Here is a 245417-nt window from a genome sequence, read left to right as displayed (position 1 = left end):
TTAAATCGTAATATTATATGAACTTATGTAGAAGAAAAGATTATAGATTTTTGTATTGAGGTATATCAAATGTAATTATTTTATTTTTGATTATCCTATCATTTAACCAATGGATTTGCGATCCTATGAGCACGCGCATTCTCACTACAGGTCTCTCTTTCTCTCTCTTTTTCTCTCTTTTACTTATAGAAGAGAATAACAGTGACGTATCAATGAGTGGCACCTAACACAGCATCCCTTTCTTATCAATTGTTCATTTTATCAGACTCTATGTGTAATCTAAATACTGTTTTATCATTCTCTTAAAAAATGATTTCGATAAAAAACAATTTAATATTTCATTAATGTATTCCCTTTTTTTTTTTAATCGAACGATTGAAATGAATATTAAAGAGAAAGAGAGGTAGTAGATTATTGCAAAATGTGAAATTAATTAAAGGTATTTTTGAATGAATAATTTTTGGAATAAAATAAAAAACCTTTATGTCAAAGGTCTCACGTATCGCTCGGTACTCGTGGGAGACGTTAGAAGTATAATAAATAAAACTGACAACGAGATAATAGACAAATTGACCCTAAACACATCCGACCGCTCCCGTCTCTGTCGGAGAGTATCAGAAGGACCTGTTTTGTCGTTAGGGCGGAAGGGGCGCCTGATGTTTTCTTCCCTTCCTGCAGGAATGAAAACTATCCTAAATAGTATTTCGAGAAGCAAGGGAGAAAAGAACTGACGCCATCTTGAAAACTACAAAATAATTTTTTTAAAAAGAACAAATAATTTTCTTATTAAATACTGACCTTTACAAATGAAACACATAAGAAAAATGTATATATAAATTTTGATTATTATTATTATTATTATTATTATTATTATTATTATTACTATTATTATTATTATTATTATAATTTATGTGAATTTCCATTGTTATTGATTTTAGGTATATAGATACATATTTAATCAAAATTTTTCGTTTATAAAATATAAGATATTATTAATAAAAAATTAGATGATAATGAGTTGTGCATATATGTAAGATAATTAAAAAAATTCCAATACAAATAATTTGATTATGTAGAAAAAATGTGCAGAATAAATCATATTTTGATAATGAAAACTTGTAAAGGAAAAGAAAACACATATTGTATATAAGATTGTGACCTTTTAAAGAAAGTTTATAAGCAAAGTGGTGAACGCTACATGCTTTAGTCGATAATAAGGAAAATTGCATTGGGTTACCGACCTGGCAGTTGCAGTTACGATTACATCTATCTTGCGATCAAGTATGCAGCAGTAAAAGAGACACGTTTCACGTGACGAGATACGATATAACTCTATGCATTTATATGTGATATATATATAAATGTAAGTATATGTATATGTATATAAATGTAAGTGTGATCATTAACAGCCTTCGGCAAGAGAGACGTTTATATATCCTCTGATATTCTTACATGATGTTGCTTTGAGTTTCTTTTTTATTCCATGTATTGAAATGATAAAATATTTCTTTTATTTACATGTTATTGTACCATATCAATCACATGTTAATTTCTATTGATTTTTTATTGATAAAGAAATTTATTGTATTTTTTTTTAGATTGAAGTAATTGTTAAATCTAATGATGATTTATCGAGAGTCAAAGTAAAGTTAAATCATTAAACAGGGATGTGATACTAAAGGTCAAGGTGTATTACTATAATATGTATGTCTTTATCATACTTGTAAAAAATTAATATTGTTTTTATTAAAATATATTTGATTTCCGTTAATATTTACAAAAATTGCTTTATGTTTCTTATTTTTTACATGTGAACTAAGTAACATGTAATATGCAATTTTGTAAAAGTACCAGTAAGTGGGAAATGTGAAATTAATATAAATTAAATACAATAATACTTATATAATAAATAAATATTTTAAATATTTCATTGGATATTATATTTTATATTTTATATTTTATTTATTATATATAAGATATTAATATATGATATAATTATTATTATATTTATTTATTATTTTATTTAACATTTTATATATTTGATTTTTTGGTAATATTAACAAATGTAGCTACGTTTTTTTTTTTTTTAATTTATTATTTTTTGTTGAGTCAATTTAAATATTAAAGTTTAAAGGTAAAAAAAGTATAATATAGAAAGGAATAAATTAATTAATTACAGTATTGCATTGCACTCATTCGGTACATCTTTTTCATCACGTTTTTCAAGGATGACCGGTCCAAATAATTGTTGCTAATCACTTTGCACTCATTACTAACTGTTAAAATCACTCCCAATTATCGCTTTTAACGAATACCTTAGAAACGAAACGCTATTTCGTTATTGAACTACGTTAATGATTGTTAAAATTTTCGACCCATATGTTACGTCATCTTTTATCACGTCTCATTTCTCTATTCTTTCGTTTTATTTCTATTTTCGATAAATTTTTACGAAATAATAAGTTTTTCCTTGATGGTAAAATATCTTAACATTATGTTGTTAGAAATATTTGTGAAAAATTCGAACTTTGGATTGTAATGTTTGTCTTTGAAATGTTTATGTTGGTTACTCGCTAATTTATTTTATTTATGTTGCTTCAATATGTTCTAATTAGTTAAATTCACATCGAATTTTCATATATATGTAGGCTTTACAAAACGATACACGCGTATTTGAGTATCAATGATTAATTTTTATTAAAATAATTACATGATTTCTTTATGATGAAATAATTACACGATTTCTTCATTTACGAACAAATCAAATTTCTTTATCGAATTTATTAATTTATACAATTTGTTTGTTATTTTAATTATTTATTATATTAGAACAATATTATCTTATCATATTTTTATATTTCTGTTTTTTGTTGCAAATTAAATAAAATTTGATAAATTTTAATTAGTTTTTTTTCTTTTATCGTATAAAACGTTCCTTCTTGTTACCATAAAATAATATTACCGACTGTAGTTATTAACATAATGATACAGAAGGTATCTTTAGTGTTGGCTTGAGTGATTTATCATATGAGTTAAGTTACAAAAATAATATAAATCGATAGATGACAGCAGTAAGCTATATTCCTGTAAAAATAGGAAAGAAATAATTTTTAAATTCAAATAAATCAATGAAATATAAATATTTACAGGAATCATAGAACAGATTATAAAAAATACTAAAATTCATGTATTCTCACATTAAAAAATTTCTTATAATAATTTTATTTTTATATTACAATCTTAAATATATATATTTTTTAAACTAGATATATCACCATTTTCAGTATACCTATTTCTACCACACTAGTCACAATGACTGGTGTATAAAAAAATATTTTTTAAGGCTTCCAGTCTTTATTTACTCTTAAAAAATTACAAAAAATGTTTAACAATAATTATTCTTAAAAAGTATCTATTAATCTATTCATATTTTGTTGTACTTCATTATTTTTATTAACAAATTTACATCAAGTATCATACGTTAACTTTTTATAATTATTCTGACGACTAGTCAAATGAAAAACTAATTTGAATGCAGAGTTCGTGTAAATAATTCGTTTTAAAATTTGTCTTATTTACAGATATAATTAGAAACAAAGTTTGAAAGGTAATAAGAAAAGAAGGAAATAGGAAGAAGAAAATTGAAAAGATAGTTAGTCAACGACACACAGTTGCATTAGCGGACAACCTAACATCATCAACTTCCTTGGAAGGGATTTTGTAAATATATTTCTAAGAGGGAGCCCTTCTCTCTAGGTTGTCTCATTCTCTTACAGTTAATTATTAAGGTAGCGCGTGAATCGCGTGACCAACGTCGTCCCACGAACCCGGAACTATTTAATAACAACTATAACATCGACTTTTCTATTCGATCTCTACATTTGTCATAAACTTTTCAATATTTTCTTCACTTTTGTCCATTTTTTATTTTAGTATTAACCAAATTGTATTTTCTAAAAAATTATGATTTTGGTTATATATTTTTTAGGAAGTTCTTATCTTGACTCTTACTTTTTTAGTTAGTAATTATATAAAAAATATTTAAAATATAATTATTATATATATTAAATATTAAATATATTTTACTGAGTTTTATACAGTATATAAAACAATAATAGAGTATAATAGATTATAAATTACTTATTGAAAATAATATTCCATCCGTAGTACTTAAAAAAATCAAGAGACGATCTAATATTTTTAAAATAGGTAGATGAATTTTAAATTTTGTTATATAAATTATATTAAATTTTTTTTTACAGTATATTGTATTATATAGTATATAACATACATTTATAATTTTAATATTAATATTAAAAATGGACTAATAAGCGAACTTTTACTTAGCATTCTTTCCGAATACAAATCCTAAACAATATTAATATAAATAATTCCATTTACATACAATTATTTACTTATAACAAATAAGGTAATAGTAGAAAGAGGATGGAAAAAGAAGAATAAAAAATTATTCGACATACATATAAGTATGTTATATGCACAAATACATAAACATGTATATACATGAAATATATGTTTATAAGTTAAATAGTAAAAGTATTCTTTCGTTTTTCTCGTGAACAATTGATTTAACACTTATTATTGTAACATTATTTCTACATATTGTTTGAATACTTGAATCTCAAAGGTTTCACTCGTTTTATACAGTCTTCGAATACTTTGTCATTATTATTGTAAATCGACCAACGAACGAATGAACGAACGAAAGAAGTATAGAAAGAAACTGTTCGTTTTCTTCACGAAGGCGGAGCCATATTAGAACGTATCTGTGATTGTTCGCTTATTTATATGTGTGTGTGTGGCGTAACAAGTGAAATTGTATCGCGTTCGACGTTCTCGATAGAAAGTGCTTTTCTGTTCGTGCAAGAATATAATATACATATCTAAATAAGTAAATGAATATATATATATATATACATTTTAATAAATCAAATCAACATTAACGACAACGACGCCATTTTATTGATAACAGATGTACGAGTAAGTATGCAATTACTTTAATCGTATGATTAGTTTTATAACGAGTCGATAATTAAATTATGTAAGTATTTTGATGTCTTTTCATTTTTATTGATATTTTTTTTTCATTATTTAACGTTAAATAATTCTTTTTTTTTATTTCTTTTTTTCTTTTTTAGTGGAATATATGAATCACTCATATTTTGTAAATTTGATTAACTCTAGAAAAATATAATAGAAATAATTGATAAAATTATATTAATTATTGTTATACTAGTAATTTACAAATTGATATTTTTTACTGGTCTAGCCATGTTGAATTACTATTTCTCGTCAAATCACTAAAGTTAAACAACGTGGGCATGGTTAGTAAAATGGATGGGGTGACCTGTTCGGAAAAATAAAAACCTGTGTTCTGTTGACTCTAGAGAGAGGTGGTAAAAGGGGGCACGATCTCTTTGGTAGAGTTGGATAAGTGTTAGAAGGTGTTCTTAGAGAAGTCTAACTCGTACCTGTAAAATAGGAAAGTAAAAAGACAAAAATTTCAATTCTTTATTTAAAATTATAATCGAGTATGAATGCAATTTGTTATTACAATATCGAAATACAGAATGAATAAAAAATGTTTATAAAATGGGATTAAAGGTTTAGTGGTGTTACGAATAATTATTCAGGAAATTTTATTTTAAATCTAAAAAATTAAACATCTGTCAAGTTCTCTTTGGCATTCGAACATTAATAAATGCAAAACAGTTGAGTTTATTGCTTTGACTCGTAATCAAATCGTATATTCTACATTTATATTGATTTACTAGCTGACCCGGCAAACGTTGTTTTGCCATATAAATTATTTCTAGTGAATATTTTGATAGTCAAATAAAAAATAAGTAACTTATTGTAAGTGTGTGGGGATGTGGTTTATGACTGAAAGAGGAATGGAGCGCTGTGAACGATGACGGCCTATAAAAATAACAAAACATCAAACATCCATTTTTTTAATTCATTGTACTTTATTATCTTAATTAATATATTTATAATTATATATCTATCACTAATTATAACAATAAAAAAAAAACAATCAAGTTATCAACCACCAAGGGTTGAAAATTATTAAAGTACTCATATCGCATTAAAAAATGGGGGTTGGTTGTAGAAGGGTGAAAATTTAGGGTTGTATGCATTTTTTAATGTCAAATCATAAAAAAATACTTTTTTGGGGTGGATTACCCTTATCACTTAGGGGTATGAAAAATAGTTTACATTCTATTCTCAGACCTACCGAATATACACACAAAATTTCATAAAAATCGGTCAAGTCGTTTCGGAGGAGTTTGGCTACTAACACTGTGACACGAGAATTTTATATATTAGGATATATCATAAAATAGGTTTCTGTAATTAAGAAGAACATTATTAACATTATAATTAATCTAAATTATAGATCTGTATATTTTTTAATATACACAAGGATACACACATACGTGGGTGGATTGAAAAGTTTCAAACCTACGATAGAAGCAATTTTATATTCGATCAAATTAACTTTCAATTTATTAACAATAGTCGTAAAAATTATAGAAACCAATACGACTATTACAGCCCAACTCTCGTATTTTATTTACCAATAATTATAATGAAAATTACAGATAGAGAGAAAGTATTGAAATGGTGATTATTTCTGTTTTTTTTTTTTTTTCTTATTCAGTGTCCTTGATCGATTCTGAATTGAAGCTATTCTCACATTGCGAATCCGGCTTTGGCTAACGGGTCACGCATACTTTGAAACATAATGTTAGTGATCCCAAACTGTAGGTGGTATATACTTACATGCATCCATATAGTGGCTACAATATGTCCGTTACAAGTAACACACCCACCTTTATTTCATAATGTGGATCGGTACCCCGTACATTCTAAAACGCGTTCTAACGTCTCTTTTATAAACGTCTCCTCTTAACGACTGTTCTAACCTAAAGCCATCGACACAGGTTTCATTACACAGTGCTTTACATAAGCCATGGACCGTGCATAAGAGGAGGTGACGCTTGAGAAGTTAAGAGGAAGAGCATGTGTGTGTGTGATCACCTTTTTATATGTGCGTATGTATATGTAAATGTGTCTAAAAGAGAAAGAGAGAGAGAGAGAAAGAGAGACATATAACACTCTCTCATGAACCAAGGAACTTCTTCTTTGCTTCTCTCGCGAACTTTGCAATTTTAGCGATGGCTTCGAACGAACCACAAGTACGAACAAATTTTTATCGATACATTTTTTATTTTATTATACTGTTTTTTATTGATTTTAAATTACATATTACAAGTACTATCTAGCAATTTTTACTTTTTAATCAAAATTAAAAAGTTTAGAAGTAAATTTATTCATCGAGACTTTCCGAACTAATCATTTTTTATTACTTTAGAAATTTTTTAATGATCCGGACAAAATTAGTCTAATTAATTTTTTAATTATCACTTACAAATCTTTTGATTAAACCAAGAGAAACTTTTGGTAAATATTTGGTATTTTAATGGTCATAAAATTGCTTGTCAATTTGAATAAAACTCGAGAAACTTAAAAAAATATGTTTTACTTTAAAGTATTTAAAAAGTAATCGTTTTTTGAATAGCATTAACTTGCTGATTCGTATTAGAGTAGGGTTTGAAGCTTTCGTTTAAAAAAGAGTTAAAAGAGACAGCGAAGGCGGCAAAAGACGACGAAAGAAGAAACGTTTCTTCTTAGTCGCGGCCTACTCGTTGATGCACACGAGCTCTTGGTGCTGAATCATAGGATAAACATAGCCAGAATATATCCTTTCTTCCTGAAGTTTGCACGCACATTATTATAATGCGCGTTGGACTCGTCGTTTCTTCGTTCGTTGGTTTGTTCGTTGGTTCGTTGGTTCGTTCGTTGGTTCGTTCTTTGGTTAGTTCGTTGACTAGAAGAACGTTAACTCGTCGAGACGGGTTCTAAGCGGATAATGCGAATATATATCGTTTAGATCGTGATTTTTTACTTCGTCTTACATATTCTTTATCTTAAAATACTTATAAATACACATTACCTGTTAAAAGTTAGATATCAAATCGTAAATTCAGAAAAAAAGAAATGGAACACTTATAAAACAAAAAATCAATGCATTTAGAACAGGGTTATCCAACTCGTATGAGCAAATCAGTAGTTATAAAATTCCTTAAAACCTACGTTGTATATTATTTATTAACTTTCTTAACTTAACAACTATCGTTAAAATTAGTACGATTTTAGAGACAATTGCATATTCAAATAATCGAGGTAAATTTGTTTTGTCAACAAATATTTATAAGTAATATGTTTTACGTACACATATATGTGCCCATAATTATGAAAGTGGTCTAAGTCATATATCTCTTGTTTCGAGATATTTAAAGATTTATACTTGAACACTATATGAATTCTACACAATATTAAAATAAGAAACATTATCTAACGATTCATTTTTGATAATAAATATTGATAAAATTACATTGAATTTATTTAGTTTATAATAATGTAGTGCGTAATAACTGATAAATTCATTTTTTATAAATTTTGACTTAGACCACTTTCATAATTATGGGCACATATAGTTTGTGTTATTTTATTTTATTATAGTATTATATTTATACACAGTGTGTGGGCCAATCTTGATAAAAAAAATTAATCTACGAAGTTACGAAAAAGAATGAATTTTTAACCCGACATTGCACATATGTATTTATGCAACATATTTGACGATATGATAAAATTAATAGGAAATTATATTATATGAAAAAATATTATTAAATATAATAAATAAATGTATATATTCTCTTCTTTCTAGAAACATAAAAAATAAAAAAAGATAAAAAATTGCAACAGGATTTTCTTACGGGGGTGTCTCTAAACGAATCAACGAGATTAATGTTTTTTTTAATTATATCTTATGAAATACTCACACCGGCGTATTTAATTAAATTAGTCTTAAAACGAAAATCACCTTTCTCTCTTAAAATAGTCTCTGGTCGGCATATCGAGTAACGCTGGTTCTTAAATCGATCAATCGATCGATCGATCGGCGTTCACATCCTGGTACGTACGTAATATCTCGGAACCTCGAATCGGTAGCTCTCTGATCAAGTCCCAGTAGTAATTATTACACATACGACTTATTTAAATTTTTTCCTTCCTTTTTGATTTTTCTTCCTTGCACGAGAGAAAGTTTAACTTTTCAAACGACACCTTTTTACCCCGTTTACTGAAATAATTAAGTTCTTTTAAGATATTTACGAATGATCGATAATGATCAATTGATTTCTAATAATATTATTATTAAGATCAAGAATAATTGCTTATTAAAAAATAAATGTAAAATATGAAAAGTAATTAAGAAAAATTGATGTGACAAAAATAAAGAGAATAAAATTTAGTATCAGAGAAGTATTTAGAAAAATAAACATTAGAATAGATATGAATTACAAATATAAAAAGGAAAGGGATATTAAAGTGTTTTTTTATTTTTATTTTTACGAGGTCACAACCGAGTTAATTTAAGATAAATTGTTTATTTCTATGTAACCCTCTCTTTCTCTTTTAAAAATCCTTTCATTTTCCGAGTTTTGAGTTCCGTTATTTGGAGTACAGTGCACTAACAAGGAACTAGACGATAGTCAAGATCAGTGAAAACGTTAATTACTACGGAGAAATCATTAATTATGTCGCTCCTCGTCTGTAATGTATATATACATATATATACCTCGAAACATTATATATATATATATATATGTCTCTTTCTTTCTTTCTTTCATTCATTCTATCTCACGAATTGCATTTTTTCTTTGACGTTAACTATGCGAAGTGCTCCCACGATTGAAGTACTGAAGAACTTCTTCAAGATCACGGACTCGCCGACGATTCTTTTAATTATTATCTCGACATTTTCTTTCTTTCTTTCTTTATTTTCTTTTTTTTCATATTTTTCTTCAGTAATGTGTCGGCATTCATGAGCTCGTACGTACAACTTAATAAACGCGTACCACCGATTCGTTGCGATCGAGAAAGGATTTACTATTACGATCCTCTTCTATGCTAGCTTGTTGCGTGTTCTCGTCTTTAAAACACGTACACTCAATCCTGCAATAAAATTTAATCCTTTTGCTTGCACTTTATTTATCTACTTTTCTTTTTTGTTTTCTTTTTTCTTCTTCTTTTTGTGGTATCATTTGTTCGCACACGAGCTTTTGCTCTCGTATATCTGTGCAGTAATATTTTTACGAGCAATAAATAAATATCGCGTGTCGCATAGTTTATTTCAACAAATAATCGTTATTTTAGTTTTATGTATTTATGTACTTTTTTTTTTTATTTATAATAAGAAAAAAAAAAAGCAAAACTCCATTATTGTCGAAGTAGTATCGGTGACAAAAAAAAAAGAATTCATTAGTTTAATTCGATATGAATTTGTTTTTTCTATTATTATTTTCAACGTAACACATTCCTAAGATTTCAAATCGTAGATACAGTTACATAAATATTGTTACGAGGTAATATTTTTTATTAATTTTTTTTTTGCATTTTATTTTTGCGAACGCGTAAACTTGTCGGACTTAAATCGCGTAATTATTTGATTCTTTGTATTTTTTATTCGTAATTATTGTCATTTAATTTAACGACGTCTCTAACGATCGACTCTACGCGACGAGGCAAGTACCCAGCTTTTTTTTTATCTAGTGTTTAATTTTGTGAAAAATATGTTGGAATGACGATGGTTGGTAATTAGAGAGAGAGAGAGAGAGAGAGAGAGAGAGAGAGAGACAGTGAACAAACATTGCTTTTCTTCGACAATGGCAACAACTCCCGTATGCGAGAATTTTCGTAAACAATATGGCGCGATTTCTTTACTGAGAACGACAATTTAAGTGACACCTAAGTAATATATATACCTCTGTGTGTGTGTACACGTACGTGCACGCAAAACGGTGATAATGTGCATTTCATTTTCCGTTTGCAATTTGCTTTCCTACGACGAATTAATTAATCTATTCCTCTAATTGTTACCTAAGGTCAATATTAAAAATTGTTATATATTGTGGTTTTATAAATAATAAGAAAAATGTCACCATGTTGATTTATTTTTCTTCGTTTACGTCATTCTCGAGGAAGAAGTATAAAAAAATTATATTACACATTATATTTTTATATAAATTCGTATTTCATTTAATTTCAAATTTCTCGCGGTTGAAGTTTAAATTAAATTGCTCCCCCTCTCTCAAAATTTAAAGAGAATAAAAATAAAATTATATTTAATTTAAAGTAGTGAAATCTATGAAATTAAAATACATCTTAACACATATACATACTCACATGAAATAAGAATAAGAGAGTCAAGTAATTAAGATAGACACTGTTGTAAGACTTTTGAAATCTTTTTTTTTGCCGGGAAAAAATATGAAAAAAAAATAATTAAAAAAATCTGGGTACCATTGTAAATATGGAATCTCGATACGCTCGGTGATATTCCATTGTTGTAATAACACCTAGTAACATTGTCTTCTCTCTCTCTCTTTCTCTATCTCTATTTACCGAACTCAATCCAAAGAAGTCGCGAAGCCCATCGCGAAGAGCACGGAAGTGTGGCGAGTTTTACGAGGTAAAAGACTTTTTTTTTCTCTTTCTATTTTTTTTTTTTTTTTAATTTTACAGTACGGCATTTGTGTTTCGGTCAGTGGACTTGAGTCATTGAAAGAAGACGAATAAGATTTATAATAAAAAGAAAAGAAGAAGAAGAAGAAAAATAAAAGGAAACTTAGCTAGTTGAAAGAAACGAAGGAAAGAGAGAACCCATTTTCGATCTGTGGAATATCTCTTCAACCAATTGGAATTCAAGATATATATATGGATCATGTTCTTATACTTATAGCTGGTTTATATTCACGAACTAAACCATGACATTTCTCTCAGAGGGTGGATCGATAACTTCGAAATAACCATATCATTTTCAACGTTGTTCCTTTTAACACATTAATTCCCCTATAAACCATCATTTCTCATACGTCGATCATCGATAACTGTTATCATATTGACTTGTTTTTTATTTCTTTCGTTTACGTCATTTCACATACTTATTGTTGATATACTACTTAATTAATGTATAACATTAATTTTTGTATTTTTTTTTTTAAATTAAATTTGCATATGTATATTTTATATTTTATATTTCAAAGCATTGTCCAACTTGTACTTTTAATGTCAATTTTGTATTTTTATTTTTTAAATATTATTTTTGTATTTTGTTTTCTTATGAAAAGGAATATATAATTAATTGATACCTAATGTTAATGATCAATTATGAAGATGAATAATCTGAGATCGTGAAAAGAGATCAAACAAAATATATTGATAACTTGTCTGACTGTTCAAGGTTGAAATATCATGATGACCTGTCGTATATAAACGATGGTTCCGTTCTAATAAAGGGCAATCGTACGACAGGAATGTAGAAGAGGCGAGGTCGATTTCAAACAAGTATCATGGAGGTCTACACATATACATAAATACTACAGGGTGTTTCAAAAAAAAGTAGACAATATTTTATCGAATAATTTCAATATATCTTAACGATAAAACAAATTGTTCAAATCTCTTACAAATTTTTTAAAATAAAATTATTTAATGGGTTTAACAATCATACGAATAAATTTTCGAATGATCCTAGTCATTAAAAATAAATTCAAATTCACATTGAATTATTGTTGATTGAAAAGGATTAACTTATATTTCATTGATTTAATTTAATATTATTTGAGATAAAATTGATTTATATTATTTCAAGAAACACCCTGTATTTACATTCGTCTCTTTCAATATCTGTCAACGATATTACAAATTCCAGAGTTGTTGAGAAGAGAGTACCAAAGTTGCTAACGTAATGTTGTAAGTAACTCAACGACCTACGACGATGCCACACGTACCTAAGAGAGAGAGAGAGAGAGAGAGAGAGAGAGAGAGAGAGAGAGAGAGAAAGAAATAGAAAAAGAAAAAAAAATATTGGTATCTGTGTCGTAGGAAAGGATCGAACAGGAGAAGAGCGAATAGAAAATATGGCCATGATATTTACTAAAGCCTCGGCATCCGCGTGAAAGTGTTCGCTTCTCGGTTAGTGCAACGTATACGGACATTCGCGTAACGAATACCTTTAACCAAATAACGATTATGGCTTGAATATAAATTATGCTCCATAATATATATATGTATATTTATTTATGTATATGCATATAAAAGTACCTATGAATATATTTTTTTTTAAGTGATAACTTCTTTAAAATAGGGAGTGATCTGAAAAAAAATGAAACACGGTCGGTCAGGAAACGGAGCTATGAAACGGCTGCTATACTAAATAATGAAAGAAAAAAATATCATGTGGGCAGATCACACGTGTTAGAATTGAAACCTTCGAAAAACTAAATTTCGAGAGAAAGAGACGACTGCAGAATATCAGGAGTAGGATAATTGTTGGGTTTATTTGTTATAATATTATTATTGAAGTGAAAACTTCTTTTGAATGGGAGTGATCTGAAAAGTAAATAAACGGAAACTGAGCTATGTAACGAAGCTATGAAACGGTTGCCATACTAAATAATGAGAGAAAAAGAGACAAACATAGGATTTAGACTGCGAGGGAATGAGACGGAATATAGCTACACAGTTTTTTCTATTCTCGGTCTCCTCTTTATGCTATGCTTCGTAGTTATCGTTCCTGGTTGTATATGTGTGTGTTTGTGTGCGACTGCATACTACAAAGCGTAACACACATATTCTTTCGATACTCGCAATGTTTGTAGGTGGGAGCGATAGAAGGGTAAAAGGATAACAGAGGTAAGCACGTAGGTATGCGACAAAAGTATAAGGTCCAAACGAACCGACGGTCGACATAAACAAAGAAGGTGCGTGATATGTTTTTTTTTTTTACCAAACGTGTCATTTCTTTTCTATTTAAAAATGTTTCTATTTTATTGAAAAATTATTATTAAATTATTTATTTCGTAAATATTATTCTTATTAATGATTATGAAATATATAGATTAAAATAATTGTATTGTCTGCAAAATTTTACAAAAAAAAAAAATTAATTATAAGATACATGAGAGAAAAAGAATTAGACAACATTGTAGAATAATTTTTTTATAAATATCCAAAGAAATGTTTTTTTATTATAATGTTTGCGTATTTAGGAAATTTATACTAATTTTTCAATAAAATAGAAAAGTTTGTAAATATAAAAAACTCGATTACGAGGCTGTCTTAACAAGGCTTGTTTACGAGACTCTTCTACGAGGCCTAATTAAACACACCCTACGGACTTATCCGACGAGACCCTACGGACTTATCCGACGAGACCCTACGGACTTATCCGATGAGACCCTACGGACTTATCGGAAAAAACCTCACTAATTTTCGGAAAAAACCTCACTACTTTTCGGAAAAAAACCTCACTACTTTTACGAAAAAACCTCACTACTTTTCGGAAAAAACCTCACTACTTTTCGGAAAAAACCTCACTAGTTCATTAAATATCTTCTAATCAATATGTATCTCTCTTTATCCTTTTTACTCATTCTAGACAAGCATAATCTTAATGGATCACTTTTGTAACATTTTTTTTTTCTATTTTGATGATTTGCAATTGAATGTTGTGAATTTTTATTTAAGTGTCTTTCGACCGAATATTAATGCCAGTTTCGTGATAATTTGCAGAAAGAAAATGTTAGGGAGGTTTTAAAGAGTTCTACGGAAGGCGTTTTCGCATTTCTTACATGCAAAGAGGTGTTTAGTTACCATACTTTTTTTAATTACCAGTAGCAACTTGTCTCATTTCTTCGAATTGAGAACTTGCCTACTGTGTAATATGTTATGTATTATATATTAATAAAACGTAAAATAATTTTTGAAAGTGGTAAAAATATTATGATAATAATATTATAAAAAAACAAGCCTACAATTATCCTACACCTGATATTTTGCATTCGTCTTACTCTCTCGAAACTTAGTTTTTCGAAGGTTTCACTTCTAACACGTGTTATTTGCCCACATGATTTTTTTTTTTATTATAGTGCATACCAAGGAGATCACTACTGAGCAAGTATGATCCTAATTTTATTTTAAATAATAGATTTATGTTGCAGTAATTTAGTTAATTGCGATATCGTACTGTATTAAAAAATATACATAGATATGTTTATATAAAAAAAGATGTGTGTTTTGATATAAAAAAAAATAAAAATTGAAAAAATATTATGGAATAATATATTCTATTATAGTAATCAAAAAACATACTATATACCATATAAATTTATATTTATTTTAATAGAAGCCTTTTTTATTCTGTATTTTATTATTATTATTTGAAATGACAGTTTTGAATATGCATTAGGAATACAGAATTTAGGTTCTAAAAGTTAATATTATTTTTTTATTTATCAATCTTTTTTCTGTTCACATTTAGTGAATGGTAAGATAAAAGGATCTTGTTAAAAGAAGGCGAATATGATATTACAGTAATGAAACGTTGAGAATAACAGAAAATAAAAGTGGCCCATAAAAAGGTTGGCAATACCAGCACAAATTTTAGCGGCAAGAGGTATCTAATCCCGAATAAAATCAATTTTTCGTTAAAGAAAAGAAAAAGAAAGAAAAAAGAAGGAAAAAGAAAGAGAGAGAGAGAGAGAGAAGGAGATCAAATATCTCTGAAAGCTTTTTTTAGTCAATATACCACAGGTTCTCTGGTAAAGTTGTATAAATTCTTTCGAAACTCGCCTCCAAAATCCCATTATTTTGTTAAGTTTTATTCTTTTTTTTATTTCTTCATTTTCTTTTTTTGTTATTTGCAAGCGAGAGGGAGAGAGAGAGAGAGAGAGAGAGAGAGAGAAGAATTCTTTCCAAAATAGATTTGAACGCCCACTAAAAACATTCCAGGGCTATAAAATGTTTCTATCCCTTCGTTGACATAAGCAAAAGTATCCTAAAAATAAGACAACAATAAGATAAATATTTCTGTAGAATAAATTAGCAATAAAATGAATAAAATAGAGAGAGAAAGAAAGAGAAAATGAAATTTATTGTCTTAAAACAGGGATGCAAAGTAACGAATAATTGGGAAACAAGATCATAACGGTATATGTTAATTATAAAATACATAAACATAAATAATATTGAAAATATGTTTAAGAGAAACGATCTTAAATGATCCAGAGAGATGAAATCTCTTTTAAATTATAATATATCAAGAAATAATGAAAAATGTGTTTAAATTTATTCGAAATTAATTTTAAAAACAGTCCATTAGTGTTAACACGCATTGATTGTCACGTCGGTCAACCGTGACTGGCGTTACCATATTGTAATATTTCATCTTACAAGTAGAATTGTGTAACTTATATACTGAGAGATACATAAAATTTGTATACAACAGTTATAGTGTTAACAATAATTATTATAAAAATTATTAGGTAAGTACATATATGTAATTTTAGCAATAATACCAAGTTTAAAGAACGTTCTCCAAAATGGAGGGATACCGGATTAATAACCATCATTGATTGATAAAAATAATACTAGTACTATTACCATATTCTGTATGACTGTCGACATGTGAACACTAATTCTTATAAAAATTATTAGATTAGTATATATATATGTAATTTGGACACAGGTAACTTCTCCAATATTGACAGATACCGATTATAACCATCATTGATTGATGAGGATTGTAGCAGTAATAGTAGAACTACTACTACTACTACTATATAGTTGTACCCTTCGGGCTTGAGGAGATTTCTTACGAAGAAGGACAGTAGAGTAGGGGGATACGAGGTGGTACGGGTACCTTTCTCGTGGCGCTCGTCTCATGGAATGGCAAAAAGAGAGGAGAACCTCTCTCTGACGTCACAACGTGTTCCCTCGACAGTGCCGCTAGGTTCTCACTCGTTCGCCGACGTTCGGCCCGTTCGGTTCATCCTTGTGTTTCCATCCATCCTATTCGTCATATTCCTTATTTTCTTACCCCCTTCCATTTTTTAACTTTTATCTAACTCCACTCCGTTTATTTGTTTATTCAATACTAAAAAAAAACCCGTTGCACTTGTTACATGCACCCCATTTTTTTTGGTGTTCGTCTGTCGTGATCGAAAAAAAACAACGAACCAAATTTAGAAGAATAAGGAAGGACCTAATTTTCTTTTTTGGTGATAATTGGACTTTCATAAAAGGAATCATCGAAATGAATTTGACAGTGTTGATGAATTTTTTATTCTTTCGTTTTATATTGAGACAGTGTCGGGTATTATGTGAGAATTCGTAATTATTTTTATTTGATTGTTTTTTTTCTTTTTCTTTTTATTGTTCTTCTTTAGTTTCTTAGTTTTCTTTGCCTTTTTTTGGACTTATTGTTTTGTTATTAGTGCATAACGAATTTGCAAGTATTGGTTGTTAGTGTGATATGATCTTGCTCTGGATACGATTTCGGATGGATTAGAAGGCAGGCATAGGGTGAGTTTTATTTCTTGTTTTATTATATTGTATCTTATATCGATCATTTTGTATCTAATACAAAAATTTTATTTTTTTTTTCTATATAAAATACATGAAGCTTATTTGTATTATAAAAATTTAAAAACTACATCATATTTATATTCTATAATAATATTAAGCTCATAAAATCTTAACCTAACGTTAAATATAAAATAATATTAAATTTTCTAAAATTTATTATAAAAAATTGTAATATTTATTATTCAAAAGAATTAAATGTTTTATTCATAAGGTTTCTTTATATCTATAAAAGTTTTAATTCATACATCTCTCGATTACCTTTTTTTATGTAGACCTTTTTTAAATGAAAAATTAAAAAATAGTACGTTAAAATTAGTGATACGAACGTGAGAAATTCAAGTAGTATAATAAAAATAAAACAAAAACTGAATTTAACGTAATAAAAAGAGGGGTACTTTAGGATGACTGTGTCCGGTTAAAAAAGCAAGGAGAGGATAAACTCGCGTGCCACTCGTTTTGCACATTCCACGTCGCGGTGAAACGCGGCCACCTGTTTCTTCGCGAACCTTACACGGACATTAATCCTTTGTATGCGTCGAAGCCACCTTTGGCTATGGTTAACGGTCCATCGTCAACCCAACAACAAGACTACGGGATCTAATTTATGTTGGTTGTCATTTGAAAAATCTAATCTTTTTTCATATTGTTCTAAGATCACAAATTATACTAAACGTATCAAATCATTTTCTAGACTCATCAAATAGTATTATATATATATATATATATAACTTGTTTGAAATTTTGGTCGAAAAATTTGACAATCAGTCATTTGACGTACCAATGATCATGGTACGTTTTGTATACCTATATTATTAAAACACAGATAGGATTGATCGAACGTGATCGTGTTTTTCCGTGACGACAAGTGAAAGCGCGCGAAAAGGAGACGATTTCAAATCGAGTTAGATTCAATGAGTTTCTAATTTGTTTGTTTGTTAGAAAATTTATTTAAAAGATATATCTTTAAAAAAAAACCTAAGTCTTTTAATAATACATAATTATGTCGAAGAATTTGTCGTTAATGAATCGATCTTTTAATTTTCTTCTAATCGTTATTCTAAGAATTTTTCTAATTACAATTGAATACTTTCAGTTAAATAATTTAACTTTTAAAAGATTTTTATTTCGTTCATTTCTTAAATCAATCATAAAATTTCTTATGTAGTTTATCGACATTAACCAGGTGAAAGACACCATGTAAATTTATTCAAACTATGGTACTTACATCTATACTTACAACATTTCTATAGATATTGCTGTATAACATAGATAATTATACGGTATCCGGTAACTCATAAACGTTTCGAGACGTTACGTTTGGTCATAAGTGGCATAAGGAGACTTTAATGCTGCCATGTCGCATTATGTTTGTTATTTAAGCGAATTAACCGAATCTCCGGAAGCTAGTCGACTAATTATCATCTATATACATGTATACTTCAACGTACATATAAATTATAAATAATATATGTATATTTAATAATATATTATTATAATTTATGATAAAATATAATCATAAATTAATAATAAATATATAAATATAAATATAAATATATATACACAGTATATTTCTATTTCCATTGTATGTATAAATAGAATTCATGTATCTACCATAAAATAAATGGTAGAAAAAAAGAGAAATAATAAAATATAATATATAGAGAAAGGGATAATGATTTAAAAATTTTTCAAATGACGTTGGAAAGGTTTTCTTCGTTCTTAGAAGTCCGAGAGGTTGCTCTTAATTATTTCCATCACGAATGCCTATGTTTCCATGGAGAAGTAAGATAAAGAGAAAGAATATCTTGGGAAGGTGGAAATGCCTGTAGGATAAAGGGGCAACGTTTTGCGATTCGCTTCCACGAATCGCTTGGAGCATCGAACCGAAGACTTTAGCGAGCACGAGTATAGTAGTAGTAGTCGTAGTTGTAATAGTAGTAGTAGTAATAGTATTAGTAGTAGGGAAGACTCTTCTGGAGAGTCCAGTTCCAGTAAACATCTTCCTATCTTCTCTCTTTCTCTTTTTCTCTCTTTCTATCTTTCTGTATGTCTCTTTGAGTGGACTGACCTCCGATCTCTACCATTCTAACGTTCGCCATCTTTTATTCTACTCTTCGGTGGTTCCTTTCACTTTCTATTTTTATTTATTTGTTTCTTTATTTTTACTTTTATTTATTCCTTATTTTTTGTTTTGTTCCTTTCGCAGAATTCCTTCTGATTTTTCTCTGTCGTACTTTTATTTTTATTTTATTATTTTTTTATATCAAATTTATATAATTTATTAACAGATTTTTTTTTGTTAGTTTTAATTATTTTTGAAAAAAGTTTTTGTACCTGCGAGTGAGGTTTATATTTTCTTTAAATTTTTCTTTTCTTATTTGGTTTTATACAATAATTATTTGATTCCTATAATAACTTTGGTCATTTTTAATTTTATAATATATAATTTTAATAATTTTATAATATATAATAATTATTTGATTCCTATAAAATTACTTTGTATAAATTTTGAATTTTTCATTTAAATTTATCGCATTTTTTGTGCCCAATTTATTTCATATTTCATTTGATTGAACGTTTTCAACTAATTTTTATAATTACGTTTTATATACAATTTAATTCTTTTATTAATAAATTTTATTTAATAATTTTAAATTTTTAATTTTATTAAAAATTTAATAAAATTAATAAATTTATTTTTTAATCTAATTCTCATGTAGTTCTTATATTTATCACAATTTCACCATTCGCGAATTTATATCCAATTTCACGGGATTTTGCGAAAGTTTCGATTCTCAAGAATCTTTCTAGTTTTCGTTTAGAACGAATCGACCGAGATAGATCGATAGTTACTGTCCGAATCGATTCGCACGAATGAAGATTGCGGACCAGCGGTCATGCTTCCTTCATTCTCATTGCATGGAAAATAAATCTTTATAGCAAAGAATCACAAAAATATATTGTCCTTTCTATAGGATGGTTATTCAAAAATATATAAACTTATATTACAAAATTTAATTCTCAAACACTGTTCTAAATCATTTTTTTTTTAATCATTAAATTATAAGCCTAATTACAACCCTAGTTGATTTTTAAATTATCTTATTTAAAATATTTTCAAACGTGCTGTATAAATATACGTAATATTTTTTGTTCATATTTAATTACATGTAGTATAAACATTTTTGTTTATTTATCCTTCGGTAAGAAGTTTAATAAATGTGGTGTTTTAATACAATTCATTATTTATCATGCAGTTACTATCTCGCACTTAACGAGAAAAAATAGAAGGAATAAAAGAGAGTGAGGTATAATCAAATTAATTACTCGACTATTAAATGTTAGAAGGAATGGCAGAAAAATGGAGGAACAAATGTAAGTTAGGTGACGTTGACGTTAGTTGTCTCGCCGTGTGAGTACAGCTGTTTCACCTTTCCTTTCTCTATCTCTTTGTCTCTCTTTCTTTCTCGAATAAACTTTCTTAATCGATCCCAGGTAAATCCTCCAGTGAAACCAACAATGTAACTTACAATTAGTAACTGGATTCGAGAACATCTGTATTCACTTTATTTTACCAATAAGTATCAATAATTTATTGCAATTCTTATTTTAGCTTATTTCTCTGATCAACTATTTTAATATTTCAATACTAAATAGTAAATCTTTAATTACTTGTGAATCACAAAAATTTAACATTAACAAAGTTTGTAAACAAAATTTTTCTTTAATTATTACTTGAAATGTAATTATAAAATTACGCATTTTGAAAAAATGAAAATATTTAATTATACCAATATTAATTTAAAAACATATATAAAAATTCTGATTTACATAGAAATATAAAAATTAATTAGAAAAAAACTCAGAAACTACACAAAATAAATAATAATAAAATTTGGAATATTTTCATATACAAAAAAAAATAAAAAATGTTAAAGATTAATTAGTATTTGCATATATAAAAAACCATTAATAAAATTATTAATCTAATAACTAAAATAAATTTAAGAAAGTGAATTTCATTTTCATGCTTATTTCAACGAAAGGAGGCCGATTATATATATTCAACGTTTTATATATTTATTATATACTCATAACCGAAGTATATTGTATTCTATATACACACATACATATATGTGTATATTCATCTATGAACTTACATATATACTTGTTTCATAATAGAACGTAAGAATAGATGCACGTAGTCATTCGAGATGACTTTTAGACGGCGCCTTGCTAGTACACGTTACGGCTCATCGCTTGTCTACAAACACTCGTCGCATAATCGACAAACAACTATCGATTTCCACCAAAAGATCGACTATAGTCGAGAAACATGTAAGATTATATTACATTCGAATTTTTAAACATTATTTTAGCACATTTTCGTTGCTCTAAATAACTCGTTGTTATCAAGTTTTTTTTTTTGTAGTATAATAATAATAATTTTGTTTTTAACACAATATAACAATTATTTTAATATAAATTTAGTATATCTGTACTAAATTATACTATACTATATTAAATGTACATATATTAAATAATAAATTAAATAAAAAATATTATTTATATTATTTTAATATAGTATAATTAAATATAATAATATTATATAATTAATATAATATTATTTATTATGATATAATTAATATTATATTAAATTTTTTATTTAATAATATTTTGCAATTATTATATTTATCGTTAAATAATAATCAATTTAAAATAGATCAATAATGATAAATAATTTCATAATAGATTAAATAGTATAATATTATTATTACTTTGATAGTTAGATAACGATACAATTATATAATTGTAAAATTTGTATTTTTTTTTCTTCAAATTAATATTACAACTGTTTCTTATAAATATTAATATATTATATATATATATTTCAATGTAATTAGTATCTTTAATTATAAATCGCTTCTGAATTTACATTATACATCCTTCTGTATATTTTTATTTTTAATATTTTGAACGTAAACACTACGATTAATTTGATTTTTGCGTGTCTTCTTTTTTATCTCATTTGAAACATGTTACCTCATCATTAATTCAGATTTCGTCGTACTATTTTACCTTTTCTCTCTCTCTCTCTCTCTCTCTCTCTCTCTCTCTCTCTCTGTTTCTCATTTTTGCATTTCGTACATGTATACGTAGTCACTGTTTAAATGTGTTACGAGGTCGAGAGACGATACTTTTCTAGAAAGAGAATTTATAAATTCCTTTTTATTAGTCGATGATGACAATCTCTTTCTCTCTTTCTCTTTTTTTCTTCTTCTTCTTCTTCTTCTTCTATCTTTTTTTAACGATTGATGTATATGCGTAGAAAATTTATTTATATCTACTACTTGACGGTAATTGTCTGTAACTAATCTTAACCTTCGACACAATCATACAAACCGTTCACATTATTGTCTATACACAATATTTTTAATATTTATACGTCTGTATATGTTCCTTTAATTCATCAATTATTCTCATATATATACATATACGTATAAATGTGTGTGTTAATATGTGGTATATGTATATACGGAATAAAACCGCAAGAATCGTGAGTATCGTGAATTATTGCCGTTATTAGTATGTACGTGAGAGATACAGTCAGCCTTGAAAATGTTGCATGATCGACGAAAGTGATACTTTGAACACCGTTCTTCTTCCTTTCCATTTTTATTTATTTATTTGTAAAAATTTTTGTTGTTGTTGTTCACGTAATATTATTTTCTTACAAGCAAGATGTTGCCATTAAATTGATAGGAAAAAGAAAGAAATAATTTATTTCCTAGTGTTTTTAATTTCCTTGGTAGTGTCTGGTAAATATTTTTAATGTGATTGAAATTCAGAAAAAAAGTTGACATTAATTTAATCAATTAAATACGATTATTAATCATCGGTTGTTTTATTTTTAAAATCATTTTAATATTCCCAAAATATTATGTTTATTCATTGTAATAAATCGTAATTTTGATTGCTTTTATATTATTGTTTTTATTTTAAAAAATATTGTAAAATAATCGAGAATATTCTCTCAAGTTAGAAAATGTGATATATAAGTCATAAGAATCATTTTTATTGGTTAAATGAGAAACAGATATCGAACGGGAATATTCATAAAGGATACACGTAAAACTAAGAAAGTCATTTAATATCAGGACGTGCAACCGCGTATTGCATCACGCAGGTAAATACTTAGATACTTCCTTCGTTCTCAGTATCATTTCTTTTATATTTATGTTAGCCGCATCATATTATCTGTATATGTTATACACATACTTATTTTTGCTATATAATATATCCTTACGTATGTGCGTAAATACATTTATGAAGATTGTGTGTTTACATAATATTAGCTAAAAAATAATATGAATTAAAAAAATTATATATATGATAGTGTTAATGTTTAATATAAATGTACTTGTGTATTCGTACACGATGTATAGAAATTTTTTGTACATTTAAAATGTGTGAGTGTAGTTTTATATGATTTGTATGATGTATATGTACGAATGATACTATGCAAGGTACGGATATGTATGTTTGTATTTGTGTGGATGATTTTATAGTTTAAAAAGATCGATGATTCGTGATAGGGAAAATAATATAAAGGTGTGTCGTCTCTTAAATTGACGTTTCTTTCTCGTGGATTGAGCATCAACTTTCCGATCTGTGGTTTGCACGGATCTATAAGTATTTATATTTATCTCTTCTGTAACTTAGATTGCAAAAACATTTAGAAGAATTCTAAACCACGAGGATATCGTATCGATGATCAAGGAAGAGTCGATAAATTAAATATGATATATAATTTTTTTTGGGGGGGGATCTTCACCCTTTCTTTATTTATTTCATTTATTTTTTTTCATTAGAATCCACAATCATTCTTTGAATAACTTTTGTACGTTATTTATTATTATTTCTTATTGAACTTGTTTATTATTATTTTTGTCAATTTGTTTTGTTAATTTTTATAGAATTTTATTTTTATAAAATTTCTTATGAAATTAATATAGAAGAAAATCGTTTGTTTATTTTATTTTAATTATAAAATTTCTATAAAATGTATTTTAATTAAAATATAAACGATAAGTATAATAATCGATAGTTCAATGATTCGGATCAACGATCCATGATATTTTCTTGAAGAAAATTAATCGACAACCATACAAATACGTATAATCTTGTCTATTCAATTCTAATCGTATTTCTTTTCGAAACTTTCCCTTACAAGACATTGATGTAAAACAAAACAACAATCTAGAATAATATAATATATAAATTTTCTAATAATCAAATAAATAGACGAGTAAAAGATATTCCACGATTTAATCTCTTTGACTCTTATAAATATTTAAAACTAACAATAAGTTAGTGCAATAACAAATGAAGAGTAGTCTTATATTTCCGGTAATAAATCCATCGAAAGTGAAAATTCATTAAACTCTCACTGTATCAATGTGACCTAAGTTCAAGTTATATGTAAAACACATCGAATCTACCAGCCTAATTAAAAAACAAACATCCACTAATGTATATTGTGGAATTGTTAGAGATGTTAGGTTTAATAGAAAAAAAAAGTAAAATAAAGAAAAGCAAAGAAAAGAAAAGAAAAGAAAAGAAAGGAAAGGAAGTGGAATAATTTAAGATTAATTTCTATTCGCTTGGTGTACAACAAATGGCGTACACTTTCGTAACATTGATCGTAGTGAAATGGAAAGTAAGGTATATGGTGTACTTGTGGTGTGGTTCTGGTAATGTTGATGGTGGTGTTCACAAAAAAATCGTGAACGGGTACCCGTTCCTTTTTCTCTCTCTTTCTCTCTCTCTCTTTTCTATTTCTATGTGTGTATTGGTTGAGAGAACGTAATAATTGTTATCACGTTTCACTCTTGACGAACCTTAACCGGTGTGCAATATGGTGTTGTCCTTAAATTGTAATAAAAAATATTCAACTCTCGGAATAGAATATATCCTCGAAATAAATCTTACTCAATACCATAAGTATTCGCGATAGTTTATAATTTTCAAACGAACCTCGAGACTTTCTACGATAAGAGAAAAGACAAATTATGGTTGATTAACGGATTCTTTGTATTTTTTTTTCTTTTTTATTCTTTTTTTCTGTCTCCCTCTTTTATTTGCTATTAATCTTATGGATAATCGGTAAGCACTAAGCATTCCTCTTGTTTGTAGAGATTACTTGTTCATCATCCCATCGCATACTTTTTCTCCTTTAACACTAGTTAAATAGAAAGTAATAATACAACTAATTTTCTTAATTTTTATTTTATTTTATTTTGTTTTTTTGTTGTTGTTGTATTTTTATTAGAGAAAAGAGACTAATTGTCGTAGATGATTAGTTTTACGAATTTATTGTTTCCTTTATTTGTTTTTTTAATTATTAGTTTAATGACCAAACATTTTTGCTTTCAGTGATTACTCGGTTATTCTATTTTATTTTTCTTTCATTATAATGAGAATGATCTCTATTCATTCATCTATATGCCCACTCCCTATTGATAAAATTTCTAACGTTAGAACTTTCTACGAGTGAGTTACCATCATAAATACTTCATAAGTACGAACTCGTTTGTCGTCGTTTGTCCTTAACGTTCACATTAGCTTCTTGGAAGAAGTGAAGACCGGAACACTTATGTATGTGTTGTGTTCCAACACAACCATATCAAATATACGTTCACATATATTTCCATTAAAACAAAATATCTATATATACAAGTTTATATAATAAATATCAAATATATGTGTGTTATGTATATATATATATATATATATTACCTGCCAAAAGTTTCATATCTTTATGTAAATTAAGAGAAACAGGATATTTGTAAACAAATATGTCGAAATTTTATGATGTTCTAGTATAAAAAAATGTATTTTTTATTTAGGCATATAAACTCTATAAAAGTATTATGGAAATAAACAAATTTTGAAATCTCTTAAAACGTAATCGTTAATATTTGAATCGTTTTCCAAATTTATCGGTGTATTCGATATTTACAAATATCAGCAAACAATTTTAAACTTTTGACCTGTATTTCATATATATATATTTATACAAAACTTAAATGAATATGTATATAAGTATTTATCTATATAAAATATCTATATACATATGTATATAGAACGTTTCACCATTAGTTAAACTATGGTCGTGGCCTTAAGGCGGATTCGAGGAGCCAGGTGCATGAGAAACCAAAAGACAATCGTGAAAGCATCACAGGAAGGAAAGAAAGAAGATACTCCCTTTGATTGTCTCGTAGAAAGTAAACACCAAGGTGGTATTACAAATAAATGACAGATGTAGGAGAAGAGGAGTGTGGGGAAGCGGTGTTAGAGGGAAGGGCAGGTAAAGAGGTGGGAGAATATCATGAAGACTGATTTTAAACGAATAAGAAAAAGAAAACACGCATTCTCTCTTTCTCTTTCTTTTTGTTATCTCTGTGTTTTCTTTTTTTTTTATTTTCTATTTTCTTTATACTTCCTTTGAAGTTTCTCAGCTCAACTTTAAGTCTCGTTTTACGCTTCGTTGACTACCTACCTACCTGCTACCAGACTTTTGTCTATCCATCTTGATGGCCAGGTAAATAATAAGATGATGAAAAGTGCAAAAAGAAAAAAACAAAATAATATATGGGGAAAGAGGAAACGAATGGTGGTATCGTCTTCCTTCCTTCCTTTCTGACGGAAGTAATTGTACTCGTTGAGGACTTAGGTTAGTCTCCAAAATAATCTCACTTCGACTTTCAGATCACAACTTTCTCTATTCATTGTTGGTGATATTAATTAGTAATTATAGGGATTCTTTCGTAACGAAAGTTTATTAAAATAATTGGCTTTTTGTCATTATGATATTTGTTTCTTTTTTGTCTTGTTTCTTTAGAAATATGTTGGGGTTTGTTAAGTTTAGAATTTATTGAGGTTTGTTTAATTTTAATATATTGTTTTTAAATTATTATCGTAGTATTATCTTGGTTAGTTTTATTGGTACTTGGAATATTTGTTTATTTAAATTATTAATCATATATCTAATATTTATAAGTAAAAATTCAAGTAGTCATCGTATTAGTTCGGTCTATTTATTTTGATATTTAGAAAATTAATTATTCATACTTGTATAAATTATTTATTAAATCAAATTATTTTGAAGTATGAATAAATTTGTTTTATTAAATCGAAGTTTAACATATCGGAGATCGTTTGAGAAGAAGAAAATCGTGTCAAGATCGTGAACGTCGAACGATAGCGTTTCAAACTGGAATATAATATCGGTATTTTCTTTTTTTTCTTATATTTAGAAAACGTTTTAAAAATGGCAGACACGGGATATTCTTATGGGGCAATGATCGTAGTATCCATGAATTCCTAGGAGGAATCGCATGACTCGATATCGAATCGTTTCAACGTCGTAAATATGATTTTCCTTACTACTTACTTGAATAGTTTAGTATCACATAGACAATATCAAATACATTCGAAGGTTGCACTAGCACTTAAGAACGATTGGATTTGCTCGTTCACGGTTCGTGGCCTGTCCATTAACTTTCGAATTTTACGCTTCTGGATTTTTTTTTTCATATTTCGCGTTAGCTCGATCCAGTTTCTTAGATGAATAAAAAACATTGGGAATGTTCTATCATTTTAACGTATTATCAAATTTATCCAAAACTTTTTGTCTCTTCTTTAGATAGAACAATTTGTCTTTTTATATTTTAAATAAAAATTAAGTTTTAACTAAAAATTATTTTTACAAATTAAGTTGCATTAAATAATAATTTATTAAAGAATCTAATTGCTTTGAAAAATAAATTCTTCGTTAATTATTATTAATATAATAATTTTACGAATTAGATTTTATCTAAGGAAGATAATATTTCTAATATTAGAGTTAATCTAAAATTATAATTTTGAAAAGAATTTTTCTTTTTTTCTTTTTTTTACAAATAAAACTATATCCTAAAATTAATATTGTTAACGTGTCACACAATCGCGTTAGAAAAATGTTTATCTCATTTTCACGTAAACTTGTCACGTATTCAATTACATTTCTCTCTTCATTCTTCTTCATATATGAACTTAACCGACTCGTCATAAGTATCATCATCTTTATCTGAAAAGGTAGAAAAGTCATAAAAATGAAAATTTTCGGTAGAAGGCTTATCACGTACGGTGAATGGCGATCGACGTTCAAAAGCGGCGACAAAACAGGTTTCCAAAGAGACCTCAATGCATCGCACGAACGTATAATACATATATATGCTTATATATACTATATGTGCCTGTTGCTCCTGGCGTTTCTGTTCTTTGAACGTGTTCAACCAATGAAGATAAAAAAAGAAAAAGAACATTTTTTTTTCTTCTTTTTATTTGATATAAAAAATAATAAAAGAATGGAAGAGGAAAGACGAAGGGAGAGAAGGGATAGCAAATCTATATAAAAACGAGAGCTCGTTTGGTCCAATCAAAACGTAGACGTTGGACGCATAAAATTACCATCAAGTTGCAACTATGATTGTATCTAATATTTTATTTCTCTTTTTTTGTAATTAATAAAAAAACGGAGTTGTGTAAAAATTAGAAGAAATAATAAAATTCATGATGATATATCTGAAAATTATATAAATGTGTTCTTCTATTTCATTTTATTGTAAATGAAATTTTTTTAAAAATATTTTCACAATGAAGTATGTATATGATTATAAAATATGGACATGCAAAACTTTTCAATCTTGTCATTTTATAAATATCATTAAACCATTTGAGCTTATCAAACGCGTGAATGTCAAATGACGAGAATGTTCTTTTCAGATAAATTTTGCAAAAGTTAAATCGGCTTAAGAAGAGAATGCAACAGAAAACTGTTAGTGAAAGGCAAACACCAATCTTTTCTTCATAAAAAAGCACAGAAATGTCACTGGATTGGAGAAAATACTAATTGTACATACCTTTTGAAGAGAATATAATTAAATTCTCTTTATAAAGTAAAAACTGAACCCATGATTATCAATCAATGATAATAAAAAATTAATATAAAATATTGATCAACGAGAATATGTTAATAATTTTGACGAATAAAAGAATTGGACAAATAAACGAAATTCTTTGTTAATCAATCAATATCATTCCTTACTTTTTTTCGTATCTCCTGATTGGTGGAAATATTTTTGTTGTTAACGTGAACATACTAGTATATGAAGAATATATCGAAAAGGATTACGTAATACGAAACCCAGTAACCTTTTCTGTTTCGATGCACCGTCGTTACCACCGCGTGCTGCCTCGAGAATGGAATAATATAAATCGCTTATGTTAGCCGTGCAATAATAGGTGTGCGTCCTGTTTAAGGTCACTTGTTCAATCGTCATCGAACAAGTCACGGTGATCGTACGTTGACGCATGACTGACATAATCAAATAATTCTACTTCCACTATTAGCATTTGCCTATATTCTATCGACAACTCAACACTCTTCGCTGTTTCATTTTATTTAAACTATTTAATTAACTCTTTTGAGTGCTGAATACTTTTAAATAAAATGTTTTGTAGGAACGGAATAATTTATTATTAACTAAATTCTAATAATAAATTATATTTAATAATTTAATAATTTTATATAATAAACGATTTATATAATAACGTAATAAATGAATAACGTAATAAATTATGTTTAATAATTTAATAATTTTATATAATAATAAATTATATTTTTTTATAATTTGTTTATATTTAAAATATTTGTTTCTGAATATAATTTAATTAATTAATATAAATATTACATTATTTTACATTAATATTGAAAAACACGTATATGCATCGATAGACCACTCCGGTAATTTTTACCAAACGCATATATGCGTCCATAGCACACTCTAAGTGTTAAATATATAATATATTTTATATTATACACTTTCTATTTCTTTTGTTCTTTTCTTTTTTTTCAACGAATTCGTGTTATTCTATTTTTGTTCCCTCTCAAATGGTCCTCTTTTCTTTTTCTCTCACATTTCTGATCAAATTTGTCTTGAATTCTCATTATTAAAAAGATTGTTAACTTTTTTTTTCTTGTTGCATTCTAAATTTATTCGATGTCTCATTATTTTCGGTATTTTAATTAACGTCTGCATTTTATCAGACTAATTTTTTTCTGAGTCTCTATTCCCTCGAATCTTTTTCTGCAACGTTTTATTTATTTTTTAGTTATTTTTTTTTTTAAACCGATACCTCGCATATTTTTGTATTTTAATTAACTTCTGAATTCCCCATTTTTTTACATGGATTCTTTTTTTCTTTCTCTTTATTCCTTTGTTGGAATATTTTGATAGCAATTTATTTAATAAATTAAAAATAGAAATTTCGACAAATATCAATCAATGTCCTAATTTGTCCTTAAAAAAAAAAGGAAAAGATCTCAATGAGATAAAAGATAATCTTTCAGAAGACAAAAGAAACAAATTTATTCGAAATTAGTCGTAGTGTGGTTAAGCATCTGTGAGTATAAAAGACAAAAACCACATTGAAGAGAAATCTAGGAGATTGGAGGCTGTGTATAGCAAACAGTTTCCATGTCACTATACCGAATTTGGGATCAGACTCGATATATGCATACATATATATACACATACATATACACACACATACACGTGTATCCATTACTACATGCTAGTGTTTCTGCATTTGTATATGCAAATCTTTATACAGCCAAAGGAATTCTTGATCCTTTCACCGTCCTTACTCCGATACCATATCGCTAAATGCTCGGAGCTTTTTTTATATTACCGGCACGTACCGTTATCTATAATTTCTTTTTTTTAGTCGATCTATTGCAAAATGGCAAAGAGATAATTAGAAAATAAAAGGGGGGAAAAAAACGTAACGTGAAAAAACTTAAGCCGAAGAGTTATATACAAAAATAATAAGAAATTTTTATTCGATCGAATAATAATTGTAAACAAAATTTTAACTACCAACGGTTGCTCGAAATAATTTCAAAACCAAAAATAAAGAAAAAATCGTAGTATACGAAATAAATAAAAAAAAAAAAACTGCAACAAACAACGATTTAATTTATCGTTCGATAGCGTATTTAGTTCAGTCATTCATTGTCCCGTTTACGTGAACGTCCTTGCATCGAACATCAATATAATAGTAGTTGGCTACGTTCCATTTAAACCACGGAGTTTTAAAAGTTGATCGAAAAGAGAAGAACAAACAAAAGGTCTGTTAGGATTCAGAGCAGGCATCGAGGTGCGACCCGTTAGCCAATGGTAAAGTCTGTTCTCAACTAAAACAGTTGTTTCCGATGAGAGACGACCATTGAAGAACGTACTCTCAGCTTTCAAATATGGTCAATTCGTGATATATGTTGAGATCTTTGAAGACCAATAGAAAGAGCATCAAAAGTTAAAAGGAACAGAAGAAGAAGTGAAAGAAAAAAAGGTTGACCGACCCTGGTTTATTACAACACGAGTAACTCAAAAGTGTGTCAATAGGAAAGCTAACAGTCGAATACCAGTCAATATATATATATATATGTACGTATGTATGTATTTGTAATTTTGCTATCCTCTATATAAGTGTGGATTTTGTGTACATGTATTTAGTTGAATACTTAATAACTTGGTAGTTTGTGTATTTGTCTGATTAGTAGTATAATGTACATCTGTGTGACTGTATGTGTTGTGTAATTTAATGTATTTGGTTGTGTACTGTATAACTGTATATTTTCGTCTCTCTGTATATCTTTTTTCGACCATAAAAATGAAGTTGGTGTGTAAATTTGTGTGTGTGTGGTAAATGATGGTTAACTCACTGACGAAAACGGATTTAAAAGGAGTAAAATTTGGGTCTCCCATCACTCGACGAGATCATCGAGAGAATACTAGTCTTTTCAGCTTTGACCTCGCCTAGTTCTTCTCATTCAAGAGACTCCGTAAGATTCTAAGAGGCCACGTCAGACTAACGGCCTGATGAACTTTACTAAACGAATTGTTACTCTATAATAAGAATTCTGTATTTTACTAAATGACTCTTTTCAAGTATTCATTTTAACTCTCTTTACACTTCAATTATTTTCATTGTTTGTATTTAGTTAACTTATGACATCTGATATGACATCTGACTTAACGTTTACTCATTATATACATTTAAATTATTGTATATTAGGATTGTTGAGTAGAAGATGTTGATTTCTGTTGGATTTTAAATTTCAGCCTAAAATTTTAGTATTGTGATATTTTGATTATGCATACGTTGAATCACTGTAATGTTAACTTTAATTTGTTTTTACAAAAGTTTACTTTAAATAAAAAAAATTGCAAATTTCAAACATTTCATAAACAAACTTTATTCTGTCATTATCTTACTTAAATATATATAATATTTATTTTTAGAGAAAAAATAAAATGTTGAAACTTTGCATGAACTATTTGTTAAATGGCGTGTGTCAAAAAGAAAAAGAAAAGAAAAAACCATTTAGGAGTTGAATTCTAAATTCGAATTCTGAGTAGTATTGAACGTAGTCAATGAGACTACATTCCGGCTATGCATCGTCGTAATCACGTGAGAAGTGTGCGAATGAGAAGTCCCGTAATACGATGTCGTATCTTTCTAACTTATCTGTACCGTGTCCGTGGTGTCACTTTAGCTTATAGGCCTAAGTAATTAATACCAGTCTATGTACTTTGTTGTCGATTGGAATGTGACAGTCGAGTAGATCCGTCAAGTTAAGCAACGTTCAATGAGTTGCTTCTTAGAAATTCATATTGTGAAAATTATCAAACAGTTGTGTTAGAAAATGAAGAATAATTCATTTTTCTAAATAATACTATTACATAATTTCATCTACGAGACGCTACAATATTATTACAGAAAATTTCCAATATTAAAATGATAGCAAATTAAATAAGAGTTAAGTTGGAACACGTTAGTATAAATAACTTGAGGAAATGATCAATAAAAATATATAATGGTATAATTAAATTAAAAATAGATAAATAATTAGCTTCTGGATTTGAAATTTAATTTATTAATATTTTTTAAATGATATTTTTATTGAAATATATTGATAATATTTTTTTTTTTTATAAATTGTAAATACTATGAACCTGTTCGAGAATAAAAAGAGAAGGAGGTGGAGAAGGAGGAGGTCACTTGGTTGGTTGACTTCTCTCGACGAAACCGTTCTTCGAGTAGCAAAAACTAGGAAAAATGGTAGTTGCGACCGGTTCGAATTCTCGTTATCGGTCTTGACGGGTCTTTTATTTTTACCTTCTTTTTCTTTCCTTTCTTTCCTTTTCCTTAAGAGTTCAAATAACTTTTCATTTTTTGTTCTTTTTATATTTTCTGAAGATGGAAAATTACACGTTTTCCGTCTATGCAATCTATAATCAATTATATATTATGTTACTGCAGATATTAATCGATATGCGTTTGGAGACTTTAATGCTTGGGCGAAACGTGATGATAGGTAATTTCAATGCATGGTAAAGCAAGATGACCTATTTCATCTATTTCAAATTATCTATCAGATATTTGTATATTGATTTTTTACTAAAGAATAGTTCACATTATAATCCTTATATGCAAATGTCAATACTTGTATTATACTAACATTTAATTTAATATTTAATCAAGATAAAGATTATATTATAAAACAATAATATATATATATATAATTTTTTTTATTACATAATCAATATCCCATATGCAAATATATATAATATAGTATTAGTATACGAACTATATTATAGAAAAATAATATTTGTTAATCCTAACTATCGATAAATAATCAATTTGAATTTCAAAATAAAAGAAATCAATGAGAGAATTTATACATATATTTGAAATAAAAATATTACCTAATCGTATTTAATTGACATAAAAAAATTAAAATTTCATTATTTTGATATTTTAATAAGCATTGTACGATAAGGTGAGCGTGTGGATGATTGTTTTTGTTTTCCGGTTATTAAACATCATCTCTCGAAGGTTCCTCTCACGATATTTATTCGTCAAAAGGCATTCATTAAAAAGGAACGAAGGAAAGTGGGTTTCATCTTGGTTATATACATACATAACTACGTGTGACTGCGTAAATAACACGCTTATATCAGCAGAAGTTATAACGTACGATCGAAACTGGCTATATCGCCATCTTGAATCGAACGGTACACCGTTCCTTATGAGGCATTAAGCTTGATGGTGAATTTAATTACGAAGAGATAACATACAAATCGTTTGACTTTACCGATTTCACCCACGATCGTAGCTAATTTTCTTTTATACCTATTTAAGATGACGATCCTTTCAAATAAAAAAAAGAATATAGTATACATGAATTGATCATTAGATTGTAATTAGAAATTTTATTTACGATAGAAATCACATTATTTTCATGACCGATTAAGTAATCGTTGTAATTTTATTATTCACGTATATTTAAGTATCTTTTTAAATTAAATAAGATTTTCTATATATTAAAATATTAAATAATATCGTGGAAAGTAACAATTTATATCGATATAATAATTGGTCTTATATTAAATGAAAAAGAAATATCTCTCATGAATAATAGTAATATAAATATTTTTTTGGTCATAACTTTTATTAACGATTACCAAAAATTTTTATCTCCTTTCATCGAATAAGAATAAACGGTGAAAATAAAAAGAAAGAAAAAAGAATAGGCTAAACGTTTGTGCTCGTAATCATAATTTCAGTTAGCAAATGTACGCCATTTAAAATAGTTCCGTTGGCGCGGTAGATCGTAAATGAGAGAGGGTTGACAGTTTTAAATATGGTAATATTCATTGTTGACCCGTAGTAAACGGAGCGTGAACGTTATACAGTACATACTTACAAAATAAGTAACTATATCTAAAGTATAGTAGTAGGTATAGTTATAGTTAAAATAAGAATAATATAAAACAGAGACGTGTCCTGGTGATACTTGCCTGAAGCAATTCACACTTATGCATTCATCCTGAAAGATTTGTAATGGAAGAAAAAAAAAGAAATTGATTATATACACTCGATGTGCAACCTAGTCAATCCTGTTAGTATCGATCATGTTCGATCGTTTCGATTCATAGTTCCCCGTCTCATAGATTCAAACGGAATAGATCGTTAAAACTTATTGTTAGCTCAGAATATGTTGGTTTTTTTTTTTTTATAAAAGAAGCAACTTCATGCTTGATCGATTATTTTGTATAAAAAAATTCGTCTCGATCAAATGTTCAATGTTAACAACGATCTCGTGGTTGTAATAGAATACATTGTAATGTCTTTTGTATAACATATGTTTTTAAAATTATTTATGTAATCGATAAAATTGGATTGAAGGAGATAATAAGATTATTTTTAGAAAAAGAGATATGTTGAAATAGTTTATTAGTTATTGGGTAAATTTTGTATAGAAATTTTTATTATTTGAATATTAATATTAGCTTGATTATTAAATACATATATATGTATATAGATAACAAATTATTAAATTTAAAATAACTATCAAGTGATTCGAACAATATTAGTTATACATATATACAAATCTTAAATTACCAATAAATTATTATTAAAAATAAATGAAATTAAATAAAGAAATATTTGATCTCATAGAAATACATATACTCATACAGACATATATATACAAAACCTATGTCAATTAGTAGTAGTCGATAGGAAGTCACGCAAGGTACTGTTGTAATACTTGTTATCTTATTGTAAAATCGTCAGGGTAGAAAGACACTTAGGCATATATGTATATACATGTATATACTTATAGTAAGGTCATTCTCACAAGAAGAAATAGTCGAGTAGGTGGTGGTAGATGAGGTAGAAGAGTAAGAAGAGGAAGAGGAGGAAGAGGTGGAGGAGGAGGAGGAAGAAGAAATCGCACGAACGTGGGTAACGTTCACAACCGTTATGGAATTATGGTTATTTGGAATTCAGCTTAGGATGCGTAGTAGACAACGGACGAGTTCAGACAACGTATCGTTATAGTCTTTGATACGATTTAGAATTGACTCGAACAATTTCTACTTGAATTTCGTTATTCATGTTATGTATGTATATATACTCAACATACACACATTCATAATAACTTTATGATGATTTTCATTGTTAGATGGTAAAATTTGTTCACAAATAAATTTACTTTAATAATGAACGATAAATAATATCATGATATCTCATAATAGAAATCATTAATTGTTATCGTATAAATATAACAGTTAATTCTATGAAATAAAATATGTATTTTCATTAACAGATGTATTGTATACTTAGAAAGCCGTTTGGTATTTGAACGATGCATAGAATCGCATCTATCAGAGATTCCGCGTTCTTGATGTACAGGTACAGGTGTATAACGTGCATATAAAATTGAAGTTAGTCGGTAATTTTTTGTTGAAAAAGTGTGAGAGTTTCCGTGGATTGTTTACAAAGGGTACATACACTAATGTATTTAATTATCATTAAGTATAATTTATAACATTATTTATAATATCAATTTTGTTGACATTTATTAACTATTAGTGAATTTTCATTATTTTTCACTTTCTATCTGTAGACTATCAAACTTAAATAATATTAATAATATAATTTATATATTGAATGTTAAATATTCAAGAAAAAAAAAACATATAATCAATAGAAATATATTCGTAAACGAAGTGAAAAGTTAAGATTAACCAAGATGGGAAATAAGACGGAAATCGAGGAAAGGGTGAAACTCGACTTTGGTGAAACGAAGAAAGCAGTCTACCTACATTATTGGTGGGAGTAGCAGACAACCAGTAGAGCTTCAACATCGTTGGATACTTGCTTGGAAATACACTACCTACTGAAGCCAACCTACGCAATACGAGAGTCTTGACTTTCAGGTGGCTTCGTGGAACACGCGTGAATGTCTCTCGTTTCACGTGCAAAGAAAACTCGTTCGTTTACTTCCCTCTCTTATACTTATACATATCACACACACACACACATATATATAATACAATTAATACAAATATTATAATTTTATAAATTTAATATATAAAATATATGATATAATTTAAAAGAAAAAATAAATTACTGTTACGCATATTACATATAATAATATTAAAATAATAATATACTAACAGATTAGATATATAAATGATACGAATAATTTAATTAATAAATATATATGATAAGAAACAAAGAAAATATTTTTCTCTAGTAAATTCCCACAGATATAGGAATAATAAAAAGTAGAAATATATATATCTTATAGTTACACACTGCAGAATCTAATAAGTATTATCACACACTTTTTCTTAAAGTTACTCGATCGTCGAGAAGTTAACGCACTGATTAGTTCAGAGAACCTCTTTTTTTTTACGTTTCGGAGATTAAACTCGGCCTTCACGTATAATATATAAAAAGTTATAGTAAACATACACATACATATAAATACCCAATCATAAATACATATACATATATATATATCAATTTCGAGAACGATACAAATATTTTTCTTATAGCATGAAAACTATGAGTGGTGTATAAGTTAACGAATAAGAACGACAACACACTGACTACTACTACAACGATGATGATGATAATGATGATGATGATGATGGGTGAAAGTGGGCAATCGCGTACTATGAGTTCAGACACGTAACGTCTGGAAATGGACCTTGACGGGGCATCTATATATCTGTATATGTATGTATATATATGTACATAGGATACATGCAAGGCTGTTGAATATACTTTTTGCAATGTTAAGACAAAAAAAAAGAAAAGAAAAGAATAGAAAAGAAAGGGATGGATTAAACAAAGGAATCTTGAAAATAGATACTACGTAAATAGTGGTACCATAGTCGATATTTCCTGGACTTACGATTTAGGTTATCTACCTAACAATTGTTTCCAAATCTTCAATTGTCTCGAGTATGTGAGCTGTAACGAGTCTTGAATTTACTTTCTTTCGTTGTTACAAAATCTTCCTGGTATTTTATTACTCGAAAAAATCGATATTGGTAATCGGAATTTAATTCATTTACATTTTTACAATTAATATATAATTAATTTATTATTAAATTCATTATTAACATATACATTAATAATAAAGATATACAATTCATATAAGTAACCCATAAATATTTGATATAATAGTTTTAAAAAAAAATTATCAATGTTATTTATAGTAGTGGCAATAAAATTAATTTAAGATTGAAATAAAAGAAATAAGGATGATGATGATAAAAAATGATAAAAGTTGTGTAAGTAAGTACTGACCTACGGTTCAATAAGAAAAATAAGGTTCCAAACGTTCTCCTGTTAACCGGTGATCACTTTCGTGATCGGTAAGAAGAGATAGAAGGTTGTAAGTGGGTCAGTACGGTGGTAAACCCTGGACTGGTCCATGGGTTGTGTCCAGTGCCGTAAAAGTTTCCTTTTATTTCTCTTCTCCTGTAGTTCTTTTTTTTCTTTCTATTATTTCTTTCTCTCTTTCTCTTTCTCTTTCTCTTTCTCTTCTTACCGTTCCTGTTTCACCCATACTTACTTAAACACATACTTGCACACATATATTCACTTACATATATACATATATATTTGAGGTAGTTGGAAACTTTCGTCCACTATATTTGCCCTTCTTTTTTTTCCCCCAGATTGAATCGATTTTAATCATTCATCATCCTTTCTAAAGACTTCGTAGTAACATAATAGTAACTTTAAAATATAATATCTTTCATACGATCAGTTTAGTTTAGAAATTGGACCTTTAGGAATTGACCTCGATTGAATGTCCGATTGCGAAAGTTGCTTCTCAGATAGGTTGATTTATTTGTCGTATACAATATATATATATATATATATATATATATATATATATATATATATATATATATATAGGAAAGACTTTATATTTTTTTAAATATTAAAGAATAAAATAATATATCGATAAATGTATACAATTTATTTATTTTATTTTTTTTATAGAAACTCATAGAGATTTATTTTTAAATTTGAAGATTTATAATAGACAATTTGGTTGTTTCGATCTCGAAAGTTGTTTCTCAGTTTGGTTGATTTATTTGTTGAATGTTACATCGGAAATACTGTATCTTTAAAATAATTTTCAAATAATATATTTAAATACTCAAATGTCAAAATGTTCAATGTTCTCTATATGTGCATTCATAGATTTTTATTATTACTTTCATTATTTATTATATAATTTATTAATTATATTAAAACATAAATCATTAAATTTAGGAATACGAAAAATTTATATAATTATCACAATAATCATTAAAAAAAAACCTTTAATAAAGTAAGTAACATTTGATTTCATTTGATAAAAATAAATCAAACTTGTGAATAAAAATAAATGAAATAAAAATTCATTATAATTTTAATAAATCAAAAAATACACTAACGAGTATTTGTTTGACGTAAACAATTGTCAATCAATCTACCACTCTGTTTTTTTTTCTATCTTATATATCTATCACACGCATACTCATACGCATATAGATAAATATGTACATGCGTATCTACCTACATATAATCCAAGATATTAAAATGTTAGAGCGTAAGCATAGGTCACAAAAGTCACACGCAAACTGTTGTAAAAGATCAACGAACGATCGTAATCCATATAAGGTGTCGCTATTATTAGAGTATAACCAATCTTGTTCGGAAACCTTACGATCGATAATATTACTTCAAGAGTGATCAAAATAATCTTCTTTAATCTACAAAAATATGCTTAATCTTTTTGTTTTTAATATTTAAATTTTCATTTTTAACGTTACAAAATACATGCAAGCATGTAAAAGTTGTTAAATGATTTTAAAAATTAATTCCCTTTTTTTTTAATTTTGTACACTAGTTTTATTTTCAGATTTTAAGATTCAAAGTTTCGTTAGTAAAACTGAAACCCGTAAGCATATGATTAATAAACTTTGAACTTTAATAAAAAAAAATGATTGATCTATAAAATCAGATAAACTTTTGATCCACTGTAAATCAACATATATGTACATATGTACATATTGTGTATAAGTATAAATGTGTATGAGTACAAAAGACAGTGAACTGCAATTTCACGCATGGTAGGAGTTGAGCTCCACCTTCGTCATCTTCGTGATTGCTCGGAAACGATCGAAGTTTAAGTTTTCTCGTAGGAGGGAACCCGTTAGAGTGTTTCAATGAGGTTTCTGTCTGACCAATCATCGCCTACGTTTATATTTCCTTTTATTTTCCTCGTATTATCTTTCTCACACTTTACACATATTTTCCTATCTTTCTATCTTACTCTTATTGTTCACAGAATCGGAATTAATAAATTTTAAGTTATTTTAAATATAAATTATTTTAAATAAAATTATAAATGTGTGTGTGTGTGTGTTATTTTAAATTAAATATAATTTCAAGGGTTACCTTCTAAAATTAAAAATCTTAATTACGAGTTTAGAAATTGTGGACAAAAAAATTAATTAATTTTTAAAATCATTCAGGAATTTTTTTTTTTTGGTTGAGTATATGGTTTTATCTATCTTTTTTTGTTTTTCTTCTTTTATTTCTATTTAATTATCTATCCATCTATTTATCTCTTTCTTTTATTTCATTTAACTATCCTCTTATATTCCGCCATAATTTTTTGTTTCTTAATTTCTTCAAACATTTTGCAATATTCGCTATTTTTATATCAATAATTTCTTCCTTGTCAGACATTTATTTAATTATATGATTTTAATAAAAAAAAAATTCGTCTTCCTATCGTAAATATCTATTAAACGTGATTTATATTACTTTAGACTCGACCTATTAATCATCATCACGATTGGTTCAACAAAAAGCTATGATGTTCTTTTGAGAAGACAGCAGTATTCTTGGTAAAATACTACTGCATAGTAATTTAAGGTTCACAGAATTTCGTTACGCAAGTAAAATTCTAACAATAAGCGTTTGGTTAGTTTCACGTTTAGAGATGTAACTCGAATAAAATAAGTGACTATTAAAATATATATTTAGATCATTTTAATTATTCGTCCGTATTATTATAACGGTTTTTAAATTTTTCTCTTCGTATTTCTTTTTATTAATAATAATTCTTTTTATTAATAATAATAATAATAATAATAATAATAATAATAATAATAATAATAATAATAATAATAATAATAATAAAACATAATGTTTCTTTTTTCTTTTTTATGAATAATCGAACACGTCTGCGTACATTTTATTTTCTAATTTTTTAAATTTAATTTATAAAATCTCTCATTCGACAATTTAAAATAAAATATTACACACACACACACACACACACACAAGAAAAAAAAATAAAAAATATCCAATGAATAAAATGATGATGATGATGATGATGATTATAAAAATTAAAGTAAAAATCATTAAGTAAAGATGTAATACTAACATAAAGACCTAGATTCAAGATTCTAAAGCTCATTAGTTGTAATGGATTTCTGCTAATCTTTCATATTTCAAAAGATGAGATTATTTATCCTAACGACAAATCTAATCGATGAATCTTTCGATTTAAAGTAAGATCAACCTGTCACACTATATACATTTTTATTTCTTTAAACCAATAACCGTTTCTCTTGAGAACCGTTATCGGCTGGTTCTAACGAACCATTGAGATATCGAGTTACATATACACATACACCTATGAAAGCTACCACCATCTTGGAACCTTCCCTCAGTATTATTATATCTATTTAACTTCGTTCCACCATACTGAGTTATGGTTTTAATAATACAAACGTTCATACCTCATAGCCTACAGCTTATTATTATTTTTATTTATCGTTTGATTTTATTTATCTTTTATTAATATATATTTGTGTGTGTATGTGTGTGAGTATCTTTTTCATTGGTCGTTTAAAGTTAAGTCCGTTTTGCTCCACTTCCTCCATTCTTCGGCCTACATCGTGACTTCGAATAGAATTAATTGTTTGTTATTCGCTTGAGCAACATTTGATTTGTACTAACACGGATGTTACCGATGGCTATCGAAAATTTGTTTTATTGCTATAGGTATATACTTGAATACGTTTTCCGGTTGGTAATTATTGTCGATTTGTTCTTCGGTGAAACGATTTTCTTGATGAGGTCGTTTTGATAGTCAGGTAGGTTGATAGGAATATTGATCAATTGATTTCAATTAATTTACTCTAGAAATCTAATTAATTACGTGTTTAATTTAAAAATGAGTAAGAGAGAAAAAATAAATGAAATAACTAATATCGATAAGTTATTATATTAAAATTTTCATTTTTCTTTTTTCAATTTATTTTTTCCCCCTACGGTTCTGGGGTAAAGAATTAGACCGTAGTAATCCCTGCTTGTCGTAAAAGGCGACTAAAAGGAAAATCTTAATGAAGGATAACACCCTCTTTATTATTTATTTAATATTATTATTATTAATTATTCTAATAAAATAAAAAATATAATAAATAATAATCTTAAACAAAGATAATTTCTAATCTTTTACTATAAAAAAGAAAGAAAGAAAAAGTTCACCACGATAATTAAAAAATTCTCAAGAATAAAATATTAGTATAAAAGATATTTATAAAAAAAAAAAACAAGGAAATATGATCCTTTAGTTATTATGTAAATTTCATATACACAACATACATACATAAATATGAATATATAAAATAGTCTTTATTGTTATTATGGTCGCCTTATATACTAGTGTCGATGACTTATTGTCTGCTTCATTACTATTAACATCTCATGGAACGTTGACACGTTTTCTTGATCAGTCACGATCGTTCTACAGACAAACACATTTCTAATTCAAGGTATGTCGTGTTTTAAAGAGAGAAAGAAACAGAGACAGAGAGAGAAAAGAATCACTTGGTCTATACACGCATAATAATAAGTTTACACGTTTAAGAGATAACAGTACCCAGTGTATTCCATCCATTATCATCTTAATCATCATCATCATTATCATCATCATAGTCATCTTATGAGACACTCGTAACCTATATGAACAAGATGTTATTTTGCAAATTTCATTTTTAATATTATTATTATTGTTGTTACTAGTATTTCATTTGATTAACCGTTAAGTGCATTAAATTTACATAAATTGTGATTTAATATTAATTAATTTAATATGGGGTTTTTTATGTCTTTATATTATATATATATGAGTGTGTATAAGGTGTATCATAAGTTTATAGATAATATTACTAATCAATTACTTTTAATTACAATGTTTTAGGCTAATTTCTTTAATTTTCTTTTTAATATGTTAATAAATATTTTTATAAGAAATTCGGAATAGTAATCACTCTCATGATTATAGATGTAATATCAAGTTATTAGTGTCTTCTTTATCTTATTTTTAATTATAATAAATATTGTGAAAAATTTGATGTTTTATGATTAGATTTTTGTCCCGTGTTCTCTGCTCGATTAGACAAAAATGATCATAAATTATAAAGCTACATAATTAAGCATAATTATGTTATTAAGTAAATATAGAAACACATGTGTACATATGGTTTTTAGGACACACGTGTACGAATTGTAATTTCTAAAATGAAATTTGTCAGGGCTCGTAAATGAAAGTGGAGCAGTAGTTACGTTGAGTTCTTCAAGGACGATGGGAAGATATTTAATCTTCGTGTCCTCTCACATGAGACACTACTAGATTTCTAGAAAGAATACTTCATAATGATATAAGAATGATGTTGAGTATTTAATTTCATCGATTTATCACAATTTATGACTACTATCTATCAAACGTAAACGTATAATATTAAATAATTTCATTTGATATTTCAAATAGTAAATTAAAATATTTTTTCCCAGGATTTTTGGATTTTATAATGACGATATCGATGACGTGCAAAAAAGGAAAACAGCTGTGATTCAAAGATTATATTTTAACTCGGTCTATTAATTAAAGCGAATTGTTCGTTTATATAGCAAATTTAAGAACGATCATTGAATTAATTACTGTGTCTCATTTTCATCATCTCATCATTTTCCACTGATGTAATATTTCCATAGAGAATTTAGCTTTTTATTTCGTTGTTTTTAATTTCTATTAAGATAATTTTTTATTTCGTACAATATCATATGCAATCCCTGATAAGAATAATTAAGAATAAAACTTTTTGATTAATCTCCTTAATTATTTTTTAATTATAACTATTAGGTACTAAAAACAAAATAACACGTAAAACATTCGAGATGATCTAATCGAGATGATCTATCTACATAATTACAAGGTATACATTCTATTTAACGATACGTGTACGAATTATATTCGACAATTGCATAATCTAATCTTACCCGGAATAATTAACAAAAAATTTTCGAAATAATCAAGTAGGAAAAAAAAGAAAGAAAGAGAAGTAAAAGTATCGCGGAAGTAAAATCGATAAGGCGAGAATATCATTACTACGATATAATGATAGAGAAGGAAAGATTCCTTGCACAACCTGTGCAACAGAAACAGAAACAGAAACAGAAACAGCAGCAGCAGCAGCAGCAGTAGCAACATGATTGTGAATTACGACACACGACAATACTCTCTAGCGTGCCAATTTCACTCTCGTTGAATGAATAAGAAAGAGATAGATAGATAGATGGATAGATAGATGGTAAGATAAATGGAAAGATAGATCAAAATTGCGCCATTTCGTCGCGCCGGACGAGAGATTCGGACGGGCCTAGAAAGCGTCTACAAAATGCTAATTTTCGCTAGCTTATGTTAGCATTGCTTAGTTAGCTATCGTGTTCGGCCAACCAACGCCATAGAAAAAAAAGAAATTTACGAAAGAAAAAAATGTACCATGGTTAACGTGTCTAGACGTAAAAGAAGGAAAAAAATTATGATGTCGTTATATTACGTTTCTTTTGATCTTTTAGTAAAAAAATAAAAAAGAGAGAGAGAGAATATGTCTAGGTTAGAAATATAATTAAATAGTCAAAAAAAGGAAAGTCAAAAATATCAAGATTATCTCAAATCTTTTGCTGTCATAATTTTTATTTCATAATATGATATATAATTATAATTAATTGTATAACAATAATTTATAAATTTCTATTTCAATAAATTTGAATAAATTTAATATATAGATATACAATATATACACTAATTCAATTAAAATTTAATTTACCAATTATTGTTATTATTTAATGTTATAATAACTTAAATTTATCTATTTATTATATATTAAAGATCAAGGTAACCCTAATTAAATTTTAAAAATTCATTTATATATATATTGAAATAATTTGTTTATATATGTAAGAAAATGGATGAAGTAATAGAATGTGAATATTAAAATGAAGAATTATTTTAATTTGTTTAGACGTTCGACGGCACGAGGATGAAAGGTTACGAGGATCGCAAAAGGGCGCGGATTAGTGCTCCAAAGAAAGAAAGGTCTTCGACCGTTACTACCGGAAATGACCATGACGAGCGTGGCTGTCGCCCCGGGTAGCCTCGTAGCACCACCAGCTATGTTAACACCGAAGATGTATCATCTACAGCAACCTTTGAATCCACCAGCACCTTCCCCGACTTCTGGGAAAGTGAGTTAGAGAAAGATAAAGATAATATAATTAATTTTATTTATTCTACCTATAAATAATTAAAATACATAATGAAACAAAATATTTATTTCGCCCTAAGCAATGAAATTTAATTGGAAAGGGAAAGTTTTAATTACGAAATATTAATCAGTAGAAAATGAAATCTTCGATATTAGGATGATTTGATGTATTAAGATTTATCGAAAAACAAAAAAAATTGAATTAAAATTTAAGAAAATGTTATAACGTTAAAAATATTATTTAATATGAATTTATTACTAAATAATAAAATTTGGTCTATAAAAGTACTCATATACGAATAAATATATATATATATATGAAAATTAATTGTAAAAATAAGAAACAAAACTGAACTAAGAAATAGAGAACCTTAAAAGACTAATTATCTATATCTAACGTGTCGTTTTAAAATACATGACTATAGTTTGTTCAGAAAGTAGAAAAAAAATATGGTAGTTGAGAACGATTAAGGTCACAGACTAATGTCCATTGAAATCGACAAGAGTCCGAGCTTTGCATTAAATGCGAGACCTCGTGTCACATAAATACCCTGAAACTGAAACTCCTAGTGAAGGACAATACTTTTTCTTATTTTTATTTCAACTTTTTCTCTTTCTCATCAAGTGACATAAGGATTATGCGTAACGAAACACTAACAAATGTTTTCAAACTCTTACGTACTTTCATCTTTACCTCCATCTTCTTCTTTTTCTTCTTCTTCTTCTTCTTCTCATCATCGTCATCGTCATGTCTATTATGTCGTAGAGTTGTGTCGTAGTTGTCTTGTAGTTGTCGTCAATGTCGACAATGGCTTTGACTGGTTTAGCCGTAAAACCAGGGGCCGGTTATGACATCGAATACTGGAGTAGCATGACTATACTCACAACACACTACTGTTGCTTCGCATTTACGAGGTCGACTTTTAAGAGAACTTGCTGTTTTATCTTTTGCCAAGCTTACTCTTTAAATCCTCGTCACAATTCTGTTCGATCTTGATCTTGGATAATAAGTTTATTTTTATTATTTATTAAACTATATTGTGCATAGTTCTTATTTTTTTCTTTTCATTTTTATATTCTATATGTGATGGTGTGCAATTTAATTACTGTGATACTTTACATTGGTAAAAATTTTGAAGATATCGTACCTAATAGTGATTTAATTTCATCGATCGTGTTCATCGTGTGTTCATCGTGTTTTCATCGTATGTTAACGTACGTAGAAATATCTAGATCTTCTTTGAAGTCTTTTAAATCAGAAATGGAAATGATACCCATTGCGAGATCTAATCCCAAGCGACTGTCTGATTTCATCAGACTCATAGAACAGATTTAGAACAGTTTGGTAAATAACATTTTTAATTTGTTTTTTTTTTTTATTTCTTTTAAAGAAATTAACTTGGCTTTGACCAAATTTGTAATTTCTTTTTTTTTCTAATACCATTTTTGGGATTTAAATCTCGATATTTTTCTGATCTGTTTAAGAATGTAATGTAAAAACTGTATGTAAAAGGAAAATCTCATTTTAATAAGAAAAAGTAAGATAGAAATAACATTAGTTATTAACAATAACATTAACATTTAACTGTTAGAAATTTTGCAATTCATTAGATTCAATTGTTCACATATGTTCCCAAGTATGCATATACTTAATTTTTAATGTTAATAATATTGCTAATGAAAGTCAACATTTGTATTATTTGATCTTTCGAAAAGTTTTTAAATAAAGGAAAAGAGATGAAAAAATTGTTAGAAAAATACTTGAAGGTTCACTGATCGTATATTCACATACTATATATACATATGTACATATCTAATGTAGTCTATGTTAATAATATTACGTTTATCGCATCGTAACATGTACCTTCTTGTCTAAACTCTTGCTATTGGCTGTTTTACGGATACAACTTGTGGCCTATTACGTGAGAAGTTTTCTAACTAACAAGATTCAAAGAGTAAGCGACCAATGGTTATTTCAAATGGGTATATATATATTCATCCACGTGCCGTTCGAAGATTGTATGTAATAGGGAAACTTATGCGAAGTTATATTTTATTTTTCTAAAGAATTCTATTTTCGTTTCTGAATTCTATTTCGAAAGATTTAACATTCTGAAAAAGTCCTTCACGATATACAATCTTATGTATTTTAAATGAGTATTTTTTTATGTAGTACTTTTTTGTTCATTTTTTAATTATCATAAAAATTACTTTTAGTTTATATTGAAACATTATATAATTAAATGTAGTTATTTAGTGTGAGTATTATTGAAATTTTTTCAAAATTTCTTTCTAATTTAAATAATATTGTATTTTTAATTATGTTTTATTGAAAATTTGAGATAAACGTTGAGTTTTAATATATTAATTTTATACATCAGTTTCACCATAATACACTCAATAAATAATATACTAATATATAAAAAAAAGATTAAATATTAAAAATAGTTAACTTTTAATTTACAAAAAAGAAATCAATGTGGGAGAAAAAAGAATTAATAAAGAAAGCAAGATAAGTTATACCTCTCGGAAATATTCGAACTCCTCCACTTTTTATTGAATTATCGATCGTGAGTTTACAAAACTTTCTCTTTCTTGCTATCTGCAACTTTTTATGTGATTTTTATATTTTTGTATTTTTCTTTAAACACTCCTCCAAGAAAAACCGTCGCATTCCATACCTCCCACCCCTTTCCCTCTCTCTTTTTCTTTCCCTTTACCTCTCTCTCTCTCTCTCTCTTTTTTTCTTTCTTACTTTATTGCTTTCGATGCACTTTCATTTGCATCGAAATGAAAATTTAAAGTTGGTATGTATGAACGATTAGGAAGTATTACGAATGCAGAATATTACGTGGCTTGATTGTAAACCACTCGTAACATCATCGATCAACAATCCTCGTTATAAGAATAATTATTTATGCGAAATGAAAGATGGAGTTAACGTAATCGAGCGAGAACAATTTCACGTTTACGAGATTATTATACGCCTGTTATAGGCTTAGGTATAGTCATCTTTTTTTCGAGCTTTAGGTTTATGAGAAACATTAGACTACTTTACCTATCGTTTAGATCATCTAAATTGTTTTTATATACGTTTCAAGCCAACAACGAGAATGTTATATTTATTTATTTATGCTAAACATTTTTTTTTGTAATATAATAATATTTGAACTTTTTATTTCTGTAGTTATTACTACAGAATTAATTAATTCTAAAAATTACTACATTTACAATTATCTACAAATACTATAATTACAATTAATACTACAAATAATTATATTTAATTATTTGACAAATTAATTATATAAAAATTATATAAATAAAATTATTTCTATATATAAAAAATAAATATTTAATAATTAATTATATAATTTATTTATTAGTAGTAATCACGTATTATATTAAAAATAAAAATTAAATCTAAAAATAAATTCTTCTTTTAAATAAAATAAATCAATTTTTGAAAGATATAACAAAATAAAATAAAGTGAAAACAGGATCGAATGTTTCGAAGCATAACAGTTACGAGATAAGGATCGTTGAATGAATATAATTTTGTAATAAATTCAACGACATCGAACGAAAATAAACGAAAAGGAACGAAATGGTCGATCTCGTTGTGTAATTCCGAGGACGCAATCTTCGTGCTTATGGAAGAGACGAGTGTGCATAGAAACGAGGATTATGATGGATGATGCATCGGCTGCAGCCGATGCACCGGTGCGACTGCCGTGACCTCTGGATGTGTACTTTACATAAATGTATTAATGTATGTGCATTAAACAGACACATATATATATGTGTGTATGAATAACGTCAGTTCTAGATAGAAGATCGTACACGATGATGAACACGACCATAAGACATAACACGAATACTTATCGACTGTCAGTAATTTTACACAACAAAAACACATTTCCGTTTTTTCCTAACATGTATATTTCTATAGTTTTACTTATTTGTATTTTTTCTTTTTTTTTTTTTCTTTTCGATAAACATCGTTTTCTTCAGTTTTTTATTAGCCAATTTGAAAATTAATTGTTTAATTACTTATCTTATGGGCTTATAACATGGGAAATAATTTTGCAAGAAAGTATCAAAAGATCGGAAGTTGTTGTCGGAAATCTTATTTCATCAAATCCTGGGGTTTTCCATTTTCATTGCAATTGTTTCCTTTTTTTTCCTTTTTAATATGTTACATAATAATAAATAATAAATAAATCTTACTTAACACATTCGCGACCGGCATATTTTTTCCTTTTTTAATACTGAGTACCGGCAAAAATTATAAATTATTTAAATTTATATTTAAATAATAAAATAAAATAATATAATAAAAAATATAATTATTTAAATATTATAAAAATTTATTTATATTAAATTTTTAAAATGTAAAATGACGTGAATTTCACATCAGCGGTAATTAGAAATAGAACTTGAAAAGACGTGAATTCACGTCAGCGGTCGTGAATGTTTCAATATACATAGATATATACGAAAAGGATTATGAAATGAACAAAAATTAACTATAGCATTTTAATAGTCAATTAACTCCTATAAATACTTTCTTTTTTCGAATAGTAAAAATATTTCCTAGATTTGTAATTTTGCAATCTTCTAAAAAAAAAAGCTGATTCAGAATATTCGTAAAAAATATTTGATTTCTAAACACGACTTAGAAATTGTTGGTCCACCCTGTATATATACATCTCTTGATTCTGCAAGCAGCATCAATTCCATACTAACGGACGGAATGAAAATGGTTTTAACCGCGGTTATATGACTGACATTATGCGTTATTGCGTTTCGCACAATTAGCGCGGCCGTGCCGAGATATTCGAGAGAGAGTAATATCTACTGAAGAACAAAAAGAAAAACTAAAAAGATCAAAAATTATAAAAACTAAAAATAAGAATAATAAGAAGAAGAAGAAAAAAAAAGAAAAGAAATGATTCGAACACGAAGACACTCATTCTTAGTTAGAGGAGATGGCGTCTCGTCGTTTCGAACGCCATTGGAGGACGTTGACACTCGCACTCTTTTCTTTTATATCTTCCTCTTCTCCTTCTTCTTCTTCTTCTCCATTATATTCTTCTTCGTAAAAGTAAAAAAAAGATAAAACGATCATCTTATTCACGTTGATTCAAATTTACTTCCGTTCGAATTTGTATTTTTGATCACGGAAACCGGAAGGAGACATTTACGCGTTAAATTGTCATGAGAATGAACACTTTGGTACTTGAAAAAAAAATGATCTTTTATTTTTTTTTCTCGTAATTACGATTTGTTTGATTTAACTATTCTTCTTTTGTTTTATTTTTTTTTTATTAAAATTTATTCACACTTATACACTTGGATAATTAATCGATGTATTATAATATTTACAGTCGTTGATCGAATTAGTTTTTTATTTAAATTCTTATTAAATAATAAATATTAAATAAGGTAGAAAAGATGTTACACATCCTCAAGCATCTCGAGAGGTTAATTCTGTTTTCATGGAATTTCGAAAAGGAGGTATAAAGAGGGGATGATTGGGTAAAAAGGAAAATGAAAGATATCGAGAGAAACATGAGCGAGATAAGTAACATAACTATTAATTAAGAAGAGCTGGGGAGTCCACTTTCGCCTGATGACCAAGGCCTGAATCGAGATGACCTCGCAAGATGATGTTCTTTCCCTCTCTCTCTCTCTCTCTCTCTCTCTCTCTCTCTCTCTCTCTTCCTTATTCTCCTTCTATTTATATATCTATTTATTTCTACTTATATACATATATCTTCTCTTCTTTTTCTCTTTCTATTTATCTATTTATATTTTTCTATTTATATCCTTCTCTCTCTCTCTCTCTTTCTTTCCTTTTTCACAAGAAGCCATCGTCCTTTTTTCCTTACGTCGCGTTTCGTTGCATCTCTCGCTCATCTTACGATAGTTTATGCATGTATACATATATTATAAGTACGAGATGTGCAAGAGAAAACGTTGCGAATGGATTCACGCGATTTAACACAAGCGATCTTTTCGCATTAATTAAGATGCGGTAATATTGCCAAGTTTTTATTGGTTTTGCACTTGAGTTGGTGTACTTCCTTTTGATTTAATTATTCTTAGCAATAATATATTTTATCTATTTTATTTCTCTTTCTTTTTATTTCTATCTACTATCTTAATTTATTTTATTGTGAATGCATATTGCAATTATAATAAATTTATTTTCTTTTATATTAGTTCTAACAAAATCATATTTCATAGTTTTCTTTTTTAATAAATATTATTGAAAAATTTGAAACTATTATATATATATATATGATAAAGTATTTGTAAAACATTTTTTATTTATTTATGAAAAAGAGAAAGAGAACTATTTTACGGTTATATATCATTTGTAATAGAAAATAATTTTTTTTTCTAGTCTCAACTAGATCTACTTAATTCTTTTTTCTTCAAGTTTTTAATATGAGGAAGAGGCGTGTTCTTCACACTTCCGCTTTCGTCCGTACACCTTGCAAACTCGTTTTATTTATTTCTCAAGCTGCTTGGCAAGCTTTTCAACGATAGTTACGCTTATCATTTTTCTGAAATATCATCGCGATTATGTGAGACATTAGCTTCGATCGTTCGTTATCTGGAAGAAATTTGTCTTTTTCTTTTTATCCTTCATTTTTTCTTTTTTTTTATGATACAACTATTTACGAGATTGTAACGTACTCGTACTTGTTCACGCGTTTCTAAATAAAAAAGAAATACGTTCTTAGCTTCAATTATTTTTAATAAAATTAAACAGGACAGATATAATAAAATATTTAAAAATGACGTTTTATTAATTCGAACAACTAAATAATTTTAAATAATAAAAACAATATATAATATCCACATTAAACACATAATTATTTGAAATTTTATTCGATAAAATAAATTTTTACGCACTAAAATAGAACAACCATAGATTTCATTTCATCTTAATCTATTTTTGATAGCCACGCCCGATATCATGAATTTTGCACCTGCAATTGCAACGAGCCGTAACAAGACGTCTAACGAAACCTAATGCACCCATACACATGCTCACGTATACCGGGCATAATATATTATAGAGATAAATATATGTACATATAAGTGTACATATATAAATAATATATATTATAATATATGTGTTAGTATTTACTTACCCGATACGTTAATGCACGCGCTGGTTTACTTTCTTATTTTCGAACCAAGCATGGTTCTTACGTGAGCTTGTGGGACAAGATTTTTACGAAAGTCCACGATCGTACGAGAAAGTAAAGTGTACCTCTTGCTTACAATTCTGCCCCCAAGCCAACAACCTGCCCCATTTTCCGACCTTACATGCTCTTTCTATGTTTTATTATAGCATTGCAACTGTTAAAGTATGTTTATCAATCGAACAGAACTATTTTATAATGAGCTTTAAAATTCTTATTTTTCATGTTATATTTTATTGTCATTTATAAATTATAAGTAGTCTAACAACCTAAAAAAAAAAAATATTAAATCTAAAATTATCAACAATATATATACATATGGAAAACAAAAATGACGTTCAAGAAAGCAGTTTTAATGATTCGACGAGATCAAAAATGTGTTTTCTTATTTGAGTGAAAATTGTTGAAACGACAGGTGTTAGCTGCATATGGGCAGAGAAGAGAAGTACGTATTACCTGTGCAGGTGTGGTCATGAAAAATATTCCACTTCGTTTCCCTTCCCGTAATCGTAGAAATAACTTCGTCGAGCACCTTCATCGAATTTTATATTCCGTGCTTGGAATAAACGATATCGTCGCTTCACATCGTTGTCGTGGTCGTTGTCGTTCGGTAGCAACGACGCTTTTCAAATGATTTCGAAATGATCTCATACCATTCCTATACACACTTTTACCTGTCATTATATTCTCTTTTACCGTTTTCTTTTTCTTATTCCTTTTTCTTTCATTCCAATAAAACGTGTAAAAAGAAATAAAAAGAGGTTATGTTACATGTTAAATCATTTGGAAATTAATTATCTTTTATATAATTTTATTTTTATATTACAATACAAATTATACATCTTCTCAAATGATCTAAAATGAAAAACAAAAACATTAAATTTTTAATGCATAATCAATTTTTCAATATATATATATAATTGTAATCCAATAATTAATTTAATTAATTTAATTATATTCGAATGTTAATTCAACAAAGTAAATGAGTTAAAAATAGTTATAGAAAAAACCGATAATCGTTAAGAAAATTGAATTAAATCGAAATTTGTATTAATACCGATTCATATGAAGAACCTACCTTACCGACATCGATAGAAACCACAGGAAAAGATCAGAGATCAAAATTGATACTCAGCGAATCATTGGACTCAAATGCTTATATTAGAATATTCAAATGAATAAGTAGTGTCAACTGAACACTTTAAGATCACCATTGAAACGGAACTAAACAATCAGTAGAATAAATTACAAGTAACGGTACATACACTGAGATTACACTTTTCCTGATGTTACTACTGCTGCTACTGCTGCTGATGCTGATGCTGCTGATGCTATTCCTGCAAAGTTAGAGAGAACTGTTATTTCGTCACGAGCAATTTCTCATGATCTTTCCTTTCTTTTTCTTTTATTTTTTGTCTATTTTCTTGACTTATATCTCACGAATTCGTCCGCTTTTGAATTCGTTTGCTAATATTATAGCCCGAAAGCATTCAAGAGAACACACAAGACACGTTGGATTGGAGTATATTACACGGAACTAATTATACCATTTACTTACATCCTCTTCATCTTATCCAATACTACATATACATATATATCCTCACATATATACAAAAGAATATTTACCCTTTCTCCTTTTCTTTCTCACACACTAATAGTACATACTCTTCATCCTGTCCACCATACGTTTACATTTCATCACATATTCTAACACAATTACACTACAATATATAATCTTTCTCTCTCTTTCTCTCTCTCTCTTACCGATAGTATTTCCTCTTAATCCGATCAACAATACATGTATATAGTATATGCATGAATTGAAAGTTGTAGGATGTTCGTAGGGTATTTTCGAAAAGTTCGTAGGGTATTTCCGAAAAGTTCCGTTCGAATTTTTAAACACGGAAATTTTATGAGAAAGTTCAAACGAACTTACGAAAATTGAGCTTTCATTACCTTTTTTTTCATAAATTCATTGCATTCATTGTTTTTTGTAAGATTTTTTATTTGCTTTAAGTTATGTTATATATATGTATATATCTTTTTTCTCTCTTGCTAATAGTTCTTCCTCTTTTCCTATTCCCCATACATATATATATTGTTACACATAGGAACATACATTCTCTATTTTTTTTTGTCTTTCCATTAGTAGTACACTCTTTTCTTCCTATCTACCATACATAAATATCCTTACACACATAAAGATATGTACTCTTTCTCTCGCATTTAATACATCCTTTTCATCCTATCCACCATACATATACATCGTATATCCTTACATACACATACTAAAATATACACTCATCATTTCTCTTTTACTAATAGTTTCCTCTTCATTCTATTCACTATACACATACACCCATATACAAGAAAACGTATATACCATTTCTTCCACTGATATCAAAATACTGTAATTCCATTAAAAAATCCTTAAAACTCGTAGAACCGATGAAGCAAAATAGTCGATTAAACTCGTCAATCCTTTGAGAAAAGGAAATTTCGTAATCATTTAAATTCTTGGAAAAATATACATATATCGAAGGAAACGATAAAGGTAACGTAATTTAATTACATTCGGAATGCAACTACTACTACTACACATATATATTATATATACGTAGAATATAAGTGACACTTATCACGATAATTCTAAATGTACATATAATACACACACACATACACACAGACTGACGTTAAATGTATCCGTTCCGTTGCATTGGATCTCATTTCTTACTTTAATCTGCTTCTTTTTTTTATTTGTTTAATCTGTTTTTTTTTCTCATTCTTGGAGAGTTTTCTTATCGATCTACTCCCTCTCCCTCTCTCTCTCTCTTTCTTTTCTCCTGTAAAGAGACATAGATCGGCATCGGCGACTGTCAGTCGTGGTTTTCTATCTATCGTCGATCCTTTCTCGAGAAAAGAACTTCTCTCTCGAGCGTGCAACGGACCGTACCGGTCAGACCGGACGACCACTTACTTACTTACTTACGTATATACTTATATATACTTATACTATACTTATATTCTCTTTCTTTTTCTCTTTCTTTCTATCTCGAAGAAGAAGAAGACGACAACGACGACAACGAGCCACGTACTCGTCGCAAACCCAACGATCCTTCTCTCGGGTTTTACTCCTTCCGTCCTTTATTCGTCCACTTCTTCTTTTTCTTCTTCTTCTTCTTCTCCTTTCTTCGATTCGATCAGAGATTCTCTATGGAACTTACTTTTTTTTTTTATAAATATCTTAACTATCTCTATCCCCATTTATCTATTTATTTATCTTTATCTATTTCTCATTCTTTCTTTCTTTCTTTCTTTCTTTTTTTTTTCTTTCCATTTAGATCTTGTTGGCTTTTACGTTAATAATGAAATTTCTTACCTTTCTTGTTCGCTTTCTTTTCATAAGGAAAGAATTCTCTTGACCACTCTCTTAATATCTATTTCTATCTTTACCTTTCTATTATATCTTTATGTTTAAATCATTTTTATTTATCTACTTTATTTTCATTAATTTTAGCTCGGTTTTTTTTTCTGAATTTATTAGTTTAATTTTTATATTCGTTCGGTAATAGTGTGAATTTTTATATCAAATTAATGTGGCATTTTTATTAAAAATTTTCTTTTCTTTTTTTTATTATTATCACTGGAAAATTATACAACTTTTTACTTTCTATTTTTACTTTAATTATTTTTTCAAATTTTATTTTTATTTTAAATAAATATAGTATAGAATACAATATAATAAAAAAACTATAGTATAGTAATACAAGTTATACAAGTAATACAAATATTATTTTTATTATAAGTTAATATAGCATAATAATATAAGTTAATAAATGCAATATTCGTAACAAAAAATAAATTATTTATTTATCAAATAAATATTGTATTTGATTTATATTTCAAAAAGTTTAAACTAGTTTAAAGATAAATATATTTTTATTTAGAACACATTTAGTATCTTCGTTCGTTCATTTTATAAAATTTTCGAAATTTTTCTATTCCCATTTTGTCGTAGATGAAAACGACGATTCTCAGTAACACCATAAATTCTATTACGATTTCTCCTATAGGAAACGAATTTATAAATTACAATCTCAGTTTTGTGCGTCGTTCACTTTCCCTGAAACACATTCGTTTATTTCTTTACTCCTCTTTCTCTTCCTTATCTTATAATATTTTCTTCCTCTTCGATGGTTATACGAACGAACGTTCCTTCTATCATCTTATTCTTGGTATTTTCAACTTCGCGTACTCTCAATAACGTCCTTTTCTCATTCTCTTCCCTTTCTTGGAAGAACATAAATGTGTTTTCGTAGTAGTAGTGGTGGTAATCTTTGACGAGAGACGATTTGCGGAAGAGACTTGACGATCGGCTTCTACGAGATAAGAAAAAAGAATAAAGTAAAAGGAAAAGATAAAGAGACAGATAGATAGATCGATAGAAAATAGACAAAAAAAAATAGAAAATAAAAAGAAAAACCACTGAAATCTTCCCTTTCATGCCGTTAAAGGGAAATTCAGACGATCGATCAATCGATCTATGGATCAAACGATCGATAGATCGATCTTTCGTCCCTACGATCAATACAAGAATCGAGTGAGACGAGAATCTTAGCTTTGCTTTCTCGTAACTATCGATATATCGATTTCTAAGAGTTGACGAGTTGTTGTTGGCTTTTCTTGTAATTCAAACTGGAAAAGAATAATAATAATGATAATAAAAAATGAACAATCCAACGTCTCTTATTTTCTCTAACTCTGTGTCTATGTCTCGATAATATTAACAAAGACATAGGAAGATATTTTTCCTTGCATCTAGCAAATGATCCTTCTACCGGGTTCAAGGTCAGGACCAAGAAACGAGAGGCACCTAAGTATGCTTGGTATAATGATCGATTAGTCCTTCCTCTATCAATTTTTTTCTTATCTTGAAACTTCTTTGCTAGAGAATGAGTATCGTTGAGGTCGAGATCAGGATATTAATTATTACTATGATTAAACTATACTAGAGAAATTTTCAACGAAGTCATATCATAATGATGATAATGAAGATAATTCATTTGTCATAATTATTTGTACAACAATTGTTAAAAAATTATTATTTTATTATAATTCTTTTTATTTCGTACAAATTGATATGTTCGTTCAAAAAATACTGTTAATTTATTATTATTTAATTATGCATACCTATAGTTTATATTAATTTAAATTAACTATCCTAAATATAAGCTTATACCAAATATTAATATTCTAAATAAAAATAATTTATTATTATTATTATTATTAAATGAAAAGAGAAAATATTTTGAAACAAAAATTGTGGTATATTTTTAGAACTACGATACTTTGAGTAAAAACAAGAAATCGTGGAGCGTGAGATTGGGTCTCTCTCGTCAAAATCAAAATCCAGATGACCCTGGTAAGGGTTGGGGTACGATAAGCAACGGTAGCGCGCTGTCCCGTCAAATGATCTACGGCGACCCATGGCTTTATGGGACGGTTCGATCGTCGAGGCCTGGTCACGATCCTCGAGCCTTTCTGACACCGGCACCCCCACCACCACCTGGAGCACCGCTTCTCGTGGTATGTTCCTGCCCGGAGTTCCTTTGCGGAACGACCAGGAAGCTCGGAAGCAATTGCCGCAAGTGCGGTGGTCACCGATTGGCTGGTGTACCTTTAGGAGGAACTTGCCGATTACCAGCACCATCATCGAGGTCCAGGCCCAGTCTTGCAGGTAACATTCAATTCGAGAAACTTAAATTTTTTATTATCCTTTAAGTAAATAAGAATACACACCCTTACCTTTCACGGTTAAGTAAATCGAAAGAGAGAAAGTTTGTTAATCAAGTTCCTTACATAAAAAAATATCTTGATTTTTTTTTATGGTCACGTAGGCGTAATGAGAGAACCAGTTTCATGTTGTGTTAGATTTGATATCAATCCACCCTATTACGAAATCTTATAAATAATCAGAGATGTTTGGAACATACGATATCATACGACACGATACAAATACGATACAATGATGATATACTATTAGGTGTACTGAGACCAGCAATGGACGACCCATACGATCAGATGAGAAGGAACAGACTAGTGGAACCAAGATCCCGAGCACGGAGTACCTCACCACACAGACCATCGTCCCAACGAGATTCCCGAAGCCAAAGTGTACTGGCGGGAAGGAACACGAAGGAACGAAAGGGTTCGATCGAGGGTACTACTTCGAGATCCGAGTGGTTCGACAAGGAAGGTACGGTGCATCCTCATCAATCACATCATCATCATCTTCATCATCATCATCAACAACAACAACAACAACAACAACAGCAACAACAGCAACAACACGACAGCAAGTCACGACAGAACTTCATTGGTACATCGAACGACCACCATTGGTTGGAGGAAAATCAAACGGAGAATGTTGTTTTGAGGAATGGAGGAATCGTCGAACGACCCAATCAAAAATCGATACCCCGTACCTCGAAAAGAACGAACACGATTCAGAGAAACAAGGATAATCAGGATTGTTCGGTATCAACAAAAATCTCATCGTCGTCGTCGTCGACAGTTGTGGAAACTTCATTGGCAAGAACAAAAACTTCTAACTCGAATAACAACGGTCAAGAAAATATCGGAGATTCGAGAAGAAGTATTTTAGAGTGCGACGTTAATCCTTATCTATTGTTGAAGAAACAAAAATACGAGGACGATTTAAGCGACGATCTGTCGGACAATGCCTTGGAACAGGACGTTGACTCTAGGACACCTTCGAATTCGTTTGACCCCTCCAAAGTGAAATCGATCGAAAGGATACCAAATAGGGGGCAGCTGTAGCAGCTATTGGTGGTCAAAGAATTCGTGTATTCAACGAACCGAGAGAAATATCTGACGATGAAGAAAATACACCGGTCACGAGGATACCAATACCCAAGGTCTCTCCTAAAAGACCACCAAGAAAATTGAAGGAAGCCAAGCAGACCCTGAAAAGTATTTTAAAGAGAGGTCGAGTACTCGAGAGTAAAAGGAAGAACGTATTGTTCAAGGTCGATAACGTAATATTCGCACCGGAAAAACCATCCGAGGCCACTAGACTTTCTTGGAGTAGAATCGGTAGGTTCGCTAACTGTACGAAGGACACGCGTAAAGAGGAATCCGAGGAGGATTACGAGGAAGAGGAAAGGCCAATGATTGTGGTAGAGGAAGAGGAAGAAGAAGAGGAACCTATTGTACCGAGAGAACAACAAGAGAAACATAAATTCATCACCATTCCTAATATCAGTGATCCCAAAGCTGACAGAAGTAAAAATAAAGATACGAAAATAATACCTCAAGTAAAAAACGTTCTTGCATACACCAATTCATCGAAAATCGATAGTCCCATAGTTGGTTCTAAACCGATCGATAATGTTGAGTTGCGTAAGAAGAATCCAGAAATCGAAACGATCAAATCAAACGAAAATCTCATATCTGCGAACAAATACGAAAGATCTAAAGAAGATCAGAAATCCTCAAAAAGAGATAATGATCATATCAAGTTGGAAGATGAAACGGAATTGGAGATCGAAATTGAAGAATTGAACGATAGGCTTCCGTGTATTGCAGTTGATGAGAAGGATCTGATTCTGAGGTCGGAAGGTAAGATTATAACTAATTATTGCACGTAATATTAATTATGGGCTAAACATTTTTTTCTGGGTAAATTTTTTAGACTAATTAATATTTCCAGATTATAAAATTATAATTTTTAGAATTATTGGTTTCTTACCCAATGCTAATTATTTAATTATTTTTTATTAGACTAATTATTTTGTTCAAATATTCAAATAAGAATCTTAAGAACTTTTGATTCACCCTGTAATTTTGTTTGTTTTTTCTTTTTACTCATACTCGGAATATCATATTCTAATCATCCCGATTAATACAATATAATAACATCAAGAACTTATAATTAGACTTATCGGAAATATCCTTGAACTTTAGCAATGGTTACATATATCTTTCAAGGATAACGAGAGTAAGTTAGTTCCTTGGTAAGTTTCTTTCATACTCCGTAAGAGTTTCTTATCACGAATCCATAAAGTCAATCGGGATGGGTAGTCCTTGTTGTCTTACATTACTCGTTACGAAGTGACTGTTTTAAGTTCACTCGCTTGTTCCATTCTCGTTCGATCTTATCTAAATATTTCCTTTTTACTAGACCGAATGAACAGAAATTGTACATTTTTATTATAATTCACTGTACACGTGAGTGTAATCATTGATAAAGATAAACAAGAGTATTTACTATAAATTTTCATTCTCTAGTTACATGTAGGAAGTGTTCATTACTCGACCATTAAGATGACATTTTTTTTTAAAGTTCAATATTTATCAATAAATTACAATATAGAAAGCCACAAGTTTGCTAAGTGGTTTTAAAAATTAATTATTTATATTTGTTGAAATTTTCTGTGAATTAACATTTGTTCAAATTATAAAATTAAAATTACAATTTTTGATTACAAACCTAGAAAGTTAAAAGAATGTATTTGATTTTGAAACATCCGTTGGGATAAATAAAAATCTTTGGTTTCTCGATAAGATTATCAAAAAGGAGTGGCCAATGTTTCGCATAAAATTCCATCGGGAGAACCACTGTGTCCTTAATGACAACTTTCAGCGACAAGAGGAGAAAGGTTAGCCGATCCTGCCGACCCTGAGCTTTATCCTCAGGCATACATATTCTATATAGTTGTATCACTCCTAAAAGAGATTCGAGAGATTCGATTTCAGAATCGTTGAAAGTGGATAAGGTCAGGGCTGGCCAGTGTCGAGCCAACGAATCATCGATCTGGATTACCCATTTTGGTTATTGACGCAAATAACATTGCTCATGATATCATTTTAACTCGTTACTCTCATTTTTTCTATTTTTTTTTTTACCATTAAAAATAAAATCAACAAATTTATCATTTTTCAACATAAATATATTTTAAATAAATATTTAATTAAATTAATAAAATAACAATTATGAAATATTACAATTTCAATTTAAAAATAAAACCAAGCAAAAATAATTAATAAATGTTTTGATGGTCGGCCATATTGTTTTAGAACATTCTTTCAAATCCCATAGAATACGTATTGTATGTTTTTAATATAATAAAAAATGTAGAAGAGTAAATTTTGAGATAGAAAGGTTGAAATTCCATGGCAAATGTATCCGAAAGGAGAGAAAGAAAGGATACCGGCCGGCGTGATTCGATTTGCGAAAGTGGACGCGTGGGAAAGATACGAAAGAGATCGGTACAATGCGAACAGCGGTCGTCCACCTTATATGGAAGGACGTGTACATATTTATCGGTGGGCACGTTCATCCTTCGTCCGTATCGTAAATGTCTTCGTGTCACGGGATCCCAGAAGAGTAGGAGGAATAGTTACATACTAATTTCACCACTGTATTCGAGGACCCTTACTCGATTCAATTCGATTTTATTCGATTCGATTCAATTCGCCAAAGGGTACCCTTCGATTTATTATTTTTTTTATTTTTATTTATAATATAATTTTTGTTGTTGTTTAATTTTAATTTATTTTTATCTTTTTCTTTTTTCGTTTTGTTTTCTTCTATCATATTTTACTTCTTTTTTATCTATTTTATCTATTTTATCTATTTTATCTGTTTTATCTCTTGTCATTCTAACAATACCAACACCGTACTCTTCGACATAAAGAAACGAAGTGGAAAACATTTCTGTTTGCGGTGAACACGCGTCGTAATAAATTCGGACGAAGGGCGTCATAATGTTTGAAACGAGTTCCGACGATCAACAGACGCTACCATGTGCCAACGCCATCTTGGTACCATCGTAAAAACTTAGCGGTATAATCGGACCACGGCCATATACATTGGCGTACAATAAAATTAGATTTCAAACAAAGACTCCTCTCCTTTCACTTTTGACTTTCAAATAAATTCACTAGGAAAAAATAAACCAAAATTGAAATAAGCAGGGTACACTTTTTATTATTATAATTTTATTTTAAAAAATGGACATCAAATTCTTCTGTTTTTTATTTTCTTTTTTTTCTATATTATTCAAATCCCACTTTTAAATTTTATTTCATTTTTTTTTTTTTTGAATAAAAATTTACACAAAATAAATAATAAAGAAATGTACTCTACTTGTTAGAATTCACGCATTCGCCATTTTGGTTTATCATTATAATCGCGAAAATTGCTATACAAATGCAAAATGTAGACAAATTCGGGCTTAATATTACGTCAATTATGTTCCATATCTCTCTTTGAATAGTGTGAATTACTTTTTGAAACATAATTCTATTACACTATTACATACTGTGTACTAATCCAGTAATATCGGTGACATTATATTCACTCATGTTCCTCAGCACTCAACCACTAATTTTCTAACATAAGATCTCATTATATATATCGTGTTATAATGCAAAGCGTTAAAGAAACTTTATATAATAACTTCTCATTGGTTTAACTCGTTCAACTCTAATAGAAAATTTCTTGTATTAATCCATACATGGATATCATATTTGATAAATCAAAAAATGTACGAAAAAGAAACGAAATGACGTTTGTCTCTCATCAACGTGTTTTTTTTCTGTTCTACAAAAATTATTAGATAATATTCCTGAATATATAAAATGACCATCATAAAAGTGAATGTAATAATTTCTTTTGTATTTCTAATTTCTTTTTCTTTTTATTTCATATTTTATTTTTTTTAAACAAAAAAATATTCTTTTTCCACATTTTTTTCTTAATAGTATTTTGTGAATAATTATTTACAAAAAATTAGAAAGGAAGATTGTGTAAAGTTAAGTAATAATTGTACGCGTAATTTGTTTGAAAAATAAAAATAAAAATCGGCAATTATATTTATCGATCGATTAGCGAGTAAATCAAGCAACCTCGTGGAATCCTCTTTAAAAAGTAGAGCAAATGTTGGAAAAACCGTAGCAATTTTCCAACCAGTGAGATTTCATGCAAGCTAAATACAGCGATGAATTCTCTTTGTCGGTGTACATACTTTCACCGATCACTTATACGCATACGCACACGCAACATACACACGTATATACATATATGTATGTACGTTCGAGAGATCGAGAAGAAAAGGGATTGGCTTTAAGATAAGATCAATATTCTGACTCGAACGTATAACCTATATTTTCTCTCTCTCTCTCTCTCTCTCTTTCTCTCCCTCTCTCTTTCTTTCATCCTTTCTTTCTCGCCATTTTCTTTTTTTTTTCATCTCATTATCGTGAAGATCGCTTTCCTCTATTTATCTCATATCAAGAGTGAACAATTATCGCACTGAAATTATACGATAGCATCTTTGACGCTTGTATTTTTTAATTTAAATAAAAACAAAAAATATTAACAAATAAACAATTATTCTTTAAAAATCATTTTGTCATTCGTATAGGAATCCTTTAGAATTCTGATCAAGACCGTGAATCCGTTCTTTTTTTTTTCGTCAAAACTTCTCGGATTTCATCGTGCGGTTTTATTTCCGTGAAAAAGAACAAAAAAACTTGCGCATAACCGAAATCTGAGAAATCGTGAGAATATTGCGGGGTGGGTAGTATCTTTTTGTTGGGTTTAAATATCACTTCCTTGCAATAGGTCAATGATTTTTGTTGATCAAATAATTCGGATTCATCAAAATTTCAATTAATTCCTGTTCAAAGTGTTTTTTTTTTTTTTTTACAGAAAATTCAAGAAGACCATTCCTTTCACGTAGTCAAAGTGACCGATCGTTCAGCAAACCACAAGTTTCAGCAACCAACGTGTATTTCGCCGATACGATGCGTTTAAGTCTTGGAAAAAAAATCAAAGTATCCTCATCGACATTAGAAACTTTAACAAACGAATTAATCAAAAACACGATGACCGTTAATCAAGATTTGTCAAATAAAAAAGAACCCAACAATATAAATGAAACAATTGCAAATAATTCGGAAATAATTCAGACGAAATCTGAACAAGAAATTACAGATGATCAATTATCAAACAAAACGTTAGAAATAATAGAAAAAGAATTAGATCCAGCTGTATCTACGTCATTGATGAAAGATCAGGAACAAAATCTGATGCAGGAACATTTTCGTGGTATGAAACCAACTAGTTGGTCGCCACCACCTGGTAGACAAAAGCATCGTTTTAAAATCAGTGATTCTGAGATAAACACCGAAGACTATGGTGTTTCAACGATACAGGATCACAGAAGATCGGTATCGTCGGCATCTACTTTATCTTGGAATTCCAGCAGTTCGCACGGATCATCGAAGATAGAAATTGGACCATCTTCATCGAGTGAAAGTAACGTTTGTAAGATCACAGTGAGTCCAATGGCATCTCCATTGGTTCATAGATTACAAATAGGACCTGGAGTACCAACTAAAACGGTTAAGAGAACGTCCATATTGATAAATGGTGATCAAAGTTCTGGTGTTGAGTCTACTCCTGATAACAAAGTCACCATCAGTGTAGGTGGTGAAGACAGTGTTTGCAATCCTACAGTTATATCAGTCAATTCCGAAATCCTTCCAAAGATTCAGAGTACCGTTGAGAATCGTACCTTGGTTATATTAGATAATTATAAATCTAACATTGTTGTTGAATCTATTGCCGATGAGACTAGATCCAAACAGAATAGAATCGAGTGTCCTCATAGAAATGAGGAACGTTCTAGGAACTTGGAAGATACTTTCTCTTTATCATCAAAATCAAATAAACCTGTTAATATTTTAGAAGAGACTAATGTGAACTTGGACAATCAAATTAGAATCTCACCCGATGTGCCACCTAAATGTAACAAATCCGAACAATTGTCACGAGTTAATTCGCAGGAAGAAACGAAGAATCAAAATGAACAAAAATTAAAGGAAACCGAAGATTCTCCAAAATGGTCTGATCTTTCAAAAGAAGTAATGATCTCTAAATTGTTGGAAGGATCTTTGAGAAAAGCTCGTGAAAATGGTGAGATTTTAGATCACGAAAGTGGTGAAGCTATTTTGAAAATTTTAAAACAGAGCTTATTGAAGAGCAAAGAATACGAAAGTTCGGAATCAACTTTGGAAGCTAATTACTCTAGGACTTCTAGTTTGAACTCTGATACCGATTTCGTGTCAACTAATCTTTTTCTCGAAGAGAATCCTTACGAGGTAATCAAGGAACCAATTTACGAAGAAATTCCTGACGAACCACCGCCGTTGCCATTGAGTCCACCACCTTCTGAAGATTTTCTTAAAGATAGGATTTACTTCACTGACGTAGATTATTATAAAAAAGTTGGACCTGGTGAATTCATGGGTTCCTATTTATCGGAGGAAGTTTTCAAAAAGACAAACTCCGATGATCTAGCTGAGTCCTATTTATCCAAAAGTCCTGAAGATTTCTTTAAAAAGATCTCCATTTCACCTGATGAAGAAAATATTTCAACTAAATTTGAATTACTTAATTTCCTCATGGATTCGAAGGATCGTACAACTACTGCTGATGAGGAAGACGAGGAAGAGGATGATGAAGAGGAGGATACTGAAGGAGACCTTGAAGCCCTTTATGAACAAAAGGAAACCAGTCTGGGTGATCTCAGTTCTAAGAGTTCACAAATTTCAAATGTTTCGGATAGCAGTGAAGAATGTAACATTATCTTGACTAGTTTGCCGGAAACTTTGAAGGTAAATATATTGTATTTTTTTTATTCATTTTGAAAAATGAGTTGACAAATTTTAAGCCTCGATAAAAAGAACAAGTTTAATTTTAAATAAAACTGAGTTTGATAAATGAAAAAGCATAAAATTAGAACTAACCCTCTTAATAATATAAATATTATATTAAATTATTATCATCTTCCAAATGTTGATATTATTTATATAAATTAATTTATCAAAACTTACAAAATAATAATAATAACAGTTTTATTCAAATTACATTAACTCGTTATACTTGTTAACTTTATTATATAGTCAAGAACCGTGGACATCGAAAGAACTGATAGCGGAGTTGGGTCAGAAAGTAGTCAAGCTAGTAGTACTCGAGGAGTGGCAAGAAGATGGAGAAGCGGGAACGTTTCGTCCGGACCAGGAAGTTTACTTAGCGGAATACCGCAAGTGATTTCCGGTGATACAAAACTCTGTGAGGATTGTGAACAACGTTTGGATCCTTTAATAACGGACAGGTACTGCTCTAGATATTACCATTCAAAACAATTCAAACAACGTGTAAATATATTCAAATCTTAATATATCATTTTATATCTCAAGATTTAATTTTTGTCACGTTCATTCTCGTTTTAAAAAATTTCAAGATGTAATTTCAACAAGCGTGTTCAACGCAAGAAGAAATTTTATTCATTTTTTTTTCTTATTGTCAGATAAAATTGTTTAACAAGCTATTAATTCTAACGAGATGCTAATTGTTTTTTTCCACAAATTATTTTTCAGTGATTTTTAAAGCGACTTCTCACTTTTTTCTTGTTATTTTCTTCATTAGAGAGATTAAATCAGATGACATGTAAGATGTAACACGCAGGAACTAATGATTAGAATCGTATTTGAACATTTCAAAGTATTTATACTCTTTTTGCTAATGTTTGCAAGTCAGGTCACGTGACAAACTACTTTCTCCTCTTATTTGTCATTCCTTTTATCGTAAAGAGCGAAAGTGTCCTTATCGAGACGCATGATCCATCGATAAATGGTGTAAATGATCAAGCGAAAGTGATTTTAATTTTGATTATCACGCATATCCACATACTCATGTATGAACATACATGGTCATTTTTATTTTTATCTCTTTGTCGTATAATTGAAGAATTGACATTCTCAAATAAGGAAATTATAAATGATTTATTCGATGTTATTTAATTTTTTATTTGTATTTTTTTCAGTGGAGTAGTTTATGCACCCTTCGTATGCAGGAAGTGTTCTAAAAAAAGAGCTGAACGGAAGGAAATCATTACGGAGATTGTTGAGACTGAACAAAAATATGGCAGGGATTTACAAATTATTCTTGAAGAATTTCATCGTCCTATGTTGAATGCAGGCCTTCTTACATCTGAACAATTGTCAGCCATTTTTCTTAATGTCGAAGAATTATTAGAAGATAATCTTGCTCTAGCTGAAAAATTGAAAGATGCTGTGGAATTTGCTCAGGTGATTTTATTTTTCATTAAAAATGATTTGGAATCTATACAAAAATAAACTTTATATAATTCTAATGCATCATTTTTTGTATTTAAACTGTAATAAAAAAAAATCTGAATTTATTAATAATTTTAAATTGAAATGTAAATTCATATTAATCAAATTAGAAATATTAAATTTTACAATTAAATGCATTTAAAAATATGAAGTTACTTATATTTTATTAAAAAATTTGAAAAGTAATTTTTGTCATAGAAAATAGCTTTACGTTTGATAAAATTATGAACAATTAATTAATAATATTTGATTTTTAATATAGGAATCAGGTGACGAAGATCTTCTAACGGTTGACGTTGGTAAAATATTTTTGGAATCGGAACGAATGCTTCACGCTTTCGAAAATTACTGTACTCGACAAGGCAGTGCAAGTTTACTTTTACAAAATTTAGAAAAAGAGAAAGAACTTCTACGAATTTTTCTTAGGGTCTCTCAAATGGAGAACACTGTTCTTCGTAGAATGAATCTTAACTCTTTTCTCATGGTATATTATTTTTCTCTTTTAATCATTATAATTAAATTATAAATTTTATAAACAAGATAAAATTATTTTTAGGTTCCAGTTCAAAGAGTAACGAAATATCCACTTTTGTTAGCACGATTGTTAAAAGCTACGCCATCAGTTCGGCCAGATATTCAAGAGGCAAAAAAAAGACTCAAACAAGCTCAAACTAACATTGAATTGCATTTAGAACACATGAATGCTGTAAGTAATAAATGTTAACATTAAAATTGTGCAAATATTAAAATAACTGATTTCATCATATACCTTACTTTTTCTATAATTATTTTAATAATATAATCAACAAATAAACAAATATTTTTCTACAAATATATTAACAGGAAGCTAAAGATGTTACTTCTACGAAATTATGGAGAAGAATTTCTATCATACAAAATGGTAGACGATCAACCGGTGAGCAAGATGTGGTAAACATCAAATTAAGAAAGGTAAACAAATCAAATTATTATATCCTAAATACTAAGACAAACAAAATTATTAACAATATTTTATTTTATTATTACAGATGGCTGTTGAAATTTTAGAATGGGCTCACGAAGAGGCAAGATTTGTCTTGGAAGGTCGACTTTTGGTTGCTCAACCAACAGATAATAATTGGAGACGAGGTAGAACTGTCAAACTATCTCCTGTCACTGCCATGCTTGTCACAAATGGCAAGGTAAATGATTAATTTACCTAATTAATTTTCAAAATGTACAAAATCATGTACGATCAAATTTAATTAAAAAAAAAAATATATATATATATATATATAAATTATTTTAGCCAACTGTTGAGTACGTAGAATTCAACGATGATTCACTTTTCCCAAGAGACATAGGTATTAAAGATGCGACATTACTTTTGGTGAAAGAAAAATTTGGTCGTTACTCTTTACTACGTGTAAGTAATTGCAATGAATGACATTAATGATTAACAATTCTAGTCACGTGTATCATCATTTTTGTAGGAACCTTTGTATCTCGATAAATGTATAGTATGTTGTGAAACTAATCTCGAGGAATATTTTGAAATACAAGAATTATCTTCCAAGGAAACATTCATATTCAAGGTAACACTAATTAATTTAAATTTATTTTCTATGTTTATTCAATAATGTTTACTAAATGTCAAATATACTATTTAATTATATTCTATTTATTTTAATTTAATTTTTTTAGGCTGAGGATGGCGCCAGAACGAAAAGATGGTGTAGAACTTTTGCAAGCTCATGCACAATCTCTTGGTGCTTGGCGCAAACGTCGTGGAGCTTTACCTAATATTATGATATGTGGTGTGGCTAGAAATTAAAAAAAAAAAAAAAAAGAAAGAAAAAAAATAACTTATAAATTCAATTTTAAATAAGTTGAGAATATGAATGGCAAATTACCAAACTCTATGCAAATAATTTGCAACAACTTCTATTTCTTTTCTTTTCTTTTCTTTTTTCTTCTTTAATGTTTTCCGAAAATATAAATGATAAGTTTATTAATAAATCGGAGAACTTATTTAAATGATTTCCAATGCACTTCGATATATTGTCGAAGAGCAATAAGAAAGTCTTCGTAATGTTTGATAATCGTTTCGTTAATGTTTTGTGTGTGTGTGAGTGTTTTGAATTTACAGTACGTTGCAGAAACTGAAGTTTCCAACGTAACTGTAATTAGAATAGGACGCAACGATTTTCTTCATTGATTCCTAACAAATATATATATTATTATATATTATTATTATATATATAATCGTAAGTATATAATGCATATAATATATAATTTTTATTTTATTTTCTTTGTAATTTATCTTACGCGTATGTAAAATATACGTGTAAGATAAAACATATATATATATATAGGCACATATATATGAATGTATTATATGTGTGTGTATAAGACTATTTAATATTGATTAATAATTATTATACTATATTTTTATGATTATAATAATAATATATATGCGAATATATTCTTGTAACCCAAAAGAAATGAAGAGTAGCTGTGATATCAATCGGTGTATTGGGTATAATTGTTTCGTTATTATTAATTTCGGGAACCACGGTACAAAAAGGAATTTCATCCTCTTTAATAATTACATTTATCAACATTCAATCTCTGGCAATATATCGACTTTACAGGTAGTAGGGTTTTGCAAAGTTCTGAATGATGATATTGTACGAGAGTCGATTTAATGTTTTTTTTTTTTTTTTGCAAAAAGTGTATTACTAAATGCCTCTTGTTTTATGTTTATTTCTTTTTTCTTCCTTTTGTTTTCTAGAATAATATAAAAATGCATTTCTCTCGACAAGTTGAATGATACTTAACAGTATTTTACTATGGCTAACACATCATTTAATTAAAAATACAAATTGTACATTGTACTATAGTTTTATTTAATTACTAAGCCATACTCGTGTATATAAGTGTATATTTATACACATACGCTCTTATCATTGAAATTTTCACAAAACTATTGTAATAAAAATTACATTTTACGATTAAATAAAATGAAACATAATATAATAAGAACCCATTTTCCAAATACAAATTTATTCTATTCTGCACATTCGCTAATGAAATTAACTTTAGTAAATTTTCTTGAAAGTATTTTATGCGATGCACGAAAATTATACAGGCTTATCTCGGGATGTTTTTCCAATAGATATTTATAAGCGGTTGATATTTTATCAAAATCTTCCACGGTTAGTTCCATCGGTCTTGTCATTGGATCTAAATCGGTCAATTTATATACCATATGAGAAAGTTCTTCTCTACAATATTCTGGAAAAAGTCTTCTACAAGGAAGAACAATAGTATTATCATCATTTTAATATTGCTTAAGTATATAAAAAAATGTACTAATGTATAAAACTTACCCGACACATTTAATGCTGTACTTTTGTCGAGAACTAAAAATGGTTCTTGTTACTCTTTCAAAAAAATTGAATTGGTGCATTGTACGTGGTGATTTTAACGGTTCAAATGTTACAACTCCTACATCAACATCAGGTTTAGGAAGAAAAGCTTTTCCTTTGAATAGAAATTAAAGAAATGAGAAATTAGATTATTTTTTATAAAAGAAATAAAATTACAAATATTATATTATAATTAATTTATACCTGGAATAATTAAACGAAGATTAGGTTCTGTCCATGCTTGTGCCATTACTGATAATCTACAGCGTTGTTCTTCACATGGTCTAGCTACCAAACGTTCCGCAACTTCTCTTTGAAATGTTAATAACATTTTTGTCCTACCGTAAGACCATGGACCACTTCGTTCAGATATTTTTTTAAGCCATTCAATTATTAAAATAGTTGAAACATTAAACGGTAAATTACCAATTAAATGAATATTTGGAGCTATATCCGTCCATTCCTTTTTCTCTTCTATAGGAAACATATTGCTCATATTTATATTTCTTATATCCTCGTATATAACATCCATTTGACCATTTGAATAATTAAAAGCATCCGCTAACATATCTAATATTGGTTTAAATCTTGGATCTTTTTCAATGACTATTACCTTTCTAGGATTTTTACGCATTATAGATCTGGTTAATCCACCTGGACCAGGTCCAACTTCGAGTACATGACTTTTCGAAAGATCTCCAGCTTTCTTGATTATTTTATCGATAAGTCTTTCATCCAGTAGAAAATTTTGAGACAGATGTTTCAAAGCAGATAATTTATATAATTTGATGACATCTCTTATAGTTGGAAGAGGAGGTAATCTTAATTTCAACATTTTTCTGTACAACGTTTCTTTATAAAATGATTCTTAATAAATCAATGTTAAGTTATACATTCAAATAGTAACAATTATTTTAACAAATCAAAATAGTTGTATGCGTATAGATATACATGTATATGAATCAAAAAGCTTTATCTAAGAATGATTTATATATCAGTTTTAGGAGGTATTATTACTTTCTCAGGTTCGTTAAAATCATCTAAGAACTTTTCTTGTTTCACCGTATATATAGTATAACAATAAATTGACAAAACAGTAACTCCTAATATACTACCAAGTATTTTGTTCGATCGTTTCAGTTTCAACAATTGCTGAACTCTCTCCGAATTCTTTTTCTCTATTTCTTTCATTAGTAAAATATTATTGCTATTTATTTTATCAATATCTGTTTCCCAGTTCACTTTAGGCATCTGATCCTTGTCCATGATATGAATAGCTTAAAACAAAATATATAATACCCATTTTATTGTTGGTAGTATTATCAAATTTATATATTAATATTTTGCAAACAAAAATGTATGAAATTATTTTCTTTCCTCCAAATTGAATAATCACTATTTACATATTATAACATAATTACATGTTACAAAACACTTATTACAGAACTATTACTACAATAAATGTAAATTTATAATTGATAAAAAAATAACAAGATGAAATTAAATTTACTATAAATGAAAGTGAGGTTAGTTTGTAACACTTATAAAAACTTACGATGAGATGTTGATTACATCAATGCTTTTTTCGATAACACAATCGAAATATTACACATTCATATAATAATATATTCTTTTTATTATATTATTTTCAATTTTAGAAATACTTATTCTACTTGGAATAAGTCTGCTGGATATTAACTGTACTATCTTAAGCACGTGTGTAATTATATACTATTCACAAGAATTATAAGGTGACCAATGTTTTTTATACTGATGATACTATATTACCGAGACTGTACTTGGACAAACTTTCTTGTTGCTTTCAGTTAGTATTATAGATTTCTAAAATACTTTTATCAAATAATATAGAATTATATAAAACATCAGAAGTCAACATTCTGTACAACAACTCATCTTAGTTACCACCGGGACCACTAGTGGGCGATAGTAGGTACTTAACTCAATGACAGGTACAATACTATCAAGAAAAAGTACAATACCATCAAAGAACGCTACAGTATTACACAGAATACAGTATTCTATCTACTATCGCCAACTGGTGGTCTCGGTATTAACTAAGATGAATTTGTTACACGAAAAGTGAACTTCTGATGATCTATATAATTTTATATTCTTTGCTTTTATTCTAAATTTTAATTTTTATGTCAGATTTCACAAAAAATTGCTAAAAAATATTACATCAACAAAAAATTTTATTATTTATTAGAATATGAAAAATTTCGAGGATCAATAGTAAAATTGTATGATCATGAATCAATTAGAATTTCAATCATTCAATTATAAATGCTACGTATATTTCCTTTGAATTAAGATGAATCGTTTCGTAGGTAATATTCAGATATTTCCGTATATGAAGAAAATTCTCATATTTCCTTGAATACCAACCGTGCTTGGTAGCTTTGGTAAATGCTTTGACGTTATCGATTGAATATTCGCATCATAGATATTTCATTCACGTACACAAACATACATACATATATGTTAATATTACTTGCATATTTATGAGTATACCCAGATGTATTTCTATGCTTGTGGAATTTTCATAAAACCATTAAGGGAAAGAAAGAAACAAAGAAAGACATAAAAAGTTAAACTTAAAGTACTAATATTCTTTTAATCGAATATCAACGTTTAAAACTTTGTAATTAATTAAAAAAGTAGAGAGAAAAGAAAAGAACAATACATTGTTACAAAAGTTAACAAAAAAAGAAAAAGAAACACAGATAAAACAACGATCCGCACAACTCTAAGCAAATAAGTCATCGTCGGTTAAAATTTAAATTACTAAAGCGAATAACTCGCGTTAACTTTTATTACGGTGAACCAGAGTAATTAAATACACAAAGGGTGGGAACTTATAATTCTTGAATATATTTTATTTATTTTTATATTTATTATTATTTATATATATTAATTATTATTATATTATAATTATATTAATATAATTAAAAAAAAAAAAAAAAGAAAATTAATTATTCTTTTACCGAACTATTTTAGCTTAATTTTATTTTTATTTTATTTTATTTTTTTTCAAATTGTTAAAACTAGGAGTCGAGAAACTTTTGACTCAACCCCATGCAACATGCGTACACATAGATATAAATATAACGAGTAATACATACACCATGAAAAGAAAGTCAAGGAACACGTATATAAAAGAGGTTCGTCGTTGGTTTGGAGTGACGTCAGTTTTGAAACTACGCAAACAGGCCTGAAATAAGTTCTCCGAATGAAACACTCCCTTATATTTACAGTATGATTTACGCAATATTCCATCATTTTCTCTTTCTCTCTCTCTTTCTTTCTTTTCTTCTTTTTTCCTTCTATTTCTGCGTTGATTCGACGTAAAGTTCTAAAGGGTATACAATTATAAATGTATTCATTGAAACTTGCAATACTGTATTTTGTTGAATAGAACGCAGCTGTCGACAACAGTTTTCTTATGTCCTGACGATAACGATGATAATTATGAAAGATGATCCTTTTCTGGAATATAAAGAAAATATAATATCTATATAGATTTTGTTTTTAGACAAAATGTCGTCCATTCGTTATATCATAGTTGTCATTGTCGTCATCATTGTCGTCATCATTGCCATTTTCTTTAACTTCGTAAATCTGTATTCCCTTATCAAACTTGTATTACAATACAGTAGCGTATTTCACAAACTATAGCTTTATTGATTTCAATTTGATTAACTTAACTACGGTTTCGAAACGAAAATGTTGTCTTCGAACTACTTTACTTCTTTCTAAGATAGAATTTCCCCTGTGTATTGAAATTACCAAATGCAATCACTTATCTCTTTTAAAAGATTTTTATTTCTTTATAAGAATTATCATTTGTTATTTTTAAATTTATTTTTTATATATTGTTTGTTAAATATAAATAATATTAATAACATAATGTTCCGGTCGTATGTCTGTTCTTAGCCATCACAAAAGAAACCGTGCCGAATAATATTATTATTAATAGATATATTAAATATATTTTAAATTATTATTATAATATAATAATAATAAAATATATTAAAAATATTTTAAATATATCAAATTACATTAATACTAAATATATTAACACATTCGCGACCGCTGACGTGAGTTCACGTCATTTTAAATTTTAAAAATTCAATAAAAATAAATTTATATATATATTATATAAATATAAATTTTATATATTAAATTTATATTTAATTATTTCATTAATATTTAAATAATTATATTTTATTTATATTATTATATTTTATTATTTAAATAAAATTTAAATAATTCATTATTGTTGCCGGTACTAAGTATTAAAAAATATGTCAGTCTCGCGAATGTGTTAATATATTTATTAAATTAATTCCGACCACTACGACACCCATTTCCAAATATAATACGTCTGAAAAGGGTTGAACGAGTGAAAATTAAAAGAATTAAATGGGATTTATTAAAAATTCAAGTTATACAATAGCCAAACAGAAAAAGATCACGATCATTCTTCTTTCTCGAGGCTTCCTCCGAGAAATCATGGAAGTGCCGTTGAATTTCATAGAACTGTGTGAAGAAGATATTTTTTATTTATGAGGACAGTTAAGGTCCGTAACAGTAGAATAAAGCCTCAAGCAATATCTATGATAATGTTCGATCGTGTCACACGCGATACTACGCTAAAATACGGATAAAACATAAAATGCCGTTGGGCTATATTCTTTGTTGTCCCGATGATGAAAGAATCGAAAGGACCGAAGAGTATGCATAAGAAAAAAAAAATAAAAAACAAAAAAAAACAAGGAAAAGAAAGAAACAAAACTACAGAAGGAAACACCCCTAGTATAGGTTCGATTTCTGATAACACCGATTGCGAAAGGAATAAAAAGTTTTTTTTTTTCTCTTATCTTCTTTTCTTACTAGATTCTACCAAAACACTTGTATATAAGTATGTGTGTATGGTGTGGGAAGAGTGAAAAAAATTAGAGAGAGTAAGAGGGAGAAACTACGAAAGCTTTATCTGCATTTTTCCCTTTTTTTTTTATTGTCGATAACTTATCGACAGAGCTATCACATAATTCTTCTCCTTTTTTTTCGATGTTACAATTTTTAAAGCTTTTTCTTTCCTTCCTATCTCTTTTTTTCTCTTTCTTTCTCAATTCTTGTGCTGATAAAAAAAAAAAAAGAAAGAGAAGGAAAGACTATATTGTTTTATTTACGAAGCTATTGCAAATCATTCTCTCTCTCTCTCTCTCGAATTTCTTCGTTTCAAAAACGAATCTGATCGTTTGTCAAAGACAGTACACGTGATATGAGATTAAGTTCGAAATCCAACATCCAGAATCATTTGGAGAATACGAGTATTTATTTTCTTCTTTCTTGACACTTCTTCCTATTTCAAAAGGATATCCATTTTCCATAGAATACCGAACAAACCGATCGAGTCTGTAATAAATTATTTGCAAGTAAATTAATCTCTCTTTTTTTTTTTCTTTTTTTTTTTTAGAGAACAAAGATATATACGTAATTGTTTTTAATCTTATTAGATAGTTCGAGAAAGAAATATGTATTTTATTTTAACAACAACTCAATGTTATCTATCTCTTTCCAATACTTTGCTTTTTTTATTTTACAACTTAAAATCAAAAATTCATTTTTATCGAAAAACGAAGACAAATGATTTATAGTTAATTTCTTTTATTTCTATTTTTTTTTTTTTTTAATAAGGTAACAAATTTCAAATCGTAAAGTTGTTCTAATTAAAAGACAAAGATGAATGTTTTAACAAGGAATACAATTTTTCTTAGTTTTTATAATTATGAAGAAACAAAATAAAAAGAAACTTGAAAGTATTCGTAATTGGCCATTGATATTCTCTTTCGTGGATAAATTTACGTCGATTATTATTATCATTATTATTATTATTATTATTACATCAGTGAAGCAGAAACGTTGGGAATGATTTGCGCGAGTAATACGTCGCAATCGTTAGAAAGTGTGCTCCATGAATTATTAATAAATTGCAACGGGACTCTCTCAAGCATAAGGTAATCCCCGAGCTTTACAAAAAGCCTTGACGGTCTTTTCGTTCTTGAGAAAACACGATAATGGCCGAAAAGAATCGTTCGAACTTCGAGATAAATAATTCTTTCAATTCTTTTTTTTTTCATTCTTTCTTTCTTTCTTTTCTTTTATAAATTTGGATATCATTTTATTCATCGTTTCACATTTGTTAAAATGTAATTATTAAATTTTGTAAAATATGTCAAAAAGATTGATTGATTTTTATTTTTTATTTTTTTTTAATTTTATGATACGAGAATATTTTAATTGAAATATCAAAACTTATTCGTCTGTGATAAATTACAGAAAAAAATAAAAAAATTATTGTAAATTATATGCTATGATTCGATTTTATTATTATAAAACGAAACGTTTTATTCGTTTCATCGAATGAATGAAAAAATATTCTAACAAACGTCATGTGGCAATTATAAATTTGTTTTCTATTTAGAGATTAACGATCCATCATTCGGCTTTTCAACCTACGACCACGTGGGACTAGAATGTATTTCTTGGAGTTAGGAAATTCTGTGTTAACGAGCGTAATCCGTTCTTTTGACATGAGCAACATAGAACAAGATGACGTATAATAGTTTCGATCGATTATGCGACTAGGAGACTTTTAAAGTGATTTTCCAAAAAAAAAAATATTATGATTTATGTCTATTTAACAAAATGATCGTAAGATTCTCATTGATCAATTATTATTAAATCATGTTTCATGTAATTGTAAATATTTTTTACATGAATTTTTTTAAACCACTTTTTGTAATTATTTTTACCTTGCAATATTTTATAGGTAATATCAATATTTTTTTATATTATAATTATTTTTTAATTTGTGTGTAAATAATGTTTATCTATTAAAACATTCAATCACATATTTCTCACAAATAATAAATAATTAATAATAATTTATACATAAATTAATAATACTCTAAAACTCAATTTACGTTTTAATAATTAAGAAATAATATTTTTATTTCAATACAAAAAATAACAAATTAAATAATACCTTTTTTTTTTAAACAGATAATATTGTGCCACTTGGTTTGTATAGATTTCTTTTATTTTTATTTTTTCGTAAACAAAAAGAAAAAGAATGAGGATGAAGGGACTGATCAGCTTTCGGTGATTTCCCGTACAGACGAAAAGGTCGATGAGAAAAAGGGCGAAGTAGATTTCTGGTGTCTGGTAATACGAGACTACCATTTGCAGCTTAAAGCTACGTGGCACGAAAACGCTTCTCTGTGCAATCACGTAGTGTTACTTCAATTTCCTTGATAATCCTACCACGTAACTGGCGCGTATTAAGCTCAATACACATACACACAAATACAGAGTTCTGTCCCTGTGCATCTCGTACATCGTTCGACGTGGACTTACATTCCCCGATACATCACGATCCTACCATTTACTGTATTACATAAATTCCCAGATAAATTTACGAATATATGCATACATACATGCACGTATGTATGCATATATGTATACATACATATTATAAATACATGCATATTATATAAAAATGTCGAGTATATCATACTTGACATTTGGAATGTTTGTTAAAATTAATGTTGAATGACATTCAAGATACGAAAATAATTAAACAACTCTACTCATATTAATATTATATATTATATTAACACATACGTGTTACACATCTTTTATTTTTTAAAAATTATATTTGAAAGTAACAATTAATTTTCTATAAATATATATAAAAAGAAAATATATATATATGTATATACGTAACTTTAAAAAATATATACATATATGTACGTGTACGAATTAATTGATTATTAATTAAACAAAAAGGTTTTGACGTAATTGAAGAGAAATTGTTGAAAATGTACGAAATAATGAGAAATTGTAACGTTAATGAGAACATTTCTTTGCTAGTTACAAGAATAGAATAATTATTTCCTAAAAATATTGTTATGTGTGCGTGTATGTTGAGAAATAGAGAAAGAGAATTCTACATTTTCTACAACACATTCTTTCAAACCAGCTATTTTGTACAATGCATAATTCACACGTGGTTAGAAGGTTCATTATGATGTCAAAGTAGGTATGTAGCTGATCTGTGGTATAGTTAGAGAAAGTGAGAAAGAGAATATGAGACAGAGAAAGGGAGAAGGAAAGTTTTAAATGAACGGTGCCACACGAATGATGTCGTTCGTTCATGAACTTCAAAGTATATAACTTGATTCCGAAAGCTTGTCACAGCACACTGCTATTCGATCCCAAGCGTAGGTTTCATCCAATTTATTGTAAATTAAATATTTTCCTTAACTAGGCTAGAAAGGTTTTTTTTCTCACCTTTCTCTCTCTCCCTCTTTTTTTTTTACATATATATACACGTAATATATATATTGTATTTTTATACAATATTGTATACAATATTACGAATATACAATAAAAATACAATATTATATATATATATATTGCATTTTTATTTCAATAATTATATTAATATATTATAATATTATAGCAGATATTATAATAAGTTTATATATATATATATATATATATATATATATATATATATATATATATATGTGTAGGTAGGTTAACAAATACAAATTCAATTAATTTAATCTTTTATGAAGAGAGTTAATAATTATATCTGTCAATCAGAGAAGAATAATCAAATATTTGGGTTAATTAGGAATATAATACAATGTGTGTGAAAGATTTTTAATTTTGTTATAAACTTTTGAATATTAATTATTAATGTTTTATATATTTTTCATTTTTATTTTACATTTCTTATATTTAATATTAGCTATTATTTTAAAAATGTCGATACAATTTTCTCATATAAAAAAAGAAAAGGAAAATTTGTGTCATTAAAATAAATGTATTAAATTTCTAGATTTCCAGTATTATAAATCGAATTAATTGGATTTATTTAATCAAATTCTTTCACTAAATCACTAAAGATTTTCTTTGAACAGAAAACATTCTGATTAACCTTCGACGTTCCTCTTGATAAAGAATGTTTTTATTTTAGAAAAACGAAGTATTGTATTCTTTTGATACGCCCACTTTAAGATCAACCAATATTCCAGTTGAAGATTGAAGAAACTGTTCAAAAGAAAAAAGGGGGAAGGAAAAAACTTCGAAAAAATCTTTCGGAAGAAAAATTGAAAAAAAGAAAAAACAAAAAAAAAAAAGAAAAGATGGAAATACTAGGAGACATTTACTGAGGTGAGTTTAAACTTTAAAAAAGTAAGTCCAGGCGTTCATGAGAATCAAATATAATCTTAAAGTTTATAACATCTAAACGGAGGACAATTATCAACGTTGGGACGGTGTTCTCGATGGTACTTAACTAAGCAAAGTCACCTGCTGTGATTAAGTTTTGTCCAGAAACTTTTGCGATGAACATTTTGTTCGTCTCAGATTTTCAGAGAAGTAACAGTGAATTTTTATCTTATTCACTTATTATCATTTAACTATATTTTGCGTGTATAGGGTGAATCAAAAATATTTAAATAATGTTTTATTGAGAGATTTATTATAGGTTTGTTGTACGATATTTTTAAATTGGAAACCTAAATTGAGTAATTTTTGAATTATCGAAAAATTTCTGACTCACTTTGTATCAGAGATTTAATTTTCATTATAAAATGTATTGTCAATCTTTTTAACTTTGTATTTTTCTACATGAAAGTTATTCGAGGATACATTTTTAAATAAATATTTAGCGTTATTAAATAATATATTGTTTATCTGTATTAACTTTATTTTATTTTATTTCGTTAACTTATATTTTTGTTAAACTACGATCTTACAAATTAAAAAGTCTCGAGAAATCTCGAGATGATTAATTTTAATTATTAAAATTATCCTACAAATTTTACGTTCACCCTGTATATACGATAATATAAATCTAGAGTAAGATGAGAGACATAACTAGAATCGGATAAAGAAAAGGGATCAAAATTACTTTTAATTAATGCATCTTTCTTGATTGCACATAATTTCTTTTTTCTTCACTAATAAGTATAATACTATGATCTTTATTTGTAAGATTATTCTTTATATATATATTTTTTTTAATAATAATTAACATTTTTATCTTTTTTGAAAATTAACAAATTATTCAATTAAAAAAACAAACTTAATACCTAATAAACTATTTTTCATTACTAATAATTTTCTTGTTTCAGATAATATCGGAAAGAAAAGTGATGCCAGAACTTTAAAACGAGTTAATGTATTTTTTCAAAATGAGGAAATACGTTGGCGTTACTTTGTGAAATTACTTAATTCGTGAAATAATTAGCTAAATCCTAAGATATATAATTATATTGATCCATTTAAATTGAAATAAGACAGAATTACATACTTCAATTAAGTAAAATATGATTTTACAATAGTTGACTAGTTATTAGAAAATATATTATAAAATTAAAATTAGATCCGGTAGGAAAGTACGAGTTATAGAGAGAGAACATTGATTTTCAAAATATAGTAAGAAATGAGAACGTATTAAACGAGATATTTAATTGAATTATAAATATAATTTAACGCTTAAATATATAATATGTCCATGTACATACAGCGTGTCTGAAATTTTTTCGTACAAACGTTTTGAGCATATCTTACCCTCAAAAATAAGAAATACAAATCTTAAATAAACCTAAGTCATTTAAAGGTTTATACCAAATTATATAATACAATGTTGCTCACCTACACGAATACAAAGTTCGATACTGCAGTAATATGCTGTTTATAACATGGCGAATTTCTTACGGATTTCTATTAAATTCTACAACTGTATCCTTAATCCTTTTTTATCCTGACATAAAGTTTACCTATCTCAGTTCCATTTAAACTTCTTGTTTTATTTTTTCCCTATAAATAAAAATCTAGATAGAGCTGGAATCAGGTGTCCTAAATTGCCAAGATATTGTTCAGATGAAAATACGGTTCACAATATTTGTAAGAAAAAACATCAGACACCCAATATATATATTTCAAGTAAGAAAATTTGATCATGAGATATAATATTTTCCACTCGATTGGCATAAACCGAGGATGGAATCAGTTCTCTAGTATTCCTCGAAATTCAACTGGAGTAAAGTCAAGCTCGTAGTGGTTATAATAATCGAAATGTCTCTCTTCATCTACCTACACTAACCCTACTTCCTTCTACGATCCTTCTCTTCCTTCTCATTCTACTCTTTGCTTTGGTCTGATGTGAGTCTCCTGCAGAACACGCGCACTTCAATTTGATTTGTTGCTTGTGTATCGAGTGAGTGAGTGAAAGAGAGAGAGAGAGAGGTAAAAGGAAGGATGGAAATTACTTGTTTCTGATATAAGCATCCGTACTATAGTATTGCTGCTTGATACGAAAAGGACAGAAGACTTGGGACAAAGTGGGAGGGAAAGAGAGAGAGAGATAAATAGATATATATATATATATATATATATATATATATATATATATATATATATATAGAGAGAGAGAGAGAGAGAGAGAGAGAGAGAGAGAGAGAGGGTGAAAGGGGGTGAAGGAATACTGCTCGAGGGATTTTGTCCCTGACGTCGAAGTCCACAGAATTTCCGGTTGAAGCTAATTATTTCGTTAATCCTATACTTTATTCCCTTAAATCTTATTATCCTAACAGTTATCCAAACTAAAAATCTTTTCAATTATCTAATGACACAAATTTTTTATCGAAGATTTATATTAATTGAATAATTAATTATTAGGATTAAGTATACGTTAAAGGTGAGGAGATTAAAAAAAGAAAATAATTGCCAATAATATGTTTGGTATTTAATTTTGAAATGAATTTATTATCAAACGTTTATATATATATATATAAAAAATCCGATTGGGAGAATAGATTAATTTATTGTTTTTAAATTTCTTTAGATTGAATTTAATTATACTAATTATCATGTATCAATGGATAACAATTGAGAATACATTTAGGATTAACGTTTAAATAGATCCGATCTAAAAAAAGCTTTAATTTATTTCCAATTTTATTTAATTGTATAAAGGATAAAACTGTTACTCGATAAAAACAAAAAATTATAAAATATTACAAAATAATGAAAATTGTAATTGGATAAACTTAGGATGAACATTGAAGTGGATCCAATTGAAAGAATAAATAAACGTTTGAATGTTATTACGAATTAATATAAACCACTCGCGAAACTATGTACATACATAATAGTGGTCAACCACAGAATAAAATATGTAAATATATATATATACGTGAATATACAGTTAATATACAAAAACTTGTGTGGCTCGTATTCTCATATTGGGTGAAACTATACTCAATCATGTATAGGTATACTTAAGTATGTAGTGTACTATAATATATACATATATATATTACAAGGATGAAAGGAACACCTTTAGAAGGTTGAGAACAACCGAAGCTTTCCCCTGGTGCCTGCGTCTCGTCTTTCGTGTCCTGAGGAGATGCCTATGAGGGAAAGGCTTTCCACCACTCCTCTGTTACGGAGCTTGCGCTGTAAACCATGATGGCTCTTTGTGTGCTCGTAGAAGTGGGTGTAGAAACGACGTAGGCGCTACACCGCTTCAAACAGAGAAAGATAGAAAGAGATACACACGCACACAGTTATACATACAACTATTCCTGTACACGTACAGGTGCAAATAAGTGAATGAGAGAGAGAGAGAGAGAGAGAGAAATAAAGTCGAGTTTCCTGGTCAAAAAAAAGAAAATAAAAAAATTAAAAAAAAAGAACACACGTACACAACACAGAATCATGTACAAACACACACACACACACACATACTATTCCTCTCTCACTCTCTCTTGATCGTTCAGTCATAATAGTAAAATGTAGAGAAAGTATAGGGTGACGATGGTTGGTCGGGTTTAAGTATGAGAGAGATCGAGATATAGGGAAAGTAGTGGGAGAGAAGGAATAGGAAGGGGTAGGTGGTAGGAACAGTGGGGAGAAACAGGAGACCCGGGCAGTGCAAGCCGGGCAGTCCTGTCCGACACGATACCGCTGCTGCGCTTACGGATTCTATATTATACGAGAATTCGTATATATTAGACCTATTATATACTCTTGAAAAATTATTTCAAGCAATCGGTATAGCAGTTAAATTCTTTAATCGTTCTCATATATTAAAAAGAAGATTCATACGCGTGATATAAACGTTTTGTATGTATATACTGGTACATATATATTTATAAAATTTTTTTTCTTTTTTTTTATGTATATATATATAAATACGTATAATTAAAAAGAAGGATAATATACATATATTTATATACATATTTTTTTTGGTTACATATATATGTATACGTATATGTATGCAGGTTAAAAAGAGAAGGTGAACGTAAAGTTTAAAAGAATTGTGGTATATCGTCGTTGTCATTCGAGTAAAGGACATACATACACGGTATATAATAGTCCGTCTCTCCTGGTATATAAAGAGAAAGTATAAATATATCAGAGGATTGAGAGAGCGCGCCTATGTGAAACGGAGAGACGCACGCACTCCCCCACCTAAAACTCTCGCACAGGATCCTCTATCGCTGCAAGTAACAGGTTGGTGATTTTGTTGTCCGATGGATATTTCTTCTTCTCTTTTTCATTCTGTCCTTTACTCTCTCCCTCTCCTCTCTCTCTCTCTCTCTCTCTTTCTATCTGTTACTTTTACTCTTACTTTTTATATAGATCTACCTTTATTGGTCTCTTTCTATGCTTTGAAATAGTTTTAATGAAATTGCTTATATATTTCTGTAATAATGGATGTGGATTTAGCAAAAGGAAGTTCATGTTTGATCGGTTATTGATAGAAATATATATTGGTATGTATATATATTAGGTATTGTAAAAATATACCTCACAAAAGTGGTTAGTGAATAATAATTGATCGAACGGTGGTGAGGTTCAAAGTGGTAACAGATACGGGCAAGTAGTCTAAGTAACTTATTGGTCAGACGTGCATCCTGCGGTTGTTTGAAGTAGAGCAGGTAGATCATTGGTCGAACTATTTTAGTATCTCTGTATTATTACATTTTGTGTTTACAGATTTATTTTCTTTTTTAATAGAAAATAAAATGTGCAATATTACATTCGTCGCTCGGATATCTAACGGTGAGTTTATGGTGGTGATAAATATGGGGAAGTAGGCTAAGTAGCTTATTGGTCAGACGTGTTTGCTCTGCTCGTTGGAAGTAGAACAGATAAATAATTAATCATACTATTTTATTTCACAGTGATTAAATTATTCTATATGCGTTTTATTATTTTTTATGTTTTTTTTCTTTTAAATTGAATGAAATTTAATATATTAAGTTCGATGATTGAATATTACAAATTCCTTTTTCACGAAGAATTCATGAAAAAGTAGGTTAAGTATCTTATTGGTCAGCCGTGTATTTGACCGATCTCTACTACAGTTATTTGAAGTGAAATAAGTAAATAATTAATCGAACTATATCTCGAAATGATGAGATTTTTTATTTGAACTTAAATTTTTCTTAAAATCTAAGTTCATTGATCAAATATCAAAATTGTTTTCTCTCACTCTCTCTCTCTCTTTTTCTTCCTTTGTCTGTAGTAAAAAGGTCAATGAAAATTTTATATCGAAATAGACGAGTTCCTCGTGTATCGAAGGAATAGTTAGTAAAATATTGTAACTTTGTTTAACTTTCTTAGAGAGAAACTGTCGATAAGTGAGAGAGACAAAAACAGCCTTGATGTTCTTGTTTTGAGTGAGCTGCAAATTAGGAAGTTCCATGGCAGTTCGCTTTTGTCTGAGGGAAACGTTAGATGTATGCGTTTAGACGACGAGTGTGTTGGGTAGACCTTATTTATAAGTAAATCTCTCTTGAACAGGAAATTCAACAAAAGGCATATATATATAGTATTGCAAAATTTCATATTTATAATTTTCTCGAACTTCCTTAAGCGAAATAATTCGTACAGATTTTAAAAACTAATTTAAGAGTCTTAAAAAAAATGCAATCAATTTTTGTTGTTTTGTTAACTAACTATCTATTTAGAATAATTGTTTTTTAAAATTTTTGTTTGAATGAATGTTCCATAAAAAATTGTACAGATTTCTTCGCATTCTTTTATTTTTTTATTTATTTGAACAAAAATATGACATTTATATTCAGAGTTATTATAAACTTTTTGATATATATTGAAACTGAGAAAAGAAAAACAAAATGTCATTTCTTCAACGTATAGAAGTCGAATTGATGATTACTCTACTGATCCAGTTACCCTTTAATCTATATATATATATATATATATTCTTCCTATCGTATTAACCTCGTTAGGAAGTTCTTCTTGAGTTGATATAGAAAAGGAAAGAAAAAAGATGGAAAGCAAAAAGAAAAAAAGAATAAAAAGGAAAGTAACAAAAAAAAAAAACACGGAAAATTGAAATGGTGAGAAGAAAGTGCAGCGTCATCGCGATTATCCTTGCGCGAAAAAGATTTCTTATGGAAATTTACAGGAGAAACTTGCGAAGGAGATTGCTGCTCGGGTGTGAAACGTTCGTTTATTCGGCTTCTTCTTTTTCTTCTTCTTCTTCTTTTTCTTTTTTTATTTCTTTCATATTCCAACTGTGTTTCTCTACGTTGTGTGTCAATGTACTCGTGTGTGACCGTGTATTTGGGTTTTTGGGTACATTACGCGGATGTGTGTGAGTCTGATTTCTATGAATAGTGTGTCTTCTTGAATGCCTATACAATTTTGAATCTTTGTGTGGTCGTACGTTTGTGTGATTGAGTGCTTTGTATTTGTAAGTTTGTGCGTCAAAATGTGTTAGAGGTTGGGGCACACATATATACGCCAGTTTAATTATCCTTGAAGGAGATTAGAGTGGGAAGGCGTAAAAACGGTTTTGTTTGTTATATCGGCAAATAAACGAGTAAATGGAATGAAGGTTAAGCATTGATGGGAGTATAACGACAAGAATTTCTCGAAAACGTTAATGTTACCAACGCGTTTCGTAATTATGCTCGTAAACTCGTTAACATAGAGCGTCATCTCATTATCTACGTAATACATTATAGATGTTGAAACGTGATTTCGATTGTCACTATTGTCTTTGTAAATAATTTGATGATGAATGATGTTTTTAAAAATATTATACATACACCTTTGTTTTTTATACTTTTCATGCATCTCAGTCAGAAATAATTGCATTTGGTTATTTATTTTCTTTATTTTTTATTTCTGTTACTTTTTTTTTTACGAAGAATGATTCGCGTTAAGTTGATTAAAAGAATTAATATTCGATTGGTTTACTTTTGAGCTATCAATATTTTGCAAATACGATCATCGATACGTTTAACTTGCTCGTGCGTGTCTATGAAACAATTTGATTGTTCATTTTGTTATTTTGTTATTACTTTTTATATGATTATTAGTTTTATAAAATTAATCAAAATAATTGAATGTTTAATTAATTATATAGGTATAACGATTTTAATTTTATTTTTACTTGAATTAGATTTATTCATTCATTTATTTTGCTTATAATTTTCTTTTTTTTTAAACATCGTTGCATTTGTTAACGTGAAAAATAGCTTTTGTTCGATAAAGAGGAAAAAATTGTTGATTGATTATAAATTTTCTTTGTAATACATTTTTCGATTCACTAACGAAAGTGAAATATGAAGAAATTACAGTGCAAAAACAAACGTGAACGACATATCGCGTTGATAAAATTTATGATAAAAAGTATACGAGAAATTAATCAAACGCATACACACACACTTATACTGACATATGTGTACATATATATATACACGCGTAAACACACCTGCACGTATGAATTGACAATGTGTTTTTCCGTTTATTTCTCTTTTTCACACTGACGAAATCGACAATATTCGAGTAAAATAATAAATCCTGTATTTATCGAGATTCCTTCATTATTGATAAAGTACAAAATCAATTCTTTTATTATTTGTTGAGAGATTTGTTACAATGAAATACCTTTCCATTTTCAATATTTTCCATGAATGATCCAACCGTGTGAATGCATGAATATTTGAATATATTTCAATATTTATTAAGTATAAATCGTATCAGAGTATTTGTTACTATAGTTTACGTAAATTTAATATCTATCGTTCATTTTTTTCCCCCTCGAATTCCATGGTACACGTTTCATTTAGTTTTTACTATTTTTTTTCCTCGTTTTATTCTATGACAAAAAATTTCATCAAGACTTCAAAAAATTCACAGTATTTGTTCTTCTTTTTTATTTATTTATTTATTTATTTATTATTATTATTATTATTATTATTATTATTATTATTATTATTATTATTATTATTATTACTATTATTATTACTATTTCTTTTTTTTTCGTTATTCCGTTACTTTTCATAGGTGGCTTGGACATAATACGGTACATCGTAAAGTGTAATTTTTCTTACGAGAAAGAGAGTAGAGTAAGTAAGTTTTACGACAAGACTTTATAGTTCATAAGCAAAAAAGAAAAGACAAAGAAATACAAAGCCAATGTGTATGTGTGTGTTTGTGAGAGAAAGAGACAGATAGAGAGAAAGAGAATAAAAAAAAATATAAGAAAACAAAATAAATACAAATTTACGTCACTGGTTAATACGTGACGTCATTTATATTAACATGATTTTAATATAACGTCATGTTTGTAATAATGCAATATGACTTTATAGTTCGTAAGTAAGAAATAGAGAAAAAGAAAGTGAAAGGTAACGAAATAACAAAATAATAAGTAAATTGAGTATTTCTTAGTAAATATAATTTAATTTATATTTTAAATGACGTTAAAGTAAGTGACATCACGCGTTTATATTACGTATTATGTTATACGATATAAATTTATCATTCATGAGAGACTTAAAAATAAAGAAAGAGAGAGAGAGAGAGAGAAGTAGAGTTAGAAAAAAAAGATATTAATTAATAAATTAAAAAAATATATATATATATATAAATTATATTTTAAATTAGGAAATAAAGAGTCATATCACATTTTTATTTATAGAAAACAAAAAATAATATACTTCAAATAATAATATGAATAATATTATAGTTAAATATAATTATAAATAAATATAGTTAAATATATTACTATAATATATATGTTGTTATTTTTATTATGTGTTTTATTTTATTATGATCTATAATTAAATATGTTGTTATAATAAATATAGTTTAAATGTATATTAAAAATTATATTTTATATAAATAATTACGTGAAAAATATTAAAAAATGAAGTTTTCCCAAGTGATATTATATTTGTTTTAACATATATATTGAAAACTGTTCGATATGCATTATATATCTTTTTAAATCCCTCACGGTTAATCACAAAAGAGAAAATGAAAAGCCAGATAGACAGATAGATAGCTACATAGAGAAGGAGAGAGAATATCGGGGAAAAGTCATATCGGGTGATCAAAAGTTAGTTTGAAATTTCTTCGTACCGTCGCATTGTAGGAAAGGGGGTGTTTACAAGCGAACAAGAGAACAAACACAGTCCACAACTTGACTCTTACGCAATCTGATGCAAACATATCCTTCTCCTCGATAATTCTACTCTTTTCTCCTTTTTTTTTCTTCGTATAGATTTTGTAAAACTTTTGGAAACGATCCTTGAACGCGCACGCGATTGGGGATGATTTGAGAAAAATTTTCTCGGGATTTTTGTAATCCCAGAATAACAAACTATTTCATTTTATTTTACACGAATGTTATATGAATGCTAATTTTATTTCTTATTATTATTATTTTTTTTTTCTTAATGTATTATATTTCACTTGTTAATTTTCTCTTATCCGTTATTATAAATAATTAATAATATATAATTAAATGATAATAATAATAATTATTATTATTTTCAGCAACATATAATTTATTTAATATATTAATCGTATTAAACTCACAATTATATTCAGAGATAAAGATTATAATTTATATAACGATATTTAAATCATCAATTTGATTTTTTATTATTACATAAGATTATAATAACGATTAATTTATATTTTATAAAAGAATCATTAATACAGTAAAATATATTATATCATTCGATTCTTAAATAAATCATCTTCAAATTATCTTATCATAAATTTAATTCAAACCGTTCGAATTTCCCGCCCTTATTAGACGAAACTACGTCGTTCTTCTCTCGTTAACGAAGTAACCGTTATCGTCATGGACGATATTTTTGTGTTGCTTAATCAATTAAAATTAACAATAGGCTGATATCAGAGGATTATATGTAACCTTATATATAATATACATGTATATGCATAACCAACCGTGTGTATGTGTATGTAATATAATGTGGCATCGTGTAGATAATATCAGTGAAACGATCGAGCCCATTTAACCCCCTCTTTTGCGGGGGGTGGGTTTGGGGTATTGGGGAAACAAGCCGACCTGTAATAGCTCTACGCCGATCACTATCACGATCGAGAAAGTTCAATATTTGTGGCAGTTACCCTTATCGGTATAAGGATATAATAGTAGTGAAGCTCACGGACATTATTATCAACTGTAGTAGACCATGACTATGGTGTATTATTCCATAGATGTTTTGATTCTCTCTCTCTCTCTCTCTCTCTCTCTCTTCGTTTCTATACCTTCCTCCCTTTCTCTTTCTTTCTCTCAATCTCATTTTTCTCTTTTTTCTTATCTCATTTCCAAATTATATATTACAGAAGGATTAGTTTTAAATGAGGAAAGAAATTATTATCGATTTCTCATTTATATCCTAATTTTAAATTATCTGTTGATTCTAGTAATATTAATTTTAATAATACATTTTTATGAAAAATACTATTTGTTTGATTAAAAAAAATATGAAATTTTATACATTTATATATGCATATTACAATTTAAAATTATTGTTTCATCTTATAATTTAAGAAGAAGTTGAACTTCTTTTCATGAATATGTAAAATACAGTAATATATATTATAATAATAATGATCATTTTAAATTTCTTTTTTTATCTCGGTATGATGTGGAAGCAAGGATTAGTTGAGAAAAGGATAGAAATTATTTTCTATTTTTTGTTAATAATAATTTAGAATTTCTTATATATATATATATTATTGTTAAAAAAGAATCCTTAAAAATAAATTCTGAAAGATATTTATTATAATATTTATATAATAAGAAATAAATTACATATGAAATAAAAAGGATATTTAATGTTATTCGCATAATTTGTTAATATCATAAAAATACTATTTAATGCATTTTTTTTATCGAATAAATGAAACATCTCTTATATATTCTTTATTTGTTACATAAATGTAAGGTCTAGAAAATCGTAGCACGTTTTCCATAGATAACGATTTAGTTCTAGCTCGAGGTAGCATCTTGGGCTAATCTAACGTAACCTCTAAGCCAATTTACAATTTTTAAACCGTGAAATTGAGTTTTACTTTAGATAAGAATCTTCTGTTTGCTCGATAGCTACGTATATATATATGCATTAAAAAGGGAAACGTAATTTAAAGGATTTGAAAACGATGAAATGAAAAATAAGTGGAAAAAAAGAAATGAATGATTTAATATTTTTGTAAAATGTATATTACAAAATAAAAGTTACATTTGTTTGATCCAAATTTCTTCGATTAGTAAAAATACCAAAATTTTTACAAAAGTTTTTAGATGAAAATTTTCATTATGAATCTAAACGTTTTCAATGTAATTTGATTTTTAATAATTTATAGATTTTTTTTTAAATCATCTAAAAAACTTTCACGATTGATCTAAGGAAATTCTGATTCAATTTGTAACATATGTTAACTAAAAATAATGAAAAAATTCGACAAGAGAAAGAAGTATTACTTACTCATGACTGAATTTTAATGGTTCCAATCGGAATCAATTGCAAACGAAAGTGTAATTCGCTATTCAAGGTTATATGCTTGGATTCTACTGGGGCAGGACGCAAGGAAGAGGTCAGGGTCGTATTCGAGAGGTCAGTCATAATTATATATCCTTGTAGTAGTAATTCGAACTATGGGTGAGCTCTTTGAAATATCCTACAGAGAATAAATGAAATGCGTATTAATTAAACTCTTTCTACGAAGTATTTTTTTTTTATTTTTTTCAGATATTTTTTTTCAGATATATTTTTGTTTTCTTTTTGGTTTCACAAATTTGATCATTTCAAAATTTTTATTCGAGACGAATTTCAATTTTTTAATTCTTTTTTTTGTCATGATTTCGTGATTAGGAATAAACAAAGGAAAATTTTTGTTAATTAAATTTTGAATACATTTGTTTTAATTTTTAATTTATTTCAATTTGAAATACGTTCGATCTGTTTTTCTATTTCAATTTTTGTTTTCAATTTGAAATAATACCATACATTTGTCTTCTTTAAAAAATTTTATAAACTCGAAATATACGTTTATCATATTTTTCAATTTTTTTTCTTTTTTTCGATTTTCTTTTGTGCGTTATATATTTAAATCTATATAAAAGTATCATCGTTATGGAAAAAAATAATATAAAGATATCTATTCTATATATAGAGAGAAAAGAGATTTATAGTAAAAGGATGACGTCAAAAAAAGAAATTTTTATATATCTCAAGAGACGTCATCTTTTTTAAGAAAAGAAAGAAAAAATAGAAAAGTAGAAAAGAGAACAAAAAAAAAAAAGGAGAAAATGGAATACGAATATATATTTTTATTTTTAGTTTTATAAGAAGAACTATTTATTACGTTCCATATAAGTAGTCACGCGTAGAAGTTTTACAGATTTCATTAAACTCTTTGTATAAATTTTTGAAAAAGAAAAAAGATATATATATATATATATTCATATTTTTTCTTTTAGAACTGAATTACGTATATAAAGGTACGAAAAAAAATAGTGAAACGCTACAAAATTGTATCTATTTTTATTATTTTCGAGAAATAATTTATATCTTTATAAACGTACGCATACACGTACACAATTTTCAAAAAATAAATATTATTTTTTTTTTCAATTATCAATGAAAAGAAACAACATATACATGTGGAATGATGAAAAGGCTTTAATTGAAGAACGGTTGAATTTTAAATCGTAAACCTGAATTTAAAATACTAAAATCCCGATCGAAAGTTAATTTGTGAATTTTTTGGAAAATAGAAAAACAAGATAAATTGCAAAAATAAATATTATATATATATATGTTGTGTTTTATGTGTATGTGTTTTGAAAATTAATTCGTTTATTCAAATTTAACGCTAGGCTACTTCATTGAATTACTGATTGTCGTTTAATTACTCTGTACAGATTATAACAATTCAATTATAATCCATATATAAATATTATACGTAGCGTATAGAGGGGGGGGAAGGGTTACGTCAGGATTGCAAGGTACAGTAGCAATATTAAAATCTGCATTTATTTATCTTCTCATTTTGTACGATATAAATATTTTCATTTAACATTAAAATATATGTTCAGATTTTTTATTTATTACAATTTCTTGAAGGGTCAAGGTATTTCTCCCACCCACCCCTAGTCATACAAATTTACAGTTACATAAACATACGTTTTTTTTTTCAATTTTTTTTCCTGAGAGAACCACATATGCTATATTATTTAAAAAAAATACTGAAAAGACATGAACATACGTATTAAAAATTTGAGATTGATAAGGAAGAGAAAAAGAGAGAGAAAGAGAGAAAAGAAGAATACATTTGCGGTTATATATAATGAAACCTATCGATTAATCTCACATATGTAGATTTATTTCGATGTGTATTTGAAACTTATCTTTAGATTTATCTATATATTATATACCATATGTATATGAGTGTATTTGTGCGGTCATGTGCATTGCAAAATTTAAAGATTAAATTTCTTTCTATAGATGCATTCAAAATATATGTATATATGTATATACATATATAATATATAATGTATATACATATTTAATATATAACGTTATTCACATAAACTGAATAGCTATCATCAAATGAATATCCGTAAGATAAATACGCATGACAGATAAATTAAGACAGAGATAGATAGATCAATAGATCGATTGACAGATAGATAGAAAAAAATACAGAGAAACATATAGTGTATATTTGTGTGTGTGAGAGAGGAAATACACATATATGTATATGTATATAACTAATATAGGTGGATAGGTAATCAATTTTACACTCGATTAATTTGATCTCGAATTATCAACTATGTTCAAATCCAGTATATTTATTAGCAAATAAAAAAAGAAATGTAATAAATTAATGATATAATAATAATAATAATAAAAAAAAAAAGATCAAAGAGAGTAGTGAAGTTATGATAGTAACGATAGTAAAAGCAAAAAAAAAAGGGTTATTATTATTTACTCTTTGAAATAAATATGTTTCTAAAATAAACTTTCGTGTGAAAGGATTTCATCACGCGTGTATTCATAAGAAAAATAAACATTGAGTTGATAAAAACAGAGAGAAAAAGAGAGAGAGAGACAAAGAGACAGAGAACATACGTGTATTATTACATGTGATACGTATAATTTTACACACGTGTCATCAACGAACCATATAGTCTATTATTATTATTATTAATAATAAAAAAATATATATATATATTGAAAAGATCGAGATAACCGTGACACACAACGAAACCTAAAAATAATTATTTAAGAATTATTATCGAGTAGGATGTGAAAAAAAGAAATAAAAAGAAATAAAAATATTCTCTCTGGATACTTTTTTTTTTTTTCAAGGATTCAAATCTCGTTTAATAGGATTGAATATATTCCTTTTTTAAATTCTTTCTTCTTTTATCTCCATAAAGGCGTACATCCGGTCGACTATCATTCATATATTTCTATTTTTGTATTTCATAAAAATGTTCTCTTTCTCTTTCTTAAAAAAAAAAAAAAAAAAAAAAAAAGAAAGAAAAACGAATGATTATTTTTCGTTTTTTGTTCTCATTTTTATCCCCATTCGTAGGGTATCAAAAGGATCGTAATTACAGGTGGTGGGATGTGTCCTTCGTTTAATTTTATCTTTCGTTTTTCTCTCTATCTTTCTCCCTCTCTATCTCCTCACCCTTTATCTCTCCCTCTCTTTCATCCCTCTTTAACTTGGATAGAGTTACAGATCTTCCGCCACGGATAAAACTGAATAATTTTCTACTAATCCGTTACTACCTACTCCCTTTTCGTGAAACTTTCTGGAGTTTGTAAATGTGACGGTGATGGTGGTGGGGAAGGAAGGTAATAGAGAGTACTCTGGTTGTGTAGTTATGGTGTTAGTGGTGGTGGTGATGAGTACTGGCTGAGATGGTAAGAAGAGGATGGGGTTAGGGATGAGATTGTTAATAAGTTTTCACCCCTCAAGGGATGATGTTCCTCAGCTAGCCGACTATTATCGATTTTCCACGGTTACAACGAACATTCGACATAAATCACTTGTTCCTTTTCTTTATTTTTTTTTCTTTCCCTAACACACTCTACCCTTCCCCTTGTGCCCAGTCTTTTCTTTTCCCTTCGACCTTTCTTTATTTCTTTCTTGGTTTTAATTTTTGTTTTTCTTTTACACCTTTTCTAGCTTTGCCTTTTTCACACCATTCTCTCGTGTTATGTTCTTTTTATATTGCTCTCTCTCTCTCTCTTTTTTATTTTCTTTTCAATTTTCTTTTTAATTTTTTATTGTTTCTTTTTTTTGGGGGGCGCGTTACTTTTCTTTCGTTCGTCGCTTTGTTTGTGTAGAACACCACAAAGTTGTACCTCATTAAAATCATTGGATAGACATTTTTTTCTTTTTCTTTTTCTTTTTCTTTTTCTAAATTTTTTTTTTTTATTCTTCACAAAATCCTCCAAATGAATGCCTCGAACGAGAGAGAATTTACGTAGTATTCGTCCAATTAAAGATTTCGCATTCGTTTGTTATAGTTATAATTTTTTCTTTCTCTTTTTTTTTTGTTTATTTCTTAAAAGAAATAACAACGAAGGATACAATGTACTATTATATATATATATATCATATAGTAGTTATACATACATATGCATAAACTCGACTAAAAGTTTTTTAAGCTAAAAGCTTTCTGGATTATTTTACAAATTTATATTATACTTTCTTGATACATTTCAAGCTTCTAATTTAAGCTTGTAAAATATAATAATAATAATAATAATAATAATAATAATAATAATAATAATTTTTTAATTCTGATATAGAAATTATTTTATTCATTCATAATTTTACGTTTACATTTTATTATAAGTAATATAAATTATTAATTATAAACAAAATAAACAAAATAAAAAAGAAATCAAATAACATCGTGATGGCAATTTTAAAAATTAAAATAAAAAATATAATTATTTGAATGAGAGAGAGAGAGAGAGAGAGAGAGATAAAAATTGAATAAAATAAAATAGAATATTCACACACACTCATACATATGCAAGAACATATCTAACAGTATCGAAGATAATTAATGTTAAACGAAATAAAACAAAAAGAAACAAATTTTTTCAATCAATTTCAAGATAAATTAGACCATTAGTTTATTTTGAATAAGAAAATAAAGAAACCAAAAAGAAAATTAATTAAGAAAGAATCGTCAAAATTATAAACGAATCGTAAGATAAGTTTCAATTAGGGTGAAGTATTTTGTTTAAATTTTCTTCAAGTACTTCAGAAGAAGATCCTTGACAATCATAACATACATTTGTTTATTCACGCAAACTTATCCACACACATACATTTACGAATATACACTTTCTACGTTCATCATCACTCTTTATTCATTATTCTTCTCTCATTCCCATTTCTCTTTCTTTTTCTCAACAAAGAGACAGGGAATGATAACTATGCGAATGAGTCTTTCATTGTCTTTTGCAATTCTTGTAAAAGCCTCATTGTCGTCGTCCTGACAGTGCGAGAAACCACAAAAAGAAAAAGAAATGTAGATACACATACAGAGATATACACAGGATATATATATTACATAAGTACATGTATATATGTATGAATCGTATTACATTTCTGTCTATCTCTCTCTCTCTCTCTCTCTCTCTCTCTCTCTCTCTCTTTCTTTAATAAACTAATTGTAAGCATGAACAACTAGAATCGTCCTTTAACTTTCTCCGTCGCCATTTTGTTTTACTTTCTCTCTCTGTATTTTCTTTTTTCTTTTCTTTTTCCACTATTTTCACTTCTTCTTATTTTCCTTCTCTTTTCTTAAAGGACAAGAAGAAACTCGATGAAATATTCAAACTTCGAGAGAAGAACAGCTTTTAAAACGTTCAGTTGCACGCAACGAGTCAAGAAGTGAATCATTTCGTGTTAGAAAGAGAGAGAGAGAGAGAGAGAGACAAAGAGAAAGATAATAGAAAAGGGTGAAATAGAGGGGTGTTGCGAATGTTCCAACACAATTTCACGTGTAAATACTTATTTTTTCTCTCTTATTTTCTTTCTCTTTCTATTTTCTTTTTTTTTATATTTCTCTCTTCTCTCTCTCTCTCTCTCTCCCTTTGTATTTTATATTTTTTTAATAATATGTTCCATATACACATTTTTTCTCTTACAGAATTTTTTCATTGCATTATGAATGTCATGATATTTCTTTTGTTTCAATCTCTTTCTTTTACTTTTTCCTTTCTTTGAGTTCTTTTTTTTTTTAGTTTGTTTCTGTACTTTTATTTTATTTTTTTTATTTCTTATTACTAGTGTGTTAATGTAATATGTGTGTATGCATGCATGTGAATGTATGAGAACATCGATAGATACTATTTGCAAGATCTGTTTGTTTAACCCTTTCAATGCTGAATACTTTTAACTACAATATTTTATAGGAACAGAATAATTTATTATTAACAAGATTCTAATAATAAATTATATTTAATAATTAAAGTTTCTATTTCTAAATATAATTTAATTAATTGATATATAAATTATATTATTTTACATTAATATTAACAAACACGTGTATATGCGTTCATAGCACTCTAAGGATTAAGGAAGGATTTATGGGGGGTGTAAAATATTTTGATAATCTTCAACATACCTCAAATGATTGTTAATTACTCTAAAGAAATATATTTTTTCTTAAAAATTCATGGTTAAACTACCTCTCATTGTTTTCTATAAAAATCACATAAAAAATTCTTTTATCCATTATTTTTCATATAATTTTCAAAAGATTTAATTCCATTTTTACATTATCAATATTATTTGATTATTATATTACATGTATAAATTAAACGTACCATTTTCCTTTCGAAATCCATCGTTAAACTAGCACGTTATCATCCGTGAAACTTTTTTTATCGAATGTTGTTTATACGACTTTCCTAATAAGGAAATTCTATTTATTACGAATATTATTTCTCTAACACGCATGTACCATATAAGGAAAGTCATATAAACAACAATCACAATAGAAAATTGTTAACTGACTTTCATTGAGGACAACGACTCAGTTTACTGGTGGATTTCGAAAAGAAAGATACGTCGAATTTATTCTCCGTGTTTCCAGACTAAAATATACATTTCTTTCCACTAATTATCAATCAATTAAGGTAAATCTAATACACAATACTTTATTCTATTAATATTTTCGTTCGTTTAACATAATATACATTTGTTTTAATTTACATACATTAGTTTTTCATAATTAATGCCCTTTTCATGAATATTTATTCGATTCGATTCGTTCTATAATTTCGACAAATTCAATTTCTTTTTGTACAATAATGTTAATAAAATTGAAATATATATATATATGTTATATGTTAGAGTGAATCAAACATTAATGCGTTTATTGTGTGAAAACTTTACTTTGAAACTGCACAATGGATTTATTTTTTTAAATTTATTTTGGAAATATTAATTGAGAATGCCCAAACTTTTGATTCACCTCATATATATATATATATGTATGTATACACAATTTATATAGATAGAAAAAATGATTAGATTCTGAAATTGTTAGAAAGATCAAAGACAGATTAATCGACGGTTCACTTTGATAGAAGCAACACGGAGCTGTCACCGTTATTCTGTCAAATTTGACGTCCAGCGTAGTTTGAAATTCTGAATCGAGGGTAGTCCATATCACCAGCAAATTCTCACCCCCCCCACCCCCAATTCTCTCTCTCCCTCATCATTCGTGAACTGCCGTCTCTCGGTTTCGACGTCCGGAGATCACAAATTTTGCGCATATGCGGTCAAACCAAGTACGTCGATCGATCGATCGTTCGAATTATGTTTCTACTGTTGTCGACATTGTTAAAAAGTTCTAAAGCTCAAAATAGAGAGAAAGATAAAACAAAGAGAGAATGAAAAACAAAGACAGATTTAATGAAAATATTTATAGTCTTTTTGAAATGAAAACTTCTTTAGAATGGGAGTGATTTGAAAAAATTATCATATGTGCAGATAACACGTGTTAGAAGTGAAACCTTCAAAAAACTAAGTTTCGAGAGAATAAGACGAATGCACAGTTTCAAGAGTAAGATAATTGTAGAGTTTATTTATTATAATATTATTAACATATATAACATAGGGCATCAGTATGTGTGAAACCGGTATGTGAGGCTCGTTCACGACGCTCGTTCACGACGCTCGTTCACGATGCTCGTTTACGACGCTCGTTCACGATGCTCGTTCACGACGACGACGATGCACGAGACACGACACACGACACCACACGTGTGTGAATTATTTCCCTCGATAAACATCCTACGATTTTTGTGTCTATCTATGACAATCGCATTCATCCATTTTTATTGCTTTAATTTGGAAAAGTGTAGTTTTTTTCAGCTATTCCCACTTAGAGATCATACCGGTGCTCTTTGTTATATATGGTAATAATATTATAATAAATAAACCCTACAATTATCTTACTCTTGAAACTGTGATATGATATTTTGTTATTTTTTAATTACTTTTACATTCTGATCAAAGTATTTTTAATAATTTATTGGAGAAAAGCGTTTGGTAATATAAATGCAGACCTCTTATAATATTTTGATTAACTTTTATTTACTTGATCAATAAGCATTTTTAATAATAATTAATCGGGAAACATTTTGTAAAATTAATTTTTGTTTCAATATATGTATATTATCATGTGTTTAATTATTTTCATTTATTTGATCAGTATTTATTATTAATCAATGATAAATATTTGTTGTTTTCTTTTTTTTTTTTTTTTTTGAAGTCTGAGTTCGATAAAATATTTGTTTTTTGTATTATGTAGATTTTCTGTACAAATTAATATTTAATATAATGATAAATAATATTTAATTACAAGAAAAGTTTCATATGTCAACTCAACATTTTTCAAATCATTTTTATAGACATATTTTTTCTACTTATATATGTCACATTTTTATTATATATATATATATAAATCTTGTAAAATAATACGTACAATTTATCTCATTTATTTCGCTTAAAATAAATTTAAATCGTATATAATTTCTTTGCAACCAAATCGATGAAATAATAATTAAAAAAAAAAAGGAATAAAATAACAATGATTAAAATAAAGCATAATTATTCGAATTTTATATAAAAAAACATTTTACATTACCAAAATATTCATGCAATTATTTTATCGAATTAAATGACGCAAAAGAATATTTAAACTCTGCAATAAAAAAAAAAAATACAAACAATTTCTTAGTCTACAAATAGAAAAAACATGATGTTTGCAAAACGTGTTTATTTTCTTTTCGGTCGATTGGAGTTAATCGAAAAAATGTCATGAAGAAAATTCGACGAAAGATGAAAAAGAAAAAAGAAAAAAGAAAAAATCGGGCAAGATAGATCTATCGATTTAGAACTAATTCGACAATTTTTCGACAAAAAAAAAAAAAAAAAAGCATTTTACCGAAGACTCCCTTGACACACGTTTATCGAGATTAGATTTTCTCTGTAGAATGAACCTGGGTGACGTCATACTTTAAAGAAAGAGAGATAGCCGATCATTTTTCTACGGAGAGGAGGGTTGGGAAAGAAAGGGAAAAGAAATAATCAAAACTTTGTGTAAGTCATCGAGCTGGAAATAAAATATGGTGGTGGGGGAACCATGGCACGTTTAACGAACAAAAAAATGAATGAAAATTTTTACACTTTTTGGCGATAACATCCGATAACGAGTGACGAGTGACCCACAATGTTCGTTAATATAAAATAGAGAGGGAGAAAGAGAGAGAAAGAGGAGGAGAGAAAGAGAGGGAGAAAAAGTTTCAAATTTTGTTTTATTTATTCGTCCTATCGATGTTTCCTTTTTTTAGGTAGGATTTTTCCGGCGTGAAGAATGGTTAAAATAAAAAATAAAAAATAAAAAAACAAGAAGTTTGTTTCGAATTTTACAATAGTATAAAATAACAACGATTGACATTCTCCGTCGATTTTTTTTTTACCATACGTGTTAAAATTTTGATCGACAACATCAAACATATTTTTTATTTTTTAGCGAGAAACAAAAATATATTTCGATATATAATAGTAGTGTTTTATTGTATATAATTTTGTATAAAAATTATTTTCACACACATATAAAGAAATTAAGTATACTAATTATATAATAATATACTTGTATATATAATAATTTAGCTTTCCTATTCAAATTTATATGATTTTAAAATAAAATAAAAATAGAAATAAATTTATCCTTTTTGCCATATTGATGTAAACGTTTAAGTACCAATATTGTTTTTCTATTAAAACTTAAACATAGAAAGTAAAATAAAAATGAAATTCATAGTAAAAAAAAAAAAAATGGAAAAAAAATTAAAAAACAATAAATTTTATTTGAAAAATAACGAACCTGTTAGTTCAATCGAATGAACGAACGGTAAAAATAAAAAGCTTCGAATAAAATTTGTTTCGCACGTACTTATCCACGATTTTCGCTAAAAGTTTAGTTGGAAGTCATGAAAGTATAGTAAACTCGTTTTACGTATCCGTGATAAAAAAGATTAAAAAAAAAAAAAAAATAAACCAACTCTATTCGAAAATGTCTAGATAGTTGAAATTGTTTTTAAAGTAATCACCAATTTCCACGTTTTAACGAATATGATATAAAATGTAAGCGTTTACAACAATTTGCGTTTGTAAAACGTTTATAACACGTTTTACTGTCGCATTACGTTGGCGAGATTAATTCAACGAATTCATAGTTAGTGACTTTATCGTCGTAATCGCGTGAAATTAGGTGTTACGTGTATAATACATATATATTCATCAGGACTCTCGATCAATTAATTTGTTGATTAATTAAACTTCCAACTTTGTGTGGGCGAAACACACGAGTTTGCGTTAGAACTTTTCGCATTTTATTCTCCCGTATAGATATTTATTATTATATTTTCGATATGTGTTTAAAAGTTCTCTCAACTTTCTTTTCAAATTAAAAAATTCTATTTTATTCATTCTCTTTTTTTTTTTATTATTTATTTCATATTTCAGTCTAGTTTAACGAGAGAATAATAAAATAGTTCGTTCATGAAATTTTGAAGGAAAACGTTTTTTCATTCAAAACGTTTTTATTTTTATGTTTAATTTATAATCAAATTCGACAAAAATTATTCGACAAAGTTAAAAGATGAAAAATAACTTCTTTAAAAGTGATTTTTATTTATGAATAAATTAAAACCACAACGATGATTATATATGTTTAAATAGAAATAGATAAAAGTAAGTTTGGGGGTGGTGGTAAATTTAGTTGAAACGAGTTGGTTAAAATGATTGTCGGAAATTTGCTTGCTCAAAGAAAAACTTTCCGAACGTTCTCTCATAAAGCTTCAGCTTTCGTAGCCCTTAAAGTAGATCGACAATAAGTGGAGGAAAGATAGAAATTGGTTAGGGGCGTGCGAGAAAATGGCTAAGGCTCGACAAGATATGGCCGCAATTGAGTTCCTCCTGGAATTCAAATAACTTCCCTCTTTTTCCTTTTTTTTTTTATCATTATTTATTTTTTTTTTTTTTTATCATATTGCCACGAACAGAGGAAAAATTTCGACGGAATTAAAACGACTAAAGAGAGGGAAGGTGAAAAGGGAAAATTTTAGGGATGGTGGATTGACGATAAATAAAAAAAAAGAAGAGGGAGAGAAAAAATTAGGAACTATCGTTGCTAAATTGGTATAAATAAAGTAAACAAAATTTTTGTTTTTTAACAAGCTACTTTCTGCAAATGAAATTTTTTTTTTAAATTACGTAAAAGATGTTGTTAAATAAAAAAAAATAATAAATATAACAAATACTTTATCATATCATACCAATTGGATTATTTTTGTATACATATAAATGTATATGTGTATTGTTATATTAATAAAAATATAGTATTATTATATTTTCTATATAAAATAATTAAGTTTTAGTAAAACAAATAGTGTTATTATATTTCTTACATAAATTATATTATATAAAAACCAGTGTTATAATAATAATATAACACTGTTATATTAATAAAAATTTAATTTAATATTAATAAAAATTTTTTTATCGAATTTGTGAATGGACAATATAGAAAATATCTTTTTCTTTCTTTTTTAATAAATAAAATAGAATTTTTTTATCATGACAACGATAAAGATTCACTCGTAATACTAAACGCGAGTATAAACGTACGTAAATCTCATGTTCTCAATTTTTTCCTCCCTTTTTTATTATTGAAAAAAAAAAAAAATACTTTGAAAATATTGAAATCAAAAAAAAAAAAAGAGAATGTAAAACACTGGTCGTATTCAATTTGAAATGCTTCGTAGAATTTATTTTTATTATTATTTTTTTTTTTTTCGTTTTGCACGCGTGTGTTCTCCTCCTTTTTTTTTCTATCTTTCCTTTTTTAATTTTCAACTAATGAATTCGCTCGAAGCACTAACAGCATCAATGATTCGAAGAACGCATCGTTAGTAATTTATGAACATTCTACATAGATTTGCACACACACATACGTATGTATATAGATATCTACGTATGTAAATAGGAACGATTTCGAATTCTCGAACGAAATATTGAATACTAACGTAGAGAATCGTAATAATTTCCGTGATATTTTACGAGAGAAAATTTACGAATGCTTTTCTGTTCGCCTTATAAAACAATATTGTATATCTTTTCTAGATGAAATTTTGCAATAGTAATAATAATAATATTAATAATATTAGTTAATAATAATAGTATTAGGTAGTAACGAAATTTTTTTTATTTTTCTTGGTGATAAGTTGCACAATATTGTATGCGTACTATTTTTTATGTTATTTTATTAAATAATTTATACCGTAATATTACCTGTTTCTTTACTGTATATTATTCTATATATATATACTATAATATAATATACCATAATATATATAGAATAATATACAGATATATATATATATATAATATTGTGCTCGCAAAATTATTTAAAAAATAAAATAAAAAGAAGAAACTTTTGGAACGACCTAATATAATAGTAAATAATATTGGTAATATTTAAAATCACATTTTTAATTTAAAAACTATATAATACCACGTTCTCATTATTGTGAATTACGAAATAAAAAGTAAAGAAACCGGAACATCAAGAATTTACGTAATATAAAATATTTCTACTTAAAAGTTTGACTAAATTCATCGAGAAAAGATGTCGTCAAACGAAGAGAAAGAGAAAGAGAGAGAGAGAGAGAGACAGATTAAGTATAGTAAAAGCCCTTTTTCTGATGAGATGATAACGTTTATCGACAAGCCCCTTTTTAAAAGCATTTGCAATTTCAATTAACCGACTTTTTAAAAAATATCATTTTCTTTTTCTTTTTTGTCGATTCATTAACAAAACGTCAAGTTTTTTGCTTAATTTTTTTTTTTAACCAAGATATAAATAAATCAAGGGAAGGAAAAAAGAAAGAAAGATGAAAAATTTATTGAATGGATAAAATCTTTCCTTCTTTTTTTCTTCTTTTCATTCGTTGTATAAAAAAGGGAATGAAAAAAGATAGATAGATAGATAGATGGATAGATAGATAGATAGATAGATAGATAGATAGACATATAAATGAATAGGTAAGAGGAACAGCGTTGATTTTGATAAATCATTTCACTCAAGCCTGTTAGTGTATAGAGCCTTCGTGATAAGAAAAAAAAAGAAAGAAAGGGAAAAATAAAGAGAGAGAAGGAGAGAGAGAGAGAGAGAGAAGAGAGATATGTATTATATATGCATACATATGCTTTTATAAATATATATATATATATATATATATATATATATATGTATATAATATATAAAGTTTTTTTACGTTTACCTTGCCTGAAATAGCGTGTCACCAAAGAGCAAAGCTCAAAGAGAAAACATTTCGATAGAGAAAGAGAGAGAGAGAGAGAGAGAGAGAGAGAGATATGTTCCTGGGAAAAATAAAAAAAAATGTAACAAAATGGGTAGGTAAAAGATAAGAAGTAAAAAAAAAAAAAAATAGAAAGAAACATATAAAAAATGCAAAGTATTAAAAAGTACGATATTTTAAAACATTCGCTTTTACGTAAGGTCAGCAAAATTTAAAAGTTGAAAGTCGAGAGTATGAAATTTACAAAATAAAAAAATAAAATAAAATAAACTGAGGAAAAGATAATAAAAAAACATCAAAAGGATAAATTTTTCGATAAAATCTTTTGATTTACTTTTGGGAGAATAAAAAAAAAGAAATAAACGGATCGAAACACAAATAAAACGACGACGATGGTTCTCTAGCGATAAGTATTGGTTTATAATAATTAATAACTAATTAGAGAAAAAATAAATGCCTAAAAGAGAAACAGAATTAATGAGGAAATGCCTTAATTATTTTTTTATTGTGTTTCCTTTTCTACATTGTTTTATCTTCGATAAAAATTAAAAAATTAAAATTAATAATTAATTGTTGGAAACTTCAAGTTAAGAAAAAAGAATATTTCTCTCTCTCTCTCTCTCTCTCTCTCTCTCTCTCTCTCTTATTATATTATAATAAGAAATTTAATTATAATATAATTATAATATATATAATTTTCTTATTTATATTATAATAAAAGAGAGTATATATATGTTTCGAAACATACTTATTACAATAATTGTTAAAATAATAAAAGTTTGAAATAAAAATAAGAGTAAACCACGTGTGTAGGAAGGAATGCACAATTTTTTACGTTCCAATAAAAGAATACACGCGTATCTATTTTTTTTTTTTTTATCAAAACAACGTTAACAAATAAATCAATAAAAAGAAGAAAAAAAATATAAAACAAAACCAAAAAATAAAAACTCCCAACAAAAATCGAAAAACAACGTTACTCGAATTGCAATAACAATAGTAATAATAATAATAATAATAATAATAATAATTCGTCAAAATCGTCGTCGTCACCATTTGTCACTCTTATCATTTTGTTTTCTTTTATTTCAACATTTTGCGTTATCCATTTGTTTAATGCCCTTTCGTTGTTGCCATTTAGCACTTTTATTAACTAAAGCACAGTAATACTGGTAGTTTCGGACACCTGTAGCTATATTGATCGGTCGAGGTCGGTCGACAGCCCTCGACCTCGAAACATCACCCCCCCTGTCCCTTCATTCTCCTAACCCAAGCCTACCACCCTCTTATCCTTTCTCTCATCCTCTCTTTCTCTCTCTATTCCCACCCCTCATCATTTGGGAGCTAAAATTCAATCCTCTTTCCAGCTTCCTTCGACCCATCTCTCTAACCTCGCTCACTCAGCACATTCAACGTTCCTCTTTCTGCGTTTCTAATTCTTGATTGAAATCATTTCCTTCCTCCCAACACCCCTATTTCCCAACTTCCCGCCCCCCTCCTTGTCCCTTCCTTCCTTCCTTTCGTTTTTCTTCCCTTTCCGTCTTTTTATTTTTTATACCATTTTTTTTCCCAAACATCTAGATCCATTCCCATTTTAAATTCTATTTTCGATTTCGATCGTTTAGTTACTAAATTGAATTTTGTTAGATCCTTATCTTAAAACGTTAATCAAATAATATAATTTTATTTTGTAAGATTTGAAAATAACTTGGAAATTCTAGATCGAAGTAATTAGGGTGTTTATTCATGAAATCATTTTCAATTTTAACTGAAATCTCTCTCTCTCTCTCTCTCCTTTCTTTGTAATGACAACACATACATGTATATTTAGATTGTATATGTATACGGATAGATATATGTTGTAGTTAGTATATTTCAGGAAGTTATTTTATACGTACGTATTATAATATATACATATTAACTAACTTTAGGGAAAATGTTGAATGGTTTTGTTTTGGGTAATAGTAATACTAGTTCAGGAATATACCTACCTGCTATACCTTACATTTCTACCTACTCGCTTTTACTTGTTTAGAATTTTACGAGTTTCGCGTGACTCCCCAGTGGCTACGATTATGAATATCCAACAAGGAATTGGGGAGGAGTTATGGAAATATTTATAAATAAAATTGTTTCTCTCTCTCTCTCTCATTTTTTCTCTTTTATAAATATTTTGTAGTTGTGTTTAACGCTAGATTTTCTTAAGACTTTATCAAACGCGTTAATACAATCTTTGTACGTAGAAACTAGAATCGAAAAGAGGGTCACGCGAAATTGCCACACGAAAACTTCTCATTTCCTCACTTTTTCTTTTTTTATCATTCATCCCCAACTTCTTCTTCTTCTTCTTCTTTTTCTTCTTCTTTCTTTCTTTCAATCCTTATTTCTTTCTTACTTGATTTCAGTCGACGGAACTGAAAAAGTTTACTTTACTCGAACGCAAGTAAAAGCAACCCTCCTTTGCTTTCCATAAACTTAATCAAAATACACGTTTCTCAAACTTTTACCTTATTCAACATCAGTCACGTGAATACATGAAATACATACTTTGAATTTGTTTTTTTTTTTTTTTTTTTTATTCGAATTAAACGTTCTTATCGTTTTAAACCCGACTGATGTAGATTTTCTTTAACATTTACTTTAGTTAGAAAATAATATTCATATTTTTGTTCCCATATATTACTTTTTATTTTTACACACACACCGTTGTTTTATTTTATTATTAATCTCGACACAAGATAGTTATAATAATTAAAATATAATGTAAATGTACAATTAAAAAATATATATAGATAATCAATGAAATAATCGTATTAAACTTATCAAAAATAAATTCTAACATATTAGACTTTTGTTTAAATAGTTTGAAATTAAAGAAATGAAGGTGGAAAGTTTTTAGTCGAATCTAAGGAAAATAAGAAGAATAGGTGGATTTCGAAGAGGATAAAAAGGAGTTGAAGGAAAGAATGTCGAACTAGAAAAGAGCTTGACCAACCACGAAGGTCGAGTTCTTTATGTACTCTTGTAAATAGCAACATCTACGAGGACTATGAAACTCTCTAGTGAGACTAAAATTCTAATAAAAGTTTATCCGTGATCTACTAACCGAGTCTATATATTTTACGAAACGTGTTTGACAAATCTTTTATAATATTACTTTTTTTTTGTTTTCTTTTTACTAGACTCTTATAATTTGTTTTGTTTTTTAGTATAAAATAAATAAAATCAAGTATAAATATACTTAAAATATACTTATACTATAACATTATATAAGTATAATATAATATACATATATAATATAATTATACTATAATTATATTTAATTATTTATTTTATACTCTACTTTATTTTTATAAAATAATTTAAAATTACATTAAATTAAATTATAATATATAGAGAGTATAATATAATACTTATACTATAATTTTATACTGTATATATACACTTAATTATTTATTTTATACTACTTTATTTTTATAAAATAATTTTTATAAAAATAAATAATCGCAAGTTTGAGAAAAAAATCATAATATTTATTTAGTCACTAATCATAATAATAAATCATTATTATTATATCATAATAAATATAAATCGTAAGATGAATTTTTTTGTGTATTTCCCCTATTCGGATTTAATTACATAGCACCCTTTAATCGTCGATAAATATTTCCCAATACAAATTTATTTCTCTTATTACATTACATTATCTTTAAATTTCTATTTTTTTTTATCTGAATAATAAAAGTGAGAAGATTGTTTTAAAGAGATTCTATTCTTCTTTGTATTTCTTTATTATTCCATTAAGATAAAATATAATGTATATACATTTTAATATAAAGGGATACTTTTCTAACCCCTGCCCATTTTATTAGCAAGCAAGTCTATTGGTTTTCCCTTTTTTTTTTTGTCTCGTTTTTCTTTTTTCTATCTCGGACGTTGTCCCCGTGCTAAATTTACGACAATTTTAACGACAAACAAGATACGCTAGAACGGTTTATATTGTAACGTTTCAACGAATAGGTAGTCTGTTATATCGAAGATAAAAAGAGAGTGTGATAGAAAGAGAGAGAGAGAGAGAGAGAGTATTGATCTATAACTTTCCTCTTCGTTCTAGTTTCACGTTTAAAGAGAGAAAAATCGAGAGAAAAAGATGAGAAAGAAAAAAAGAATGAGAAAGTACGAGTTTTGGTAATGAGAGTGTTTCTAATCGAACACACGAAGTCTTTCTAAAAATATCTTCCCCATCCTTGTCCCTTTTATTTCCCTTATCCTTTTTTTTTTCTTTTTTAGATCTTCCATCATTGTCTTCTTTTCTTTCGTTACTTCCTTTTTTTTTTCATTTTCTTTTTTGTCTTCGTATTGTAACATTTCAAGTGGACATTCTGTTTCGGAATAAATCCAAAGAAAAGTACTTGTTTCGTGTTATTGATTTTATTTATTTATTTTTCGTTTTCTTCTTCTTCTTTTTTCCTCTCTCTCTCTCTCTCTTTCTCTCTCTTATCGACTAGAAGGATTAATAAATTTTTTAAAGATAGATCTACGTAAAAAAATAATTTTATTGAAAATTAATTTTTAAATATCTTACTTTTAGAATTTTTTACATTACATGCATCTGTGTATTATATCTAATATATTAGGTTATTAACTATGAAATGTCTGATTACTCGAATTATTTTCACCATGAAATCAGACATTTCATATTTAATGACCTAATATCTTATGAAAAAATTACAATAAGAACAGAATAGAAACAATTTTGAAAAAAAAAAGGAAATAATTAATTTTTTACACGTGTCAACTAATGCGAAAAAATTTCTTTGTTTTTATTCGACCTGTATGTAATCGATAAAATTATCTCATGAATTTTCATCTAAAAAAAATTTTATTTTTTTTTATTTTTCGAATAAAAGAATCTTCTTCAATTTTTATTTATTTCTTCATCTATATTAAATATATGTATGCCTTTTTTCTTTTATTCATTGATTCTTTCATTCTTTGTTTTTTTCTTTTAATCCAAACATTGAAAAAAAGAGAAAAAAAAGAGAGAGAGAGAGAGAGAGAGAGAGAATAACAATAGAAAGTCATAGAAAATTCCGTAAAGATTTCACACCGCTTTTCGCAAACGTACGAAAAAACGTTGATGCTTCTTAAAATTGATGTTCCTTATGGGACACCATCATCCCATCAGGTCTAACGTATTTTCTAAGGGATATGGATGATTGTAGAAAGAGAAAGGAGTGGGAAGGGATGGAGGGTTGAAAAGAGAGAAAAATAAGGGCCTTGCGAGAAATTCACGTGAACAACAATGGAATAATACCTATCAAATCGTTCTCGTCCAACCTTCTTTCACAAAGCCAAACAACTAATCCCATAAAACCTACGACGTCAATTTTCCTTTTTTTCTAAAGTGAGAGAGGAAGGGAGATGGCAAGCTTCTTTTTTCTTTCTTAAAAGCGTTTGATTCTCTAAAAGTGAAAACTGATTATTTTTCTTTGTTATTTTTGTTTGCGATTTAAAATAGAAATTGATTCGATTATGTAACATTTATATACGTATATATATGTATGTGTGTGTGTATGTTTATTTTTTTAATAAAAAATAATATTGATTATTATATATTAATATTAATTATATTAATATAATTATGTTAGTTATTAAAATATAATTCATATTGTTTATTAATTAATATAATTATATATTTTAGATTAAATTAACGTACTATATTTTTTGCATATTATTATATAAAATATTATATATTATTAATACATAATAATATACAAAATATATTGTGTAATAATTTACAATATTAAATAACTACATATAAAAAAATTAACACGAAACAAAATATAAAAATTAGAATTATAAATACAAATTATTTTTCAAATATAAATATTTAAAAAATAAATATATATTTTATCAAAAAAAAAAAATATATATATAAACATATTTATATATAAGTACAATATAAAATAATACGTGAAAAATTAAAATTAAAAACAAAATGTTATATCAATTTATAATTTAATAAAATTTCATATCTGCATATTTATTTTTTATTCACGTAGATATTCGTGTGTATATACATATTACATATTACATAATCTAAAATCGACTATATTTATAAGATGATACATATATCAATATTTACGCAGTATCGACGAATAAATATGAAAAATTCGGATTTGTAAAACTCGAGATATGAAAAAGAGATTTTCTCCGATATTGTAATGTTTATTCAAAATACAAACTACTTACAGTACTATTTATGCATGTATTCGTAAACCGCAAGAAAATTTCAAGATAGTGAAATAAGTTTTAAAATCGAAGATATGATGGGGGGGGGGAGGGGACTGGATTCATAGCAGATAAGTTGAAAAAAAGAAAAGAACGATTTATCGAGCTAATCCTCTCAATTTTAAACAAATTTTTCTCATCCTCCTAATCCCCCACCTCCTCCTCCTCCCCTTTCACCATTTTACATTTTAATGAAAGTGTATAATATAAATAAATATAACTTATGAAAGTAAATAAAATTATGCCACATTTCTTTGTTTATTCATATGTTTCTTTTATTTATTAAATTATCATAATCATCATCATCATCATCATCATCATCATCATCATTATTATTATTATTATTGTTATTATTATCTTATCTCGAATTCCAAGAAAAATAATTTTCATGAGAAAACTTTTATTTAATTATTATTTCTCCAAATAATATAAAATGAAAACGAAAGTAATGAACAAATACGTTGAATTAAATTAAAAAAACAAAAAAAACAGGTTCTGATGAATTGTTGAGAGATTTACATAAAAAAAATACAAAAAGTAAAAGAAAAAATGAACAAAAATTAATAGATAGAGGAAAATGTGAGTAAGAATAGGAAAGAACGAGTCCCTAGATGCTTAAAAATGGAATAGAAAAAAAAAGAGAAAGGAGAAGGATAGGACAGAAAGAATCAAAGAAAAAAAAAAGAAATGAAAAAGGAATAAAAAGGGGGAAGGGGGGGATAGTTGGAAGAAAATCGGTTAAACGAAGCGGAACATTGTAATTGAATCGATTTTAGGTGGTATAGAATGAGTAGAACAAAAAGAGATGAAAGAATTCAAAAGAGAGAGAGAGAGAGAGAGAGGAGAAGAAAACGAGGGAGATAAAACGAATTAAAAAAAATAAAGAAGAAAGAGAAAGGGAGAAAGAAGATAATACGAGGTCAAGTAAACGGATGTAATAGGGGATGTAAGCTTAAAATGTTCTTTTTCTTTTTTTTTTTTACAAAGTCGAGTAGTTATGTAGATGAAAGATAGATGAATAGATAGATAGATAGATAGAAAGGCAGATAAATGGATGAATAGATAGAAAGAGAAAGAGATAGTATACATAGACACATAGTCAGAGCTTTCGTCCTACCGATCAATAGCTACAGGTGGCAGCCATTTCCTAGCCAGTGGCTCTTATTCCTCTCCTTCTTCTTCTTCTTCTTTGACTCTGACACTTGTTCGGTGTTATCCTTACCAGTTTTACTTCTTCCTCCTTTTTTTTTTTCTTGTAGTCTTGATAAGAAAAAAAATAGGGGAGAGAGAAAAACAACACAGTAGGAAACACGAGATTTTCTTAGTAGCAGCTAATACCCTAACTAATACCTTACATCATGTTAGGTCGTTTTGTAACATTTTTATTGTCTTTTTAGATAACTCTAAATGTTTCATTTTATCTCTTTCTATTTTGTTTTCTTTCTATTTTTTTTTCAATTATTTTAACACTTTGACTGCCATGTTGGTCACGGTTTTTCCTTAGATGCCACGATGATCATTGGTGACACAAAGCGTAGGAACCTTTTACAATTGTAAAAAACTAGATGAAAATGGAAAGTTTGTGTATTTAAATATGACCGATATATGGAAGATACTTTGAAATAAAAAGTGTCTTATTGAAAAATTAAAATTTTTTATTAACATTATATTTATTATTAATTTGCTATTATATTCTTTGAATAATAAAGTTAATGTCGTGGCGTACTAGATAAAACATATGATTTTGACGTGGCAGTCAAAGGGTTACCTATGATTCAGTGAATTGTTATTACAGTACCATATATTTTTGATCGTACAATTTATTAAGTTGTTCGGAAAGTAATTTTGTTTTTCTTTTGTGAAAATGAAGATAATTTTGACTTCGAGATTAAACCTAGGTCTTTTCATAAGTTGGCTTTAAAATATTAAATCTGCTAAATTTAACCTCTCACCGATCTTAGGTATTGTTATTCACCGGTTTGCATCAACTAATGTTTTTATTATGTCAGGAAAAAACGAAATTACTTTCCGAGCAACCCCAATTTTTTATTTATCTTTTTGTTCTCCTTCTTTTTGTTTTTATTTCAATGAACGATTTTGCGATAATTGATGAGAATTATTTTTAATATAATAAATCTATAAAATATCGAATTAATAGTTTTCGTTTATATAATAATGTTGACTTTATTTGAAAAAAAAATTTTTTGAATTATTACGAGAGTAAATTTATAATATTCATAAAAATAATCCTAAAAATACACGTGTCGTAATATGTTTTTTTTAAATATAATAAATAATTAATAAATAATAATAATGAATGAGGTTTCCTCAAAGTTCTCCTCCAAGTAATTACCATTATTCGTCTAGCAATTAGAAAATTTCTCGTTAAAAAAAAAAAATGATTTAAAACAAAAAAACAAAAAAGCAAATAAACAAATGAACGAAGAACCCTTCAGTTCTTTTTTTGCGGGGAAAATATTTTGTGTCGATCGATAACTCGAAAGGGTACTTCTCGAAACAAAAGGGCACGGGTCATTGCATCGAAAATTTTCAAAGTGTGTGTATATACTCGATCGTACAATACATTTTCCGTAGTTTCATCGTGTTGCCAATAGTGAAAGAGAGAGAGAGAGAGAGAGAGAAAGCTTTTGACGTATTGAAAGGACAAAACAGTAGTGGACAGAAGTTCAAAGTGGGCCACAAAAAGTTCCTAGACGATTTTCAAAAAAATCAATTACTCTCTTTCGAGTCTCTTTAGGCTTAAAAATCTCTTTTTTTTCTCTTTTTTTTTTCAAATTAAAAAGTAACAAGCATCGTTTGTAAGTTTAAATTAACTAACATCCAGAAAAGCTCTAGAAAAAGAGAGTCATTGATTTTTTTTTTTGAAATCGCTCATAAACTTTCGATTCACTTGAAACAAAACAAAAAAAAAATATACACACACACACACACACACATATATATATATATTTACATTATTTTTTATATGACAAGACGTAATCGATAGTCGATTAATTCTAAGGATTGATTATAATTTCTAATAATATTTGTTTTATTTATTTATTTTTTTTTTTTTTAACGAAGAGAAAAGATTTGTTTCTGAAATTCTTCTTCTTCGAAGCTTAGATCATTTAACTCTCGTAAATTACGTTAATTACTTTAATCTGAAATAGAATGAGTTTTCGAGTCTCATCTTCGAAAGAGAATGTTGGATAAAGGATGGAGGTTGTTAGGAGGAAGAGGAAGAAGAAGAGAATGGAAGAAGTCATGGAAAGTTTTGTAACATGATTTAAAAGGGCAAGCATTATATTTGTAAGAGTTTAACATTAGCTTTTGTTATGTGAATGTGTCATCGATGAACTGAGAAATCCTTTTGTCTTTTAATGTTCAACCTTGAAGAACTTTCTTCCGGTTTAGTTGTTCTACCTCCAATTGCATTTAACTGTTTCGTGACAATATATCTATCTCTTTTTATGTATCCCTTAATGTTATTTTTATTATCCAAATAGTATAATAATTTATATGAATTTACATTTTTTATATACTATATTTCAACGTATATAATTTATGAAATAATTGAGATATAATTATTACTTTATTTTGAAAAAATTTCAATTAAAAAATATCTGTGGGAGAAGGAGAGGATTGGAAGGATTTGGGGAACAGGTAGAAAAATAATGACGATAAAGTAATATTATTAAATAAGAAATAGAGTAACGTTAATGTAATTCAGTGCTAATATTCTAAGGAAGCTTAGAATGATACTATCAAGCCTTAGTTATCTCGAAATCCCGTCAACTGTTCGCATACACGCGCTCCCGAAGGCCGAAGGCATAAACCCTCTTCGTCAGGAATCGAGTTTATCTCAGCACTCGAGGCTTAATTACAACGCGTAATCGTATTTTGATTGCGTCTTGGGTAGGTCGCCTAGAAACAGTATGAGATATAGAGAGAAAGAGAGAGAGGGAGAGACGAACCAAGAAGCTTACGATTAGAACAGCAGCAATAATTTCTGATTTTAGGAGAGAAGTGGTAGATGATATATGGGGTTGCTTTAATAGAAATACGAGCCTTTGAAAGCAAACATATTATTAAGAATTAGATGTTCAAACAATCAAATATTCCTTCTATTTATTGTGTTAGGAACAGACGTTATAATTTTGGTTTAAACATATTATAATAATACGTTTAACATTTCAAATCTAATCTCTGCGAAATATATTTGATTTATTTAATATACTTTGATTTGAAATTTAGTGTATGCATATGAGTGTGTGTGTACTTATTTTTTCAATTTAAAAATATAAAATTTAGTAGGTATTTTTTAACGATAGTAAAGTAATCTCAAAAGATTTTTGTTTTAATTAAATTTATTATCTATAATGAGCTGTTTGAGAAAATTGTACATTTTTTTATTTTCTTTATTATATTGTGCTATCCGATACATACATATATATCTATATATGTATATGTCGATAGTTATCGATACGGAAGAATGGAATCGTAGAAACCGGTTTATTCACAGACAAACGAACGAACGAAGGAACGATCCGATTATACGTCGATGTTCTATCGTTTATCTTGCCTATTCTAATGGAAAATAAATGTTCTGTTATAACGCGATTACTTTCCGAGATTTCTCTATGCCTCTTCTTTATTTCCTGTCTATATCCAACGAATTAGACTATACTAATCGTCTTATGTCAGTCATTTTATAAATCAAAGAAACAAATATTCTTTAATAAACAATTATAAATAATATTCATAATTATTTGATTGAATATTAATAATTAATTTTTATTAGTATATGCAGTATTTGAAAAATATTTATTATTATATACAAATATATATATATATATATATATATATATATATATATATATATATATATATATATATATATATATATATAATTTTTTTTTAAATAAAAAATATTATTATTTTTAATACAATTTCATTAATTATATTTATAATAATTATTTTTCTTTCCTTACACTATTATTATAATATTATAACGTAGTGGAGATTGAAAATTTTTACCCCTTATTCTTTTCTCAATGTTTTAAGGTTATGTTGAAAAATGAAAATGAATTTTCTATTTTTTTAGGCTCAAAACTTGTCGACCAATTTATTTGAATATATTTAATTATATTTAAACATTTTTTTTTATAATCTATCTGATTTAATGAACCATTTTTGTGTCAATAACATATTATTGATCATATTATTTTCAATGATGTTTTTATCTAATTTTTTCTCATTCACTCTCACTTGCAATATTCATCAAAGCTTAATTAAAGCTGTCTATTAACTATAAATACGTGTCCGATTGTTTCATGCATTCGTACGTGGAATGTATAATACATACTTAAATATATAATACATATGAGTATATAAACGATGAAAAATATACTTAAGTATGTGTATATGATTATCAATGATCCATGATGCATCATGTTATATATAGCTAATAATATAAGTATGTATTGTACCTATCAGTAAATTTCACGAATATCCATTTTGATGAGAAAAGAGTTGTCTCTAATTTTATTCGCCATCGTGTATTTCACACCTGACCTATTTTCAAAATTAAAACCTAACCTAAATAAACTAATGGTTGACTTTAGATCGAGAACGAAAATTTATACGACTCGTTATTCTTGATGGGTACTATAGGTAATCCCAAAATCGATATGTCGATAGTTTCCATTTTTCTTTTCAATGTATTTTTTTATTTTTATCCTTACTATTACAATTTCTTACCAATTTTTTTTTTTTATTTTTGTTTTTTTAGATCTCACCTATTTGTAATCAGTCATAGATACACGTGTGAAGAAATAATCGATATTTTTATGAGAATCTGAGAAACAAAATCATATTTTCGTAATGAATTCTAAAAAATATATACCAGGTGTCTAATTTGGAATAAAAAATAAATATAAAATAATATGCGTGTTATTTTTTATTTCATACACATTATGTATATTTTTTTCTAATATTTTTTTTTTATAAAAATTAGATAACTCATGTTCATAAATTTATTTTTTAAATGAAGCTATTAACGAAATAAGAAAAAAAATATGGGTAACATTTTAGTTGGAAAGTTTGCCACGTTTAAAGTTAAAACCCATTAAAGTTTATGGTTTAACATGCTTCGAATATATTATTTAATCGTCGGTATTTCGTGATTCCTAACATTTAATAAGAATCAACGACTACCTCGAAGAACTGTTATTTCACACAATCCTAAGAAATCCCCATCGTAAATCGTTAAAAGCGAAGGCAACCCATTCGCAATAAAAATGAAATTCGTACCTTCCGCTATTTTCCTTCATTTGTTCTTCTTTCCTTTATCACCAAAATATAAAACATAACTCGAGAAAATTTAAAAAGGTTTTTGCCACGTAATAATACGAATTTAATCACCTTAAATAATATTTAATTGACATAGTGATTTATATTTCTCATATTACAGATAAAACTATCAACAATTATTGTATGTAAATTTTACGAAGAAACATTTTTATTTTATATATATTAAAAGGTACTCACACACAAGTAATGCAAATTTATTTTCTTTTAATTTTAAAAACATTGGTCAACATATGGTTGGCCATTTACCAACCATAATTTAACGGAATATATTATTTATAAAAATTTATATAAATTTAGAAAAATATTAAACAAAGTTATTTTTATTCTTACAGAATGCACCTAATTATTTTTCAAAATTTAACAATAAAAACACATTAAATGTCAAAATATTTGAATAGGATTATAAGTTATGTAATAAACCCATTCTTTTTAATTATATACATTTTTTTTATATACAATGCACATGTTTAAACATTTACATATATGTAACCACAACCAAAAAAATCCAACATATGGAAGTTTTCGTTTAATAAATATTTTCAAGATTAACATTGACTTCGTAAAACGCATTGATTGCCTTTACGTATATATGGACTAATGCATCTACACCTAGATTGGCAAACCTATAATCAAAATAATAATTTAATAAAAAATTATGATCGTTTAAAAATAAGAAAATTAGTAGAGTAAGAAGATTTGTGGATAAATTTAGATAAATTTACTTACTGCTGCACATGATTGTGGCACATTACCGGGATTTTTACAAGAAGGATCACAAGGACTTGCACAATTATCAAATCTTGCATGTGGTCCACATTGAGATGCAAATACCATATCTGTATCATATGAAACGTGTAATTAACAAATGTATGTCAAAATTCAAGAATTTCAAATTTAATTTTGTTAAATGCGAACATGATTTCGAGGTTTCAATTTAAAAATAACATAAAATTACAAAACACTTTCATTTATTTGATCAGTATTTAATAATTTAACTACAATATGAATATTTTATTCAGTATAAGTAAAAATAAAATATAATAGCAATTATTAAACAAATATATAATACGAAATAAAAATAATATATGCATATAAATAATACAAAAAAGGTTAAAACCAAATTATTATAAAACTTACATGGTATTAAAAGACCCAAGAAAAAAACAATCGTCGAAAATTGAGACATAACTGTAGTAAGAATCGAATGACTGTATTCAAAATTGAAAATTAACAATAAGACTGATAGAAATGTCGTTCATGAGCAACAATTTATATATTCGTAGTGTTTTTTTATCTGCATATAGCTTATTACGTATTGCGATAATGTGGTATTTATAAATATAATTTCGAAATAAGAAGTAAATTGTTTATGTGTTATTTATATAACATGTTTACAGTTTTAACTACGTAGATATCTTGAAATAAACATATTATTATGTATTATTTACTTATCATAAATGAAAAATGTTACTTTTTTTTATGAATAGAACCATTTTTTAATAATGTTCTTTTATTTAAGTAATTCATTTATGGGTCATATCGTTTTTTTTTTTCATCTTTTCCATTGATCAAATTTATAGTTTCAAAATAAAGATAAAAAATGAAAGAACGTAATTAATATTTCAGGTAGTTAATTTTCTCGAGCAATCAAATAAACTTTGATAAATTTATAAAAATGTAAATAGTAAAGGATACAATATAAATGGAACATTAAACTAATGATCAAATTTGTACATTTAATTTTGTGTCCCCAGTTTACTCTTGAAGTATATGGTAAATACATATATTTTTTTATATTAAATTATAAAAATATAATTACATATTTAGAAAAAATATTTTGAATAAATAATCGAAGTAAATGTGTAATAAAGAATTACAAAAGAAAAAAACAAACGAAATGAATAAATCTAATAATTATAATAATAATAATCTGAATAGATAAGATAAGAGAGTCATCGCATAAAATCAAAAAAGAAATCACTAAAATACAAATATTTATAATTAAATAAAAATTCTTCGTAAAACAAGATTTCAAATAAATTTTTCAATGGGAAAAGCAAACAAAATAATAATTCGATATCTTTAAAAACTCTAACACCATTATTTCCTTTTTTCGGATAAGACAACAAGCATGTTATTCGTTAAAACATTTTGATCGATATTGACAAGCTGTCTTATTGTTAGTTCGAAGTCTAAGCTCGTTGTAGCTTGATTAAACTTGGCAGCTGTGCATATACTCAAATGGAATCCTGAAACAAAACAGTTGACATAGAATATAAATGAATGAGTGAGAGTTGGTGTATATTTCTACGACACCCGTTACATTGCGTGCATCTAATGTTTGCATAGAAGGTTAATTTAATTTCCCGTAGGCACACCCTAACGTGTATACACGTGTTCTCATATATCAGTACGTGTATTCCTATATTACCTATATATGTAGGTATTTGTACAGGTTGAACCAAAAATCTTTTGGTCACTGTTCAAATCAATTTTATATTATATTTCAAATTTTAATAAGTAAATATTAATTTTTTTAGACTTTTTAATAAATAAATACTAATTTTTTTAGTATTCTACGTAACAAATGTTTTATTTGTGAAACTTTAAATCCATCGACAAATTTTTAACTCACCCTGTATATTATAACTTGAAAAGGATTGAGTGGGAGTAGAAAAGTAGATCTTTCAAATTCATTTTTTATTCAACGAAACATCAATCTAACGTTCTAATATTTTTCTTTGCTATTTTCTATCATATTATTAAAGGATACTTTTATATTTCCTTTTTACTTGTTTTCATTTCTGATATATATATATATATATATGATAGTTTTTTTTTTTTACATATGTCACGTGTATATATATATATATATATATATATATATATATATATATATATATGTGTGGGTGTATATTATTCGCTTTCGCACGTGTTATCTACGATCATTATTTTTAAAACACACACGTAACATTCTCGTCGACTTTTAGCACTTCTATAATAAACGTAGCACACTTCTCTATTATATACTTCGAACATCGATAATTATTATTAACGATAGCGTTTATTTTTACAACGAAATGTTGATGATATTTTAGAATGTCCGGTCATTTTATTTAGGGGTTTACTCGATTTAAAATGACGTGAATTTTTGTGCTTTTTATAGAATTATGATATCATTGCAAATGGAAAGGGTAAGTATATTTTTTCTTTTAATAAAATTTAACGTACCCTTTTATATTTGACATATTATATTAAAATTTGTTACGAAAATATTTCAAATTTAAACGAAAAAATATTTTTATAAATAAATTAGATTATATAGTGCAAAATAACAATATTATTACGTTAATATATTTTGGAATATAATATAGTTAAATATTATTAATAATTTATTAAATAAATGAAGTATTATGTTAATAAACATATTATAAATAAATGGAATTATTTAACAAGCATGTAATATATCAATACACGTAAATTGCAAAATAAATTTAAAAAATAAAATTATCAAGAGTTTCTTAATGAACATAATAATAATAATAATAATTAAATATAAATGAGACAATAAATGAGAATCATTTGGAAAATCTTTTTTAAGTGTTATCTATAGAAAACTTTAAAATGTAGAGTATCAAGTTGGTGATTAATGGAAGAAAATCGATTGAGCTCCCGTTGAGCAGCAAGTAATAATCGTTGAACGAGGGTACTATGAAGTAGTTATCGGTGCTATAATCGATGCTCGACCGTATTAATCGACTCTCGAACTCTACAAACGATAAAACAGTATAGTTAAAATACTATCTAAAAGTACCTCTTAAATTACTAGTTAAATAATAAATATAATAATATAATATTAAACATATGAATTTAAATATATTAAAATAGTATTTAAATGTTTCAAATATTAAATATATAATATATAAATATAAAAAAAAAATTGTTCAATTATTGTATTTTATATTAATTATTTTTTATTTAATAAGAATAATATAGATAGTATTTGAATGTTTGGAATATTAAATTTTATATATAAATAAAAATTATAATCTCTTATTGCAAAAATAAATTGTTAAATTATTGTACTTTATATTAATTTTGACTTTATTTAACAATTATAATATAAAAATAAATTTTTTTTTGATATTAGTAATATTGTGTGCTATAATATTATTATTTTCCAAATATTTAAAAATTTTTAACTAATATATTTTTTATTAATTATAATTTTTTATTAATATATTTCTTAGTTATTTAAGTAATATAATAATAACATATGAAAAAATTATATTGGTAATAGTATGAATATAATATAATATAATATAATATAATATAATATAATATAATATAATATAATATAATATATATATATATATATATATATTATATTATATAATAATATTATATAATAATATAATATTATAATATAATATAATATATATATATTATATAATAATATAATAAAATAATATAATATAATATAATATTATTATTATTATATATATTATATATTAAAATATTATATGTGTATATATACAATAAAATTTCTTACCATTTTAAATATATAAATAAAACAATATTATATTTTTATTTTCAAATAATAATATAAAAATATAATATTTTTTAATATTAGAACAATTTCTTGCAATTTTAAATACATGAATAAAATTACAATTATCGAATATATATTATATTTTAAAATAATCATATTTAATGTTCATTTCTGTAATAAATAAATAGATGAATGAACATTATATTCAATAATCGAATTTTCTGGTAATTTGACACGCAAGAATGAAAACTAAAATTCGTGGGATTGATTCTCATGCTCTCTCTCTCTCTCTCTCTCTCTCTCTCCTGTCTCTCATTCTAACGCTTGACTAAACTTAGCACGTGCTCAATCGAGGGTGTCGAGTAGTGACTGCTTAAGGGATGAAACGGGTTGACTGACAAGCATGGTACCCGTGTAAGCACGCATTTATACGCTAATGTTAGCACGATCTATCGCTTTTGTGTTTACTTTGACTACCAGTTGCTATCTGCCTATCGGTTATATTACCTAAACTCTCATAAATGTTACCATTAAAAATTTATAACTTCATTTTTCTTTAACGTTATACATACACTCCATATATGTGTTACTAATTATACATAATCTTGATTTTTTTACTTTAAATGTAAAGTAAAGGAAAATTTGAAAATTACATTTATTTGATACTTGATTTAATTTGTCTCAAAATAAAATAGAAAAAATAAATAATCAATTTTCAATATCAAGTATAAAACAAATTAAATGTTTATTTTTCTCATACATCTTTGCAATTAATTATTAATTAATTATTATTATCGTACTGAAAGATATCTTTTTATTTTTACTATTCAATTCGTTAACAGTAAATCTTGAAATAAGAAAGTTAAAGATTTACTTGTTTTTAAACAAACAAAAAATAGAAAAAAGGAATACTTTTAATCGTAATGAAGGAGATTAATCTTATTGTAAGGATCAAAGTGAAACTTAGTTGACAAAAGCTTAGTTCGATTTGCGAGGACACGTTCGGGAAACTCAACAAGTAGTCAGCAAAACGAGTAGAGAGTTAGTTGCTCTTTATACGAAAGACGCTTAAAGCTTGTCTGCATCAGACGAGGAGGAGCTTGGGTCTGTATAACCCTCGTTTACAAATTGAAACCAAATTTCTGTCTCATCAATCTTCTTGAGTAAGATCATTTATCAACTTGCTTTGATACTTAAAAGTGAGAACTTACTAACATAAAAATAAACATCTTTATTTGTCTTATTCTTTTATTTGTTTTTCTTATTATTATTATAATAGATATAATAAAAAGTACATAGAGAAAAATTTTTACAAGTGTCATAATAAAAAACATAATTAATTGTTCAGGAATATACATATATCTTGTTTTATTTTAATAGACAAATGTTTTGCATAGTGTTATATTTGTTTTTAAATAAATTATAAATATTATTATTATAATTATTAGATTATAGATTATTATAGAATTATATTATTTGTAATAAAAGTTCCTAAATTATAAAAACAATTAAGGAATTTTTATTACAAATAAAATATGGAAATATATACGAAATTCCATTGAAAAGGAATTATATTTCAAAAAATTATTATGGTAAAAAAGAAAACATATTTATCATTAAATATGTACTTTAAATTAGTGCAATTTATAAAATAATAAATAATATAGATATTTAAGATTTTATGATTTAAATATTACACCCAGTAGATATCAAGTTAAATAAGATAAGGGTAAGTAAAGCCGAAGATATGTTCGTACTACTTACAGTTCGCCTAACCACTAACCATTACTACTTGTTGCAGTCCATCAGATGTAGTAGAATCCTTCCTGTTCCACTAACTTCTCTTGTAAGACTAATTGGTACGAGCAATATTATTTCAGACGTCCCTTCATTTTAACTTATTATACTCCAAGCAAATTAAACAATCGTGTAAACTTCATTTCTAATCGTCTTTTCTAATCATATTTTAACTATCTTCTATCAAACACACATGTGAACACATTCATATAACTTTTCTTATTTAAATATATTAAATAATAAATTTACTATATTTATATTTTTACTAATTACAAAAGATGTTATACATTATTATAATTTTATTTATAATTAATTTATCGTTTATATAATTTTATTTATTATATATATCCACACATGTTATATAAGTGTATATAGCATTCATAGTATTATATTTGTATTGTACTTTGCTATATAATTTATTTTATTATATTAAATTCTAACTAAACGTACAATATTTAAATTTTATTAATTTATATCAAATATAAATTAATTAAAAAGCATAATAATAATATAATATCAAATATCGTTTATCTTGACACGTTAAAATTATTTCATTTAATTCATTTCGTTCATTGTCTTTTTCACTTTTATGGTTTTCGTTGAATTACTGAAACATTTCATAGGATAAGAAAAGGGAGAAGAGTAAATGGAAAGTTGGTGGAATGGTAAACGAGAGAGTAACGTTCTAGAAATTCTTTCCCATTGTCGCGTTTGCAATACTTAACGAAAAATCCGTTTCTCTTACTATTGTTAAAATTGTCCTTATTGCGAAACGAGAAGATAGAACAGAACAGAAAAAAAGGAGCAAAGATTGAACGAGAAATATATTCGCAAGTGAATAACTTCGTTTTCGTTTTTCCTTTTTTCGTATTTTTTGCAAAGTCGTTTGATCGTTGAATGGAGGGTTGGAAAAATGTTTCGATTAGAATAAAAAAAAAGAAACTCTTAGTTTCTTTCATTGTTTCTTTTAATACACTTCTTCCTTTTTTTGCTTAACAAAACCAAGAAAGAGGTTCCGTATCATTTAATTAATTAGACGAATAATAATTAAAAAAAAAGAAGGAGAAACAAAAGTTTTAATTTATAAGAAAATGTTTTATTAATTATAAAACAAAAGTAGTTCTAACAAAGCAACAAAACTTACGAAATATCTAATCGAATTAATTAACAAAATTAGTATTGTATCTTTTGTTTTTTAAACTAAACGAACATTAATAAGAATAATAATAAACAATGATAAAAAATAATATTGTCCATTTAATAATTTAATATCTGTAAAAGTCATGTGTATTATAGTAATCTCGTACAATTTCAAATTCATCTTTAAGCGGATTATATAAGTAACCCTGATATCTCTCGAAGTCAGTTTAAAGGGAGACATAACTTTAACAAGGAGAGGGGGGTTGGAATAAATAGGGCGAGTGTTAGAGAAGAGGTAGGGGGTTGGATGGGTGAGTGGGGGTTCTTTCCATGTTAAAACTTGTTATATATCAAACGTAAGTCACGAAAATGACTACACGCCATGGCACCACCTTAGGCGTTTCCCTATAGTTCTCGCAAACATGCCAAGTAACATTCCAGGATTTTCAACTTAAAACTTGCATATCTACATATACATATACATATATATAAACGTATATATATACACAAATATATGTATATAAATACATACACATAGATATAACTGTGAAACGTTTTAGTCCTTGTTAAGTTGTAATCCGAATTTCAAGTTGTCGCCTTGAAAGTTCAACGTCGTTCGAAACTTCGCAGTTTCATTTTAAGGATTATATAATATCGAAGGTGAAAGAAAAGTTTAAAGGTAATTTTAAAAATCGATTACTCTCTCCTTTACGACACTTTTCCAGACCTCTCCTAATATAACGAGTCTATTTATATTGTATGTCAAAATTTAGTTCTAACATAATACCCACTTATAATAAATTAAACGAATACATAAACAATAATTTACCGATCATTTTGATCACGATTTCTTCAGTAATACCTGAAGGGGTTGGGGATCAGGTTTTATACGGAAATAAAATAAAAACTTACGACAAATCGTGTTAATAATTATATTTCAAAATGATGATATTACAAAATGATTTTTGTGTTCATTCGTGTTAAAAAATTAATCAAATTTATTCATAAATTTATATTCATTGGCATATTATTTTTAATGAATAAATATCGTACGTTTTCGAGTTTTCTTTGAATAGAACGAGATTTTAACGAAACGTACGATTAATTTTACTTATATATATATATTTTCATATGAGAAAAATCTCATATATCGAAAACGTTGTCGTCTCTGCTTGTAATATGAAAGAAAAAAAAAAAGAATTTATTGTGAAACGTAGAGAAGACGACTAGAAATGTTACGCGAAGCAAATGCAAGATTTGATATTCCCGATAAAAACGTCGTTCTCTGAAAAGGATATTACTGGATTCTGCTCACACAAAAATCACTTTTCTGTGTTGCGAGATGAGGATTTTAGTATCGTCTCGAAGGAAATCACGAAATGTACCGAATATCGAGAAGCTAACGACAAAAAAAAGAAAAAAAAATAGAAAGTAGAGTAACGAAAAATATAATCAGAAAAAGGTATTGCTATGAGTTGAGGGAAAACGATTATACGACCTCCATTTTATTTTTATTTTTTTTATTTCTTTTACCAATATACAATGCTACAAAATGTACGTATATTGTTACATACACGTATAATATTATATTTACTACGACATATGCTGTATTTAATATACAAAATGTAATATCATAATATTGCAGATATATCGCGCTTGTGTGTGTGGGTGTGTATATGAACAATTTTATAAGAAAATAATTTTTTTCATCAAACAACGCACACAACATTAATCAACTTCAATTATTACCCATCTCGGATATTCTCCGATTATCGACGGTTTATTAAAAAAACAAAACAAAACAAAATAAAAAACGAAGAACTACTAAAAAACAAAAGAAAGAAAAAAAAATTGGAACAAATTAAAAGTTAAAAAAATGAACGATACGATATTAACAGCAGCATCCAGCAACAGAACAAAATTAAAAAAAAATGGACACAGAAAAAGAGAGAGAGAGAGAGAGAGAGAGAGAGAGGAGAGAAAAAACACATAAAAGAAAGAAATTACGGTCGATCGTGAATAACGATAGTGAATAAAGAATATTCTTTGGTAACCTGAAGCTTCGAAGATGGAAGAAAAAAAAAAACAAAAATGAGGAATAAATAGAAAAAAAAAAATTAGAAAAAGTTTTTACAAAATAAAAAGAAGAAGAAGGAGAAGGGTAAAAGAAAAATAATAAGAAAAAAAAACTGATAAATCGATGAGAAGGTATTTGAAAGCCCAGTACAATTTTCTGGTGCAAAAGAGGTCGAATAGCAAAGTATATATGTGTGAATGTGTACGTATGTTGTGTGCATATGTGTAATTCTTCACTCCTCTAGGAAAAGGGGGTTAAAATACATAGTCCTGTGATAATACACGTTCCACGTTCTAGAAAACGTGGCCTACAGAAGGAATAAACATTCCTTCGGTCTTAATATTCGTTGCAATGGCCAGTATCGAGAAAAAAGAGAGAGAGACAGAAAATAGAAAATAGAAAATAGAAAATAGAAAATAGAAAATAGAAAATAGAGAACAAGGAACAAAAAAAAGGGTAAAGTGTGGGTGAGTGAGTAAATGAGTGAGTGAGTGAGTGGGTGAGTGAGTAAATGAGTGAGTGAGTGAGTGAGTGAGTGAGTGAGTGAGTGAGTGAGTGAGTGAGTGAGTGAGTGAGTGAGTGAGTGAGTGAGTGAGTGAGTGAGTGAAAAATAGATAGAAATAAAGATGAAGAGAGAAAAAGAGTTAGGGAGAGGGTGAGAGAGGAGCACAATGGATGGAATGGAATTTTAAACCCGTCCTCCTTCCCTTCGTAATACTCTTGCGCCTGCGGATATTAATTTATCTCATAATGATTCCCGACGAAGGCACAAAATTCCCTCTGATAATTTTCCACAACGTGGGTGCTTATAGTTATTCAACAACTACGAGTGTATGTGTATATATATATATATGTATATGTATGTGAAAATGAAAGAGAAAAAGAGAAGAAATGCAAAAGAAACGCACATTACTCACTACTAGACTGGGAATGTTTATGCACGATAAATATGCAAAGAGCATATGACATTTATGGACGAAAAATGTGCAAATATGTACAATAAATATGCACGTATATATATATTATAGAATATTCTGTTTTATGCATAATATATAAATACATATTCGCGCGCGTGCGCAAGCAGAAAATAAAATGAATGTTACACGTTAGTAAGATAAAAATGAGATATCTTTCAAACAGATCATCAAGAATTATTCGAAAAAAAAAAAATAAAATAAAGAAGAAATAATTATAATATATAGTCCAAAAGATAAATTGTAACTAAATAGAAAAGAGTTAGAGTTAGATACGTAAGTTACATTTCAAACGTGTACTATACTACTTGCACGCACACATTTCCACCCACCCACTCACTGGTTGACTTTTATTGCGACAGATTGAAGTATCCCTTTCTTTTTAGGAATTCAATGTGATTTCGCGTAACTTGATATTATGGTGTTTCAAGTTTTACATGAGCCCTGTTACACGAATCCGTAATACGAATCTGTTATACGAACCCTAGTTACACGAGCACGTTACACGAACCCATTACATGAGCCCGTATATACTAGTACATCGTAAATAGACGAGTCTAAAACGGTGGTCTCTTGCAATTAACGGAAGTAGCAATTAAAGGCCGGTAGGTGCATCGTTGAGTTCAGTGAAATTTACGATAGTATGCAGTTTCGCGAGTTGCCTTTTCCCACTTCAACGTTATAGGTGTACACCCACAAACATTGCTGAGTTATTTGTACATACTATACGTATATACATATTTTAAGTGTGTTTGTTCGTATGTGTGTGTGTATACATACCGGGTGCGGAATTTACAAAAAGGTCACCTAAATAACTTGATTACTATTAGCAATAGAAACAAATGTGTCAAACGAAACTTACTTAATTTTTCAGTCTAATATAATCCTATTGTAATAGTTTTTTTTTTTTTGTAAGAGAACACGTAAAAGATATATGAAGGGTTTTTCCTTTTTTTTAAATGGAATGATCAATTGTTCTATACTATCTAATAAGGTGTGTTCCCTTTTTTTATATTTTCTTTCTCGTATATATAAAATAAATACATAAAATAGTAAACAGGTATAAACATACATGGGATTATAATACTAGAAACAAATAAGTTTCTTTCAACACATTTTTATTCTATCACCGATACCAATCGAGTTATTCGGGTGACCTGTTTTAAATACCCCACTCGGTATATCGTAAATACATATATAGATACAGTAAGTAGTTTGAAACATACGTCAGAATTATATACACGTTTGAAATCGTTTAAAAATCACAACTGGTTTCTCTTGGCAGCTGCAAAATGTTAATTCGTAAGCAGATTTAACGAATCAAATATTTTTGGCCTTGTACCAAGTTTTTTTATTTACCACTTGTAAGCTTCTGTAATTTCGTTTATAAGTGTGTTTTTATTTTTCCATGAATTTTCTGATCATTTTTATGTACCTTCTGTGTTCTCATATTTTTTGTGTTTGCTTTTTTTTTTTAAACTTCTTTTTTAAGGTATATTTGTGGAAGCTATGGGGACTGTTCCTATGTTCCTGTATTTTTATCTTTTTTACTTTTTCTCTTTCTCTTTTTTTAAATTGTAAATTTGTGTATCTCCCGGGGCAGGTGTGTGTATATTGTTCTTATATGTATTTTTTTCCTTTCTTTTTCAATCGACCATTCGTTTACCTTTTCCATATGAAAGTATTTGTGGCAGTTTATATTTTTCTTTTTTTTTCTTTGTTTATATTTAATTTTCTCGTGTTTCGTCCTATTTTTTCTTCCCTATTTTTAAATTATTTTTAATGATTCGAAATACTTTGCATTTTCATAATTACAAAATAAAATTACAAACAACACTAACATTTATTTTATTTTTCAGACAATATTTCAGATTTAAGATCAAAATTGAATATTAATTTTAGAATAAAAATTATGTGTTACAATTTGTAACAATATTTTATATAATTTTGTCTTTTAACACAAGCAAGGATTTACACGCACAAAATGACTATATTTATGAAACTTTTTATTACCCATTTAATAAAGCTTTAATAATTTCACGTGGCATTTTCTTCACGTACCAAACATTCATTTTACATATACATACATATGTTTTTTATATCTATGCTCATTGCATTTGTCCTTTAGAATAATATTTTTCTTTCTTTCTTTTTACACGTGTTTACACAGACACGTAATACATACGCGATACACGAGCTTGTCATTTTATTATCTTTTGTTATATGATTTTCTAATGACCAGGATGTTGCCTTCATATATGACTTGGTATTTTAAAAATAAAAGTAAAGATAATGAACATAAAAAAAAATTGCAAAAAGTTAACATTTATATTTTCTTCATAATTTCTACTTTAAATTTATTTTAAAGATAGAATAATAATCAAGTATGTAAATTGAAAGAAATAAAATTTTTTAGTTAATTAAAATAAAAAATAATAAAAATAATTAATATTATTATTAAAATAATTATTTAATTATACTAAATATAAACAATTAAATTAAATTAAAAATAATTATTTAATTATATTAAATATAAACAAACAAATATAACTCTTTTTATTGTACAAAATAGTCAATCATGTTTTTTAAAGCCCCCACCCTCAGGTCAGTTCTAAAATACACGCATACATATGAACGTGTGAATATCTAAAATTCATTAGTTAAACATAGCAATAATCGAAAACTACGTGAATATACACACATACGTGTACGCATATACGGTAATAAGTCACGAGGTATATCAAATAAAAGATAAATAATAATAACATTTCTCGATACTAGTTAATGTTAGAAAAGAAGGTCAAAGTTACTCAGTCTCTTTTACACTGTTGTCTCATAAACACGTATATAATTTAACACCTTTAATTTTAATAAAAACTATTATAGAAGTGTTTTAACATTTCAATAAATTACTCTTATCAATAGAAATTAAATATTACACATATCTTAACTCTACTACTATCTTAATACGTACATGTAAGTACTTACATCATATTAGTGTAAATGTTAGATTAATTCACAAGTTTTGAAATAATTTTATAATTTTGATAAAAAAAAATAAATGGTGTATACCTAAATAAATTTGCAAACTACTTATCATTGTTATATTAAATATTAACAAGTTTAATTACGTTTCAAGAGATGTCAGTATCTTCTTATGTCGATAATACTCTTGTATAATTTATGCAGTTAATTAAAGGCAACGTTAGAAATGAACTTTCCTACTGGGACATCTTTGGCAACTTCTACAAGCATGGAAGAGAACATTCAATTTAGATACACTTGAAAAACTAATTAGTAAGATGGCCAGAATACGTTAGAATGTCGTTCAAAAAATACAACCGGTTATTTTGGTTAAATGAGCAATTTCAATGAAATAACACAAAATGTGTAGCACATACAAATAAAATACTCGTAATTTACAAAAATTCGTGTTATTTTTATAAATATTTTCTTTCTCTTTTATTTCTGAAATAATTTCTAAGATTTTTAACTAAAAGTATATATACGTATATGTTGCGTACAGGTGCCTTGATCAGTACAATGTTCTTTATTTATCGTAAAATGAGACGGTTTTAAAGGATGGTGGAGTAATGTGAATAGAGTTGTTCCGTGTAGGACTGTGAATCGAATTGTTCCTTTATAATACGCTGCTGCGTTGTTGTATGTAAACTATCGCCCCGATGCTGAGCTGCCTGATGATTGCGTGATGAGATGTGGTTAGGCTGCCTTGTCGGGTGCCGATGAGTTTTCCTTGTTCTTGATGCGTTGGTTATATGTGAATCGAGTGTTGCTGACTGAATGGCTAGGATCGACGATTTTCCGTGGCCTTTTATAGGGAACGGGCAGTACTGTGCACCCCCTTCCCCAAATTGATTGGCCAATGACCGTCGGGTCACTCTCCATGGTCCGTCGAGCTAGCATAGGGTTGTCGAGGAAAATCAAGCTGCTCGGGACAGCTTTGTCTTAAAGAAGCGGCGTTGTGTCCACTTGTGCTAGCGCATACGCCGAAAGAAACGGCGCCGGTTGGTCCCGCTTCTGTGCCCTGTTCCAAACTTCGATCGCGTCAGGCAACAACTCACACAGTCCACATCACATATTGCGCAATACGCAACATACCGCCCCCCTTGAACGGATACCGTTCAAAAGTACTTAATTAAGAGTTTCGGCGTCATTAAGTAATGGTGCTACTTGTTTGACACTTCGCTTTAATTTTCCATTAAACATTTTTAGCGTTACCACACGTGTTATGCCGTCAGGACCAGTATGTAGCTCCGTCACTCGACCCAATGGCCACCTAAGAGGAGGAGCATTGTCTTCCCTCAGAATAGCTAGTGTGTCAATCCTTATGTTATCCGTCGCGTCCTTGTGCCATTTTTTACGCACCGTTTGCTTATTTAAATACTCCCTGCTCCATCGTGTCCAAAAGTGCTGTCGCATTTGTTGTATATGTTGACATTGCGACAACCGGCCGCATGGTATATCCCTGAAATCGTGCTCTGGCAAACTTATCAACGAGTCACCTATCAAGAAGTGTCCAGGAGTGAGAGCGCGTAGGTCATTTGGATTATTGGATAAAGGGGTGAGAGGGCGAGAATTGAGGATGGCCTCTATCTCTAGATCATACGTTAGCAATGTTTCGTAGGTGAGTACTGTCTCTCTAATCACTCGAGTTAAATGATGCGCTACAAACGTTTTTAGTAAATGTGGCGGTGTATTGAGCCAATGCAAACCTATTGCTGAATCCGACCAAAACACTGAACGACGAAATTTGATTCTTCGCAGCGCGTTCCTAGTGACCCTGTACAGGCGCGCCAGTAAGACCGCGCCACACAGTTCCAAACGCGGAAGCGATTGTGTCTTGAGAGGTGCAACCTTTGATTTTGCGCACACCAATTCAACCGTTGGTTTTTTGCCTATTGTTTGATGTATATGCATGCCCGCCTTATTTGTCACCGCTATGAGCTCGTCGCGAATTTGTTTAGTCTCGTCTATCGTATGGGCTCCCATTAATTGATCATCGACATAGAAATCTTCCTTTAAGATAATGGATGCCCTTGGGTGTTGTCTTGATTCGTCGTTAGCAAGTTGATGTAGCGTGCGAGTCACTAAACAAGACGCGGTTGCTGTGCCATATGTTACTGTTTTAAGTCGGTACGTTCCGACTGTTTCATTTAATCCTCGACGCCAAAGAATATTCTGATAAATACGATCACGCGGATCCATTGTTACTTGTCGATACATCTTGGCTATGTCTGCAGTAAGCGCGAATGCATGTGACCGAAATCTCAAGAGAATGGTGAATAAGTCCTCCTGAATCTTTGGGCCGACCATTAACATATCATTTAATGACAGACCGCTACTCGATTTCGCGGATGCATCGAAAACCACCCGCAGCCTGGTTGTAATACTCGATTGTTTAGCTATGGCATGATGTGGCAAATAATAGCCTTCTGTACGGGAAGACTCTTCGACCCTTTCCATATGCCCCAAATCCTCGTATTCGGATAAAAGTTTCGCATATTCTTCGCGTACCCCCGGTTTACGCGCTAACGACCGCTCGAACACATGAAATCTCTTTAGTGCATTGACGTATGAATCCCCTAATTGATTTGCGTTTTCCCTGAGTGGTAGTCTTACTATATATCTACCCGATGGATCACGGCGCGTATTAGTTTCATAGTGCGATTCGCAATACTCCTCCTCCTGAGATCTGATTTTCCTTCCTGGCGTTTGCTCAACGCGCCAAGAATTTTCTAATTGTTCCTGCAATCCTATAAGTGCGGTATGGCATTTTACGTTTCGTGGCAAATGCATATTTGAGGTCGTTACTGCGATCCAACCTAATCGTGAATTTTGCAAAGATATTGATTCATTGATTTGAATAATCTGTCCGGCGTGCCATAAAGCACAGAAAATGGGCATGCCGAGAATCGCGTCTATTCTCGAAGGTTTATCGAAACCGGTATCAGCCAAGCGGATATTTGCAGGTATTGTTAATTCTTCCGGAGGTATCGGTTGTGATGGCGAAATATTTGTTATACTGGGTAGAAGTAAGAACTTTAGTTCAACTGAGTAGTTTTCCGTCTGCGATTGCATGGTCGTTACTAGGGCCCTGGTGGCGTTAGTTTCAATTTTATTTATCCCGGCTATTGGTATGTTCACACTTTGTTGTGCGATTCGTAGCTTACTGGCAAACTCGAACGTTAAGAAATTAGCCCCGGCGCCTGAATCTAGGAGTACTCGGCACTTGTGTGGAATACCGTCGCGATCTAATAATGAAACCACAGCGGTTAATAATAATGTAGGCAGAGGTGCATGATTGATTTTAACGTATGAGCATTGCACCGCTGAAATTTGTTCGTCTATATGTAATAACGTGTTGTGCTTGTTCCCACATTTTCTACAATAACTAGACCGACAATCTTCAGCCCTATGACCAGGTCGCAAACAATTTATACATAATCCTACTTCCTTGACGATCCTATTTCGCTCCTCGGCGTTAGCGCCTATTAATTGATCGCATGCAAATACTAAATGACTACCCGAACATACGTAGCATTGACTTTGAAATTGTGACGCATAAACCTGTACTGGATTTTGGCGTGCATCGTTCTGTAACGGTCTTTGCAAATTTGTATAACGTGTATTGAGCTGTGCTGCGCTTCGCGGATTGCCGTACCGTGTAAGCGGTCTAGGCGGATTGTTCATGCTATTCCTTCCCGTATCTCTTGACTCTTTTGCAGGTTGCGACGTAAGAAGTGCGCGTCCGGCATTAAATAAAAAACTTGAAAGCTCGTCTATGGTCGGTAACTCTAATTTGGGGCGCTGCTTCTCCCATTCATATCGCGTCTGTTCATCCATTCGGGAAACGATCATGTATATGGGGAATGCCTCAGCAAAATTCTTTTTTGTGGATAATAACGCTTTATAGTTGGTAACGAGAGTGTTCGCGGCCTGAATTAACGATTCCGGAGATTGTCTACTCATCTTGGGGCACTCTTGAATTGCCCTTATGTGTCGATTAATTAATAAAATAGGATTGTCGTAATATGACTCTAGTAGTTCCCATGCTATCTGATAATTGCCCTCGGTGATTACTAAATCCCGTATTTTCTCTTCTGCCTCGCCCGATACGCATGACTTTAAATACGCAAATTTTTGTATATCTCGTAATTCTGAATTTTTTCCAACGATCGATTGAAAACCATCAGCAAAACTCGGCCACTCTTCGTAGCGTCCGTCGAAGTGCGGTAAATTCACCGGTGGCAATTGTACAAGTTTATCGCTTCGTGGGGGATTGTGTGTACCAATAGATGTGCACGCAGATGGCAATATTACAGGTTCATTAATGGCCGGGTTAGCACTTGATGTCGCGGCATGATCGAATTTTTTTACTATACTTTCTGCTTTTATTAACGCGTCTTCGATTGACTCGCGAATTTCGTCACCTTCCTTTACGTAGATTTCCCACGTCTCCTCGGAGGCAACCGCTATTAAATCGGTCTGAACATTCTCGAAAGCTATCATGTCCGAATCGATTTGTTTTAATTTTGATTTTAATTTTGCTATATCGTTATCGTTAGGATTCTCTAGGTCAGTTACGAACTTTTTGAAAACTGTAAATTTACTTTTTAAAGGCGCGCGCCTCCGTATAAGCTGCGCCTCGGTACACTCTGTTGTTGATCGCGACATTTTACGATAAAAAGGCACAAAATGAGGAGAGATAAGAGGGGGGAATACGACTTCAGGTTGATGACTCGTTAAAAAGTATTGCAAGACTCACGTTTTCGTATTGTTGTCCCGCGATGCTACACTCCAGCCTCCAGGATGCTTGTGTGCTGCGTTGATTCTCCTGTGTTGAGTGAGTGTGCGCCTTGAGTTGCGTCCCGCTGCTTCGTTGATGCGAAGTCTTCCCTGCCTCTTTCTCGTCCACTTGAAGAGAATTGCTGTTCTACAGGCGCCGACTGAAGTAGATGGATCAGCAATCCGGCTCGAAGGACCAAAAATTATGTTGCGTACAGGTGCCTTGATCAGTACAATGTTCTTTATTTATCGTAAAATGAGACGGTTTTAAAGGATGGTGGAGTAATGTGAATAGAGTTGTTCCGTGTAGGACTGTGAATCGAATTGTTCCTTTATAATACGCTGCTGCGTTGTTGTATGTAAACTATCGCCCCGATGCTGAGCTGCCTGATGATTGCGTGATGAGATGTGGTTAGGCTGCCTTGTCGGGTGCCGATGAGTTTTCCTTGTTCTTGATGCGTTGGTTATATGTGAATCGAGTGTTGCTGACTGAATGGCTAGGATCGACGATTTTCCGTGGCCTTTTATAGGGAACGGGCAGTACTGTGCACCCCCCTTCCCCAAATTGATTGGCCAATGACCGTCGGGTCACTCTCCATGGTCCGTCGAGCTAGCATAGGGTTGTCGAGGAAAATCAAGCTGCTCGGGACAGCTTTGTCTTAAAGAAGCGGCGTTGTGTCCACTTGTGCTAGCGCATACGCCGAAAGAAACGGCGCCGGTTGGTCCCGCTTCTGTGCCCTGTTCCAAACTTCGATCGCGTCAGGCAACAACTCACACAGTCCACATCACATATTGCGCAATACGCAACAGTATACGTATACTTCATATATTATATATATATATATATATATATATATATATATATATATATATATATATATATATTATTAATTGAACATGATTTATATATGTAATTAGATACGTAGGATGATATTATTTATAATTATACTTTATTTATAATGTATATTAACTGAATATGATATACTATATATACATATGAGATGTGATTTTGAACATATATATTTCAAATAAAATATAAATAATTATTATATTTAATGTTACAGGTAGTTTCCAGTAGCAACTAAAAAATCTGAACAAATACAAATCCAAGAAGAAAACGATCAAAGTATAGTAACAAATAGAAGAATATTTCGACTGATTTATTTATTTACAAAAAAAAAATAGAAAAAATAGAAAAAAAAATAATAGAAGTCGAAGAAAGGATCGAGTAATGTCCTCGTTGCTGAACGTCGAGCCTGGTGGCTCAGAACAATTAAAACCAACGACAAAATTCATCGCAACATCAACGACGACAAACCAAATTGTTACAAATTTTTCCTTGTGAAAATACTTTAAGTCACATTTTTTTTTCCTTTCCCTTTCTCTGTCCCTGCTTCCCACTCTCCCCGTTCTGTTTTTTTATTCATTGTAAAAAGTATTTGAAAAGAGCTGGAAAGGATCGAATAAGTCTATTGTGAGATACAACAGGAGAAACGTAAAAAAGTTAGAAACCTTTATCTTCGCAATACTACCATTTACCATCACCACCACCACCACTACTACTACTACTACTAGTCTTGAAAGTGAACAAGCCGTCAAGATGTTGCCCGCTAGAATGGTGTCCTACATGAAAAAGGTAAGATCCCTTTGGTTTTTCTTTTTTAACTGTCTATCTATAAAATCACATTTCTTTTTTCTTACATCTTTGTTGTGTAACAAACTATTTTTTATATTTTATTTAAAAAAAAAAACCGAGATCATTTTTTCAATTGTTAGCTTAATTGGATATAATTATTTATATAAATAGGTAATTAAAATGATAGGTCGTTATATTATAAATGAAATTTTTTACTAAAAAATACATAATATTATAAAATAAATAATATAATATTATTAATAAATTATAAATAATATTTTATTAATTATTATTATATATACATATATAATAGATTGATATGCAAAATATGCAATATACTATAAATAGTATATATATATATACATATATATTATTTTATTTTATTATATATATTTATTTTATTATATTTAATTTATTATATTTATTATAAATTATTTTTATTTATAATTTATTTATATTATAATTTAATTAATATTATTTATATTTATAATAATAAAATAAAATAATATATAATATAATATATAAAATTATAATTTATTATATATATAAATTATAATATTATTAGTAAAATGTTATTATATTATTATAATTAACATTATAATATAGTATATGATATATATTATAATATAATTAATTATCTATTAATATATTGTTTAATTTTTATGAAAATTGGGTTATATTGAATGATATTTTTTGAGCCTCAACAAAATGTAGATTCTAGTGTTAGATAAGGGATTAGGAACGTTTACATAGCTAGAACTAATTCGTTCAAAGGTTAGAGAAACTTCCAGGGGGAAACATTAGCAAAGCTCTTGGACATGGGACGTTTCGTGGACGTTCAATAGTATGGCTAACCACTGATTAGTGTTGGACGCTGTAGGATGGTCAGTTTGATATCCAATGCTTACTATCAACCAACTATGCAGCTAGTTCACCCTTGTATTCTCTTGACTCGTATATACGTTAATTACCATTTCTGTAATCAATTTGTTAAATGTAGAGAAAGATGGGAATTGTAGGAACATAACTATAAACCGGGTGTGGCATTTAAATTAGAGCACTTGAAGATTACAAAATAGTTTAACGTTAATTAGTGATTTTGAGTATTTATTTGTTATATTAAGTGAAATAATTAAAACAAAATTATATGTTGATTTAAAGAATTAAATATTTTTTGTTTTCTTATTTTCAAATTATAAGAAAAAAATTTTTAGGAATAAGTTATATTTATTTGAATCTTAGATGAAGCTATAAAATTTGTATTATCTAAATTTTTTAAATATAATTTTGTTTGTATAGTAATTAAAACATTTTTAATTAATTTTAACATATTATTTTCGTTGTTACATTTTGTGTATATATAAAAATAGTATTAGTATATATTATATTTTATATTTTATATAATTATTTTTATATAATTTTGTATTCTTTATTATATTTGATATTATTCAAATGGTTAATAGATAATAATTAATAATTTTCTTATGAATATTTGATTAGAATTAAATTACATTTGACAATGAAACCTATACGTAATCAATTACAGATACATATTCATATAGATTATGTTACAAATATTATATAATAATTCTAACAAATATATTATATGTGTAATTGTTCACCAGACTATTCTATATCATAAATGTATTAGATATTTCACGTTTGATTAGTTAACACGTAGATTAGATTTGAACATCTATTGTTCTAAGTCTTCCTGTATATTACAAAGAAAGAAAGAATTAGAAAATTTCTCTGGTTCATTTTTATTTAACAATAAGATTCAAGGCTGATATGTAAAATCGTATTACGCTTTTCAATGATTCATAAAGTAGATCGATCTTAGTCCTTTGAATTTCAAGACTAAACATTTTCATTGCATGAGAATATTACGTTCAGAAGCATTTGTCTTTACAGATGTCCCTCTACCTGTAAATTACATACATCCAACACCTATTATCCTTGTTCCTGTTATCATTAGGATTAAGATCATTAACACTATGACAAATGAATCTATACATAGAAATACATAGAAATTCAAATACATTTGGATGTAGGTATAATAACTTACAGGAATATTCGTGCTAAATTCTATTAGTTCTAATTTGATATCATTTACTTGTAATGCAGTTATACAATTCAGATTTAATAAACTTTCTAAATTATATAAATTCAATTATATAAATTTGATATAAATGATAAAAAAATTGATCTACCAAGATATTGAATAGAATTTAATACAAATAAGTTTTTCATGATAATAACAAACAAAAATCATTTTAATAATTCAAAATTTCCAAAAATAATTATAATATATTTCATCAGAAATATATGCATACAAAATATGTATGGTAAAATTCGAAAATTGTTTTCAAAATTCTTCATACGCAACACACGAAACTTGTATACTTATCGATATTTACATATCCACTAGGAAACGTGAAAATCAGCTATGGTAGGTTAGTGTTTCACTAAAATCAGATTGTTCTCGATCCATTGGAAGGATTTCATGTGTATGTATATACGTATATCTTGAATACACAAATTATATATATATACATGTATATACATCTAAGTGCTATTCTAGTAACTCGTGTAAATGTATTTAATACTCTCTTCACAATACACATATGCACACACTAACCAAGTTTCATTAGTAATAGTAAGAACAATAGTAGTAGTAGTAGCAACAATGTATGAATATATGAATATGTTTACGTATATAAATGAAATATACATATGTGTAGATGCGTATTCTCTACATGTGTAGGAAGTTCACATCAAAGTGTCATTACAGATGTATGTAAATGAGTATGTGTAAGAGAAGGATACGCATATGTTCGTGGTTATCGGTGCAACTTGCAATCATGCAAATGCATACGCTCAAACTGAAATGTTCTCTCAACTAAGAGAGAGAGAATGAATCAGTGTGTGTGTATGTGTGAGGGAGAGAGAAAGTGAGATAATAAGTTCACGCTGAACGCGTGAACAATGACGTAATTTATGCAATACTAATAGAATTCCACTCAATATACGGAAATGATTTTTGTTGGAGGGTATAGTCATCGATAGATCGAAATTGAATGGAGATTAGTTCGATCGAAATGATGCAAATTTCTATGCAATTCTAAAGATATTTTCGTATTCATTCTATTTCATTTAATTCTTCTTTTTTCTAATCGTTGCATAAGGTTTGAGATTATTTTTAAATAAAATATAAAAGAAGAATGTGTGGTAAATATATAAATTAAATATAACTCTGTTGGATAAAGTTTTGTTTTATCACTGTAATAAATAATTATGATGTAAACGTTACTTTTGGTGGAAAATTACATAGCAATTAAATTTTGTAGTATAATTTGAAGAAAGGAATATAATAATGGTTGATATCGAAAGAATTAAACGACAATTTTTTAATATAAACATAATTCCAATATTCACCAATTGTTATTTATTCTATTAAATAATTCATCACGTTATTAGTTATCGTAAATATCATATTTTTATTTGTTATTTGTAGTGAACACTCGATATTGTTTTTATATAAATGAATTATTATTTTTATCATAAATATAAAAGAAGACGAGAAGACGAGAAGAAAAAGTAAGCGATTACTAAGTCAAATGTTCCATTAAAATGCAAAGAATATAAAGAAAGAAAAAGAAAAAAAAATATATATATATAGGTGTATAATAAATAGAAATATAGAAAGAGACGCAAGATATAATATAAAAGAAAGAAAATGCAAACTATATAAGTGGAAAAAGGAGATAAAAATAAAAATACGAAGGAACGTGTTCTCCAAGAGAAAATCGAAAAGCTACTTTGCCATTCTATCATCGTATAGACCCCATATTACATACATGTACATATACTACATGCACATACATATATTTTTACATATATATATATATATATATATATATATATATATATATATATATATATATATATATATACACATACAAAGAACATTCCATCTCCATTGAATATTCCATAGGAGGTCGACATACGTTGGAATAAAAATGAACGTTAAACAAGCGAACTCGTAAACCATGCACGATTCATCGATTACGAGTGTTTCGAATTCCGATTTAAATTTCCCGCGGCCGAAAATTCAGAATTCTTTTGCACCCTTCTTTATTTTCACACATTTTTGCATGAATAATAATTTTTTTTTCTTTTTGTCTTCTTCTTAATAAAAATTGTATTTTTTTCTTAAATAATTAAAATTTGACAAAAATCATTTTATTTTCTTTTTTTTTTCTTCTTGGAAGAGGAGAGAAAATATGGAAATATATTTGTAGACGATTGAAAGGTGTTGTGTGTCCAACAATTCGTATGTAAACGTGTTCAATTCTTTTGTTCCCAACACCACGGGTTTTCTCACTCGCGTAAAACCATTTTTTTTTTTTTATTTTGTGAAGAAAAAAATCAAACGTGCTCTCGTTTATCTGCTTTTGTTTGTTTATTATATTGTTTGGATATTTTTTTGTTATTTTTTCTTTCAAAAATATCCCAATCAAATAAACACTGTTTCATCGAGATATTAAAGTACCAATTATGAGATTATTGTTAATAAAATCGTATACCGTATAATCATTGTTTTTAAGCAGATAATAATTGTCATTTATTATAAAAATGATTTAGTTGTAATATTTGAATAGATGATAATTTCATTTAAAATTGAAGATATTTAGATTAAATTTAATAAAATGTCATGTGTTTAATACAAATCATGTTATTTAACAGATATAATTACATTTGTGTTATAGTAATTAAATTAATTTACAGTAAAATGTAATTTTCATAAATAATTGTTTAATTATTTTATAATTATAATTGCATTCATGTTATTAAAATTATTCAGATATAATAAAAATGAATATTAATTAATGATAAATATAATGTAAAGTATTATATTACATACATATATTACAAAAATATTCTAAATACTGTAAATGATAAAAAAAATATATATATATATATATATATATATATATATATATATATATATATATTATATTATAAAAATATTTTATTTCAAAAAATGTATTTCCATTTTATTTTCTTTTTTTCTTTTATTTATTAATTTACATGAATACGAAAATCCTTTTTCTCAAATTTGAAAAGGGAAAAAAAATGATCTCCATTTCTTTTTCTCACTTGTTCGTATTATCGTAGACTTTGAAAGGCAATGCTCGTCTATGCTTGAAGAAATAGAGCTCGTAAAAGTTCATAGACTGAGTTCTCGCATCCTGCTATATCTACTCGATCGGTGGACCAATTTGTATGCGAGTGTGTTCCGTATCCTCCGATAGAAAAGCCAAGACGACTTGAGACCTCCCATATGTATCTGTATATATATATTTTCAAGAAATATTCTAGCTTTCGTTTCAAATCTCCTCACATTTTCTCCACTTTTCACTTGCTTCCAACGATTCAAATTTATCCTTTCGTTAAATTCACAGATATAATTATTTCTTAATTAATAATTGATAATTAAATATTTTCGTCGTGTTAACGAGCTAGCTCGGCTCTTTTCGCTACGCTAAATAAAAAAAAGGAAATGAAAAAGAAAAAGAAAAATAAGAGAACACACTTCTTTCTGCCCACAAATTCTATTCCAACTCTGGGGAATAATAAAACTGAAAAGATGATGATGAATAAAATAGAAAAAAGAGAAAAAGGAGAATGGAAAGATGGTTGAAGGGGTAGGGAGGGAGAGGGGGGACAGAAGGTAAAGGGATGTCACGAGATCTGGAAAGTAATTCCATGCTTGCTTGCTAGATAAATAATTAAAACACGAGGGACTGAAAAATATGGAAGAAAATTTCCATAAAAGACGAAAACATACAATCATACGACACACACACACACACACACACACACACACACACAAAACAACTCTGCTCACGCAGAGACGCCTATAATACGTAAATTACTATAATGTATGCTAGAAAACAAACTCGAACTTATTCCACTTTTTTTTCATTCGTTTTTTTTTTTTATTCTTTACTTTTTACCATCCTCTCATTTCTATCACTGTCTATTTTCTTTCTTATCCCGTAATATTCTAGCTACTTCGTTATTTTATATTCATTCATATTTTTTTCTTTTTTATTTTTCTCATTCTCTATTCGTTTTCTTTCGAAATCAAAGAAACTTATTTATTTTGAAAATGATACGTGTCAGAGGTTTATTTTTCATTTCGAGATATTTCATAATTTTTCTTTTTTTTTGTGCACTTTAATATTTTTCTGAAATTTCTTTTGTGGATTCATTGTGCATTCCTGTTAACCCATTTTTTTGTTTAAGAATACTATACAATATTCTTTCTTTTTACATTTTTCTTATTTGTTATTTTAATTCGATTTATATTTTTATTTTCCTTTTAAACTCATCAAAATTAAGCCATTCTGAAAATAAATAAATCGCTGTTACTTTCTTTTCTCATTTCATCTTTTATTATTTTCTTTCCTTTTCCTTTTTTCCATTCTCACATCTTGATATTATTTCCGTTTATATATATATCTTCCACCTCTATCTCTTTTATTCTTTTTTATCTAATATTCTTCTTTTTTTGTTTTTTACATCAGACTAAGTAGAATTTCACGTGAAACGTAGCAATCAAACACGCTAGATGACCATAAACTCTTCATTAATAGTACCATTATTATCATTATCCTCGTAACCTATCATTTTCTGTCTCTCTCACTCGCGGAATAGTCCTCTATTATCTCGTTTTCCTACATCTGTCCGCAAACTATCTATTATCTCGCCACAATGCCGCCATTTCCTAACCAACTTAGAAATATTATGAATAATTATTCCATGTGTGAATTTGCAAATGTTGTGGTTTCTTTTTTTCTTATAATTAGTCAGAATTTTCTCTCTCTCTCTCTCTCTCTCTCTCTCACACACACACACACACATACTTTCCATAATTTTATATTTGTGTCACCTTTTTTTTATTTTCAAAATGAAATTTGAAACATTTGAAACGAATCTTCGTTTTTATGCATGAAATGAGAAAAAAAAAACATAAAATCAATGTGTATGTTTGTGTGTGCTACTTCGATCGATGAACCAATATCCGAAACTTTATTTCACGAAGAAAAGAAAAAGAAGAAGAAGAAAAAAATAATAAAAGGATCGAACGTTTATCTCATTCTCTCTCTCTCTCTCTCTCTCTCTCTCGTTTTCTCTTTTATTTTCTATTCGTTCGAAAATATTCATCTGGAAAGATAACGAACGTCATAAAGCTCCCATACTTTTTCTTCTAACGATGCTTACTTTTATTTTTTTATTGGTTTGACCATTCGACGATCCTTCTTTTCATTTCTTTTTCTATTACTCTTTTTTTTTTTTTTTGGAATCCTCTCGAGATATCACGAGCGGTAAATTGAACTTTAATCTAGGCGAACACTATCGTTTTCTTTAAATATTTATTTTAAATATCTAATAACTTGGACGAATTTCATTCCTTAATATTCTATGATTTAACAAACGAGTATGTACTCTTTATCAATATCATTAGAACTTTTGGTTTAAATGAAAAAATAATTCAAATATTATACCATTTTTTTATTGATTATTTTAATTTATAAATAAAGCTTAATGAATAGGAAATAATTTTTATTCGGTAAATTTCGTTTCATTTTATTATTTCGATAAAATAAAACATTCTTAAATTTTGTATTTCATTTATTTAACGAAATAAACCAATTAACCCTTTTTGGGTACATTTGACGAGTGAGACTCGTCATCTGCTTATTTGGGCGAAGTTACGATGGACGAGTCTGACTCGTCATTTGAATTTAAAAAGTTTATTATAAAATATATAAATATTTCTATTTTGTTTCATTTATATATTTATTTATATTTTTCATTGAAATGTTGTTGCAAAAATATATTTATATCACCAAATAAAATGTATTACTTCTAATTTATATAGCAACAAATTAAATCCTTTATATATGCATAAAAATCTTCAAATAATTCAATATTTAAGGGGTGAATTTAATACACTATGATAAAAAAATTATTATATCATTTATAAATAAATTTATTGTTTAATCAAATTTGCTGTATTAATCCAATATATTATACTCTTTGTAAAATGTTAAATAATTATATAACAAAATAATACTATTATACATATATATTTCTTTTTATCACAATATTTATCACCTTTTTTTATTTGTTTAATTCGTACAGGTAGAATATCGATAATGTATTATATTTATATATAATAAAGAGAATGAAAGAGAGAGAGAGAGAGAGAGAGAGAAAGGGAAAATATTATAGGTATTGGGAAAACGCGCATATTACATTACGAAAATGACTTATTTAATATTTCCAATGTGAATTCTAATTCCAACGTTCCATTGGTGACCCAAATTAAATCGCACAAACCCTGCATACTCCAGCCGTTTCCTGTTGGCGTAGTTCCAAGACTCCTGGCCGCATTATGCGATGCTAACGTACCGGATAATACCTGTGTATACTTATGTATATACATGTATGTATACACATACCGACACCTATTCCTACATACACACGTACGCACATTTGTATACATATAGATATTCATGTTTATATGTATGTATCCATATAGACTGTTATGTATTTTTGTGTACGTACATACACTATGTATTTATGTATGTATTTATGTATGTATGCATGTAAACGTGGCATACTTGTTGTAAAGAGAGATGTTAAGCTATCGAAAGTGAATGGAAATGTATTTCTGAGAAGGATGTATCAAGTACGAAAAAGAGAGAGAGATAGAAATAGGATATTGGCTATTCGCCAGGATACAGTCAAATTTATTACAACGATTACATATATATATACATATGCATAAATTTGTACTTTTATAAATATATTCCCTTTTTTCATTCTTTCTTTCCTTCTTCTGTAAAAAATTCATGTAAAATACGCTTGAATCGACTAAAGAGACTAGTGGCTGCTCTCTCATCGAGGTTACACGAGTCAGCTGTTACCTTTTTGATAGAAAATTTGTGTGTGGATAGACTTTTGGTACGATTCAAATGCTAATGCATCGTTTTTCGTATTTTTTGTTTTTTGTTTATGTGTGTGGATTATTTTTTCTACATTTATGATATTTTTAATCGTCGAAAAAGTTTCAACGTGACCGTACTAGCAATCTCGAAAATTACAAGCACGTATTTCATCTTCATTTCTCTTTCTCTTGATCTTTATCTTTATCTTTCTATCTAACTAGTTATCTTTCTATCTCTATTTATCTCTATTACGATCGTTTTTAATGGACACTAAATCCTTCGTCAAATGTAGGACGATTTTCAAACGAGGGAAATTACTCCTACATCATCGACTTGTACTACTTGACTTCCTACGTCCAATGTATGCCGGACTTGATCTACTTCAAAATAGTAGTATATCCCTCTAATCATTGTCAGACCTAATCGGATTTACTTAAGATCCATATGGAAGAGGATTTTATTTATATTAATGGGAAATTTGTAATTCATTATTTTCATCTAATTTAAATTATAATTTGTATGCCAATTAATTAGTTATTTAAAATATTAATCGTCATAGTTAGATTATTTATATTGCTCTTGGTACGTGTGTATTTTGTTTACATACAACTTTGGTAATATATAATAATTATATTACATGATTAAATTAAAAATGGTTTATTAATATATTAAATGATTATTATTATTAATCAATGGTTTAAATCGTATTATATCATTGAACATTTTATTAAATGTATTATTAATAATAATTAATAATTTAAATTTATTAATAATTTTAATTATTTTATAATATTATATTGATAATTATGATGTTTTAAACACGTGTGTTGTGAGTGTGTTATTTTTCAGAAAAATCATCTATCGTTAATACGATTTCTCAGAAACACAACTATAAATTTTACTCACGCACAAACACAAACACACTTTACGTTCATCGAAAAGCTTTCTTGTTAAACGTACATAAATAACTCATTAAATAGCGATTATTCCCTAACATCGAATGATTTTTTTCATTTTCTGTGTTGCAGTTGACGACGCAATCAGAATCTGGGACGACAGGTGCTGTTACACCAGAAGAAGGTGGAACCACGTTCAGCAAATTGAAACAACTGGGTAGCGGATTAATGATGGTAACCGGAAACGGTGAGTACTTTTTATTTTTCAGTTATTTTCATCCAAAATTAATTTGATGAACAAATATAAAAATAAACGAAATGTTATTTATCGTTAGATTTTTATTTTTATACAAAGTAAATATTTGTTCAATTTGCAATTCTACTGTCAATTATTTTTGTAAATTATTTTCATTTAAAATAACCGAGAAGAAAAATATTTGATTTAAATAATATAATATTATTATTTTATTTTTTATTTTTTATTAAGCAAATAGAAATTCCGAATTTTAGATTTTTTTTTTTTTTAGATCTTGTTAAAATAAATAAATTTCTAGATGATTTTTTGAAAATGTATTTTGAATCAACAATCTCACAAAACCATGACGTACCATCTAAATAGTAAAAGGGGGAAAAATAAATAGGATCGGAAAAAAGGAGGTAATAAAAAAAAAGAGGGAAAAAAAGGGTTTCCCCTTCTCTCGTCAATATTCTCCCAATTTCTTTAACAACCTTCGGAATAGAAAACGAAACGAAGAGCGTTGAAATACAAGTTTGTCAGAAGCAAACACCGATTCTTGCCCACGTACTGGTTACTCAAACATCCATGGTGTTTGTCCAATTATAGTCTGTAGTGCGTTTCAGGATAAAAGCTTGAACAAGCGTATGCGATATATATACACGGTGGTCCAATAATTATAACAATCTCAAATGTATCCATTATTATAACTATTGACAAAAAGTTTATTTTACGATGAACAAAATTATTTTAAACACATACAAAATATTAACATGTAAGAACTTTAATATTAAAATGTAAAAATATCCAAAAATAATTAAATATTATTATGTACAAAATCAAAGTATTTGAATAATTTATTTCATTTATTTTTAATAGTTTAAAAAATTACAAACTTTGTATTTAAAAATTACCAACTTTAATTGTTCGAGCTTAGAAAAAAAAATTTTTATAAAATTTGAATAAATTGCAATAATAATTGATAGAAGTAGTTTCATCTAACTTGCGGAAATTTTGGACCGTTCTATATTTTAATAGGAAAAGGGGAACAACCCTTTTATAGCAGAGTTACTAATATTAAATTAGCAGGACGTGATTACACGTAATTAGAATGTAGACAAACACCCACGCGTATATTTCAATTCAGTTTGATCTACATAGTCGTAATCGTTCTCGTCGTAGAGGTTAAACGGACGTGACACTGACAAGTGAATCGGACGGTGATCAATTAATCGGCCAGTTAGAAGAACGGAAATGATAGAAACGCTTTCGAACGTTTGCCAACTCTTCTATTACTCTACTTCTATCTCTTTCTTTTTCTCTCTTACTCCTCTTATTCTCATTCTTCTTCGTTAGAGTGATAAGTCATTTGAAAAAGTGTCTATTCTTAATAAATGATACAAATTTTGTCTTTCAATTTTATTTTCGAAGTGAAAACTTCTTTAGAATAGATGTGATTTGAAAAAATGAAAAACAATGATGTAGTGGGGAATGGAAAGGAACGATATAGTGGGGGAAAGAAACGGCCTTAGCTCTACGTAAGAAGAGAAAAAGATATAAACGTACCATTATTTAAAGTGTTTTATTATTTACTTTCTTTGTAATTATTATAAAAATGTGCGCCTGTATGAATGCAACCCTCCAGACACACTTTGGAAATGTTGCTTGCGAGCACTATCTATCTGTCAGGACGAAATTTTTCTGCCCGAAAGATATGTAACCCGTCATACACACATGTATAAACAGTTTTGACTGCAAAAAAATTCTGTCCCAGTAGATGGCGCTCGCAAGAAACATTTTCAAGTGTCTGAAGGGTTGCATACGAACAGGCGCGCATTTTTATAATTAAATTAATAGTTAAATAAATAATTACAAATTAAAAGTATAAATAATATTATAATAATATTATTTAATAAATTATCCTCGAAACTTATTATTTGAAGGTTTCACTTCTAACTTGTGTGATATGCACACATGTTTTTTTTTCTAAATTCGAATTTTTATTTATGGAATTGTTAACTAACAAATAATCTAATGTAATTGTAAATAATTTTGTTTTGGGGATAGGAAATTATGATCGTTGACGAATAAATTTGTAATTTTTGTTTAGATTAGTATAACTCACGTATAGTGTTGATTTTTAATAAAAAAAAAAAAAGGTAGAGAAATAAAATATTTTGTAAAAATTATTACGAGAAACAAAACGGAGGGGTGGGTGGTGCTCATGAGATAATAAATTTTATCGATTGGTTTCTATGAAATTCAGAATCGTGCGTATTTACACACAGTGTTTTTAATAAAACGATGGAAAGAAATATTAAAATCAATAAAAAATATATATATAACCTGGTAACAGTAGTGGTGGTGTTCGTAAACGAATAAATTGTAATTTTTTTTCTTTTTCATGTAAAATAAAATTTAGAATCACAGGAAACACACGTTTACGAAGTTTCTATAATAACGTAGTAGAAGAAATAGAAAGAATAGTAAAAAAAAAGAAAAAACTAGTTTCGGGTAACAAAATGGTGGTCGTAAGGTAGAAACTTTATTTTTCCTTTCGTTGAAACTATGGATCCGAAAAGATTCCAATGAAATAGTCGAAAATAAAAAGAAAACAAAAAAAAAATGAAGAGGAGAGAAAATGAAAGAAAGAAAATAAAAAAAAAAAGAAGAAAAGGAAAGAAAAATTATTTAGAGGAACAAAATGGTGGTCGTAAACGTACAAGTTATTATAGTTCTTCGGCACGTCGGTAATCGAGTCGACGAAGCAGGAGGAGAAGGGTAACAATATCGTAACTTGGAGCTTTTCCCGTGGGAGTAGAAGCTGAAACGTTCTAAACATTCTCGTCCCCTAATTGCTTCGGGCGATACGAAGGCAAAACGGTTCGAGTGTTTCCGGAACGTTAAACATTCTCTCTCTTTCTCTATTTCTATCTTTCTCTCTCTCTCTCTCTCTCTCATTTTTTATATTTTTTCTATCCTTATGAGAAGATGAGTATCAAAATATTAGCCCATTAGGTTTCTTTAATTATAAAATTTTCCTAGTTGATATTTTTTTTCTTTCTTTAAATTGCAATCAAAAACACTTGGATATTAAAAAAAAAAATTCATATTTCAAATTTGTTAATTAAATAATGTGATTATTAATTACAACTCAACTGTTGAATGGTTGATTTTTATTAATTTAATATTTGTGCCGTATAAAAGTTAATAAACGAATTCAAAAAAAAAATAAAAACGGAAGGGATGTTTGTAAAATATTTCAATTGGATAAATTCAAAATAAATTTCAATATTAATGTCATTTCCTAGCAAAATTTCATCAAGTCAGTTCTAATTCTATTTTATATTGTAACAATGAATGAAAATGAACAATATGACAGGAAATTTATAACGAGTGAGAAAATAATATTGCACCAAAAATGTGAATATTATTTTATCTATGACGAAAGAAAATTAAAATAGAAATAGTAGAAAGAAGAAGAGAAAGAAAAAAGAAAATTTTATCAAAAATAAAAAAAAAATAATAGAAAAAAAGTTGAAGAAGGAGGAGAGGGAGGTGGGCGGAAGTAGGGAAGAAGGGTAAATGTAACGAGACGAAGATTGAAGCGCGTGAAAGCGCATTTGTCGGTGAACGATTAAAAATCCTTTTCAATCGCATTCGATAAAGCGAATGCATTGCATGTATATGGGCGAGATGCACTGATGCATCGTTTCATCGCCGGCAGCATTTTTTCTGTTTTTCAATCGTGACCGAGAATTTGAATATGTAGATGTATCCACACATAACGCGTTTACGTTTCTGCTTTTACCTTTAGGCTGAATTATCAATAAACTTTCCCCATTCTATTTCATCTCTCTATCTCTCTCCCTCTCTCTCTTTCTATATATATGTAATATCATTTATTAATTTTAACTTTATTCTTCGAAATGTAAATTATCGTCTGTATTATAATCCAAAATTCAAATTAACTAAATCCAATTTATTACGCAGTTTCATGATACTGATATTGTTAATAATTATTATATCATTAAGAAAAATCAAGTGAGAATATATCATTAAATTATGCGTGTATTAATATATATAAAAATATAATAAATAATTACGTAAGTAAGTTGTAAAAAGTTTCGTGATTTGCAAACGATTCAAATTAAAATTAATTTCAATAAAAAATTAATAAATATATAATATTAATTTATATTATAAATATTATAATAATATTAATTAATAAATTAAATAATAAATTCATTTATTATTGAAAAATATAAAAATACAAATATATGCATACACATATAAAACAAATATAATAATAATAATAATAATAATAATAATAATAATAATAATAATAATAATAATATACCATTAATATATTCTATATAAATTCAATAAAATGAAATTCTATTTTCATATACAATAATAAATATTATATTAATGCAATGAGGGTTAGTTCAAAGGATTCATTAAATAGATTTACCGAAAATCAGTTCTCTCTTTCTCTTTCTCTCTCTCTCTCTCTCTCTCTCTTTGTCTTTCATTCTCACGTGCATTTAATTCCATTCATTAATATCAACGTTTTTAATATTCTATAGGATTTTTTTCATTTCTGGAGACTGTTTCATCTTTTTTCCACCCCTTTTCACTACTCACCCCCTTTTATCTCTTTCTCAATCCTCCCACTCAGCCGACTTTCAATCTTTCCAATTAACTCGCTTTTATCTCTCTCTCTCTCTCTCTCTCTCTCTCTCTTTCTTCTCTTTTTCTTTCTATTTCTATATTTCTGTCTTTTTCTCTATTTCACGAACTTTGTCCGTTGCTTTCCTTGATACGAGACCCTCTTCGAGGGTCCAAGGTAAACCAAACGTTTACTTACACAAAAAAAGAAGAAGCTACTCGTTATTTTCTTTACTTTGAATACTCAAACTGTATCTCTCTTTCTTCTCTCTCTTTCTATCTTTGTATCATCCTATTTCGTTTTCAATATTATTAATAAATTTTGTCGGTATAACTGTGCCATAATTTTTTTTTACTGCTTCTTTTTCCTTTTTTTTTTTTTTCATGCCGCAGTGAATTAGAGACGTAAAAACGTCGAACATGCTGGAACAAATGCGAAGCCAAACGAAAATTGCTTTTTCTTGAGTTTTTTCCCCCTTTTCTTTTCTCCCCTTTTTGTTTTCCTTTTACTACTCTTTTTTTTTTTAGTATTTCATTTACTCGTCGATTTTTTACTTTTTACTCTTTTTCTTTTCAAGCTTTTTTCCCTCTCTTTTTAACGAACGTGTTATGATTCACGCGATGAATTGAAACCTTCCATTTTGTATTATTTTTACAATTCACTGAAGGTTTTTTAATATTCTGAAAGAAACGAAGCTTTAGCTTCTACCTGTATATTTGTGGTATGTGTATATGTATATGTGTTTGTGTGTCTGTGTGTGTGTATATATATGCAATGTGTACGCATAGTGGATTAAAAGTTTCGGAGTAATCTGTGCAAATCAATTACTCTCTTTATAGTCTTATTCTATTTTTCTTCTTTTTTTTTTTTTTTTAGATTGAAAAGTTGCGAGATAAAAAAATCTTTAATATATCAAACAAAATTAGTTGTTAAATAATTGATTTTCCAAATTTACTTAAATACATTTAGTTTTATTTTATTTGTAGATACATAGAATAGTACTTGTAACAGTCATGTTACTGTGAATGTGAATTTATACGAGTGAATGGTTTTTACATCTCAGAATCGATCGTATTGGATTGTCGAAAGTAGTTAAAGTACTCATTCAACGTTCTCATCCAAACGTTCGTTCTGAATTTCTTTGGTCGGATCATATATGGACCGTTCCACTTAACCTGATCATTTCAAAACTGTAGATATTACTTTTTCCTCTTTTTTATTCTTCCATTTTTGTTTTAGCATTCATTTGGAAAATTTGACTGATTCATCGAATCAAACATTATACATTCGTAAAGTTGTTGACACATTTTTTTTCTCCTCTTTCAACGATACTAATTGTAAGAGAGAATTCATTCATCATCTAAAAAAAGTATACATATATGTGTATAAAGAACTGTAAATAATGTTTGAAGATATTATTTTATTTTTTCTTATTACTTCTTTCAAAGAATATACACAATATCTTATTAGCACACAGTAATTATAATTCGAAACAAATATACGTTTAATTAAAAAGTAACAATGCTTGTATAATAATATATTCGATTATAAAAAAATATTATTAATTATTTTTCAATTTACGTAATAAACAAAGCTTCCCGTGATAATAAAATAATATAAATATAATTATAAATTAATAATAAAAGTCTCTCTCTCTCTCTCTCTCAAAAAAAAAAAAGAGATAATAATCTGTCGTATATAAAATCAATCTCGGAATATTTTTATTACTTTACCATCACTCCCATAATATATCTCACAATTTATTGGGAAAAAAAAATTTAATAATTATTCGCCAGAGAGTAAGAGGAAAAGAGAGAGAGAGAGAGAGAGAGAGAGAATAGACAATGTTTATTTTGTTATAAAACGTAAAATGTTTTTAAGCCGTTGGTCATTACCATAAGAGGATAAGAAGAAAGAAAGAGGAATTTAATGTTCTTCTCTCATTTTCTCGTCGACGAAACAAACGATTTTAATTAATCCACTTTTACCTCTTCCCTCTCCTTCATTCTCGCACGTTCTACGTTCTCTTCTGTTCTTTTACTCTCGTTCGCGCTTATTTTCTCTCGAATTTTCTATAATTCACTTATTTGCTCTCTCTCAAACTTTCTCTTTTCTATCATCTTTACTCATTCGTTATTTCTATCTCTCCCTCTCTCTCTCTCTCTCTCTCATATTCACTCATTCACTTTTTTTCTTTCCTTATACCCATATCCAATTTATTTATTCATTATTTTTTAACTGTTTGTTTCACATATTCGATTTTTATCTATCTTTTCGAGACTCACCTTTCTCTTATTTCACTGAATCACTCACTATTTACTCATTCACTCATTTACGTTCTTTCTCACTCTCTTTGTCACTCATACATTTACTCAAAAGAAGAGCTGAACTCACTTACTTTCTCTTTCTTTTACTCATACATTTAATTATTTATTCATTAACTCACTAATTCATTTACTTTCTCACTCACACACTTACTTATCACTCTCTCTCTCTCTCTCCCTCTCTCTCTTTCTCTTATTTGCTAGTTCATTTATTCTTTCTATCTTTGTCACTCTTTCTTTCATTCCACTTCTCCTGTCCCTCCCTCTCCTCCCCCCACACACTTTGATTCGAATTTACCTCATCAATTTAGCGGATATTTGCAGCTTCAGATTATTGGATCATTTCGCTCATTCGAAAACCTTTTCACAAGCTCATAGTTCAAAGGTTCTTCTCTCTCATTTCACTGTTTAAACTTAACGTTAAAATTGTTAATAACAATAATACGAAGACAAAATAGTTGACAAGTGTTGTACTTTTCTTATAACATTTTTGTCGTAAAACTGAATTTTATAATCAAAAAAATAAGTTCATTTTACTTTATTTTTTTTTTAATATCTTTATGGTAATGTTTAATACAAATATCAATTGATAAATAAAAAATATGAATTTATTTGTAAATTAAATTTATTTTTTGTTTACAGATTAAATTAAATTAAAAAAAAAAAAAAACAAGAATATTATTTGAGATAAAATTTGTCAAACGTTTATAAATAATTGATGCGTTTTTAAATCGTTAATATTTTATTCTAAAAATGTTAAAAATATATATATAAATTTTTTTTTTCATAAATTTCTAGAATATTTCTGTCCAATAAGCGACTTTGCTATTCTGCTTTTATACCTCCCTCCCTCCCCTTCCCCCCCCGCCCGCGTCGTGAAAAATTGGTCCATTTTTCTTGAAAATATATTACGAAAGTTTATTTTCGAAAAGCAATGTCACAAAATTTAAGGAAATACTTGAAACTTTTTTTTAAAGTAAGTCTCCTTCCTTTAAAGTTTTCTTGAAGGAAAAGTTACTTTCAAAGTATAGTTACATATATTAGAAAATATTAAAAAAAAATAAAGTTCGGACAAGTGTTTCATTGAATTTTTACATTGTGAAATATTCGAGTGATTCATTCAGTACTAATTCATGCATTTACATAACACAAGTATATTCTGTAAACTCTATCGTTGTTATACAAATTTTATATTTACATTATTACATTTTTTTTTTTCAATAGAAATATTTTCTTAGAATATATAAATAAATTTGATAAATGTAATATTTAAATGTTACGTTAAATGTCATGTTAAAAGAAAAATACGATAAATATAAAAATAAGAATAATATTCTTATTCTAAATTTATTATTTAAAACAATATAAATATTATTGTTAACTTTACTTTTTAAAATTTTGTTATTTTCAATAAAAATGACTTTACGTTGTTTCAATGAATTATATGTTAATTAATGTAAAAAAAAAAAAAAATGTTCATGCTAGTAACAATTAAATGTTATAGTTTATCGGCTTGTTGAAATTGGAATAAACTTCGTCAGTTTATTTAACAGAAATATACTGAACGATAAATAGAACGAGTTCTCGTATTGTATAGCTTCCTCAACACTTGAACGAATGTGAAGCACTCTTTCGCATGACATTTGTTGAAGGGGAGAAATTTAAACTGTCATTTTATGATTCGCATGAGTCTCTTCTCGTTAGGGGTACTCGTTGTTCAATTCTTTCATCTTTCAATGTATCAAATTTATCTTTGACCTTTTCTATCCACCTTTAACCTACGAGTTAGTTTCACGTTTATAATTTTATTTACAATATTGTTTTATCAAATAACTTATATTTTTTTTTTATAAATCAAAAAAAGAAAAGAAAAAAAAAGAAAAAACAAAAATAGAAAAAATACAATTAAAAGTTCAAATATTTAAAAATACAATCATTTTTTATTCGATATTAAATTATAATATATTGGGTTGTCCGGAAAGTTCATGCCGATTTTCGATACCTGAAAAATGCTCGAAGCACGAAATTTTAAAGTTTATATATTATTATATTTATCTCATTATATTTATTATTTATAATTACATATTATTATATTATTTTTAGAATTATATATTTATTTATATAGTTATTAATATATATATAACTATATTTATTATGTAATAAATATATAACAAAACAAAAAAACCTAAATTGGTTGCATTTCAATCTTTCTTCAAAATCAGCACAAACTTTGTTGTTGTGTAATATTTAAAAATAAAATAATTTTATTCAATATTAAATTAATTATTATATTCATTGTGATGTAATATTTCAAATAATGCTTAATCAAATTATTATTATATAATAATAATAATAATAAAAATTTGTGTTTTTCATTCAATTGAACAATTATATTATTTATGTAAGTAAAAGAATAGAATAAAAGAACTACAAATGATGCGTTAAATAATTAGAAACAAAAATTTATTTGTTGCGTGTATAATCTTAACGATAAAACGTTCGTTATAATACTCGAATGAGAATTTACGTCCACAGGATAACGCATGATGGCCTTCAAATTAATCACGTTATCGGACGTACCTCGTTAAAGTAAATATTTTCATTAGGATCGTTGCTTTTCATCTCGTGCGTGTAATAACAACGTTATTGAAATGATGGAAACACTTGTAGCATGCGATTAATACGTTTAACGGTTATCATCAAATTGACAACAACAACAACAACAACAACAACAACAACAACAACAAAATTTCTTATAAATGATTGATTTAAAAAATAAATCAAAATAATAATAATAAAAATAATAATAATAATAATAGTAATACAAAACGTGAAAAGTTATTAATAAATTCGAGGAACTACATCAAATGTGAAACGACGATACCAATTTAAAGTAACAAACAAATGAAATATATAATATAAAAAATATATATGTATATATATATATATGTATATATATATATATATTAAAAATTAAATTGAACGAATGATATCAGAAAAATAAGAATTGAAAGGTTGAAATTGATAACATTGTTAATGGATCTTAAAAGATTTTCTCGCGTTAGAAGAACCCATTATTGTTGAATTAATAGTGAAAAAGATAAAAGAAAAATATAATAAAAATGTAAAATAGAAATTGAGAGGTTCCCCGTTTATAATTTAATTTTTGTTATTCTATCTCTCTTTCTATTTCTCTTCATTTTTATCATCATCATTCGTTCCCTTTTTAACTTTTCTTTAAAAAGAGTCGTGAAAATATTCACGTCTTTTATAAAAATTATTATTCTTTTCTCAAGAGGAACTTCTAGTGAATAAAAAGAAATAGGAAAGGAATATTAGCGTACTTAAGTATTACAGTTTTTTTTTTTTTTTTACACTTGTTACATTATTTTACTTTTTCATGTACTTCAATGAATATCTTATTGAGTTCTACGTAATTTCAATTGCTTCCTTTTTAAAAAAAAATGTTCTAATTCTATTAAACGTTGAAGTAGAATTAAAAAAAAATTCAAATTTTTATTCTTTTCTCGTTAGAAATACATTTATTGTAAATAATTGTTCGAAAAGTAATCTCATTTCAAATTGATCTAATTTAATTTGCCAATTACAAATATTTAATACGATTTAAAATATAAATATTAAAAAATTGATCCATTGAAAAAGTTTGTTGTAAGTGTTAGTATATTAGTAGGATTTAAATAATGTAATATTCGACTTTACTTTGTATTTATTGTGGAGAACGATAAATTTGTCCATTCGTAGAGAAGTAATTAATTCGTCGTAGCTTTTGCGAAACACGAGAGGCGTTCTAACATTCGTCACGCGATGCGGATAGCGACGTTTACGTTATTATTAGAAGCTTTTACCATGCCATAATTTTCTTCTCCCTTTTCGCGAACGCGAACGAAACGTCAGCGACACCCTAATAATATACGATTCAAATATTTCACGAAATTGAAAAAAAAGGGACCAACACTCACGCACTATTTTACTTCGATTTTTCAACATTTTGATTATAAATCATTGATTTTTTTATATTTAAACATTAAAATAAAAAAATAATTAACCATAATTTAACCATAAAATAAATATCCATAAATCCTTATTTTATAATACAATAATTTATAATATTGTTCTCTCTTTTTTGTGCTTTATATATATTTTATTTTTTATTTAATTCTTAATGTCGTTAATTGAAAAAAAAAATGAAATTATTTATTGAAATTTTAAATTTTTATTAGCATTTACATAAGATTCGATAATTTTTTTTAATTTATATTATAATTAGGTAATATTAATATAAAAAAATATTTATATATAAAATACGTATATATATAATAAATATAAATTAATATAATAATAAATTATAATATATATATTGCATATACGTAATATAATAATTTTTTATTTTATCAACACTACTAAGAAGCTTTTGCAGATAAATAAAAAAAAAAAATAAAAAACAAAACCAGCAAATATTTATTTTATAAATACGAAAGAAATGTGAGTTCGTATAAATTTATCGACATATTATAAAAATTTGCTTTCCGTGTGTGTTTGTTTGTTTTTAATTTTTTTATTATAATTCTAGTAAAAATAAAATAAATAATAGTTTTAAAAATGTATTAAAGCAATGGTATATATAAAGATCTAAGTGTAGAATTTATGTGTCGATTAGATAACTAACCGTACGAGTAATTAGATTGGAAGTTCAAGAGAATGATATTATCTTTACGTGATGCATACAACACGCAGCTGTGTTTTATGCGAGCAGAAAGCTTCCATCGGTTAAAAGCTTCTCTTGAAAGCACCCTCGACCAAGCACAACCATCTCCATTCTCATTTTCTTCGTCCTCGACATTTTACTCGAATCCATAATTCACATCTTGCCTAATTTTCTCAGCCATATTGACGAACATAAAATTTCACCCACGTTCTAATATTTAAAAGAAAGTCTTAATCAATCATGTATCGATTTGACCAAACATTAATTTTCTTTCTAATGTTTATTTTTACAATATTTTTTCTTTTTTTAATTGTCACACGAAATGTTATCTTTTTATTTATCGATCAAATAAAAATTCTTTCTTTTAATACTAATTTATTAGAATTTTAGATAAACAAAATTTCTTATTTATTTTCAATCGTATTATTTAAGGAAAGATGTATGGGGGATGTGACATACCTTGATAATGTTTAACATACCTTAAACGATTGTTAATTACTCGAAGGAAATGTATTTTTTCTTAAAAATTCATGGTTAAACTACTTCTCATTGTTTTCTATAAAAATCGATTAAAAAATTCTTTTATCCATTATTTTTCATATAATTTTCAAAAGATTTAATTCCACTTTTACATTATCAATATTATTTGATTATTATATTACACGTATAAATTAAACGTACCATTTTCCTTTCGAAATCCATCGTTAAACTAGCACGTTGTCATCCGTGAAACTTTTTTTTATCAAATGTTGTTTATACGACTTTCCTAATAAGGAAATTCTATTTATTACGAATATTATTTCTCTAACACGCATGTACCATATAAGGAAAGTCATATAAACAACAATCACAATAGAAAATTGTTAACTGACTTTCATTGAGGACAACGACTCAGTTTACTGGTGGATTTCGAAAAGGAAGATATGTCGAATTTATTCTCCGTGTTTCCAGACTAAAATATACATTTCTTTCGACTAATTATCAATCAATTAAGGTAAATCTAATACACAATACTTTATTCTATTAATATTTTCGTTCGTTTAACATAATATACATTTGTTTTAATTTACATACATTAGTTTTTCATAATTAATGCCTTTTTCATGAATATTTATTCGATTCGATTCGTTCTATAATTTCGACAAATCCAATTTCTTTTTGTACAATAATGTTAATAATATTGAAAAAAAAATATATATATATATATGTTATATGTTAGAGTGAATCAAACATTCATGCGTTTATTGTGTGAAAACATTACTTTGAAACTGCACAATGGATTTATTTTTTTAAATTTATTTTGAAAATATTAATTGAGAATGCCCAAACTTTTGATTCACCTCAATATAAATATATATACAAAAAAGGATTAGATTCTAAAATTATTAGAAAGGTAATAATAAATAATATTTAATAATTAAAGTTTTTGTTTCTGAATATAATTTAATTAATTGATATATAAATTATATTATTTTACATTAATATTAACAAACACGTATATATGCGTTGATAGACCGCTCTGGTAATTTTTACCAAACGCATATATGCGTCCATAGCACTCTAAAGGTTAATTAATTAATTTTTAATAAGATTTTAGATATATCAAAAAGTAAACAATTTTCTTTTAATTTTATTTTATAAACTTATCTCTTCTTATAATTTACAAAAAAAAGAAATACAGAGAGATAGAAAGAGAGAAAGAAATTTAGCAACAAATTGAATCGACCATCTTACTCTCACGTTAAATCCCAAAGGATTCGATACCATCCCCGATATGTGATGGTTTCCGTTTTCGAGTTAAAACGAGAACCACCGAAAACCATTCGTACCGGAGATGATCGGTTAATCGAGAGTCTCCAAGTCTCCTCATACTAATTTTCTACCTAAACTTCGGAACTAGCAAGAAATTAGGATTAGATATGGAAACTCTTGTCGAGTAGAAAACAAATTTTAACTTCAAAAACTATAATCGAAGTAACTTTATCAAATTCTCGTTTATTTGAAATACGTGTGCTCTTCTCACTATCTCTCTCTCTCTGTCTCTCTGTCATTCTTTCTTACGTTCTTTATCTTTCTCACAGTTGCACATTTCCGTGAGATTTTCTTATATTGGTATCATCCGTCTCTGTCTTACCAAAGCTTTCCTCTCAATTTCGAGCTTGCACAGGTAAAACCAAATGCAAATTCAGTTCTTTCTTTTCCTCTTACTCCTCTTCTTCCTCTTTTTCTGTTATTATATATTGGGCCGGGGATAAAGTTTCTTCGTATTTTTATGAAAAAATGTAACCCATTTTTATTTTGTTCATATTTTTGTATTCAATCTTTTTCCAAATAATTTAAAATCGTTTCATGTTAGATCGTTGTTAGTTTCTTACCAATGACATTAACACGTTTCGTGCCACGTGTACCACCGGTGGTACACTTTCCATTAAACACTGAAAATACATGTTTATAATAAATTGAATTCTGTAAAAAAATATTCCTATTAAAATATTCATGCATTATACGAAATACAGTATAGAAAAAAGCACATAAGTTTGTTTAATTGTTATATTTATTATAATAATTAATAATTACATATGTAATGGTTGATTTTGTTAAAGCAAAATTAAATAGCCTGAATGACAAGTCAGGTAAAAAGGTTTTGGCATGGAACGTATTAATTTTTCAAAGATACTAAATTGACTCCCACATTTCAAACTAGAGTTGTAATAATTGATATGAAAAATCTTTCATATTAATTTAATATTTTATTTTTATTGATTATAAAATATTATTATACATGCTCGTAAAATTGAATTTAAAAAAAAAAAAAAAACATCATTGGTACATAATTTCCAAGTTACACAAACTCTCCTCTTATGGAAGGATTGATTAATACAACGATACGTCAATTTTTTGAACGTATATGGAAATATCGAATGATTCAATTAATATTAATAGAATTTAGGCGATCAAAAAATCATCTAACATTCTAAAAATAAAAAAAAAACATTGTTTTATGTCCATCCATCTTTTTCTTTTTCATATTCTCCTTTTATGTCTTGTGAGTTAACTTTCCCTTTCCCCTATCTCTTCCCTCATTTTACGAACTCCCCTTATCGGTGATATCATTCTTTCTCGATACTCGTGTCAGTCGATTCTTTCCCTTAGTCGAACTTTTCTTTTTTTCTTTCATACTTCTTTTTCTTACTTTTTGTATCAGTCTATACTTTATGTCTACATTTCTTTCTCATTTTCTTTTTCTTGATAATTTTTTTGTTTGATATTGAAAGAAAAGTAGTACCATGACCTAAAAATTTGTGTCGACAAAAAAAAAAGTGTGCCTTTGACGACAATTCACCGGTATCACAACGATGTTCCATTCTACCTGTGTATATAGAATAACTTACGTTACTCTGGGTGATCGTAGTCTCCTTATCGATCGAATTCTATTGTTAAAGAAAGAAGTATGGTGTTGTATGATGGCGAGGGTTTGTAGAGAGAAAAATAGAGAATATAAAATAAATTCAATTTCATTCTCCTCGTTATAAAATTCAAGAATACGTTCTCTCTTTCATTGTTCACATTTTGAACGAAAAATAAAAAAAAAAAAGAAAAAAGAACAAATGCTATTCTTTTTTGAAATTACACTCACTTGACAATTTTTCCAATAGAATTGTATCATTTAATTTTTTTTTTTTTTAGGTTCGATTAAATTTAATGTTTTCAAAAATTATCGTAAAAATTATATATAAATTATATTTCAAATTAAATCAATGTGACAAAGATGAATGAAAAATCAAACGTAAGATAAAATGTAATTAGAACACAAATTTATTTATCATCAATCGTTATTTTTTCTTTAAAAACAGTAACAATTCAGAATGAACGTTTAAAAAAATATTATCACGTATTCGACATGAAAACAAAAGCACGATGTAATTGAAAGAATAATTGTCGTCTGATTCAATGATCATTCCATCATCTAATAAAATTAGAAGACACGATTTACAACGTGGAAAGATATATTAAAAATTATATGAGGGAGAATCATGATTAAATTTAAAATGGTAATTAAAAAATGAAATACGTGCTTATCATATCAGCAAATTCGTAAAGGAAAGAGATAAATTGATTAGCGTATAGGTCAAAACTTTGTTTCTGCTTGTTTACACGAATATTTAAATTACTCGCATGACATAGATTCAAAAGTTGATATAAAATTATTAAAACAATTAATCGAAAAATCAACAAATATGAAAAGAAATAAAAGGTTATTACAAACAAACAAAAACTATATACTTTTTTTAATTAAAATAATAACAGAATATTGATAAAATAAAATAAAAATATATATTGTTGTCAAATTTTATTTTTTATTTCATTTAATTTCTGGTTATTTTTTTATTATAAATTTGAATGTTGTAAGATGGATGGCGGGTGTCTTGCATAAATATAAAATTATTAAAAAAATAAATCAAAAAATAAACGAATATGAAAAGAAGTAAAAGTGTATTACACACAAACAACAAAATATACTTTTTTAAATTAAAATAACAAATTAACAAATAGAATATTAATAATATTCAACAAAATATTATTGTCCCATTTTATTTCTTATTTTATTTAATTTCTTTTTTTGTTGTTGTTTTATTATAAATTCGAAAATTGTAAGATTGATGGTCGATGTCTTGCATAAAATCGGTTAGGATTACATAATCGATAGTTTAATAGTGTTGCTTTGAAAGCCGCCAATTATAATTGAATCGTCTATGACCAAAGAGAAGGTATTAATTAGTCAGATGATTAATTATGCGATTGTGTATCCAGATCGACTACTTACGATGACATTACCATAACTAGCTAAACGAACACAGAAGCGTATGCATGGTTACATTGGAATCTACGACAAGGAATTATAAAGCAACGATCTCAAAACGTTCCATCATCTGTTAGAAGGTCACCCCCATGATGGATGATGACTAAATCCGTCACGTGACCACACCGCAAGATTTCTAATCAAAATCGATTTTTTTCTTTCCCCCTTCGTAAAAGATTAAAATTTATTTTTATACATTTTTTTTTTCATTTGTAATACTTTTACCGAAGTTAAATAAATAAAAAAAAAACCAATTGATCAATTTCATTCTTATTAAACAATATACATTTAATCTTATATTGTTAAAAAAAAAATTATTTATATTTAAAGTTAGTGCAAAATTAAAAAAATAATTCGGATTTTCGTTTCTCACTTTCATAAATTAGCAATTAATAATAGATTTTCCATATCTTTTTTTTTATAAATAAACAAAATAAAATTTAACATAAATATGCGATTACAAAAAACACAAATGCGATTTAAATCACAAAAAGATTTGAATTATTTCATTTTATAATTAGATGTTTTATTTATGCTTAAAAAAAAAGGTAATTTTAATTTTTATATTATAAACAAAATTGATTTTGTTATAATAATATTGTTTAAATATTTAAATAAATAGAGAAAAAATTATCATTGAAAATGACGTTTGTTTAAAATCTCTACCATTTTCCGTTGCGAAGATATCATCCTGGAAAGATTTTCATTCATTATTCTTATAAAACAGCTGTTCGTAGTATTTTAGTAGTAATCATCAAAGTGCGTAAGTTCTCGGAATTTAAATGGGTCAAAGTGTCATTGAATTATGTAGGTCACTGGGTCAATGTAAACATCTTTCATTTACATACTAATATCTTCGTAACTATAAGTCATAGAAAATTGAACAAGGTATCATTTTAAAGGGCAGAATCTACTCTCTTCATTTATTATATTGTTATTCATTAAATAATTATTTTTTTATTAACAATTTTTATAAACAAATTCAAACGAACTTATTTTATCTTTGTTTAAGGAACAAAATATTTAGATTGTAAAACCGATCAATAAAAATTACATAAATTAATAAATTATTAATAAACAAATAGTTTTATATTAAATAAACATCTCTTATTTAGTTGGGAATACCAGCGGAACTACAGATTCTAGAAATTTGAATAACATATCATTTTAAAAGGGTATAATTTCCTCTATTTGTTAATAATTATAATAATTATTTATAATTTGTTATAAACAATTTATTATAAACAAATTTTTACGAATTAAATTTGTATTATTTTTTTTTTTATAAACGCAAAGATTGAAATTACAATTAATTTATAAAAAATGAGTATTCATGTGTGAAAAATGAAAACCAACTAGTTTATTTATGCAAGGTGTCCTTTTAATTATCGTCAACATTCTGACATCAATAATTTATACTTAAAAAATAAAAAAATAACATTTTTCGATTCATTTTAATGTTAGAAAAAATATTATCTCTATTATTCTAGTTAAAACGATTAAAAAGAAATGTTAACCACAATAAAAATAAAAAATAAATAGAGAGAAAGAAAAAATAAGAGAATGGTATAAAAAAAAAATAAAATGACTACTGAGAAAAAAATTAATTTCTTTGTCGATATGTTTTGTGGAATATCGATACTGGCACATTTAGGTATCTCTCTAACCCAATTGGTCATGTTTTCTATCCACCATATCTCTGACTCTTGAAACCGCAAACTGACAAACATAAAACAACATCGTTTGTAGAATAAAAATAGTAATAATAATAAAAAACTAAAATTAAAATACACGTTTCACCTCAATTTCTCTGTATTTCTATTTATTTTTATCTTTCTTTTTTATCTTTCGGTTTTCTTTTTCTTGTATTTTTTTTTTTTTTTTGTTACTTTACCTATTTTCAATTTAACTATGGTGAAACAGAAATTCACCTTGGTCATTTTTAATAACTGATTGTATCATATTTTTTTTGTTTAACATATGCTTCACTCTTTCATTTCTATTTTATTATCAGTAAAAGTTGATTTTTGAAATCCGGAATAAAACAGAAAAAATAAAATTATTATAATCTCGATGCCCATTTTATTTTAATTCGAAATTAAACTCAAAGAATGGCATTAATGTTTGAAATCAAAAAAGAGTTATCTTACTATTGAATTATTTGTAAAAAATAATAATAATATAATTTTTTCCAACAACTGTAATTTATATAAATGTATTTTTAATTAAATTATAAAATAAAAATGTATTACATATAATTTACAGGGACATTTTGAACAGATCTTAAATTAGATTTTAGGAGAATGTAGGACACAGAAAGAAATGGTGATGAAAAAGGAAGAAAAATTATTAGTAATAAAAAATAAAAGAATGAAAAGGGTAAAAAGGGAAGGGTTAAGGGTAAAAAGGGAGAGGATAGGAAAAAAAATTTCTTTAACCGATATAATTCTAATTTTACGGAAGCGTGGTTACTCGTTCGTCTAACCATGTTACAACGATATATTCTCCATACGTTTTTCTCGTACTTTCTCCATTCGCTAGACATAAATCACGCGAGATTTGATCTGACGGTTAATTTCCGTCGAAGAAACGCGTCTACGACGTGTGCTTACCGTATAAAAAAAAACTGACAAAAAGAAAAAGAGAGATATCAGAATGGATTATTTTTCAAATGAAACTTTAATTGGAAAAATTTTTTTCCCCGATAAATGTGACTTCTTCGAATTTATGTTTTTTTTTCTTTTTTTTTTTTTTCCATGAGAAATAAAAGTTAAATGCGTTTTCTTCTATATATAAGCCAATATTTATATCTAATTTTTGTAAAAAAAAAAAAAAAAAAAAAATTAAATGATTCGTCAATTAGATTAAATTTAGATTCAAATTCAGTTTTTTCTTTTTTTTTTTTTTTTGATTAGCCCAAAAAGTTTGCATTTCTATCGAACAGACAAATATTTACAACAATATGGAAAAAAAAAAAACAAGTAGAATAAATTGTTTTTTAATTATGAATTTAATTAATTTTTATTTTTTGTTGACAAGTAATTGACAAAATTTGATTAAATTGTATTGAAACCTGGCGTATCAAAGTTCAACGATCTCAATTCATTGACGTATAATTACTGTAGTCATTGTATTTTTTTTTTTTTTTTTTTTTTTTTACTTTGAAATAATAGCAACTGTTTCTATAAAGAATAAAGGTGATTGGGGAAAATTGGAAGAGTAGAAAAAAATGGTATCGTTCTTCTCGGAAGTGACTGAATATTTGAAGAGGTCCTTGTTTCACTTGATAGACCCTCAAGGATTTTTAGATAATGTCCAAAAGATATGAGATTCTAAAAGTGAAATGTCGCGAAAGATAAAGAGAATATTATATATATATATACACACATAGAGAGAATAATAGCACGGAAAATACAGGGTACTCAAAAATTTTCTGTATAATTTATTCATTTAATAAACTTTATATATGTGTGTGTGTGTGTCACAAGTGTAGCGAATTATTAAAGAACATTTTGTATAATCAGTGTATTCTTTTTCTAAAAGTTTATTTTTCAAAGATTAATAATATTAATAAATAAATCAATATACAGTGTGTGTATTTTTTAAATTGATATACGTAATTGAAAATTACGTATTATTTAAAAAGAAGTTTGAAACATAAAAGCTACTTTCTTATATACAAAGGATAACTCAAAAATTTTATGATATTAAATATTAATTTATATGAAAATAATTAATGATAATGAAATAATTCAAAAATTTTTAATTAAATATGTAATTTTATTATTTTTCTTTTTTCCAGTGACAAAATTGGCTCCAGCTAAAGTAACCCCAGTCGAAGAAATTCAACCAAAAGAAGACGCCATTGAAGCGATTATAAAGTGAGTAAAATTTGTTCTTATACAAATTAATTATCTAAAATCAATAATATATATCAAGAGTAAAAATATATAGATAAAAATCCGATGAAATTTAAAAAGATAAAACTAAATGATATAAAAACATTTTAATAAGATAATCTAATGTAATAAATCACACAATATCCTGCCCCTATTCTTATCACAAAGTCGATAGGATAAATGCAACAAGTTCGAAGGTTGAACATGATAAAGGATAAGATGATCTAATTTTAAAATAACATCTTGGAAAATCTCGTTACATTTTACAATGAAAGCAATCTTTGCGATCCATGTTAATAGGAATCGTTTAATAAAGTTAATTCACCCGACCCAACTAGATTTCTTTGTTCCTTCTATCACTCTCTCTCTCTCTCTCTTTCTCTCTCTCATACTAGCATTAACATCCATCTATCTATCTATCTATCTATCTATCTATCTATCTTATCTAATCTTTTTCTTTTCTTTCTTTTGCCGATACTGAAGCTTTTCGTAAAATAGAAGAAAAAGAAAATAATTGAGTTTTCATGCTTCGTTGTGTTTCGGTTAAGATATTTAATCTAACAGAAAGAAAAAGAAAAAGATAGCAAGATGAAAGATTAATGAATTTCTTAATCTCACTATATGATGTATAATTTTACGTTACAAATTAAGAATTAAACAAAATTTTTTACAAGTGAAAAATCGATGCATTTTTATTAAAAACAAGTTTTTGTTTTGTTTTTAATGTTTATCATAAATTATTATTTAATCATGGTAATAAATTATTACAGAAAGCCAGACGGTGGAAATAGAATCAGCAGCGGGGAAGAATGTCGAATTTGCCGGAAATCATTTGGACCGGAAGAAAGCTCGAGAACTTGCTGCGAGTGTCAACACAAAGTTTGCGAGGATTGTGCCTCATACTCGACGACAACGAATTCAAACGATCAGGTAAGTGCTCTTCACCAGGAAAATTAATTCATTTCAATTAATTTTTACTTTGCTTTAAAAACATTTAATTCATAGATTTTTAAAATTAAATAAATAAATACAAAATTAAATTAAAATTTAATGCATGCTTTTTAATTATCGTTGTGATACAGATTATTATTTATTTTTTTTTTCTTGTTATATTTTATTCTATTATACTTGAAATATATTATAAATATTTTATATATATTTAGAATTTATTTTATATATTATTTATATATATATAATAATAATAATAATTCTCACATATTAATAAATTATTAATATATTATTAATTTATTCTACATTAAATAATAATTTAAAATACTTTATTATACTTTTATATAGTCATCTTTAAAATATAAAATTATTATGCTCTTTATTTCATTATATTTTATCATTATATTTTCTTATATTTGATTTGATTATATTTTATATATATATATAGATATAAAATGTATGTGTGTGTGTGTCATTTAATGTACTTTTATAGTCATCTTGGAGATGCAGCGTTTGTCGTCGAAAAATTGCCTCGAGGGACCAGCCAATGTTGACGCAAGAGTCAACAGATTCTCTTCTCGAAATACCAAACTCTGAAGCATTGCAAAGAAGACATAGCGATGTAAGACTTGGTATCAAAAGTAGTAGCCAACTTGGTGGTATTGGAAGTGGTTTGGCACCACCAAGAAGTCCAGAATTGCGAAGACACTCTGACGTTTCAACATTAAAAGAACTCGAAAAGGTATTTCAATCATCGAACTATTTATTTTTTCGAAGCTCATAATATGGTTTCTTCCTCAACCTGATATTATAACATTTCAAATATTTCAATATTTATTTTTAATCTCTTATTAATGTTGTACAATTTATTTTCCATGACAATGAAAATCAATTTTTTGTATTATCCATGAAAATTGTTTAATTTATACATCATTAAACATATTCGTATAAATATCGATTAATAAACTTAATACAAATTTTTTCTGTATTTCAAATAAATGCTATTTCTTTGATTTCAAAATGCAAATTTGTTAATTTAATTAAAAATATGAAAAATATTAATTTAAATAAAAATAGAAGAACATATAAAATTGGATTAATTTATTGCAAAATTATGGTAAGAAATATTATTCGTAAATAATACAACAAATCCAAATAAATATATCTATCATTTATTTAATTTTTATAAATGAATAAATAATCGATATGAAAAATTAAAGTAACAAACTTGTTTAATACATCGATATATGTAATTATTATTAAATAATATTCATGGATTGTTAAGTTCATTTGTCTAAAAACTGTTGAAACCATATTCCGAATCTTCTCTTTCTCCGTTAAGCTGGAGATAATAATAATTCCAACAGGAACGATAATTAGTATTGCTGCAATTAACATGTGACCCGAGAGAAACGTTGTTTCTAAAATGTGTTTCGCTTTGAATAAACTAATAGTGATGTGTTTCGTAGTGTTCTGTTGTTATCACAGAGGATGATAGCTTTGATTGCTTTATCCGTAGCTTCTTATCTCAGAAACACACATTCACATATACACACAAATCCCCATACATGCATTTATACAAATGCTTACTGAATATGATCAGAACATTTATGTGGAATTTTTGTTTATTTATTCAAAAAAAAAAATGTATATGAAAAAATATTTATAAATTTAAATACTTCGATTGTTGAAAATATATTTGTGTAAACATTTTGTTTTTGATATTAGCTCACCAATACAACATTAATGTTGCCATTAATATTCTTTCTTTTTTATTATATATGGAATATTTTTATCATAAAAAATGATACAATTGTATTTTCGATAATTTTATAATTTTTATGAAATTGCATAATCTTCCGATATCATATATGCTCGAACATATGAATAGATATGCAAATATATATGTCCATATGACAAATAAAAAAGTGCACGAGCTTTGTTTCTGAATATTAAAAAAAAAAAAAAAAAAAAATACTCTCCACCAACACGTTGAATAATTTTTCTTCTTTTATTTTTTTAATTTGAATAAAAGAAACAGATTAATAATAGAAAAAAAATATTTTGTTCATTTCTTTATTATTCGAGTTTTCAATCCGTGAAATAAAAATTCGAGCAACTTTGTCTATCAAATTTTTATTCTTCTTCTTCTTTTTTTTCTTTGTTTTTTTTTCCTCTTCTCTATTTTATCTCTTTTATTGTTTTGTAATACTTGGTATCATTTCTGATAAAACTTGTGTATCTATGCTATATCTGTGTTACACATACATATATATTCATACGTATAAAAGGTACACAAATACGTTCGCAAACAAAAAATTCCTCATGTGATGTCCAATATCGACTGGTAGGTTACCTTTTAGAAAGAGAAAAAAAAACTAAAAACACATAGAAATATAACGGACGGTGAAAAATATTTTGCGGATTAAACAACAAGACCAGAAGAGTAGAGAGGATTGATCGATCGGATTCGAAGTTACTTTGTGCACTTTTTTTTTTTTTTATTATCAAACATACATTTCTTTTCAATATACATTTACGTTTATTAGAATTTTCATTATTAATTATAACGTTGCAAATGATTAAATATAAATAATCAAAAGATTTCTTAAACTCCTGAAATTATATAATATCAAATAAAAATTCATGGCAAATATAATTTTTATTAAATGCATTAATTAAAAAAAAATATGATAACACAAAAGAAACAAAAATAGTTGCAATAAATATTAGCCAATAATATTTAAAAAAAAATAAAAATAAAACACACAAAGCATATTATTACGTACAATGATATTACGCTTACGAAATGTTATCAAAGTGCATAACAAGGGTGTAAACATTGTGTAAACATCATCGTCTATATACGTATCTCAGAGTCATGTAATATGTATGACAACACAACACGGTATGCCAGCTCGTTAAATCGAGCTATCACAGATGCACATATATAACTATAAATCCCACTTACTCATACACACGTGTAGACACATCCAGATAAACGTAGGTAACACGCACAGATGAGACTCGTATCTTGATGATTGTAAATGTGTGTACGTACGCGCGATGGTGTAACTAGCCTGGAGCCCTAATCATCGTATCGTAATGTTGTAGTTTCGAAAGGTTGCAGGGGATCACCGAGACGAACTCAAATGGGATAGAGAGTTCGGTCGTAAGAGTAAATCAAGAGGTGGATCACCTGACCGTCATCAATCAGATAGAGGAAGAACAACGAGTCCTTCGAGAGTTATCAAAAGTTCTCAGCCTCCAGGTAAAAATCTAATTTATAAATCCCTTGTCTGGGAATTACTAAATAAAAATACACTCTCTCTAGCGAAAGTTTTATGATTATACGAATATTTGTAATAATATCAATTATTCTGTATTCCGAGATATTGTGTTTATATTTAGAAAAGTTTTTCATAGTTTTATCATTTAATAAAAAACAAAAATAATTAATTTAAAATATTCCAAAAAATATATCATAGAAATTTTTAGATCCTCTACAAATAAACTTTTTAAAACTTTCCTAGTATTACTTTTTGTATGATAATAATAATAATAATAATAATAATAATAATAATAATAATAATAATAATAATAATAATAATAATAATATTGTTACAAGAAATATATAATTTAATAAATTATAGTACTAAAATATAAAATAAAAACCATAATATTTATTATTAGTTTTAGTTTTTTTCTGGTATAATAAATAAATAAATAAATAAATAAATATTAAATTAATATATTATTAAAAATCATAATTATTATTATTATTATTATTAGTATTGATACAAAACAAAATACTTATATTGTATATTTAGAAAAGTTCTATAGTTTTATCATTTAATATAAAATAAATAATTTTTATTTAAAATATTCCAAGAAAAATATCATTGACCCTTTACAAACTTTTTTGCAACTTTCCTAGTATATTATTTTTTTTATTATAATAATAATAGTAATTAAATTATAATACGATTATTTAATATAACACACATAATATTACAAATCATAATATCATTATAACTATTATTATTGATATAAACAAAATATACTTATACTATAAAAATTATTGTAAACATTATTATACTAATAATTTCATTGAAAAAAAATAAATAAATATGTGAATACAATAGAATAATACCATAATAATATCATAAATCATCATATTTCTTCTTGTTGCGAATAAATAAATTGAAATATCAAAGTCATTAATCTTTTTGAAAATAGTGGAACAGGAAATGGCGGGTACAGGTGACATGGACGAAGAAGAGGAAGAAGACGACGAGCCAATCGTCGTGACGGTAGCTCAGGTCGTCGTAAATCTCGCGTGACAAGACAGAGATCTTACGACGACGAGATCAAAACAGCTGGGGGAACGGTTAGCGGAAATACGAATCAGACATCATCACATCCGGATACGGGTCTTGGTCTTCCTGTACAACTACCAAGACGTGCATCGGCCTACGACGTTTACACGCCACCCGGAAGTGCTGGCCTAAACGCGGCCGCCATTGCTTCGGCACAACAAAGGACCTCCATTTCGGCTCAAGGTGCCATTTTATTGATTTTTATCATACCCCATTATTTACGATCATATAATTATCTTTATTTATATTCATTTTCTTTTTATTTTAACCCTATCAATTTAATTAGGTTAACTTAATTTTTTTAGTTAGGTTATGTTAATTAATTTATTTATAATTAACTTAATTTATTTAGTTAGGTTAAATTAACCCTATCATTACAATTTAATTTCTTTTAAATTCATTTTCAGTTCATAATTCGTTGTTGACACATTTATTTGACTTACACACAATGGAGTTTTTTTGGAATACAAATAATTCCATTTTTTTTATTTGAATTTGAGAAAATAAATATGTAAGTTAATTTTATGATCATATAAACTCGTTTTTATTATTATTATTATAATTATAATTATATATTTGTAATACAATCAAATATTTGATGTCACTTGGGATTCACATATTTGAATTGTTTTGGTATACAAAATTAGGTTCTAGAGAACCAGAAGAAAGACCAATCACGCGTAGAGCATCATTTCGCGGAGTTAAACCAATATTACCATACGATGTTGGCGGTGAAGAAGAAAAGATCATCAACATGGATACAACAACTGTACCAGTAGTACCACCGACTGTAACACAACCCGCCGTTTTGGTACCTGACGAGGAAAGACGGTCCAGGCGAAGGGGATCACAATTGTAAGTTTAGAAACATATGTTTCATTAAATTTCATTTTTTATCTATCAATCATTTTCACTTTTTTTCATCGCTCACATTGTCGAGTTTTTATTTTCGAAATTTATTAAACAATTACCTTTCGTAATATTTGATAATATATTCTACAATTTTTTTATTCTATTCTTATTAAACAATTTTCTTTTTATTTTCTCTTATCACGGTTATATGAGAATTTTTTTTTATAACATTAAATAAAATTTTTAAATTAAAAAAATATCTAGAGATGTTCAACCATATATAAAAAAATAATATGAAATAACAGTAAAAGATAAGACGAAACTAAACTCTATAATAATAAATCTGTCCTATCACGTATTATATATCTATATTCTATATCTATATCTATATATATAAAAGAAAAAATAAAATGTCCTTTGTAGACCAGACATAAACGCGATAAGGGCACTAACATCAGCTCCAGGATCAGGCAAAGCTGCGCAACCAGTTGTCAGCAGAGTCGCTGCGGAGGAACGTGACTTACCTAGACAAGGTAGTCTTGTTGATGGGGGAGGGTATTAAGATTGTTATTCATGACGTCGACAGTGATGTTGGTAAGTTTCAATATAATAACAATCAAATTTACAATGTCATAATTTTTCAATTCTATTTGACTTTATTTTTATTATTTTACTTCATTTCATGTTTCATTTTAATTATCTTTTTTTTATTTTTTATTTAAATTATTTTATTTTTATTTTTATTACTTTTTTTTATTTTTTATTTTCTAATTATTTTTTAAGTATTTTATTACATATAGTATTATATATAGTATTTTATTTTTTTTATTTTATTTTTATTTCTATTATTTTCATTAATTTTAATAATAAAAATAATACATTTTCTCTTGACCCATTACCCATTAAAAATACGAAAATGCAAAAAAATAATTAAATTAATTGTATAATGATATTCATACTAACAAAATAGAACTATTTTTGCAACAATTGTTTATTTATTTTTTTTTTATTTAAATATAAAAATTATTTTATTTCAATAATATATTTCATTCTAAAGTTGCAGTTATTAAAAAAAAATTTGAAAATGTGTCCCGAAAAAGGGGGTTAATATATTTATTAATTTATTTATTTATTAATTATATAATAATTAATAATAATCATTATTAAATTTTTATACAGTTTTATCGTAATTAATTCAAAAAAGTTCCATTCATCAAAGAAATTCATTCGTTCGAAAGAATTCTATCAATTCATTTAAAATTATTATTATTACTATTATTATTATTTTTTCAAATTAATATTTTTCTTTATTATATTAGAAATCATTTTGATTGATAGATGATTGTCTAAATGGACAAATACGAAAATATAAAATTTGGTAAAACAAACTAAACGTCAAGAAAATCGAAAGAGGGTTGTGTGGGTAACTTTATTGAGCAAACACATGGTTTAGTTCTATGTATCGGACAAGGGATGCAATCGACGTTAGGACACCAGAATCGCCTTTACGCTAGATCGAGCAGAAATTGTCTGTCCTTGTGTTATATTGCAAAAAAAAAAAAAAAAGAATCCAAATTTCTGTCAAACCCCAAAGCCCAAGTCCTTTCGATAACATTTTGTTGATAGTCTTCTAACATTGTCTAACATTTTCACGACCGATGAATTTCGTTTTTTAAAATGTGAATCATTCTACTAATATTAAAAAAGAAAAAAAGGAATTTTAAGTCAATCTTTTCATTCGTATTAGGTTAAATAAAAACAAAACAATAATTATTTTTTTAATAGTATTATTATTACTTTATCATATGTCTTTTTTGGTAGTTTAATTAAAAACAATTAGGAAATGCAATTAGCGTTTTTAGCGTTTATTAATTATAACATGATATGTTATAATATATATACGTATAATATTAATATTATTATAATAACATATTATAATTATATATATATATATATATATAATATTATATTATTAATGTTATAATAATATTATAATATTATTATATTAAATTTTATTTATTAATATCATTATATTATATTTTACATTAATTATAATATATTTTGTATTATATTATATTCTAATATTATTACTATATTATTAATAATATATGATATTGTTATATAATAATATTATTATTATATTAATTTATTATATAGATATATAGAATTATAGAAAATATTATATTATAGTATGGGAGCTAGCTGGGTTAGCTACAGTGGCTACCTGGCTGGCAGTAGTGGTTGCGTTTAATAGTGCGCATCCTACCTGTATAGGTAATAATCCTAAATTTTAAAAAAAACTTTAAGAAGCCTAATTTTCTATTTTTTGACTTTAGATAGGTTTACCAAACATACATTTTTTATTACCAGAAAATACTCAAAGTATTTGTTTTTGTGGCGCCAGTTGCGCACCGTTGCTGTCTATCTCTCTTGCACTCTGAACTGTCTCTCTCTGACTACTAGCATCATACTGCAATACTTTTCATAAGTTTGTCGTTCTTATTCTAGGTTTAACAATTGAATTAACGTTTGGTAAATTAATTTTTGGTTTTTGTTTACTTAAATAACATAATATTAATATTACAGACATAAAAAAAATGTGTTTTTATGTCTGTAAAAATACACGTTTTTTTATTTAAAAAAAAAAAAAAAATCGCGTATTGCAGATAATTAGCAATGATAAAAGTGTCTGGTAATAAAAAATTTATATTTGGTAAGCCTATCTAAAGTCAATAAATAGAAAATGAGGTTCTTAAAATTTTTTTAAAAATCTAGGATTATTACCTGTACAGGTAGGATGCGCACTATTAAACGCAACCACTATCGCCAGCCAAGTAGCCCAGGCTGTAACCGAAAGAGCAAGAAGGACGACATATAAAAAAATCAGTTGAACTGAAATTCTCTATCGAAAACGTTGCTAGCTCCTATACTATTAATATTATTATAATATATGTATATTATTACATAATATACATATTTTAATTATTACAGGAAGAAAAAAAAGCAACAAAATAATTTAGACAACAAATATGTAATTTGTTTTTCGTTTCTCCTTCGTCTGATTAAAAATAAGAAGAAAAAAAGAACTAAAAACTAAGTTTTCAAAGATTTTAATTACTATTCGAGATCGGAAGTATTATTATTCGTTTGATGAATACAAAAAAGTAATAACACAAGTAAAATAAAAAGAATAAAGAAAAAATAAAGAAAAATATGAACAACGGAAAAAGGAAAGATAAAAATGATGATGAGACAAGTAAATAAAACTAAAGAAAAAAAAAAAAAAAAAATAACAACTCGTCGTTATATTCTTATTTTCCAGTGCCACGAGTTAACAGAGTGAAACTGAGGAGAGATCCGGTCTTGGACAAAGGACACAGAAGTGAGTATAACACTATATATACATACATACTTACACACATTCGAGTTTTCTCTGTTATGTTCCTCTTCTTGTCTCTACGACAAAATTTAATTACTCTCTTCACCGAAAAAGAGAGAGAGAGAGAGAAAGATATATTTGAAACAAAAAAAAACAGAGAAAATATAAAGAAAGAAGAAAAAGAAAAAAGAAAAAAATAGAATAGAAAGAAAAGAAAAGATAGGAAAGCTTTAAAAAGCGTAGGAGGAAAGAAACTAATCGGATAAAAAGAAAATCTTTTCCACGGGTAATATCGAAAATGGTTGGCGGCTACCGTATAAAGAATACTCATTTTCCACTTCCCGAAACTCTACAATTTCCAACGAGTATTATTCGGCTCGCATTCGCCTTTTGTTGAACTCGTTTGGATAAAAAAAAAAACGAGAGAAACCTACGAGAGAGAGAGAGAGAGAGAGAGAGAAAAAGAGATAGATAGAAATAAAAAAAATAAAAATAGAGATAGAACCAAGAGCGAGAACAATGCCGCAACACTATTGGTGATTTTAACAAGAAGTGAGAGTGAGAAGGACAGAAATACAGATAAAATGAGAGAGAGTAAGAGAGAGAGAGAGAGAGAGAGAAAGAAATAGGAAGAGAACGTTACTGAATGCGCAGTGAATAATAAACGTCAGTCGCACGTCTACACTTCAACTCTATTACTCCCTCCCATCCTTCTCACACAAACTTATACGCGTATATATACATAGGATCCATTGGAGTCAATTCACACAACATAACACACTGCCTTACTTCGAACAATCTCTGCCCTTACAGTTAAGGTTAGGTCTCTCTTTTCAGTAAGAGCTTTCTTGTGTTTTACGTTATTTTAAACTAAATTCGTTAATACTCGCGAGACCTATGTTATACTCTTCGGTACGTTTCCTTTACCACGTTGACTTTATAGGATCCTAGGGAAAAAAATAGAAATAATAATAATAATAATAATAATAATATATATATATATATTATATATTTTTTTATATTTAAAATATATATTTTTTATTTAAAATATTATTACATTTTTTATCCCCTTCTTTTTTTTAAGTAACCAGAATTAACAAAAGATCAGTAATGTAGTAGTAGTGGGTTACAGCAGTAATTTATAAGCAGGTATACACGTAAATAAAATGTACTGAATGAACCAAAAGTTTCTGAGTTTGTTTTATCATCGATTATTATTTTATAAAAACTTTTTAAAATGTTTTTTCTATTTTTTTTTGTTTTTGTTTTTTTTTGCTCAAGGATTTTTAAATTAAAATTTTAAAATTTTTGATAAATGCGTGATTGACGTATAAAGTTAAAGTAGAAACTTTTAAAGCAATCTGTATAAACCGTGATCTGATCCATGTGTGTGTGTTTATGGAAAGTCCAAGTAGATAAAGGTTTTGATTGTTAGTCTCTGACGTATTTGCTTGTGGCAAGTAGATAAATACTATGATTTAGTCAGACTTACTTCTGTATAAATGCAAGTAGATGGAGTACTATGATTTTAATGAAACGTATGGTTTATATGACTAGTAGATAAGGACTATAATTTGGTCAGACATATAGTAGTATAGTGGTTCATGCGACAAGTAGATAAGGGACTATGATTTAGTTAAATGTATACATTTATTTATGGTAGATAGATAAGGATTATGATTTAATCAGATGCATATGTGTTTATTGAGTGCAAAGATATAAAGATTATAATTTAATACAGGTCATACGGTTTAGATAATAGGCCACAAATGAGGACTATTATAATTTGGTCAAGCATATCATATTTCATGTGGTAAATAAATATAGACTATTCTTACTTGTAAGCACATATTTTGTTTGATAAGTAAGTAAGGACTATAATCTATAATTAAATATGCATAGTTTATATATAAAAGTAGATAATGACGAAAATTAGTCAGACATAGATATGAAAAGTAGATAATAACTAAAAATAATCAAACGTTAATTTCTAAATGATTATCCATAAATAAGAACTCATGAAACTAATACCGCAACCCAACATTATAATGACAAAATAATATTTTTGCAAATATTATACTCGGTATAAAGTTAACGAAGGAAATAAGTCGAAATAATAAGATGAATAATATGAGAATAATATGGGGAAGACAGATGTCGTAGTCTCAAACAGATGTTTCGAGCTGTCCGCAACAGGTATTCACCACCGTATTGTTAGCTTTTGTAAGCAAACACGTTGTTATATCTGCTCAAGTAATCGAGATCACGATGAAAAGATTTAAACGTAAAATTACATCTACTTTATATTCTCACGACTTATTATAATACTCGCATTAAAATATAAAATCCGTTAATTCGTAAAATGATTAAACTAAATTCTGAAAGTATCTATATTTGAACTTGTTTATAAATTAAATAAGACAGAATTAATATGAATTTACAACAGGTTAAGGTTGTGAACAGTTCCTCTTTGTATATAAAAATTCAGTGTCACTTTGTTGGTTTCCAATGAATTTCGAAACTACTGAAGTTATCTTAATGAAATTTTTGTTTTTTGTGTATTTTTTCTTAATTTAGTACATAGGATAGTTTTTATCGCGATTATTTGTATTTTTTATTGCTAATTCAAGGATTTATTATTTAGAGGTTATCTAAGTTTCGAGGTACTCTAAATTTTCAATAGATGGCTCTGTATCACAATTCAATTATTTCGATATATTCATTCATTTATTTTTTAGATTTACATACGACACAACCCGCATAACATAAAAACTTTCTAAAATCTTTCTAAAACATTTCTTGGAAAGCTTTAAGTCTTTCAAAACGATTTCTAAAAAATATTTCTACAAGGAGGAAAAGTCCACGTTTAGAAACTTGTTAAGGATTTCTAAAAAGGTTTTTGAAAGATTTTTTAAAATCTTATCACCATATTTTGCAAAAGATTTCTAGAAATATTTTTGAAATGTTTTTAAAATATTTTTTAAATAGATCTACACTATTTTTAAACTTTTCATAAATCCTTTAAAAAATCATAATCCTTTCCAAAATCTTTTACAAACATTTTATTTAAGATGTTTCAAGAAATCTTTCAAAAATTTAAATACAAAGCAAAATTTAAAAATTTTATGTGTGTTGTTTTATGCCTTATTTGAAGTTTCATAAATTGAATATTGATTTGATTGTATTAAGAATTAAAATTAAAGATAAAATAAATATATAAATATATATATATATATAAATAAATATATATATATATATATATATATATATATATATATATATATATATATATATATATATATATAATAAAATTAAAATATAAATTAAAAATAAAATAGTTTAGAATTATATTAAATCAAAGTTTTATAACAAAGTCACAGCAACGTGTGAGCAAAGTATCCTAGGATACATATATATTCACACAATCTTATTCTTCTCATCTCGTATCATTTCGTTTCATCTAATCTTTTTTCAACTCATTTAATCTCATTTCTATCCTTATCTCTGTATCTATTTGTATATCTTTTTGTTCTATCTTTATATCAAACGAAAAACTTTTCTAGCAGACAGTAGTACTCGTGAAACGTAATTAAGATTTTTTCTCGCCTAAACTTGACTATCTCTCTCTCTCTCTCTCTCTCTCTCTTTCTCTTTCCCTTTCCCTTTTCTTTTTTCCTTTACCTCTTTCTCTCAGACTTTTTTAATCGTCCCTCTGAGTACTCACTCATCCTCATTGTACAATTCGCTTCAACATTCCCACTTTTCTTTTTATTTTCTCATTCTCTCTTTTGTAGTTCATTTCTCTTTTTTTTTTTTTTTTTTTTTTACCGAGATAAACCGCATAATCGAGAGTTTATTAGACACCGACTTCACATAGATCTTTTCATTTGTCTTTTGTATGCGAGTAAAATTGCAATCAACGGGACGTTAAATTATAATGAAAGAAGGATGCTTGTGTGCATGGTCTCTTGCATACATTTTCGTTTGTATGAGTGTCTTTAAAAAGAAAAAAAGGGTAAACGCTTCGTTTGTCATGTTAATGAACATTGACACTCTGTCTAATGTAAGTCCATGGTTTTTTCTGAAATTTTCTTTTTTTTTCTACTCTTCTCATTTTATTTCACTAATTATATCACATTTATTATTATTATTATTATTATTATTTCTCTAAAATTCTATTATTATTATTATCTTTATTTTTGTCCTTGTCGTAAACAGAATCCATGTCGATAGATGGATGTATAAGAAAAAAAAAATAAAAAAAAAAAAAGACAATACAGACGGGAACGCGTCATTTGTTTTAGAAATGAACGTAATAATTCACCATAAATTTATGGTTGTGTGTTTTTTTCTTCTTTTTTGTCATGTAACATTTATTTCATTCTTTTATCTCATTTCTTTCGTTTCATCCCACGATATTATTTTTCAATATAATTATTATCTCTTATCCTATAAGTTTTCTTGCATAACGCATTAGAAAAATGGGAACATTTCGATTGGCGACGATCCGTAATGGAAAAGTAATATAAACACACACATACACATACTCTCAATATAGATATTTATTTTTCAAACTCTTGGGCAATACGTAATATCGACGAGATAAATTTACTTTATGAAATATTAATAACGGGAATTAAACTTTTACTTTTTTTTTTTTCTGTTGACTCGTCCAATAATATGTACATGTTTCTTTTGCACTTTGTTATACAGAAAAATTGAGATTATTTGAATTATTTAAAGTTAAACGAAACCTCGTTGTTCCATTGTATTCAATATTTTATTCTTTTTTGATTTTTATTTTTTTTTTGTATTTTTTAATTTTAGCTCTTGATACGTCTACACTTTTATCTGTGTCAAAATTTATTTTCAATTATATACGCACTCACACACGCATATGATATTGTTACACTTTTATTGATATCGTATTTAAGGTATTTATTTCAAAATAAAATTTATCTTAATAGAATTTAAAAATAAAAGATAACAAAAAAAGCCAACAAATTAACGAAGTATCGATTTATTCGTAAAATTTGTTGAAATAAAAATACAAAAAGAAAAAATACACGTAATAGTACCTGTTGTTCTTTCATATGAATGATATCTCATTCAATACTAATAAAACAAATTATACTTTTATAAATAAATTAAAATCGATCTTTGAAATATGACCATTATTCGTTAACAATATTTGGTTATAATTACAATACATAAACAAAAAAATATCATGTGGGCAAATCACACGTGTTAGAAGTGAAACCTTCGAAAAACAAGGTTTCGAGAGAATGAGACGACTGCAGAATATCAGGAGTAGAATAATTGTAGGGTTTATTTGTTATAATATTATTATTATATTATTGTTATAACATTCAAAAATTATTATACGTTTTATGGATAACATATATAAATAGATAACATATTACACAGTAAGCAAGTTCTCAATTCAAAGAAATGAGACGAGTTGCTTCTGGTAACTAAAAAATGCATGGTAACTAAACACCTCTGTTAGTGTAGTAAACACCTCTATAGTAAGGTTTTTTCCGAAAAGTAGTGAGGTTTTTTCCGAAAAATAGTGAGGTTTCTTCCGATAAGTCCGTAGGGTCTTTCCGATAAGTCCGTAGGGTCTTTCCGATAAGTCCGTAGGGTATTTTTAATTAGGCCTCGTAAAAGAGTCTCGTAAACGAGTTTCTTCTATGTAAAATATTTGGTATATAATTATATCAAATTATATTTGGTATAATATATATCAAATAATATTGGTATATACATATATATACCAAAATAGAATTAATTAATAATTTAAAAGGAATGATCATTCAACGCTGAATAATAAAAATTTACTTTGAAAAGGGATAAAAGGTGGGAAAAAGGAAAAGGAGTGATCCCTTAGGAGGTATATCAATTCATTCATTTTTTAATTTACCTTTCTGACTTTCTATTATTTATCATTTTCTCTTTTCTCACTCTCACACTCTATCCTTCTAGATTTGCTCGTAACATTCTCTCAGACACTTTTCCTGCCCACGTAATTTCGTGATCCGGCTTAAAGCTCTACTGTATATTTCCCCCCTAAAGCCAAAGGTGGTGAAGCAACGAGTAAAACGGTCGTTCTGGTCATTCCTTTTTTGTCGTTTAAGGTCGAGACGACCTTAACGAATAGTTATTCTCTCTCTTTCTGTGTAAAGAGAGAGAGAGAGAGAGAGAGAAGAGAAACAAAATAGACACACCCTCTTGCTGTCATCCAACCCCCTTTCTCCTTCCTCTTTTCCTGCCTTCCTTGAAGCTCCTCTCACCCTTTCCCTCGATGGATTTACGTCTCCGGTCCTTTAACGCTTCGCGAAAGTGGAGGATGATAACTGTCGTGGCTTCCCAGACGAAATCGATATTCAAATAAGTCTCTCCTTCAAACGTTCACCTAACACTCTCTATCTCTCTCTCTCTCTCTCTCTCTCTCTCTCTCTCTCTCTCTCTCTCTCTGTCTATCTATCTATCTATCTATCTTTCTGTCTTTGTTTCTATCTATCACACTGAATTTTAGCTATGTTTATTGAATTCATTTATTCCGGTTTTTGTATTGTACCTTTTTTTTGTGTGTGTATCAATTTATTTTTTAAAGATAATTTTTTTCTAGTGGATTTAATTAAATCTTTTCTTTTTGTTAAATGCTATTTTTTTATTTTATTATAATAATAATTATTATTATCTGATTTAGTTTTTGGGGAGGTTGATTTCTGTTTGGAAAAATTGTCGTAGAATTTGTTAATTATTTTAAATACGAATAATATTATTATAATTATTATACTCGTGAATTTGATTAAATATTTTATTTTTATTAAGTACGAATTTTTATTTTATTACAATAATAATTATATTATTATCTTAGTTTAGTTTTTTTTATTTTTGGTTTTGATTTATGTTTGCAAAAATTGTCGTAGTATTGGGTAATTGTTTTTAATCTGAATAATAACAATGGTGATGATAATAATGTAATAATAATAAGAATAAAATAATATAATAATAATATAATAAATAATAAAGTAACAATAAATTTAATTAAATAATAATCTTTAATAGTTAACACTTTGCATACACAAAACGAAGAAAAATAAAATTAACAAATTACAATAAACAAATAAGAAAAAATGTGAAATATACAAAATTAGAATGAAACAACCTAAAAATAATAATACTATGCATTTATAAAATAAATTGATGTAGAATTTGAACGTCAGAAAAGTAACGACACACAATTTTTATTATCTTCCTTTCTTTATTTTACTTCGCTTCATTTTTACGCGAAGTGTTTCTAAAGTATTCAGAGATTTATGTTCCCCAAAAAAAAAAAGAAATGTTTCTTTTTCTTTTTCTTCTTCTCTCCCTTTTCCATATTCCAATTCCCATATAAAATAAGATTACACAGTAGTAGGCAAATCGAAAAGATTTATGGAGTCGAGACAAATGTAAAATTCGATTTACATTCAACTAAGCCCCGGAGTATTCACGGGGCTGTTGCATTCAAGGATTCTATGGGATATCGAATAGATAGAGAGAGATAATTCTTTCCAATCCATTAGCCCTTTCTCTCTTTCTCTCTCTCTCTCTCTTTCTCTCTTTGTGTATGTATAGATCGAGTAGGCGTACTGTTATTAGCAACAACCACAAATCCTAAAAGCTAGAGACAGATAGGTAGGAAATTCTAAATCGATTCTATCTAATGCATGTATGTTAATTACGTTCACGTTAATTACATCAACAACAACAACAACAACAACAACAATAACCACAGAAACGATAATAATAACAATGACCAATCGATTAGGTTAGAATTATACGCAACAAAAAATATATTTACAAATTTAAATAAATTAAAGTAAAAATTTTTAATAAAAATTTACGTAAATTTAAACAAATTTATCATAATTTTTTATAATATCAGCAGTTATCACTTTAATCCTTTGAGTGCAGAATATTTATAACTAAAATGTTTTGTAGAAAAGGAATAATTTATTATTAACTAAATTCTAATAATAAATTATATTTAATAATTAAAGTTTTTGTTTCTGAATATAATTTTATAAATTATTATGAACATTACATTATTTTACATTAATATTAACTAACATTTATATGCACTCTAAGCACTCTAATTGTAAGGGTTAAAAAAAAAACATGTGTGCATATCACAAGTTAGAAGTGAAACCTTCAAATCATAAGTTTCGAGGATAATTTATTATATAATATTATTATAATATTATTTGTACTTTTAATTTGTAATTATTTATTTAATTATTAATTTAACTATAAAAATACGCGCCTGTTCGTATGCAACCCTCCAGACACACTTTGAAAATGTTGCTTGCGAGGTCCATTTACTGAGACGGAATTTTTTTGCAGTCAAAACTGTTTATACACGTATATATGACGGGTTGTCTATCTTTTCGGGCAGAAAAATTCCGTTCCGACAAATAGCGCTCGTAAACAACAGTTTCAACGTGTGTCTGGAAGGTTGCATTCATACAGGCGCACATTTTTATAATAATTACAAAAAAAGTAAATAATAAAACATTTTAAAAAATGTTTGCAAATCAAATATTATTATAAATAATGATGATTTATAAATAATGATATGTTTGTCTCTGTTTCTCTTCTTACGTAGCATTAAGGCCATTTCTTTTCCCCGCTACATCGTCCATTTCCTTTTCCCACTACATTCAGCTTTCGTTTTTCCACTACATCAGCGCGTTTCATTTTTTCAAATCACACCCATTCTAAAGAAGTTGTCACTTCAAAAAATCACCTATATAATACGTTTATACTTTATACGTTTATACGTTTGTAAAAAGTATTTGTCGAGAAGAAAAAAAAATTATACGGTTACATGACCACAGGGGAAAAAAAAAGAATAAAAATAAAAAAAATATAAAACCGTTTGACTACTGTTCGGATGAGAAAAAAAATATCTTCTTTTTCTTTTTTCTTTTAACACGTATATCGTCAATTAAAACGTCAACGATCTCAACGTTGTACCACGTATTTTCAAGATACATTTGTTCCCGGTGACACGGAATAAATAAAGAAATAATGTTCAAAAAGGAATAAAAAAAAAGTGATATCTCAAAAAAAGTGTGTCGCAAAAATTTAGACATTCAAAAAAAAAAAAGAAGAAATTTCTCTTTGAATTTTTTAACTTGTAATGGGCGTCAATAAAAATGTCAACGTTTCGAACGTACGCTGAGGTATGACGTTTTCATGTATTTATTTCCCAGTTATATTCGTTTAAGTGACGTGATGTAAAAAAAATAAAAAAAAATTAAAAAAAAGAATTTCGAGTGAAAGGTTTGAAAGGATGAAAAAAAAAACCAAAGAAATATAGGATATATACATATATATAGAAGAACAATGAAAAAACAAGAGGAATATATATATATATATTGTACGTCAAATTAGTTACAGCACGCGGTTTTGGCATGAGAGTTGTTGGTGGAAAACCAGGAAATGATGGTAGGAGTTTCGCATATATCGTTTGGACCGTTCCCAATGGCCCAGCTGACAAAGCCGGACTAACGCAAGGCGATAAGGTATATATGTACATCCATTATATGCATGTATATATCTCACCGTAAAATTTACTCTCTTTTATATGTTAGATTTAACTTTTTCTCCCCTATCTTTTCTCGAAATTTAACAAACTAAGTTATACGCATATTTATATCATATTGGTGTGCATATGTATTAATTAAATTATACAGTAGACTATATTACTTTATAACTTGAGTTTCTACAATGTGAATTTTAAAAAAAAACGTATCAAAGATATTTTACAACTTTTTTATTTTCATATAACGTGAGTTTTTCTGCAACACTTTACATGTATAAACAAAATGCAAGAATTTTACTATCGTCGTTTTTATTTTTAACGATTTTTTCTTTTACATTCTCGCAATTGTTTTTGCAACTTTACTTTGTATTATGTTTTTTTAACACACCGTGTTGTTAAGAATAATTTACAGAAAAGCAACCCTGACACACTGTATTGTTAAGAATAATTTACAGAAATGAGAAGAATTTTATTAATATTTATATTTAAAAACAATTAATATTTTTTAGTTTTACTTTACTAGCTTTGAGTTAAAAGCAACATATCAATTATTTAAAATTTACAGTAGAAATGGTTACGAATACTCTTGAGATTCATTATATTTATTCTCTCAAGAAGTAATTGTAAATTATATCGTGAAATAATGAATAAGTAAAAATATCGTCGTATATGAGAAAACTTTTCATACACATACATATGTATGTGTGATTTTCTATAAAGCAAATTTGTACTATACGTAATATATTAAATACGTTTTATAAGAGAGTATACTGTATAAAATTATTAACTATCTACCAAAAGTTTAAAAACACTTTACTGATTTTTTAGTACAAATCAAATATATTCATAAATTTTTTTTAAATGATTTATCCTATATGTATACATATATATGTTTAATTGCACATTTGTATATATATATATATATATACACAATTCGTGTTAGTTAAACATTAACAGTAATCTAAAAGTACGTAAAATTTGTTGATATAAAAAATAAAAAAAGTGAATGAAGTTTTGTAATAAGATTGTTGATTTTGTTTTATTTTTTCATAATAAATAAATAAATTTATTTAATAATAATTATTAATGTATTGAATTAATTTTTGATTTAGGTTTTAGAATGGTCAGGTGTTTCATTGACAGACAAAAATTTCGAGGAAGTAGCACAAATCATTGACCGAACGGAAGATGTCGCCGAACTCGTCGTTGAGCATTCAAGTGACAAGTGAGTACTTAAAAATAATTAATATTTATATTTATATTATATGTTTAAGAGAAGAGAGAAAGAATTAATATTAAAAAACGAAAAGACAAATGCAAAATATTATTATTATTATTATTTTCAATGTGATCACAGTTTAGGTGATTTATTGGACGATGCTGGAATGATATCGTCCGGAAAAACATCCGGCATGAATCTTCTAATGGGTAAGTCGTATAAAAAATTAATAAATAAATTTAAATACACGCATAAATAAATTTTTATTTTTAAAAAGTCCACAAAAACTTTTACGTTAACACGTAAATATAAACTTGTAATAAATCATACAAATTTGCAAAGTTGAAATATAATTATTATTAACAGATATTTATTAAATTAACAAATTCCAATTGGAAAACGATTGGAATATAGAAAAAAAAAACCAAATTGGGACTTAAAATGCATGTTGATTAAATTAAAAAAAAAAAAATGCTTAAAAGATTGAAATATTTGTTTGTTTTCTCCAATGGTTTTTAATTATTTATCATTACAATTTATTATAACAAAACAATATTGCAATAATTTTTTTCAGAAACCGAAACGGACAAAACACCGTCCTCGCCGACGCGCAGGAAATTGCCAAAAACGCCGGTATAACGAGTTATTAAATTAACATCTACACGTGACCGTCTCTCTCTCTCTCTTTTTCTCTTTCTCTTACTCCCACACGATGTACACTCATACGTAAACAATTTTACAATATTGCAACTACACAATATAACAAAAATAAATAATTAAATAATAATAATAATAATAATATTACACGAACTCGTTCGCGACATAAATTTATGCATAAATTAAACCATAATAAATTAATACTCATCATAAATATATTTGTAAGAAAAATTACACACTTACACATTAACAATGATTAAACAAACAAATAAAAATGAAAAGAAACCAAAAAGAAAATACCAAAAAAAATAAATAAATAAATAAATAAATAACAGTGAAGAAAATAACGAGACAAAAGGAAGAAATGATAAGAGCAAAATGAAGGGAAAAAATATTTTAAAAAGTTAAAAAAAAAAAATGAAATGAAAAAAAAAACCTACAGTGAACGACAAGCAAGATCTTTGAAGACAAATTTACAATCTGATTATATTTCTATGTATGTATTACGTGTACAAGTACATACACACGAGAACTTATATAAATATATACATACCAGTAAACACCACATCTATATGAATATAAAATATATGAAAATATGCAAAAAAAAAAAAAATAATACACCGATATAAAACATTGTATGTATTAATAACAACACATCTAAGAGCGTTTTCACATATGAACATACTATACTACACATATACAATATACTCTTAACGTTATAAAATTATAATAATGATGCGTCGTCCCCTGCATGTATATGCCGAAAATGTATCTGTATATGTGCTCACTCGGATCGAACAGGCAAAACTGTGCATTTGTCTCTTATCCCAAATGTTATCTTTTATCGTTTATATATATATATATATTGAATCTAGGGATAAAAAGTTTCTTCGTATTTTAATAAGACAAAACGAAACGTATTATTTTCTATTCAATCTTTTTTCAAATAATTTCAAATTATTTCGCGTATTTGAATCTTACTGAATTTTTTCCCCCATTTTTCCACTGGATCGGTCAACTGGATCAAAATGGTATCTTTGACATCTAAATTTTCCAGATTGAAAATTCTTGAATCAATTTTGTGCAACGATACTGCATTATATTTATAAATGATAAAATTTTTTTTTCAATGCAATTTTCAAAGGTGCATCAAATTTTTTCGTGTATTTTTATTCGTTTTTAACATGCACAAACTTTTGATTGCACAATTACAACAAATGTCATAACTTTTTTTATTAATTTTCTTATAGGTCCACTTTTGTTTACAATTATATAAGAATTTATTTAACCCTTTGAGTGCTACGGACGCATATATGCGTTTGGTAAAAATTACTAAACATTATCATTCGAAGCATATACGTGTTTGTTAATATTAATGTAAAGTAATTTAATATTTATATTAATTAATTAAATTATATTCATAAAAAAAAACTTTAATTATTAAATATAATTTATTATTAGAATCTGGTTAATAATAAACTATTCTGTTCCTACAAAAACATTTTAGGTAAAAGTATTTAGCATTCAAAGGGTTAACTTTCAAATCAACAAATGAACAATGAAATTATCAATGTTCAAGGATACTCCCAATTTTATTCCCATATTTTAAATTAAAATTGTGATAATCGCGCTGAATCTTTTATTTTAAATGAAATCTTTTAGATTTTTATTATGATTATAAAATATTATGTAATATTAATATATCTATCTATACGTAAAATTGGATTAAACAATAATATTAATTCATTGGTATGTAATTTCAAAGTTATACGAAACCATTAAATGATTAATTAATCAATTATACGTAAGCTTTCAAACAACCTCTCAAGTATCGAAAGATTCAATTAACATAAGTAGTATTATGCAATTCTAAAGTCATTTTATTATTTATCAATGAAAAAATACGAAGAAATTTTTGACACAACCCAATATTTACGTGTGCATCATGCATATGTTTTTTTTTTTTTTTTTTTTTTTTGATTAAATCTTTGATCATCCAATCTTCTATTTATTTTCTTTATTATTATCAATTTATTTACATATAATTTGATAAAATAATCAAATAATAATGATTGTTAAAACGCGTTGATATCGTATTAAACTCGTCTTTTAAATGAAACAAGTATACTAACGATCGATATCCTGGAAAATTCAACACGAAATTCCGACTCGATGGAGCTGACCTCGTTTAAGTCTACTTCAACGAAGAAGACCCTCTTACGAATAATTTTCACGTACATGTGTATGTGTGTATGTGTGTGTGTGTATGCACGATTTATGTATATGTAAAGAGTTTACCATTTTAACCAACATCGAAATATAATACCAAATATTCGAAAAAAAAAGGATTTCAATAAAAAATCTAATCATTTTTAATAATAATAATAATTAACGTTTCAAAAAATTGATTATTATTATTATTATTATTAAAAATTTTTTATTTAAATAATCCATTATTATTTTTAATTGGCATTAGGAATTTGAAAGTTCATTACCGATTTAAATAATCCATGGTTTACAAAAAATGGTTCATATAACGATGACGTTAAAATGTAACACCCTATATATATATTAATAATTCAATGAAATTTAAAAGAAAAATGTATGTTTTATAATTTTTAATTTTTTACGTTTTCACACATCGTTGTTGTTGTTGTTGATTGTTGTTTTCTTTTTAAATGTACAAATTATGAACAATCAATGTTGCGATAATTATTAATCCAATTATTAAACCACCACACGTAAAAATATTTCTATAATATAACGACGACAATCCATACAAATTTATAATCAGCAGAGAAATTGTTGGTCGAGATAATAAATAAATAAACAAAAGAAGAAAAATAAATCAAAAATTTGCTTACGCTCGTGCAATCAACCACGTATTGCAAAGAGAAGGGGTTTTGTGCACTTTCGTACGAAATTTTGTTTTTCGATGGAACGACGAATAATAAAAAGAATATAAAACGATATGAAAGTTCATGGGTTTTAAACAAAAAAAAAATTTTTAAAACAAGTGTCTATATTGAACTTGTGCTAAAAAAAAAATGTGTGTGTTGTCTTTTTCTTCTGAAAAAAAGGAGATAAAAATTAAGGAAAAAAAAAAAACAAAAAAAAAAAAAGAAAAAAACTATTTACGTAAGAAAATTGTTCACTCGACCCATTTTTCTGACTGAAGAAAGAGAGAAGCTTTCGTACAATCAACCGTAGAGATGAGTCGTGCGTTGTCTCTGTCTCTCCGTATCATTTTTTTTTCTCAATTTTTCTCAAACCCACCACCACCCCATTCCCTTCCTGTCCAACCATTCAGTGTCCTTCCACCCATTCACTTACCTGTTTTCATTTCTTCTTGAAAATTCCCTTCTTAAACTTCGATGTTTTTTCTTTTAGACGGAACAAAAAATAAACAAAGTGAGCAAAAGAGTCGCGCACGACGAATTTTAGAGAATAAACAATTTTCAGCTTCAAGTGCGTCAAAGTGAGTGGTTGTATGTGTGTTTTAAAACAAAAATTTTATGGTAAAAAAGAAAATTAGAAAATACATTTAAATATATACATTTAAAACAAAAAATAATTTATTATATATATATATGTATATTAATATATAATATATTTGATAATATATATTATATAATATGATGAGAGATTTAAAGTTAGATTTTTATAATATTTCATATTGTTTATTTATTAATTTGTTTGATTTAATTGTTCAATAATTTTGTATTCTACTATTTCAATTTATTTTCAATTTATATATATATGTATATATAGATTTCTTTTTATTTTATAAAGGAGAGAGATAAGAATTTGAAAATAAAATTATTAATTAGAAAAAACGAAGGAAAATGGAAAGCAAAATTTAACTTGCTCGAGTTTGTTAACAACAAACGTCGAAGTATTTGTTGCACGTGATTTATGTAGGAGAGAAAAATTATTAGAAAAAAATCAAAAAATTATTTCAAAAGATAAATAATTACGCGATCAAATCAATCTCGTTTGAAATGATTTACTTTTGATACGATTTATAAAATATATTTGTATAAAATATATTTGTGTATAAAATAAAATGTGAATCGAATTGAACACAAAAAAAAAAGGACAAAAAATTAGAATGAAAAAGGAAAATTAAAAAAAAATAATAAAAAGAGAGATATTATCTCATAGATAATTCTATGATCGCACATATCTATATTGTATTATGCGAAGTGGATCATGATAAAAGTATTTCTATCTTAAGTAATTTACAATTGAATTTATCTAGTAATATTTTACCAAAAGTTAAGAGGAAATACGTAAGTTCAAAAAAAATCATAATAAATATATTTAAATATACTTTTAAATTCGCATTATGATATTTTTGTGTTGTAAAAATAACGTGTAACATGATTAAACTTTTTATTATAATTTTTTTATCTGCACAAGTATTTTTACAAAAAAAGAAATAAGGAAATTAAAAATATGATGAATAATTATTCGTTTATGATTAAATTAAAACAAATTAAAATAAAATAATCACGTATACGTAAACACACGTATTTATATTTTATTATTTTCTTTTTTGTATTAAATACAAATATTTGTCGTATATTATCACTGCTATATAATGTTACACACACAGAAATATTATTCAATTCGTTTAATAAATTTTTTTTATACAATCAATCAGAAAAATAAATAAATTTCTAGAAATACATACGATGATTTAAAAATAATCGAAAATAAATCGTAGAATTCCTCATTTAAACAAAATTTTACTAACAACAAACAATTTTCCAAATGAATTTCGAAGTGGAAAGAATTTAATCGGCTTTTTTTTTATCGTAACACTGTCGACTCGTTTTATTTTTGCTCAAGAAAAAAAAATTTAAGAAAAATCTCGCAAAATAAATAAAAAAAATAAGATAAATTAACGATAAAAAACGGGCGAACGGTATAAGGGTAAACATTGTAAAGAAAAAAGAAAAATTGAAAGATAAAAAGTGAAAGAAAGAAAAAAAGTACGAGATAAAAGAAGAAATTAAATTTAATATTACATTATGAAAGTTACAAAAAGAAAAAAAAACCTAAAAGAATGAATTATTGTAAAGTAACTTACAAAAAAAAAGGCATATAAACAAAGTAAAACGTTTGATAACAATCAAGGAACTTTCTTTAATACATAAGCATCTTGCGAATTTTCTACTTCGCTTTTGTAAATAATAATAATAATAATATTAATATTAATAATAATAATAATAATAATAATAATAATAATAATTAATAATCAATAATATTAATAATTAAATGCAAAAATAATGAAGCAACAAATTTTACAAAAGAAAAATACAATTATTAACATTTTTTAATGTCAAACTTACAATTATTTTGAATCATTTATTTATAATTACAATAAATGAAGTAAATTAAATTTCTAGTAATTATTTTTATTATTATTATTATTATTATTATTATTATTATTATTGTAATTATGTAAGTTTATGGGATAAATAATAGAGAAAAAAAATCAATAGAAAATCGTTAAGTGTTCTAAATATATTATTAAAATATAATATATGTAATATATATATTTGAATGGTACAATCATTATAGTATACATATATATATATGCTTAACTAAAAATTTCTACTATAATTATCAAGGTTAAATAAACAGAACACCTAATGCAAATGACACTAAGAAAATCCTATACATAACACAAAGAAAATATATCTCTAAATAAATATATGTATATGAGCATGTGTGTGTGTGTGTATGTGTGTATATATGTGCACATCTCTGTTAGATTTGCGTGTGACAATATATAGTTAATGAAAAAAAAAAACCATTATTTAAATGAACAATTAATTATATTAATAATTAATTATTAATATAATTAATTGGATTTAGATAAATAAGAAAAAAAGGTGTTTTAGATTCTAATGCAAAAGTAATATTAAAATGAATGTCATGTTAGAATTGTAGATCATTATATAAATTATTATTATTATATTTTGTAGATGAAATTGAACTAAAAAAAAAAAAAAAAAAAAAAAAAACAAATATAAAACAAAAGTGAAATAAAATAGACGAACATTTATCTTTTCGTTATCTTCGTAATAATTACATACATGTATCTATGTAAAATATTTTTCATTTTAATGTTACTTTACTTTAAAAAAAGAAAAAAACAGAAGATTATAATTGCAACAAATTGATCATAATTTGTCGGTCGATAAAACAGAAAATTAATAATATCCATACGAATTTGCATATCTCTTGCAAATATAATTATAATAATTATAATAATAATATAACATAGTAATACTAATAATAATAATAATAATAAGATACACACGAAAATATTAATGTAAAAAAACAGTAATTTTGCGACAGAACAGGTTTTTCTTTCTCTTGTTTTTAGTTCTTTCGAATTTTTTTTTTTTTTTTTTTTTTTTTTTTTCTTTCACATCATCTTTGACACACGATCATTTTGAAAAATTTTCTTTTCTAAAACAATGAGAATAATTATTACTCATTTGTTTCTTTTTTTTTCAATGTTTAATATTAGATAATCTTGAAAAATATAAATAAAAAAAAAAAAAAATACTTTCTCGTTGATGAGAAAAGAAATTTTTTTATTCCACACCGAGAAAAAAACACTTACACCACGAACATAAATTATTTCTTTCTGATATATGATACTATATCTCTATATATATATATACTAATATACATTTCCGTGTGTGTGTGTGTGTATGAGAGAGAACGAATGTCACGCCTTTCACTTTTTTTTTTTTGGTTTAAACTCTAAAAGAAAAAGAAAAAGAAAGAGAGAGAGAAAAAAAGAGAAATATAAGGATAATCAAAATAATAATAACGAAATAAATGAAAGGAGGGTGAATTATTATTATTATTATTTAAACAAAACAAAAGATACAAAAATACGAGACCAAAATTTTAATCGAAAATAGAACAACAAAATTTTTAATAACAGAAAGAAGAGAAAGAGAAAAAAAGAATATAAAAAAAAAAAAAATCAACAAAAAATTCATTTTCATTTATTTAAAATAAATTAATTAATTTATTCATTCATTCGTTCGTTTATAAAATAATTGTCGATGTGTCAGTTGGGTATCGCGGAAATTATATGTATTTTACTTTACACGTGTCACTTAATTTGCAATCGACAAATCGACCATATAACTCGTGTTATGTTATATTTCATTAAAAATATAATATTCATTTTTATTTTTTTTTTTATTTTTTTTTTGTCAACGAACTTCGAACTTGTCATTATGAATAAAATAATAAATTCCACGTTTAAATTTCTCGCTCGTGTAACAATCTGTTCTCGAGTTTTTTAGGCTACATTAATTTAATGAATTAAAAAAATAAAAAAAATAAAAGAAAAGAAAAAGAAAAGAAAATATCGGATCATCAATTTGTTTTCGTAACACATTAATTTTTTTTTTCTATCTAACTAAGAAAGGAAAAAAATTAAAAACTGAAATAAATGAGAAAAATATGTTGATGATGAGAAAAGAAATTGAATGGAAGACCAAAAAAAAAAAAACCATTGAAAAATATGAAAATAACGAGAGGGATTTGTATCATTTGAACACACGAATTTAAATTTATTAATTTATAATAATAATAATGAGATATATAAATAATAATTAAAAATAATTAAAAAGAAAAAAAAAAGTATGCCGTGGCACTCGATCTTTCTTAACGCAAAAAGAGACAAAAAATGAGAAGAAAAGAAAAGAAAAACTAAAACTAAAACCAAAGCTAACAAAAATAATATATTTTCCCTTTGCCACCAACATAATGATAATATATACATATGTGTATATACGTGTGTGTGTCTCTCTTCATTGAATTCTTTCTCAAATCCGAATGCATTAACCCTTAGAACCCCCACCCGTTCACCCTCACTTTCTCTTCCTCATCGACATGCGTTTCAACCAACCCATTGACAAAAAAAAGAAAGAACCATTTCCTCTCTCGTTTTCCGTGTTCCTGTAAAGAAAAAGTTTCGTCATTTCCTCGAGTACTTTGTGTGTCTTTAAAAAAAAAAAAAAAATTCCTCTAAACACACAGGATATCAAACTTTTCGTAAGCTACCCCTTTCTCTTCTCGTCTGTGTTTATCCGCGTTTTTTTTTTATCACGGTATGCCACATCAATGCGTTTAAAAAAAAAAAGAAAAACCCCTATATATATTATTATTATTATATGTTCCATTTAAAAAAGTGGTGAATACGTGTTTATACGTATATCATTAGATGTTTTCATACCTTTTCTCTCGGCTCGTTTAAATGTCGTATTACCCTTACCCTTTAATATATTATGTATAAACAACAAAATATATATGTATATATTATTTAATATAGTTCAATGTATATATACTATAACAGGGTGTTACTTAATTACTTCGATTTTTTATAAACAAATATAAATTTTATTTTTTTCTTATATTTATTTAATTGTTATATTTTTTTACATGGACGGTAGTAATGGAAAAAAAATGTTTCAACACAAAAGATTTATTAATTAAATAAATAAAATAATATCATTGCGATGTTTAATTATTATCAAAGAGAAAAAATATATATTATAATTTAAAAATTAAATAGAATCGAATGAAATTAAGGACACCTTGTACAATCAGCTAAACCCTTTTTACCTTCGCCCCATTTTTAAAACCGCACCCTTTTGAAAAACCCCGCCGTTTGTTATTTCCGTCGTAAAAAAAAAAAAAAAACTATATATATATGAAGCACGCACTAAGTTAATGAGACAAAAAGAGAAAAATAGACCCGCTGACGAAAAAGAGCTATGAAAATTGAAATGTAAGTTTTGTTAATGTTGAACCAGTTTAGTATAATTGGTCCTCCATGCTATATATATATATATATACCATATATATATATACTTTATCCCAACTGGCACGAATCTAGTGTGTTGTACATTATTTAGAGAATCTTTTTCCCTTTCTTACTTTCTTACTACTTTTTTTTTTACTTTTACACGTTTAGATCCACCTACCCCTAACCCTGAACACCCCACACACCCCTCTCTCTGTCTCTCTCTCTCTCTTTCAAATTAGACCCTGAATTTACAATATGCACACGTACACGTACAAGTACTATATATTATATATATATAAATTGTGTGTAGAATACATTTACATTTAAGCAATGACAACAAACATTTTTGTAATTCGTCCGCCATTTTGTAAGTTTTTGTGATGACCAATTTGTAGAAATTCCTCCTTGATATTCGTTTTCTCTCTCTCTCTCTCTCTCTCTCTCTCTTTCTCTTTTATTTCTTTTTCATCTTTGTTTTTATCTAATTCTTTTTCTAATTCTTATTAGCCTGTATTTTAATTCCTATTTTTTTTTATTTTAACAATTAATTATGTTTTATTTGATTTTGTTTTATATTATTTTGTATTATTTTGCGAGTACACACAGACGAGTTCAACACGAAATCAGATCAAACGTCCTGAAGATTTATATTTTAGTAATAATAATTAATTTATTTATTGAATGAAAGAAAGATGAAATTTTTAACTAAAAAATTATAATATTTATTGCATATAAATGTTTAAAAGAAAAATTGCAAAAAAATATATTTGATGGACGTTCGATCATTAGATCGCTATTTCCTGGTAAATATATTTTATTATTATTACAAATGAAAATATAAAACATAAAATGTGATTTAACGAAACGTAATTACCAGGAAGGAGTGTTTTGAAACTTTAAAAAAAAAAAAAAAAAAAATATAACAAAATATGTGGTGTCATACGCTTGCGCGGCTCTTCTTCGGCTTTTAAGGAGCGCATAGGTGTTGATATATTTTTCATCATAAATCGTTATATACTTTTTAAAAGTATAGTAAAAAGCGTGATATAATATTTTATAAGGGATTGTTTTTCCCTAGCCCTCCTCCCATTAAACATTAAACGATGTAAAATTATAGTTAACGACGTAACATTATGACGTACAGATAACATTGTCGTATTTCGTAAATCATGGGGCTTTATATATCCGGAGCTTTTTTAAATCGACCAATTATTTATTCTTGCCCAGATGTATCGTTCGTTATTCTTTTTTTTTTTCGAGAAAGCAACAAAATTTATAGAAGAAGAAAATATAAAGTAAAAAAAAAAAAAATAAAAAAACCAAACAACCCCTATAAAACTCGACACGAGCGCAATTTTTTAAGTCAAACTTCGCGAGCGAAACTGAAACTTGTAAAACGACAACACCCGAAAACTCCGTCATCCTATCTTTCGTCTGAAAAATGGAACAAATTGCTAGAAAAAAAAAAAAAAAAATCCGAGAAAAATTCAATAGAAAATTTGAAAAAGAAAATTTATTTTTTAAGTAACTCATGCAACATTTGTAAATCAAACTACTTCGATTATATTTCGTTTTCTATTTGAGCGAAAAAGAAAAAAAATTAGACAGCCAAAAAAAAAAAAATAACGAAACCAAAACATAATTATTAAACGTGTTCTCGGTTTGTTCAAAATTTGTGTCAAATTTGTCGAATTAAATTATCGAGCATCTCGTTTTCTCTTTTTCTCTCTTTCAAAAAATACAAAAAATTATTCAGGGGAAAAAAAAGAAGAAAAAATAAAAATATATCCCTAGAATGTTTTTGCTCGGCTAACTTAATATAAAAACTTCTTATTTGCATGCTTCGTGGAGAACCAGATGCTCGGTTCCAGAGTTGAATAACAAGAGAAACAAAGAAAGAAAAAAAAAGGGGAAAAAACAAAGTGAAAAGGAGTGTTACACTGCATCCGATATTCGTTGCGCACGTTGCTGACGTAAAAAAGAAAAAGAAAAAAAAGAAAAAAAAAGCAGACCTTCAACCCTCCCCCGAACCCCCACGGGCATCTACCAAAATGCAAACAAATCAAAATAAAACGAAAGAAATAAAGAAAGAAAAGAAAGAAAGAAACAAGACAATGGCCGACTCTGTAAGGTCGAGGAAGTGTCGCCAGTCATCTGATATGCATAATAACCTCGCTTGCGTAGTTTTCCAAGTGTTTAACAAACACAACAAACAGAGTAGTAAGAAATAAACAAACAAATGTTTTTTAAAAACATAAACATACCGACACCTCTGAAACAAAACAAAAAACAAAAATAACTGTGAGCATAAGAAATAATTGACTTGAGTAGTAGTGTCAATTCAGTACTACAGTCTGGGAAAACGGAAACGCGAAAAAATGATAAAATTCAAATAATAATCAAAATAAAATTATAAAATGATTTAAATAAATAAAAAAAGAAGGAACGTAGGATAGACGATTTATGTTTTTCGCTTTAATGTGAAATTGTGACTCGCTATAACATGAAAGTGTGAAAAAGATAATGACAACGTAATAACCAAGATGGCCGACATTGCGCCATCACGTAACGAAGATAAGAACTTCGAAGAGTTTAGAAGAAGTTTCGGGAAGAAAAGTCGAAGAGGATTTTAAAACGAGGAAGATATAAATCGTCCATCGTAGCGAGAGTAATTAAAAAAAAAAAAGAAAAGAAAAAGAATAAAAACTAAAAATAAGATTAGAAACGAAAGATAAAATCGTAAAAAAGAGAAACGTTTTTCTTGACTGTATATTCACTAAATATTCGATTACACAGTTTTCTCTCAACCACCAACACCACCACCATTTCACAATCACGATCAATACCACTCGATTTTCCATGTCAATCACTTGCAACATACAATTAGTCGCTACACTGATTAATCCCATAATTAGACACCGAACGGACAAGTAGAGAAAAGCTCGAGTAGATAAAAGAACGAAAAAAAAAAATAAAACAAAAAAAAAGTGGATGATATTAGTTCCGTTCTTGTCTTCTCCAATCTCATTATTACCCCGGCTTTTGCATGAGCGAATGATCTGCGAATCCTATATTTATTTCCCTTTCTCTTGATTTGTTTTCTTCTTCCATGACAATATTCTAGAAATGAGATTAGTTTATTATTATTATTATTATATATATAGTAGTTTTAGATGATATATTAGATAAATAAGAGAAATAAGATAATTCAAAAATTCACAATTATTATTTTAACTGGCTCATCTCAAAAATAAAAAATAAATTAAGCAAAAGGAAGATGACCGTTTTACTTCAAATTATCTAAAAAAAAGAAAAGTAAAACAATTTAATCTGGGTGTCATCTTTTTTTATTTCTTCTTCTTATTTCTCTTTATCGTTAAAAATCCTATTAGTACATTTAAAATAAATGAATATTCGTTAGAATCTAATAATGATTCAACGTTTTAGGAACAAATCTTTAAAGAGAGACAAGTGACCGGACGTGTCCAGATTCAAGTGTCCTACGAGAACGAAAGGAAAGAATTGATCGTCTCAGTATTCACGGCTGATGAATTATGTGCCAGAGAAGATACTGGTTACGGAACGTTACCTGAAGCGTATGCCAAGTTGATCCTAACTCCAGCTTGGTACGTTCAGCATCACCTACGGTACGATTTATCATTCCAAACAGCAAAATTTCCAAACGTTTTTTATCTTAAATATAATATATATATATATGAATTTATAAAATAATAAAAAATAGAAATTTATAGAAAAAAAAGAAACAAACATAATGTCAAAGAAAATGTAATTAAAGTTTATATTTTATTTTCTTCAATGATCCATTTAGCGGAGATCAAATCACATTAAAAACAATGGTGGCTGAACCAACCCAAAACCCTATTTGGAATGCCACCCTATTGTTTCCCGGAGTGGACGGTGAAAGTCTGATGGATAGAGCGATCGAAGTATCTCTTTGGGATTATTGTCCCGAGGGTGATAACGTCTTTCTCGGTGAATGTACGGTGGAATTACCAAAGGCTTTAGAAAATGATCGAGCTGTTTGGTGAGTTCAATTATAAACCCTTATTATTATTATTTGTTCTTATGTTGTTTATTTTTTTTCTTGACTTAAGCAAAATTGACGCATACTCTGTATTAAATAAATAAACCAAATAAAATGAAACATAAGTTTTGTTTTATATCGAATTACATTAAAAACAAACTTAAATACATTTTCTTATTTATGATTCAAATTGATATTTAGGTATCGTTTGGAGGATCCCCGTGGTCTTCGTGCCGGTAAATCACCATATTGTTCGCCACGTGGCTCTTTATCAATGGAAGTTGCACAAAGATTCTTAAGAAAGACTGAGCTACGTGAGAGAAGTTACAGCGACGATACACAAAGCGACAGCGGAAGTCCCGAACTTGGTTTCTTACATCCCGATCACGCTTGGCACGTCAATTCGAGACGTGGCTCCAGCCAATCGGAACAACTCGAGGTCGAGCCCTATGAACTTAATAGGGATTACAGTAGATCTTTACCGGGAAGTCGTCGAAGTAGTTTCCAAAGTCAATATGGAACTGATAGCAAACGTAAGTCCTTTAAAGTCCACATGGGATTACTTGATTTTCATTAATTAATATTTCATCTCATAGAAATTATTGACTAACTGATCAATTTAATTTATTAAATAATTAACTGTCTATATCAATATAAAGTAAGACTCGGTTAAATTCTTCATTTATTGGATATTTCAAATTTAACAATTAGTAATTAATTAATTGATTGAATTACTTTTAATTAAAGACTAGAACTTTATTTTCATAACATTGACTGTCCTAATCCATAGACCCATCAAATTGTTAACTAACTCATCTATAGGTTCCTGCATTCAATCAAAATATTGAACTACCCAAATTAACTGATCTATTAACTCATCAAGTCATTTTACTACTCAAATTAATCCCAATAAAATTGTTGATTAATTAAAATCATTTTAGGTGGTAGTATGGGTGAAGCAGACATGCCTATAGTCGTTCATTACAATCGTGATAGACGACGAAGTTCTTGTACAAGACCTATGAGAGATCCTGAAGAAATATTAGAAGGTCTGCGTACTTTGAAAGCTGCAAAGGGTGAACTCAACAGAACGATGAGTCTTACGGGAGATAAAAGACGCGGAAGCCGTGAGTATAAACGTGTGTTTTCAATCGACCATCATTATGTCTAATCGTCTGCCTGTTTCTTCATTTAAAATTAATTTTCTTTTTTTTTTTTTTTTGGTCACTTTCTCTGTCTCTCTTTTTCTTTCACGCACACACTCTGTTTGTCTGTCATTTTCTCTCTTTTTCTTATTGTCATTTTTCTTATCGTCTTTTCATTTCTTAATTTCTTGGTTTTATATATATATATATATATATATATATATATATATATATATATATATATATATATATATATATATATATATATATATATATATATATGTAAATATGTACATACATACATATATATGTTTCTCTTCTTCTTTCTCTCTCTATCTCTCTCTCTCTCTCTCTTTTTTTCTCTTTTTTTCTCTCTCTTTCTGTGCATCGTCACTGTGTTAATCGTTGTCGAATAAAATCATGAACAAAAATCGTTACATTCACCGCCTGAATCAATAATAACACTTATTAATTCCTTCGAATCAATCAAGTTGTAATCAACCAATCAAAAAAATCCGTTACAACCTCGGATGCAATTTTCGCACGTGCATTACATTTTTTTGTTTTTTAATATATTGATTACTTACACACTTAAAAAAAAAAAAAAACGTTGTTATGATATATATCAGCTCATTTATCGTTGATATTTAGGGGAAAGAAGAAATTTTGTTTCAAAATTAATTCAATTATCGTGAACGATGAGCTCGTATATTTTGTATGTATATGAATATTCGATGAATTTTAACGGAGCATTCTTTAACTATTAATTTTTAAAATAATTGATATTTGCCATTAAAAAATGTAATAATTTCCAAAATTTTTGTACACTGAAAAATATTTTAGAACTTATTAAACACTTTTTAAATTGATATCAATTTTATTATAAGAGAGAAATAATAATTGTACATAAAATTGTGTTGTTTCACAAGAATACAACTTAATTGTTTGAAATTACAACAAAAATTGTTTGAAAAATTAACATAAAATGCAAACACGAGATAGTACAAAACTCACTTAACATACAAAAATATTAATTGCATTTTTATTACATCTCGTATATGTACAAATATTTTAATAAGATCAATTTTCTTATCATTTATATCAACTTATATATTTTGTATGTTCTTTTGCAAAGCAAATTAATATCAATTTAAAACTTTAATAATTTTAAAATAAGTTTCTATGTATTAAAAATACCGAAAGTTTTTCATTAAAAGCAAATTATTTAAAATTAACAGTAAATGGGCGGTGGGGGGGGGGAGGTTTGTAAGAATGCTCTTATAACTCACTCTGTACATATCTAAATACATACGTGAGTAAATTGAACAAATTTCGAGTCTAACTTAGAAACAATGTTTATTCAAATTCAAACTTACTTTTATTAATAAAAAAAAACATAAAATAAAAGTTGTTCTTTTTTTTTTGTTAATGCTTCGAAATATTTCAATTTACTCGTGTAAATAATTGCATATGATCTCTCATATATATAGCATATATAACCATGATTATGATCAACGTTACGTGTGCGAGTCCCTCTTTGTGCATTGTCTGTTTCTCTCTTTCTCTCTCTCTCTCACTCTCTCACACACACACACAAACATTTACATATATATGTATATGTATATATAATTTGTATATACAGTTGCATCGTGACGGTCTTTTACTGTTGTACTTTTGGAATTGACCGTTAAAGTTTTCATTAAATAACATATCAATATAATCAAGTACATAATATAATTATATGTACTATATATATGTATATATAAATATAAATAAACATCGACGTCAGCCTAATCATCTGTACGTATTTATATGTTAATCATATCTCTATCTCTCTTTTTATGTAATCTCTCCTCTTTATCTTTTCCTTCTCATTTTAATATATTTTCTATATATAATATATATATTATAACATCTTAAATCACAGCAAATCCCATAATCGCTAATTTGAACGAGCAATTATTTAATATACACATATTTATGTATTAATATACAATATATATATATTAATACATACATGTGTATATAAATATATAATATTATATACATATGCATATGTATATAATATTATATATTCTTATATATACATAATAATGTATATACATATATAAATTTATAAATGTACAATTGCATATGTATATATATGTATATGTTTCTATTTCTCTTCCTTTTTCCTCTATTTTTCTATATCTTTCTCCTTCCTTCTCTCTCTCTCTCTTTCTCTTTCTCTCTTTCTCTTTGTCTTTCTGTCTGTCTGTCTCTCTTTCTCTATTTTTCTCTCTCTTTCTCTCGTGCTTTCCTTATCGCGTAAAAAAAATACGACGCTGTGTTAAAAAACGAGGAATTAAGCGGCCTGGAAAGGACTACAAGGACGATGAATAAAACGGATTTTGATCATCATTATTATCATCATTCTTATCATCATCATCATCATCATTATCATCATCATTATCATCATCGATCAAAGAACAGGAAAAAAAAAGGAATATATATATATATATATATATTGATTAAGAAAGTTGCTTAGGTGTGTTTTATCCTTTCGTATCGTTCAATTCAATAAATGTTTCTATCATTTTTCGATCATTATAGACGATTATCGATTTTTATGAAACATTCTGAGATTTCTAGGCTTTCTGATAGTAACTTTTTTCCTAGTCCACCCCCACCCCGTTCCACCTGGCCTTATCAGTCAATACAAATAACAATCATGTATCATTCTATTGATCCTAATTGTTTCTCTGTGCTCTTTCTTTCTTTCTCTTTCTCTCTTTCTCTTTGTCATTAACTTTCTGCTCTCTCTCTCTCTCTCTCTCTCTCTCTCTCTCTCTCTCTTGTTCTCTCATAAAAAAGTTTGTCTTAATCATAATTCCAAGAAAAATATTGTCCAATTCATTTGTACAATCTGTTAATCTTGTTTATTACTCGTTTATCCATACGATAGATATTATATGCAAAATTGTCCTTGAAAGATATTTTTTTCTTTGTTTCCGTTGGGCAGAAAAAAAAATGATTTTATACGTGATATAGAAAAATCGATTATTCTTTTTGTCGAGAAATATTTTTAATTAAGACATTACTTATCAAACAATGAAAATAATTGGCCAGATCGAAATGAAATTATTTTCATAATATCAGAGAATTTTTGTGAGGGGGAGAAAATAATTTGTTAATATTATTAATATTATATTAATATTATTATTAATAATTATAATATATTATTATATAATAATATTTTTTAATAATAATATTCATAAAGTTACAAAAAAATATATAAATTTGTTTTTGTGTTTATTTGCTAGCAATAATATTAAATACAAATAAAACATTAAAATGTTGAACAATAAATTTGAAAAAAAGCAAATTTTTAGTTAATCGATCAACTAAAAATAAATAATCCTAATAAATAAAAGAAAAAGAAAATAAAACGATTTTTAGGCTGCCGGTCAATAAACTGGCAAAACAAAACAAATATAAGATAAGTAATGTGTTAAGTTTGAGTTTTGCAAACTAAGCCTTTGGTTTGGCAATCTGATTAAAAAAATACAAACAAGCTATTTATTTAAAATTTATCAAAAAAGAAAGAAAAAGACTAATCGATTTTTGGGCCCATACTGTAAATACATTTGTACACACACGCGCGTACACGTATATAATATACATAACAAATTACTCGTGATATTTAAACGTGCGTTCATTGTGTTGCGCCAATTGTTTGCCTGCCGCTAATATGCTGCTCCTTTTGCCTGGCAGCTTTCCAATTGACCAACATCCGGTCCAGTAATTTGAATAATTTATCTCCCTTTCTCCTTCTCTCGAGTATTTAACAATAACCTTGAAATTTAACAAAAAAAATTAATATATAATTTACAGTAAAGAAGGCAAAACATTAAATTATGTTAAATTATGAAATCTTCATAAAGTATCCCAACTTCCTATAAACCCAACACTTCTTTCCCTTTTTGTGACACTTGAAGTTCAATTATCATGGTCAGTTGTTTACAAAAATTCGATAATACCAAGACAACAACAAAAGTAGCAATGTGTTGATCGCTTATCTTCGACGTATGTTGTAAAGCCGATTATTATTATTATTATTATTATTATTATTATTATTATTATTATTATTATTATTATTATTATTATTATTTCATTATCACTATTTATTTTTATATTAATTTGATTATTTAATTTATTATTATTATTATTATTATTCGTATCCGCTGTCGTGAAAAATGTTGATTTAAAAAAAACAAAGCAAAGCAAAGCAAAGCAAAGCTGGTTCGTTTTAATATTACAATATCTCCTCTGTTGAGTGTGTATCAAATTATTTAATAATCAGAACAAAATCTTGATTGTCTTAAATAATTATCCTTTCTCGGTCGGCTCTCTTCCGCTAATTCACTGAACTCGAATGAATCTAATGAACAAAAAAAATAACCAAACAAAAAACAAAATATACGAATCGAATGAAAAACGATTCGATCGATACGAAAAACGGTTTGTTGTCCGTACGTACGTACGTCCGTCTGTCCGTCCATCCCCCATCATCTCTATGGTGAAATCTGCTACTACTCCACCACACTATGACGAAAATCAAACGACAACACCCCGTTCGTTCGACTATCTACGACTAATTCTTGGGCCAATAATGGCGAAGCCGATATGTCAACCAAATCAACTACTGATCTACTTCTACTACTACTACCTACTACTACTATCTACCTCTACTACCTACTATCTACTACTACTACTACTACTACTACTACTACTACTACTACTACTACTACTACTACTACTACTACCAACCACCTGATCTGCAACAGAATGCGTAGTCCCAACAGTTACTGTGTGGCAGTGCGAACCTGTGTCTCCGAGGACCGGTAAATCGGCCTCATCCTTTCCACTGCCGCACTCCACACCACCTCGTTAAATAACCGCAAGACTCTGTCGTCCGCCGTTATGGGCTTCCGGTAAGACTCATTGTTTCTCTTCACTTCTATCTCTATCTCTTTCTCTATCTTTCTCTCTCTCTCTCTCTTCCTCTATCTATCTATCTCTATCTCTATCACTATTTCTATCTCTCTTTTTCTATCTCAATCCGTACCGATCCATTATCTTAATCCTCATCCAATTAATCTTAACACTTTACCTACCTTTACTTTAGTCAATATCAAATGTCAATTATTGACAAGTACAATCTCTTTCAATTTATTTTTAACGAATATTAATGAATTTCCTCTTGTTCAATTATATAATTTTATTATTAATTATTATAAGTAAAATTGTGTCTCAGTTTTTGTTAATATTCTCTTCTACTAATATCAATTATACGTTTAAATGAATCCTGAATAATGTAAAGATGATTCTTCTTTAATCTTTTGATTATTTTTAGATTTCTTAAAATGAATTTTGTTTAGATCAGAAGATTTTATAATACGTTCAACTGATTTTCAGTTTGTTCTTTTCTCATAATGATCTGTATTACAATATTACAGAAGAATTTTGTACAATTTTTGTATCAAACTGGTAGTTGACTTTTCTAGGTATTCATTAAATTCTCAAAATGGTAGGTAAAGTGTATGTTAATTACAATTTAAGATTTTTATTATACTAAAACCTAGCTCCCCCCAACTACTACTACTACTACTACTACTACTAACCCAACTGTTCTGAAGGTATACTCTGTTCTATAAATGTTTATCTTCTATACCCTTAATTCTACTAACTTCTTTTACTACTTTAAATTTCACACCTCTTCTTTTTTAATTAGATATTATACTATTCCAATAATATAAAATATCCAATTTTCAATTATACAAATCAATAACCTTATTATTATTATTATTATTATTATCATTATTATTATTATTGTTATTATTATTTGATCTCCTTTCTACGCGCCGCGCGCGCGCGCGCGATCCTTTTTCTATATTATAAAAGACAGGTTAGATTTTTGGAAATATAATGACAACAACAAAAGTGAAACTATGAAATGGAAAATATTTTTAAACAACACTATTGTTGTTTTAAACTATAAGGATGAAGTTTTATAACCAATAATAATATAAGGAAGTCTTCTTTTCTTACACCCCTCAACAATTATGTTTTCATTTTCTGTTCTACACTTTTAGTACCACTTCTACATCATTATACAGAATATCCACTAACTGGTGATACAAACTTGAGTAAATGATAATTCTACGTGAAAATCTCAATCGAAAATGTAGAATAATATTTGTTCATTATACATATACATTTTTTTTGTTTTGTTTTGGAACAAAAAAAAGAATTGAAAAATTGGTGGAGATGAACTTGATTCGATTTCAGCTCGAAGGATTTTGCTATTTTACTTTTCGAATATTTCGAAGAACACTTTTCTGCTTAATACAGCGTTCATAAATATTTTCAGCATGATGAAATCTATTGTATAGATTCTCTACTCTTTTATGCTTATCGAACAAAAAGCTTTTTAGTTCTCTGGTTTTTTACAAATTCAGTCAAGTGCACGAGTACACCAGAAATTTTCAAAATTTATTATTCTCCAAAAGCAAAAACAAAAAAATAATATAAATAAATTTTATCCTACAATTTTTGATTTCATTTATCATATAGAATTATATCCTCGCGTGTATTACCAATTATCGGACACCCTGTATATACGTATACATAGATATATATATATACATATATAAAATATTGCATTTGTTTGTATTTTTTTATTGTAATTTTTATATATACTGAAAAATATATTTTCTTCTTAAACAATATGTATATATATATTATATATACATATATATACATATATATACGTATATATATATATATATATGTATGTACGTAAAGTTAGTGCAGTATAACGCTTGTTAAGAGTATTCGCTTAGCAATTTCTCTGCCAGCATTCATAGATATTCTGATCGCTAGCCACTTGCTACCAGTTGTTACCTGCAGTTGCAGCCTTAGGTAAGGAGCCAATCGACTTTTGAACACACACACACATAAACACACTATCGTCGTACGTATTTCGACCTTTGAAACAATTTTTTTTTCATTCTATTATTCGAGAAAAATGTGTTCTAATAATTATATTCCTAATATACATTTGTGATATTAACTTACACAATATCGTTAGTGATCATAATCCAATTATTATTCATAAAAATTATTTTATTAACAAATTAGAAATCTCTTATCATTAAATTGAAATATTTATAATGGAAAACTCATTTGTTATTTTTTTTTTTTACAAGAAATCTCAATTTAAGAGTATTGGAAATTCAGGTTTGAAAATTATTCTTTTAAATGAGCCAAAAGTTTATGAAATAATTTTCAAAATCGATTATAAACTTTTCTTTTTTTTTTTTTTTTCTTAAGACATTTTGCTCGTTAAATTATTGATCTAATTAAGTAACGTGAAAATATTTTGAAAAAGGTAATATGAGAGATTTTATAAATCATCTTTAAGTACTTTTAATCTAAATATAGAAATTTCTTGACCCACTTTGTGTTTCTTATAATAAACCTATGTATATATATATTATTTTTAAATTTATTTAAAACCAAAAAAAAAAAAAAAACAAACGAAATTCGTCCGACGGTTATAATAAATCTGCATGACACAATAGTAGTTACCTTATTATCGTAGGAATAGAATAAATCTAATCAGAATGTGAATAATAGAAATTAGTATTTCTCTCTTTTTTTATTTTTACTCATGATAAATTATATGGGTACCTCGATAAAATAAGAAAATTCTTATTTTTATAATTTTCATTTAAAACCTTTTATATACAATTCTTCTTTTTTTTTTTTTTTTCTTTATCGATCATTTTTATTTTTACTACAAATCATAATAAATATTGAAGAATATATTTTAAAAGAGGTACCCATAAGATTTGACGTAATGTATGTATTTTTTCTATTCGCATCGTGCAGCTCGTCATATAGATTCGAAGGAATGCTCTCTAATCTATCTAATCCCACAAAAATGTAGTTTTCTCGTAGAGATTAGATATTAGAAATTAGATACTTAGAAAATTGCTAATTGGAAATTAGAAATATTTAGTTTAGAGATTGAGGTAGTCGTTAAATTTAAACAACGATCTCACTCTATATATATTTTATTTAATATCTTATTTTTATTATTACGTATATATATATATATATATATATATATATATATAGATTTCAAACAAGTTAATTGAAATGTTCAAATTATTAATGAATTAATGTAAGCAAGTTAAATCGTTTAAATTAGCGTAGTTAATCTCGTGGAATAGAACAACAGAGCTATATATATATATATATACATTGTAGTATACAATACATACACATACATATATAAATATAATGTGCATACATAGAAAACTTGACTAAGAACTTTTAAAAATGGTAGGAACTTGGAAACCAGGTCAAACGGTTACTACCGATGAAAGATTTATTTTTCCGTAACTATGTTATCGGAAAACGATCGGAACGTTAAATCCGTTTTACAGTTTGAAAAACATGTTTGAAATGATTAATCCGTATTTAACGTACGCGTATGCACACGTACACATATTGTTGTATCTACGTATATAATACCTCACACACATTTTTAGGAAGACACAGAGATAGAAGAGTTTACCACGAAAGATAATAAAACTAAAATCAAATGAATTTCGATGAAATCATTTTTTTATTTTTAGTATAACAAAATTTTCATTTCTTTTTATTCGATCCTTTTTACTAAAATTTTATTATTATTTTTATTATAAAATTGATAAATAATTTTGATATATTGTACATGCTTTAAATTAAGTAGTCTTTTTTTGTTTTTTGCTAAAAAGAATATTATTATAAATATGATTAGATAAATAAACAATTATTAAATAATTATTTTTATACAATAATTAAATTTTAAATAATAATTAAATGTTAACATTTAAATAATACGAAAAAAAATATTCTTCCTTTATATATTTAATTAATGCAAATTTATTAAAAATCTACCAACATTTATAAATAATAAAAAATATTCATATATATATTTGATACACACACACTTCATTCAATTATTTAAAATAAATTTAAAACGATTTAAATATATATATATATATATATATATATATGATTTAATATTTATGTTGATAAATTATTTGAAATCATATAGAAAAATTAGAAATATAGATTGATCTTTTATTTAATGAAATAATTGACAATATTTTTTGGAATACGTCAATCAATTGAAACATTTTACGGGATAGGTTTTCTTTTTATTCTATTTAATTTTGTTTAATTTACAATGTAATAATCAAATCGATATATTGTTATAATACACTAGTATTGAATTCATCGAGTACACGCTTCGCTATCGTATTTTGTTGCCTTACAAGTAGAGAGTAAAAGCTTTTACTTGGATGACGCGAGAAATATACGATTTCCTAGGTAGAGAGGAGATTCAGTTAACGAACTTATATTAGTGTACCTACGTCATGAGTAATAAAATAATAAAAACTACAAAAAATATATAAATAGAAATAGAAAAAAAAGATTGAAAATTTAGAAAAAGGACAAATAAGAAAGAAAATATTAGAAAAGAAAGAAAGAAGGAAAGTAAGAAAGAAATATAAAAAAGAAAAAAAAATGCAACCTTTGTGTCAATATGTTTCACTCACATATACGTACAGTTAAACAAGTGTTAGTAACTTTATTTTATAAAGTAAAACTTCGAACAATTACACAGCAGAGAAAATTTGTTGTTAGATATAATCAAATTATTTTTTCGTTTCAATGATTTCCTTTCTAAAAATAAATAAATAAATAAATATATATATAATTGAATGAATGAATTAATTGATTTTCATTGCTCGATAATATAATATTGAATAAAAAAGATTTACACTTCTATTAAATTGTATTTTATTTATATTTTGATGAAATATTTGATACGACACACAGGTTGTAATGTAAAATGTTTTTATTTGGATAATCGATTGTGAAGTAAAAAAAAAAAAAAAAGCAACATTTATTGTAATCATACAGGACGGGGTGAGCGCAAAGAGAGCGTTATGGATATACCCGAAAGATTCTTGGATCGAAATAGTGAATCGGATGAGGACGATAGATGGAGGTAAATTATATAAATTTATTTTTATTTTTATATAATAATTACCATTTTTTTTTTTTTACACCAAAAAACATTATTGAGAATTTCTCTCAATTAGCTGTAAAAAAAATATATTTATTTAATTTATTTTCTCACATATATTATAATTTAGCTTTAAATATATTAATTCATTGATAAAATAATAAAAATGTATATTTTTTAAATAAGTATATTACTTAATTTAAATTATATTAATTTTTTTCTTTATTAATCAATTTATTATTGGTTTGTTCCTAAAAAAGAAAATTATATTTGATTATTTTTGATAAGAATAAAATATAAACCATTTATCGCGCGTTCAAATTTTAACGTAAAATTTCAATTGAACTTTTATAAAAATAATAATATTTAATACAATTATATATATTTTTTTTTTATTTTTTACATAATAATTTTTATATATATACAATATATTAAATATTTACAGTCATGCAAGAGCTGAGAATGGTTTCGACTTCAAACTAGGAAAAGGTCAGGTTCCACCTAAAGGAATCAAAATGATCAATGGTAGGGTGTCAATCAGCCAATTAAACTTTTTTTTCTTTATTCGACATATTTTTAAATTTCATATATATATATATATAATATATTAATGTGTATTTTGGTTGTTTTTAGTTCCACAAAACGGCGAGGTGAAATTAGGTTTTTGTCTCAGCAAGGGTACTCTCGAGATTGAAGTTATCTGTGCGAGGGACATTTGCCCTAACGAAAAGGATGAACCCGGTAAAAAGATAATTTCAAACTTTTTTTAAATATTATAAAACATATTTCTATTTTCTATATTTTTTTTTTCTCATAAGACGAACATATTCGAAACTTTTAAATCTTATACGCAATTAAATAATATTTATTATATCATTTAAATATATTAATATATTTATAAAATCAAAAATACAAAATACATTGAAGTATTATCAAAATTAAATATCTATTAATATACTTCTAATATTAAATAAATTTATCATTTATATTAGGGGGAACCAATAAGTAATGTCGTTACTACGCACGTCAAATTGTTATATTAATATTTTAATCAAAAAACCGATTGATGATTTTTGTCGTTAAGATATTACAAATTTTGCACATACCAGATAAAAAAAAGATTGTTGATAACGTGATTAATTAATTTAATTATTGATTAATAATAAAAACTTGTTTGAAAAATTTATTAGTTTGAATTTTGAGGTTAAAAAGCAACATTACTTTCTGCTCCACCTAATATTATCATTTAAATATATTAATATATTTATAAAATCAAAAATACAAAATACATTTATTAACAAAATTACATATTTATTAATAGACTTCTAATATTAAACAATTTCAATCGAATATTTTATTAGATAAAAATTTTCAACTGAAAGTCCACCATTAGTCAAAAACTTCTAAACAAATGTATATTATATTTAAATGATCAAAAATATTAATACAATAAATTACTGTATATTAGATTTGCCTTAATTGATTGATAATCAATCAAAACAAATGTATATTCCAGTCTAAAAATAAGAAAAATAAATTCGACGTCGCTTCCTCTTCGAAATCCAATCATAACCTAGCACTTTGTCCTCCATGAAAGTCAGATTATTGGTTATATGACTTTCTTTATATGATTAGATACACTTAACAAAAATAATATTCGTAATAAATAGAATTTCTTTATTAGGAAAGTCATATAAACAACATTTCGATAATATAACTTCGACAGATGACAACCTGCCAGTTTGACGGTGGATTTCGAAGAGAAAATGGTACATTGAACTCGTATTTCATGATTTTAGACTACAATATACGTAACCTTTGATTAATTAACCCTTTGACTGGGAAACTATTCTAAGTTGAAGCGGTTTCGCGGATGATATTCGACCATAGGCCACAGACTTAATAGCTTTTAACGGGCGCATATATGCGCTCGTACTAGTCAAAGGGTTAACAATCATTTAAGGTATGTCGAACACTCGCTAGGTATGTTGTATCCCTACTCATCATCCTTCTATAAACAAACGCATCTCTCGTAGGAACTATCGATCGATGTATCACATACAACACACACATACACACATGATATAACTAACACACTAAACTAGAACCTTCCTAGAATCTTATTCAACTGTCAATCAATTATAAATTCTATCTCGTTCTTTTTTTTCCAATCTTTATGCTTCCTTCTCACATTTCGTGTCATTTTATTAAACAAATGTCATGTCATTTGTTATACAAAAGAAAGTTTAACTCAAATTAAAAATAATTATAGATACCTACGTGAAAACATATTTACGGGACGGCGATAGATGGCTGCAGAAAAGGAAAACAAGAGTGGTTCGGCATTCACGTAAGCCACAATATCGTCAGACCTTGAAATACAACAGTTGCGATGCACTAGGTAGAAATCTTTTAATAATGTTGTGGGAAAAAAAACAAGGATTCGAGAGTAATCAAGGCTTGGGTGGTGCAGAAGTGAACTTTGATTTATTGCCGTTAACACATTTGACCGTTGATTGGTATCCTCTCTTCCCGATCCATACTTTAGGAACACAAACGACTGACTCTCCATGATGGTTAAGGGAAAAATGGGCTCTCGAAGCTGGTGAACTCGACCTCAGACTTAGTCTTTTACTCAAGGATGAGGGAGAATCCGTCGTTAAGATCATCTCTTGATGGAAATCATGGATAATCGAATCGTTCGTAAGAACTTTAGATTTTTTATTTATATTTTTTTAATTTTTTATTAATTTTTTTTTCCTTTTTTTAAGAAAAAAAAAAAAGAAGATCATTGTGAGCGTTTGATATTTAATTATTTGCACATTTATATTTCTCAAATTACATTTGATGAATTTTATAATTAATTACAGAAATTTTTGGATCAATTAAAATTATTTTTGTCAAAGTATGATAATAATTAATTAGTTTTTTTTTTCTTTTTTTAATTATTTATATAAATATGAAAAATTAAATAAGTCAATTGAAGTTTTGTTTTAAATTTTTAATTTACATCAACGATGACAATCATAATCGTGACAATTATTCCACGTAATTTTATCGAAAGACAATCAAAATTGTTCTTTTTTTTTTTTTTTGTATATTATTTGTAATTTATTATTTTCTTTTTGTTTTTTTTTTTTTTTTTAAATACTCACAATAATCGACAAACAAAGCTCAAAAGTATTAAGTTCCTCAATGCTTTTAACCATAATTGTTGCGTCCAATTCGTGTTCCTCTATCAACAACATTAAATAAATCAACAAGATTTATAAATTTTTAAAATAAATAAATAATAGAAAAAAAAAGAGAAATTTACATACAAATATACCAGCTGAAAGAAATTATTCAATATATGTATATATACGTATGTAATTCGTGTGTGTAATTCGATTTTTTTATATAATTAAATAATTGACGATTAATTTTATGTATAAACTAAATATTATATATACATATTATAATTAATTATTATAATAATATATTCTTTTTTTATAATAATTATATAAATATTATTATAATAATTTATATAAAATTAATCATTAATATATATATATATAAAAATAATCGAACATATTTTAATGATCAACATCACTCGAACAATATATATAAATATAAAGAAAGAAATAAGAAAAATTAACAAACACACACATACATATTTATATATATATATAAAAATATAAATAAATAAATACAAAAAATAACGTATCTACGTTATGGGGTCACAAAACATAATTCCTGGACGTGAAACGATCGAAAAAATTAATTCAAACCATTTCGGCAATACTAATCATATAAGATGATCCATGAGATTAAAATAAAGTTAAAAAGAAAACAAAAATAATATAAAATCTATGTGTGTATTCAAAATTATGAAAATATTTGGTCGAGTTCAACGAGAGGGGATTACAAATATGAAAAATTTGAGAGACCCATGGGTTTGTATGATAGTTTCAGCAATAATAATATTTGAAAAAAAAAAAAAAAATACGCGAATATAATAATCGATAAAAGCAATTATTTTTCTTCCGGTTTTATCGTAGCTAAAAAAAAAAGCAAAAAGAGAGAAAGAGAGAAAGAGAGAGAGAGAAAAAAAAATAAAGATAAAAAAAAGTTATTATCTAAGAGAATGACCGATCGTTTATCCATAGATGATCGATCACGAGAAAATTACAAATATACATATATACATATATTACGAGAATCCATTTTTTCCTATATTATATAAAAAAGAATTGTGTGTGTATGTATGATGAAAGAGAGAGAGAGAGAGAGAGAGAGAGAGAGTGAGAGAACATATTATCAAAAAAATCAAATTAATGGGATAAAGATAATTTTTAATACTCGAAAGATTTTCATAAGCCTCATCAAGATCATTTTGATTGAAGTATAGAAAACTTCAAATTTCATTAGAATCTAATTTCTTTTTTTTTTTTTTTTTTAACCCTTAAGAGTGCTATGGACGTATATATGCGTTTGGTAAACATTAGTAGAATGGTCTATCGACGCATATACGTGTTTGTTAACACTTTAATGGCCGCACGTTTACGCAGTTAAACGTGAGCAGGAGCCGGTAATCTTTTTGAAAAATTAATTTTAAAAAACTAATATAAAAAATATAACAACAACAATTTAATAACAAATTTAATTTTATATAATTTTAAATATATAAAAAGTTATAAATATAAATAAAGGCCAATAACGGTTGTTCCTGCTATCACACACATGTTGTGTGAGCGGCCATTAAAGTGTTAATATTAATATAAAATAATGTATAATGTTTACATTAATTAATTAAATTATATTCAAAGAAAGAAAAACTTTAATTTATTATTAGATTCTAGTTAATAATAAATTATTCTTTTCCTATAAAACATTGTAGTTAAAAGTAATCAGCACTCAAAGGGTTAATTAATGAAAAGATGATAATCAATGATCATCGGAATTTAAAACAAACAAATTTTATTTTTAAAGAATATGGTATATCCTAAATAATTCTATTAATTTTATCTGAAATATTTGAATTTTCATTTTATAAAAACAAAAAGAAATTTATAAAAATATATTATATATATATATATACATATATTAATGATATCAATGATATTTCTCGCTTTAAATCATTGCAAATTTGAAGACAATCGATTTAATAATTAATTACTTAATTAATTAATTAAATAAATAAATAAACAAATGTTCTCGCTGGTCGAGTTGAAAAAAGACATTAATGAATAATAAATAATGAAATTATTACTGGAGAGGGAAGAGAGTTAAATAAAATAAAAAAAAGAAGAAGGAAAAAATTCTTATGGAAGAGTATAAAAGAAATAAAAACAAAAAATTAAAATATAAAAATTAATAAATAGAGTCGAGAATATTCTCAGCCAATTCCAATAAACTATTATACAAGAAATTTGATGTTTATTAGAGGTCGCACAATTTTTGTAGCTAATATATATATATATACAGATATATACAGCGTAATAAGGTGTGTGTCGTCATTCATTGAGGGATCGTTTGATAATGAAAGTTTCGTAAAAATAGGCCATTGCATTATTTTTCCTATTTAACAAAAAAAAGAATATTATTAATAATATTTCATATTAAAATTCATTTAACTTTATTTTATTATATTATTATTTTTTAACTCATATAAATATTTACATATTTTCATATAATATAAATAATAATTTGATTTTTTCATTTATTAAATATTTTTAATTTGAAAAATGATATACACGAAGATAAATCGAATAATTTGGAGCCTTAACAAAATTAAGAATTTAATTTTTCTCTTTTTTTCTTTTTTTCAAATAAAATATTCTTTTTATATTAAAGAGAGAGTCAAAACTTTTCAATTAATTTAAAAAAAAAAAACAAGACCAAAGCAATGGCACAAAGTGATGTAAATATATTTATGTATATATTATATATACATATATATATATATATTAAATATTAATGTATTAAAAATATAGAATATATATTTATCCCTTTGTAATATACACAAAGGGAAAATATAAATGAGAGAAAAATAAAAAAGAAGAGAGAATCTGCAATTGCGCTTACCCCGTCGGAAATAGGACATAAGTGATAACAAAAAAAATATCTAAACGTGATAAATATTGGACACTACAATTTTAACGAAATAATATGACCTAAAAGATACTTAATATATCTTCGTGATCTTTTACAATATTATAATTAATATTATACATATATATATATATACATAATAATAAGATAATGTGTCCGTAAATTTAAAAACTGTATAAAGAGATATTATCGAGAAAAATTATAGATTCTAAAATAATACAATAGCGTTAGAATAATAACATTTAATTATTATAATTTTATATATCGACTTGTTGCATTTATTTTATTAATTCTCTGCCATACAAATATAATTTGTTTATTTTTATTTATAAAATTCTTTTCTGGTCCAATTTTTGTATATAAAAAAACTCATATATTTCTATGCATAATATATTTTTGTTTTAATATACAGGTGTTTCGTAACACGTAAAACCCACTTCAGCAATGAACAGTGAACACAAAAACTATTTTAAAAAATTCATAAAAACATTGAAACACAAATGGGACTATAATTTTGAAAAATAGTCAAATAGGACAGATATTTTTATGAATATTTAATTTGTATTGTTTCATATGATTCCTGTTCATACTACTGAAGTGGATTGTACGTATTACGAAACACCCTGTATATAAAAAGAGATATAACTTTCTAAAAGAGGGCAATTGAGTCGATATAAAAATATAATAATTAATGAATAAAACAAAAACAAAAAAAGAAAAAAAAATTAAGAGAACAAACACACGCGCCTAACTCGTAGAACATCATAAATTTATAATCAAAACATATACATGACCGTATCTTACAGACACGTTATTAGATAATGGTGTGTCAATGTTCCCTTACCCCCCCCCGCTCTCCCCCACCCACCATATCATAATTATCAATGTGAATAAATATGTATAAATTATAAGCGTGCATGTAATGAGTGTATGCGTATGTGTATGTGTGCGATATGCAGGATTGTAGGTAAAAACGTATGTGTAAGTATTGTCAAAGATGATAAGGATAATAAGGATATATTATATAGTTAAACGAAAAAACTTCAAAAAAAAAAAAAAAAGAAAATATTGAAAACATTATGACGATCGCAAAATCATTATACTCAATCTTTTCTTCTAAATATTCTTATCAAACAACTGGTATTTAATCGATAATCGAAACTTGATTCAAAATCTACAACAACAACAACAAAAAAGATTAAGAAAATACAATCTTCTTTTCTACGCTATTATCTTTCGATACTAATGAAAAAATATTTAAAAAATGGAGAAAAATATTTGGAAACTATGGTAAAAAAAAAAAAAAAAAAAAAAAAAAAGAGAGAAAAATATTTGACCCTTTTTAAACTAATTTCTCTCTTTATACATACTTCTTATTAAACACGCATGAGTTAGCTTTATAATGCGTCTTCTTATCGCAAATAGAAAAATAATAGAAATTCTGCTAAAAATCTATCAACTATTTCAAATTTTTCAACGAAACGATTCACAAATGAATAATATTTCGAAAATTAAAATTGAAAACAAAAAAAAAACAGATAGAAAACATTAGAAACAAAAATTTAAAACAGATAAAACAAATTCTACAATATATCATACTTTTAACAAAATTTTCTCATGAGAAAAAAATAAAATGGAATAAACAGAAGAAAAAGAAGACAAAAATTAGAATAAATAAGAAAAAAATTGATCATTCTAAAATCAATTGTATATCTCGTTTTAATGAAATTATTTTCTAAACGAGTATTTCGAATTTCTTCAATCAAAAAAAAACACGAGAAAGAGAATAAAAGATAAAGATAAAGATAATCATCGATAAATCGTTCAAATGATGATTAAATAAAAATGTAAATTTGAAGAAAGTGTTTTACGCAACGATTATGAGAAATGTCTTTGATAAGCGTATCATCGCTTTGCAATTAATCATCGCATAGACAATCCTAACAAACTATTATAAAGAGTCTCTATTTATTGGAAAATGATAAGACTATATTATACAAGTATATATATATATATACACATATTCCTTCGTGATTAGCCTAACGCATTGTAGATGCGATTTCTACTAATTAGTCGAATTGATTAATAATTAATACTACTAAACCGTGTTACTACTGTTATCAATACTAGTATATTACGTATACGTAATTATTCCTATTAATCTATTCTATTTACTATCAAAACTCTCTTTAAACTCTAACTACTTTACGATTTACTGGCCATTATAGTGAATATACAAACATATATATATATATATATATATATATATATATATATATATATATATATATATATATTAGGTCTACCGAAATATAAAAGTCCATTTTAAAAATAAAATAATAAATTATTCATAATTTGAACAATTAATTAATTGAATTACTTTTGAACTCTTGTCAACATGTTGGCAATTTGTATATTCCATTTTAAGAAATAGGGCCTTACCCCTAGTGACGAAAAATTGAACTAATGTTTGTTTAAACAGACAAAATTTTCTGGTAGACCTAACATTATTATTATGCGAAAGAACAATAGAGATAATTTATATTAATTATATTTTTTAAAAAACATGCGATCGTATTAAGTATTCTTTTTTCATAGGAATCACATAGAACATGATATTCGTGAAAAAAAACGAATTTTAAAACAATATTGAACGATAAAAGATGAATTTCATTTAATCGAATATCAATCGCATGAATTATTAATTATTATCAAAAAGTTCGTTCTAAAATAATGTTCAGTATTGTATAATCAATTACTATAGCTTAAGAGTATCTTATATTAATCATTTATATTTGTTTTCTTTCTTGTTTATCGATTTTGTTTTTATTTATGATAGGTCGCGCGCGCCTGATAGCAGGCAATATTTCATGCTATGTCGATAGTGTAGTTTTAAAAGTGTCATTTATCAATTAGAAATCTTTTTAAGCCCCTATAAAATGCTATCCATTCGTACATAAATATAAGAATCAATTCTCGTACTTGTATATATATATAAATATATATATACCTATCGTAGAAATTTACCTACTTGTGATACTTGCAAACTACATTACCGACGAAGTTTGAAACTGCATATGTTCAGATGCAATCATTAAATAGTATAGATAAATATTTTTAAAATAATTATTATTGAGAAGAAAACGGAAAAAGATCTTTTTTTTTTTTCAATGAAAATTAGAAAATTTCAATTTCATTTAATAATTTATATGTAGAATTGTATAGATCAGTGATTCCCAAAGTGAACGCTACCGCCCTCTGGTAGGTGCCGCAACTATTTAAAAAGAGTAAATTAAAAAAAAAATTAATTTCCAGGGGGCGCTAAGTAATATTTTTTCTGGAAAGGGGGCAGTAGGATAAAAATGTTTGGGAACCACTTGTATAAATTAACAAAAATCAAGTTCACTATCTATCGGCCATTTTCAATACTTCAATTAATCTCTTTAAAGAATAAGATGAACAAAAAAATTGCCTAATTCTTCGTTCCTCGCTTCATAACTCTTTAACAAATGATCTATATATATATATAACTATTCTTTTCATTTTTTATAACAATTATTAAATCACATTTTCATGATCAACGGAATGGCCTAGACTCTTTACAATCGAGCATAACCACCTCAGGTTTGCACTATTATCTATTACTATAATTATTAACTATTCTATTATACTATTACTATTACATTTCATCTAAAGATAAAAAAGAAACAAAAAAAAAATGACAAAAATTAAAGTATAAATGAAAGAAATAAAAAGAGGATAGGTAATAATGATTAATACATATAAATACATAAAAGTGTTGAAAATAAAATGAACGCTGTATTGACTTTGACAATCGAATATATATATATATACCTATATATATATTAATTCAAGAGAAAGATAGAAAGAAAAAGAAAAATCTTTAAAAAAAAAAGAAAAACATCACACGTATTAATATACATATACAATTAATAAAAATAAAAAATTAAATATATAAATATATATGTATACATATAAATATATAAATATAAAAAAAGAAAAACAATATTATATATGTACGTGTAAGAATGAAACGAATAATATGTAATATAATCTAAACTGATGTTAAATATATGAAAAAGTTTAAAGATGGAAAAGAAAAAATAAGTAAAAGAGAAAGAGAAGGATGAATACAAAAAAGAAAAGAGAAAATAAAAGAGAGATATAATTATTATCATTATTAATTGTATGTATACGTCACCAAAATGGCGACGGTGGCGGTAACGCTTTGCGTTTGAAATAGAAAATATCGAAAGAAAATATTTTTGAAAGAATTTCTTAGCTAATTATTGCTAATGAGAATGTGCTGCTAAGAAATTAATTGTCACATTTTTTCCTCCTTATATAACTAAAAGGAATGTATGGTATTTCTTATATGAATGTAAGAACAATGGAAAGTGAACTATAATATTGACAAAACAAAAACTTCAATGAAAATAATGTACGAAAGATGATAGAAAATGAAATGCAAAACAGAAAATTCAAATACTAATTATCCTATACATATCTGTATCTTACGTACATATATACAAAACATATATACTTATATAACACATGTACACGATTTATTCTAACCTCTAAAAATACTTAAACGTGACAATCTCTCTCTCCCTTTAATTCATTTATTATATCATTCAAATTATTATTATTTATTATTATTATTATTATTACTATTATTATATCGCTGAAGATAATTGCTAAGTATATGATCGAAATAAGAAATTTAATTAATTAATCAGCTTATTTTTAACGATCATTAATTCAATTTGAACGCATGCATATATATTTACACATACATACATGTATACAAAACAAAACAAAAAAAAATGCACTTTACATGATACACATTAGCTCAAATACGGCCTAAAAATCGTCATAAAAGCGAGAAAGAAAAAAAGATAAATCAATTCTCGAAATATATTTAATTATATTATATTATATTAAATTATATTAACTTATGTATTACATTATATTATTTTATATTATACATTATATTCCTAATCGATAAAGAAGCCTACTATAGACGTTAATATTTAATTAAGTATTTTTAAGAGAAATAGAAAAAATATATATATATAAATATAGAAAGAGAGAGAAAGAGAGGATCTGTAAAGTATTGAAAGATAAAAAAAAAAAGAAAGAGAGAGAAAATTCAAATGGAAGTCACTCGAAACGCATCGAATAATTACCGACTGAGCTTGAATATTTATTTATTCAATTGATCATTTTGTTTGTTTATTTGTTTTACACACACTTATTGTGACAATAATTAATTATGTATCTACGATAATGAACGTCAATGAAAGAGTAATAATAATAATATTTCAGTTTTACCTAAGACTTCTAATTTCTTTCTGTTTGTTTTTTTAATTTTTTATCTATAAATATATACATATACATACATATATATTATTGTAAAAGAAAATTTGTACAATTTTTAACTGCAATTGCTGAAATTGTAAATTGATTTTTTTTTTTTTTCTTAAATAATTTATTCTAATTTTTATCAAAATTTATGTTCGTTCATCTACAAAGACCGTTCGGCAGAAGCGATTTTTGTGTATATCGTCAAAGATTGTAGAAATACGTATATATTTGTGTTGAACAAAAAAAGAATATCCTTGAAAATAAAAAAAACATGTAGATAAGACAGATATAGACGATACGTTATTGTATGAAATAATAAATGTGGTGTCTCTAATTAATGTATTGAGTTTTTATTATTGTGTTATTTTATTTGTCCAAGTTAGATTAAATTTGTTTTGTATAAGTTCAATATAAACAAGTATGACAAGTTATTTGCTCATAGATTTTGTTTAATCTATTTGCGATTTTGATCACTTAAAGATGTTGTTGAATATATTGTATGGTTTAAATCATTTAAAGAGTCTATTAACTAGATGTTGTGGACTATCGAGACATACCGAGAGGGAGTGTTAAGAATAGCGTATATAAGAGACGTTATGTCTTCTCACTCCGCCACCCCTACTCTTTACCCCTACTTCTCCTATGGGCCCCACAGTCCCTTAGTAGAGGGCGCTGGTACGCCCTCCCTATTATTGTATACATAGACCTGTATCCGGTCTAGCTCTAGGCTTGTTCAACAGTTCTTTCTTTTCCACCGTTTCTTATAATAAATCTTACTTTTAATATTAACTCTGCGTTGTCTTATTTATCAGCCATACCTTAACATTAATGTAGTTAATCGAAATTATATTTGTTATACTGTAAAAGTATTAAATTACGAGTTATTTGTGATATTTATATGAAATTAAGTTCTTTTTTGATTAAATGGCATATTACCCCTACATGTGGGGAATATGCCACTTTCAACACGCACTAATTTATTGTTATTAATTAATAAATAAATAAATATTTAGACAAATGTTATTGTGCATATAATAAATAGAGGCAATGTTTATTAAATCCACGTATTTAAGTTTCATTAAATTTATTTATGTACTTTTTAGATTGATTTTTTCCTTAGCTGTGGCACATTCCCCCGACTTACTATATATAGTTAGAAAAATTTTGTAAAAATATTTCAAATCCATAAAAAATAATATATAATAATTTTTTAATAAATTATTATCAAAGGATTAGGTTTTGAAATTATTATCATTATACGATATAAAATTATATACTCTATTATAACGAACTTTTTACAAAAATGTTAATATTTTACAATATGGTATAACAACGTATACATTTATTGCTATTTTGAAACTGTCAATTAATTTAAAAATATAGAAGAATTAGAATGATAATTCTTCGAAATTACGAAATTGATTACTTAATAATTATTTAAAACTCTTTTGACAAGATGTGTCATTTTTTTCTATGAAATGATTATCAAGTCTAATTAATTATACTTATAAGATATTATAAACTTCCAATGTCATTAAATCTTTTCAATTTTTCGGGAAATACATCTTTGAAAAGTACTGGATCAGCACGAAACTCAATGGATTTTAACGGCATAGTTCCATAAATGGATGAAAATTTGTTAATACATTGTGTACGTTCAACCATATGCGTTAAATCTGCAGACAGCATTTCAGTATTTGTACACTCTGGACACCGAAACTTCTTTTTTGGTGTTACCTATAAAAAAGTTTATTTAAAAATATTAAGACTTTAATTATTATTCTTGTAATGATTAATAATAACAAAAGTTACCTTTATTGGTGCTTTTCCTGTAGTATTTGCGACCAAAAAATTCATGGCTATATCTTCACAATTCATATGTTCATCTACCCATTCTTTAATGTCACCTGGCATAGCAGTTGTATACATATAATTCCAATACTGCAGTAAAAATAATGATTATTTTGTTTTAAAATAAATAATAATTAACATAAGAAATAAGAAATAATGTATACTTATTTGTGTGTCTCCTTGAACAGGTAAAGGAAGTGAAGTTTAGGTAAAGGTATTTACGAAAGGACATAAGGTTTAATTGTCGAACATTACTCATGCCTACAAAATTTGATGTAAACAGGTATGATTATGGAATTGGTTAATCATGGATTGAATTTGTCTATTTGAAAAATAATTAATAATAAAATATACCTTATGATGGAAGGCAGCACCAGTTAAAACCATAGAAATACTATTGGTCCATTCACTCTCATATTTCCAACAATTAGTAGTGTTATCCCACATGTGAATACGAGATGGAAATCCAACTATCCTATCTGGAAATTCTCTCCAAACCTAAAAACATCATTGAAGTTAATGAAACTATTCCTCAAAATATAATTTAACAGTTCAATAATAATTAATTATACTTCGTAAGCAAATTCTACTTCATCAGTTGTTAACATAATAATATCATCATCTATAGAAAGTACTGCTTCTGTTTCTATTTCGTCATACGGATAAAATCTGTTTGATAATTTATTTTCTTTAGTTTGAATAACTTTTAATGGTTTAGTTAATTTTGGCCATCTTGAAGCTGTAATATATTAAAATGATCAATATAAATACAATGATTATTAAATGATTAATATTTATTTGAATACTACTTCTCATATACGTACAATGAGGTGGATCTTTTTGTTGATTGTTCCAAATAACTAAGACTTTGGATAAACTTGGCACTTTGACAATTTTATTGATTAAAAGAAACAATAATTCTAGCCTGTCATAAGTTAATATAACAGCTGTGAATCCTCTTGTCTTGGGTGCAGTCAATGGTAAAAAAAGTGGAGACATATTATCCTATTTATAAAAATAAAACATAAAATGCGTTTTTTCATATACTTTTTGGCTTAGAAATATATTACATTTTTGATAATTTACCTTATAAGGAGGTACATTCCAATATACATAATTCCTCGCAATATTTGAAAATACACGATCTGCTAATATCTCCAAGGTTGTATCAGTTATTTTTTGCATCGACTTAAAATATCTTTTATACAGCCATGTACCTTGCTCTCGTAATTCTACGATTCTTTGTTGAGATATTTTCTTTAATATTGATATTACTTGTAATACATCTATCTCACGTACAAATATTGCTGCTCTACAAAGTTACCACCACAATAATTTGTATACAATTGAACAAGTTGATAAATATAATATTTGTTATTATAAATATTGAACCTTGTCCAATCAATTGTTCCATAAAATGGCATAACTAGTGAATCTGCAACGATTACTGGTATACAACCAGTTGCCATAGCTTCTAATAAAACACTTTGTCCTAGTCTTGCTCCGCGTATTACAAAACAAAATGTAGCAGTCTAAAAAACGAAAATAAAGTAAGAATATTTTATTTTATTTAAATATTACTATTTTATAAAAAAAAAACTGTGTTAAAAGTATTGCATACCTGTAATACAGTAGGATACTTATAAACATCTTTTCCAGAACAACGTACAGTATTGTTCATGGGATTATATTGTAAACATGGTCCGAGTAATAATATTTCTTTGGGAAAAGAACTTTTAAGTTCCATTAAATCTTGTTCAAAAATAGAATTGATATTAATTTGAGAGGACATAAGTAACCATGTTCTAAAAAAGATAAATGCAATGATTAAACTTTATTCTTTCTAAATATCTACTAATAAATATCAATACTACCTTTTAATGTTATTGTTTCTATTAAAATTATCTAAAAATGGACTATAAACAGGTAAACTGATATCGAATCCAGATCTATAAGTTAATGTTGATAATCCAGCTCCAGCAATCATAGCTTTTCCAACAGATACATCAAGGACTGTATTAAAATCTGGAACGCTTCCTGGTACCATATTGAATATCAAATGATTTTCTCCACCGTTCCAACTATTGTCATAAGATAAAAATACTGCAATTATGTATTTGTAAATATGATATATGTTTAAAATATATTATCTTTTTTGAAATTGATGAAATACTTACAAGGGTAATGTTTTCAATGCCTGTGATACTTCTTGTAATTTTAATCTATTCTGATTGAGAGTATCAATGGAGGGAATAAATATACATGCTTCATGAGGATTAGAAGTGTAAAACTTACTTGACACAAGAGCATTTAAAATTTGATAAAATTCTTTAGTCATTTGACTAGTTATTGGTTTATGTAGTCCATCCAAATATATTTTAGGTGGGTATACGTATACTAAAGGTTTATTACCTCTACTACCGCAACGATATACATTAAAACAATTGAAATATGTACATGAAGAATTTGTAATATCAGCTGCTGGAGAATCCGCATTTAAAACTTCAGTAGGTAGCGTATTAATGTTGCTTAAAACAATAGCATTGTAAATTGAATTTTGTGGAGCATCACCATATTTAAAAGCATGATATGCTGCTATTAATATAATAATCAATGTAAACAAAAATAATGTTACAATAAATAGATTATGATAATGATATGGTAAACGTATTGTTTTTAAAGATAATCTCGTTGTTAAAGCCATCGTATATATTCATCGATTCACTTATGCCAACGAATGCACTGTTTTTATACGTCACATAGTAAAAAATACTTCAAAACCTTACAATCAGCTGATAATCGCACAACGAAATACGCCATTTTTATTTTCATCTTAAGGCTTCGTATTTAATATTTAATGAGAGATTACAAGTTATATTATATTTATTTTATTTTTTATCATATCGGTTACACGTATAATATTTTTACAAAAAATTTAATAATTTATGAAACACGTTTATAATGCAGATGACATATTAGTTCAAACTGTTCTTAACCTAAAATTAAAACTTGACAAAGTTTAATCGTAATCCCTATCGTTTCTCTAACCTCTATTTATGAGTATCAGTATCAATTCTGTTGATGATTCTGCGCGGGAATTCTAACATTATTTTAGAAATTTGATAACGATACATTATTTATTCGATTTTTAAACTAATACTAGAAAGCTTATTAGTTTTTTTGTTATTTGAAATTGAAAATATATTAATGTTTCTAGTTCTCGCTAAAAGTGATTTATTCATAAATATCTAGCATATAATAATAATAATTGATTTGTATATATATCCATATATGCATAAATATATATTTCAAGAGTATTTATTTAAAAATATAAATTAATATGTGTATGTGTGTGTGCATAAAAATATAAATATAAATACATATTTATATATAAAAGATAATTTATGAACAGTAGTACATACAGTAATAAAACCTAACCTATATAGGTTGACATAACAATAAGAGAAACAAATTTGTAATGTTAAGTGTGTATTGAAAAATATTATGGTAGAATGTATCCAGCAAATCATAAAACTATCTTCGTATTGGATCATACACCTTACTTTGGTATATCTTCTGAGTGCCCATTAGAATTTGACTTTTTAAAGAGTCGTGGACAAAATTTAATACCATTAGCTCCTGTTTGTAAATCCTTATGGACTACAAGTGTTGAAGCATCCCTTGAATATTGTCGCATTGTTTGGGACTTATTTCCAACTGGAAAATTGGTAGGTAAATTCTATATGTGTTAATGTCACTAAGAGAGTATAATTCATGAAACATGTTGTTAATTTATATTTGCTCTTATAGATCAGATACGTTGTGACTGACCGTGCAGCTTACGTACTAAACTCATGGAGTCCACTTCAACAAAATTTAACCCATGTAAGTATTAGTTTAAAATAATTATCTTGTAATACGGTTAGATTTTTCTAAAGTTTATTTAATTTTAGATAATGAATGGTACTGCCATTCTTGGCGTACCAACAAAAAATCCAGAACCAGGAGAAGATTACTCAGTGATACATGGCCTGAGAGTAGCTATCGAAACGCTCAATGAATGTTCAGAGATTCAGCATGAAAAGAGAACTTCTTTGAATGTAAATACCAGTAAACTTTTGAATAGGGGTAGAGTGATTTGTATAACCAGTGCACGGGATAATAATAATATGAAAAGTTTAGAAAATATATTTTTAAATGAATTAACTCAAGAGAATAAAACTGCTCTAGCTTCGGATCAGTAAGTATTTATTAGAGAATATCTTTATTATAATTTATACATGACTTATCTTTTTGATTTTTTTTTGCAGTTTAATGCCAATAGACTATTGTCATTTAGTTATATTGAATATATGTCCTAATAACATTGAATCTCAAGTCACAAGCCAAGGTCCACGAGAGGTATTTATTATTTTCTTGTATTTATGATAAGAGTATTTTTCATTTTCATTTTTATTTTCAATTTTTATGCCAAAGGTTTCTCCACTTTTGACGGTAGAGGTTCATTCTATAAAAGCACCTGCATTACATTCAAAGTTATCACATCTTATTTTATCACATTATGACTTAGCCAGTACAACTGTAACTGGAATACCAATGAAGGAAGAACAAAATGCCAGCTCTTCCGCAAACTATGACGTTGAAATATTTCATGCCTCTGCTGCTCATTCTGCAATCTTGAAAGGTATGTAATTAATTATTAGAATTTATGTAATAATAATATACATATGTATATTTTTTTTATTATAGGTAATCCACAAGATACAACATTACTAAAAACATTTAGAAGATTCGAAGAAGGTTCAGAATACGAAACGGTTACTTTAAAATGGTGTACACCTCGAGGCTGTAGCGCATCAGAAATGCAAAATTGCACTGCGATGCACAGGATTACTCCTGTAGATGTAAATAGTAGACCATCTTCTTGCCTAATTAATTTTCTTTTAAACGGTAGATCTGTAATGTTAGAAATGGCAAGAAAAAGCGGTGGTAAAACGATATCTCATTTACTTGCTGCCCATGGCGGTGAAATTTTCATCCATACATTATCCACATCAAGAAGTGTTCTTGAAGATCCACCTTCTATCAGCGAAGGTTGTGGTGGCCGTATTACGGATTATAGAATAACTGTAAGTAAAAAGAATATTTTTCTTCAGTTTTCCTTTTCGATATATTCATTTTATTTTATCACATAGGATTTTGGATCTCTTATGAGAAACAATATGTTAGTGCCTTTAAAACGTAGTACAAGTGGTACTTTAGAAGGACCAGTGGAAAGAATGAGACCAAGATTAGAACGTCATACAAAATATTGGCCAATTACAATTTCTAGTACTCTCATATACAACGTCAGACCGGTAAATAATCATATTATTTTCTATAAAATAGTGAAATAAATTTTTATTGAAATGTACATTACTTTTCAGTTAATCGAAACTTTACCAGAAATAATGATAAAAAATGAAATAACGCAGGACGAAGTTTTGCAATGCAAACAAATAATCTTTAATATACTTCAACACGAAACGAAACATGAAGTAATTTCGATGCCTAATATAGGCAGTGCAAGAATTGGTAAAGGTGTTGCTCGTCGTGAAGAACAATATCGTTTATTATGGATTGAGTTAGAAACGTTTCTCAAGCATCATGCAAACAATTCTGCTGCTCATACGGAAGTTTTAAATTGTTTGTTGGAAGTAAAGAGTAAAAACGATAAAGATAAAGTTGAATTGGATCAAGCTTTACGCGAATTGGATGGGTAAATTATCATTTTGTTTTTTTTTTTTCATAATACTTTGTTATAGTTTTACAAAATCTTATAAAAAAAACATTATTAAATTTAATTTGAATTTATGTAAAGCTTTGGAAAAGAAGATGGAACTGCACGAGCAAGTGTGATCAGAGCAACAACAGATTCACCTATGTCACCACCAGCAAGTACATCAATATCCGTTGGAAAACAACTTCACAAAGGAAATCATCATACACCTAAGACTTTGTTAGATATCTGGTTTCAACGAAGTACACCGAAGGAAAAGAAACCAGATTTTCATGGCCGAATTAATAGCGAAGGTTCTAAGGCTAAATTATATCCTAACTTGAAAGAAAGTGGAAGAGAACCTAGAGAAACGATATTAGAAGGATAAGAGGCAGGTAGGAAACGAATAATTAAATAATAACTAACATAACTAACTAAGTGTCAAATAAATTATATGTTTTATGATCTTTTAATTATTTTTATTATGAACTAATAAGTATTTCAATTTGTTTTTTTAGCTATCAAATAGTACCACTAAAAATAATCCAAATATTTCACGATAAAAACAAGAAAGCATATAAATATAAACATATACACATTAAAAGAATAATATTCTATATCTTATATAAGTCAGGTGATTTTCTTTTATACATATATATTATAAATAACGATAAAAAGCATTTATAAAAATATAAATTATTTATAGATAATGTTTATATAATTATTTGAAACACAAAATCAAATTAAAACTTCAAACTATTTTCAATGCTTTCTAATGTTAATAATGGTCAATAAATAAAAAGATAACAATTTATTACGTTCAAGTAAACATACTCGAAAATATGAAAGAAAATAAAATAAAATAAAATTTAACTCGTAAAATAAGTGAGTAAATAATTGATTTATGATATCTCGATGATTTAACTCTTATATAAATATAAATAAACTGATCAAATGTGTGTGTATGTGTGGAGAGGTATACGTAAATTCAATTCATTGAATTAGAAGAAAAGAAAAGAAATGATACGAAAGGAAAGAAAGAGAAGAAAAAAGAAAGGATGAAAGGATAAAAGAAAGAAAAGTGTATCAGTGTAACAACAGAAGAAACGGTAAGGATAGTAACGTTTATCCCGTAACGACCTTGCCGTCCTACATTGGTATTTTATAGCCAACACGTCGTAGTGTCTGGCGGCTGTCTGAGTTAGTACATGAGAGAGACAGAGAAAGAAAAAGAGAGACGTTGACCTCTTTTGAAAACTATAGGACTTGCGTCTCTGGTGTATGTGTTCTCTACCTCCCACCACCCTTCAAGATTCGCGCTTGCATCTCCCTAGTTCCGTCCCGCAAATGGAATTCCATTGCTAATCGATGGTAGAAGGGAGGACAGTAAACAAGCAACCAAGCAAGTAACAGCAACTGCACCAAGCAAGCAAGAACAGCAGGTATAAACACACACACACACACATAATAATATATATATAGGAGTAATGTAACGGGAGCAAGGGAGGTCAGGGGAAAAGAGAATTGACGGAGACGAAAGTGGAGGACCGTACGTTGTGTGTGGGGTGGCGGGTGGGAGAATACAAAGAGAGAGAAAGAGAGAGAGAGAGTATGAGATGAGAGGAAAAGGAAGAGGAGCAGGAGGAAGAGGGTGGTGGTGGTGGTGGCGGAAGGAACCATGGAATACAAGTTCGTGACGTAACAGTTCATTCATCCCGAGACAGACGATATCACGGTCAATGGTGTGTACATCGTGCGTACGCATATATGTATATACATTGGACTTGGGTCTGGTTGCGTTCTTCTCTCTCTCTTTCTCTTTCTCTTTCTCTCTATGATGTGCTATATATATATATATATATATTAGTGTTACGTATGAATATGTTTTCTCTCTATCTTTCTATCTCTCTTTCTCTTTTGGAATGTTCTCACGTATTTTATGCGATGGATTCGCACGTGCGTGTACCTTCTATGTGTGTGAGTGTGTGTTTTGTATATGTGAATGTGTGGAGTGTGGAATATATGTATCGGCCGTGAAATGCACAATACACGTAATACATGTTGTGATTCTTACGGACAATGCTCTTTGGATGTTTGTTTCTTTCTGTCTCATTTGTTAATCTATGTCTCTCTTGTGTGTATTTACTTTTTTCAATATGTTTTAATTTTCTGTAATGTTATACTGAAATATTATGTAATATAAATTTGTATTAATATAATTGTATTACAGTAATCAGAAAATGTATATTTTGAAGGATATTATAAAAGTTTTGATATAAAACAATAGCGTTATAGAAGATTATAATATATTTATTATATTCTATTATATATATATATTATATATATAAATTATATTATAATATATTTTTATATACTATCATTGTTATATACGAATTTTGATTTATCTTAGATTTAACAAAAACAAAAAGAATATAAAAATTAAATATTTATCTTAAATACACTACATGGTCAATGAAAATAATTAGAATTAATCAATGATATGTCATTGTAATTCTAAATTAAATAATATGAATATATATCATAAATATTTACACACGTATAAAATCTCTTAAACGATAAAGAACGATAAGGAAAGAAAACTGTTTAACGATAAGTTAAAGTCATTGTAAATAAAAAGAATGATTATTTCCAGTATTAAAGTATTATTTTTCAAGAAATCGATTCGAAAAGTGTGATATATATATATATATATATTCTCGTGCCTGAAAGGTTTCTAAGTTTTCGTAGAAAAAGCTTATCGATAATGTATAAACCTTATCGATTTTCGGTTGCGTACTTTCCACTTCCAAGCTTGCGGAGTGGATATCGATCCGTGCTATAGGAAGTATAGCACCCGTACCTTGGGTATATACACATATATAGATCTCTGTGTATGTGTGTGTGTGTGTGTGTATACGTATATGTATACTCTCTACTGGCTGTGCTATAACTCAGTCTCTATAATTCATCGTCCTTCGTTCTTCTTCCTGGTCTTTATACCTTTGTACCTTTGTACCTTTGTACCTGCGATATACCTAAACTGTGTATATATATATATATATACTTTGAAACTACCTTTCTACCGTAGTATTACAACCCTCCTATTATAACACGCTTCATTTCTATCGTAGTTTTCTAAGAAACTATAAAGTAATAAAAAATTTTACGAATATTTACGTTATTTGTTAATATATATTTCATAATTTGAGTAATTTAATTAGAAATATATTGTGATCAAATTTATTTATTTTATGATTGTAGATAGAAATGTTAGTTATTTTTAAAATGATTCAAAATTTGTTCAATTCTATCATTTTGTTATTTTTATTTAAAAATAAAAATAATTTTATTGCAACGCATTAAATGACCTCTAAACAATATTACATTAAATTACATGAATTGTTTAAATTGTCCAAAATATTAAAATTAGAAATTGCATTAACTAGTGACGTATTCAGTTAAGAATGTGTTTAAATTTTGTTGTGTATAGGAGGATTATATATTACGTGTGTATGTGTGTGTTCCTTTCTTCGAATACAACATACATACAAATACATTACACAATGGTTTGCCAGTATTAGGAAAAAAACGATAAAATTTAATCTTGTATACAGATAGATACGAATATCTTTCAAATTATCTGAACTAAGTTATTTTTGTAATGTCAAATTGTAAAGGAACGAAGAAAAATTTCTTACAAAATTTCCTATTGACTCTTTTCAAAGTTATTCCTTACAATTTTATCTTTTATTGTGATATATTAAAAAAAAAAGAATAAAAAAAGCAAAAGGTACAAAAAGGTTCAATTTACGTCAAATAAAACGCAAGAGTTGAATAAACATTTTTTTCATAGAAAAAAAAAAAAAGAAATACCAAGAATATTTCTAAAATATTCTAAAACTTTTCTATTGTGTCTATGTATCTCTAACATCAAAATCTAAAAACAATTATAAATGTGTTCTTCAAATAATAACGTTGAATAAAACGTCAAAGAGAAAAATGATCAGAGAAATAATGTATAGTTACAAATTAGGGAAGAAAACAAGAGAGTAGAAGAAGAAAGGTAGAAGAGGGTAAAGCTAAAGGTAAAGAGAAAGAGAGAGAGAGAGAGAGAGAGAGAGAAAAGGAAAAAGTGATGGCAGAAAGGGAAAATAATCTCTCAGGGGGATTTTGAACCCTCGGTTTTCGACATGCTTCGCATCCAAGAGACTAACACAGACCAAAAAGAGAAAGAAAGAAATATAACGTGAGCTAGTGATCGTTAACGTGCAGATGAAGCAGGCAGGGATGATGGAGAGTAAGGACAAGAGGGGTAGAAAAGAGACTTTGAAAAGCGTCTCTTTCCCTTTCTCTCTTTCTCTCTCTCTCTCTCTCACACACACACAAATGCATATATATATATACGCAAACACAGTTGGTGTAGCCAAAAGAGAAGAAAGAGAGATGGCAGCTGCCTTGGGCATACACCGAAACGAAAGCAGAGGTAGCACAGAGCATTGAAAAGGGAACGACAAAGGGACACAGAACCCTGGCCTGACCCTCCGAGGGTCCCAACCGCTCAGGAAAGCGAATCCTGTGAGCCTTCCTCTTTCTCAATGGAATACGTTAAGGTAGGCGTTGAAAAATTCACCAAAGACAGGATTCCTTTCTCTCTCTCCCTCTCTCTCTTTCATTTTATTTCTTCTTCGTTAAAGGTAAGCTACAAAAAAATACAAAAATAAAAAGAAAATGAGAGAAAGGAATGCTTGTCAATTTCGTTGCTTTCGAAAATTTTCACCCCTTTTAACGAGTCGTTTTTCTATAAGATTCCTTGCAATTTCGAGAGTTCCCTTTGTAATACTTCACGTCCTTCACGTTCATCGTTATTCTCTGGGATTTTTCAACCTCCAGGCTTCTACGACCTTCCGAACGATGGATACCATTTTTACTTTTTTTTTTTTTTTTTTTCCTTGAGATTGATTTAATCGCAAGGTTTCTCTCGTGTCTTTTTTTTTTATCTATCAATTATCAATTCAAATAGAAGAATTATACTACTTCGCTCGTCGATGTGATATTTGTGTTTTTTGCTTAACATTTAATCTAATGATTTTTATTATTATATTTTCTTTTTTTGTTTAGTTTTTTTTTTTTTTTTACAACTAAATATTTTAATTATTCAAATGAAATGATATCGATCGAATAATGTGAGATGATCCTTAATTAAAACAACTTGAATTTCTTCTCCAATAGGAAAACATCGATAATATGTTCTCTTCTTTTCATTTATCTGTTTTTTATTTTTTTTTATTTTGCCCTTTTTTTTTTTTTTTTTTTATCTACTTCAATAATTTTAACCGAGCCACGCCTCGTTTCTATCGGAAAGATATAACGATTAAAGTTGTTCACCACCCTTGGTTTTATAACGGTTTAATCCCAACTATCAATTCAGCCGTAATTCTTCAACGATTTTGATGAACAAGCTGAACAAGCTTTCATTAAAGATTAAAAGATTTTCAACGTGAAATTCGTTTTCTCTATATATATATATTTTTTTTTGTTCCTTTTAAAATATAATTATTATATAATCAAACGATTGATCGGAAAATACATCATACCTTCAAACAAAAATATACTAACGAACAATCAAATTCAATCGAAATGAATAAAAATAAATAAAAAGTAATTCTCGAGTAAATGGAAACTCACAGTTTTCTTCTAAAATCAAATAACCAACGACATACAATATATGAAAAATATTCAACAACAAGATACACCAACAAACGATAAAATACAATTCAGTTAAATAGAAAAAAAAATAAAACAAGAAAACACCCTACAAAAAGACAGAGAGAGAGAGAGAGACAGTGATATTTGTTGAAAAATAAAACAACCCCTAACAATAGTAGAGAAAAGAAACAAGAAAATAAAAAAGGAAAGGAAAAAAAGGATAGAAAAGGAAGGAAAAAATGATAGAGTAATAGAAAACGAGAAAGAGAGAGAGAGAGAGAGAGAGTTTGAAGTTGTTGGTGGGTGGTAGAGAGATGGAAAGGGATATCCCTGGAACGGGCATGATTACGTCGTGTAGCACATATATACTACTACTACTCACAGCAACAGTAGCAGTAGAAGCAGCAGCAGCAGCATAAGCAACAGCAAGCAGCCGCTACGTCACCACCTGTTTACAGACAGATATCTATAGCCATACTCTCGTGACCTTGTCTTTTGTATATATCATCCCCACCCCCCTTTGCCCCACACCTAAAGCTACCACCAACAACACCCCAAGCACCCTCTTTCCCCCTTGTTCCTCCTCTTCTTCTCCTCTCATGGCGCTCGCGGGATAACTCTCAGCCACCCCCACTCCATCAACACACATAAACACACATACACACATATATATTCCTTTTCCTCTCCCTTTTCTTTTGTCACCACAATATTTCCTTCTCTCTCACTTTCACTTCTCTACCACTACTACTAATACTACTACTACTATTAGTATTGCTGCTGTTACTGGTGCTGTTGGTGCCTTGCATCCAACCCTCTCTCTGTCTTTCTTTTACTCTCTTTTTCTTTCTCTTTCTATTCCAGTATCATCCTCCCTCCCCCTCATTCCGTCAGACCCCCCTCGACCCTCCTCAAACTCCCATTGAGGTAACCAGTTATTCCGTCTGTGACGTAACGAGGTGTATCACACGACCTGCCTCTGCTTTGTCGTCTATCCTTTTCACTCTCTCATCATCTCTCTCTCTCTCTCTCTCTCTTTCTCTCCCTTTCTGTTATACATATCACTTCGTTTCACTCACTCTTACAATGAACTCACGGTGTTTGCACGCGTAGTGCAGTCGTCGCTGCATTCCTCTTCCTCCTCCCCCTCCTCCCCCTCACCCTTCTCTTCTTCTCCTCTTCATCCTTCCTATTCCAATGCTGTCGTTTCATCTCTCTCTTTCTCTTTCTCTTTCTCTTTCTCTTTCACACTTAACCTGCTCTAAGCGTTGCACTTTCCTTCTCCTCACCATTTATCCTTCCCTTCCCCACTTACTCCCTCGCAACCCTTCGATCCCTTTAAATCTACCGGCTCTTTACGTGTTTTTGTATGTGTTTATATATTCTCTTATGCATGTATATGTGTGTCTGGTGTATATTCACATACTCTCTCTCTCTCTCTCTCTCTCTCTCTCTCTTACACTTATATTACTCACAGTTACTCCGTGACGTAGATAGAGAAAGAAAGAGAGGGAGAGAGTATACTTTAATAGGTCAACACGATGGTTCGAAGGTCATGGCAGTACCTTATTGGGTCAGTGGAATAGTCGTGATGCACTTCCCATTACTATACTGTTCCTGTTGTATATGTATATATGTTTGTGTTTGTGTATATGTTTCTCTTCCCTCTGTTTATCCTGGTTTATATGCATGTATATATGTGCGGATGTATGAATGAAGTAAAGTAAAGGTCCTTTATACCTTTAAGATTGTTTATTTTTGTTTTCTTCAATATGTGTGATGATTACATATTTTATTAATTTATGTTGTACTATAATATGAATTCTATGTTTTTTTTTGGTTTCAAAAATTGTTAAGGAATTTAATGGTTTTTGTTTGTACTACGTTAGTTTTTGTGAGTTTTGTTTGTACTACGTTAGTTTTTGGATTTTTGTTTGTACTACTTTAGTTTTTGTGATTTTGGTTTGTGTACTACGTTAGTTTTTGTGAATTTTGTTTGTACTACGTTAGTTTTTGTGAATTTTGTTTGTACTACTTTAGTTTTTGTGATTTTGGTTTGTGTACTAGGTTAGTTTTTGTGAATTTTGTTTGTACTACTTTAGTTTTTGTGATCTTGGTTTGTGTACTACGTTAGTTTTTGTGATTTTTCTTTGTACTACGTTAGTTTTTGTGATTTTTTGTTGATTACTGTGGATTTATGAAGTTTTAAAATAAAGTTTATTATATTTAATAGATTTATATACTTACAACACTTCTCGTGCGCAACGAAAAAATAATTTTACATTTTTATTTATTTTTTTTAGCAAATGATTTCATCGTTGACCTATCCAATTATGGGAATCGGTAATATAATATAATTTTGTTCTTTACATATATGGAGAGAAACAAGTTGGTTCGAAGCAATGGTTACAATCGTTACAAGTTTTGATGCAATACTTTCTCTCGGTCAAAAAAGTAACCATGAAAATTTGTCTGGAATATACTTTGATTTTTCTTTTTTTTACGAAACTTCAAGGTTTGCCTCAAAAAAAAAAAATAAATAAATTTAAATATTTATATAAATAATTTGTGAGAAAAAAATTTAATTACATTCGTTTGATACAAAATTATTCAAATTTTTACTTCAAAATAATTTTGAATAAAATCTTAGTAAACTGATCTCGTAATCACGTTCTTGATAATTCGTTGAGTAATTTGTTTAATATCAACGAATAGATTAGTTGACATTAAATCGATCAAATAATGCAACAACTTTATTTTTATATGTTAAGTTAACGACATTTACATTTATCTTGTAACATTTAGTTAAATACATATCAATGTTAATTAATGATCTTTGGTGTTACACGATTTATGACTTACGTAAATGCATATGCTATGTATACCTAATGTATACGTAATTACTCATCAATTCTAGTAAACGTCCCAGCTATCAGTAGTCTTGTTTATTAACGAGAAAGCTCCTATCTCGGTTAGACACTAATACATTTGCGTCAGTCGGGTCACGATCCGTTTTAAACGTGCCACTTGTGTAAATCTTACATGATCCATGTACAGAATAAACTAAAAGTTCTTTAACTAAAACTTTACGTTTCAATAACATAATTCATTCATTTATTTTCAATCGTATTAAGGCTTAAAAATACTTTCACAGATTATTAAATATTTATATATGTAAAAATATGTAATTTTACAATTTAATCATAACAAACTAACTTTATCATTCTTAAAATTCAATTCAAATCGTATAAAAATATTTTTGATTCACCTTTTATGTGCAAATATTTCTAATTCACTACTCTCGTTGATTAGATTATTTTAAATATATATTCATTCAACGTTTTTATTTTTCATTTCTTTTTTTTCATATCATACTTACATATATGTTGTTAATATAACATTTTCTTTTTCTTCTTATTCTTCTTCCCATGTGAAATTTTTTTGCCAAGAGAAAGTTAATCATGTTGTCCATGAATGCTTCTTTACTTTCACTTCCTATGAGAATTCGAGTATTCTAACTGAAGCGTGATGTTTTTAATCAATTATAACTATAACTTAGGTTGAGTTGAAAAGTTTTGAGCTTACCATAAATTATTTTACAATAAACAAAAACTAATAAAATAAATCTAATCGCTTTACTAATTTTACTAAATACATAAACAACACACTTACATAACACAATTTTATTAATAACCAAAACTTGATAATGTGAAATAATTTTTGATAAGTTTTAATTAAAGGGTAATTAATATTATATTATAAACAAATAAATAGACATTTGTTTTCATCTATTTTTATTTACTCTTTAAATAATCGTCCACTACAGCGATATTCACTCTGGTAATTAAGATCCTTTCCATCGTACAATAATCCTTTTCTCACTCTCTCTCTATCTCTCTCTCTCTCTCTCTCTCTCGCATTCTCTTTTTTTTTTATCTTCCTATTTTATATAATCATATATAAGTATTTTTTTTTTCACCAGCAACGTCACCGTTCCAACATTGACCTCATCATCGTTCGTCATCACCGTCATAATGGTCAATTAATATTACAATGAGCCATCGAGGACGACGACGATAATCTTACGTGTATAATACACGTTTTACAATCTTTTTTCTTTTTTTCTTTTTTTTTTACAACTGAAATTTCATTTTCTCTTCAATCCGCCATTTTGCACGTTTACCGTTCCTCTTTGTAACTCCCACCCGTTTTATTAGTCAATTAAAGTATAATATATCAACGATAATTGTGTTGGTAATTTGTAACAGTTACAGAAAAACATTGAAAAAACAAAAAACAAAAAATTGAAACAAAAATGAACAGACAGAATTATTTTCTGATTTATTTGTCATCATTAAAATAAATCATAAAAATAATATTTGTGTTTATAAACTCGATCAATTATTATAATCACCAACATGACTCTGATATTACCCATAGTCCTATGTATTATCATAATGTATATAAAACTCTCGTTGATTGGCTCAGAACAAAAATAATTAGAAAATTATTTTAACTTTTAATTATTCGAAAAAAACACTGCGTATATTTAACTTGAGCCTAATTAATTAACCAAGATCATTTCAATTAATAATAATAATAATAATAATAATACGATTTATTTCATTGGCTCGTCGCATTGTTTTATTTTTTCTTCTCTTCTCTTTCTCTATTTCTATCTCTCTCTCTTTTTCTTTCTACTTTTAATCTTGTTTTCTTTATTCTGTTAAGGCCATAAATGTGAAATATGTGTGTGTGTATGTGTGTGTATATGTGTATTTCTCATTACTATAATCTGCAATTATTCAGCGCTAATAATATGTAATTAATATTAATGTTCTACATGAGTGATGTGTGTTTGTTAATTAATGTTTTATTTTATATATAAATTGTATGTTTGTTTTATTTATTATTTATTTTTCAATTATTTGTTTATTTATTTCTTTTTTTTCATCTTCGTAATCTTTCGACACACGATTGAGGTATAATAATTATACAGATTTTAAAAAGAGTCTTTCCCATTGCAAATTAATCGATTTTTCTTTCGTTCAATGTTTTTTCTCACTTTCTCTCTCACTCTCATTCTCTCACTCACATTCTCCCCCTCTCTCTCTCTCTCTCTCTCTCTCTCTCTTTTCTTTCTTTCTTTCTATTTTTTTCTTCTCACTTTTTCTTTCACTTTTTCATATTTTATCACACGTGGCAGTGTATCTTACGACGTTGAAATTCATGATTTTTGTTTTAAATCAAATGTTTTTGTCAATCTCGTTCAATGACGATGACAACGATGACCACGAATAACACCATTTTAATTTTTGTTTGTTTGTTTTTTCTTGTTCTCCTTGTTTCGATTGTACTATCTGGAAATATAAAAAATTTTGGAAGAAGAAACATGGCGGCAAGATTCAGAAATCATTTTTAAAACTCGTCGTACTTTCTCTTCTCGTAGATAAATTTTTTTAAGGGAAGTTTCTTTTTCATTTTCTTCTTCTTTAGAAAAAAAAAAAATTATATTTGTTAATAATTGTAACAAATTACACGTAACACACACACACACACAGACACACACATCATACATGCACAGACACAAACCGTTTAGTTTATATTTACACATATTTTGAGTGTCCTCATTAAAAACACATTGAAAATGATGACGATGATGATGATAATTATAATTATGATGATGATTATGATAATGATTGAATAATAATTTCATAAGAGAGGTTATAAAACAA

At 27.3% G+C, this 245417-nt stretch overlaps 8 protein-coding genes across 9 annotated transcripts; 3 read left to right on the top strand and 5 right to left on the bottom strand.

Moving 5' to 3' along the window:
• The first annotated feature begins 16936 nt into the window (after positions 1-16936).
• Positions 16937-71336, top strand: RhoGEF64C (Rho guanine nucleotide exchange factor at 64C). The gene is given in 16 exon segments (XM_015320378.2): positions 16937-17517; positions 45939-46161; positions 58739-59138; positions 59445-60229; positions 60232-61042; positions 65139-67108; positions 67397-67608; positions 68320-68584; positions 68895-69116; positions 69189-69338; positions 69476-69583; positions 69661-69813; positions 69921-70037; positions 70105-70206; positions 70316-70354; positions 70356-71336. Coding segments are annotated over 15 exon segments (5550 nt in total). The 5' UTR covers positions 16937-17517; positions 45939-46035; the 3' UTR covers positions 70446-71336.
• A 160-nt stretch (positions 71337-71496) lies between these two features.
• Positions 71497-72877, bottom strand: mtTFB1 (mitochondrial transcription factor B1). The gene is made up of 3 exons (XM_015320379.2): positions 72247-72877; positions 72004-72157; positions 71497-71922 (listed from the first exon to the last, which is right to left on the bottom strand). The coding sequence occupies exons 1-3, from the start codon at positions 72875-72877 to the stop codon at positions 71682-71684; spliced, it is 1026 nt and encodes a 341-aa protein (XP_015175865.1). The 3' UTR covers positions 71497-71681.
• Positions 72878-73029: 152 nt separating this feature from the next.
• On the bottom strand, positions 73030-73780 carry LOC107066097 (Coiled-coil domain containing 56). Its single transcript, XM_015320380.2, has 2 exons — positions 73598-73780; positions 73030-73319 (listed from the first exon to the last, which is right to left on the bottom strand). Exon 2 carries the CDS (start codon positions 73306-73308, stop codon positions 73030-73032), a length of 279 nt encoding a protein of 92 aa, XP_015175866.1. The 5' UTR covers positions 73309-73319; positions 73598-73780.
• Positions 73781-85076: 11296 nt separating this feature from the next.
• On the top strand, positions 85077-226704 carry Fife (regulating synaptic membrane exocytosis protein fife). Its single transcript, XM_015320400.2, is given in 26 exon segments — positions 85077-85275; positions 85434-85665; positions 138477-139048; positions 149103-149217; positions 169591-169669; positions 170458-170617; positions 171129-171377; positions 173750-173906; positions 174875-174921; positions 174924-175197; positions 175662-175869; positions 176290-176413; positions 176415-176460; positions 179189-179248; positions 188693-188823; positions 189956-190068; positions 190201-190271; positions 190637-190695; positions 203018-203196; positions 203400-203615; positions 203817-204148; positions 204557-204742; positions 214784-214871; positions 215335-215414; positions 215523-215630; positions 217162-226704. Coding segments are annotated over 24 exon segments (3420 nt in total). The 5' UTR covers positions 85077-85275; positions 85434-85665; positions 138477-139012; the 3' UTR covers positions 217464-226704.
• On the bottom strand, positions 119446-120330 carry LOC107066103 (chymotrypsin inhibitor). Its single transcript, XM_015320404.2, has 3 exons — positions 120204-120330; positions 119793-119902; positions 119446-119689 (listed from the first exon to the last, which is right to left on the bottom strand). The coding sequence occupies exons 1-3, from the start codon at positions 120250-120252 to the stop codon at positions 119612-119614; spliced, it is 237 nt and encodes a 78-aa protein (XP_015175890.1). The 5' UTR covers positions 120253-120330; the 3' UTR covers positions 119446-119611.
• On the bottom strand, positions 133759-137301 carry LOC149030905 (uncharacterized). Its single transcript, XM_089177281.1, has one exon. The coding sequence runs from the start codon at positions 137299-137301 to the stop codon at positions 133759-133761; it is 3543 nt and encodes a 1180-aa protein (XP_089033407.1).
• On the bottom strand, positions 221541-231248 carry sotv (exostosin glycosyltransferase sotv). Its single transcript, XM_015320471.2, has 10 exons — positions 230399-231248; positions 230096-230302; positions 229843-230026; positions 229614-229753; positions 229308-229533; positions 229046-229226; positions 228794-228960; positions 228576-228719; positions 228183-228311; positions 221541-228107 (listed from the first exon to the last, which is right to left on the bottom strand). Exons 1-10 carry the CDS (start codon positions 230923-230925, stop codon positions 227886-227888), a joined length of 2127 nt encoding a protein of 708 aa, XP_015175957.1. The 5' UTR covers positions 230926-231248; the 3' UTR covers positions 221541-227885.
• Positions 231249-231556: 308 nt separating this feature from the next.
• Positions 231557-236224, top strand: asun (integrator complex subunit 13 asun). 2 transcript variants are annotated; one of them, XR_016178171.1, is made up of 11 exons: positions 231557-231949; positions 232032-232106; positions 232175-232461; positions 232532-232622; positions 232698-232905; positions 232971-233350; positions 233417-233578; positions 233648-233979; positions 234082-234374; positions 234498-234613; positions 234686-236224. XR_016178171.1 is itself a non-coding variant. In XM_015320473.2 (10 exons), exons 1-9 carry the CDS (start codon positions 231734-231736, stop codon positions 234365-234367), a joined length of 2037 nt encoding a protein of 678 aa, XP_015175959.1. In that variant the 5' UTR covers positions 231557-231733; the 3' UTR covers positions 234368-234374; positions 234498-236224. The 2 variants fall into 2 exon arrangements, 1 of the variants encoding a protein (XP_015175959.1); XM_015320473.2 differs by having other exon boundaries at positions 234498-236224.
• Positions 236225-245417: the final 9193 nt, after the last annotated feature.

The sequence above is a fragment of the Polistes dominula genome, unplaced genomic scaffold, assembly GCF_049000335.1.
Source record: "Polistes dominula isolate Pdom_NZ unplaced genomic scaffold, Pdom_raw_medaka contig_20, whole genome shotgun sequence".
NCBI classification, from domain to species: domain Eukaryota; kingdom Metazoa; phylum Arthropoda; class Insecta; order Hymenoptera; family Vespidae; genus Polistes; species Polistes dominula.
Note: the sequence above shows the minus strand (reverse complement) of the source record. Positions and strands in the feature narration are given on the sequence as shown.

Coding starts and splice junctions, on each gene's coding strand:
- mtTFB1 (XM_015320379.2), bottom strand. CDS start 72,877: ATGTTGAAATTAAGATTACCTCCTCTTCCAACTATAAGAGATGTCATC. Junction 72,158..72,246: donor TCTTCGTTTAATTATTCCAG/GTATAAATTAAT, acceptor TTCTATTCAAAG/GAAAAGCTTTTCTTCCTAAA. Junction 71,923..72,003: donor TACAGCATTAAATGTGTCGG/GTAAGTTTTATA, acceptor TCTTCCTTGTAG/AAGACTTTTTCCAGAATATT.
- sotv (XM_015320471.2), bottom strand. CDS start 230,925: ATGGCTTTAACAACGAGATTATCTTTAAAAACAATACGTTTACCATAT. Junction 230,303..230,398: donor GCATTGAAAACATTACCCTT/GTAAGTATTTCA, acceptor TTATGACAATAG/TTGGAACGGTGGAGAAAATC. Junction 228,720..228,793: donor AAGTAGAATTTGCTTACGAA/GTATAATTAATT, acceptor TGATGTTTTTAG/GTTTGGAGAGAATTTCCAGA.
- LOC149030905 (XM_089177281.1), bottom strand. CDS start 137,301: ATGTCGCGATCAACAACAGAGTGTACCGAGGCGCAGCTTATACGGAGG.
- LOC107066103 (XM_015320404.2), bottom strand. CDS start 120,252: ATGTCTCAATTTTCGACGATTGTTTTTTTCTTGGGTCTTTTAATACCA. Junction 119,903..120,203: donor CTTGGGTCTTTTAATACCAT/GTAAGTTTTATA, acceptor CATATGATACAG/ATATGGTATTTGCATCTCAA. Junction 119,690..119,792: donor TGCCACAATCATGTGCAGCA/GTAAGTAAATTT, acceptor TTTTGATTATAG/GTTTGCCAATCTAGGTGTAG.
- asun (XM_015320473.2), top strand. CDS start 231,734: ATGTATCCAGCAAATCATAAAACTATCTTCGTATTGGATCATACACCT. Junction 232,462..232,531: donor ACTGCTCTAGCTTCGGATCA/GTAAGTATTTAT, acceptor TTTTTTTTGCAG/TTTAATGCCAATAGACTATT. Junction 233,351..233,416: donor TTACGGATTATAGAATAACT/GTAAGTAAAAAG, acceptor TTTATCACATAG/GATTTTGGATCTCTTATGAG.
- LOC107066097 (XM_015320380.2), bottom strand. CDS start 73,308: ATGGACAAGGATCAGATGCCTAAAGTGAACTGGGAAACAGATATTGAT.